Below are 283,692 nucleotides of genomic sequence, written 5' to 3'. Positions count from 1 at the left end.
GTACGCACTGTACGTACTCAGGTAACTGTCACAGTGTAATGATATCGCCGACAGTGACGGTGTGTGTTACGTCACTCTAACTCTAACCCAATTATGTCCTTATCGCAGCACACAGGAGCAGAGCACAAGTGTGTGGTGAGTGTGTGGTGAGTGTGTGGTGAGTGTGTGGTGAGTGTGTGACGGGGCACCAGAGTCCTGCCGGTCTCCCTCACTAACAATACAAACGTGATCACTCTGAGACTGTACAGGGAAAGACCGTGGGTCACTGAGGAGAGTATTACCTTTCAACCCATCAATAATACCACCACAGGAGAGCGAAACGTCACTTACTTGACAATTCATGCCAATAATTATGAAGGTCCCCAACCTGTGAGAACATCTTCATGCTTCAGATTACTTCATAAATGTGAAACCTAAACTTAAAACAGCACGTGTAACAATGAGGTCATACGTAGGGTTTTAGCAGGCGGTCCTCAGTGTTACAGCAGGGGGCCCGTCTGAAAATACACATTACAGTTCAAACATTCAAACATGTCAACAATAAAGAAATATTTAACTATTTATTAAAAAAGAAACTACAAAAAGGTACAAAACATTGATGGTAGTCCGACTTTTACCCATGAACATTAGTGCAAGTAAGCTAGCTAACCTATGCTAGCTCACTATGCAGCATCTACTTCTTAACCCTCCATGACAACTGAACCAGCTGATGAAGGCCATGACATGCGAGTGAAAGCTCCAGAAGAAATCCAGTTGGTTGATTTTGATTTTCTTATTATGTATAATTAAATATTATTTCTGTGATACTGTTATTGATCTTGATGATTGTACACCAGATGCTTTATAGGAGAATTTAGATTAGTTTACAACTACATTAATATACACTTAAATATTCAAATGTGCATTACAGTGTGTTATCAAGTAGTCACTGTCCAGTCTTCATCACCTGCCTCCTCTCACCCTTCCTCCATCCCTCTCCCACCTTCCTACGCTCTTCTCACCTCATTTTTTTCTGACCCTCTTCTTCCTCACCTCACCTCTCACCTCTCTACTACATCTCCACACCTCTGCTCCAAAGTGACGCACTCAGAGCTCCCCTCTCACTTCTCCTCCTCCTCCTCCTCTCACCTCTCTCTCCCCCTCCCTTCCTCTCCATCTTCCCATCGCTTCTTTTTTTTCCCTTATCTCTCTCGTTAATAATTCAACAGCAGTGCACACATGAGTGGTCATCGCGGAGCTTCACATGGGGGATCTGGAGGACAAATGAACCATAAGGGTGGAGGAATTAAAAACTTCCCCACGGCTCCACTACAGGGCCGGAGGAATCTGCCGCCTGCCTGCCTGACTAAAGCCCGTCTGTGCGTCCTTTCCCTGTCTTCCCCCCACCGCTAAATGTTAGCTCGCCTTTTTCAGGGTGTGGGGGGGGGAGGGCTTTAAATGCTAAGTATGCCCTGAGTGGGGAGGTGGCTGAGTGGGGACCGCCTGGTGACATTTTGTCTCTTCACACAGCTTGTTCTCCCATCACAGAGCTGCAGAGACACTCTTTGTCAGTGAGGACGCACTGGTTTGTGGATCTCAAATGACAATGGGATGCAAACACAAAAATGTAAATTATAGATACTAACACATTCCACGACATTTACTCCTGTGAACGTCGCCGCTAATGAATAAAGCCCCTAACACAACATCCATCAGTTGTGGACCAGCATCACGTTGTGTTCACAGAATACGCAGTTAACTAACTCAAATCTAAAATGTAATTTAATATTTTCTTTACATACAAGTTTAATATGAAAACTTAGTTATGAATATATATTCCATTTCTGCTACTGGCCTTTAATACAGGAAGACAGCCGATGCCTTCCACACCTTCCTCAAAATCCACACTCAATGTTGAATATTGACCGGCAGTCTGGACACATGTAGAAAGTTGTTAAAGATACTAAGCAGAGACATCTCCACCTCAGCTCAGATACATGAAAGCTTCACATCACATCTCAGAAATATTCCTCCATTATCAACAGAACTGAACACATGCAGGTCTTTGTACTTCCCACAGTTCAGCTGTGTCTGCACGATCTGTGTCGTCTCATGAGCAGAGACGACTTGTTTTGTTCTGCAGGAGTCGTGTTTTGAAATGAAGAAATTGACTCAGTGTGAAATCAATTGTGAACAAGTGTTGGGATGTATGGAGAGTGCTCCCGTGTTGTGAGAGTACAGACGTCTGACTCCTCAGATCTCAGGATCACAGTGGGGGGAAATCTGCAGCTTACAGTGAGAGCATACAGACAAACAACGCAGCCACTGGTAGTTTTTGAAAACAAAGGAAACCAAGGAAATAATGTAAAGTGATCTCATTTCTTCACTTCTTCTCTCTTATAAACCGTATTCATCGTCTCTTTTTGTTCAGTTTCAGTCCGTAATGCAGGGGATCATCAGGAAAAGCCCTGTTTTCTGCAGCTTGTAGTAAATAAACAGAACAAGGAGGAAGAGATGAGCGACAAGCCGACTGTCACTCGGCGGAAGGAAGAGGACGAGGTGCGACTCGTTCCAACATCCTTTGGATTTTACCACGGCAACGGTCCTGTCAGTCAGGGAGTCAAGAAGCGGGCATATGTCACAGCATAGTCGCTATGGCAATGACAGGCGCACTGATGACTCAATGTGACACATGGAAATACAACAAACCCACTGCCGGCCCACACACACACACACACACACACACACACACAGTCATCACACCGGACAACACAAACAAAAACACCGTGATACAAAAGCACACACACAAAGACACACAGCATTACAGAGTGTGTACAAACAAGTACACGTTCAATGATCACAATACTCATTAGAGATACACTAGGAGCAGAAGCAGCAGTCCCGAAATGACGACAGTAGCATCAGGTGACATCACAGGGCGGAGCAGACAGAGCCACATATCACCAAAGCACCTTAGAGTCCATCAAGTAGTTGATAGCTGGGTTCAACACCCTGAGGATACACACTACTGCACACATGTGCACCTGCTTGCATGCAGTTGTGTGTGGTGGTTGGAGACAGGAAGGACAGAAAGTCACTGTGCCCAAATGAATCTGGGTGGCACAGAATTCCTCATGTCTAGTGGACAGAATCTTCTCAACTAAGTCCTTGTCCAAACGTGCACAGGTATTGTTGTTCTAAAATCTCCCGCCTAGATGAAAACGCAAAAACACAATTGAAGCGCTGTCAAGGCCAGTGGGCAGGTTGAGCCACACGAGCACAAACATTCACCTAATAAAATTGTTATCTAGGCGGCATTACGTTCCCTACATATTATATTATTGACATACTTTTTATGAGACAGTGGGATCACAGAGTGTATCTGGATATGAAATATGAGCACATGTCTGATATTGCTTCCTGAACGTGAACAAAGGCAGCATTAGCGGAAAGAAATGAAAAAACCCTCCTTTTTCCTTGTTTTTGTCCTGAATACAGTGTGTGTGTGTGTGTGTGTGTGTGTGTGTGTGTGTGTGTGTGTGTAACAGCTGTGACACTGTGGTTGTCTGCATATGGATATAGTTTTCCTCAGTATTTGGCAGCAGCAGGATTGGCGATAACCTCACAGGTAATCTAAGATGAGACACCTGTCCTATTGTAGCTGAGGTATAGAAGAACAAAATCACTTCCTGTTTCTACCACTTCCAAAAAAAAAAGAGAAAGTGCCAGAGTGGAGTTTCAAAGAAAAGCCTTTTTTTGGTTGGAACTATTTTTCAATCTTTTCCCAGATAGGTGTTATTACAGGCTGCTATAAATCTGTTTTTTTGGGGGGGGGGGGGGGGGGGTTTAGTTCAAATACTATACTTCATGTTTACATGCAGCAGTTTCCGAGTACGAGTGCGTGTGGTCTGTCCGGCGAAGAGGCCCAGCTGCGGCGAGACGAGACACTCTTTAAGCGTTGCCTTCAGCCCCGAGGCTACGGAGCGCTGTCTAAAATGAGCAGCCACACTTGAAGCAGGAGGGAAGGGAAGAAAGAAAGAAGCAGATACTGTAAGAGGTAGTAATACACAATACATCTTCACTTTTTAAATGAGCAGCTTCAGTCTGCAGAATATATTACGATATTTCACCCTAACATTCCACATACTTGCTGTGGTTTGAAGAGAAGCTTCATTTAAATTTTATGACGTCTAAGTACAGTAGGACCTACTGTACCCTGGCTCAGAGGGAGAGGGAGAGAGGGAGAGAGGGAGAGAGGGAGAGAGAAAAAGAGATGGAGAGCGAGTGAGAAAGCAACTCAGACCATCAGGGAGAGAAAGAGGTTCACAGAAGAGCACACAAATGAGCTTCACGTGTAGGTTTGTCTAGACACTCTCAGCTCTGTGCACAAATGGAGCACTTTACAAGAAAGACCCATTCACCAATCTCATCCTCTAAAACTCCCCTCCATCCCCTTACACACACACACACACACACACACACACACACACACACACACACATACATGTACATACATTTCTCTTACCCAAAACACACATCTTCACCATGATCTGTCTGTTTTAGATTGTCTCCTCGGGCAACGGGGGGGGGGACGAAGGAGGAGGGGGACGAAGAAAGCAGCAGCAAACATTCCTCTACTAACACGCTTCTCAGTGGCTTCAGCATTATTTGTCATTTTCTTTTGGGGGGGGGGGGGGGGTGCCAGGCCTAATGCAGAGTCATACACACACACACACACACACACACACACACACACACACACACACACACACACACACACACAGTCCTCTCAGCTCTGAATGGTGTCAGTAGCTTCAAACAGCTTCTATGTGTCTGTATAATTTCATCTCAATATTAACCACAGAGACAGCTTCAGTCCTAATATTCTATGTTTTAATAAGCATAAATGATCATATTTGATATGATCTGCTCTCGTTTCAATTGGCTATTACAGTAATACAAACCTATGTGTACAAGTTGTCTTGTTACATTTAGGATGTTATACATTTCCACACCACAACAACAGAGAGATGCCATGCTCAGCGCTCTGCTGGACTCTGTTAAACTACTTCTAATGCGGCCCGAGACCTCCCGCACTAATGTTTCACGTTAAAAGTATTCCTGTGGCTCAAAGGGCATATTACCTCGCAGCACATGTTGGACTGGGTTAAATCAGGATAGAGTTTGTATTGCAACGTGTCTGGCATCTGTGTGTCAATATCTAACACCCGCATGAACACATCTGAGCGGACCCGCTATCAGCTCTCATCAGGTGGTGCGTCATAATAATTGCAGCAATGAAATGTGTTTTCTGGCCAGAGAATAAATGTGATCTTTCCCAGAATGATTGTTTTGTGTCAGACAGGGTGGTTTGAGTTATCAGGAACTGTTCTAATGGTCTCTATTTCTCACGGTTTGGGATAAACAACATGAACTCATCCTGTCTTGTGTCATCACTTCAGGCTGCTGGTGTGGGCAATATTTGATTTGTACAAATTAGGCCTCTTAAGAGCAATTGAGGATTGTTTTAATTGCACGAGCTACCTGGGTAGTGTTGCCATGTCTGTTGAAAAGAGAAACTCAGATTGGTGAGTGCACATTTCATGACAATATGCTGAATTTAGCATGTGAGTCATTATAGTTACATCCACCCCTGTTCAACCTGGCCTTTATAAGTAACCCAGTTCGTATTTGTCTGTGAGAATGTGTTGTTATTTAAGACATTACCTGACTACTACTGGCCCTTATTTGAGGCTGTGGAGCTCAATTAGTAGATTTGAAAAAGGAGAATAATTTGTATAAATATTTCCTCACTTAGCAACCAAAGGGAGTGAATCATGGTGTGAAGATGTGTTTGCATTGGGGGTAAGACTGATTTAACTGCAGGTTTAAATGACAGATTGTGTCATAATTGTTTGTGCATGTCGGGCTGTGCTCGTGCATGCCTGCGTGTGTGTGTGTGTGTGTGTGTGTGTGTGTGTGTGTGTGTGCGGGTGTGCGGGTGTGCGCTCCCAGTACTATGATTGGAGTTATCCATTATTGATGATGTCCTGATGAGATCAATCAAGCCAGAGTATTCTCGTCTTTTGGCTGCTGAAGCTGATAATGCCGTTATGACATACTAATCGTCATGTCATGAATATTTAAACCACAAGGAACACACATTCCATATTCATGACCTCTGCGTTTTTGTTTTTGTTTTTTGTTCTTTTCTTTTTTCTCCCGTCTGAAGCCACCCCCCATCATGCATTTCTCACTTCACTCGTTCATTTCAGACCGTATTTATAGAATAATTACTCTCTCCATCTCATTTTGTGTGAATCCGATTTACTGGAGCAACCGTTCTTACAGAATATAACAGATCTGTATCTCTTACGCCTGCGCTCTCCTCCTCAGCCGTGACCAGAAGTCCACAGAGATCCAAACCACATCTCCGTTGCATCTCCATCTCGTCTGTTCTGCCGCTGCATTGTTGTTTTATTTACCTCTGAGACAAACACCATATTTATTCATGTCTCCTCACAAAGTGCTGTTAAAATAAACATTTGTTTTCTCCTAATGAAAAGCATGTTTCCGAATGAGTTGTTTTGTTTGGTGCATAACCCCAAACAACTTGCTCTCGATAAAACGAATATGTATGAAAATAAAAAGGCAATAATGCCATTGGTTAGTGTAAATGCATTTGTTCTAGCAACTATCCTGTGGAGGCAGATCAGTAATAATTCATAAACAAAAGAGCTAACTGTGTTCATAATTCATAAGAGGAGAAACGTATACACACAACGTATACACAGTGTACGTATACACAGTGTATACGTATACACAGTGTATACGTATACACTGGGCCGATGTGCAGCACAGCTGAGATGTGCAGCACGCTGAGATAGCGTTCTAAATGACGAATGGTTTGAAGCGTATCATCAGAAAGATGCTTTTCAGATCCAAAAGTGCAGAAGAACCTGATTTCAAAATAAAATCTGTGACTTTATACTGAAAAAAACTATTTCTGCAGTGAAAAACCTTTAAACTCCGTTTGGTTACAGAGCAGCTTTTAAATATCTTTACAATACAGACGCAAAATGAGAGCGTCTTTCTACCAGTCGTGGCTCACAAGTGTGTGTGTGTGTGTGTGTGTGTGTGTCTGTGTGTGTGTGTGTGTGTGTGCGCCACGGGCCTCTCCCAAGGAGAAGTTAAGATTCAATATGTCTGCCTCCATTTAAGCACTGAAACATTCATGGCTGCCAGCACAGACTGGGACAGTCACACACACACACACACACACAAACACACATACACACACACACACACACACACACACACACACACACACACACACACACACACACACACACACACAACCCAGGCTAGGAAGTGCTGTGTGGGAATATTCACACAGCATTAAAAAATAATGGATAGAGAAATACCAAATATGGTGGTGTGTGTGTGTGTGTGTGTGTGTGTGTGTGTGTGTGTGTGTGTGTGTGTGTGTGTGTGTGTGTGTGTATTTGGCTTTACGTATTTATGAATAAAACACAACACATGACTTCTTATTCCAATATGATCAGGAGCAATCATTTAATTGTCCTGTTGTGTAATGAAAGATTATTTTTGTATTCTTTTCATAGAGTCGTGAAGTGAAAGGATCTAAAGGTGGTGCTCTCTTAGCAGGGTTCTCTAGATCTCTCGGGATCTCAACGACATTACAAATTACTTTTATTCAGACATACTGTAACACACACACATGTTAACACACGCACACAAACACATGCTGTGTGTGTGTAATCTGTATAGTTGGCCTCTGGCGCTGAAGCCCACAGACAGAGAGCTGTGATGGATGGATGGATCTTTGTCCGTCTCTCTGTTTTTCTGTCTCTCCATCCATTTTCTCACAAACTCTGTTCCTCTTTTATTTCGTTCTGATGAACCACCTACAATATATTAGTTTTAGAAGAAAGTAAACCACAAGTTTCTCTGTTTTGTTTTGCCTTTGCCTGCAGTTCCTCTCTACTCTGGTTATGTGGCTACTCTGTCTGCAAAGATACAAGACCATCATCTCTCTCTCTCTTTCTCTCTCTCTCTCTCTGTCTCCCTCACACCATCACCCCCTACTCTTGATAGGCCAGAGGGGGTTCCATTAGCCCCTACCACCTGCTGTGATACACCCACTCATCCTCTCTCTACACACACACACACACACACACACACACACACACACACACACACACACACACACACACACACACACACACACACAACTTGCAGCACTTGTGCAGAAACATACTGTCCTTACTGAATCACTATACTCTCTTTTCTGTGTGCTTAAAACAAATGTAATGGTTGTGTATTTGCTGTACTTGTTTGTGCTTTTCTGCAAGTTTGTTCGTTTGCAAACAAACCACAATTACAGTAGATGTGAAACAACAGTAATTACAAAAGTGCTCCAATTATTTATGCAGCCCAGGAAAATATTGCAACAACATCCTGGAAAAATACTTGTTATAAAATTCCAAAAGCGTTCTGCTTTAATAATCTTGTTAAAGGTAAAACTATAAAAGTCTTATAGCAGTAGAATGTATTAAACGATTTCTCTGTGAAGAAAGGTTCAATTATTGATGCATTAACCTGCGAGTTATGTTTTAATATTGTAGCTGGTCTGACTGCTGCACATAATGTTATGTAGTAACAACTCTATCAGCGCATCATCTTCTGTGATCTTATTGAGCGCTTTGCGTCTAAAACCTTGTAGTGAAAACAAAATGAACCTACATGCATCTGAAGTACACGATACAAGTACCAACATCTCAGAATTTAAAAAGTAAACTATGATGCTTTCTCTTCCTCATCACATCTGACCATATCTCCCCCTCCCTCTTCATCCCACCTTCCCTCACTCCCTTTCTTCCTCACTGTTCTCTTCTTCCTTCCCACATTTTAATTCTCTGCATCCCACCCCTCCCTCCCTCCCTCCCCTCCACCCCCCCTTCCCTCCCCCTCTCTCTCCCATGCCCCTCCGCAGCTCAGTAGCCGTGGCGAAGACGGGGCGATGCGCTGCAATTACTCTAATTGATTGTGACTTCTTCATTTACATGACAAGTGCGCGGCGATCCTGGGAACCAACGGCTTGCTTTCTGCACCCTGCTTCAGCTCTGGTCATCCCGGGACCGTGGTCCTGTGAGTTTGAGGGGCGATGGAGGGAGACAAAGGGGGTCTGGCATTGGGTGGTTTCGTGGGGGTCCCCCGTGGGTCTGGGGGTCTGGGACGTCCCAGACCCATGGGAGTGGGCAGCATTAGAGGGAAGTTCGCAGGGTAATTGGGAGGAGGAGTCTCAGAGTTTTGTCAGATGGAGCATTAGGAGAGTATCTGTAAAAAGATGAGAGTAGTGAAGCAGGAAGACGCAGCAGAAAGTCAACAACTAAAATGCTCTCAGAGATAAAACTAGAAACACAGAAGTCCTAATGTCCCAGATTGAGGAAGAGTTGGGAGCTTTTTGCACTAGGAGTGACAACTTTCAGGGATTAAGGGCGGTGGGAGTGTTGGATGGACGCTACAGAACAATATTGTCTGCTTCTCGACATTCCTCCTGTTCACCGTCACGGTGACGCTGCCACCGCCACCCCTAACAGGGCAATCTCAAACAGCGAACCTTCTCATTAGCGTGGCTGGTGTGCACGTATGTGTGTGCGAGAATGTGTGCGTGTGTGTGTGTGTGTGTGTGTGTTCGACACTGTTAGTTTAAGCATTAAGAGTGTACTCAGCTGAGCTATTCTTATGGTAATTCAGGAGTTAGATATTCATTCGAGTGGGCGGCTCTAATGTTTGCTTTGCAGATAAAAAGGCTGTTTTATTACCAGCTGAAGTTCACTTGTCAAGACTAATCTCATTTAAACAGCCATTCTGCAGGACAGAGAGGGCGCGAGGCAGCGGACAGACTCCACATTACTCAACAAGTTAATGCTGTTTATACTTGACCTTTAATTATTGCTTTACACGGTATGCAGGAAGAACACAAACTCCCTCTGTGACTATGAAGATGTGTGAGCGTCGGTTTTAATAAATCAAATAAACTAATCCAATCTTTTTCTTCGTTCTTTCATTCAACGGTGCAACCAACCCGTCTCATAAAAGCTTTTACATTCGACGCTGTAGGAAAACAGACAGCGGGCGGAAATAAAAACATCAACAATAAAGAGAAGAAGATTTCATTGATGTGTGGAAATGCAGCAAGAATACCACAGTAAGCATCTCTTGGCAGCAGAGACGCACTATAAGACAGGGAGTGTGAGGGTTGTCAGGCTTATATAACCCCTTTCAGAAATGCAGCTTGTTACATAAATATGATGCCAATATTACATGTTGCTCACACGTCTGAATGAGCACTTGTGTCATGTTTACGTAAAAAGTCACAGCAACTATCTTAGATCGGACCGATTCAAATGTACGTAACACTTTCAAGTCTGGAGCACAGGAGCTGACCTGACGTGAGGTCCATGATGTCAGTCTTGACCTCTAGTGACCCCTGCAGGGACCCTTGACTGCTGAGAGTTCAAACAATGGAGCATCTCCCTCAGGGGTCAGAAAGAAGAGAATCGGTGACAGTGGTGAGGAGTGAAACAGGTCTTTGACTGGAGATAAACTGAACATGACAAAGTGGTAAATCAATGCGTGGTGTTTTCGAACATCGTCACTAAAGTTACTGATATATTGATGGAGGCGAGGAGACGTGAAATGTGAGGAAAAGGAGAAAAGAGAGGGGCAGATGAGTGTGAATGTTACATGCATTAAAGAAAGTGCTCTTTAGCATGTGATCACATTGAACCTCCCCATGTGATGAATATCTAATTAGGCTTTTTTTTCAATATACATTGTGAAATCCAATTAGTCCACACAAAAATGGAAAATTACTCTCCCAAGGTGATGATAGATTAAAATAGATTGGCAATTTCGACTGATCCTTCAAAAGATGCTTCATCTTACTTTTTCTCATTACTCCATTGCTGTCATATCAAAAAACTCTGATCGCAGTCTAATGATCTACTTCCTGCTTTGATAGCCATTCCTGCGTAGCACAATTAAACCTCAAATTCAAGTCCAAAATGCACAAAAGCACAAAATCTATGTCCGGCAACAAAACCCAGGTCTAAGTGTGGATGTAATCAGTCGTGTTGCCAAGATCAACCATTTAACCGCAACTCTGTGCCTTGTATTCTTGTCGCTGTGAGTAACTTTGGTGCAGTCTGCAGATGTGCACAGCTGCAGCAGGCTCCGTGCCAACATACTGCAGGAGCCTCAACAGAGACGAGTACGGACTGAGAGCCTTGTGGCAGAGAAAGATACATTCTCGGCTCCATGTTGACAAGTTTGGTGTGAAAATCTTTGACACCATGAATTATAAAAAGCTCAATTGACAAGAATAACTCAAGTGTTTTTGGAAGAATTGTCTAAATCTGTAAGATATAATTCTTTGTATTGTTTTGGAAAGTAAAATTGGGTAGTTTTGTAGCACATGACTTCTTCTGAGAGTATTCTTCTCCTCCAGATGGTCTGTCCTCTCCTGTGTGCACATGTACAGTAGCTCCTTGTAATGAGGAGAGGTTTCACACAACAGATCACCTTTGTGAGTTGCTGTCTGTGTGTGACTGTGACCTGCTTACGAGCAGTTTGGAGCAGAGTTGCTTTGAGGTTGCATCACTCAGACCCTGCAACTGTGTTTGCGTGGCTTCCTCACTTTGAGCCAAAGCAAGTATCAAAGACGGAGGCAGAGAAACATGCTCCTTCTGCAGCTCGCTCGTGTCAATTCAATCAAACAATCGAGCGCGCCTTCAATCTTATCCGTCTCTCAGTGTACAGACTTCGACACATGATGGAGGCTTTTACAAGAAGATCTTTTTCCCCCCTTACTTCCTCCTCTCCACTTTGTCTCAAGATAGCTGCGTGGTGCTTTGGCAGCCATAAGCTCCAGTATCACTACAATATAAAAGAGTGATTGTTTTTTTATTCTCTAAAGGCTTTGTGTCCTGCAGAGATAGTGAGCTAGGTGTGTTCTCAGGGAAAGCTGTGTGCCTATGTGTGTGTGTGAGTGTGTGTGTGTGTGTGTGTGTGAGTTTTCTCAGCGATACTTTTGTTGACTGTGTGAAATATACACTTGTTAAAGTTGCCTTTTGAAGTTGTGGATCCTCAGAGAGAGAAAAGCAAAGAGAGAGAGCATGGAGAGTGACAAAGTACAAGGTATGAGGCGTGTAACAGGACAGGACACAACACACACACACACACACACACACACACACACACACATGGACATGTGATAACTAATACACACACACACACACACACACACACACACACACACACACACACACACACACACACACACACACACACACACACATACACACTCTCGGTCTCTCAGCAGGCTGCCAGATTCCCTGCTGAACAAGCCAAGGATGAAACCCAAAGCGAACGTGTGTGTTCTCTCTCTGACCACAGCTGCTCCGCTCTCACGCTCCCTGAGGTGTGTCCCTCGCACACACACACACACACACACACACACACACACACACACACACACACACACACACACACACACACACACACACACACACACACACAACACACACACATTCAAACGCACTCTGCAGGGACAAGATAGTGAGTGAAGATACAGAAACACACAGAACCTAAAAAACAGTGGGAGAGGATTTGTTTTCCTCTGCCAGCCTTGTCATCGCTCTCATCGTCGCATCGTTCAGAGCCAGGTCATGACCAAAGAGGCATCAGAGATGAACTCCTGGTGAAGCCACAGAGGGAGGGAGAGGAAGAGAGGGAGAGGTCATGACCACTGTGACACAGAAATGAACCCTTGACTGCCAGAGAGCGAGGTGTACGATGGTATATTGCTAACAAATTAGTTTTGGCTCGTCTTTAGAGATTGGCCATTTTGATTGGCTCCCAAGGTCTCTTTGGCACACAGCAATTAGGAACAACACAACCCCTGCACTCCACAGAGACAAAAGCTGGAGACACCGCTCCTGCCCTGCCATGCTCACTGAACCCCGGTTGGCTTCTGGTGAGGGAAAATGTGGAGGAATGAGGATGGAGACAAATTAACCAAATGTTCTCATGGTGTAGCTGGAAATGGACGAAGAGGTTCCCTACCAACATAGAATAGGAAGGAATACGTCGTGTGCATTTGGTTCTGTTGGCTAACTTGGATGGTAAATGGTGAGAATGTTAACAACAAAATCATTTGTGAAGACTGTACTTTCCCTTCAGCATCTTCACGTCATACAATAAGATCTCTGTCCACACCCAACAGGGAAACACCTAAATCTCTCCAGCTTGTTCATTGACAACATATTTCATTGGTTCTCCAGTGTATGAGTAAATGCCAGGAGACAGTGTTGGGTTAATGACATGAGCTGTATGGTGCATTTGGCTATAGTGTCACTGATAACAGATCAGGTCGCAGGCAGCATAAAGTTTACATCTGATCTTTACTGCCACACAGCACCTGACGAGGTTTACGTCAGGGATCTTTCAAATTAGACAAGACAAATCAATTATATTTATAAAGCCCAATATCACAAATTAGAAAAATGTCAGTTGCATTCATGAGCTTTAGTAGTAGTAGAAAGTGCATTTTAGATTTCTTCAATGTTGCTTTTGGCAGGCGGGTTAGCAGGGTTATCGGGTGAAGAGATGGACGTGAGGATTGGTAGTCAGAATAACACCTCATGTTGTGTCGCCTCATTCACATGGCACTCTCTTGTCACACATTAACTAACACTATACTTACCAAAGGTCGAATTCAGAATCGTACTATATGCTAAAATGCTAGAGTTTACATAATGACCGCATTTCTAGAAAGACAATAAAACGTAATTGCAAATTCCTATTATTTTAGTCACCGTACTTGAACAGCAGCGGTTTTGAGCTTTTCTGACGGATATTTTCTGTGTGAAACATATGCTGCTGTTGAAGGTGACTATGGCCTACACGTTTGTGTGTGTGTGTGTGTGTGTGTGTGTGTGTGTGTGTGTGTGTGTGTGTGTGTGTGTGTGTGTGTGTGTGTGTGTGTTGCAGCCCTTGCTCATTTCCAGTCAGAGCACCCGTAGGGCATCACTGTGTGGTCACTGTAGGGTGTCCTCCTGTCCTCCCCTCTCTTCAGCCACACCATCCTAACCCAATCTGACATATTCACTGTCCTGCGCTCATGGATATGGAATGTGACTGTGTGTGTGTGTGTGTGTGTGTGTGTGTGTGTGTGTGTGTGTGTGTGTGTGTGTGTGTGTGTGTGTGTGTGCCTGAGCTCATTTTGTTCGTTTGTTTTTTAGTTTTACTTTATTTGTAATTGGGGACATTGTTTGAATGTCAGCTAATCTATAGGAATATGTGCAGAAAACTAATGTATATATTGTAATGTATATAAAAAGCAACAAAATCATCTGTAATAAGCTAAATACAGTATCTAGTGGCTACAGCTTGTTATTTTTAAATAGCTACAACTATGTATGTGATGAGATGAGAAAGATATTTGTTATGTTTGTCTGAGTAAATGTGATGCAGTTTAATTTACTGGTGGTTTACATCCTCAATGTGATTAATTACTTTTGAAACTTTTGTATTACGCTTGTCAAAGAGAGAGAATTTGATTATTCGTCTGTTAATTTGGTAATAAATGACCATTTCCAATGTGCTGCTGTACTGGCAAGGGTGCACACACACACACACACACACACACACACACACACACACACACACACACTCGCATGCAAATAAAATAAAAATTAACTTGTCAATCTGCCTGAGAAAATAATACCTTTTTAATAATCCTAATTCTCCTCTCCACTTCCGCCCGCCGCTCTTAAAACACAAGGAAAGTTACAGCGGAAGTTCGCACAACTCCTGTGGCTTGGGTGGCTTTTTAAGTGTTCTTTATTCATGTGTTATTTGTTTATGCGGATTAATTATTAAAAATTTGGTGCATTTTACAAAGGTTCAAGTCTGCAGATAATGATTCCTCTCCATTCTCTCCCAATGGGTTGTGTTTGTAATTTTCTTGAATATAAAAGTTGCATAATTCATGTGTATCGGCGGGCCACATCTATTAATTATGTCAGTCTTTTAGGTGCTTGCGTCTTTACCACTTCTTCTTTTCCTTTTATTCTTTCTCACTCTCTTCTCCTCTCTCTATCTTCTTTACTGAAACAGCAATAAAGACATCCTTTGCCGCATTATCCCGTCTGTTCCTCGCTCTTATTTGTCAGTTCACGAGGGTCAAATGGACCGTGTCCAAGTTAGAATAAGAGAAAGATGAAAGGAAACAGTGGAGAAGAGGAAAAAGTTTGCAGTGGTGCTGTGATGTAAATGCCCTTATTTAGTAATTTATAGAAGAGGGAATTGAGCGCAACTCTGTGGAGATTCATAAACTATTGATGTGTCTAATCTTTTAGATCCTGCCAACATGATGATCATGATCTGTGTTAGCGTGAGATGCCTCCCCTCCCTCCCTCCCTCTCCTTCCTCTCCTCTCTCCCTCCCCCACAACTCTTGTTTCTGTCACTTTCCCCCCTGTTCTCTCTTCGGCTTCACTTTCGCTCAAAATATTCATCTCTTTGTTGCTCATCACGAAATGTCTTGATCAGGTCTGTAACGTCTTATTGCCAAACATCACTCTTGCCAAAGCTGATGACACTGTGAACATCTGACCGCAGTTCATATGAAAAGGTCTTCTGCTTGTGTTCGTCAAAGCCAACTCTGCTGCAAACTTCATCTCTACTAAATCCTGCTTAATTCATCGACAAACATGTGTTTTAGCTTTTAAATGTAATGCTTTTAATGTGTCGGGTTCACAAACATAGCATTTCCTATACACACTATGATACTTGCATCGAGTAGCTGTTTTCAGTCCGTCATCTGTCCCTACCAAATAAAACCTATAAATAAATAAATACAAACATATGTCTAGCTCCGTAAAATAACTGATTCAATCTCAGTCTGTCACTTTTTTATGCGTCACATGCTGTGCTTCACATTTGATTTGTATTATGTCCTAAGAGTGAGGTAATAATCTAATCATAAACTCCCCATTAAAACCCTTTTAATCATGTTATTTGTAGTCGTCTCCCTGCTCTCCGCTGACTTCTCCTTTCACAGATCTGGGAACATTTGACCAGTAAACAGAAGAAAAAAAGCCTCCTTTTCTCTTTGTACAAAAGGAAAGAAAGAAAGGCCCCCTCCTCTCTGCGAGTGTGTAAAAGATAGTGGGACTGTATGTCACTTCTCTCCTTCAATGAGCTCTGTGACCGCTGACATTCAATTCATCACCAGCGGCCTTTTCTCAAACTAAGTTCATCTTAAATCCACTCCACTAATTTATGCAAAGACAACGATCGCTATTAGGAACAGATGAATACTTTGTGTCAACAAAGTCACATTTGAATGAATAAAACAATTGACATTTATAAATGCAATAATTAAAAGGAGTGCGAGTAAAAACTATAAATGTGCATTAATCGGAAACATACGGGTCGAATACAATAATTGTTAACTACGTGTGTGTGCGTATCAATAAGCTTCGCTCCTCGCATAATAAACTGTCTCTTCCCTGCGTCAGTTGAAGCGTGTGGTATAATCAGACTCGGTTAACAAAAGCAACAGCAGGAATAGGGATAGAAATCTATGCACATCTAAATAATACAACCATCAGTATATGCCAACTCTCCCAGGCTACAATCTCCCCCCTAAGGGTGCATGCCTGGAGCTGATTTGTATACAAAACAAATCTAATGTATGCTTTCAACACATATTTAACATATGCCACTCACTGATCAATTATTCAAGCAAAGAGGCTTAAATGTTTAATCGTCAATGTTTCGTCTTCCCAATAAGAGCGAGGAAACGGGAGGACAATAGGTCCGAAGAGAGTAAACGTTGTTGAAGTTTATTTAATGTAATAGTGATGTTAACTTAATGTCATGTGCACAGAGTGTGTGTAGATGAAATTACCGTCTTTTCTCTCCGTCCCACATCTAATGGATCTCGACAGCTTCACTTTTTTTTTCGGTTTCTCTCTCCAGATCCAAAAGTGTTGCAGAAAATCAACACAGTACCGTAAACATACAGATACAATAACTCATTTTACTCCACACACACACACACACACACACACACACACACACACACACACACACACACACACACACACACACACACACACACACAGGCTATTGCAAAAGATCTCCCTCTGTAACAAACACACATGAGGGGGGTTAGTAACCCACATCTGTGTGTTGACTAACACATGAATTCACCCAGAAGTTGAAGCATGAAGGTTAGATGTGTTCAGGATGTGTTCAGTAGCACACAGATGATTCATAATGCACCCGTGCAAGCTGTTGTTCAACATAATAAGCATGTGGATGCAAACAATAGGACACACAGATGTAAACACGTGTCGTTTCCTTTGCATATGTACACACAATAGAAACACACCTGCCACTTCGCAGGGAAAATGTTCCGTCAGTCCATCTTCCAGATGCTAACTGTGTGTTTTTGTAAATGCCTTTGTCTTTGCCACAGGCTTGTTTACTCACACATATACACTCAATAAAATTTTCAGACACAAATGTGTGCTGGAAATGTCGCAGGCGCACTCATGCAGTCCCTGTGTGTCTTTGCCCTCAGCAAGTTTGGCATGTATAAAAACATGGTAAACATGTCTGACCCGACATCTTTTTAATTACAACTTTCTTCAAAACTAGCAAAGGCAGAAAAGAGTGACATTGTTACAGCCCTGCAAAACCTCTTACAGGAGGTTTCATTTAAATCCCCTTTTTCTACCAACTGTCAAAGTGTCTGGTACTAGAGGATATGGTTGGGGTTTTATTTTGATTACCTTTAATAACTAAAGTTAACCACAACTAAAACTCTAAGATCTGTAATGACGTTAGCTGAGAGGACAGAAACACGACGAAATGACCTGAAAACATTCCATACAAAATGTTGATTTAATGTATTTAGACTAAATCACAGGTGTAGGGCGCACCTGTAGCTCACCTGGTAGAGCGAGCACACACCACGTATAGAGGCTGAGTTCTTACCGCAGTGATCCAGGTTTGATTCTGGACCGTTTGCTGTATGTCATCACCTCTCTTCTCTTTTTAACTTGCATCTTATTTCACATGATCTTCTTTTTCCAAATACTGGATGCAGAACTATTCAATGAGTTACAAAACATGAAGGGCGCTCCAAGAGCACAGACCTCCACAAGGCCGTCTCCCCGAGTGAACAATAATGTGTGGATCCAAAAATGTAATGAGCTCTTCCTTTGCCCATCGCAAACCCAGGCCGCTTTATTTAGTGTTTTTTATCCTGTTGACAAACAAACCAAAAAAACCAAAGCGAAAACATAACCTCCTTGGCGGAGATTATAATAATGCATTAAAGTTTAATTGGGAGATACTCCTGCAGCTCAAGAGAAGAGTCTTGGTCTCGTTAACCTACAAAGACACACACAGTTACACGCACGGTGTGGTGCTTCGGCTTGCAAGGAGCACTTTGACCGCAAAACAGTCAAAAGTTTAATTTTAGCTATCAATCAGCTGATTACAGCTGATACATTGTGTCTTATAAAACTAGGACATAAGAGCAGAAGATTGCATTTGAAAGCTTTGGAAAAAGGTAATAAGTGAGCTCTTTAGTCCAGATTATCGTGTAAGTATTTGTATTCGCCTGAACATAACCGAACATTAACCTTAGGGGTAAAAGATTGAGAGAAAGGTCAAATACAAATAAAATCGTATTAATCTTTTCTCCACTATAACCTTTCCTCCTGCCTTTTTCCTCATCCCCTTACTTCCTTCATCCCTTCATGGTTTTCTCTTTCACTAAATGCTTGTCAGTTCTCTCAATCCGAACCTTGCTTTTCTGTCCCCCTCTCTGTGTCCTCTCTCTGGGTAAGAATAAGGAGCAGCAGTGCTATTCAGACCGGTAATTACATTTCTGTCCTTTGTTCGAGCCGAGTGTTATTTTCCATTAATGGTTGGACATATTATATAAGAGAGTCTTTATGGGAGTGATAATGGTCGGGGACAGAGAAGTTGGCGAGCTGGCAAGTGTATCAGTGTTGCTCTTTTTCACAGAAGGGGCACGGCAGAGCTTTCATTTATCCTTGAAGAGTACACACCTAACCCTGCTGACACTGGACACATGTGTACAGTGAGATACAAGGGGAAGAAGTGACACATACAGGACACAGATACACTCACATGCACATATATGGTAACCCCCCCACCACCACCTACACGTGCCCGGTTCACACACACATCAGCCCAAGTCACCATTCAGAAAAGCAGAGGAATATAGGCCACGGTGATATGCTGATGCAGAGGTTATGCACACTTTGATGGTATGATTTATTCATCTGTTGTTTGCAAAATGCTTTATGAAATATAGATGGTCTGAGTTTGGCTTTAATGTTTCATACGACCACGACTGTGGGAGCAGGGAGGCTAGCAAACATGGCCACTGCTGTACACTCAGTTAAATCACACCGGATGGATGGAAAGAGGAAGAGGAAGAAGATGTCGAGGAGGTTAGTCACATGTTTATTTTAACAAATTGCACTTATATGTATATGTTTACTATATGTATACTTAGTGTGTGTCAGGGTGGACGGATGGTTAGCAAAGAGAATTATGTATAATGTCAATTTGGTACTCATGGGGGTATTAATCCCTCTCAACCCTCACATATGACCCACTACACGTTCCTCTGCTTGAACATACTACATGGATGTATTTTGTATTTAAATATTATTCCAGCAGCCTCCGTTATCATAACAATTGTTTCAGTGTTACTCACAGTATATCTACTCTGTGGATGAACAGCCGGGATTTATGGTTGGCTTGTAAATTGACCATCATTGATTGTCTGCAGCTGTGGTTTTCCCATGAGGCCAGAGCATGGAGGGATCAATGAGCGTTGGTTAAAGGTAAACTATAAAGCTGCCACTGTATCCTGTAATGTGGATTACACACAGACCACTTCACATGCAACAGCAGTTTACTTCATGATGCAAATCACTGAGAAAGAAAACAAACATGTGTGTGTGTGTGTGGGGGGTTGGGGGGGGGGGGGGATGTAAAGTATATGATAATAATGCACTCTGCAGGGAACACCTTTTCACTTTCACTTCCATTAAAGCGCATTATAGAATCCAACTATGATAATAGGAGATTCTGTTGTCTGTGCAGGAAAAATGTACATAGCAACGCAACACACAGCCATCACTTTTACGGCGAGCGCAAAGCATGATGGGAGGTGACAGTGGTGCCTGGGGCAACATGGGTGAAAGAGAGGAGACAGAGATAGAAGAGGGGATGGGAAAGCGGAGGACGGGGTGAGCTGTACCGTTACATCAGTCTATATAACGATGCACACGTACAAATCATCCTTCAGCAGGAAATGAGGTTAAAAGGACAGAGGATCGGCCGGCTGGATCTTCTCTTCTGATATGCTTTGAGTTAGAGAGGAAGACAGACAAACATTGAGGGAACATACAGGTGGTTTTGTAGGTTTTCAGGTAACACAAGCTTGATATGAAGTGTTATTAGTGAGCTTTAGTGGTGCTGAAAGGTGAATTTTGTTACTTTTCAGGCTCGCTGTTTCCCCCTGTTTCCAGTGTTTGTACTAATCTGCTGCCTCCTCCAAAGTGTTTACCCAACAGGCATGAGTGGTATCAATATTCCCACCTCTTGGCAACAACGCAAATAAGTTAATTTAATTCTACACTGTATAAAAACCAAATTGTCGAGACTTGAAACTTGCCTGAGATGGGAAATCCTTCACAGAGATTATAAATTGAGTTTTATTTGTTGTCAAATTTACATTGATCCTGTGTTGTAATGCAGTTTGGACGACACTGAAGCAATGAGGATTACCTGTCTAACGGCGACAATTATACTGCAAGAAATGACTAAACTTTTAACCTTTAAACTACTTTTTCCTGCCAGACAACAGGACGATAAAGTTATTCAGTGTGATTGATTTCAAGTTTAGTATCGTACTGACTGCATAACCCAGTTTAACACTTTAACGTGTCCTTTGGAAAGATTGTCAGCGATGTAAAATGTGGCTGCAACAAACAATCATTTATAATCATGGATTAATCTGTTAAATCAATCACGTAGTCAATAAAATGTCAGGGGGAGTGAAAAATGCCCATCACAAAGTCTGAGAGCCCGAGGGGACATTTTCAAATTGGTTGAAAGAAAGCTAAAACTAACAATTTGACATGTGTGCTATAACAATTCATTTATTGCCAAAACTATTGGCACTTTATTTTATAACAATTGACTAAGCAATGAATTCATTTTATGTAAAATACTCTATAACGAATAGACCGAGACTTACAGAACAAGGTCAGAGTGAGGAGCCGTACGAACAGCACACACTAGTCAGAAGTCCCCGACCTCACAACCTTGTCTCTTATCACACACACATTAACGCTGCAGCACAACCAAAATAGGCCTCCCATGTCATCCTCTAAAAGTCAAGTTGTGTGCTCTTGCATCAAGAAGATGGGTATGATTGATTACATCGTGCTAAGAAGGATCTACATGGTGTTCTTCAGCTCCACCTCTATTACGTGTGCCGGCAGAGGTAACGTTGCAGAGTAATCATAACAACGTCTCTTCCTCATAATGCGCTGTAATGAGATTTCCAGCCACACGTCCGATGGTTTCAGCCTGTCTGCACCCTCTCCAACAGAAAGAGGCTGAAATTGGTTCTGGCACCGAAGAGGGGAGAGAAAGTAAAGAAGCTCGATTGTTGTTATAGAAACATTTTTTTTCTTCTGATTATTTTTATCGTGAATGAGAGGACGGCTCACTGAGGGATGATGTAACAAAAGATGTTTGTGTTTGACATTTGCATATGCATGGAGGGTAAATGCACAGCCATCCATGTGTGTGTGTGTGTGTGTGTGTGTGTGTGTGTGTGTGTGTGTGTGTACATTATATGACAAAACATGTGAAGTTAAATGATTTCGGATTCTTTGAGATGATGCAAGTCTACGTGATAGACCTTTAATTAGTTAATACAATGAATCATTATCAAGATGGCCCTCGTGATTAAAAGCAATTTGTCCGCAATCTCGTGTATATGACCCTCTGTGTGTGTGTGTGTGTGTGTGTGTGTGTGTGTGTGTGTGTGTGTGTGTCTCCTTGTATTTGTCATGATAGGTGAGAGTTACCAGCAGGTTTTTTCATTAGTGAAAAAAAAATCTCTTTCATGCTTTTAACCCACAAGACTCTAAAGATAAAGGGAGAAAGGCGGGATTACAGACAGGGGCAGGGAGGGAGATTATAGAGAAAGAGACGATGTGATTGATTTACAGAATTACTTTGTTTTTAAAAAGGAAAACTTTATTGAAAGAAGAAGGAAAAATAAGAATCAAAATTGGTGAGGTCGAGGCAGAAGGAGGTAGACAGGGCAGAGCGCAGACGTAACATTATTTATGGGCTGGGAGTAAAGTAACATGGAGCTACATCACAGATTAGATTTGTCTTCTAAAAGCTACGTGAAGACTCTGAAACACTCATACATGCTAACATCGCACACACACACACACACACACACACAGTAGTGCAGTAACACACCTCTGATCCCATTCATCTATCAATATTTCAGCGTGGCAGAGTGGGGACGCCACTGTTACCAGGCAGATTAAGAAAAGAAGATTTACAAATTATAATCATGATCAAGAAAAAATAAAAAAATAATAGATAGATAGATAGATAGATAGATAGATAGATAGATAGATAGATATAGATATTAGATAGATAGATAGATAGATAGATAGATAGATAGATAGATAGATAGATAGATAGATAGATAGATAGATAGATAGATAGATAGATAGATAGATAGATAGATAGATAGATAGATAGATAGATAGATAGATAGATAGATAGATAGATAGATAGATAGATAGATAGATAGATAGATAGATAGATAGATAGATAGATAGATAGATAGATAGATAGATAGATAGATAGATAGATAGATAGATAGATAGATAGATAGATAGATAGATAGATAGATAGATAGATAGATAGATAGATAGATAGATAGATAGATAGATAGATAGATAGATAGATAGATAGATAGATAGATAGATAGATAGATAGATAGATAGATAGATAGATAGATAGATAGATAGATAGATAGATAGATAGATAGATAGATAGATAGATAGATAGATAGATAGATAGATAGATAGATAGATAGATAGATAGATAGATAGATAGATAGATAGATAGATAGATAGATAGATAGATAGATAGATAGATAGATAGATAGATAGATAGATAGATAGATAGATAGATAGATAGATAGATAGATAGATAGTAGATAGATAGATATGATAGATAGATAGATAGATAGATAGATAGATAGATGATAGATAGATAGATAGATAATCGATAGATAGATAGATAGATAGATAGATAGATAGATAGATAGATAGATAGATAGATATAATAAGCATACAAATATACTTTAAGTACTAAAGGTAGAAATATTCATTATGCAGAAAGGCCCATTTTCTGAATAATATATATTTTATTATTGGATTATAATTATTCAGCATTAATGTGTTCATCACTTTAATGTTGCAGCTGGTACAAGTGGGGCTTATTCTTTACTATATATACAGCCAGGTGCTTGTGAATTCCCCCCCAGGTATCAATAAAGGTTTATCTTTATTCATAATAATACACCATCATTCTTGAGTTGATTTATTCTTTGTATTAAAATGTTTGCCTCTGAGATGTAGAGGAGTAGAAGTATAAAGTAGCAGGAAGTGGAAATACTAAAAGTAAAGTACAAGTACCTCAAAGTGTACTTAAATACAGTACTTGAGTAAATGTACTTAGTTACTTTACACCAGTAAGATACATCTTCACACGTCACACAGAGAGCTTCGAGCACTTAGTGAAACGCCATGTCCACTAAACGCAGGTCATCGCTGGTGTTGCAATATTTAGTGGTTTGTGATTATTAGATTCTCTAGATGCCACATCTAACTAATGTGCACCCACTGCATGTTCCCCTCCTGCACCATCGCCTCATTGGTCTGGCTGCAGAGTCAGAGGGATGGCAGGCTGGGTGGAGGGACTGAATCAGTATCCAGGGAGAAAGAGGGGGGATCACATCTGGACCACAGGCTGAGCGAGAGGAAGAGCAAGAGGAGGAGGAGGATGGGGGAACACACACTCAGTTGAATGAATCATTGCCCTAGCACACACCCACACACACACACACACACACACACACACACACACACCGTCAGCCCGTCTACCCTTCCCCACAGCATGTTGCACCCTGCAGCACCCACTGCCATACAGCTGCCGACCCCCCTTTTAAAAGAGTCTAACACAGATGTAGTTACAGTGCATTCAGCTCACATAGAAGCTCACACGGCCACTTGCATGCGTCCAATTCAATTTCCATTTCATATTTTTCCCATCCATCCAACTCAACAACTGAAACTTTATAGAAAGCCACATTAACACTCCTTTCATCAGCACTGAATTTGCATTTATTCACGCTTGAACATTTTAGTTCAATTGAAAGCAGCGCCCTGTGGTCATGTTTGCCCTGTTGTAAATATCAACTCCCAACTAATGGCATTTACACTGACATTTCTACCACTCTGTTTCCCTCCACAGATGGCGTTAATGTTTTTGGTAATGCCCAGCGTGCTGCAAAGCCTCCTTAGGAGAACTTTGCCCCTCAGCTTTTTTTCCTCTGTGTGTTGGTTTGCGTGTGTTTTGCACAGACCAGGACACACACGTAGGCACAGTCAGGCAGTCAATGGAGCTCCAGTGCGGTGCGGTGATTGTGCTGGTCAATGTGCTCCGCTGTGTGACTGCATGCCCCCAAGACTGAGGCTGAGTCTAGACACGAGTCAGCCAAGCCGCCCTGCTGACCTATATCCTACAGTTACAGTAAGTGAGAGGCATACAGAAACAGAGAGAGAGAGGCGAAGAGCAAGGGAATAGAGAGCGGGACGGTGGGGGTGGGGGGGGGACACACACACGAAGAGAGGATGCAGAAAGTAAAAGGATGCCATAAAGTAAGAGAGCAAATTGAGAGAAGGGGGGAGCGACGGGAACGAGAGACAGGAAAGAGGGGGATGGAGAGGGGAAAAGAGGGAAAGTGAGGGAGCGATGCGGCTATGGATAATTCAGAATGAGTTAAAAGGGGGAAGGGATAGAAGGAGAGGAGAGATCGGAAGTGGCAGCCACTAAAGCAAAGAGAGAGCGATGGCTAAGTACAGTAAAGAAACAGGAAAAAGAGAGCACAGGAAAAATCCCAGGAGGACGACAGAAAAATGAAATGATCAGCATAATATCATAGAATAGCAAACTTATATCAATATTTGCATCTTCCAACATTAACAGCATTTCTTATGTAAATGACTATTCCTTCTGGACTTTGTGATAAAATGTTCATTTGATTTCAGTAGCTCGTAAAACGTGTTGTCATCAATTACACATTAGTGAACTTTTAAACTCTTCAGCGTGTGTGTATAACCATGTGTGTACATCGTTTAGCAGTCATTAAATTAAAAGTTATTTTAATAATAAAGATTTGTCGATACTGGACATTTGATACGCTGCCCGTTAACAGGTTGGCTTTGACTCTTATACAGGATGTGACACAAACTGTATTCAGTTGTATAATTCAGTTTGTACAGTTAATGCAGCTAATGTAATATTACCATCCTTTTCTGCAGTGATAGGTTATCAGAAATGTGCATCAGTGTTCAAATCTGGGAGCTTTTTGACCAGAATTCTTGAGTTGCACTGACTCCAGTCGCATCATATTATGATGAATACATGATCAGTGAGATTGTAAATACACAATCCTATTATCTTAGGCACAGCAGCCATCCTTTTGTTAAGGTTTGTACACATCCAGACTTACTAAGGCCGCTCTGAAGTAACTTAGTGTTTACCATCTCAACCATAAACCTCAATGGACAAATCATCATCTATGTCTTTCCAATTTTTTCTTTCTCTTTTCCCATTACTCTTCCTCCCATGTATGGGAGAATGAATAGGCCCAGACAGAAGAGGACAAAGACTTAACATGTTTTTCTCTCTTTTCTTCTGCGCATTGAGAGGATGAGCTGGACTGTACTAATAGTCTTTGTGTGTGTGAATAGGACAGAGGGCTTTTTGTGTGTGTGTTCCAGACAGCGGCGCATAAGGCAGGACTTAAGTAGATGTTCGCCAAAGCGTACGTAATTCCAGGGAAATATCAACTAATCCTACACTCTTCTACCCTATACCCCTCCCTCAATATCCATTCTTCTCCTACCTCCTACTCATCCTCACCATCATCATCATCATCATCATCATCATCATCATCATCGTCGTCATCATCTCCATCATCCTACCATGTTGTTTCATTAAACCCTTTAAAGTAATATTTCTCATTCATTTCCACATCTCACACTATTTGAAAGAATGTCAAAATCAAAATTCAGAGATGTACATTCAGACATGCAATCACACACTGTACTCTCTCTCTCTCTCTCTCACACACACACACACACACACACACACACACACACACACACACACACACACTCACACTCCATGGGGGATTGTTGTTGTTTCTTAATCCTGCTGGATTAACAGACTAACAGACTCATTTTACCTCAACCCAAACAAAGAGAGATGTTAAATCATGCACCCAACGCTAAAGGTGATGATCGTATTAACGTGATGAAGCTGTATGTGTGTTTGTGTGTGTGTGTTTGTGGGGGGTAGGGATTGGTGTGGTGGTAGTGAGGAGTTATCTGGCACCCGCTGCATAACGAGAAAAAAAAGCAAAAGGTTACATTTCGTAACACCTGTTGGGAAATGCATAATCTCACTCTTTCTTCCACACTGAAACACACAGCAGAAACAACATGTATACACACACACACACACACACACACACACACACAGATCAGACATTAAGGCATGCGCCAGCACTTTGATTGCATAGGATGTCATTAGCCAATGTGCTAACTCCAATATTCTCACAGAGCTGTGAGTGTAAACTGCTTAAAGACGTAATCTTATATGCTCTGTAGGAAACACAGCGTTCTTTCACACAGTGGTGCTGCAGAGTGTCCACTAATCCACATGCTAGACTCCAGATTAACGAGGGTGGATGGGGATGTGGGCGAGGGAGGGGTTAAAAACATGTCGCCCAGACCCACCCCCACACCATACTCATCACACATACACACATGATCACTCCCCCTCCCTTCAGATTATAGTGCTTAGTGCTGCCCCTGTGCGACAGACAGTAAGAGGATCTCTGGGTGGCGTCCCCCAGGGCTCCGTTATTGGTCTTCTAGAAAAGCCCTCCCGGACAGGACACCTACGGATAGGGTGCGGTTCAGAGGTCAAGGGTTGGGGGTATGAGATGAGTTGGTTATAAAAGTAACATCTGTTTGTTTTGATGAGACAGATTACAGTAGATCAATCCAGTGATGCTTGAAGAGAATAATAAAGAAAAAAGAGCTTAACATTCACTAAAGTATGACGTTTTAGGAGACTGGAGATTGAAGGACTACTCTTTTAACAAAACAACAGACCAGGATGTGACAAAATGATTTGTAATAATTCGATAGAGGCTAAGAATGCACACACACACTCATATCAAACACACAGTTTCAGTGGTCCTCTTCAATAAAGACTGAAAGTGTCTCTCTCTGCAGACCAACCCGTCTTTCACGAACCATCAGTGAATATTAAATGAAGATGCTGATTTGCAGAGCTGTTGCCGTATCCTCCGTTGGTTTATATCATTACTAACCACTTCGGAAAATCAACATAACTATCAAGTAGCCCTGAACATGAAAGCCTCAAACAGTCCCAGTTTGCAATTTCCTTCCCATTTCAACGTCAACGTTTATTAAGCTCTCCCAAAGAAATCAACGACGACTAAATTATTTTGAGAGAGAGCCTCGGGCTACAGAGGCATATTCAATATGCCTACCAAAAAAATAATATATTATATATATATATATATTAAGAGGAACAAGGAGAGAAGGGGAAAATGACTGACTCAAAGTAAAACTAGATTTAATATCTTAATGGCTTTGTGTGAAGAAAAAAAAACAGATAATAGAGAAATCCAATTAAAATCAGATGATTGGCACTGTGAGGTAGAGACATGAAACTGTTTGTCTGAACCACTGGCTCTATATAAAGCTTTGATTAGATGATGCTAGTAATAGTACCATCCAGACTAATAGGTTGTATATTTTTAACTCTGATATACCACAGGCTCTAAGCACTTAACACAGATGTACAACACTGAAGCATCATATACAGGCTCTGACAAAGTTGCAGAGTATCAATAATTATTTTTATGAAATAAGTAAGTAACTAATTACAGAAAGATAAGAGGAGAACATTTTGTATTTGCATGAACCCATAAAATCGTACTGAGCGTGTGTGTGTGTGTGCATGTGTGTGTGTGTGTGTGTGTGTGCGTGTGAGCATGTGTGTGTGTGTGTGCAAGGGTAAGCGTTTCCCCTAATGCTTCTCAAGGTGACTTGGCCTTCCTCCTTCAGGGCTTTCCTTTCAATTCTTTTTGGGATTGAAATTATGATGAAGTAATTTTTCTACAGAAATTGCCTATGTCACTTGTGGTATCTCTCGGCAAATTTCTCAAGTGTATTTTTCAATCTCTCCCTCTCTCGCTCTCTCTCGCTCTCTCTCTCTCTCTGTCCTCTTCTCTCCATCGCTCATCTCTCCCTCTCTGGCTTTCTTTCTCTTTCTTTGAGCACTCACTTGACATGTCAATGCGTCAATGTCACATTACACGGGGGCAATGTACGTGAAACAATTTAGTTCATGTTAGAAAAAACAAGCAATCTCTTTATTTGGCACAAGTAAAACAGCCTGTCTTTGAGGTATATATATATATATATATATATATATATATATATATATATATATATATATATATATATACATATATATATAAAATGCCATGTGCCACACACAAATACACTCACAAAGTCAAAGACACTCATATCTACACACACACTGATATAGTCTTGCAGTGAAAAATCACCTGCTTGTTTCAGGGGGAAATAAAGAGGCAGTGTGAAACATGTCGTCAGATTGGAGAGGGAGATTCCTCAGAGACCTGTGGCCTAATTTCTTATTTTCAAGAGGAAACTTATCTAATTATATATAAGTTAACTTCCTAGTGGTCGATTCAAGGGCAGCACTGACTGGTATGATGAACAGCCTTAAAAGAAACAAGGCTATCACATCCTGCTCTCTTCAGTCGAGTTGTTTTCTCTCTCTTGTCTTTCAGCACACAATCATATCTCTCCACTGGCGTGCTGTTCACACACAACAGTAGCTTCATAATGAGATACTGTGGATGTATGCGTGTGTGTGTGTGTGTGTGTGTGTGTGTGTGTGTGTGTGTGTGTGTGTGTGTGTGTGTGTGTGAGGGTGTACCTGGCAACTCCCAGGAAGTTAGTTCTGATTCAGTTTTTGAGTTGCGTTCACATTGTGTTTACATTACATTACATAAAATAAGAGAGGATGGAAGTTAATTAATCCCGAAGGCAATTCTTGTGCCAGATATCAAAAATTACAACAACATAACAATACAAAACAATAGAGTAAAAAGATATAGATGTATATAAACAATAGAGTAATACATATAGTAATCCAAATGATCTTGTTTGCATATTCATTCAAATCCAATCCACAAAGATTATCGTGTTTATTTATGCTTTTTTAAGTAGCCTTGTATGATGCAGATTGATTCAGCAAGGTGCTTTAAACTCTAATCAGATCTACTCTATAGGGGGTAACTGTAGTAAAAGTAGGAAGTGTCTGCCACTGCAGCAGGCGGTGGGATGAAAAAACATATTTGCAAAATACTGACTTGCAACACTAAAGTTACACATATCGATGAATATAACTGTGGCACATTTCCTGTTTGCTCCTCCTTTAAAGCCACATCTCTGTGTCGCAGGTAGAGCATTGGATGTGGTGGTAAAGGTTTTGCAAGAGGAAAGGTCGTGTTTGTAGCCGTGTACAGTAGTGCCGCAAATAGATATTAATTTGTTGAATTAAGACATTTATGTATGGAGGGAAATTAAACCATCCATCGCTGGTGTCCCGGGACCTGGTGAACATCCAGCCAAAGAACAAAAACGTTACTGCAGGTACCGGGAAGAGGGGGGGGGATACCCCCGTGGATCATTGCTGCCTTATGAGATGCAGGAAAGAAAACTATTATTAATACTGTTCGTTAACACTGAATGTAATGCCACACAAACCCCCCTGTCCCGTATTTCACCCATTCTGACTTGTCACCCTACTAAATGCTCTGAGAGGCTGTACTCACAGTAGCATTTTGAGCTAAATGCTAACCTCAGCATGCTAACATCCTCACAGTGACAACGCAGGTTTGTTTGCGATGTTCACCATCTTATTGTAGCGTGCAAACATTTGCTAATCGACACTGAACACAATGTGCAGCGGAGACTGATGGGGCTGTCATTAGCTTTTAAAGCGTTTTGTCATAAACCAAAGTATTTGACAAATTAAAATGTTGACCTGGTGCTAGTGGAAAAGTTAATGGATCAGCAAAGTCATTAGTCATCAGGATTAATCCTCTTGGCAACATCAATGTCTGTACCAGATTTCATGGCAATCCATCCAATGGTTGTTGATATATTTCAAACTGGACCAAAGCGGTGGACCGACCGACAGATCGACATCGCCAAGCCTAGAGCCACGCCGCTAGTGTGGATAAAAAAAAAGGAGGGAAGACAGGAAGGAAGAGACAAACTGAAACAAACAGAAAGAACGACATGCATGCATGAAATAATAATGTCAAACGTGAAAGACACAACAGATTCAAAGCCAATCAGTTAGTTTACGACCTTCAAGAGAAGACAGACAGGTAGACAGACAGATGGAGATGTAGCCGGTAATCAGCCAGCCAATAGAAACAGACAGTGAAACATAAAGGCAGAAGGATCTAAGATCCCATCTCGGCGCAGAGTGCTGCTTTCTCCTTCTCCAAGTTCAGCCCTTAGGCATGGCCCGGTCTGCTTCTCCTGCTCCCTTCCTCCCTCTTACCACCATATGGACAGTGCAGCCTACACTCTAATATGTCTCATCAAACGCAACCTCTATGTTCCTTGCCATCCCATCCTTGCCGAACACACGATGTAGATACTTGGTCATGTTTAAAGTCATTTCTCTGCAATCTCTGTGGCTTTTGTGGCAGTGAATAGTTGGCAATGAGGGGTAATCCTTCTTAATGGAGTCCCCAGCCCTCGGATGGATTGAAGTCCATGCAGCACATAGATCACATAAGGACACATCTTTTTGTATTTTGAAGTGCTAACTACCCCCCCCCCCCTCTCTTTCACTTTAATTAACCCCCTCCCTCCCTGTCTCTCACTGTCTCCTCTTCTCTTTATCAGTCTCTTCTGTCTGCCTGTCTTCAAGAATGTTTCATCCTGACCAGTCTGGGATTTTATCACGCCTGCTTTGGTCATTACATCACAATTATGGAGCTGTTGGTACAGGAGAAATAAGAGATGAAGAAAAAAGGGAAGAGTGGAAAAAAGCGACAGATGAAATGTAGGTCAGTGGAGATGTGCTCGGGGCAGTTTCTCTCTCTGTTTCTCTCTCTCCCTGGGCCACAGCTAAAGAGGCTAAAAGAGACCGGGGGTGAAAGTGCCTCTCACACACACCTGCCTCTCTCCTGCCTCGCTCAGAAGCTCCGGCAGTGTTATCTCTCAGAGAAACCGCTCTAATGACAGACGTTGAACGCCGGCCGTGATGCTAACCGTGTGTGACAGGAATGGCTCTTTTCAGCACCGACAGGAAACACTCTCACTTCTGCCCATTCATGACGTGATCAATTTTTACATTTACTTAATATTTCGCCGAGCGGAGCACCAGAGGTCATCGAGGAGTCGGTCCTGGGTCAGAGCAGACCTGGTGGGGTTTCCTTTTGGCTCAGTCACTCAGGGTCAACGCCTGTGTTCACTACATGCTGTGGCAATACATCTGCTAGCACAGTGTAATGATAAGACAAGAACACTGTCAAATGGTCTGAAGGCTCAGTTGTAATTATTCCTCATTACTTAGAGAAGCTCACAGGTAGCTTGACAGACTTCGCACCTTTCTGATTGAAAAGCCTAATAGGTTCAAACACATTTCTTTACAGTGCAGCACTAAAATGGAATAATTGGCCCACAAAATCAAAAACTGAGCATTTCCACATTGACATGGTTACAATGTCCCATGTATATGTTGCTTGTGTTTGTCAGCACTTGCTGACTTGTTGTTGTTTTTCTTGCAGTGTGTTAAGTATATACGAGAGGACCACGATGGAAATAAGCCTTCGTGCTTTAATGTGTTTTTATCCTCTGGGATTTTTAACGTATGCAATGACTACAGTGCAGTTTTATATGTGTTTTTTAAATCATCATTCCAACCAATCAGTCCCTGTTCAAAGAGAAGTCTAGCAAGTAATTAAAAATGTCATCTCATACTTTGGTGTACATATTATGCCATGTTATACTGCAGTTATCAGGGTTGTATAAAGATTTCAATGGGATTGTTATAGTCCATAAAACACACTGGGAACACTGCCAAATGTTGAGTTATAATATATTGGAAATAAGCCTGTCAAACATATTAAAGAGACAATCATCCATTGTTATAAGTTAAATAAGTAAAGAAACAAACTGTACCTACATGTTAATACTCCGCAGCCTACACTTGGGCAGCCATCGTGCAGTACAGTGGACTGACATGAACCCGCTCTTTTATTTTCCAGCTCAGTGTTTCCATGTTTCTCAGAGGAAGGAGAGGACCCCACCCTGAAAGTCATCCTGCAGGACACCTGAGACATCTCCTGTCATCGAGCTGCTCTTCTTTCTGTGACAGGAGATCTGGAAGCCTCTTTATATAAGCTCGACCGGGTGCTTTTCTCATTATTGTCGTAAATACATACCTTTATATAATAAGTGTATGTTATCTACTTCAATATTTAAAGTTGCACATCAGCGTGATATAATCAGTTGTTCCGGTGATAAAGCATCCTGCACTAATAAATGCACACATGTACTTATATGCAATAAAGTTTTACATCTTTATTCATTAAAATAATTAAAAATTGAACATTAGTTCATGTTCAACGAGAACAAAATGTGTCCATAATTATATATTTTTGAATCTAGTCAGAGAATACAGTGCACAATCGGTAACGCTGTCATGAAAACATTTCCTTATAATTATTTACATCATTGTTTTCACTTATCAGCAGTTTTCTTAATCACAATAATATTTAAATGACAATAAATCCTCTATTGTAGTCCTACACTAAAACAAATGTAACTTAACTCATAAAATCCATTCAGTCTGGGACAGTTTTAAAGTCTTCACTTTGAGAATATCTCAATTCTGTTCATTACAAATTAACTTGGTTAAACAGTGTTAAGTCAACTTTTTAAAAACGTACACGTTTCTATAAAAAATGTCAATCGTATAAATCTGGAATGGGACAAAGAGGAATAAATAATCTCTTTCCACTAGACAGAATGTAACATTTCAGTAGCCTCCTGGATGTGACACCGGATTAAAGATACAGTTATTTTTTGTACATTCGTGATAATAGCCTAAATTGCATGGAGCTGACTAAATGTGGAGGGTGACATTAAAACTTTGCTGTGACTGTGTGTGTGTACAGTAGCGGCAGAGTGCGTGTGTGTTCGTGTACGTGTGCGTGTGTGTGTGTGTGTTTGTGTGTGTGTAGGCTCCGAGCTGGAGGCTGAGCAGGAGAGAGTGGGAGGAGCGGAAAGTGCTCCAGTCCAATCAGGGCCGCCGGGTAAAGCCTCTCCTATACGCTCTTCCCTCCCTCAGCCCGCAGAAAACAGTGAAACCCTCCCATAGAGGTGAGAGCGTACATGTCATGAGAAAAGCGACCGCACTGCCAGAGCGCAACGACCGACACACCGTCCGACCTCAGCCCGACTCCCTGCGCCCCGATCTGGGATGCTTTTAGCGCAGAGACTCCTCCACTCAGGGCAGCCCGTGGACATCGACGCAGACCATCAACACTCTTTTCGTTGTTGTTTTTATTTTTAACCGAGGATCTTTTCCCCCTCTCATCCCCTCATCTTCCCGTTTTTTAAGAGTTTATGTTTATTTCTTCATGAATGCTGCTGTGGGAACCGAGCCCCAGCACACGCTCCAGCAACACGAACACCATGCGAGGTAAGACCACAGCTCCAAACAGCGCCGCACTTTCCCCAAAGCGTCATCCCGCTAAACACACACACACGTACACACACACACACACACACACACACACACACACACACACACACACACGTTGCACGGCAGGCTTTATCCCACCTTTGGCCTTGTTAGTTTATTCTGGGAGTTTTCAGCTGCGACCGGAGGATGTGTGTGGCTGAATATCTCAGCACCTTACTCTGTAAATGCGCAAAAGTTTATTCTGATCTATCTGAGTGCGTGTGTGTTTAACTTTGTGTGTGTGTGTGTGTGTGTGTGTGTGTGTGTGTGTGTGTGTGTGTGTGTGTGTGTGTGTGTGGAATAGGCCTAGAGTTTTTGCAAATTCATGCGCAAATCCATTGAAATCTGTGGTACAAATTAAAAGTGGCGCATGATGTTTGATTAAAGCTTTAATCATTTGAGCTCCACACCACCGGAATCTGCGGATAGGCTGCCACCAGATTACATCTGAGGATGTGCAGAAAAAAACCCAAACTTTATTTCGTTATGTTCTGGGGATAAACTTTATAGGATACTTTTCTCGCGCTCCACTAACCCATTTCTGCACCGCGCCGGGGATGTTAAAATTCAACGTCAATGTCGTCCTGCGCGCACACACACTCTCCACACACTCAGATATACACATTCACACACACACACACACACTCACACACACACACACACACACACTGGTTAACACCGCTATTTCCACTCTCACTAAGCCTTTCTTTGCAGTGTTTAAATTCCCTTTAAATCGGGAACATGCGTTTATTCGTTTCTCCTTACTCAGTATTTGCAGTGTTTCGGTCGTCATAAATCCCACACGAATGATTAACCTGATTATTATCAGCTGAGTGTGTTTGGATTTGTTTTTATTTACTGCTCGTAGTGTTGTGTAATTATCGCTGACGACGAGTCGCAACACTCGTTTAACTCTTAATTTATAAACCAATCTGTTTTCGACAGGAACAACCTCCTCGTGTTGACATTTATAACAATTGATCTAAATAAGAGTGTTCCGACTTCAAGTTGCAGAAGGAAGAGAGAGAAATTGTTCACATAAAAGTTAAAAACTCGCCTTTATAATTTGGGTGGAAATAGGATTTCAAACTAAAATACAGTTTGAATCTGCTTCAAAATAAAACACATACTTTCACTGACTTTTTACACCATACTGTAATCAGATGTATAGTTGTGTAGGAATAATATCCAAGGATAAATAATTGGCCTATAATTCAATGTTAATAACATGATTATTCATTATAATTATAAAGAAGAATGATTTAACTAAGCACACTATTCAAATCTATCTGTCTGTGTCCTCATGTCACATAAAGCTTTCTGCTGCCTCAGCTTCAGGCCATCAAACCTCGGGCAAGAAAATACATGAGAAGGCCAAACACCCCCCACCTCTCTCTCTCTCTCTCTCTCTTATCCCGTGGCAAACTCCTCTGTCGTGCACCTTGTATTTTATCCACATTTTAATGGGCCTCGCGACCACTCTCGTGCATTGGGAGGCTTTGGGGGGTATACCGAGGTTCCTGCTTTCACTTTATAGCCATGGTTGGCAGAGGAGGCCCCTGAAGCGTCTCTCTCACCCCTCTTTCTCCATGTCTCTCTCTCTCGCTCCCTTTCTCCCTCTTTCCCTCTCTCTCTCTCCATCTTCCTCTCTCCCTCTGCACGCCCCAAAGGGTTTTGTCAGATAGAATTAAATCAGTGTGGGCCGTGCGGCCCCCACTCTCAACCTGTGTGTGTGTGCGTGTGCGTGTGCGTGTGCGTGTGCGTGTGTGTGTGTGTGTGTGGAGTCTCGGCTGCCCTTACACAGAAATGTGCTCACAACCACAAGGTTATAAAAAATAGAGGCCCCGCATGAGCCGTGGTAATTATCATTTAACAATAGCCACAACTCCTGAAGCCCTGACCGAAGATGATGTCACCCCATCGCCTGACTGGGAAAAAGCAAGAGAAATAACACAGATTAATATCACCAGGGCATCTGCATCTCAGAAAATGGAGCATTGTGGAGTTTCTTTTTTCATTATAGCTCAGTGTTGTGTAGGATGTTGTAAACAGGATAATTATTTCAGTTGTTTTCAAAGGCAACATGATGACGCTGTGCTGTGAATAGTGTTCTGCTAAAACCCAACAAAGAAGATGCGTAATGAAATGACATCAGGAACACTGGCATTATATTCTGAGAGGGAAAAAGTTTTATTTTCAAGCAATAGCCCCGTATAATAAACAACAAAATAATGATTCCAATCTATTTGGATCTGAATTTATATTTTGCATTTAAATATTAGATATTTTGCAACAATAAGTTTCGGTATCAACATTCTCCAACTTAATGTTTCATTTAGTTATAATCAATATAAGCACAGTGCCTCTACTGAGACAACCAGATACACACTTTATAAACGTTCACATACACAACCACACAAACATTGACTTTGTAGACGTGTATGTCAATTTGTTCCTATTTTCACACTGCTCATTATATTAGTCCCCATTAGCCTGTATGTGTGTATGCTTTGTATTACCGGTATAAGCCTCCTAAGCGCTTCTATACACCACATAGATGCAGCCGGGTCAGACAGGTCAAAGAGTTCAGCGATGGAGGGAGCACCAGGCGAGGAGCGGTTCACAGCGCCATTTGATCTCCTCTGTTAGCGATATGTGTCAATCACAATCTCCCATGCTCCTTCGACATGGGCAAACACAGGATGATAGAAACTGGAAGAGTGTGCGAGACCAACAAACCAGTAAAGGTGATGACAAGCAGGGTCAAAAGAAAAATATTAAGCTTGAGTCTACAGCGACGGTGACAACGTTAGTGCTTATTCTAATTCCAACATCATCTATATTACCACACATGGTGGCATGAGCTCTCATACGAACGCAGAAAGCACTAAAAATACACACACAGACACACACACACACAAACAGCTGCAATACTACGCATGACGGCCTCATGCCAATAGAATTAGTCCCATCCTGCTTTGCTTTGGAGGCTTGTGTGAGCATTGATTTGTCCGATACTAAAGCATCCCGGGATCAATGTTGAGTCGAAAACCAACGGAAGCAGTCTGTTAAGATAAATCTATGGCACATAACTTGCCTGGCTGAAAACCTGCAGCTTTTACATTTAGATCCACAAGCACAGATTGAAAACATATTTATTACTTATTACATTTATTTTCGGTGTGTCTTTTTGTAACATGTATGAAATTGCTCAACGTGTTTATAAGATGTTGTTCAGACTTTACTTTGTCCCCCTTGAATAAGTTGTTTGTAACACACTATAATGAAGGTGTAAGCAGATATAAGTGTTTGTAAAATAAATGAAAAAGTCCTTTAATCTGCTGCCACATTATAGTGATATTAAGTATATAGTATACTACATATTATAGTGGTAAGATATCAATGAGAGAAACATATCCAGAAAGATGTTAAAATTAAACTTTATTACCACAAGTTGCCCCGATTATGAAGTACATCAACGTAGAAGCTGGCGTAGTTCATACTGATTGCACCAGCAGCACCACCCTCAGTCAGAAACAGCACGTTAGCGCACAGCGTGTCGCCAAATCAGTTTCCCATTGTTGCCATGAAATCACTTATTGCGCACAATAGTGGGCACCTGGCCTCAGTGAATCTCCGGGGTTTCTCCGTCTGCGTGGTCTGTTGTGTTGTTGATTGTGCGTTAGTGCTGACTAATGGCCCAGTGTTACGTAAAAAGAGAGGAGAGATTACCCCAAGCCCATGCAGGCCACATTGTTAATCCCTCAACACTGACTGACTGACGTACAACCAGAGTGCTGTTGCAACACACACACACACAAACACACACACACACACACACAAAAGCTTACATTCAAGGCCTCACTTCCTACTGTCTGTGCACCTTCAGATTCCCACAGTGCTACACCTCACCTAGTGTGTCTGCCTGACCCTCTTTTTCAAGCCGTCTACCAAAAACAACGTGTGTGTATGTGTGTGTGTGTGTGTGGCCTGGATGGCACTTCTGTGGTCCCACTGAGCCGCTATCATAGCCCGTGTTTGTTTAGCATGTGCTCAGCGTGCGCTCCATGTTGGTTTTATCCCTCTGCGGCTGTCTGGGGGAGTATAAGCAAACTGTTTTTCTCCTCAGTCAATTCTCTCTCTCTCTCTCTCTCTTTTTAATCTTTATACACACAAAGCGTGGGCTACGCGGCACGCTTCGGTTTGTGTCTCCACTTTATCTTAGCCAGGAGGGATTTCAGCCTGAACCACTCCTAAACTCTAAATCTGCCTTGAAGTCATAGAGTCCTCTGACAGCTCCTTCTGTTTTGTCAGTTTTACTCATCCATGAAGCCAACATGTCTCAATGGAGGCGCCGTTAATATTCAATATTCACATTTTCCTTCGATTTGCATTGAAGTAAAAGAAAACCGTGGGGGAAAGAGGGTGACTGCGCTTGTTAAGAGCAGAAACCGAGTAATGTTTGAACAGAGACACCGTAGATATTATTGGATGGGTTTTATTTAATCAAAAAAACGCTCATATCAAAAAGACTTGAGCAGGAATTCAATTTTCACGTGTCACAATTAATGTGGCTCTGTGGAGAGATGTGCGATGTTTGATCCAAAGTGAGAGAGCATGTTCACCTGCACGTGCAAACTCTGCTCTCAAGAGTCATGTCCAACGTCTACTATATAAGTAATGTTACATCGCTTTGCTTTCTCTTCCATTTCTGTGTCTTTGTGAATGAAACTATTTATTTTTCTGGACTTTTCTGCATCTACTTTGAAAAGATTAGGAATTATTTAAGAATGTATGAAGTGGAAAAAAAAAAAAGAAGAGCACTGAAATGCAGGAGATAAAGAGAAAGGAGAGAAGGGAGAATGTGAGTGAATGAGTGAGATAAGAAAAGAGAGAGCAAGTAGGAGAGACTCGAGTTATATAATCGTGTGTGTGTGTGTGTGTGTGTGTGTGTGTGTGTGTGTGTCTGTGTCTGTGTGTGTGTGCACAGGGATAAAACAGTAGATTGTGTTTACTTGCATGCACGTTGACACACACACACACACACACACACACTGATACAGACTATCCTGTCCTCACATTACACTTACAGGCAGCTGCCCTTAGCAATGAATAACGCTAGTACCCGTACGAGTCGTATCCAAAGTCCACACTTGCGAACCACCTATTAGACTTTATCTCAAAGCAGATTAGTCCATATACTGAAGGTTTGTCAGGCGAACATTACAATCTGAAATGTATTTCTTACATGTGCATTAAATGCATTTCATTAAACAATACTGTATTGTTATTACTGTGTCTCCCCGTAGTTATAATGAAGATGCAAACAGCTATCCACTATATGAAATCCAACAGTATGTTGCTAAATGCCTTTACTCTGCGAAGGTGTTCAGTGATGTCAGGTGCACAGCGCGCACTCGCACCAATAAGCCTATAATATGACTTAACCTACTGCGGCATCTTTTCTTAATGACAAAGATTAGCCTGTTTTAGTGCTTGTAATCTCATTGAAGAGACTCTTATTAGGTTTATCGTTCTTTCTCTCCACATCCCTCCCTCTCTCTTTCTGTCTCACCATGTCCAAATCCTGACATACCTCAGTTAACCCTTCTGTGCGTGTGTGTGCGTGTGTGTGTGTGTGTGTGTGTGTGTGTGTGTGTGTCCTGAGCAGTGGCTGTTGATGTGAGGTCTCCTGTCATTCACAAAGAGAATGCAATTACGAAACCAAAGACTGCTGCTGCTTTTGCTCGCTCGACTCAGATTTAATGTTCATAACACATTCTGTTAAATCATCCCACTGAGAGAGAGAGAGAGGGAGAGGGAGAGAGAGAGAGAGAGAGAGAGAGAGAGAGAGAGAGAGAGAGAGAGAGAGAGAGAGAGAGGAGAGAGAGAGAGAGAGAGAGAGAGAGAGAGAGAGAGAGAGAGCAGGTGAAGAGCAGAGCAGGCCGGGCCAAGCCGAGCCGAGCTGTGTGATAGTCTTTGTGATCAATTTGCCTCTGTGAGAGATGCCCCTGGGGCCACTTTGGGGAGAACCTTGTTAGGCTGAGTTAAATTGTTGCCCGAGGCGAGCTATTAGCAGCCATCCCTGGGAGAGGACACACACATAGACTCACACACACATGTGTGCTAACACAGCTTAAGTAGACACATACACACATACATTTAAACCTTTGTTTTAAAAACGCACATAAACTCAAACGGTAACGATACGCTCACGTTCAAAGCCGACAATTTCACTCAGAGGAATAGATAAAGTCACTAGTGGGGCAAGAATCTTTACGTTAGTGTGACAATACTCCATCACGGGTAAAGGTTGGTAAGTAGTTATTTGGCTGAAAGTACAAAAGTATAAACAAAAATGTACTGAAGGTATCAAAAGTACTGTAAGTAGCTGGCCCTTTAAGAGATGTATTATATTGTATGAACGATGTAATTGGACAATTGTTATCGATGCATTAATGCGTAAACAGTATTTTGGTCGATGTGGAGCTTAACAGCTTGTAGTTTAATCTATAACAATATATCATTTTTTATTTCGATATCGGTTAAAACCCTCTAAAATGTAGACACAAAATGAAACTGCTGGAGCAAAGTACTTCAAGATTGTACTTAAGTAAAGTACTTTCTACTTTCTACCACTGCCCACAATTGCACGTTTTCTGCACACACACACACACACACACACACACGTCTGTATTTATACATTATTATAAACCATTTCAACAACATCCAATCATGTTGGGAATGAAAGAGTTCTGATGCATTCACACAGTCACAGTTTGCTTCTCTTAGTGATTTCATTGTGTCTATTCACACTAAGTGCTGCTTTCTTCATTAAAGCTTTAAAGTCCATTCAACCTCACTCACGTTGATGTTCCTGTTTTATCTGACTGACCACCGACGTTACAGGATGTGACACCCAGGGCACATTTCTCTCCACCTTATGTAAGAACTGAAAGCAATTTTCTGTCTGTCTCTCTGTGGATGTCCCTCTCTTTCTCTCTACTCTGGGATAGCCACCTTTCCTCTCCCTTCCCCCTACAAAGACACACACACACTCACACTGTCATCTACAATTAGGCTCAAGAGGAACACCATAGGAGGAGGAGCGTGAGGTTACGTGGAAGATGAAGATATGGCCAAAGCCAACAAAATGTTATTTCCTCACCTCAGGAATGAAACGACAGGATCTTAGTCGGAGTATGTGTGTGAAAACAGATTCTTCTCTGCATCCGGACAAAACATAAACATCACAACTTCGATCTGTGCTTTAGCAGCTCAGTGTTCACACTTGTCTGTTATCATGAGGGTATAGGTGTGAGAGAGCAAACATACATATAAGAGAGAGCTTATAGCACTGTTTTTGTATGTGTTTGCTTCAGCAAGTGCACCTCAGTGTGTGTGTGTGCATTCTCATGGCTGATTTCCGTAATGACCAGATGCAGACCTCTCACACTTGGACTCTTTGCTTCCACTCTGATGCCCTCGCTCGGTTCTTAAGGAAAGGTCAAAGGCTGTCAGGGTCCTACAGGTCACCCAGGGGGTTGGAGAGTGAGTGTACGCCTGTGTGTATGTGTGTGTGTTTACGGTGACCATGAGAGGCAGATCTGAAAAGGCAGATGGGCAGACTGTGTGTGTGTGTGTGTGTGTGTGCGTGTGTGTGTGTGCGTATGTGTTCAGGCCGGGGTTGGGTTTACCCTGTGGATTTTTTCCCACGCCTCCATCTCCTCTTATCCATCTGAGGACACATGCTGCACTGGGTGGGAGACTGTGTGTGTGTGTGTGTGTGTGTGTGTGTGTGTGTGTGTGTGTGTGTGTGTGTGTGTGTGTGTGTGTGTATGTGTGTGTGTAGGGGGGCAAGTATAGAAATCATACTGTAAAGTCTGCTTTTCAAAAACAGTTTGCAGTAATGTATGCATTCAAGCATGTCTGAATGTGCCTCTGTCTGTCTGTCTGAACGTGTGTGTGTGTGTGTGTGTGTGTGTGTGTATGTGTGTGTGTGTGCCTGTGCATGTGAATCGATGCACTGGATGACAGCCAGTGGCCCCCTTCTGTTCCCTCTCCGTAGCGTCCAATCACGCCGCTGCACAATATTCTATGAGCAAACCGCAGCTGATCCCAGACCTGCTATCTGAGCAATTACCCAGAGTGCTTTGTGGCCGCATGGCAAGCTGGACAAGCTCATGCCCTCTGACATACAGCAAAGGGGGGGAGGGCGAAGAGAGACTGTTTTTCTGACTGTTTGTATGTGTGTGTGTGTGTGTGTGTGTGCGTTGGCAAAGTGTGGGAGGGGGGTCGATGACGATAGACTGATGGGAAAAGCGAGGTTGGGGGTGGTAGCATGTATGCTCACGCAGCAACAGTGTGACTCTATATTACAGAGTGGACAAAGACATGCTTGGCGGCGAGGGATGGGGATGGGGGAGGGGAGATGGGCTCGCTGCTTGGCATTATGATTATTAATATAACACACACAACAGCAGACTGTAAAACAAAGACAGAACCGGCACAGGGCCGTGTCATCTTAGTTTAACGAGGACGGACGGAGGTTCACGTTAGCATGTCAGCGCTTCACGTCTACATGTTTCAGGGAGGGATGATAATCGCTGGAATTGAGTTCACTGAGTCAAAACTAATGATTATATACATCATCGATTTAATGTACTAATTATTTTCATTTAATAAACACTGTATAACATGTCAGAACATAGTGGGGAAGCTCTGAGATGACATCTTCAGTATGTAAGTGTTAAAGTATTGAAAAAAGTATTGTATAATTTGTGGTTATTACTGGACGCTGGAGTCCCACAGAGAAGTAAAGAGGACATACAGTATGGAATACAGATGAAAGTGAGCAAAATACACTTTGTTTTATTTATTTTCTAAAGGAGAGCAGATAGTCCACCACTCTTCCATGTATATTATTGATGTTTCAGAAAGTAGAAACAGACAGGAAACAGAGAAAAGTGTGACAGCACATAGTCTGTTTGAAACCATATGCAGTGGCAGAGTTTCATTGATTTTAATGGGACAGTATGATGTGAAAACATGACAGGAGACACAGGGGAGATAACCCAAGCAGCACTGCTATACGCTATTCCCAGCTGTGTGTGTGTTAATCTACTCTGCAATCACGGCACTAAAAGTTTTCTCAGTGTTATTCATCATCGGCGGAGGGAGGGGAGAAAAAAAAATCCCCGCTTGTTCCTCTCTAAGCTCTATGAGACAAGGAAGACAGAGTTACGCTGAGAGATGGAAATAGATCATGAAATACAGAAACCGAAATGATTTCCCAGTCACACAGCCACTTACAGCGAGGAGGAACACTCAGACACGAATGTAAAAGTGGAATGGATGGTGAACAGTGATAGCATAATTCACAGTATATCGACATCTAAGAACAGCGCCGGAGTTGTTCAGATTTAACAAGGAGTGGTGGGGGGTAAAGTGCGCATCTCCTTCATTTCCCCAGAAGATATCTAGTTAACTGGCAAGAAGCTATGCATATACTTAAAGAAGTGGAGATACCACCCACATTCATCCCCAACAAACCAACCCCTGGGACTACAGTAGGAGTTGTGTTTGCCATTCTTAAGTGCCTTACGTTGAAAAAAGTTATGATAGAAAGTGGTTTCAACTGTTCCATAAGCTGCGACGCTACAGCACCAACCTCGAGTGTGTATCGCCGGGTTGTGTTACCGCACGATATTGTGTGAGTGTTGCTCTGTGTATGTTTCTGTTGTAGACCCACTCCGCAGGCTGAATGAATGAAACATGCATGTCCAGTCTGCCCCTCTTGAAACACACACACACACACACACACACACACACACACACACACATGTAGAGCAGCACCTAGTGGCCTTAATTTGCTGTAACCTTGTCAGTATAGAGAGAGCTGCTGTTTAAAATGTACATGTGTGTGTGTAACCCTTCATGTTGCTCTGTGTGAGCTACTTATGTGTTTTAGATGAAGTATCGTTAACATATTGGTGCTCAGCTGCTGCCTTTTTTTCTTCTTCTCTGCAGCACAACGTAGATAATTAGGACTCTATTTAGAGAGATAGGGCCAGCTCATGAAATACACAGGAGATCCTCACTTCATTAAAAATCAATTATCATAACACACGTGCCAGCGCAATACAGCCCTCATGGCCACAATCAGCTACACACACACACACACACATACACGTGTGCAAACGCTCACTGTCGTGTAATGCACACTCCAACAACTATCTTTTTAAAATTCATCTCTCGTTAGTTCTCTCCATCCTTTTCCTCACTGGAGAGATTGTGTGGGCCTGATCCTCCTCTTAGCTGAGGAATCGCCAGCGTTGCAGTCCCTCTCTTACATAATAACCTCAGGATAACACATGTGCTCCCCCTGGCTAAGGACGCTGTCAGTCACTGAGCTCGGAGTGGGTCAACTCAGGACGGAAAGAAGGCCCTCCCACCCCTGTGAAAGACATGTAGCTAAGAGCTAAATAATAATAATAATAAATAATGTTTTGTTTGGAAATGGATGCCTGTTAAGAGAGGTTAGGGGAATAGCTGCATTAGACTCCTTTCTCTGAAGTTCTAGAAATTCACTTTCACAACAGCTTCGGAGCTATAAGCTTTCCTCTGTAATGTAAAACCGTGAAAACAAATACCCAAAATCTATTATCATGCATCCTAACTTTTGAAAACAATAAGAACGCAGCCTCTTTGAAACACCCAACAGATAACACGTCTTAATTCTGCCGTAATCCACCATTGCAGCTAAAGTGTAACAAGGCAGCAGGCACGTATTGTTGACTGGATGAGGAAGTGGGAGTCCTTTGGTAAACGATTCACAAAGCCTCCGCTGCTGCAAGAGGGCGAACAGTGATCATGCTACACCGAGTTGGCTGCACACACCGATGACATCACTTCCTTTAAGAGTGTGACAGCTTAGCACATCATCGCCGTGACAGCCAGACGACTGCAGCGAGTGGGTGGTCACCCTGGCAACAGCAATGCTGTCATGACCGTCTCCCTATATCCTACCTGACAGTCCCCACTGGCGATGAGCACAACATACACTCAACAATGCACACACCCACACACACACGCAAACATTTTGTCAAACACACGTAGACACGTACGCATACTTTATCTCTCTCTAAGTGAAACGCTCTCTCGGAAACACGCACTAAAACAATGCACATGCCCACACGCCCATGCTCCTTTGGGCATAATTTATGTGATACAAAGAGGAGTACAATCTCCCATGGGGTAAAAAGAAATACAGTGGAGATATAATGTAATCACTGGAGAGAAACAGTAAACACACACTCCTCTAACGTGGAAACATTTATCTACAGAAATAATAAGTATGTATATCCAAATCACAGCAGCAGTAAAGTGTGGGCTGAACACATTGAGCTCCACTAAACCCACAGAGATGAACTTGTTTCGTGATCAACAATTGAATCAAAGAGTATGTGCAAAGAGTACAGTTACATTAATGAGTAAGAATGAAGGGGATAAGAAGCCAGCGGACGCATCGTTGTTGCTCATATGGTCTGTTGATAACAGTCCTGGGTGCAACTGACCTGTTTTACAGACTATAAATACCGTGTTACCATGTTCATTGACAACTCTGTGTATGTGTAGTCTGTGTGTCGTCCCAGTCCGGTGCTCCGCCCTGCACTGACCCAGTTTGGAGCCAGTTGGCCGAGAATGGGTGGAAATGGGTCACGTCTTGAGCTGCACCAGAATTCACTGCATGAGCTACGCTAGTTTTTAGCACGCCATCAAACAGCTCCGTCCAGAGGTCACTCATTTGCAGACAATCTACTTTGAAGGGACACAATTTCACAAGAGACAAAGGGGCCGAAAGCCCATTCACATCTCGAATGACAACTATAAAGATAACTAAACTAAAGCATAACGCAACAGGCATGAAGGGCGGTGCATAGTCCAGGGTCACGTCACACTGGGGGTGGTTGTGGTTTGTAGACATTTCATGCTTCCTAATGGCCACAAGGGGGAAGACAGAATGAATGAGCAAGGTACTTTGTGGATCTATAATATAATGTTTCTGTTATTATCTCCATATTCCCAGTAACCGGCGTTGTCCAACAGTGTCTCTGCAAAGAAAATATAAAGTAGGGATCATTCATACGAATCAGCTGCCACTGGCACAGCAGTTGTGAGTGTCTGTGTGCATTAGGGCAGAGATTTAATGATACTTTTGACAGTCAAACCTGAGGTGCAGGTAGAGAGTGCAGACAACAGTGCTCCTGCTCAGTCGCTTAGACAGACAGAACTGTCTCCATTGATCCTCATATAGGATTATCCAATTATCTATACTGCACAGTCATTCATCCACAGACTGTATACCTGTGCATCACACACACATAAAAATCATACTGTCAAACCACAACATATATACTTGCTATCCGATGCAACTCCTGCAAATGCACTTCAGTGTGCACACGCATACACTCATGCACACTCATGCATACAGTGACACAAACACACTTTGCAAATACACACCTCTGAAGCACCAACTGCAGCTACACATTGCAAGTGTTGTATTGTTCTTAAGGGGAAGCAATTAGGCACTGTTATAATTATAAAACTGCACAACTTGTATTGTCTGTACTGCTTGGTGACTTTCATAAAATGTATAGAATTTCCTGCAGGTGGGACTATGCAAGGAGATTACATGTCAATGGCTATTTCAGCTGTGGCTAAGCCCATGCTCATCAGAGGAGGGAACAAGCTCGTCGGGAAATAATTTAGGATTAGATAGGCTGTCTAATCTCTTTATAGAGGGTGTGCCACGTCTACATCCATCTCATATCTCTAAAGGAACTGCGGCTCTCTTTTTCCATTTATTATGGATAATAAATAAAAAAAACGCAAGTGATAGGAGCCTCTGCGTGTTACGTTTAAATACTTTTATGTTCATATGCTGTGCCTTTTGATTTTGACTGTACATGGAGCTGCCGATACACAGTGAGTAAAAATGTTGACGCAAATACAAAGCAGTTTGTAGATCAAGATAAAACTGAATACTAAAAGCATTACTAAAAAGGTTGTAGAGCTCAACGCGCGTGTGTGAGATGGAGAGAAAAATATGGTCCTTCACAGATGTGACCCGTTGTTTCATTATGGGCCTTTCTAACCTGCAGGGGTCTTCTCCTTCAAAACAACCCGCACACACAATTAATGCTCTCCTGTCATTTATGCGAGTGTGAATGTGCGAGTGTGTGTGTAGTCCTCGATGTCCCCGTCATTAGAAAAAAACCCTGCAAGGACATAAAGAAGTCCAGATGTCAATGTGCCCTTGTGAAGTTGAAGTCACACACACGCTGTACGCAGACACATTGTGATCTCACTCAGGTCCTCCAGCCAACCAGGTTATGTGCTGTTTTTTTAGCCTCAAATGAGCCCCCCAGCTGAGCTCTAACAATCTGTGAGGTGACTGAATCAGGTGTCGCGCTCAAAACTGGGAAACAAAAGTCTACGGCTTGTACAAAATGGGTTTTGTAACGCACGTCTTTTTTGCCCTCTCTCTTAACTTGCAGCCCAAATCGAAGTCATACCCTGCAAAATCTGCGGAGACAAATCATCAGGTATCCACTACGGAGTCATCACGTGTGAGGGATGTAAGGTGAGACTTACTACACTGTTCCAAGAAAGCATGTCTTGTACTCAAACACACACATTCTGTGATCTGCGGGTACCTGTACGTCTTTACTCATGCTCTTTGTTGACTTGTGACCAGGGTTTCTTCAGACGGAGTCAGCAGAACAATGCGGCCTACTCCTGCCCCCGCCAGAGGAACTGCCTCATCGACAGAACAAACCGCAACCGCTGCCAACACTGCCGCCTGCAGAAATGTCTCGCCCTAGGAATGTCCAGAGATGGTGAGGCTTAGTATATCAGTATCTATATCTGTGTAAGAAGAAATGATCATCACTGCATTATCACTTGTGGTGTACGAACAGTTAACACATTTAATATTTATTGTTTATTTCATCTCTCTTCCTTGTTTTTCCCGCCATGCAGCGGTAAAGTTTGGCCGCATGTCCAAGAAGCAGCGTGACAGCCTGTACGCAGAGGTGCAGAAGCACCAGGCGCGACTGCTGGAGCAGCGGCAGCAGCAGACAGGCGAAGCGGAAGCTCTCGCACGTGTTTACTCGTCCAGCCTGACCAACGGACTGTCCACCCTCAACCACGAGATTGGAGGAACCTATGCCAACGGTCACGTCATTGAGCTGCCCAAGGGTGGCCATGGTAACGCAAGCGTAGTCCCAGGGGGGTACTATGGGATGGATTCCACCCAGCCGTCTCCAGATCAGTCAGGTCTGGACATGTCGGGCATGAAGCACATTAAGCAGGAACCGGTGTATGACCTGACGCCGGTGCCCAACCTGTTCAGCTACGGAGGCTACCAGGACAGTCAGCTGGGACCCAATAACGTCAGCATGGGAGAGCTGGGTAAAGACTGCATTTTATTGTTGCACAGACACAGTAGAATATGTCATTCTACATGGGGGAAAAGCCCACAAAGTAGTCCCGGTACAGAGCCTGAGTCAGAGCGCTTATCTGAGGACAAAATAGGAGATCAGACAGGCTTAGCTGACAAGGTGTCATGTTAATGTATGCAGCACAATCCAAGGTAAAGTTAAATTAAGCAGTAAATGGATAGCAAGGACACAATGCCTTATTTCTTTCCTCTAAAACGTATCGGTAATGGATCATAGTTCCTACTAGGGCTGCACAATATACCGCTGCCACCCATACACATGCCATATACCACTGTATCAAATGTATACATGAATAAAATGAATAAGTGACCGTGCTGTACGGAAAGGAATAAATGAATAAGCAAACAATCTTCTCTTCCAGATCGTATTGCTCAGAATATCATCAAGTCCCACTTGGAGACATGTCAGTACACAACGGAGGAGCTGCAGCAGCTCGCCTGGCAGACACACTCCTATGAAGAGGTCAAGATGTACCAGAGCAAGGTGATCATCTTCATGTTCAGAATGTCCCAACCATATCCAATGTGACTCAAGTTTTTAAAAGATGTACAGAACCTGTCAATCTAAACTGGGTGTGATTGGTTCTAGCCCCGGGACGCGCTGTGGCAGCAGTGTGCCATCCAGATCACCCATGCGATCCAGTACGTGGTGGAGTTCGCAAAGCGTATCTCAGGGTTCATGGAACTGTGCCAGAACGACCAGATCCTCCTGCTCAAGTCAGGTGAGTCGATGGACTGACAATGACACGTCAGGGATATTGTCGTTGTTCGAGGTCAGACAGTTTAATGAGCTCTTCAGTCAGTTTATCAGCTTCAAAGTCATCACCTGTCTCGTTGGTTCTTCCAGGCTGCTTGGAGGTAGTGTTGGTGCGGATGTGCAGAGCGTTCAACCCTCTCAACAACACTGTGCTCTTTGAAGGGAAGTACGGCGGCATGCAGATGTTCAAAGCTCTAGGTAAGATATTATTACCAATGCAAAGGAAAATGTGAGGTATTTTTGCTCATCAGCGCATACATGACCAGAATAAGAGTAATAAAAATCTCTCTCTCTGTCCTCTTCTCCCTGTTTCCCTCCAAGGTTGCGATGACTTAGTGAGTGCGGTGTTTGACTTTGCCAAGAGTTTGTGTTCACTGCAGCTGACAGAGGAGGAGATCGCTCTGTTCTCGGCAGCTGTACTCATTTCCACAGGTCAGTGCACGTTACCTAATATCATTAGAAACCTGCCTGAACCGCAGTGTCTGCACTGAAGCAAGGGACTCAGTAGAAAGCAAAACATTTGTCACTGTTAAGCAGCGTAATCACAGTCAAAGTAATTAAGTAAATGTAGTTCTGCCATGTTGTACCAACTTTACGATCAACTCTCCAATCAACACGTGTCAACTCAAACTATTAGCTTTTAAAATTCAACACTTTTCATACTCAGATCGGCCATGGCTGATGGAGCCTCGAAAGGTCCAGAAGCTCCAGGAGAAGATCTACTTTGCTCTGCAGCACATTATGCAGAAGAACCATATGGACGAAGACGCACTGGCTAAGGTAAGCTAAACACAGACAAAAGCTCCTCTGGCGGAGAGGTGGAGACACTTCTAACACCGTCCCTGCTTGTAGTTTATCCGTCTGAATGTCCTTGACCGTCTCTCTCTTGTCTCACAGCTGATCAGCCGGATCCCAACGTTGTCAGCCCTGTGCACGCTCCACACCGAGGAGCTCCAGGCCTTCCAGCAGCTCCACCCAGAAACAGTCAACGTCCTCTTCCCTCCGCTCTACAAAGAACTCTTCAACCCCGACCCCAACTCTGGGGTCATGGCCATGCCCAAGTGACTGCCTGTGGTCCCAATGCAACAAACGGCATCAGCGGAGGACCAAGAAAATGAGGAGACAGCCACGCCCGACGAGACGACAGCGGCCGTGTCGACTATGTCATCATCGTGGCAATCACACATTCCTGAGCTCCCCGAGCCTCATTTCAGGCTGGGGGGTGAGGAGTCATCTGCCAGAAACGTACAGTTACCGCCAACAATACTAGGAATGTCCAGCACTTATCCATCCTGTTCACCGATACAGTCTGAAGAATGTATATATAAATGAAACGCGCCCCAAGCCACAATTTAAGTGGGGCTTCCTCCCGTCTCCTGAACTGACTGACCAGAAATGTACAGACTTTAAAACATCTAGGAACAATTTTAAGCTGTCAATCTTAAAAAAAAAAAAAAAAAAATGGCTAAGTTCATTTGTTTTAACTTTGAAAAAAATCTTTTTGGTTTGTTCAATTTTCTTTCTTTCTTTTTTTTTCACGTGACGAAATTGTGAAGTTGAAGAAGCTGGACGGGGGGGGGGGGGGGAACTGTGGATTTAGAGAAGCTATTGTAGATATTCTTCTAGTGCAGAGCGGATTCCAGTATTACTTCTTGTTCTGTTAAAATAAGTTAGTCCTAATTTAAATATACAGCAGTCCACTGTGGCTGACTATACCTTGTCTATGTGTTTTTATTTTATTTGATAGTTCTTGTGTACAGAATTTGTAAAGTTGAGACTTGTAAAAGAATATTGGGGAAAACCGGGAGACGATTCGGGTTTTGTTGATATATAGAAGCCTTGTCTGGATTTTGTTCACAAGTAAAGAAGGTACTGCATCCTTCTGACGAGAACTTATAGAAATGTAAAGAGAGCATATGAAGGATTTAAAAAAGGAAATAATGGCGACTACTTTTCAAGGTGAAGATATATACGTAAATATTCTATTTTGCAAGAAGAAAAAAAAAGATTCTGGCAGTTTTGCCATCCTATCAATCATCTACTTCTCGCTGCAATAATTACGTCCAATAAAAGATGGACTGCTTTCGAACAATCAAACCAGAAACAACCAATCGGAAACTAGGACCTCCCTATAAACCCCACCTCTTCCCACATTCCCCTCACCCTGCCACCGTATCTCTCGTGTATTCGGTCGTGAGACTTCAGCAGACAGACGTGGATAGAAATTCCACCAAAAAAACAAAATTAATTTACAACTTTCCAATCTTAAAGAAAACCTGTGTGAGTGCTTTATGCTCTCATCCCATCACTATTTGCACAATTCAGTGTGTGGATGTCAATCACTCCAGGCTGTGAATACGAAGGACCCTTTTCTCTAAAGAGCAATAACTTGCCTTTCTGATCCTTCTTCTCTCCTTTCCTCCTCTTCCTATTTCCAGCTGTTCAGAACAGGGTAGCAGTTTAAAATGAAATGCACTATATTTGACTCTTGATCATTAATTATGTCGAACAATCATCTCTATGGATGGTACTTATTCCACCGCAGAATCTGCAGTGTTTTTATTGTGATCTGGGGTTAGGACGTAACACAGAGCACTGACCGAAAGATGTGAAGCAACGCAGGTTCGCCTCCGATGATCTTTAACACTTTTAAAGCTGCAATATTACCTTGACGATTCACACAGAAAGCTGTGATAGACAATCACTTTTTTTGCTTTTTTGTTAGTCATTCCATAAATATTAGCACTTACAGATTCATTTCTTGTTGCTTTTTATACATTAATGTTACGTTGACTAGCATTTGACCACTGTGTAAAATGACACTGCTTTTACTATATTCTTCATCTGTCACTGAGCTAGGACAAATCTCCAAAGACAGCATTTAGACTTTTACCTTACCTTAAATTACTACGATTAGTGGAATCTGATCTGGTGGTATTTATGCACTAAAAGATCTTTGTTTTCTGTTGTTTGCAAATGTTCATTGCACAGTGGCCAAATCTTCGACGTGCTGTAAGCACGGACACAATCAGACTAGTTATGCATTCGTTAACATTAAAAACACTCGAACGTTACCATTTGTATCCTTACATGTCAACCTGACAATGTCGACAGCATGGGGAACGAGCGTCAATGTTAAACATTAGTGATCTGATCCAATCACAGGATCCGTCCTCCGACCCCTGACCCGACCCCAGATCAGAGGCCAGTGACTCTTCAGACAATCACTTGCTCATCAAGGCTCGATGCGCTACACGGCATCTCTCAGGGAGCAGCTCTTTTTCTGTCTTTGCATTAAAAGAGGGTTTAATATTTTTGCAAATTTACTAACAACAATTAATGTAATTATAAAATAATAACTTTTTAGGTTAAAAATGGCGTACGCCGCCAACGTATGCTGGCAATGGAATCTGCCCAGACAAGGCTTTGATAAGTGTGTGTCTGTGTGTATGTGTGTATAGAGCATGAATTCACTGTCCAGATCTCTGTTAGAGCCCAGACTACATATGACAAGAATTGTTACGTAGCAAATGAAGAATAACAAAAAAAAAAATGTATGTCGGTGTGCTCTTGTCACCACTGTACTCATGTTTACTGCTTATTTTGCTGCTTTTGGGACATTGAGGGAAGTCCACTGGTAAGCTGTGAATCAAGCGCCATCACAACACCCCTGGGACAGTGAATTCCAACTCAAAATGAAGTTTTTGTGTATGATGCTATTATTTTCCCTTGTTAGACTGTGAATCAGAGGGGTGGGACGGGGTTATGAGAGGGGATGTGCTGGCAAGAACGAGTGGCAACGCAACACTGTAAGTAAGATACTGTAGCAATAAGAACTGGAGGCATTTACTACTGTCATGTTTGCATTGTAAGATTATTTTTTATTTTATTACTATTTACTATTATTATTGTTCTTATTATGACTACTATTCTTCTATTACTATTAGCCTATTGTTGTTCTGTTCTATTTGCATGACGTTTCATTGCAATGAAACATTTGGGGCTTATTTGTGTTTTCTCTTCTCCTGATATTGGGAGTTTCGTGGGAGGGGTTACCGGCAAGGTGGGCGATGGGCTCGGGGCAAATTCCACGTCAATTCAGTCAGTTCAAAGCAAACTCCTTTCACAAGCTGGAAGAACTTTTAAATAAAATGCTCTTATTTATACACAACCGATTTAAACTTTGCAACTTTGTTTTGTTCGAATTGAAATGTTGTTTTTCTTCTCAACCTCTGAATGTTGGTAGAGTTTGTATAATCAGTCAGTGAATGGTCCTTTCTGAACTGGCCTTATTGAACCGGATCAGAGACCCTTAACCTGCGGCGGGCGGGCGGGCGGGCGGGAGGGAACTATGTGGGTGGGGGGGTAATCTATTCTGAATGTTATGGAGTAGCCTGTTCAGTGTGAGGGGCTGAACGCATCATGCGCCTTTACCACTCCATCAACACAGAATGACATCGCCGATCGCACAATAAAAGTAGCCGTCATTCTACATGACGGCTCCGACAAATCGCGCAGACATTTTTAATACACTTGGTTTGAAATACATTTCTTACACTTAGTCAAATACACTCCACCCCCAAACCTCCTCCTCCCTTTCCTGAGAAAACCTGTGTGAGCGTGTGTGTGAGCGTGTGTGTGAGCGTGTGTGTGAGCGTGTGTGTGTGTGTGTGTGTGTGTGTGAGAGGGAGAGACAGAGAGAATGAGATGTTTGCTCTACCAATGCTTTGTAAACTTTCTTGATGCATTACCCATGCGTGCAATTGGAGTAGTGTTGAAAATTGTTAATTTATTGTTTAGAATGTCTTTGCATCCCAGCAAGAGCAAATAAAACAAAATGTAGCAATCTGTAACCGAAACCTAAAAGGTGCTTAGGCTACAGAGACTCTTTTACACAGGACTAACAAAACAAAACAAAAAAAAAATACAATAAACTGAGACTTTTGTTTTTTTGTTTTCAAAGTGCCATAGCTAGTGAGGAGAGGAAGGATTGGCAGGGGGGCGTAGATGCTTTACTACGTGAATTTACTTGAGAAACCAATCAAAAAAGGGGAACTCCAAGGAAAATGTGTATTTGATTACACTGACAAACAGTTTTTACATTTTATGCTTTTTTCATTTGGTGAGAGGGGGCTCTGCGGGACTCTGAACTCTGACTCGACTATAAATCCATCAGCTCTACTGTAGAGTTTTTTATTTTCACATGAGAATGAAAGAGTGTCCGTGCGTGCGTGCGTTTGCATTAAGAGCCACAAACACCCACATGTGATGGATCAGCGTGTGTTGAAGTTCAGAGTTACGCAGGGCCCTTACTGTGTCCTCCTTTGAGATGTATATACAATGTGAAGGTCTGAAGTGATTTTTGTTAAATTCTATATTTTATCGCTTTTGTAGACATTTTGTTGTGGGAAGAAAAAAAAATAAAAGAAATTTTATGGGTGCATTTCTGTCTCGTTTTTCTGTCTCACACACATCGTCTTATTTTAGCCAAACATGGAACAATTGTATCCTTGTTAAATGTGTAAATGTTATTGCCATTGTCTCAATATCAAAATATTTATAGACAAAGTACAAAAATATTCATTTAGACTTTTGTGAAAATAGTACGTTATTACTGTATTTCCTATTATGATTCATGAGATGCACCTTAAAGATATCAACCCTTTAATCTAAGAATAATCCCCAACACTCAGACATGTACATGTGTTTTCCCTGTCCCTACTTCCTGGGTCAAAGTTTACATCCTGATTTCATCGTCTTCCTGTTCTTCTCTCCCCGACGTCGGCTCTGCCTCGCCGCTGTTCTCGCAGCTGTCCGGACACTTCCTTAAATCTGAACAACAGAAACATCAGTTAGCGACACGTCGCTGCAATAACACAAGTCATTACCACAAGAAAGAGAATACTGGCAGGCCTGGGAGGAAGTCCACACATCCAGCATGAATAATTTGGTTTGATTTGTTGGAGAAATCTTGGAGAGGACACAAGAAGAGGAAGAGGAAACACAACACACCTTTGAAATATCAAAACAACTGTGTCTGAATGTTTGTGTCTGTGTGTTTGTTTGCCGGGCTTGTTTGTTTTTGAGCACAGTTTCTTTCTGAGCAGTTATCCTCTAGATGCCGGTATCGTGCCTACCCAGAGACGTTAATTAATAGCTAATCAAAGCTAATGTCTCAGCAGCACATCGCCAGCACAAAGACATGATTAATATGTAATCAAAGGCCGTGGAGCACAACGCACAAAGCAGGGCCCACCCCCATGCCTCAAACACTACTGTTGTTATAGAAATAAACGAACACTCGCGGCTTAATTAGCTGGCTGTGGGTGTGTGTTGTCTTCATTTGAAGTTGTTGGGGATTTATCTCAGAGCCAACGTTGGCCTCCAGAGTGACGACACAGAGGTGACATACGAATACATGCATATACACACGTGCACAAGAAAAGATGACAAAAGAAATCCTTTGTATACTTTAAGGAGCGCAAAACACATATTGGTTTAGAAAGAAAATACACACGTTCTCTCTCTCTGACACACACACACACACACACTCAGCAATACTGAACATTTCTAACCTGCGAGGCCCAGTCTGCGGCAGCAGGCACCGCAAGAGTGTTTCTGCAGGAAACCGCTGATGGCAGCATCTCCGAGGTTATCTGGACCGAAAAGCATCTCATCCCTGCTACCGCTGCAACGGGGTCAGAAACAGGTTGTGTCTGTTTTAGCAGAATTTAAATGTATTTGAGATCATTTCAAGATTTAAAACCAGAAGGCAAAGGTGTTGATAACCTTGATATGTTGCCGGTTACTCTACCTTTGATCATCTGCCATAATGACTGTTGGATCGGTCAGCTCTTCTCCTACTCCTGTCGAGAAAAGTACAAATAAATAAATACAGACGGACAGATACAAACTCAACGACTCACATGTGTACACGAGTTTAAACAATTGTCGCTGTGCAGCTGATTCCCTTTAAAGATATTTTAAAAGGATTCATTACCTTAAACCGCTTCTTTTCAAATGAATTTATAGAATGCATACATTTCCCTGTGCGTGTGTGTGTGTGTGTGTGTGTGTGTGTGTGTGTGTGTGTGTGTGTGTGTGTGTGTGTGTTAGGGATGCTATTTAGTCTTTTTCTTTTCTTTTTTTTCTGATTGCATTGATGGAGTGTTGGTAATTAGCAATGTAAGTGTGTGTGTGCGTGTGTGTGTGTGTGTGTGTGTGTGTGTGTGTGTGTGTGTGTGTGCGTGTGTGTGTGTGTGTGTGTGTGTGTGTGTGTAATTTTATTCTATATATTTATTATTCTGCATTTTGTATTAAAGAAAATCTTAGAATGTACTTTTTTATTATTGTTGTCAAATTTAAAAATGTGTCTTAATCTCATTAATTAATACATCTCACATGTGTAGATAACATGCCACACACACACACACACACACACACACACACACACACACACACACACACACACACACACACACACACTCTAAAGAAAACCTACCTTGTATATCGAGTACCAGTAGCTCCCTGCATGAGTACTCAAATGTCCAGTGGGAGAACGCCAGCAGCATTTCTTCCAGTAAACAGCAGGGGATGATCTCCTCTCCTGTGTTGTTGTTGTACTTCCTGAAGTCACCGGTCATGTTCCTCTCAATAGTCAACCACTGGCCGTTCGAGTGCCAGAGGACCAGTGCTACATCTAGAAATCTGGTGGGGAGGAAAGACAATCAGTACACACACAGACACACACAGACGCATATACAACAGAGAACACACACCTTGGTGAGTGGTGCATATCGTTAGGTTTGACCTCGTTGAACACCTGCATCATCTTCTGGGCGGCTCTCTGCTGCTGGATCTCCTTCAGGGATATAAAACAGAGGCTGGTCATAAAGTTAAAGTGACAGGGAGTCTCAAAGTCTCAAAGTCTGAGACTGCGGGCATCCCCTCAGACAAAGCTTGGGAAAAGGCGCCCCGCTCATTTCACATAACTTCAGACTACAACAAATACATACAATACAAGGTCTGTGCTACGGGATTTATTAGTTTCTGACTCCCCCAAACTATTGTATTTCTGAACAAAATCACACACATGTAGCCTATTATGTGGGAGTTTCTTTTGATAACTAATGTACTTTACTTTACTGTACTTACCCTTAAACAAAGCAGCAGTGCCGTGCTACCAGGGAAGTGCCTCTGCCAGGCACGAACCACCTCAGGCCTGAAGGCTTTGACCACGTATACCACACCAGGTCTGAGCACGTCACATTCTGCCCAGGTACACAGCACCCTGCAGCCCCGGCGGAGACCATCATCCAGAGAGCCCTCTTCACTGGAGAGGGGCTGCAGCAGGGCAGACAGGCCGCGTGACGACCAGGACGAGATTGTGTCGGATTCAGCGTCTGCATCAGAGGGCACTTCTTCCAGAGAGTAGATGCTCACCTCTTCACCTCCTGCAGAGAACAAAAGGGGAATAAAATGCATGAAAAGAGATGCAAATCAATCAGTAATAAATGGTAATAAACAAGACACCACTGTGTCACCAAAAAGGTTACCCAGAATGGAGACAGGAGTGAAGGGAATAGTGTGAGCCAGTCTCATCAGATTGTTTCTCTCCATCGCTGTTAACACGCAAACACAACATGTTCAAAACTACTATGAGCTAAAAACACAAGTAGTACTCATGGACTCCCAGAAAAACTGATGTAAATCCAACTTACTTTTCTGCTTACTATCTTAGGAAGAGCTTAATACCTGAATAGTGCGGATACAAATTGTCCGTGGACTGGAATGAGCAGCTCTTCGCTGCAGAAAGCAACACAAAGGGAAATGAAAATACAAAAAAAGCTAAATCTATAGATTCTATAGGAAATGCATACAAACTGAATGTTCAAGGGCAATACCTTCAAGGGCAATCCCACTCTGTAGACTGCAACAAAGACACAAAGAAAAGCACTTGATGTAATTACTACGATCTTCAAGTGTTTTGAAATGAATGGGTGTGATGGCAGGACGACAGAAAGGCAGACGTACGATGACCTGTGGCTCATGGATCTGGCCCAGCTGTTCCAGGCTGAATGAGTGGAGCTCCACACATCCTGAAGGCCGATGCAAAGGTAATCAGACCGACCTCACTGACATATTATACACTCAATATATCTTATAGTGCTTCCACAATTACTGCAGTATGTTGCCACAGATTTACCTGATGGGAGAAGACTTGCTTCTGCAACAAATCCATAGGTTCAAAATCTGAAACAATATTGATATTTTTAAGATATAAATCTGCGTAACTCCTTGTCTCTTTATTTAAACCCTGCGTTGATTACATGATACATTCAGAGAGGCCTTACTAATATGTGCTTGATTTAAATAGGACTGTGGATGCTTACTGAGCTGACTGAGGCTGGTTGAAGCCGACCAACATGTCGATTCTCCTCTTAATCTTCGGCCTCTTCTCCAGCAGGCATCAGACATATGGGGCTGCGTGGTGAGATATGTTCGCCAAGAAGTAAAGAGTCACAGAATAAAAAAACTAAACAATCAGCAGGGTTTTATGATCCATGCAATATTGCCGTGAACATCTTACAGTGTCTGGACCGCTCTCTTGTATCTTCACGGTCTTCCTGTTCTGGTTTTTGCCTCTGGAGTCTAATACTTGAGTGAAATCAGAGGACTTGGACCATTCTGCAGAAACAGAAGCAAAGGATCTGTTAGTAAACATAAAGCCCACCCAGACTCTTTAATCTTCTATCATATGCAGGGACAGACATGGCTACTACTTTAGCAAAGAAAATGATTAACATTTACCGCGTGCTTAACGTGACGATTAACGATCTAACGCTTGTTCTTTTGTTTTTAAAATGTCCACTTACAAACTACAACGTTACCTCTGCTCCTGCTGCATCGTAGCGATGTGTCCTCCCTGAAACTGCTCTCATCAGACAGCGTGTCTTCGTTCATCGGTTCGTGAAGAGAAGGAAAGGATCCCCTCATTGGACTCAGAGGTGCACCTGAGAAAGTCATATTCTCCACGCTGGAGGACAGAGACCTGCAGAAGCCGTAGGGACGGTCTCTGGACAGACACGCCCACCGGGGAGATTTCACGGGTCTCCCCCATTGGCTTGAAGGTCTTGACTGAGAACTTGGTTGGCTATCATCCTGAGAAAAGGCGGGATTTACCAAACCCTCAGAGATGTCTCGAGGGTCAGACAGAAGAACAGCATTGCTAGAGGTTATGGATACTTCCATATTAGACAGCTGTTTGTGTGTCCTTTCCTTGTCTTGCTCTTCCTCCTCCTCCTCCTCTTCCATGGAAGTTTCCTTCTGACTGGGATACAGGTATGGGTCACATGTCCAGAGTTTGTGATGTGGTGACTCCAAGCCTCTGGGAGAGTAAGGAGACCCGCAGCGTGACGGTCCACAGGACTCACCGTGTGTCTGATCCCTCAAGCCACCGAGATGAACTCGAGACGCAGGTCTAGAAGCTCCCAGGCTGCTCTCAGTCGGGATGTCAGCAGGAGCAGACTGTGAGTCCTAAGTGATAACAAATACTTGTTAATGGGTGCTATGTTAAAGGAATACTTCACCCACAAAATGACCTGGTGCCTTGCTCAAGGGCACCACTGCAGGGCAGGAGGTGAACTGGGACCTCTCCAAGTAGCGGTCACACTGCATTTTATTTAGGTCGGTGACTTGAACCATCAACCCTACGGCTCACAGTCCAAGCCCCTCCTGACTGAGACACTGCCGGACATCAAACTCTCATCATCTCTCACACAACTCGTGCAGTATAATCCAAGTTTTGCTGATTTACTTCAATTCATCAAAACTTCTCTCTGTTTTTGTATTTTTCGTGGAGGCATGCGAGTAAAGAAAAGGTAACAAGGTAATTGATATATGAACTAATTACTTAGTCATTAGTTATGTGGTAGTTTCATTGTTATAAAGCTGAGTGCTAGGTTACACATCTGCTCATTTTCTTTCACTTCCTACAACAGTTGAAATGACTACAGTATGTACCTCCTTTGCTCCTTCTTCTCCCTCCTCACTGTGTCCTTGTCTTCCTCCCGAGCTCCCAATAGCTCCAACATTGCACTTCCTGCGATGCCAGTCTACTCGCCACCAGAGCAGCGCCCTTCACCAAAGAAGGCGGGGTACTTACACACGACTTGGGCATCAACCGCCGCATATTAAGTACATCACAGTCTGCTCCACTTCTGTGCGGGAGGGTCCAGCTGTGAGGGAGCATGTGCCGGGACGATGTGATGGCTCGACATTGAGCCAGGCGTGCCTCCTCCTGGTGCAGGCTGTCAGAAGCAGAGAGCAGAGTGAGGGTGTCCACAGCCAGCGCAGAAAGGTCCTGGAGTTGACCCAGCTGACAGTCCAGCTCCGACAGGCTGTCCTGAATGAAGATGACCTTCTCTGAGACCTCCCCCACCATCATGCACATCTCCTCGGCTCTAGTAGAACAAAAAAACGATAACACCTCTAAAAATAAAGCGTGGAAAAAGTGAAGCCTGTGTTAGTAGGACAGGAAATCATACCTGCGAAATTGGTTATCTATGGAAATATATTGACATTTTGGGTGTTATAGTGGGAAGAAGTGTTGGTTTTGGCGTTGGACACTGATGTGTGACCCCCCCTACTTACTATTAAAAACTATAACCACCCTCCTGCACTCCTGGTTTATAGAAATCAATTAGAATATCAATCAAACCTCTCAGCTGTGGCTCGGATCCTGTTCCTTTGACAGCTGTGGAGATCTTCACTCTTCTCGTGGAAGTAGGCCGTTACACATTTCTCCTCAAACTCATGGAGCTTCTTATGATCCTCGTGGCCGAGGGAGAGCTCTGGTAAAGACGGGTAAGACAGGAGAAGTGACCTAATATGAAACATGCTCTGAACTGACTCGTGTGTATTAAGTTGTATATCCGCACTGCGGTACTCACTAAGTCCAGAGCCTCTCTCCTCCCGTTCAGCGTCTCCACAAAGTCTCCTGTAGACGGCTCTCAAACCTAAGGTCACGTGACTAAGGAGGATAAGAGGCGGAGGCAGCCACGGCCTCTCCTGATAGGTCATTATGTAGCGATAGCGGTTGTACTTCCACAGCTTATTGGACGTTGATGCCATGTCAAAGTAGATGTTGCTGTTATTGAGAAGAAAATGTTCATTTAAACCAGAGTACTCTTTATCGGGGGTCCTGCGCTGTAAAAATGACATTTGGATGAACGTACTTGAAAAATGCAATGAGAATGTTGACCATGATGATATACTGGAAGAACATATACACAGCCTGGAGGAAGGCGGTGAGAAAGGCAGCAGGAGGACACGGAAGACCGTCGTCACACGCTGTGAACACACACAAGCACAATGTTAAATGTCATCGGTCTTTTACATCTTGTTAATATGACTTTTTTATGTTGTATACTCGTCCAAAAATGAATCCTCTTAATAGTCCTAATAGCACCAACCAGGGCCAACTTCGAATGACGTGTTTACAAAGTGACAAATCCTACTCATTGTGCTTTTAATTCTAAATGTTAATCCAGGCTTTGGAATATAATGTGCAGGACTGACATATGGCACAGACGTTCAACTAAAAAAAGAAAAAACGAGACATTTGTAATTGCTTTACAATAATAATAACGTTTGCTTTATAATCCCTTCGAGTAAGCATCACTTGAAATGAGGTGGCACTGACTGAATGACCTGATTTCTGTGTGTGTGTGTGTGTGTGTGTGTGTGTGTGTGTGTGTGTGTGTGTGTGTGTGTGTGTCCTCAAGTCTTTGCAGCAATCTGACATTAAGCATCTCCACTAACAAACTCAAGGCAACACCAAAGTCATCAGGGTTACTGGTTTGAATCAGTCATCAATGAGTATTTAGTGTTTTCTATTGAACGACCTACGATCTATCTCCGTTGCGTAGACCTCTCCGTAGATCATCCAGTATGGCTGGAAGACTATGTCTCGAGCCAGGCTCCAGGACGGCTCCTCGTTTGGTGACAGGATGGCCTTCCTGGACACCCCGAAGCTCAGCAGCACTATTGCCATCATCACCACGATGAAGAACATGTTTCTGGTCTGAGAGAGGAGAGGAGAGGAGAGGAGAGGAGAGGAGAGGAGAGAGGAGAGGAGAGGAGAGGAGAGAGGAGAGAGGAGAGAGGAGAGAGGAGAGAGGAGAGAGAGGAGAGGAGAGGAGAGAGGAGAGGAGAGAGGAGAGGAGAGAGGGGAGAAGAGAGGAGAGAGGAGAGAGGAGAGAGGAGAGGGGAGAGGAGAGAGGAGAGAGAAGAGAGGAGAGAGGAGAGAGGAGAGAGGAGAGAGGAGAGGAGAGAGGAGAGAGGAGAGAGGAGAGAGGAGAGAGGAGAGAGGAGAGAGGAGAGAGGAGAGAGGAGAGAGGAGAGAGGAGAGGAGAGAGGGAGAGGGGAGAGAGGAGAGAGGAGAGGGAGAGAGGAGAGAGGAGAGAGGAGAGAGGAGAGAGAGGAGAGAGGAGAGGAGAGGAGAGGAGAGAGGAGAGGAGAGAGGAGAGGAGAGGAGAGGGAGAGGGGAGAGGGAGAGAGGAGAGAGGAGAGAGAGGAGAGAGGAGAGAGGAGAGAGGGGTGACAACTAAAGTATATCTCCACTTCCTTCCTCCACAACAAGTAGTGCACAGTCTCTACCCACCATCTTAGTGATCATGGTGAGGTAAGGGCCGGCATACTGATTGACAGCCAGCAGATCCATCACCCTGACGAACCAGAAGATGATGTCCAGACAGTAACTGATGCGTCCTGCCGTCCGGTACGGAGTAGCCTGCCAACGCAGAGCCAATCCAGCCAGGAAGAGGAGGATGGCAACAAAATCTGATACGTTCCAGTACTCTGAGAACCAAATCTTCAGCTTCTGGCTCAGCTTCCTCGGCTCAGACATTAGTACCTAAATGAAGAGGTAAATATTTAGATATTCTTTTGTTATGTAGTATTAGGGCATGTGTCCATGTGTCGCTTTTCTCTGGCAGACATTATTATCTATTTGGGCTACTCTCTATGTGTTTGATATTGTTTTTGCAACATGAGCAATAACTGGAGGATTGCCTGGAAAGCAGCGACAGTGACGACATCAGCGCCTTTCGGAAAAGTTCAGAGATTTTCAACTAGAAGCCGCAGAAAAGTTAGAGAAGCTGGGTGCAGTGTTTTTCTATAGTCGACCACATAAACTCTCTCCTCATTAGGAACAATTGAAAAACGACGCTGCCGCTCAGAACAAAACGCTATAATGGACACTCAGCCTTAAGCTGTGTTCCTCTATCAACCACGATACTGATGCATTGTGTTATGGACTAATTACTTTTATGTTGTCTTCAATATGACACTTTCTATGCCCTTTGTAGGAATCACAAATGCACACGCCAATGCCCCGATACAGTTACAGCATTTCAAAGGAGAGAAGAGAAAATGTCTCTCTCCTGGCTCTCGCACCTCTCGGGTTTTCTCCACTGCAGTGGACAAGATGTACGCTATCACCAGCCACTCCTGAGCACTGGGCTGATCCCCCATTTTCACCAGGATGACGTAGGAGAATAACATCAGGAAGGCCAAGTAGGACATCTAAAGTGGAAACAGAGACAAGAAGGGGGAAGAAAACCAGATGATGAGACTAGAAAGATATACATTAGATAACATGCATGCTGCATTAAAGACATGTAATGTTTTCAGAAGCAGAAATATTTCAAATGTATCCACAAGTTTAACAACCGCTTACTGTGTGAAACCAGAACTTGACGACAGGAGCTGTGTAGAATTCATAAAGTCTGGTGATCCAGGACAGACACTGCACGTTGATGGAGGACACAGTTTCTGACACAGGACCGAAATATCTTTTATGGAACGGCAGGCCTCGCTCTGCGTCCTGACTGCCCTGTGAGACGAGAGGAGAGTAAAGGAGGAGAAGAGAAATTACAATACTTTTAGGATTAGGATTCCGGTTCTACTTTCAAAACAGTGCCGGTGCACTTCTGGCACTTTACCGGGTGATCGGTTCCCTCGTGGGCTGGTGATGACTTCACAGACTCAAGCCCAAACATCATTGCTTCATGGGACTGCGGTACATGGCACATTTCAGCTTTGCTTTTAAATTCTAGCAGCAAGATGGCCGGCGGCAGAAGAAGGCTCAAAATGATCTAGAAGAAAGAGATAACAACTGTGTCATGCGATCGTAATGAATTATGTTCAATACCTCCCCCAAAGATGCTGTGTTTTCAGCTTGGTTTGTGTGTCAGGCAGGTTTGTTAACATTGTGAGGGAGGGCAGCCGAGGAGCCAGGAATGCAGCGTTGGCCTTGGCTATTTATGTTTATGTATATCTTTGTTATCACGCCTAACATCAAAGACTTTACAAGAGGAATAAAATGAACTGGTTTATCTGACGACTCTCGCAATGTTTACAACGTTTACCTTCAGAAAGGAGTTTTTTCTCATGTTGAGCGGACCCGTCCAGAGGTCTGTGAGGAGGGTCTGAGTGCAGGAGTGCGAGACGAACGGTCTATGACATGAGGAGACGGCCATTTGCAGACAGGTGAAGTGGCTCCATGCCTCCATCTCTGAAGTCAACAGCTTCATGGCCATCTGCTCGTTCTGACGAAATGCACAGTCTAACATGTCCACCGCCAGCTGACCGAACTCTCTAACACACAGACAGGAGAGACATGATCACGTTTTATATATATATATATATATATATATATATATATATAAACATACAATGTTTGTCCAAATTACTGATCGGGTCTGTAATCATGCTACAGCAAAGATTTATTTAGTTGCAACTGGCCCCATAGGCTGACTACTGACAACACACACACACACACACACACACTCACAGAGAATATGTTTTGAATCGCTCAGAAATGTTGTCGTCCATGCTGCTCTGCCGCGCCTCACAGGCCATGGAGCGGTAAAGCTTACAGGCCACTGCAGCACGTGCCAGCGCTTCCTCGCTGTGCTGCCACAGGAACAGTGCCATCTGCTGACGCTGCTGCAGCACGGCCCACACGAACACATCGTTAAAGTTGAAGGCAATGAGCAGTGGAGCATCATCAAGGTCGGGGCTCGAGGTGCTCTCTCGAGCGCTCCCGGGTGACACATCGTGCTCCTAGATGGAAACGTTAGAAGTATCGACAAAGAATCGACGAGGGGAAAGGAGAGACGCCATAAGTGAAGAAAGGGAGGCAGAAAGGCACAAATAAATAAAATAAACGTAATGCGTCCGGCCCCGGCTGTGGCCGACAGGAAGGGATAAAAAAACACATAATGTATAAATGTAAATAGTTTTAATTCTGAGTGGGTTTGAATGACTTAAAGAGACTCTTTGTTTAACAGTACGCAACACACTGAAAGAGATTCCCCACCAACCTTGGGTCTGTAGGGCTGAGCTGTTCTGAAGAATTGCTGGTCCTGGAGGGTCCTGCCCTTTGTAGAGGTTTGTGTTAATAGCCGTCTCTGTTTAGACAAGTAGGTGGAGCTGCCCCGTCTACCCTCCTAAACACACGTTCGAGCAACAATGACGAGAGAGCAATATTTGTGAGAAAGGTCAAGCTAAATGTATATAAAAAAATAAATAAACACAAGAAAAGAAGTCAGAACATATTTGTCATTAAGAGTTCTATCGACCACAATGCTCACTTTGTCCTGCAGGCGGCTGTAGGCAGCTCGGAAGTGTTTCCGTGTGTAAGTGCTGCGATACGCTCCTCCTATGAGGTACTCGATCACCAGGCCTATGTCGATGAGAGAGAGACGGTGACCTAAGGGGAGAGAAGTCTACTCACACACACACACACACACACACACACAGTGAACATGTATGCTGTATGTCTGAGTCAACAGTGCTGTGTGTCCTGTCATTTAATATTCATGTGATTATAGGCTTTTTGTCATTTTCATTCCTCACCTGTTTGGCATCTTCAATAAGGTGGTGCATGAAACGGTCCGTCTGTGGCTGTGAAGACAAACGTGCATTATTATGCAGAGGAAACAGACGTGTAAACAGAAAATATCATCTAACAAATCAGAGTAAGAAGATCTACTGGTTACTTTTTAACACAGTTGCATATTGCATACATAGTAGCAGCCCTGGGATCCTTATCTCCTTTCTTAGGGGGGACTTATTATCCCAGAGTTATGAATAAATAAACAGCCTTTAATACACAAAAGATAAAGGCAGTGTGGAGAAAGCACAAGTGAGAGTGTACTGATGACAAAGAGCCGTGTGATCTCAAAAGCATCCGAAAACAACAACTGGGAAAACACCCCGAATGCAATTGACCAGGAAACGCAGAGATTACTTTTGCAAAACACTTACAGTGTATTATTGTGATTTCAATCAAAGCTACAGTTTTGGTATTTGTGCTTCAAGAGTCACAAATAAAAGAACTGCATCGTCTTCTGTTTGTATAGCAAAGTGCAAGCCAAGGGGAAACAGAAGCGTAAACAGTACAACAAGACAAACACAAGCACCGTGGGGTGAAAGTATTTTCTTTTTGTTGTTTTAATGTTGTGTTTCTATTCATGACCAATGAGATATGTAAATTTAGATTATAATAACCGTGTTATAAAGCTCCTCGAGGCGACCCACAGTAAGGAAGCGGTTCATGGTCATGCCGTTGTCAATCAGCAGTTTGACAAAACTGACCCGGTCCATCACCAGAGCGTCCAGCATGGCCTGCTCCAAGGAACCCACCTACATGCAGCATTATATTATTAGGATTAAACAACAACTGTGAAGATTTTGAGAATGGACAATATTCCTTGTGTGCAATAATAGCATATAATTACACCACGGTAGTGAGTCAGTGTCACCTGCCAATGCTGTCCGTACACCAGGACTTCTTTCTGTGCAATGTCAGCCCTGTCCCAGGCTAGAGCCATACTCAGCTGCTCTGCAGGACTGGCCTTGGTGCCTGTTCATCATACAGAACAAAAAAGCAAACATATTGTGTTTTGATCCTGATTCTTGGATGGTTGAGTAACTGTAACTGTCAGAACATCTGTTTCTATCTTTTGAGTGGCAGGTCAAATACAGATTGTTCTTCTCCCTGCTCCTCAAATGTAAAGTAAAGTTGTGATTTGATTGTGAAACACTTTTTCTGGAGTTGTGCATCACAAAGAGCGGAACAGGAAAAGCCCAGGTCTAACATTAAGGACTGTAGTTGCATTCAAGTGCAGCAGTAAGTCTTGCCGGTGAGTCGGCCTGCACAATAACAAGCCTTGAACTTCTAAACCTACAAAGACTGCAGCAATTTCAAATGTTATCAATGACACCTGTGGTTTTCCAGGTCAAAGTGTCTGCAGTGAAAACTACATATTTTCACGAACAAGAGGAGAGAGATAAGTACCCTTGAGACTAGTTGTCAAAATGGCTGCATCAGGTGACGTTTGGTCGTCTGACTCCGAGTCAAAGATGGTTATCTGTAGACATATTGAAGTAGTGTGAGTAGTCCATGTGTTGAATCACATTCACATTCCCAAACAGTGTTTCACTTACAGACTCTCTGTGATCCATGCACTGCAGGAGGAGACTGTAGAGCTGCGAGGCTTCTGCTACCTCTACTCCAAACACATCTCCAATCCTGACCAGGAAGTCCTCTTTAATGTCAGCATCCAAATGCCTAAAACAATGGAGTGAATGAGTTATTTTGTTGACATGTCTTCTCATGATCCTTTGTGCATCTTGCATCCATTCATGTTTACATGTTAATGCATATGGCATCATTTTTGGCAAGGGAGTAAGTTTTTGTTTTCTGTATTTTGGAAGTTCAACCTCATCTCTTATAATAAACTGTGTAGCCAAAATACAGACACTCAAACCCTTAAGGACCCCTATAGTGGTCCCCATTGAAACCCATTAGTGTGGGTCCCATGGCCATCACTACATTCTATTATATTAGGCTTTCAATTTAGGGCACTGGCTTCACATTTGTATTTTTTCATATCTTCCATCAGATTGAACCATTTTCCCATGTTTGCCCACATACTCGTTCATTTCCTGGTTTCATGCACAACAAATAAAAAGTGTTTTCCTATAAGGACATCAGAGAAACGTTTTAAAGTGAGACACACAAGTTACACAGTTGCTACATACGGTATCAAACTATAATTGTACTCAATTAGGTAGATCCGTTAGACCTACTAATGTAGGTTCAGTAAGGTAAGCATGCATACCTGTCAACAGCAGTCTGCTTGTGTAAAAAGGCGAGCAGGTCAGCCGCCCTGCCCGATCCCTCGAACACAAACACTGGCACAGGGGGCACATTGCTAACATAGTCCAACACTGTGGACACAACGGCAGGACCCCCCTCCACCACCACACACACCACAGGCACTCCTTGGTTCAGTCCTACAAAGAGGAGAGGGTGCGATAACATCAGTCACATCAAACCCCAGAGCTTTTCTCTCTTCCTGTATATATTGCACAAACACTGACTCACGAGGGTGTATCTTCTGCAGTTGGATGTGTTTTTCCAGTTTCCTCCTGAGGCCTTGTTGGCAGCCATGTTTTCCCAGCGTTCCATCATCCACCAACAGGAAGTGGGAGTGGAAACCATTAAGACAGGCCCTCTTGCTCAAGGGGTTCCCCAGTGGCTGGTACGGCCTGAACACCTGAACCGTGTTGAGAGAAAGTCACGTCAAAAGCCAACCAGGAGTCAATCCTGTTAAAACAGTTCACTGGGATATGTTAGAAATATGTACACAGATGTTAGTTCTCACATCTCTGCCTATAAGGTCCATGTTGTTGTCAATGACTCCCCAAGGTGTGATGCCGACTGCGTTTCTCTTCCTCAGGTTGTGGCCCCCAAATGTTTTCACTGCCTCGCCCACATACTTGGACACCCCTAGAGAGTATAAACAGTATAAATAGAGAATTCAGCTCAATTAAAACAAGCATCAAACACACATTTATGTTGCTAAATAACAATCAAATTCCTCTTTGTGCAACTGCAAACAAAAGCACGCCGTTATGTCCCACATGTTAGACCCCGTTGTTGTTATTGTGTGACTTTGGTGATCCTAACTAATCCTTTAAAACTCCAAAATCTCACAAAAACACAAACAGCGGGAGACGAGCAGCACCCGTGTTCTGCAAGGTAAAATGACTGTTTTTGTCAATGGAGTCTGGTGGCTTTGGCGAAAGCATGGATAAGAGCTCCAGTTCTTCCTCGTAACGTGCTGTCTGACGGCAGAGTAAAGCTCTGAAAATGTTCTAAATATAGCATACACTTAAACTGATTTTTTAAAGTGGCTAAAATATGTTTTCTGCTGCCCACGTCCGCAGCAGTACATTGCTTAGCTACGTGCCATTACTCCTGTATGTTTCTCCAAACTGGGGGTGTGCCGACCGCCATCTACTGACTATGGTTAAGTACCTCATAAAACCACACTTTAAACAATCCAAACTATCCATTTAAACATGCCATGCTGGTTATGTGAGTGCATATCCAGTGTTGTTCACGAGTAATAAATGATATTGACACACAGATCTTACGACAACACCTACCTGTACTAATGCCATCAGTGAGGATCCATGCCCCTGTGCTGACGGCGGCGGTGATCAGCCCTTTGCTGAAGGCCTGCTTGACTTTAAGGGGCAGGGTGAAGTTTTCTGAGCCCCCCTGGACAGTCAGCAGCAGCTTGGGTCTCTCCATCTGCCACTCCCTCAGCATCAGTTGGAGCAGCACCTCTGGCTTTGAGTCCACGGCCACACGAATATACTGGACACAAAACACATGAAACCTTTATGGACTGAGACACTTTTTTCGCTTTTCTCAGGTTCTGCTCGTGTGGCCGTTTGTTGACTTGTTTGAAGTAGATAATATCTCAGATCATAGCAACACAAAGCTTGTTTATACAACAATCCAAAGCCCTGTCTTATTCTCTCCCAGACAAGGATTTACTTTCACTTTTTCAGTAATCTCATGTAGGAAATGGGAGTCGCGTTGTCAACGTTTGGTATGATAATTGAGCAAATAACCAAATTAGAAAAACATATTCTGTACAGTTAGCAGACTCGCAGACCTTGGCCCGGCAGACACGTGTGGCAGTGTCCTGAAAGTCTACCGTCCCATAGGCGTTGGTGGGACTGGCTTTCGTGTGGAGCTCCATGGACCAGTCCTCTTCCAGGTCTTGTCCCGGCCCGGGATGGAGTGAGATTGGGGGAAGAGACTCTTGCCAAGAGTGCTCCCCCATCAGGCGGCCACAACAACATCTGGCCAATGAAAGATTATGAAATTGAGCACAGCAGGTGTATTTTTGTGTCTACACATCATTGACTTACAAACTCAAGGTATGGTTGTAATTCACAGGCACCTGACAGACCTCCACCTGACCTAGTTAAACCAGTTATTCCTCCACATTTCCTGTCTCCTTCCCTTCCTCTTCCTCTCGCTTTGTCCTTGGGTCTACATTTCTATCATTGTTTATTATTGTACACTCCACAAAATTCACACACTTCTTATTTAAGTTATTAACTAACTTCCAAAGCCTATGTTTATTTCTTAATAGCCTGTAGGTTAGCAACAAAATAAAATACCTTACTACTTTCCTTGAGCCAGTGTGTAACACATTAATAATTACATTTCTAAATATGTAATTACATTAAAGACAAAACAGGAAATAAACAAAAAGAGAGCCAGAAGGGGAAATTATGCAATAATTGGTGTGTGTGTGTGTGTGTGTGTGTGTGTGTGTGTGTGTGTGCGTGTGTGTTGGGGGGGTATAGGCACAGACATAAACACACAACTCTTAGATTATACCTGATCAAGTTTTGGCATACTTGACATACGGGAGTGCATCTGTAAGAAACAGGAAATAACACATTATCAAAGAATCCACATGGTCTCTATTCCTGGACGGCAGGGCTGCGTGCCAAATACTTTTGCATCTCAAAAATATTTTTCCATCCACTGCTGAAAATATCATTCTGAGTACTCACTAAACATACCATCATCTGAGAATCATTAAAAAACTTGCACTTTAATAAACCATTTTTAATTTTTTTTTGGAAGCTCATCAATGCAATCACTTTCCAGTTTACCTATGTAGGTCCCGAGATGAAGGGATAAACTTCACACACTCTCTCTTGAAGAAGGTTTCCTCAATCCAAGACTTCCGTGACTAGAATGGGGAGAGAAAAATATTTACTTACATTACATAGATCCTGGAGCAGCTAAGCACTTCTCAACTGCAACTGTTAAACTCATCCTCCAGCAAGAAAACACACTCAGGGAAAAGAATGTAATCAGTGACCTTCTCAATGAAACTCATTGCAGTGCCAGCAGCAGAACTACATGCTGGACCCACCAGGGAACTAACTGCAGGTCCCCTCCCCTCCCTGTCATAGAAACCGGAACTGCTCTCTTAAAAACACTGGCGGGATGTGAGATATAACAGTCAACCTTTTCTTCATGCTTCGCCTGGTCTATCGAGGTCTGTCCTGCCCCTGTAGTCCCAGACAAGTTTAACAATGGCCTTACGGAGTCGAGAATTGTTGGTAGGAAACATACACACATCCCCTTCCTGAGACTGAGATCAGCTGGGAGCTGCGTGGTGGGTTAGACTGCGTAAACACAAAACAGGCTTCTGAAGTGTAGCTCACAGATTCTCATAAAAAAGCTTAAATTGACTCTCAGTGTAATTACTTTATTTATATTGTCTACTGTTTATATGTATTGTATACTAGATTGTATATTGTATATACTGTTTATGCTTATTGTATTATGAGTGATGACAGAATAAAATACTACTGATACTACGACAGATGGCCACATACAGGATGTTAATTATTAAAGAGGTGGGTAAACGTGAGAAATCTCTTATAAGAAGTGTTTAGACAACGTATCGCATTGTATATGACAATTACTTTCACGTTTATAAGAAAGATAATGTATCTATTCACTAACTTATCAGCCCAAATTTAATTTAATAATTACAATTTTTAGAATATTCTGGATTTATGTAGCCGACTTTCTAAATAAACTGTTGAAATAAATATGTTTAATGTAATATTTTATTTTAGATTGAAAATAAAATGCTGTATATCATACAATTATTTATTATTTTTGGAAAATTCCATATTTATAAGTAAACTTTCCTGTACTTTATTAAATAATTGAAACAATATAGCACCATCTTTCCTAATGTTAAAAACAAACAAAGATATTAAGACATGTAAGTTATTAAATGAATATAATGTAATCCATGTAACGCATTTTTTTGTCATTGTTTTATATCGTCTATGCATCGTAGCCTATAATAAAAAAATAATATATATAATATTATACACAAATAAACTCTGAAATGCTGTGGAAGTATAAAGTTTCACAATGTAAACAGATATATATAATAATAATAATAATAATAATAATAATAATAATAATAATAATAATAATAATAATAACTGAGTAACTAGAAGATAAAGGGAGTGACGCTGCTGGTTATCTCCAATTAAAGCTAAACACTAAATTATATTGCGTTACATGTAAACCTACGCTGGAGAATTAATATATCATTTAAATAAAATGAAGTAGAAACCCGAGTAAACTGTTTTTTACTTACGTTAGCATGCATTTAACTAAATCACATCGAAACCTTGCTAACATTAGCTAACTAATAAGTAGCCTAGCGTCTAATAAATAGTTTAATTACTGTCATAAATAACATGAGCTGAGCTATTTGTATGCACCTACTGGAAACAAGCTGGCCTCTTCTATAAGTAGAAGTTATATATATATATATATATATTATAACTTACCATGGTTGTACACGTGAACGTGTAAGAAAGACGTGTGTCATGAGTCTATCTTGAGTCAAATCCCACCACTTTATTTATTATTCCCCCGACAAAGACTGTCCTTTTATCAGCCGCAGGTCCAAAGTGCAGAGAGTATTTCTAAAGCCTTGAGGAGTTCATGACTTCCTCCTTCAAACACATTCAGGACTCTTTCAACAAATGGTGGAGGGACCATTGTGTCCCCCATCCTGCTCCTGCAGAAAGGGAGATGTGATTAGTGAAAGCAGGCAAGGAGGAGGATTAAAAATGAATATTCAAATGACATCTTGTTGTCAGGCCCCCTCACACAAAAAGCAAATTGGAGACTCACAGCATCTGCAAATATACAGCAGCTTCAGAAAGTCTTCAGAACAGGAAATGTCTTTAGAGATCTTTGCACATTTATTAAAAATCAAACACTGTAATCTCTTATTTACGCAAGTATTCAGACTCTTTGCAGTCCAAGTTGTGGCCAGGTGCATCTCAAGGATAATTCATCCTTAAAAAGTGTAGAACTTTATTGACAATTTGAATTGATTGGACATCGTTTATCAGGGCACACACCTGTACCTGTAAGGTCAACCAAGCCATGAATCCCAAGGAACTCTCTGTAGACCTCAGCGATGGAATTGTGACGAGGCCTAAATCATAAAACCATTTCTAAAGCTTTGAGCTTCAAAAGCTGCAAACACGTGCACACGTCTAACTTGCAAAAAAATACATTAATTTTGGTGCTTGACCTTCCTTAGGCAAATAAAACAAGCACAAATTCCCAATAGCTGCGACCAGGTATGCACACGCATCCACGCGTTCATGCATTCACACACACAACCTTGCAAACACTTGACATTTATGCCACATTTTATTCTCCTAGGGCGAAAACTGTGGCCCACAAAACCAACAGAGCAGGCAATAGAGCTGCTGGTTGCAGCAAATAGAAACAAGAGCTTTATTCCCAAGAGCACAGTGGCCTCAATAGTTGTGAAATGGAAGAAGTTTGGAACCACCAGGACTCAGTGAGTAACCTTGCACGAGGAGCTTGTCCAGGGAGGTGACCACGAACCTAGCGGTCACTCTAAGAGGGTTTCGGAAGTCGTCAGCATTTAAAAGACTCTAAAAGCTAAATGATGTTTTCTGATGAGACTTTTTGGGCAGAACTCTGAGCACTATGTCTGGTACTGCTCATCACATGCTAATACTATCCCTGGATGAAGCTGACCTTCTCCAGAGCGCACGTGACCTCAGACTGGCACCACGGTTCACCTTCATAGATCCTGTGTTTTCTCGTCACGTCACTCGCTTTCATTCATAATTATCTTATCCAACATTTAATTATTTACACCGCCTGCAGTCTGTGTGTGTAAATGAGAATTCAGTTTTTGTTTAATTTGCTAATTCTAACGATTCACTTCATCATTATGGGTAATCGAGTGCAGATTGAGCGGCAAAATTCGCAATTTCCTTTACAGAACTAAATCTTTTGCACAGCAAACAAACATGTTAATGAGTGCTTCTTGCCTTATATAGACCGCAGCAGGAATGTGCATACTCTACCTGCCCAGTATTTACTGTATATTGTCATGTACTTGTTATTTGCTACCAGATTTCTCTCTGTAACGTTAGATTTTGTAGCGCCTTATGGAATACATTTCATTAAGGATGCCTTTGAACATCTGATTTCCGGTTTGTTCTGTTTTTCTGTTGATCCAATAGATTAATAAAACAATATAAAATCACACAGGAGTATAGGAAACAGTTATATTGACAATAAAAACAAGTGGCTGAGACAGGAAATGTGGTGCATCATTAACATGTAATAAAATACTAATACAGCGTACACTAAAGCCTTTAATAAGGTGTGTTAAAAAATCTACATCTACAACTTCGTTATATAAATCTAAACAATTTAAGAATGAGGTACACAAAACAAAATGCTCTGAAGGATAGAGCGATTAGAATACCAACTAATGTGCAGACGCATCTTTTCATACACAATTTAACATTTTATATTCATAAGACACCAGGTTTGCAATGTTTCTGCACAAAACAAAAAGCATTAGTCCCACATGTACACCAGGCTGCCTGAAAAGTAACACTACAAAAAACCTTCTACAAATTGAGATTGGATCGGCAACAATTTACAAGATTTTCTTAAATTCCCTCACAGTTTTGGTCGCCACTAGTAAACGTTGCAGTGCCGATTGCATGGTTTCTCCACTTAAATCACGGAGGTCTTACACCTGCATGAGGATATCCCTGACGGGGCAACTGCGACATTAAGTTGTCGCAGCTCACCTGGATGAACCTTATTGTGCTTTTGATGTCTCCATCTGCTGAGAATGCACATTTTTATTATCACGTTTGGCTGCTGATGTACGGACAGAGTAGAGCAGACTCGCTTGCATCTGTCATCGTCAGGTTTCCATGGCATCAGAAGAAGAGTCTTTCACTTTTGACTCGTCTTTTCTGCTTCGGGAATGGTCATTGACATCTAGTAGTGAGAGGTCAAGTTCAGGTAAGGGGACCCTCCAGAACTGGAAGCAGTTGTAAGAGCAGTCTTCGGTGTTGGTGTCTTCATCAGCCTGAGACTGATGAGAAAGAGAAGGGTTGAGCAAAGCAGGAAACTATTTATTTTCATTACAAAAACACAAATACACAACAACAAATACACAACACAACTCTTGACCGGACTTACTTGAAAGGTTTAAAGTTTCCATACACTAGCTTTATATCTTTAACAGTCAAAACACTTTTTTAAATTAAATGTCTCTTATTTATACAGTCTTTAATAAGTGTCCATGGTCCATCCAGACCAAAGCATGTAACAGTAACATTTTAATTACGTTTTTATATTACAAAATAAATGTAAATATAGTTATAGTTACTGAGAATTTCTTTTAAATGAGTTTCTCAAAATGTTGGGGGATTAAAAAACAGATATAATAATAAAAGAGAATAATCAAAAACTAATGAATTAAATTACTTTGATGAAGTAATTAAAATTTACCGGGTAAATAGTAATCTATAACCTTTTATATTTTAAAAGTAACCCTCCAATCACTGCTGAGATGTTGACGGGTACAGCTACATAATGGGTAACGGGTGGCCTCTAGTGGACACGTACTGCCATTACACCCACGCACTTTTCACTGAACCCCCCCCCCCCCACCACTATCTTCACACTTGTGCTATGTCGTCAATAACTTACTTTATCACCAGCTTTAGGAATACCAGTCTCTGAACACGCGCAGTCATCTCGAGGACGTTTCTTGGAGCTCGTGCGCGTACTCCCAGAGGTGTGCACCGTCAAAGCGTTAGCTGCATGCTTGCTAGGCTCACAGAAATCCATGGGTTTGCGATGAATAGCTGCTTGTTCTTGTTTTTCTTTTTCTGGGTCTTCGAAATATTGCGGCCTCTTTCTGCAGCTCACATCCCCGTTGGTGGGATCCATGTTTTCCACATGCAAGTCAGTGCTGCTCAGGGAGCGATAACATCTTTTGGAGGGAGCGTCGTGCAGCAGAGTGTCCTCGGCAAGTCTCTTCGCCATTAATGTTTGCTCTGTCCGCAGACTAGCATAGAGCAGTAAGCCAAAAAAACACGTGGGGGGGGTTTTGTACTATCACTAGCAAGGATGTGTGCAGCAGTTTCAGTCGCACAAACATAAAGCACCGGTAGTAGAGTTATTGAGAGACAGTCCGGATAACCAATCAGAGGAGAGCTCTGCCGGCTAAGCCCCGCCCAGGGCCTCCTCTCTTCCTGTGGCGGTACATTCATGCTAACAAAAGCTCGTTTTGTTGAAACAATAGAACATTTATTTTGTGAATGTACATTTGCTAGTCGCTTTGAGGAAGATTTGCATGTCTGGTTATTTGTTAAATTGGACAATTTCTCTGAATTAACTAAATAAACTGTGATTTTTGGTATACTTAGGCTACAGTATGAAAGATTGAACACACAATTTAATTTCTCTCCCCAGGCTGCTTTGACCTCCATAATTCCAAGAAAAACCCCTGATTTAATCCAAGCTACAGGCCTGAGAGTAATGATATAATTTTCGGCTTGATGGCCTGCTGGTATTAAAAGTTAATATATTTGCTATATTGGAAAAAGTCCAGTGAAAAAACAGGGTTAAATATCAAATTCAAGGAATTTCAAGGCCCATTTCCCTCAAATTCAAGGACCCAGCACGGCATAGTTTGAGACACGGATCAAGGTTAATAACCATTGCACTTTCTCAAGGCAGGTGGTTAGTGAAACAAGGACGCAACTGCGGGAGACACGCATGCAGACAGCAGAACGTAGCCTTTCAAAGCCTTGATTTCTTCCCCTCAAATTCAAAAAGGTGAATTAAGGATGGCTAAATTCCAAGTCTTGGTATTGTGCATGCTGTCACAGTATCATGACTTACTGGGACACTTGAATAGAAAAAGATACCATTAATTATATTAATAACACCTGAACCTTTCCTACAACAACAAATCAAAATGCTGTTAAAAAAGGCCTGGTATATTTCCTCAGACGCCACCTGTCTTTTACCTTCGTCACTGTTCGAAGATGTACTGTAAAAATGGCCTTGGTCTCGCCTCATGCTGTCTAAAGTTTGTAATTATGTGTTTTTAAAGTTTATTTTACTGTTTTTATGGTCTTATTTGTAATAGTTTTATTCTTGTAGTGTACTTTGTGATCGTGTTCTATGAAAGGTGCGATACTAAATACTTACCGTGACTGTCATCCTCGGCCTGCTGCCTGATACACAGGTACCATCCGTTCTAGGTTATGTAGCATGTCAGTTATTAAAATGTTAACTAGTATACTTACTACAAAGCCAAACTTAGCTTCTAACATCGAACATTTCATTCAAAAGTTTACATTTAAACATCATCCAGTAAATGTTAATCCACAAACAGCTTGGGTTTATCATGCAATCCTTCTTATATGTATTTAATATAAAGACCTTTTCACTGCAAACATTCTTGACCAGTCACAGGAAGAAAAGCCGAGGTGGAACCAACGTTATTGTTGTTCTGCAGTGAAATATATATATTATTGTTTAGTATAAACTTAAGTGCATGTATTCTCTTTATAAAAACACCTACTTCCTTATTGATGAGCAAGTCTGATATAGCGCACAAAAAACACATTTGCTTTGGTAAAACACTTTAAAATGAGACCCGAGCTGCGTTTTAGTGCCGTTATGTTGGTGTGCAAATCACACGAAACATAAAATATTAAAACTCTGGAGATGAATATTTTTTTTAATGTTTGGCTTTATTACAAAGTGTGATTAGACATCAGAAAGGTCGATGAGTCATCTCCAACTTTAAAAACAACTTTTTCCTGAAAAGCTGAAACATGATTCGATTACATTTTCGGTGTTGACCGATAATCAATGAACATGAGTCGACATTATTGGCATCATATGTGAAAAAATAAATAGATTTCAAAAGCTAATGCTCACATCACGCTGTTCTATTACACACACACACACACACACACAAACACACACACACACACTCTCTCTCAGGCAGTGAAAATCAATGGAGATGAGAGTTAGTAAGAGCGCAGGCAGGACTGCAGTTAAAAGAAGTTTGCTCTTCGTGGCTTGCAGCTGACACACAAGCCACTAAAATGGCGACGACTCATCTCAAAGCCAGGTATAAAAGACACAAAGAGTATTTAGATGTTTTTCAGGTGTTACACGTAACACAGGGCCTGCGGAGTTGGACATCTTTTATGAGATGAATCATAAAAAACGATATATGACAAAACAAAAAGAAAATGTATGTCCATTGATCTTTTTTCCTTTTGTCAGTCTAAGCGTCTCTTGGCCAATGGTTGCACGCCTCGAAGTTAATGGGTTTTGGCGAAGGATTTCCTGTCACGTCAGGCTGTCGGTGCCTTCTCGTCGTGGTGACTTAGCGCACGGCGGAGAACTTCGTAGTTGGTCGTTTTCTTCTTCGTGACCGTTAAAGTACAGGTCAGCAGGTTTTCGTGCCACAAAGAAGACACAGTCGTAAATGTATCTCAACATAGAGTGGTCGTTCTCTGTGTAAGTGGTCTGAACTGACTCTCTCTCCACCTGCAGCCCAAACATAAACACTGTTTTACTACTGGAACAAGATTTCTGTAGACAAACATGATGTTAAGCCATGAAGATAAATGAAACGTCCTTGGCGTACCTCTATATGGAAGCCAAAGTTAACGATCGCTGTCCGAATGTCTTCGTAGCTAAGTTCCACTGACAGCTCGTCGGCCATGTTCTCAAAGTGGTACAGCAGTGGACCTGGAGGAATATTGAATTAAAGTTACGGAGACCCAAACCTGAAACTTATTTTAAACAACTGTATTTTCTATTGAATAAGTCAAAGCTTTAAAACAAACAGTGACATCGATGTTCATCCTATTCGGGGATATCGTGTCGTTTAGTCGTATTTTCTTTCATTTGGAGATAAAAGTTCAAACAGATGTTATTAACATGTAGTCTGATAGCAGAAGATATTGCAGATTTAACTCAAAGAATCACTAAATGAAGCGTTAACTAACTAAACTGAGCGAAACAGTTGACAACAGTCGATAGCAAAATAATTATACTATAATAAAGAACATATAGTACATGCAGGTCTCTGGCGGTGTATTTGTCTTTTTTAACTTCATACAGTTCCCACAGTATTGTATCTACTCATACAAAGCATTTTATAGGTCTGTAAAGTTTAAATATATATCTTTTTTAATCTGACTCACCCAGGTTTATCCACACTCCACCAGGCTTAAGAATCTTCCAGATCGTCTCCACATACTCGATGACATTATGAGCGGTGTCTATAAAGAAGCAGGTCGCCACACAGTCCCAGGAATCTGACCCGAACAGACAATATATTATAACGTGAGCCCTTTGAGTTAATGTTGCTAAGATGCACAATTCACCAGCGATACAGCACATTCACAGGAAGAAAATGCAGCTTCTACTGACCTGAGTCCCTGTAGACTTCCACAAAGTCCCCTGCTACCATGGAAAAGTCTGCATCTAGTGGTAAACTCTGAGGGTTGACATCGGGGAAGATGATCGGTCGCGTTTGGTCGGAGGATTTCTTGTTGTTGCTAAACTGGTGGATCCAGGGGTACAGGGTCAGAGAGTTCACGTTTTCACACCTGAATGGAGCAGTCCAAACGTATGAGGAAAGATGGAAGTGGTATTCAACAATTACACTGCCAAACAACAGAATAAGATATGAATGATGTGTTCTCATTGCATTTGTGATCACTGACACATACTTATAGAATGCAGTGTGAGGTATCCTGCATGAATGTGTGCATTTGAAGGTGATAGTGTAAGGCAGCGGGAGTCACAGAGTGTTAGTGGCAGTAAATGTTGTACCTATTGAGAACAAAGTTGGAAGAGAAGAGCATGAAGAAGCTCCATTCGTTGCCCTGGCAAGCGTAACCCAGCCGCGCTATCTCCCAGGCTAGACGGCCGAGCCCAGCACCCGGAATCAGCACGCTCACCTTAGACACATCACTGACATAATAAAATGTACAAAATGCACATATCACATAGAAAACATGGAGTAAGTCACATCGTCAGAATGATTAATGATAAAATAGTGTTTGCTTGTATCATTTAGTATCCACATATCATTATGTGTTAGCATGCATGCAGGCAGGTGTTTGCGTGGTAATCTGGGAGTAAGCATGAACGCTTCCTACTATCGGTCACTCGGGAAAAGTCTTTGGATCTCTTGGATGATGGGCTTGTAGCAGGTGTCCCTCTCAGCCCGGCCCGTCTCGCTCCAGTCTCTGACAAACTGCTTTATGGTGGACTTAACCTTGTCCATGTCAAACGTAGTAGATGAGCGAGTCTTCCGCGGATCCTCCTGGAAGTTGAATGAAAACACAAAATCTCTACTTAAGTTTCAGGAGTAATTAACAAAAAACTAAAATACAACGCTATAAAATGTATAAGTATGCAGTCCTGTATACTATGCTGTATCTGCAAAGATTAATCAACTACTTGTCAACAGTTAAATTAAATGATAATCGATAAAAAATAATGATTCCAGCTTCTTCAATGTGAATATGTTCTGCTTTCTTTACTCCTCTATAACATTAAACAGAATATATTTGAGTTAAAGACATTTAAAAGGAAGTCATCTCGAGCTTTGGGAAACACTGAACGACATAAATCACCATTTTCTGACATATTATCTAAACACAAGTACGCAACTAATCAATTAATGGAGGCAATATTTGACAGATAAATCGTCAATGAAAAGAATCCGTAGTTTTAGCTCTAGTGTGAAGAACAATAATCTCTCTTGCACTAAGATTATCACTCTCATATCATCATTATAATAACATGTACAGTTCATTTATTGCACTAAGATCATCATTTAATATCATATTATGATAATGTATCAAGTTAGCTCCTTGCTTTTTTAACCATTGTTAAAAGGTTTCTTATATTATGTTACTATTATTGTACTACTCTACCAATTGATAAATAAAGTGTTTTGAATTTCATTTAATCGAATACTGTATAGGCTTGCTCGATCCTTACCCTCTCGCCGTACTCAATGTTCTCAAACATGTGGAGGCTGTTGTGAATGATGCCCTGCAGAATGTCCTGGTTGTGGTCGGCACACTGGCTGATCCGGTTCAGGTTGGACAAAACATCTGGCAGCAAATTCTGGTGGCGCTGCGGGAGGCTCAGAAACTGACCCTCAGCACGCTTGACCTGCTCCTGGACATGGTCCCTGAGGAGAAGACAAGACACAAGTGTTCACAAGCTTTGTCATGGCAGGAGTATCAACAAGTAACACAAGTCACTCATCTGAGGAGCAATGTGGTGTAAAGACTGCTTATTGATGCAGTGTGCGTCTACTCTCTGGTCGAAATGGTTCCTATATTATGTACTGTCTTCGTTATATTTAAGTGCAATTGCTACATCACATTATTCCCCTCTTAAGTTTGTTTTAAGGTGGGATCAGGGTTAGGAGAGGAAGGATGGATCATGAAGGAGATGTGGTACCATGACATGAGTGGAGATAAAGTCAGAGAATAGGTAAATAAATGCCACCGGAAGCTGCAAGTTGACTGAACTATGAGAAGCAGTAACCGATGCTTGAATACATATGAACTATATCTGTTAGCAGTTTTCCCTCCAAACCTACATATCTGTCCTTTGCTATTGTCATTTGCTAACGACATCATTTATTGACACAAACTGTCGCTAGCTGGCTTGTACTTTATTTTGAGCAATGTTATTATACCTGTAAAATCTAAAAGCATCGATTATTCTCCAGAAATGCTGCTTTTCCAGCCTGGACTCCTCCTCGGGACTGTTTTTAATTCTGTCTTTGTTTAAAAATGGTCCTCCTTGCGGTCCCTCTCCTGTTGTTTCGGCCATGTCTGAAACAAATGTACAGCCGTCCAATCAAAACGCCACAAACTTCTTCTTCTTGGGATGTATTAATTGTAGCATAACCGACTATGCGAGGCGTGTTGCTGCCACCCACAGTCAGATGAAGAGACTGCAGGTGGAAGATGTAGTCTAAACAGCAATTAGTTTATTTATCTTTTGTAATAATAATAATCTGAATTTGCAACGTAACTAAATCAAATTAGTAAATGGAGTAAAAAGTGCAATATTTCCCCAAAAAAATTAGTGGAGTAGAATTATAAAGTAGTAGAAAATGGAATTATTCCAGTAAAATACAACAGTACAATATTTGAGTAAACTTAGTTACTTTCCACCACTACAAATACATTTATAGAAAAACACAACCTCAGCAAATAAAGTTTGTTTGTGTAGTCCCTCTCTCTCTTCTGCTTGGTTCAAAGTACATTATTACTCCAGTATGTCCCTTTTAGTGCCCCATGTGCTTCGTCCAGCAGCTGTCAAGTACTATTTTGTTTTCAAATTATATTAAAAGCTGTTACACTGTGCAATTAAACAAGGTATAGTAAACAAGTGGAATAAACCATAACATTTGCATCAAAAAGGTTTGATTGTGTTAGGTGTTTAGGGCAAGAACTACAGGCAAACACATAGTTTTTTCATACACTGGTCCATTTTGATAGTTTGGGCTATTTTGCTTCCATAACATGTCTTATTTATAGTGGAAAGAAAGACATTTAGGTGTTTATTTTATTACACTTTTGCGTCTTTAGATATGTCCTGAATTCACCAAAAGTTAGCATTAAATTAAGCCTCATTTGCATATTCAAACATACAATTTCAGAAAACTTCACATAAGATATTTGTCTTAATGTACATAATCAACTGGGGAAGTTTTGTGGTGATATCTATTAGTTTTATCTAAAAAATTATGTAGCACTTACATACACCACACTTTCAAGTTTCATTCCTATTTATATTGTGACCGTTTTTACTGAGGGGCTTGTTCATATTTCATTCATAACCTGATTTATATAACATTTTATTCCTAAAAACATGGCGGAAAATCCTTTATATGGTCATAGGCACCCCATGAAACAGCAAAACCCTCAAATACTGTATATTACACATCTCAGAAATACTAAGGTTAATATACACAACTCTTGTTTAGTATTTATTGAGATAAATATACGTAAGTGTGTTTTCTGACTGGGATAAAACATTTTGAAGAAGAGACTGACGACAGAAAGTAGTTGTAGGATACTGTACTGTATTTTGTAAGGTGTCCTTGGGTGTCTTGAAAAGCACCTCCAAATAAAATGTATTATTATTATTAAATGCTCCACATAGTCCCTGAATTGTGAAAAGTCTGTAAAATATTGTATTTTTTATAAAAGATTATCGCTGCAGTTAATATTTTATCCTTGTAATATTTTACTTTCACAGACTAGTACAAAAACAAACATTTTGCTACACACTCCACAAGAAGAAGGAGACCAATTTTATATTTTTGTATTTTATATGCGAAGCAACAGCTGTGCTTGAGCAAACACAAAGTGCTCATTCCATTAGATGTTTGGGTTGATGATCTTGCCCAAGAAGAGGATGTTTTTTGTGTTGCGTTCAATGATGGCAACCATAAATGGATGATTGAACTTCAAGACAGGGACTCTCTGGAAGGACAAAGGTGTGATGCCAATGCCTGTAACAGCTGCAGCGGTGGCACCGGCCTCATCGACATCCAGGGTAGCTTGGTGCACAACCTACGGATCAACGGAGGCGAGGTGAGATAAACAAAGATGGATGGAATATAGGGAAGGAAATATGTGTGAATATGTTTTGCTCTCTGTCCTTACGTCTGAGACTACCAGTTTTTGCCCCTCTGAAATGCCACTCAAATCTGCACGATCACCAAACATGTCTGTCATTCCCATTTCAGTCATCACATCATTCAGTCTGTAGGAAGTCTTGATGGAGAACTTTGGAAGATATATATTATATTTCCTAAAAAAAAAGAAAGAAAGTGAAATAGACAAACATTGATCCGACAGTAATAACTGATCTGACACAGTTAAGTTGTATATACAGTGTCAAACATATCAGAAACCAAGAATTTAAGAATGATTTTAGATTCTCCCCACCTGGGCTTCATCCATTTCAACCATTTGGTGACATGGCCCGGGCAGATAACGTTCTCCAGTGTTGCCATGTCGTCGGGCAACATCAGCAGCATGGAGTAGGTGCTGTTGAAGGGCAGGTTGAGGACTGATGTGTTAATGCCCTGGTCGTAATAGGTATCCAAACGCTCCTCCATATTCATCATCTGGACCGGAACCTCGGTGCTGTCGTCCACCATGAAGGTGTCCTCCTTAGTGCGCTTAGCATCAAATGGAGTCGCCCACTTTCCTGTTTGACGATGAGCGGAAGTAAAACACATTTGAATGTTATACATACAATTATTTTCTTGTATTACAAGTGAGCATAATGTTTAAATATGCACATTAGGCATTATCATATTAATTATGTGTTAATGTGCATATATTTCCAGAACCAAAATCTGAACATTGGATGAAGCCGAGTTCAAAATTCAAGATATGTATTGTACAATTAAAATGAATATATAAATGTGTATTTTGTATATTTGTTGTGCATGAAAAACAATGTTTTTGCCTTTGTAGTAGATGTAGCTGAGGAGATACATGACTGTGCTTGGATCCAGACTCTCGACCAGCTTGTCTATCTTCCCGTTGGTCTTCTCCGCCACGTACTTATTGATGGTATTGGCACTGTCTGTGGCGTTGGTGAAGTCGACAACTAACGCATCTGCAGAGTAGGACTGCTTCAAGGTCTCCAGGAACTCAAACTGTACTTTGAAGTGTTGGTCCATGAACACTGCGGACCCTTGATTGCTGTCTTGCTGAGATTCATTGTTCGACGCTCCAAAGAGCATGTGGAAGGCTTGATCTACATCTGTCTGCGTCAGTAGGGAGTTGTTGAAACCCAAACCACTGAAAAGCTGACGGTGGGTCTCCCCACGAGCTCCTACGGACAACGCAGCCAAGGCGTGAGACACACTGACCGGGGAGAAGAAGATATTCTTACCCACTGAGTCAGCATGAGCTGCTAACTTGCTGTACAGACGGAAAGCAAACTCTTTGTTTGCTGAAGACACCAGTGAGAAGCTGGTAGCGCTGCCATCGAGTGCGGTGTCGTGGTCTCCTTGACTATGACCAAAATGATGATCCCCTCTTCCCACGCAGATCACTGCTGATAAGATCCAGACACCCACAGCTGCATGCATCATCGTGAACTAGGACAAAAGTTAAAAAGTGCAGCATTGTTCATTTGGGTTACCCAATGTTTGCTGTTGTGTGGGGGAGGGACGGTATTTCATGGTAAATACTCACTGATTTTCCTGGAAGCTTATCGTAAATATATTGTTTTAAAGGCACCGGATGATGGGTTCCTACTGTGCTCGAACAAACCATCGTCTGTTTTTTGGTTATTTTAGATTTCTACATTTCTTTTTCTCGCTGATTTGAAGCGGGCACGGCCGATTTAGAGAAGCAGATGTCTCGTATGTCTGTGCACCAATCAGAGTTTAGCAACATTTGAAGCAGAATCTGATGAGTATTTGGGCTGTAATGTAGTAAACACTTAAAGAGGTTTGTTTTTTATTGACTAAAGGTCTTGAGTATTTAATATTATTGAGAAATACGTAAAGTTAAAGAGGCTTTCATTTTACATTCCTGAAATTACAACAATACATTCATTGAACCTCCAAAAGAGGATAAATCTGTTAATCTGGTCATTTCTAAAGATCTTAAATACAGTTGTAACACGCCACAGATCAATCAGTTACATCTCAAACTCAATATGTTAAACAGCGTTCTTAACTGTTGGCAGAATACTTAAACTTGTACTTGACGGGAACAATTCATCTGATCTCTCTCAATCTTTTTATCCACTTACCTTGTTGAAGCACAGACAGCGAAGCTCAGGCCGGACACAGTGTGTGGGACGTCCCTTTTATAAGATTAATCCGAGTTTCTGAACTTTGGTTTTGTTTATTCTCCATCTCAAAGTCTTATTTGTTCTGCTCCTCCCTTTGTTCTGTGTAATGATTACTGTCTAACCACAGCATCAAACTGAGACTGCACAGGATAAAGGCAGACGCCAGGTTTGATTAGTCTTTAGCTGCTTTTTTTAATTTAAATTCTGTAGGTTCACAAGTTAATTAATGGATCCACACAAGTTACATCTTCTGCTTAACCTTTATGGATCTGACATTTTAGATTAAGAAATAGTTCTCAAATAGTCAGAATAGGGACCTCGCACAACCCGTGTTGTTGTTTTTGTCATTTCCTTTATGTGATCTTGCTTTCTGTGTACCAAGCACTGATATGTACAGACAAGCTGCATCAGATTCATATATTTATTTATGTAAAACTCCAATTATTTAACATGAACAAATTGACAGAATATAAATATGTTTACCTTCAAGTTAAAGGCAATAAAAACATGATCCAGGACATGATCAAATACTGTAAGTAGTAAAATGAAATACTTTTTTTAACAACATGGGATTTATCTTTATCACATGAAGCCGTGAAATGTGACCAGTAATGCCACCAGGCAGCGCTCAGTGTGTGCCAAAGAGCTGGCCATCCAGTTTGATGAGCTGTCGGAGGAAACCTCGATTAGGGATGACACCCCGGTTATCTTTCACGGCACAAATAGCCTCCACGAGGCTCAGGTTGTGCTTCAGCATCAGGTAAGCCAGGACCAGGGTGGCGGAGCGGCTCACTCCTACATGACAGTGCACCAACACTTTGCCTGGGAATCAGAGAAACATAACATTGCAACATTAAGTTGTAAACAGACTACCTTTAAAATGAATCTCTCTCTCTCACCTCCTCTGCTCAGAGCCCTGTGGATAAAGTCGGCTGCTGCCTGGAATTTGACGCTCATGTCGAAGCCACAGGAGTCATGAGCCTCTATGCCCATGTAGCTGACCTCCATGCCCTCATAGATGTGTGGCTGTACTCCACGTTTACTGTGAGCTGCATTCAGGATGTGCGTGACTCGATGCTTGGATAGATCAGCCCGGTTCTCTGCACTGTTTCTGAAAAGCACAACACTGCATTCACTGACCGTCTGACAATATGTAGAGGATACAGTCAAACAGTGCAGGTGTTTCTAACAGGATCCATTAGCAACGTTAAGTATTTCATTGTGATGATTGATATTTAGAAAACCATTTCAGACATGTGACTGAGGCATGCAACTCACATGTCTGAAATTGCTCTCACATAGCATAGCTGTAGTTTACGTATGCTCCCTGTGCGGGATCTTAAGTTACTCAGACTGTATTTCAATCTGATTTATGATCATATGTGGACTGACTTGGGTAATATTTGTAAAAAAAAAGGTCTCACAAAAGCACATTTGGAAACATAAAAAGCAAAGAGTTACAAGAACATGCTTCACTGTTGTCAGCCAATCTGTGGGTTTCAAAAATACTTACTGGTCACCAATGTATAGCCTTGGCCAGACTTCATCTGCATGACTGATGATGGCTTTGCCAGTAAACAAGAGTCTTTCCAACTCAAACACAGCTAAGCCGGGTGAACTCAGGTCAATTTCCACCTTCCGAGGGGGGGGTTGATCATTCCAGGACGCGGGAAGTTTGCATGTATAAGACATTGCGGTTTCTCTGAGCTTTCCTAGAGACTACTTCTGGTCCTTTAAAAGTCGACAATACAAAAAGTCAAAAAGAAAAAAAACCTGAATGTGCAGTTTGTAGCCTCCTTACCAAAATAAAAGTATTTCCAATCAGCTGTCGGAAACCGCTTGGTTAAACTCGCAGCATGAACGGCACAGGTGATTTTAGTCTCCGGCTGCTTCTCGTCAGATGTACTCACCGCAGGGTGCTCTAAGGTTGGTCAGGCTATTTGACCCTCACATTAAATCTAGCATGTGTGCCTCAAGCCTTCAGGGGGCTGTGTTATGCTTTTGCATCAAAATAGCTTTCTATTTAAAGATGTGCATGCTGCCGGGCAGATGTAGGGAGTGTGGATCCATGTAGCCGTTTCCACTGGACAACAAAAAAACAAGCATTTTCTAATTAATAGTTTACAATCACTATTTTAAAAGACATTATTTTCTGGATATCAATATTGCAATATAAGCGCAGTGGGTTTACTGGGCTGTGAAACACTAAGGGAGGGGGTTGAAAAACTGTGTTTCCATTTCTTTTCCATTTAGCTGTAGACAATATCCATATAAAACGCTAAATATTTCTTAATGTTACTCTGTTAACTGTATACAATATAAAGCAGTGAGAGAGAGAGAGCACAGGTTAAAAAATATACTGACATTTAATTATTTCTCTGCTATTTTCTCACTTGTAATAATTTCAATACTCATCAGGCAAAGATTCCCATCTGGTGTTGGAAACATGCATTACATCTGAAACTGTACAGTTGTGCTCCATCAAAACAGAAACTTCACAGCACAGGAAAATGAACACATATGACAGGTGATTGTTTTTCTCATGCAAAGCTTGTAATCTTAATTTTATTTATTTTTTCTAATTATATAAAACCATCCCCTGAAATATGGCACTCTTTTTTCTAAATCAACACATCAAGAATGATTGAGAAAGAAAAGAGACTAGCTCTACACGAGAACTTTGATTATGGAGAAAATCTGGATTTGTATAACAAGGATATTAGTGAAACAGAAAACAGAAACGAGGTCCAAATGAAACACTTGATCCAAGTGCTGTGACCAACATTGTCCTGAAGCACAAAACATTACTGACAAAGTTAAAGTACATCTTTTCTTTTATATTTTACAGCAACTGTGTGTAATATATATATATATATTATATATATATATATTATATATATATATATATATATATATATATATATATATATATATATATATATATATATATATATATATATATATATATATATATATATATATATATATATATATATATATAGTTCAAAACGGGATAAAAAGAACATAATTCAACAGCTTTTCAAGTAATTCTTAAACTTTTCCTTACGTTTCTGTAATAACAGTAGTTCCTAGAGTAAAATACATGGCATTCATATGTAGGTCTGATTCTAGGTCCGCATTTAGGAAGAAATTTCATCCAAAAGATGGAATAATGAGGACAGCAATCTTGAGGGGGCTCTCACTAATCTGCAACGCTCTACGCCCAATTATAAGCTTTGAGATGTCATGACTTTATCGAGTGTTTGTCTGACATTACAGTGCATGCAGGCCTGGGGGCACAATTTAAAAAAGGAAAGCATTGCACCTCTTCCTGCAGAGACATGGAGACGGGACGATGGGCAACTAAGTCTATGGCCTCTAATCGGGGGGTGAAGACAAAATCATGCGGACTATGAGACGTAACAATAGACGGCTAATGAAGTTCACGTGTTGTTAGATGTAGGATCAGTCTAAAATCGACCCACAATCCTGAAGGACAGCATGACGAAAATCTGAATAAATTGATCTTTCGGTGACTCAGCCCTGCATTATGCTGGCAAAGGCATGACAGATGAGCTGAGTAAGAGAGTCAGGTTGTGTAGCCAGCAGAGTCACTCACTGAGATTCAAAGTCACTTATGATATGTACAACCATCAGTCTACACTTCTAACACCATCATATCACTTATACCAGCATAATTAAGCTTTACAAGGTTGGTTCCATGTACCAGAGAGGGAGAGCGACAGAGAGAGAGCGCGACAGAGAGAGAGAGAGAGAGAGAGAGAGAGAGAGCGACAGAGAGAGAGAGAGAGCTCTGGAAGAAGAAAAACAGCAAGACTTAGAGACCCACAAACCAGTAAATAAGTCCAGTTCAGAAGGCTTTCTTCTCCAGCCGGTCCAGAATAGCCTGGATCCGCTGCACAGCCTCCTTTCGGGCTTGCCGGACAGTCTCCTGTCCCTGAGTCTCCACAGAGTCTAGCACCAGCAGCTCTTTGGTCAGCAGTTCCTCCAGACAACGATAACTCTTGTCTGACTTTCTGCCAACAAACTCATCAACATCTTCCTGAAGCAGTAGCATTCTGGCCATGACATATTGGACCTTCGCGAGGCTGGGGTTATCGCTCAGCGGATGAGGTCCAGCCTGGCTTGGAGCTTGGGCCGGGGCCGAGGGCAGAGGCTCACCTGGCGGAGGCTCCCCTCTCCCAGTTTTGTTGTACATTTGGGGAGGTGAACATATTTCGGCTGGCTTTCCATTGGGGGGATTCAGGGATGGGGTCGGCCTGGGTTTAGGTCCCACTTGTTGGGCACGTTGATGCTGTTGGTCCTGCAATAACATAAAACAAAACATTGTAAAGGGACAGAGCCTTCTCTGTGGCAGCCCCCAGGCTCTGGAACTCCCTCCCCATAGATCTCCGCAATACAGAGCCCCTCACACTGTTCCAGTCCCGCCTTAAAAACCATCTTTTCTCCTCCTTTTGTGCAGTATCTCAGTTACCTTGTTTAATATTTCTATTGTTAAGTCAGATAAAAAAGGGAAACACAGGCTTGGTGTTGACAGTAGGTCAAAACACATTTCACAAACTGGTGCTCGACTTTACAGCCACACTGACACGTGTTGTCACCATAACAACCAACAACAATTGAGGTTTTCTTTTTAACTGGTCAAATGTCCACGGCAAACAGTTCAAGGTCTACTATCATTGTATTTCTATGGGTTCAGGTCGCCTACTGTTTACCATCATTACTGCTTTTATACAAACTGTATGAGCATCCAAACTTTGACATTTCCAACAATAATGTAAACGTTCTTTTTCATTTTGAGCATGTGATTTAAAAGTTTCTCAAAATCTCTAGATAATAATTGATTGAATACTTTGAGTGTTTGTTTCGGTCTCATATCGGTCGTATACCGGCCTATACCAAAGAATCATGGAAACCAGTAGGTGCAGATTCATACCTTGGGTTGGTAAGGTGGTGGAGCACCAGTTCCAGTCCCTGGCCATGCTGGAGGATGCGCTGGACGGACAGGATTTCCGTAGTGGTTTTGTGGAGGTTGCTGGCCTGGCTGCCATTGCGGCTGTGGGGGGGCATACGCTCCAGAGTGCGCCCATGCCTCGGGGTTTTGGTGGTGAGGTTGGCCAGTGGGGTATGGGGGGTTTGAAGGCATTGCATGACCTCCTTCACTGTAGTGAGGATACGCTCCAGGAGGATATCCAGGACCCTGAGGGTTCATTTTGAGAAACAAATACTATGATGAAATATAATATAATATATATATATATATATATATATATATATATATATATATATATATATATATATATATATATATATATATATATATATATATATATATATATATATATATATATATATATATATATTTTAAAAAATAAAATTAAAAAAAGTTGTCTTTTTTAGGGTGTGAAGATAATTTTAGTTCAGAAAAAAGCAAATTATTTGTATTACTTATATCACTTTGCATAGCATATCAGAGTCAGAGACAAATCAATAGCAATGTTACATTTAGCAAATACTATTCCTAACATGTGGCCATGGTTAGGGTTAGGGTTAGGGTTGACTCACCCCTTGACAGTGTGGACCAGGATAGTGATGATGTTGGTGTTGAGCGTGTGGCTGCCCAGACGGCCCACTGCTCTGCTCCGCTGGACAGCCCTGGTTAGGATACTGACCTAGAGCCGGTCTCTGAGTGTCCGCACAGTAGAAAGGGTTGGATGGGTGGAAGCCACTTGTTGAATATTGATTCTGTGGTGGGCTGTAGACACCATGGCCATTTGGATAACCTCCAGGCATTACCTACATGGAAAGCACAAGAGATCATAGTGATGCAACTGCTCCAACATAGTAGCTGACTGTTAGAAAATGTGAGGGAAAGGTGAAAGCACTTAAGAGACTTAAGGACGAGTAGATTTACTGCTACTCGGATTTAAAAAAAGGGCCAGGTTATGTTGTACCTGTGGATTGTACTGTGGCTGAACATCTGATCCCGAGGGATAGGTGTTTGCATAGTGCCCTGCAGAATGAGACTGAGGATACCAGTAGTGTGAAGGGTAGCCTGGATACTGAGGAGCATCCTGTGAACACAGAAGAACACATGAGTTTTATATGAGAGAATATCTCTAAACTCCAGGAGGAGTAGTACTATATATAATATCAGCTGTCCTTGGTACACGCTAACAGGAAACTATAAACCAGACTTTCAAAAATCACTGCCCATCACAGAAGATAAAGTAAACACTGACTCATGCATTGCTTGCGGAACTAGTTTTGCACAGAGGAGGTAAATACTGAATAGCTAACCGAAAACAGGCCACGCTGAATACTTAAGGTCAAATATATGTTTTCATGTACGTTTGGACTCAACTATAGTACTATCCTCAGTGATGTCACGTCCAGATAAACGTGACAAAGTCGCGCGACAGCTGGACTAGCTGTGTCGCGTGAACTACTAACGTTACATAATGCCCTGCTAGCTACGTTAGCCGTCCAGCTAGCATAGATAGAGCTCTCACGCAACGCAAGCTAGCTGGGTACCAGTGTTTTTCTGTAACTACTTGACAATTAAAACACACTGAAAGACAGCGGACAAACCCTTAAAGCGTTGACCCCCCACGTACCATGGTGTTATTCCAGTTCCCGTTAGTATTTTCCGAGTTGCAAGTCGAGGGCCGATTTGACTGCATTTGATGATGATGCATCCGCTAAGCGCGCTCCCCAGCAACCGTCCTGTTATCTGCCATTGTAAAAAACAAAAGCTTTAACAAGTGTAACGTTACTTATCTGAGCCGTCAGCTGGGCCAAACTGTTAACATCAATATCGCCGTTTTTTTCCACAGTAGAGATCGGCCTGATTGATTCAGGAAATGATTGAATTGCACCGAGCTCGGGAAATCCTGTCCTGTCTCTTTAAGAGCACGAGAAAAAGTGAAGAGCTCTCACTCTGCTGCTATTTTCTGACACCACAAACCACATGTTACTAAAGCTGCACAGGCATTACATGTCCTGTGTCATTTCCCCTATTTTTGTTAATATGGATCATTTAAATTAATCTATTTCCGATATTTATATATATTATTTATATATCCGATCAATATATATTCATTGCAGCAAGTGGAAGTAACCCCTTCTTTGTTTGGTTTATAAATTATTTTAAATTATGTTTCTCATCACTGATGAAAAATGTACTCTAATATATTGTGTGTTGATTTATGCCCCTTATTTTTGAAGTCCTTGCTCCTATTTATTATGTTTTTGTACTTATTTATGCTTAGTAATTAAACATTTGTATACAAACCCCCTTATTATAATTATTTATCTTCGTTTGTTTTGTATTATTTGTTATATATACACATACATAAACAAAAAAACAAAAAAAATATATATAAATAATACAAAACAAATGGAAATATATATATATATATATATATATATATATATATATATATATATATATATATACACATATTTCCTGTTTGTTTTGTATTATTTTTATATATATATATATATATATATATATTTGTAAAATATAAAAATAGTAAAATATATAAATAATAAAAAACAAAAAACAAACGGGGCAAAAAAAGATATATATATATATATATATATATATATATATATATATATATATATATATATATATATATATATACATATATATATATACATATACATATACATATACATATATATATATATATATATATATATATATATATATATATATATATATATATATACATACACATACATACATATATATACACACATACATATATATATAGAGAGAGAGAGAATACCATTGTATAAATGTGTATTTCGATAATGTTATGGCTACATAAACTCAAGTGTTGAGTTGTTACGGATCTGTCATTATATACGATCTTTGGTGTCGCCTGAGTCAGTTGATGTTTTTAGCCAATAGAAACCACGTCATAAAAAGATCCTATTTTTTTATATTTAATCTTTTTATATACTCATATTTTAATCTTAAAAACGATTCATGTTTGGTGTTAAATTTATTTAAAGATGTTTATTTAAAGCACCGGTTCTAAAAAATAAAATAAATTGGACAGCAGCGCCCAAAGGGTTAAGCGTCTACAGGAAGTTTATCCCGGGCGTGTATAAAGACGCTTCCTGTACTCCTCTTGAAAGAAACATATTTTGAAACATTCATGGCTTGACGTTACTTTAAGGTACACGAAGAAACAATAAAAAGTATCCCAAGATGAACTACGTACCAGGGACGGCCAGCCTCATTGACGACATCGACAGTAAGTCCGCGAGGAGCTCGCGCTCCCCCCGTGCATGCAGATGGTTTGCCTGAGAAATGGTTTCAAGATGTGGCATCGTGTCTGACACAAACTGGATCATTTGTAACCATAATTGTATGTTGTAATTAACCTTGCGTGTGTTGTGTCCTGCAGAGAAGCACCTGGTGCTGCTCCGAGATGGCAGAACACTGATTGGTTACCTCCGAAGCATTGATCAGTTTGGTATGACTTATTTAATTACCTCACACTTGTTTTTACTTGTATATGATGCAAAACACAAGACAAAGTGTTTCAGCTAATTCCACAGATGCTCAATTATAATGTTAATATGATTCCCCACCATCTGGTGTGTTTTATTCATCCAACAGTTTATTTTAAAGTGTCATTTTAACACTGCACTTTTATTTCTCAAACCTGTTTCTCGTTTGTGTGTGTCTTCCCCCCCCCCAGCCAATTTAGTTTTTCATCAGACAGTAGAGCGCATCCACGTGGGGAAGAAATTTGGTGACATCCCCAGAGGAATATTCATTGTGAGAGGAGAGAATGTGGTACTTCTTGGAGAGATAGTAAGTGGGAAGTGTGTGTGTGTGTGTGTGTGTGTGTGTGTGTGTGTGTGTGTGTGTGTATAGTGTGGTACAAGAGCTGACCTTTTACAAATTGGGATTCACAAATATATTCATCATTGCAAACTATTTTGAGAATCGATTCATCGTTGAAGTCATTTTTTTATGCCAAAATTATGTTTTCAGCCTCTCAAATATGAAGAAATGATTTTATATATATTACATTGAATATCTTTTGCTTTTGGAATGACACAAGACATTTGAAGACCTCACTTATGACCTTTTGACTTCGAGAAACTTTCCATAATTTCTGACATTTTATAAGTAAAACGATTAATCTGTTAATCCAGAAAATATTCAACAGTTTAATCGATAATGAAAATATTGTTAGTTGCAGCCCTATTGGTAAGTAATTTTCAATATGAGATTTGTATCTCTTATATTTATTTATTCAGATGATAATAATTTAATACTGCTTGTTTGTATGATAACAGAGTTTATTTACACAAGCTAACATTTAGATTTTTATTTTTCCAGGCCGTAAATCACAAAGTTACAAACGAAGTAAATGAGAAACCAATAGCTCGGAAGCTTTTTAATAAATCTGCCTTTTTGTTGTTGTTGTTGTTTTGATGCAAAAAGGCTCATTCGGTGCAACATCACGTGTTTGGTAAACAAGGCGGCTGCGTTGGTTGATGGTGACATGCGTTTTTTGCCTCATACATGGCTGGTTAAAACTGGCTGGAATTTATGACTAGAATCTCTCACACGAGCTATAAACTTTGAAAACGGATTAATACATTTGCCATCTAGATGTACTGTAAATAAATACAATAAAAAACGTCTGAAACTAACAGAAAAATGTTACTTCTGCTTAGCCACTTAAACCGACTCTTATTCAGAACATTAAAGAAAAGGTATAGCAACCGAAACCTCCATAATATTAGATTTGTATCTTATCTCATTACAATGACAGTGTATAGGACCTTCTAGGCCTGCACACGGCACAAACGTTACTTCCAAACCCTCTTTAACTATACGTCACGCTTTCAGTCATAAATCTGCATTTTGACAGCTGCTCAGGATGTTCAGTATACGGAGTAAAACATGAATAATGGATGCACAACAGTGATGGGCATCATAGGCTGTGATAATGTAAAACAAGTTTCATTTTAAACGGACACAATACGCAGCGCTCCAGTAGATATTAACATCTTCTGTGGTAGGAGAGGTTTGCGGTAGCTTGATAATTTCACTGAGTTGCTATTGCAGTTTCATTTCATTATTAATTTATTATTCATTTATTTCTGAATCTTTTAATTGCTGTGGACAGACGGGAGATGTGGGTGGAGATTGAGTGTGCAAAGTGGCTGGGTTTGTGGTGGAGTACTGGTGCCTTTACAGATATGTCTGGTGAGATATTGGCTGATCACATTGGCACGTGTGTCTCAACAGAAAAATATTTACATGCAGAACGTTTAAAACGTACTTACACCAGAAAGCCACCAGACTCCATTGACAAAAACAGTGATTTTACCTCACAGAACATGGGAGCTGCTGGTCTAACCGCTGCCTCGTTCGGTTAGTTTGTTTGTATAATTGTGGAACTTTTGTGAATCTGAACTAACCAAAGTCACACAATAACGCACACAAGCTCACCGATCCAGGCGAGGGAAATAACCGCTTCAGTTCCTCGCCAAAGTGCTGTCTGAAGGCAAGATAAAGCGATGAAAATATTCTAAATATAGCGTACACTTTAACATTCTTTTTGGGGGTGGCTAAAATACGTTTTGCTGCTACCCCAGTCCACAGCAGTACATTGCTTTGTCCGTTCCTCCAAACTGGGGGCGTGCCGACTGTCATCTACTGTACTCGGACTATATGGATAAGTGCCTCACAAAGCATCCAAACTATCCCTTTTTGTAATCCTGAAGCCATCATGAGAGCGTGAACAGTTTGCTGATGTACACGATGCGTGATGAGTTTGTTTTAAGCCTGTCGACTGATGAAATGTTCTCTATGCAGGATATGGAAAAGCCCTGCGACACGGTCCTGCAGCAGGTCTCCATCGAAGAGATTCTGGAGGAGCAACGGTTGCAACAGCAATCCAAACAGGAGACGGAGAAAGTCAAAATGCTGGCGCTGAAGGACCGAGGCCTTTCCATACCCAAAGCCGATAACTTAGACGAATACTAACATTGAATCCATGAGCCCCTTTCTCAGTTTGTATGGGACTGATACTTTTTACATTTAATTTGAGTTTGAGAGAGCATGAGCGTTTTATTTTTATTTTAATGGATACAAGGCTGCATCATGCTGGGTCTGTATACTGTAGTGTACTTTATGAATTTCATTTGAATTATTTGGAGAAAAAAATAATGTGATAGCTGCTCTCTGCAGATACTTATAGCAACATTTGAAAGAATCATGTGTTTATGTACGATCACTCTGTTGGCAATTATTTTACAGCAGCACTTTCTATTTTGTTGGTGATATGTTGTTGGAGGTGTGTGTGTGGGCCTGCGATTGACACAAACTACATGCTATGCTCCATTAAAGAGTTTAGTTTTTCATTATGGAAGGTGTGCTTGGACAAATTTGTATCTCACCATGTTGCCTTTTTTCTGTTTTATTTATACTCTGTTGTAATTAATTACTTTTTAAGGCATTAAAGGTTAAACATACTTAATGGGATTTGGGCCCATATAGCAGCCAGAGCACTTCTGGTCCTGAATGATGGCATTACAAGCAACATGCAGATCACACTCGTGCATTTGTTATGCCTATCTATGAAGAAAGGGCATAATTCAATGTAGGCAGGCTTCATATCAGCGCATCAGACTTCCGCATGTCCTGTTTCTAGAGATCAGAGCGCGTCCGGAGAAATCTCTCCTATCTGCCTTCATCAGTCAATAACTGCTTGTTAATCGTTTGGACGGATCCAGTGAGTTAATATAAAACAGCTGCTCTGCGGACACCCTATGACCGCCTCAGTACGCCCTCTACACCGGCTGCACGTGCAGGAAGGTTGGCGGTAATCAGGCCTACTGTGTGGTCTCTTAAACGAGTTATCGTGGTACCACGTGCATTAGTCTTCCGCCGAGATTCAATGTATGTTGAGTTTGTATTTATTCAGTGAAAACTATACAGCAGCCTTCATGCAAAAAAAAAAAAAGGAAAGAAAGATGTCAAGATGTAGAGTTAAAACCGTATGAATTCCGGTCAACCTTCAAAATAAAGGTCCCTAATTGTCATATTTACTATATTATAAGTATATGTTTCCATTTGGAATCTCAGGGTGTGTTACCAACAAGACATGAAGATATGAACCTACTGACCTGAGCATGGCACACACGAACAATGGTTGTAGAAATAAAAACTTAAAAGTACATTTAGTTTGTAAACATGGGTCGTGGCATTATCTGTAAATCTCAGCAGCGTGCAGAAGCACTAAACGAACGATGTGTCCTCCCCTGTGTTTGGCATCTCTTCTGTGAAAAAGGCCACTAGAAATGTTAAATCTTAAGAGGCTGCCTAATGCAAAGTATAAATCATAGTAGGACATTTCTGTTATGCAGTTCATCATGTTGAAATTCTACCACCAGAGGGCGACTTTGCCTTTTCCCCATACAGTCTATGCTTTTCCCCCTTTCTCTATATTTACTATACAGTAATTAGCTAATTTTACCCCCATATGTAAATGAGTGGTTTCCTGAACGGGCCTTCCAGGGACACATAGCATACAGGGGCCAAAATGTACAGTTTAAACCAAGAGGCAGAAGAGAAGGTACAGTATTTATGTGGTTTTACAACAAGGATCTCAGCAGAGGTGTATTTATTTTGGGTGATATAATGTGTGACTAAGAAGTCCCTCACAGGTGTTCTCAGTTATCTGGCAGGTAACTAGTGGAAACACCTGTGCAGGTGGACCGTAGCTGCTTTACTGATGTGGAAAGTTGTAACAGCTTCAGGGAGTGGAGGAGACAGAAAAGTGAATTGTAATATTTCCGCATGTGTGTAAGCATTTTATTATTATTTTCATCCTTCAACTTGTGTTTCTGGTTTTTATGCACCACAGGTCACCGCTAGAAAAAATACTTTTAATACGCTTTTATTTTGCTGACAAATTAGCTTCACTTCTGGTGGAGTTGTTTCTGTCTCTGGCTTGATGCAGCTGTGACAGAGAGGCCCAGCCCATTTTGATTACGCACCAACAGGGGAGGGGGGCGCGCTGATGTCCTCGCTCAACCAACCCCTGCTGTTGTAATGTAAAGCTGGTAGTGTCCTGGTGTACCGCTGTAAAGAACCCGGTTCACATACATCGGTGCCTCCAACTTGAATATTCTCTGCGTCGGAGTGATTCCGCAGCCAAATTACGCATGGAATGGTTTTGGGGGGATTGGAGTAGAAATGCAGCACCGCACTTCCAGCCCACAACAAGAACCATGCCCAGTTTACATTGCAAGCAAATCTATGACATCCTGTTTTATCCATTACGACTTTGATATGAGTGAAATTTGCTCGGATACCGACAAGGAGTGAAGAAAATATAGACAGCGTTCAGGCTGAAGGACGTTGTTTTCGCTGCAGACGCCTGTGAACCGAAAACCTCTGCATTTAGGATCTTTTTTTCTTTTTGATGGAGCTGGAGAACATAGTAGCCAACACTGTACTGCTAAAAGCGAGAGAGGGTAAGTTGGCACATAAAAACCGCTCAGTGCAAATAGTAAGTAGGCCTGGCTGTGTCACATTTTGCGCTCAATATGCAGAAAAGGTAGAAATAATCGTAATGATGACGGCAGTAGGTACGCCTGCGGTCTGTAGGGCTCTGTACAGCAGGTAAATCCTACAGATGCAACAGAAAAAGACTCGTATGCAATAATACCAACAATATGAACACGTCTCATTGTCTGGTGATAAATTCTAACCTAAAATCAGTCATTTTTATTCTTACTGATTTTTAAAAATCCTATGCGTTATCCCACATATGCAAAGGGGGGAGATCTGCCTCCCACATCCTGCTTTCGCTGTCTGTGCACATGAATGCGCGCTTTCGCAACATTATACGTGCCGAGACACACACTGATAACTCTTTATACAGAGAGAGAATACACGAGTGGAGGCTGGCTGCTATTTGAACCGTGATATGATGATGTGACTGCTGTTAAAATCTATGTATGGGGCCTGCACAGAAGGACTGGTTATCAGTGTAGTCCAACGTCTGAGAAGGCCAGATGTACTAGTCTGGAATATAAAGGTGTATATAGTGTTATTATAGGTCGGTGCTAAGGGCAGGAGGAAGGCCTGCAGGTAAACATTATACAGTCTGACGCCATGAATATTTACCATAAAGTCTTCTGGTAACAAATGGCTTAAAAAAAAACTAAACCCCAGCAGCATACTTCTTTTGAACTCTGTATGTGTCACAATTCAGAATAAATTGCGTAACCTTCTACTAGAAATTCTAAGTAAGGTTTGTGTCACACACACACTCACAAGTGCACACAAGTTTGGATGCAGGCAGCACGTGGTTTCATGTGGCAACAGTCTCTGTGGAGTTGCGGGGTGACGCAGGAGAAGACTGCGCGCCTCTGGCAGATCCTTCCATTTATCTCACACGATGACATACTTGGGAGACAAAAGGTTTGCTAGTCTGCGCAGAGGCCAGAGAGAGAGTTTCATGGGAATTAATGGAGTGATGAAGTGAAACAGGAAGCTGACATGCTGTCAAAACCCTTAACGAAGGATGCAATTTTACCCATGGGTCAATCTGGACGTTTTGTTTTATGGGGCGCAGAGCACGACTGGGCCGGGTGAATTAAGCTTCATGAATTAATAAGAACAGTTAATGACCCATGACAGATCGGGCTTGTCCCAGCAGCTCCATTGGTGCTCATCCAGTCCCTGCCCCCTGTGTGTGGGAGAGAAAGGGCCTTTTACAATTTCACATTAAGGGATGAGAAGGTTCTTTGAGTTAATAGCTGAAGCACAACTTTCTCCGCAGCTTGATCAATGGCCCTACAAATGAGAGTAGATCAACAGTTGAGTTCAAATTTGTTGCACTGCACACACTGAAATGTGTCACAAGTTGTTGTGAGTGTCCTTTTTTAACCGTGTGAATCATTAGAGGTTTTATCTTACAGGGCCCAGTGCCAAAGAGATCCCTGTGTGCTGGTGGTAACTTCTCACTCGTACGTATGGCAGAGGATAGTACACACAGAGGCTTACTTTAGGTCACATACCAGCAACAGTGAGAGGATGTGAATGGAGCGAATAAAAGAGTGTTTACTCCTGTTTTGTTTATGGGAGTGCATCTCAAGCCAGAGCTGAAGCAAGAGGCATGTTTCCTCTGTCCACAGCAGGAAGGCCCAGTTTCCATTGCAATATTTGCTGTGTTTTTTATTCCAGCATCCTCGCACCTCCCAAATCAGTAAAACAGTGCGAGTGGCAGCGAAGTGTAGAAATAAAAGTGATTGATATCCCCTGACCAGGAGTGTCAAAACAGGCCCCCATGCCAACTTCCATTGCTCTTTGGCTCTTCTGTGTTAGACAGATCAGTGCTGGTCTGGGTTTTTACCACCAAGACCTTGTGAGCACTCGTCATTGATTAGAGAACCTAGAGATGGGAGATTAAAACCAGCTGGGACTCGGTTAAAACTTGTGGATCAAAGAGGATTTACGATCAATATGCTGTTTCATGTTTAATGACAGCGTGGCAAATGTAACTCGTATGGATTACCATCGAGGGGAAACAAAAAGGGGAAGAAGAAGCAGCTCTGATCATATTAAACCATCACGTTAAGTGACCGCTGTCTTACATAAAGCCAAATGGTATTATACACTATCCGTTAGATGCAGCCCATAAGCTATTTAATCAAATTGATCGTTACATAACCAACTGAGTGGGCTACTGCCATCCGAGCTCCATCTTCCTGTGGCGCTGCTCTCCGGTCTCTGCGGAAGATACTTTATGGATGATGAGTATGCAGTGAAATGAAACACCCCGATCTCCTGCACGGTCATCTGAGTATCATCTGACTGCCCCAGTAGGAGACGTTTAACCATGTCAGAGCAGCAGTAAATCTTAAAGCTTTGCTACCTGTAGGATCTTTGGGGGTCACAGCAGTTTAAAAAGAAGTTCTGCAAAGTTATTTATGGCTGTTTTGTTTCAGTGAGATCTGCTTGGATCTGACATTTTAATGTTAGCTGACATATATTGACAGAGTGAGCAGGTTTAATACCAAGGTAAACTTTAGATTTAGATGTGGAGGTGAATTCCTTTGTTTAAATGTAACCTGAACCCAGCTGCTCTGACGAGAGCTACATCAGTGTGGACCCTGGGCTTATTATATGTGTGTGTGTGTGTGTGTGTGTGTGTTTGCCGGCCTCCTCATTCACAACTCTTGCTGGCAGCAGTCGCAGATTCCAAGCCAGGCAAGCGAACGTCATCGGCTGTCGAAGTGAATGAGAGTAAGGGCGAAAAACTGCATTGCTGCATCCAGATGCCTCTCTTGAATCGCTGTAGCAGAGCCAGGGTATTTAGTTTGGGCTACGAGACTGAATTCCACTCCGATGCTTGCTGGCTTTTGCATTTAGGCTGTCGTGTTTTTGGAGGTTGTGTTTGCACAAAGTAAAAGTCACTTCTGTCACATTTGGTGTAAGATTCAGTACAGGGGAGTGCTTCATCCAGCACACTGACATCTTCATGGTAAAATGACCTGAGGATTGAAGGATTAGTTCATTCCCAGGTAACTGAGGTGAGACATGATGATGATGATGATGATGGGGACATGGCAGCTGTTCTTTAATCGACAGGTGTGTGTGTGTTGTGTGTGTGTGTGTGTGTGTGTGTGTGTGTGTGTGTGTGTGTTTGTGTGTGTGTGTGGTGTGTGTGTGTGTGTGTGTGTGTGTGTGTGTGTGTGTGTGTGTGTGTGTGTGTGTGTGTGTGTGTGTCATTATTTGGATAATTGTTTAATCGTTTCTGTAATTTCTCAAGCAAAAATGCCCAAATTGTGTTTTGTTGCAGATTCTCCAATGTGGGAATTTGTTGATTTTCATTATTATTTTTGTGCGTGTGTGTTTTTGGTGTGTGGGTTGGACTAAACAAGACATTTGAAAACATCACCTTGGACTCTGAGAAACTAGGATGGGTGTTTTTTCAATCGTAAACATTGTTTGCCACAAATTTTCTGCAATAATCCCAAAAAATGACATTGTTTTATTGTTGAGGGAACCAACGCTATGTTAACTTAAATCTGTCATCCCTGCTTGACTCTAGGACTTTCGGAGTCCCAGGTTCAGATTGAGTATGAAACCAATGATGCAGGTTGTTTTGTGTGTGTGTGTGGCCACATTGTACTCAAGAGGATGTTCTCATACATACACAAATCACAAGCCAACTGATCAGAACACTATAAGAAGATGCGTGTGATACAAGATCACATGAAATGGTATTGTGTGGGTTCTGAACACCGTCTCTTCGAGCTCCTGCTGCAGGGGGGGTGGGAGTCGGGATGGTGTTACTCCATCATGTGATGCCACGGCAAGTCTCAGCAAGCTGGGGGAGCTGCTGTCGTTGGGACCGACTGAATGTTTTTGACACTTGAGCTAGGTAACCTGTTTGAATCTGCAACCGTGTCAAACACACGCAACACAGGTCTTTGGTAAAGTCCGTATGAATAATATACAGTAGGCTCTCTCCCACTTCCACACTGCCAGGAGTGCTCCTCCCCCAGGACTCCTCTGGAAGGCCATGACATAATGCTGTTGACTTTTATTTGGTAAAGAGCCTTAATGGAAGGGAGAGTAAAATGCACGTGTGGGGGGGGGGGACCAGCTTGTAGTTTTCTCACTGGGTTCTTCTGACGGGAAAGGAAAAGAAAACCTGTGAAGACAGTCTGTTGCTGTTTGTGACCCACTCTTACACATCTCAGATGTCTCACTTCGCTCAGACGTGATTCACTTTGAATATTAAAGCAAAAGTTGTATGTTTAAAAAAAAAAAAAAAACAACATAAGCCTGCAACATAAGACCCACAGAGCTTACTGGCAGTCAGGGTAACTGGTAACCACAAAAATAAATATTATTTATGTTAGTGGCGTCCATTTGTGATTCCCGCAGGATGAACAAGTAATAATGTTGGTGATCCCTTGAACTAGCACCATTATCAGCTCAATATTTGATTCTGCCAAACACTTAATGGCTTTCTGATCAACCTCAGCTGTACTTTGGGCTAATTAACAAATGTTAGCATGCTAACGAGCTAAACTAAGATGCATTATACCGGCTGCAGCCCGTTATGTAATGGTGAATGTTATCTGACCTTATGTTGCTAGCATGACAGTAGACTCTTAGTCTTGATTAAGACTTTCTGTAGAGCTATTGTCTGCACCTCTTCCTCTTTTGTTACCACATGCAGAAACAAAGGCTTCCATATAACTCCTGTCCAAACATTATTTGGCAGTCAAATCAGACTTTCAGTCGGTGGAAGAATTTGTTTTCGTTCATTTACCTTTTATTCAACAATTATGCAAACTAGAAAATGCTAAAACGAAGCTAAATTAAGATGCATTGTGGGTATGTTAACATGCCTGGCAGCAAGCTTTTGCAGCTGATATTTATTACATATGAATAGGCCTAAAAGTTATGAATTGTAGTCTACACTTTATTTGATCTGTATGATGGTTACACACCTTTCAGACGGCAAAGGAAAGAATCTATCTTTTCATTTTTGGACCCGTTTTGTTCTTATTCATGCAGGTCATTCATTCTGCATCAACACTTTTTAAATATTTTTGTGGATCCTTCAGAATTAAAGCACAAGGTTCTTTTTTTTCCTTGGCTCCCCATCTTCAGTTAAAGATGGAGAAATAAACCAAAGAAGATGCAGCGATATCAATTTCTCCATCGACAACACGCCACAAGGCTCGCTGTGTTTTGAGTAGGAGTGTGACTCATTTTTCTTGAGTAGAAAAATTCAGCTCTCTGGCTCTTACTATCTCTATTGTTATTGCTGCCTCTACCCACACATACAGTATACATAACTCAGCTGGATGCAACAAGTTCATGCCTGTTCTCCGGGGGTTGTTGAGTGGAATTCTGGGAAATATAGGAGATAATTATCTAAAGTAGAAAGTAGACAAGGTGGGCTGAGGGAAAGTGGATGCAGAAAAAAGTGAGTTTTTAACTGCTCGTCACTGAAGTAGTCCAGGAATGCTCTGAGCAGCCGGATGATATCATTTCCCCCCATGTCAGACGTACAGGTTACTTACTTACTTATGCAGCATTTTATTGTGTCTCCACGAATCTGCCGCCTAAGATGAGCTTCCTGCGCTCTTTAATGCAACATCCAATGAATATTTGATGTGCATTAACTGTGGAATAATCAATACTGTAGCGTATAAAGCTTCCTCCCTCATGTCTCCTGCTGTATGAGGAGCTATGCACTTGTTCAACATACTCATGTACACACTCTCACACACACACAACATGGTCGGACATTATAGAGTTTGAAATGACATGAGGCCATATAGTTTAAGCTAATAAAATGTGTTGAATGAAAACTATGAGATCTTTTCACCTTGTTAATGTTTTTAGACTGGAAATGGTCATGTGTGTATGAGACTGAAGTCCCACATGGGCCATTGTAGATTATTTATGGGAACTGGCCTGGGGATTCTTTTACTTGCATTCTGAGAGGGATAGAAAAACAGGAGTTTATCACTTCTAATATTGTAAAAACTAATAAATCTCGGACAGCAACTGCTCTTCCCTAAAGCTTGCTGTGAGTTTGCAATGATAGGGAGAAAATATGAACAAAACTTCCCAGGAGTAAATCCAAAATACCCCAAAGAAGCAGATAAATGGGGCAAAAGCTGAAACAGCAGATTTCTCTCAGCAGTTCAATTCACCACACACTCGAGTACCTTTTTATTTTATTTTGAGATGTTGCCATAACAGACAAAAAGAACATAGAATGTCAACATAGAAGCAAGATGTGGAACAAGCATCTTCATGAAGAGTGTGTGTGTGTTTGTGTGTGTGAGGACAACAAATACATGTTCTCTAGAGGATAGAGACAGCGCAATGCAATCACTTCAAACCTATTTCAGTGATGGGTTTTGTACACACACACACACACACACACACACCCGTGTTCAATAATATCTATCAAATACAGCGAACCGTGTGATCCATCAGTTTGATAAGTTGGATCTCTTATTTTCATTGGAAGCACTTTCCTTGATGTTTCTCACTGCAGACATTCACTCCGAGCGAGAGGGAATAAAATCATCCCTCACAGAGATTAGGATTACATTGCCATTAAGTTTTGTTATTGAAGTGAACAAACACCGTGTCAGGAGCGTCCCATTATAGCTAGCTTCACGTGGACTATGCTCTGTCCTCCTGGATCTTTATGGATGAGCAAACAGCATGTTTTACCCAGCATGCCCTGGGCTGTGTGTGTGTGTGTGTGTGTGTGTGTGTGTGTGTGTGTGTGTGTGTGTGTGTGTGTGTGTGTGTGTGTGTGTGTGTGTGTGTGTGTGTGTGTGTGTGTGTGTGGTGCTTTGATCCGACAGCCTGGTGGGTTATATAATTTCAGTCTATTGAATGTCCCCCCCCCCCCCCCCCCCCCCCCCTGTATTTATAGAACAGGAAACTTGTGGCACATGACAGACAGAAAGTGTGTGCCTTCTGCTGCCTTCTGTGAGATTTCTGCACTTGCAAGTTTTCTTCTTGATCACCTTTCTGCACACGGTTGTTCACTTATGAACACACACACACACACACACTCACAAACACAGTTACTCTAGTGACAACTGTCACAGTCCACCAGCTTTGAGGTCATGGACCGGTTTGACCACCTCCGTTTGTGTTGGCACGTTGCTCCTGCCCTTGGACTGGGTGCTATTTATAGCTGTAATGTTTACAAGGACACGGAAATAGTTGTGTATTTTTTTCTTAAGGCTTTGTGAGCAGCATTTTAAGTATATTTGAAGTATACTTCCTTGTGCACACATACTAACGTTGTGCTATTTTTATACTTAGTATACTAATTATGTATCTTTGCTACTAAAGATATACTCAAAAACATTTTAGTGTACTTGACTTACTTAAATATACTTAAGTACATCCTTTTGTATTTCTTACTAATGCTGTACTTTTAAAATAAATTCTTTTTTTACTCTGAAATACATTTTAATCCACTTTTCAGATAACTTTTAATACACCTATAATACATATACACTGTGTGTATATATATATATATATATATATATATATATATATATATATATATATATATATACACTGTGTGTGTATATATATATATATATATATATTATACATAAGTGTACATAAAATACACTGATTAGTTAAAAAAACAACTTGTACTTAAGTTTATGTGATTCCTTCATATTGATGCCTGAAAATGCTGCAGTCAAGTACACTTCTTACACTTAAAATATCTTTACGAGCACTTAAGATGTACCATTAGCATGTGAAGTACATCAGCACTCCAGAAAAAACACACTTTAAGTACTTTGTCCATGAGTAAATATACTTCAATACTACTTCCTTTGACTTTTTTAGCCGTGGGTTAAGTCTACTTCAGTGTACTTTTATATACTTTATGTAGCTTTAATGCTGCAGCAACATTTTTAAGGTCAAGTTCGATTCAGGTGTTATTGTCAACACAGCACACTTGTTGTGTTGGGGCACAGCTGTGCACTATAGTGCTGATAAGATCTCTCTTTTATTGTCTATGACTGATTTTGACTTTACGACCCCTCATTAAGTGATTTAACATGTGACCCCCCCCAGCAGCTGCCGAATGTTGCCAGGTAAAAGGTGTACGTCACAGTTGTTTGCTTTGAGAGCATTAGCAGATGTTACAGCCCGGATCATACCGTTAGTATTGCGATAATGAGGAATACGTGGACAGAGAGGCTCGTTCGGGATGGTAATATGGCGACTGGACCGACATGACATCATGGTGGAAAAGGGCAACAAAGAGCTTCTTCCTGCTATAGTCCTCCCCTTCTGCTCAGGTCAGGGCAGCGTTTCCCTCTGCTTCCTGTGGCACACAGACCACACACACAAACACACACTTGCTACTGTTTAACTAAACCTGAGGGCTAACCCTAAAATGTCCTCCTTTCAATAACAAGTTTATTACATAATGCACAATAGCGTTGAATCAATGAAAAACTTAACCTCATACAGGACTTATTGTTATGTTGACTGCATTAGCTTGTACAGGTATATATATTATATATTAAGCAGAGCTGGGACCAAGTCTTTGCACCCAAGTCCTTAACTTTTGCGTTTTTTTGCACGCAGACAAAATTATCTTTGGCATAATTCTTTCCAACTGGCGCCCAGTAACGTAGTTAGTTCTTCATGGGTTTCTCCTGAAACTTGATTAGATGCTGTCGGATTGGTTCAAGCAAAGTTGAGCTGGGAAATTAAATTTAGATTTGCTGGGAATGAAGTGATAACGTTACTTGATGCAGGAAACAAAGGGAAATTAACTGAATCGTGGTTCACTTTTTTAAATGACATACTTTTTCACTGTTGAGCTTGGGGGAAGGTGTCAAGTATGTTCAAGTCAAAAGGCTCAAGTCCAAGTCATGTAACTGGTGTTTAGTTATTTACCGTGTATCTTTATTTATCTCTACTTCCCTCCTCATACTGTATACATACTGTAGCAACATGCAGACATTTGCTGCACAACCCCCAATCGCACACTCGTCTGGAAAAGCGTTATTTTAAAGCAACTCTATCTCTGTCTTTGTCTTACAGGAGATGGATATCTAGCACGAAGTCATCTAGATGTTGCTTGCGATAAAAAGTCAAAACCGTATGACAGTGAGAGTCGCTCTGCAGAGCACTGAGAAGCAGGAAGAGGATGTTTAACAAAGAGTGCCAATACAAATGTCTCTTCTTCTTCTTGTTGTTGTGTGTTTACCACTCGTGTTTTGCATTCACAAAAACACCAGCCCTTACCTGCATCTCAAATGCAAATAAATTCCAAATTTATAATCTTTAACTGGACATTGTTTGAGAGATTCACTGACCACACCTGTGACTAAAGCGTGAGGCCGACATTTAACAGATCAGACAAAGGAGATGATGTGAGCATGAGCAATAATCAGAAAGAGATAATCAGTTGTTTGTGAACAAGAGTTAAATTTAAGGTCGACGCACGTAGGAGATGTGTGCGAAGAGTCACAGAAATCTAGAGAAATCTCACTTTTTGCACAGAGTAGGTGTGGAGAATAGCACATCATATTCACAGCTCCTCTCTGCCAGCGCTCTCGCATCACATTCTGTTGCAGATGTTGTTGTTACATGTATGCCAGATGCACAGCGTGTGATTCAGGATGTGGTTTCGACTGGTTGTCCACAGCGGGTCTAACTGCACGTCTGGAGTGACAGTGTGAGGTGTTTGAAACCTCAGAGACCTTGTGTGAGGGAGTGTGTGTGTGTGTGTGTGTGAGCTACACACTTTGTAAATGTTCTGGATTCTTTTGTGTGTCAACACTTTATGAATATAACCTCACAGCTAAGCAGGGAGGTTTTTCAATGTGTGGATGGATGGGGCCTGCTGAACTGCCCGAGTCGGTTAAATTGAGCATGAGGACATTACTAGAGAGAGGTTACAGTAGAAACGCTGTACACACACACACACACACACACACACACACACACACACACACACACACACACACACACACAGACACACACACACACACACACAGACACACACAGATGTTTGGGATGCCGGTAACCCCCTGGTGTCCCGCCAGACGGATGTCGTTCCCTCTCTGACCTTATTTTTGCTTCTCTTGACATGCCTTCATGATGTCAGAGCTGCTAAGCAGAAACATAAATAAAGGGCGGCGACCACACTGCCCTCATGGAACAAATTAGACTGACAAGTTCCTGTGTGCAAGCGTACCCACGGCGCAGTGCATATTTCTTACCCGTGTGTAAGTGACAGAGCATGAGAACCGTCTGATAGAGAAAGAAAGACATGGGGGAGCGAAGGCAAGAGAGTTTGTGAACGACATTTATGAGTTTATTCAATCTTTTATTAACCCAGTTTTGGTAAACATGAACCCAGATCTGCACATAAAACACTTTGTTTTAAATCTGTAGCTTCATGCCATGATGTTATTATCGCAGTGCTCCCCCCCCCCCCCCCCCCCCCAGACCTAGTTTGTTTCACCCCGCCGGAATATTTCCCCTTCAGTGAGCAGATATACAACAGCTGACGGCCACCAACAATGCAGCAGTATGTACTGCAGAATTCTGAACTGATTAAGGGTTGTATTTGTTTAAGGCCGCAGACATCAGGGATGCCACAAGACACCGAGGGCCCATAAAGCCGTAAACGTGCAACCTTATACAACCCTAAAACAAAGGCTGTTGATGGGCCTGAAGTGACAAACAAGGTCAGTCATTGGCTGGCTGCGATGATGTACAGGTGACGGGGAGAAAATCGCCAACAAAGTCTGACAATAAAAACAAAACTGGATTACAGGAAACAAAAAAAAGAATGAGGAAGAGAATGAAAGAGAATGAAAGAGAATGCGACAAAAAGAAACAAAGAGGAACGACGTTATTTGTGGTTGTCTCAGCATTGTGCAGAGGTTGAATGCCTGGGCGGAGCGCAGATGTTTGGTACAATTATTTGACATGCCGTTGACCCTTCACAGGAAATCATTTGGTGGACGCTTTTAACCACAAATGCCCTACAGTAGCGTTCATTTTTAGCATGGTGACCCCTGCGGTTAATTACGTTCGCCGCTCACTGCACTGCTACAGCAGACGTCAAGTTTCTTATTAAAGGAGATTTAGATATTGGACCACACAGCGGAGTGCGCTGAGGGTTTGCCGTGGAGCGTTACTTTACATATTAACTGTTCTCAGAGAATATTTGGTGCTAAAATAAGGAAAGTGTGCCTGTTTATAGCTTTTTTTGGTCTACAGTAATGTTGACGAGGAGCAGGTGCTGGGAGTTAATGATTCTCTTATTTTGACTTGGGGTTATTAATACATTCTTGCTCCGTGTTTGTCCATGGTGATATTGCCAACGCTCTGTGTGTCATCTGTGGTGACGCAGGGTCCTTTATGTAAAAACATATCCTAACTGAAGTTGTATAAGGGTTTCTATAAGTCTTAAAACAACTTGTTTTGTGGATTTTGTATTACAAATGATGGTTGAGAAGGTGTTCGTCTGCTCTAACATAAGCTGCATTTGTGGCAAACTGCCTACAGTAGTAAGCTTTCATTAGGAACCACATTATCCCGAATTAATTACTAAACACTTAATATTTTGTATGTTTACTTAGGCTATTAGAAAAAGCTCTATTCAGGCTTGGCACACAGTGTGTTACATTACTTCGCCAGTAGTAACTGGAGGGGTGGGGCTAACGCATGGTCGGTTGTGCAATTTGTCTTCCCTTTTGATTAATTGTTGCAGCCTGTGGTCCATGACTGATTCTGTATAATGTCGCGCATCTAGCGTTGCATCTATTTATGCAAAGAAAATAAGAAATACTTGAAGAAATATGGGCATTAAAAAAAAAAAAAATCAACATCTTTTTAAAATCTGTTGAAATTCTAATAGCTGTGAAAATATGTAATTTGTTCCTTTTGGTGGCAAAAGATGCCAGATGGAAATAAAAAGAAGAAAACTCATGAGACTGCGGTGGCATCATATTTAAAATATTAACAATCCATCTGCTGGCCACAAGAAATAGATATTCTAGCTTTTATTTGCAAATAGCAGCAGCTTCACTATAACGGTTTGATATGAGAACATAATGAGTAACACATGAGGCCTGTATGACGTCTAATACTACACCAAAACAAGCCAATTTGAGTCTTTAATCTTCACATTGTTGGGTGTAATTTAAATGAGTTGCATTTAAGTCCAAGTGAGTGTAACGTCGTCACATTTCAAACAGCAGAGGAGGAAAGGATGAGGCAGTAATGCAGGGGGATTGATGGGGAAACTGCGAAAGCTTTCACTCAGAGGCTCCAAGATGACGTAGTGTGTCTCACATTCCTGGGTTATTACTTAAAGATGTCCGCTTGTCATTGCTTCTCCTGCGCTCATGCTCTCAATGTTGCCTCTCACAGCAGCTCACACTTGCAAAGATTGGTTGAGGGAAATCCCTGTCCGTGCATTAGAGCTGTCTTCGCGCATTAAGAAAGAAATAAAACTGAGAGGAACATGACGTAAGGCACAGCAAGCTGGAATGGATGGAAAACAGAGAAATAAGTTCTCACACTTGTGTTTAAACAGTAAAAGAGAGGAAAGGGCAGAGGTGGTTTTAACATGCAAATGTGGAGGCGGTCAAATGCGAAAGGCAAGTTTAAGGCAAGATAAATTGCATTAATGGATGACTGCACAGCAATTCTCCTTTTTTAAAGATCTAAGGATGTGGATTTAAGTGATTTTTGTTCATGGTGGTGTTACGTTGCTGCAGGAAGCTGATGCATGATTATTCAGAGCCGTGGAATCCAGTCTGGCAAAGTCCCGGGTTCTGATGGGAAGATTTCTGCCTAAACACACACACACACACACACGCACACACACACACAGCGCACACACACACGCACACACTGCTCAACTTTCAGAAAAACTACTGAGTGAGAAAGAAAGTCAGCAGAGAGAGGAGAGATTTATGGAGGAAGTGAGACGTAATCTATGAATTATATATACACAACCCCTCTCCTCTTTCTCTCCTCGCTGATGAAAATAAACTTTGACAACTTTATAAAGTTCTCTCATTACAACATTCTCACCTCTTGTTTTTCTCTGTCGCCACAGGTGGAGGAGGAAAGCGGAAAGGGAGGAGCAAAAAATGGAAGGAGATCCTTCGCTTCCCCCATATAAGCCAGTGCACTGAGCAGGGAAACAGCATCGGTACGTGTTTGTGTGCTCACCTTCGGCTGCGGTCGAATACTCTGTTTTGCTTGGGAAGGTCCCTAAGTGAGTGAAATGAAGTTTCTAAGTTGCAGCCCGGATAATAGCTGATCCCATTTTCTAAATGCCAAGGAAAGGTGCTTCATCGCTTCCTTTCTTATGTCCTTTAGCGTAGGGGACACTGGACCATCATTTACGAAAGACAATGCCGTCCCACAATTCCTTGCTGCAGCGACATTTATGGTGACAGACCCACGTCATTACCACACGCCGACACATAATTATGTAGTTTAGTGTAAGTGCAGTCGGATTATCTCAGCACCGCGGTTGTCTTTTCCTAAGACCTTATGAATTCTCCTTCAAGTCTTTCCTTGACCTCATGACGTTTTTCATCAAGGTCAAGGAAAAGTGGTTAAGATAAGACCATAGGACGTAATTATTTCTTTTGACTATTCGACCGCAGCAATTGTGTTTGTCTAATGGTGTTTCCAGAGAGGGTGTTTTTAAAGTGTGTGTGTGTGTGTGTGTGTGTGTGTGTGTGTGTGTGTGTGTGTGTGTGTGTGTGTGTGTGTGTGTGTGTGTGTGTGTGTGTGTGTGTGTGTGTGTGTGTGTGCTTTTTTTATTTCTTCAGAGAGGGACTATGTCAGCATCTGTGAGAAACAGCCTATCGGACGGCTTCTATTCCGTCTGTACTGTGAGACCAGACCTAAACTGCAACGATGCATCCAGCTACTGGACGCAATGGTACACATGCACACACACACACACACACACACACACACACATACACACACATTGAGTGGGCAACCTTTACCAGAAGTTAGCCGTTACACATCCCTGAATAACCCCAGAAAGAAATGTTTTTTTTCCTTTTTAATATTGTGACTGTGAACAAAGAATTTAAACCTTAATTGACCATTCACTAACGCCAGCTCTAACGAGGACCAGCAGGTCTGTTAAGCTTGGGATTTCTCCAGTTTCTCTAATATACTTGGTATGTTAAGTAGGATGGTGGGTGGGGCAAAAAAACATGAGCAACTACTTAGACTAGCATTATTTACCAAAGGTCATTAGCTATCTACATTATTTAGTGCCATTTACTGGTTAGGCTACAGGTTAAAATAACATCTACTCTACATAATCAACCTTGTGCGTGCCAAAATGGAAGTGCAGAGAGACGATAGCGGCTCTGCCCCGCTCTTTACTTGGTTTTGGGGAGTTTAGACTTCAGAGTTTAGACTTTTCTCTTGAAGAAGTGAAGCATACTGTTTGAAAATACAAACATCAAAACAATTAATCTAAGGAATCAGCTGGAAACATTATTTAAAAAATCATTTTCAACCAACTCAAGAGTTGTAGCGTTAGCATTAGCTTATGCTAGCTAGCTACAGCAACAGTTGTGATTTCAGCCAACAAAATCCTTAGTTGAAATGAGAAGGCAGCTTTCGTTTACTTCTGTGTGAATCAAGGACCCATTGTTTAAAAAAAGATTTCTGAGTAGTAAGTCTGTAAATCTGTCCCCATTATTAGCTTGTCAACAGGGGTGTAGGGTGTAGCGGTGTAGAAGGGTGTAGCGTGGGCCGAGGAAGACACCAATACATTTTGAAGCACAGGTGAACCACAGGGCGAATACATATATTACTTTTCACTTTCGTTAACAATAACAATATAGGCTATAGGGCATTTGGCCTTGGCGGGGGTCTGCGCTTTCAGAGTGCCCTTGTAGTTGTAAACAGATATGAACTGTTGCATAATGGAAAGCCTGACAGGCGTAGCAACAGTAACTAACAGAGGGGGGGCGAATGGTCTATTCCTCCAATGTTCCCAGGTGTGACTTTATCGGCTATTTAGAGTAGATGAATGCAGGTATGGAAACCCCCCCCCCCCATCCTTTTTTTCAGTGCACTCACTTTTATTCCATCGTAGCTTGAAAGTACCTTGATGCTGGGTCATGCAGCCAGAAGAGACAATTACACTGAGTAGTGATTATTCAACCAGCCAGATCCCCCCCCCCCCCCCCATCCACCCGGCTTGTTGCCCCCCCTCCTCCTATCTCTCTCTGCGTCTAGACGGAATAGCTCCCACATGACACATTTAAGTCTTTATCTATGCCCAGAATATCTTTGCAGGCATGTGATAGGACAGAAAGAACAGCATTGTTTCCCACACCACCCCCTCCAATCCTAAAATCCCCACCCTTCTCTGCCCCCTTCAACCACCCAGCCCTAAAAAAAAATGACCATCACCCCTCTGCGAGGGGGAAACCACTAACAGGGACTCATCCCAAACACATGCTGGCACTAATTCTGCAATCCATGTGACGACTTCTGAGGCCATGCTCTGTGTTGAACTTTATACTCACCACTTTCCTGAAAATACTCCAGGCCTGAGGGCGATTACAACCAGGCAGGTGCTCGTATTTCAAGTGATTTGAATAACATATGATTCCTGTGCAGTTGTAAGAAACCGTTTTATTATGTAATCCAGTGATCATGCATTTCCAGAAACGATATATAACAGAGTATATAATGCTGCGTTCAAGAAAACTCGCAACTTTCAGGAGAGAACGAGAAAGTACTGAACTCGAAGTTCCTATTTGTAAGACTTCGTGCAGTTATCTGATGTCCCAAAGCAATGAAAGCGCACATTTTAAATGATAAACCATCAACTAAAAGGCAACGTAAATATATTTTCATATATTTAATTCAAATAATACGAACTGTTATATGTTAAAAACCTGTTCTGAGTGTTATGTCCCTATTATTAGGTACCTGGTCACGGTAAAAATTTCTGAAGTGTGTGTGTGTGTGTGTGTGTGTGTGTGTGTGTGTGTGTGTGTGTGTGTGTGTGTGTGTGTGTGTGTGTGTGTGTGTGTGTGTGTGTGTGTGTGTGTGTGTGTGTGTGTGACTTGAAAGCATGAACACGGAGGAAGAGGAATTGTGTGTTTCGGTGTGTGCAACAGAGGAAGGAATGTGCTTTGGGGGTTCCAGTGGTTCCTCTTACATCATGAGAAAGTGTGTGTGCATACAATTGTGTGTGTTGGATCCCCTCTGCTTCCAAAAGGCTAAAGGGGCGTCTACTTTTTCCTTTGGCAAAGGGTGGAAGTCAGGGAGCTCATTTACTGTGTGTGTGTGTGTATGATTTCTCTGGAGCCTCTCATACTACTATATAGTTTGTAAATGCAGTATGTTTTTATTTCTGGACTTCTTTTGGCGTTGTTCTGAAGTGTCAGTGACACTGTGGCTTTTTAAAGCCTGTTTGTCCTTAAGCTCAGAGGCTTATGTGTGTATGCACTGAATATATACGTGTGTGTGTGTGTGTGTGTGTGTGTGTGTGTGTGTGTGTGTGTGTGTGTGTGTGTGTGTGTGTGTGTGTGTGTGTGTGTGTTTTGTAGTGGAAAGCTGGTGACGCTGGTGTGACACACTGTGACACTCCAGGACCTCAAGGAATCCCGTCGTGTTTACTGTGTGGTTGCCAGGCAACGCAGGAGCATGTTGGACAAAAGCCACTGGTAGAAAGCGTTGGGCCAGCGTGCAGTACAGACGCCATGTTGCTCCCCCCCCCCCCCCTCCCTCCCACTTCTTCTTTAGAGAAGTTAAAAGTGCTATGAAATGCGTCAGAGCGCTCTTCATGTCGTTGCCTCTGCGAGAGAATCCAATATGTTCAGAACGTCCAAAACCTGTTTGTGTCAACAGCGTCGTATGTTGAGATAAGGAGCCAAGAGCAACATGTGTTTATGTGAGAGTGACAGCAACACACAGAGTGAGAGGTGTGTGTGTGTGTGTGTGTGTGTGTGTGTGTGTGTGTGTGTGTGTGTGTGTGTGTGTGTGTGTGTGTGTGTGTGTGTGTGTGTGTGTGTGTGTGTGTGTGTGTGTGTGTGTGTGTGTGTGTGCTCACTAAACAGCAGCTGTTCCATCCTACAAAATAAACAACAAATTCAAATTCTTATTTTCTCATGAACGGGAGGGAGAGAATTTGACAGAAGTTTGGCATTTTAGTTTTTTACAGTTGGAGAGCAGAGAGAGAGAAAGACGGAGAGTGGGGGGGGGGGGAGGATCATCAATCATCATCAGTACTTTTTTTTAGTAACTCTTTCTATTGGGGTGAAACATACAGTTGAGCAATAGGAAGATGCATTTTAAGTACAGGTATTAAGAAGACATAAAACAAATGTTTTACAGGTGGATTATCATACACATATAATAATAACGCAGTATGTGTATGTGTAACATGTCCCTCGTCTCAGGAGAGATTTATTCTGGTTACAGGATTAAAAAACACTTTTTGCGTTTCGTATTTTATTTTCAATAAAGGTTATTGAGGTCCTTAAAGTCGCTCTTGGCTTGGCACTATAACGTATATGGCACAAATAGGTAGGCTATCTAATAAGCCATATTTATAAAGTTGCAACTAATGGGTACATTAATCTTGAATAAATCAATTTTTTTAATAGATAAGATTAATAAAAACTTTTAGGTTGCCAGGTTGTGAAAAATCCCTTCTTTTTTGTCAGTTTCTAATATGAAACAAAAATAAAAATGTTATTTAATGCATTAGTAAACAGTGTAGTGGGAGGGTCTTTATGATGAATTAAAGACCTGTAAAGATAAAGTCTCATTCATCTGATCTATAAATAATTAATAATAGTTAATACATCTTTATAAAATGTGACTTGTTAGAAAGTGGCGCCCACAAAGGCATTACTGTGATACATGGGGGTCATGACGCACACAAGGATGAAGTAAATTCATTGCTTGCATTTCATCAATATTATCTATTTTAAAAAAACTGCACAGGAAGACTATGAGGTGACGCCTGATGAAAAAAGAAAAAGCAGAGGAGACCAGATCCTCAAGACTTTCCTCTCAAAACAAGTAAGTTTCTTTATCTGATACATTTGGTGTAGTAATGTAGTGTTTGCACAGCGTCTATGTGCATAATACGATGCTCTTATGAGCAGTTCTGTATGTTTCTCCTCAGGTAGTGCGTGTAATAAAAAGTAATGTATTCGTGTATTTGTGCGCGTATGTCACTGTGTGTGTTTACATGTGTTGATGTAGTCACCTCAGCGTGTAGACATAGCAGAGGTTTTCGCAGACCAGTGCAGAGAAAACCTCGAGCTCAGTCCATGTAAGGAGATCTTCATCAACTGCCGCAAGTGAGTCGCCTCTCCGTCTTTATGCCCTCTCACCTGTATCACCTGTTTTCTCTGTACAACAAAACAGCAAAGACACTGCTGCCTGAATTCTAGCTCGCTTTATCTCAGTTGTAACTGTTGTTGTGTCGGACCAGGACCGTCCACGACTACCTGAGTGCAGCTCCATACTTGGACTACCAGAACAGCATGTACTTTGACCGATTCCTGCAGTGGAAGATGCTGGAGAGGTACGCAAATAAGCTAATATAAGTGGGACACTGATAGATATCACCATGAAACTTCACCAGTTGTTAACTTACATTAAGACAATTCTTTTTTTTGTATTACAAGTTTTCTAAACTGTTAAAAATTTTAAAAATGTGCAGAAATCTGAACATAAAGCAGGTTATTTTGTTGACATATTAGAGTCGCTACATAAATCAGAAAGTCTTGCCAACAGCCATTTAATTAATTTGCGCCATGTTTTTAGGAAGAATTGTTGTATAAATCAGGCTATGAATGATATAGGAACAAACCCCTTTGTAAAAGCCTTTGAAATATAGATATTTCTCATATTTAAGAGTAAAAAGTACAATCTCTTCCTCTGAAATGTAGTGAAGTACATGAAAATGTAATTGTTTAATACTTATTTGCGTTGCACCTCTGATTGAAACGCGTGCAATAACTGTCAGATGTGATTTCCCGCAACGTTAAATTAGTTTGAAGAACAAAACAAATGAAGAAACTTGACTTGGATAGACTTGGCGCTTCCCTTCAGAGACTCTTTAGAGGAGTATGATGACTCTGGACAGGAAAATATTTTATGCAGAGTGCATATCAAAGGCAGTTAGACGTAAACAGCAGGCTTTTAGAGGAGCCTTAATTGCATCCGTGTCTGGAAAGTGAAATTGCGTAAGAGAGGCCCCACCCTCAGTACAGGAAATAGACTCAGGAGGGTATTGAGTTCCGCTGATAACATCTCTGTCCTAATCGATACTATATGAGGGTCTATTAATGGATTTTTGCTGTGTCTGTGTTCTGTCAGGCAACCAATCACTAAAGACACGTTCAGGCAGTACCGGGTGCTGGGGAAGGGGGGATTCGGAGAGGTAAGAGACGATGAGGACGGTGATGAATGTTGATTACGATGCTTAAAGTATTGCGATTTTGACTTTTGACTGCAATGTGCAAGACACCGTTTTGTTCTTCTGCCTCAGGTGTGTGCCTGCCAGGTTCGAGCTACAGGGAAGATGTATGCGTGCAAGAAGCTGGAGAAGAAGAGGATAAAGAAGAGGAAAGGGGAGTCCATGGCTCTCAACGAGAAGCAGATTTTAGAGAAAGTCAACAGTAGATTTGTTGTGAGTAAAACGTCTAACTGCGACCTGTTCACACTCTTCTTGTCAATTGTAGCTTTTAAAGTTTTAGTCCTGTTTTACTGTCTGACAGGCAATACAGTTGATCTTCTCTTCTCTTGTGCCTGTTGCTCCGTCAAAGCACTTTTTATACCATGTAACGTGTTCTTCTCTACTTCTAGGTGAGCTTAGCGTATGCATACGAGACCAAAGACGCTCTGTGTCTGGTGCTGACCATCATGAACGGTGGAGACCTGAAGTTTCACACTTACAACATGGGCACGCCGGGCTTCGAGAAAGACAGGGTTCAGTTCTACGCCGCTCAAATCTGCTGTGGACTGGAGCATTTGCACAGGGAATTCATCGTCTACAGGTAGCACTGGATATCTGAAATGCATTTTCAGATGTAGTTCAGCTCCGTTCTCGATTCTTTTTAATGAGTTGTGAATATTGTGCATCGATACTTTGGTTCTTTAACACATGCTGTGTTATTTGCAGGGATTTGAAACCGGAGAATATCCTGTTAGATGACAACGGTGAGTTTCAGCTTCGATTACTGGTTATCGCATTGCACAACATTTACATTACGGCTTCATCATCCACTGAACTTTGAATATTTGCATCATGCTCACCACCGTTATGCTGCAGGACACATCCGCATTTCTGACTTGGGGCTGGCCATCAAAGTGCCCGACGGAGAACTCATCAGAGGCAGGGTGGGGACTGTGGGCTACATGGGTAAGAAACACTACAATCAACATTTCACCTGAGTAATTACCAACTTTCAACCATAACGACCCGTTTCCCTTCCTCTGCAGCTCCGGAGGTGATAAACAATGAAAAGTACGGCATGAGTCCTGATTGGTGGGGGCTGGGCTGTCTCGTTTACGAGATGACCGCCGGGCGATCGCCCTTCCGCGCCCGCAAAGAACGAGTGAAGCGGGAGGAAGTGGAGAGGAGGGTGCAGGAGGAAGAGGAGGAGTACAACGACAAGTTTACTGAGGACACCAAGGCTATCTGTAGAATTGTGAGCGTGGACGGAAAAATGTTTGTACGGAGAGACGGATGAATGATGATTACACTTATTTTGTGTTACATCTGTGAGTCGGATTCAACGTCATTTCGTTCTGCTGTGCCTTGTGATTAGTATGAATAAAGTCTTGAATCTTGAATCTAAATGAATGATTCATCTCTGCTTCTGCTCAACCAGCTGCTGACCAAAGACCCTAAGCAGAGGCTGGGGTGCCTGGCGGACGCAGCAGCGGACGTCAAGGCCCACTCGTTCTTCAAAAACATCAACTTCAAGAGGCTGGAGGCTGGGATAGTGGAGCCTCCCTTTGTGCCTGATGTGAGCAATATATTACCGTACACACTGCATGTTTAAATCAATCTCTCTGCCCCAAAGACGTATTCTGAAACTCAACTTTTACCTCATTTAGTTAAAGGAATGCCCACAAAATGACCATTTCTTCATCAATTGCTCACCCCCGTTTAACAACAGCCAAACCATCAGATGAAAACATCTGTTTACAAACTCTCACACAACTCGTGCAGTCTCATGTGTCCGGTCATATGCTCACTACTTCCCAAATACACTATTTCAAAGCCTTCCTCACAAACAGTCTCACGCGTGCACCTCCTCCATGCAAGGGCTGTTTATGTGGAAGCGTAAAGAAGATTCTCCGTTCACCATGGAAGCATGCAAAAAAACTAAAAGGTACTCAAGGTAGCACGGGCTGAGTAATTAATATACAACAGGTCGTTCTGTGGCTCCTTTAAGTCCTAAAATGGTCCAAAATAGAAAGCAATTCAAATTCCATGATTATAAATGATCTGTTTAGATAAATCCGTCTTCTGTTTTTCTTCTCAACCCCCATCTTTTTTCGTGGTCATTGACCTCTCCCAGCCTCGGGCAGTGTACTGTAAGGACGTTTTGGACATAGAGCAGTTCTCCACAGTCAAGGGAGTAAATTTGGACCAAACCGACAACGACTTCTACTCCAAATTCACTACAGGCAGTGTTTCCATCCCATGGCAGAATGAGGTAAGTGTGCACTTAATGTGACATCTTTAAATGCTTGGTGCCGGAAGACCTCACTAAACAAAGTTCATGAAATGTTCTCTCTTCTCTCCTTTTTCTTTCCTCTCATTCAGATGATAGAAACTGAGTGTTTCAGAGATTTGAATGTCTTTGGGCCTCAAGGGACGAGACCTCCAGATCTGGACTGGAATCAGCCGCCAGAGCCGCCAAGACGCAGCCTGCTGGACAGGATCTTCAGGAGGCATGTAAGTAATCACACACACGCACACACACACTGATAAATACTCCTGTCACATTAACTTTGTTTCTTGGATGATATATTTTCCCAGAAATATATGCGTTAAGCGATATTATTGTCATTTTAAGACCATTTTATGCCACTGATGATATGATAATAGCATATTAATCCAAGTACTCCTTTCTATAATCATTCAGACATTGGAACTGGAATGTGCAAAGAAATATGAAAATATCCAAAAAAAATAAAACCACACAACCAAAACGAGAAAATAAAATGGAGGTCACGTCCATATATGGTTGATAAGTCGATAACGGATTCAGGTCGTGTCCATACTTCCTAGGATAAGTCGAAAACGTTTTCCTTCACGACAGGGATGCTGGTACATGCATAACTAACTGACACATCTCTCTCTTTCTCTGCAGCAACCAGAGGTGTCTATTTCCCACTGCCGTGTGCAGTCTTCCAGTGTAAACTCTGTGGACTCCATGTCCAACTCTGCCCCCTAGTGGCACCGTGACAGTGTGGGAGCCACACACACACAAAGGGAAGGAGCTCCGAGGGGCTTCCCCGCTGCTGATTGGTCCACAGCCAGGGCCTGAGCAGCAGCCGGAGACGGCCTGTCTAAAAGCCTAAATGGTCAGCCCATGGGGTGGGGGGTGGGGGTGGGGGTGGGAGGGGGGGGTGGGAAGTGACCAGGCCCTGAGACCCCGGGCATTTGTAGTGGGATGGTCAATGTTGCAAAGACGTTTGGAAATATTCGGACAAACCTTACTTACCCTCAGGATTGTTGGACTAATAGAACAGAGCCACTGACGTTGATGAAAAAAGAAAAGGATAGAAAACAAGCTAATATTCAGGGGATCCACTGTATAATAAAGACCACCACAGGGAATAGAAGATGGGGTCTTGGTGAATTTGTTTTGTGTTTCCAGAAGAAGATATTTCTTTTTCACTCATTTTCAGTTCTTTTACTTTCTGGCCTGTATCTTGTATCTCTCCATCTATCCACACACCCCTCCGATTCTTACTCTGTAACTTAATTCTCTCTCTGCATTTCCACCTCCCATACCTCAGATCACTCCTTAAAACATTCAGAACACATCACCTCAACAACCTCAACACATAATGTACATTGCCTTGCGTACACTCAGGCCAAAGATTACAGTTTTAGTTTTGTGATACTGTTGTCATGTTGATTTAATGTTTGTTTTCTTTGGAGGTTTTCAGCCGTTCGTTTAGAACCACAGGAGGATCACAACGTGCGATCCCTTTTCTACACTTTCTCTATTTATGAGCCTGCAGACATATCATATTGCTTAAAGCACACATTACATACACAATCAGATAGACATACACACAGACAGAATTGTGTCGTGTTTTCATTGCATGGACAAAGTGTAAGTATGGACAGCTGTATCCCTTTCGCTTCTGCATACCTCATTCCACTGATGTTACCGTCGTATACCGTACAACACGCAGACGTCTCCCTCGGTTTACAGTGTCACTTTATATTTGACATTATGTGGAAACTAATTAATATGCTGTACAGAAACAGAAATCTCTTCTTTCGCTCAGTTTTTTCTGCACAGTCCCCGTGGAGCGGAGAGGAACACATGCACTCAGCCCGACTTACAAGTTGCACAATTTAAAATGTCATGCTGTTTCTTCTTCAAACATGTTTTTACCTCTGATCATTAAGGCACATTGTTGTATCGATATTGTCACACGCCGCTTGTTTTCTACATCCGAATCTGAAGTGTTCTTGCTCTCCCTATGCCTTTTTCATTTAAAAGATATTGCTGCATAGCTATTTTTGTCACATGTAAAGGTTGTTTTTATATTTTGCCCCTTTACACTTAACATGCTCTTCAAAATGCCTCACAAATCTAAAGAGCCTTCCTCTTGTCCACAGGGTATCAACGGCTACATGAAAGGTTTATCTCATCTGAATTTTATTTTAATCGACTTAACCCTTTAATGGTCTTCCCAACTGTTTAAAAGTGCACATTTCTATAGAGCTCTATATGGTTGAAGTTAGCATGTGTACTGTTTTCATGAATAATTCTGTTTTTTTTAATGTCATTTTAAAGGGCTGGCTGAAAGAAATGATGTAAATGAAAAAAAAAGTCTGATAACTTATGTAATTAATTTTAAAATCCTGCTCTAATCAGTGGAAATGTCCATTAATGGTAAAGGTTTTATTTTCTTGAACAGCTGTTTTTCCAAAAGCAGAATATTGACATTGCTACGAAGTCTTCTGATGATAAACTGTTGTCAGTATGATAAATCTAATGTGATTATACTGTATGATTGTTCAAATATATCAGTATATTTGTTTAGTTTTACCCTCACTAATCAAAACGGATTGACTGCACTCTTACTGTAAAAACAAAACAAAAACAGTTTTATTTGATCTTTTTGTGTGGGACCATTAAAGGGTTAATCCAGCTCATTAATGTAGAACAGAGGAGGAGGAGGAGACACTAGAGGATCCTACAAACACCACACAAAGAAGTGGCCTTCTCGCAGCATCACAGCCAGTTGAAAGAGAAGAAGAGCTCACTCTTCTGCTCCTTTTTTAAGAATGTGATATTTTCCTTATTTGAGGTAGTGGAAGCTGATCCATGCAGTAATTTTAATCGTCACACAAGCCTGTTTTTTTTTTTTTCTTCTCTGCGTTCTTGATATGAAACAAACAAAAAAAAAAGAATCTGAATCAGACTGAAGTGCCTCCTTGTTAGCATGATCTCCCAGACAATGCCCACACAGCCATCAGCACTTTGTTTATTCTCTGACTGTCGTGCGCTGTTTGTTTCGCTGGGGAACGCGTCAACACAAACACACACAGACTCACGCAGATTTGTCAGAAATGGAGGAAAAGTGGAGTGTTGATGAGGGAATTCTCCTTAATGTGATGTACAGCGAAGTGCTGAGTGCATGTGAAAGCCAAACCCACTGTGTCCTTCAAGTCCCAATAAACTCTGTGCTATAGTTTGAGTATCCACAGTTTGCCTGTCTCTGTTATTTCCCTCTCTGTCCATGTGACTACAGAACCTTTATTTGATCAAACACATGAAAATGATGAGATGTTGTTTTCATACATAGTTCCTACAAGCTGTCATCGTTACAGTGACACAATTCTACAGTTTAGCACTTTTCCTATTTGCAATACTTTAATAACCTTGACCAATTTCTCTTTATAAAGACACACAATATCGTTATTGTAAATTATTTTGGCCACGATAATCATGCAGTGAAAATCTGTAATCATTCCTTCACATCCTGTCCCGAAAAAGTCCCGCGGTAACGTGATGTCAGTGGGATGTGGGACAAAATCCACCAGAAATAATTTCCTAAATTCAGCCAAAGCTGATATATGAGGCTTATGCACTTTGAGTTAGACAAATTAAGACAATATTTTACAAAATTGCATTGTTTGGAAGCAAAAAAAAAGGAATTTAATACCAAAAATGTCTAATGACAGACTTTTCCTATAAGAACATTTATTATGAGACTGTCTCCAGGTGCATATATTAACTTAATAAATGTACATCTAGCGTAAGAAGATTATATTTGCATTACTTCACCTAAAAGTTAAGTTATAATCAGCTCTTTATCTACAGTCAAAAGCCCGAGTCAGGTGGAATCATGGGATAAAACAAAGGTGCATATTTAAAAACATCTGGATAAATCGGATTACTGTAGTCTGAAACCAGAGTCCCATAACAGGCGGATATCTTCAACGGAGCTATGGACACAAACATCTTCTCCCCAAACCATTTAATTACTGAAAAATAATATTTTAAACATATTTGAGATAAAAAATAAGTGTCCCATCTGGTAAGACTGGTCATTTACTAATGATTCTTGTGTCTGGACATGAAAAGTTAAAGTGCTTACAGAAAGGCACTTACTTCTCTGAGACACTTTTTTAATAACCTTCTCTGGGGTCTTAAACCCCCCCCCCCCCCCCCCCCACCGGTGAAGGATCCACATTAGAGAAATGCAATTTGCCCCCGGGCTGAGGCTCATTAAAACATAATGCTGCTCTTGTCAAATAGGGAGTCATTAGAAACAATATGACCCACTTTGGCTCCTGATTCTTTGTCTCAAAGAGCTTAACTCTGTGTCTGTTCTGCCCACTGTGGCTGAGTAATGGGTCAGATAGCAGGCCTGTGTGTTCCCGTGGAGAAGACTCACCCTGCAGAAGGCCAGAGCGACTGATGGATAATTCAAAGCCAGAGGAACGTGAGGTTGCAGGTTAAGGTGACTACACTCTTTCTTTGGGATTTATTCATCTGTTCCTGTTATCTCGTTTCACTAATCCGATGGCCTGCTACCCTCATGACAAGTTTCCGTTCCTGTGGTCATGTGCACTGTTGACTCTGAGTGCAAGTTTGACATGCAGCTCGCTGAGGCAATATTGCTGTTAGATAGTTTGTGCTTGGAACGGAGTAAAGCAAGGTTGTGAAAACACATGAGCGGTTTGATAAAACATGTTATTAACAGATCATGGTGCACCATTAAGCCTTTTGGAGAAAAAAAAACGTTCAATCTCACTGTGACAGAGAGGCCGAAGCAGAATAATGAGGCTGAGGTTTGGATGTCGGTATCATGCAAAGTGATGTGTTTGAAACGGAAGAACTGACGGGGCTGCTTTTAAACAGTTTGAAACCCTCACTGAGTCGTTGTGTTTGACCTTTCCCTTCACAGCGTAGGTCGACTGAGCATACTGTACATGATTGTTTACTGCAATGCCATATTTTCTGTTTCGTCTGTGTCTGGTATCTTTTTGCAAATAAGAAACATTATCCAAATATGTAAGACAAATAATATGTCTAAAGAATAGTGTTAAAGGAGTTTCTTAACTAAAACATGACATGCTCCATTTTTCAACAGTTATGTTTACAGTCTAAATGGCCTTGAACAAAAAATGTAACTCTTGCAATAAACTGCCCAAAGTATATTGCACTTTGAGCATACAGCATATGCATTTTCACAAATTATATTGTTAATACACCAAATAAGAACATAGTTCATGTTTTATATAGTATGTACTATACAGGAACAAAACTATATGCCTTTTGTTTGGCAAAAAGTCATTCACTGACGGTGTGTTTGGTGTCAATTACCCTCCCTGTCTGACCTTTTATGGTACTTTCAACACCAATCACTGATGTAGACAGAGGTGGACGAAGTACTCAGACCTTTAACTGAAGTATAAGTAGTGTAGAAGCATTCTGTTGCAAATAAAAGTACAAAATATACTCAAAGTACTACTCATTCTGCACAACCGCCCATTTCAGAATATAATATGTTATATTATTGGATTATAATCATTCATTCATGTGTTCATCACTTTAATGTTGCAGCTGGTTAAGAGGGAGTTTATTTTCTTCTTCGATGACCCCAAACAGAACATTAGGGTTAATGGCTGGTCATTTCCACTCAGGGATAAATCCACCAGAGCGGCTTCGAGCTCATTCTGAGACATGACAAGTCAAATGTAATGGAAATCTTTCTGCCCTCAGATTCCACTGAGTTTTCAGGCTGAAATGTACCATGAAGGCATGGATGAGTCACTCAGGGTTTCTCCCACTGACCTCTCTTTTAGGCACTCTCATCACAAGAGAGGTTGTCTCTCATATATCACCCACTGGTACGGGGATGTTGGTGAGTGTGTTTGTTTGTGTGTGTGTGTGTGTGGGCCCGGGCACTGGACGTTATCTGACAGTGTATGTGGGAGTCTGAGAAATGCAGGTCGTGTCCACTGGGCAACCTTGGCGACATGGCCGTTGGAGCAGCGAAGTGATGTGTGTGTTTATCTAGCCTACGTGGTGATAGCCCCGTGGCCTTGTGGGCAGTGCTCTTATATATACAGACACTTTCAGATCACCACAGTTAGAAATCCAAGTCCTCTCTACAGCACACTCAGCCTTAGGTTCACTTCTTTAAAGAACTTTAGCAGCTCAGCCAAGTATTGAATCTTTTTTACTTGCTTTTACCCTTTTCCAGTTTTAATCTCTAAAGCAAGAACAGAGCATGCTGCCTGCAACCTTCAAACTGTGCGCTGGCATCTCCTATCGGCATACGAGGAACATGACAGGTGAGCGAGAGATTGCACACGTTTTCTCTCTGTATTTTATTTTTATGGAAAAACGGACATTTTCTCAGTGGAGTTCTGCACGGAGCCCGGGGTCAGAGTGGCTTAAGCTTGAAGTTATATTACATTTTCTTGTGATTTCCTTTTCTTTTGATATACTGTATGTGCAATCAATGGATTTAGAATTGTAGTAACTGTGCACTTTCTGCCTCCATCTCCCAGGTTTGAGGAAGAACGCCATGGTGGCCATTAACCATGAGCTGAACAGACTGGCAGGTCCGGGCCCCAGTAACTGGATCAGCCAAGTCCGCAGACGAAGCTCCCTCCTCAGTGAGTTGTTGCATGTCATGGAGTACCAAACTTAATAGCCGAAACTGCTCATTATAAGACGTAAAACATAATATCCGAAGTTGACTGACATGTTTTACTTTCCAGGTTCTCGGATTACAGAGGAGGAGGGCTACAACGAGGAGGAGATGTCTTATTTGAAGCAAGGTGAGGATGCACTGCAGAAGGCCATCAGCATCCTCAGCGAACAGGACGGCTGGACCATCGAAACTGTAGCCGTGAGTATTGAGACAGGACACACAGAATAGAATAATATTTCACTGCATTATTAAAGGTTGCAGCTGCTGCCACCTTGTGAGTGAAGGTGTGGCTCTCACGATCGACCGCTCTGATGAGAATAGATTATGTGACATTGTATTTGTTATCAAATGTGAAAGAAAATAATGGGAAGCACTTGGACTTGTTCACGCCCCTCCTCAGGCGAACGGAGACAAAGTCCTGAGTAAGGTGTTGCCGGACATTGGGAAGGTGTTCAAGTTGGAGGTGATGTTGGAGCAACACCCTGACAATCTTTACAAGGAGCTGGTGGGAAATATGGAGCAAATGGGGGAGTGGAACCCTAATGTCAAACAGGTCAAGGTAAGAGAAGGAAATAGCCCCAGAGGTTAGAATTACAGCTGCGAGTAACGGTTCATTTTGTTATCTTTTAATCGTTTGGTGTATAAAATGTCAGGAAATAGTGAAATATGCAGGAAAAAGCAGGAAATCTCCATATTTGAGAGGCAGAAAACTAGTTTTTTTTCTATAAATCAACTAACATATGAGTCGACTAACCGTTGCAGATCTAGGTGGAACATGAACAGTGATTCCTTTAAACTCTGCTTCTTCAAATTCAGTTTCAAATTTTAGACAAATTTATATCCAACAACATTGCTAGATTTTCACAATGGGTTCCCACAGATCCTTCAAAAGATCGGCCAGGACACAATGGTGACTCATGAGATGTCTGCAGAGACACCCGGCAATGTGGTCGGGCCGAGGGACTTTGTCAGCGTCCGCTGTGCAAAGCGTCGCGGCTCCACCTGCTTCCTGGCTGGAATGTCCACTGAGCACGCGAAAATGCCCGAGCAGAGGGGAGTCGTGAGGTGAGTGTACTTGAGTATTTGAGTAATTGTACTTAGTTGCTTGTCCACCACTGTAGCATTATGTGAGGAGTAAAGAGATCCGACTAATTGTGTGCAATGGATGGATGGGAATACCTTATAAATTGATGTTGTACATTGATCATTGCATTTTTCAGAGCGGAGAATGGACCCACCTGTATAGTCATGAAACCCTGTGCTGAAGACCCAAATAAGACCAAGTTCACCTGGTTACTAAGTATAGATTTAAAGGTATATGTCTGCGCTTTATTCCCCACAGTAACCACACTGAATTGCATTGAAATGAAAGGTAAAAAAAACCCCAATCTAACATCGTCTTTGTTGTTGTGCAGGGCTGGATCCCGAAGACGATCATTAACAAAGTGCTCTCTCAGACGCAGGTGGACTTTGCCAACCACCTCAGGCAAAGGATGGCGAATAACGTTTCTATGGAGATGGCTCATGCCTGCTGACACAAGATGTCTCTTGAGCTTTGGCACGGTGCGCTCAACGGTGGCAGAGGAGCAACCCCTCAGCTCATTAAAAAGAAAATCATACAAATCTGCTTATAACTGCTAAAACAATACGAAACATCCAGAGTGTATGAAAGGAGATCAGATGAAGATGATGCTTGTCTGAGATCTTAGGAAAATCTGAGCACAGTTGTTGGTTTCAATTGGAAAATTGTGTTTGTCATGCCCCTCTTAATATAAAATCTGTCATGAGATTTAGTATCTTACACATTGTGTGCCTTTATTGTTTCATTCATCCATATCCCTCCTCTCTGCCTTGACACATTGAGTCAGTGTGAGCAGTGCAACATGTAACAAGCTGCACATTTCCTTCTTATAACACCCCACGTATCGTCCCTACCTCTGCTGTGAAATTGCACTTTTATTTCAGTGTTTTATTTATTGATTATGCGCAGATGCATTACATTGCAAAGAGCCAAGTGAATAAACGATTGCAAAGTCAGTGGTATTTATGTCTGTATGCTTTTATCATGCTGTCGGGAAAGCAATATGAAGAATGATTACTCTGTCCTTTCCGGATGCAGGAGAAGAAAACAGCTCATAAAACATTTGAATCGCCATGCAGAATAATAACAAATAATAATTAAATTCTACTCTCATAGGAAAAACAATACACAAGCGAAACTGAAAACCTAAAACTGATCTTGGAGACGACACAACAGTTGCACAATCGTTCCACTTTGACAGCGAGGAGGTGGATGAATTTAAGGCTTCTTTTTCAAATTATGAGAAATATGGCTCGTAAAAAAAATGTCTTCATGTCCTTGATGGGTTTTCAGAGGGACAGTTTGCCAGAACCAGCAGGTGTTTGGCCATTCGGAAGTGTGAAGAGCCCAGCAGCGAGCAGTTCGGCGTTCAGCGCCAGCACCACATTCCCCAAGATCGAGTAACGGTGGATTTCATCCCAAACAGGAAATCTGTCCTCCATTATTGCCAGTTGTGTAACGTTTGTGCTATTTTGTGTGTTGATCCAAAAGGTTTTGCAACAACAACTAATTTTTCGTGAATGTATAGAGCAGACTGCACGGGTCAAACTAAGTTAAGTTTAAGAGTAGCTGTCTCACATGATTCATGTGGCTGCAAGATAGTCACCATCACAACTACATGATTATATAATTATGACATACTAAGACTTAAGGAAGGAAGGTGACATAGGAAGTGAGCTGACTGTAACCTCGTAGCTCGTTCCATTTTCAGATTTTAGTCCTAAAACAAATGCACAATTTAGTTGATCCTGACTCCATTGTCCTCTAAACAAAACAAACTCCAGCAGAATAGTTCCTCGCATTGTGCAATGCCAACGAATGTTCCAGAGGGTAAATAATTGACATCTGCTTGAAATCTCTCAAAATCTGAAAATACGCAGATGTGAGGAGAGTTGTTGCCACTTGGAAATCTTGTTCCATTATTTGTGTAAACGAGATAAATTCTGGGGAATAAAAGGTAAGATTATCCAGTGCAGAATAAGTTGTGTAATAAGAACAAGAAGACAAAACAAGCTATCTGGCAGTCATATCGAAATCTCTGGCACTGATGACAGACCTCATTAAATCTTTAGTTTCCATCTATGTGGCCTTGACTGAAATACATACTCCAAATGTCAGCTTTTTTCTTTCTGTCGGGGAGAAATTGAGGCAAATTCATGCACTTTATAAGCTCTCTGGAGGGGTTAAGTTAAACAAAATCTTTATATTATAATTAATATTTTCATAATTAAGTTAAAAGAAAAACCTCTATACTTTAAGCAAAGAAAAATATCTGTGCAGAAGAGAGATATAGATATAAAAGGAAGTCACACAGGCTTTCTGCTCTCTGCGCCTGCAATATCTGTGTGTGTGTGTGTGTGTGTGTGTGTGTGAGAGAGAGAGAGAGAGAGCAATGACGTAATGAAGCTACAGTCCGACAGGGAACCACAATTCCCAGGATGCACTTCAAAATACCGTGGCCACTGGACGGGGGAAGGGAAACTGAGATTGGAGTGAGAAACAGTGAGAAACTGAGGTACTTTTTTAAATGCTTCATAATATCGCATAATATAATCTGACAGGACACAGCATGCAATGTTTTATAGCGTTTTTTTTGTTGTTTTTTTAATATACTTTAGAGACAAAAGCAGATTAATCCGTATGGTGCTGTCGGATTTGGGCACAGACTCCATCCCCGTTACAGTTCAATAGAGCTACAGCTAGCCCGTTAGTTAGCCTGACAGCTGGCTTTCCTTGTGTTAGCTACTCAACTACTTCATTGCACTTGATATTCATGACATACTTTGTTCAACGTTAGCTGTTTGCCGTGGTTTCTTGGAGGGGGGGGGGGCTTGCATGCAATATGTTGCAGGTAGTGCATTGTTGGGCTGAGAAGAAGCTGTATCTGCGTCTTTGTGCCTGCGGGGTTGCTACTGTAGCTGACATATTGCTAGCTTGTGTGTAGCTACAGATCATGCTAGCTAGCTGAGGTTACTACTGTAGCTGTCAAAGCAGCGATATGTTGCAACTGTCATCCGACAAAGTTGGACTTTTTGCACATATTTTTGAGATGTATGTCATGCAACTGTGCTTGTACTCTGCGACACCCCAGTGTAACATTTAAGGCATTAAAAATATATATGTTATATATGTATTCAGATCCTCTACTTGAGTACAAATAGTAATGCCACACTGTTAAAGAGTCATGTATGTTAAACACTTAATAATATTTGCACTGTTGTTGTTTGGATTATACATTTCTTATATTTATTTTGCCATATTTATTTGTGCCATTTATTGTGGTACAATGCAGACATTTTAACATACTTATTTCTATTTTTCTTATTTAATTATTTAATTCTAAAAGAGTCCCCAATGAAGTATTTCTAATTCTGTTTCATCACAAATAAAAGTACTCAATGCAGATAATAAATACCCATGCCCAGTTTAATCATTCTTTTTGTTCTAGTTTTCAGATATTGTGTACATATGACAGCCGCTCCTCAGGACTCTGAACATACAAGAACTCATTCCTTGACCTGGTCAGCTTCACATCTTCCTTTGGACGCGTGCCGCTGTTTCATGTGAGGCTGAAGACATAATAGCACATCACTGGAGCAAGTGAATTAAACCGCAACTGTACTGGTACCTCTTGGTGCGTACTGGATTTGTCTCTTGAGTGCCAAAGTAATGAAGTGTCTCGGACGGGGAGAGCCCAGCCCTGAAAAGCAATGTCATTATCCAGCTTCTGTGTACGTCTGATGGGGCTGAGGAGCGGACCCAGTGGCCAAGAAGATCTGCGGAGGAGAGGAAGGAGGCAGATTTCCTGGAAACTTGTGCATTGATGGATAGCAATTTCTTCCTGTCAGCTCTTGCAGACAGATACCTGCACATTCCTGTCAGTGTACACACTCAAGGTTACACTTTAGAGTAGCTAATAACACCACTGCCGTCACAACCACACAATCATCGCTATTACACAGAAGAGATGTGCACAATATGGACTTCTTCTGCCAGTGACAGTTTGGGGAAATCATACTAGTGGACTGTGGACGTTGAGTTCTCTATGTATAAAAAGGAGGAAAGCATAAATACTTGCCGTCACTACACATGTGCACTACAGAAACCATGGTGGTCCTTGCATCAGCTCCTCAGCCCATCTCAGTCCATGACTACAGAAGCCTTTAGAGGCCAGGATCAGGAACACGCTCGCCAGCCAACACACTCATATGCAATGGAAGAAGACATTGATGTCACATCCCACACTGAGGTAATATTGCTTTACCTTTGGTCTTAACGTTTGTAACGGTTTAATCTCATTCCAGTGTTTAGGTTGACAGCAAGTTAACACCATTAAAGCTGAAGGCAACACCTGCTGTGTTGGTCAACAGAAGGAAAAAACAGAAGTAGGTGCTGTTTTACTGATGTAGTCATCCTCAGGGAAAGAGCTGAAAAGATTAGTTGCCTAATCAATTTGTAATGAATAGAAAAATAAACACTAACTATTTTTTATAAGCGATTAATCGTAAATTTTTCATGCAAAAATATTCAGCTTCTCAAATATAGAGATGCTCTTGTCTGTTTTTATTTAGTTTTTAACTTAATATTTTTGGGTTTTGGACAAAGCAAGACATTTAAAGGCATTACCTTTTAGGACATTTTAAACTATTTTTAAACATTTTATAGATTAAAACATCAATTGATTGTCAAAAATAATCGTTAGTTGAAGCCCTTCTCGGGATAAATGTTTCTTTCCAGTGTTGTATAATAAACAATTAACAGCTAATTAGTTTAAGCAGTTTAACGTAAGGCCTAAGGTCACCAGTTCACCCTCTGCCTTAGCTGTAATCACTGGACTGGCTTGCTTGGCCTGATGCTGTGGTGGCAGCTGAAAGGGCAATTCCCTTATACCAAGCTTGGTTTTCTAGCCATAACATTACTTATTGCTCGCTGGCCTCTATCCTTGAGTAATGCTTCTTTTTGTAAACAGTTGCATAAGCTTGTCTCCTGCCTGGCTGGATGCAACAGGGCAGGGACATCTTTCCTTAAAGGAAGTGCATCAAACGACCAAGCATCCTAATAAAACACAAGAAGTGTTTGTAATTGTGCATCTTCTGAAACATCTCTGAGATTTTATTTGGCTTGTTGCACTAAATATTTTTCACAAGTTAGTTTTAGATTTCGGGGATGCCAGAACTACCAAAAAAACAATAAAGAAGCATGTCCTGGTAACGAGTTGCCTGTCTTAAAAGCAGTTGAAAGCTACACAAGCTTTACATTGTGTGCATGTCTGAAGCATGGTGCTCTGTGTTGCTGCTCTTGTGTTAGGGTCTGAATGGTTTGTCCCGGGAATGTAAACCATTAGAGGATATCAACAATGGACACTCCAACCATAAGCCTGTGAGTAAAAAATCCCAAATCATTTATTTTTCCTTGCAAGTCTTTTTATTTAGAAATGAACAATTCAAACTTTCTTCTCAGGTCATGAACGGACTGATTATTAGTCATAATGTCAAAGACCACACCAACGGCAGCGCACCACTCAGATCCCTGCCGGTAGGCTAACGACGTTTTATTCTTAGCATCACTGCAACATGTCCCTCCTCCTTGAATGTAAGGTAATCCATTATTTGGTCATTTTCCAGATTTCAGCACTGAAGCAGAATGGTCTTCTACAGACTCTGGCAGCTGGAGGGGACCAGCCTCAGCCTGCAGGTAACACACACACACACACACACACATACTCTCACACAACCTCTCTTTTGTCTCGCATCCTCATCCCACAGGAATGTGAGACAGTGTATCCTAGATACCAGGCAGCAGCTGCAGGTAAAACTTCCCCCAGGAGTGCAGGTTGCACAGGGTCTCAGTGGCTCTCAGTGATGCTGGTAGACAGAAAGGATTTATGACTGGATGAACTGGATGGGTGTCAGCCAAATGCACCATAGCTGATTGGCTGAGAAGATGCTCATCCCCTCTCTCATCAGTTGCTTCTGGGGAAGTGTGTGTGTGTGTGAGAGTGGAACACAATTGGGTGTATTAGTTTGTTTTCTTACCTTGTTTATTTTTTAAATGATCTCTACAGAGGAAAATGTGGAGTTGGAAAAGGCCAGACAGGAGTGGGAGGCTCTGGAGAACATCCAACCAGGTCGGATGCAGCTCGCTGTTTCACCTGTTTGCATTAAGATGATGATCTTTTGACTGTAAGTTGCTGTTCTAAAGAAGTATGTAATATCCCCCAGCTCTCACTGAGGACTCGAACCCGACCCCGCTCATCTCCTTCAATGAAGCCTTGCAGTACTTCCAGACCACAGACCTCGGGGACTTGCTGGTAAGAAACGCTGCAGAGCCCAAATGCGCAAATAGAAATTGATATTTCAATTATGGCGAACTCGGAGCAGGAGAAGCCGTTAGTTGGAACAAACGCAATTTACATTCATCAGTGAAACATTGTTTTGTTAGATGCACACTTTGAGATTGACACTTTCACAATAAAAGCTCCACAGGAATGGGACGGGAACTGCTGGAACATACTGTACATCCAGACAAAAATAGTCAAACTCAGTGGATTGAAATTGCGCTACTCTTGTTTAGTCATTAGGATATAAATATTGTGTTGACAGCTCTTCATTACAAATTCAAAGAGGTGTTTTATTTTCTGCTCCCATCTCCGTCCGCAGAAGAACATCCAGCCAACCATTCGCAGGACGGGTCTGGCCGCGATCACACACTTCCTCTTCGGACCTCCGCGGCTGCACAGGGAGCTCCTGGAGGAGAGGGATCTGGTCTTTGCCATCGCACAGTGTGAGTGTCTGCTGGGCATGTTTGTGTTATCATCCCGCCGTGTCTGAAACTCATGTGTGGTTCATTTTATTTAGTCTTAGTCCTGTGTCAAATGTCCTTGTTAGTTTTTATCTATTTCGTCAACCTCATCCTGTTTTTTTTTTGTCAAGGCTTAGATGAGTTTAAGTCAATAAAATACATTTTAGTCGTCTTTTTTTTTTTGTCTTCAGATTATATTGAACATTTCAGCTCATCTGGTCTAGCCAAAACATCACCTTGGGTCTTTCTCCCAAGCCGTATTGCCGCTGTAGTCCTGATATGGCACGCACAGGCAGCACAGTAAACAGAACGGCTCTGTCTCTTATAGTGTGTCTTTTCTTTTTCTTCGCATGTTGATATAGTCACCGTTAGTTTAACGACTCGTCTTAGTCATGGAAAAAATGAACACAGTGTTTCTAATAAACCACATATTTTCACTCCTGCATGTTTGTGTGTGTTTGTTTGTTTTCTATAGGCCATGTGGACAACAGTCAAACAGTCCACATGCGCGTCCTCCAGACCATTTATAAGAGGCTGATTGGCAGCAGGCTGGACTGTCCTCGCTTTGGGACGCACTGGGAAAACATCGGCTTTCAGGGTAAGACGCCTGCACCCTCCCTCTCTATAGACACAGTGCTTCAAGTCTGTGGATGTTCGTGGTGTTTCCTGCACTCCAGTGCCGTGCACAGGCGCTCCTTTACGTCACTTGAGTAAAGTTCACAGCACAAAGAGGGCAAACCGATCAGTTTGAACTAAATATTCTCTTTTAGCTCAGCACATCTGCACGTTAGCGTCTCGGTCACTACCCGGCAACTTATCTTCACTTCACCTGCCTCTCTGCTCCGCTGTGTGTTTCGTGTGTGTGTGTGTGTGTGTGTGTGTGTGTGTGCGTGGACAATGAAACAGGAGAGCAGAGGATATTAATGAAACTTGAGCAGCGTCGCTCATAATTCTGGAGCGGTAGTACACTGTAGTGAACTGCTCTTTCATATCACAATGTAATAGCTTCATGAGCAAAGGTCAATGTAACATATGGAATTTTGATGCATTCATGAATTGAAAGGGAACGCCATGACTCAATGTGCTGTTTCTGTACTGCAGGTACAGACCCGGCCACTGACCTACGTGGCACTGGTTTCCTGGGACTGATGCACACGCTGTACTTTGTGATGGACCCGGAGACTCTACCGTTGGCTAGAGACATCTACAAGTTATCACAACACCCGACACAGGTATCACCATCTCACAAACGACTAAAAGGCATTTCTGCCAGAGTCGGCTAATGTGTGCATGCAGGCATGTGTGTTTTTATTCTGGGATCAGATTTCAATAATCCTCCAGAGACACAGAAGCACCTCCCACTCCAGGCGTGTTGCTGTGTAGCTGACCCTGACCTTTGTCCTCCCTGCAGAGGGAACTCAGGGTTCAATAAAGACGCCTACAAGACAAGCTTGTTTCAGGCCTTGCTCTTGTAGCCTCTGTCGGTACTCTGTGTGGACTTACATTTCCTTGTGTATTTTCTCTGGTTTAGAACTTTCCATTCAGTGTGATGTCAATCAACATGACCCGCATCGCTCTGCAAGTACTCCGAGAGGAAGCCTTGTCCAAGTGAGTCACTGATGCTCAGTTTGTTGTGTTACTGCATCTTCTTCAGTATCTTTGTGGCTTGCTGTCTTATTTGTCACACAGTACCTCCTCACCAATGCTCTGTCTTTGGTCACGCCAGGGAGTGCAATCGTCGTCAGCAAGTGGTCGGTGTGCTAAATGAGTTCTACGTTGCCACGTATCTGCACCTGTACCAACTGTGGAAGACCCAACAGAAGACCATCATGGACTCTGGCTTTGTACTAAAAGGTAAAGAGATGGTTTATGGTTTCTACTCTTACTAAGCACTTTGAAATCATGCTCGTAATCACGAGCTCTATCGTTCTGTTGCAGATGCATTGTGGTGAAAGTGTTGCATGTATTAGAGTTTCACCTTTTTCTTATATGATAATGCATCAATAAATGGGCACTCCACCAAGTATACCTTGGGGGGGTAAGGTACAATTGGTGCTTATGTGAAAACGGTTATATAAAGCATTAAGGATCTGCCTTAAATCAGATAAATTGCCTCAAGCGATAGAGTCGGTGTTCGTTGGGTCTGGACACTACTACAAGTTTGAAAAATAAAATAATCTGTGGGTGTGGAGTTAGAAAGGAGTGAGCGTAACACTCTGTAGTCGGCTCCTCATCTCTGTTTGAGGCTCTCAGATCGAGGCTGCATTAGTCACTACTAGCATAGTACACCCGGTCCAGTTGCATCATTTAAACAAATAAGAAGAATGTGTGAAATGTAAAAGACTATTTCTCTGGTTCTGCAGCATCGATTTTTATTTATTTATTTATTTTTGAACTGTCCTTCATGAGTCCAACAATGCTATAGGAGTACTACTGTTCTTTGGAATGTTCTTTTAACTGTACATGTTGTTTCCCTGCTTTTTGCTAACTCTCTTAACTAATCAACCACTTTTTAATCCGGCTGAACGTTAAATGAGAGGCGAGATACCAGATCTCTTCTTCCAGGGAGTTAAATATGAAGCTCCCTCCAGCCTAGCTTCTCCCGTTTTTTAAAATGGGACTCAGTTTGCAGGAGCACAGTTAAACACAGATTGTCATCCCGGCATGAGTCCCACAATTTCTCTCTTTTCCAACCCTTCAGAAGTGGAGCTGTTTGCCAAAAAGAACCCCAAGCAGATGCTGCGCCGACTAGAGGTCTTCCTGAAAGAGAGGCGTGCAGGTGGAATTCCCCGTGGGACGTCACCAGACCCTCAGGCCCAACAGCCCTCTCCCAGCCTGGGGGCCAGAGCCAGGATGGGACAGGGAAGCAAGGGAAAGGACATGCACTTCACAGGAGTGTGTGATCTACCGCCAGACATGGAGGGAGAGGCCAGACTCATCTAAGCTAGACTCTGTGTGAGTGTGTGCGTGTGTGAGCAATCCTGTTTGTGAGTATATCTATCACGGTATGTGCGAGTGGCTTACTCTCAGAGAGCTAGAACCCCATCAGTCCCCGAACTAGGACTATCTGAACCTATTCAAACACTTCTACTCCTTCCACTGACGCTGGGGTGCTGCACTTTGATCAGATTAAGCTTTCAGAGTTATATTTGATTTCTTTTGTTATTAATGATTAATTTATTTAGTTTTAAACCGAGAACATAGAACAGTCAAATATAACGAGCAGGTCAGAAACACAAAGTGATTGTTTGCATTTTTATGTGGATTTAGTAGCCAAATTGATAGCTGCCAAATTCTTGTGGTTGAACTCTACCTGCCTAGGAGTCCAAAACGTACACACTTGTGTCCCTTGGGGTCTCACAGTCAGGGTATGTTAACATTGCAGAGGGGGGAGCATTAGATCGAGCGGCTTCTTAACAGGCTTGGCGTTCTCTCTCACGCTCCGAGATACAGCTCCATCGCACGAGCATGCTAACGGCTCATAATACATACAGTTAAACGCTCCGTTAACTTTATGGTGATAAGAGAGAGTTGAACCGGTTTCGAGCCCTGCTGCAGAGCAAACAGAATCAGGTTTCTTCTCTCAGCGTGAGGGGAGAGCGGCAGATAGAAAACCCCCGGGGAGGTTACAGAATCTTTTGAGCGGGGAGCAGAAATTGCCAGTTTCTCAAATATGTCACACAGTAGACTTTGAACGCAGCTTGCTTTTTAAAGGTCCGATCACGTTGCATTCGCTATTAGAGCGTGAATGACATACACGTCGTGTAAGAGATGTGGTGGTATAGCCAGTTGTAGGTGTACTCATGGTGTCTGTTGCCAGGGGTCTGATAGACTAGGTCCAGAGCCCCCACTTAATATGGGGGAATATATTTTAAATAATTTTAAAAAATAACTATTTTAGTCCTTTCTGAAGGGACAGCTGTCATAACTTCACAGTTATGTTCAAGCACCACAGAACTTTGTTATGAAACTTGATGGCTGAGGTTTTTTTTTTTTTAATAGTTAAATTCCACCAGAACGTCTGAGAGTCTTCTCGTGGTTAAAGCCAAGGAGACACTTCGTAACAGAGTCTTTGTGCTTGTCTTGGTCCCGGCTGAAGTCGAAGGTCTGGTATGAGCTTTCTCTACATTCCGTTATAAAGCATGTGATTGTAATTTTTTTTGACCAGTTAAAAATGTATTCCAGTGTGTGTGTGTGTGTGTGTGTGTGTGTGCAAGTTTGTGTGCAAGCTTGTGTGTGATCTGAAATGAATGAGCTGATATTGATGAAGGGTGCCTCTCCTAGGAGATGTATGGTACAGTATGCAATCCCAGCTCTCACTCAATGATAATCAAAACGATAGTGCTGTGTGACGATAGAAATCGTTCCTAACTTCAGGGTTTTGTGCGTGTGTGTGTGTGTGTGTGTGTGTGTGTGTGTGTGTGTGTGTGTGGTATGACAGGAACTGACTACAGATGGGGTGCTTTCCTCTGCACACAATAAGCCAGCTTTACTAAGTACTTGATCCATCAAGCTGCAAAGACGGTACTTTTGTCATTTAAAAAAATGGTACATAACATTTTCTGAGGGCGAGATTTATTCGGAAAACAAAGAACACATTCTTTGGTTTGCTTTTTAAAGAAACAGATGTTGGTTTTGAACACAGCTGGAGTCGGCGGCTCTGTGGCCTGGGATGGGTAGAGCTCCTCAGCAAAGCTGGTTCCTGCTTTGTGCTAATGTGAAACCGCCTCCCATCGTTGTAGTCTCAATCTGTAGCATGTTCAGGTAGCACTAGTACTGTAGCATCCTATAGCCTCCTCCTCTTCGTAAAGCTTGTTGATGTCATGTCTCAGTTACAGTCCGTAGTGTCAATGAGTGCGCAAACTGTTACTACTATAGCACATTTATTACGTATTTGCATTAAGCCTCCTTCGGTAGACACACATTTAGGTGGCGCAGCGTATGTTTCTGAGAGTTGTTTGGGGCATAGGCTTGACGTGTCATTGAGCTCCACCTTGTCTTCTAAGAAGGTAACAGTAAAAACGGTGCCTACGTCCAGTGGAGCCATGTGGAGTAGATCGCTGTTTTTTTATTTTTTTTCATTTGAGCCACCGTGCCACAGTAGACTTCCTCCATTCATGTAACGCAGTAAACAGAGTTGATGTGACCCCCCCCCCCCCCCCCAAGACATGCAGGCCTAATGGATACATACATGAAAATACACTATCATCCACTCAGATAGTCGTACTTTTGCCATCTCCGTTCTCCACCATATAACTTAAAAAAAAAATGAGCTGATGTAGTTTCGCCAATTGTTTGCGAGTGTGTTGATCGAACAGGAAAAATTTGCACTGTTGTAGATATTTGATAGTATGTGTGATGTATGCAAGAGGAAACAGGCCATCTTCAATAGCCATAACGTTCATTATCGCCCACCTCATTAAACAGGCTTCGTGAAGTCCGACTCCCCTCCTTCCTCTTAAAAATAAATACAAATATTGCACCACGGATATGATCTCACATTTAGTTTTTATTAAATTTTAAACTGAGGAGAAGTACAGTGTATGTAAATCAGGAAGTTTGTATATAGAGAATTAATGATTGTAACTGTATGATTGTCTGTAGGGCATTATACTGAAACACATTGCTTACCTCAAGACTTGAGACAAATCTCTCCTTTCTCTCTCCTGATGTTTGTTTGGCCTCTCAGTCAGACTCTATCTTTTTATGTTTCCTTGTACCTAGGCCTTCTCTCATACCAATTGGACATGTTATATAATGTATATTCAACACCTGAAGCACTACGTAATAGCAAACTAACAGAAAAGCTGGTCAATGTTATGTGTATTCTATTTAAAGACACATTTATAGACTCTATATAGGCCCACACGCGCTCATCTGCAGATGATAACATCCTTTTTGAAATGATCTATAATTGGCTGATGTTTACCATGTTTGAAATAAGCTGGGTTTCTTGTGGCTTCAGTGATAGTACAGTATACTTTTGCTGTGTTTTAAGTGTTTGATGTCCGGAAGACACTCAGAAACCATCCAGTCTTTACAGCTACAGTCACAAACTGTTTCAATATGTGATTGTAAAGATATAGGCTTGATTAGCAGTCATAATACGGTGTATGCTTTGACCTTGGTATATATTCAGTATCTAAACGAGGCCTGATTTATCCTCTCATATTACCAAAAGTTATATTTTCAGCGGTTGTAATAGATCATATTCGTATGCGTTGATCATCGTTTGGAATCTCCTCAGTTGTGAAACCAGAACCAAGAGAAAAGAACGGGGGAAAAACGGGTTCTTGCAGGATGTCGGATGCTCTGAGAGGTGTGGTGGGAAGTTCTGCTTCTACAGCAGCAGCTCAGCAAATACAATCACTTCTCTTAATATCCTGCGCTTTATATGAAGGTGTTTTACTGTTGCCGTCGTCGTCCTGTCCCTCAGAGCATTTTATGACTGTACCTTGATTGTAGAAGCCCTATTTTATACTGAGAGTTAATTCAGAATACAGTATGTGCTGTTGTACATTAAATGTATTGTATGGAGAAAGCTAAATAAATGCTGTTTAAAAACTAATATATTTTCTCTGTGGACCTTTTGTGACTTTCTATTGCATCTAATGAATATGTGTGCTGACATGTGCTGTCTCCCTACGTACTAATTGTACATATATATATATATATATATATATATATATATATATATATATATATATATATATATTAATTAATATAAAATATATATATATTAATTAATTAATATAAAAAAAAATATATATATATATATAAAAATAAATGTATATATTTATATATAAAAATAAATTTATATTTATATATAAAAATACCGGCAAATAATTTCATGTCTGCCTGATTAAACAACTGAAATGATTCATTGTTTGTCAAAATTGTAGCAGATTAATTTTCTTTCCATCGACACAAATCGATCAACTTCTGTTTCAACTCTTTGTTGAACATTTCTGATTGCTTAAACATTATTATATTTGAATTGAGACACAGCTATGGTTTGTAAAGGGCCTTCAGCTTTCCTGTAGCTTTTCTGTAATTCAGCCACTAGAGCGCACCCTTTGATAGATGTGCAACTAAAAGAACCACAGCTACATAATAATAATGCATAATACAGTCTACAGGTGCTACATTATTCACAGGGTGTTTTATGTATCATAGAACTACAAAATACCCTCGTCTACACTAATAAACTAAAGCAAACCCTAGTCTGTTCAGTGGCAGACGCTAAAGTTTGATTTCCACTTCACAACACACTTTAAACTATTAGTCAGTGCTTTAGCGTTCAAAGCAGTCTCCGTTAACGCCTGTGAAATTTAAACCTAATCCTTATTTAGTCTCCTTTTGGTTGTTTAGTTTGAAGTGAACCTCATAGGTTCCTCTTCTGCTTCATCATTAGGGCAGAGAACCACGTATTGGCAAGCTGTGTAAAGTCTCAGCCACAGTTCAAGGTTCCTCAGTCTGTGCTTTGTGTTTCATCAGGGAAACCCATTACCCTATCAGACGTCATTGAAGCATATTTAACAGGACATTCTAGTAAGTTTTCCTCCCTTGCGTGGCCATAATACAGGGCCACTGCTGTACAATGTTCATAGAGAGGGGGATTTTGGTCCTGGGTCAATCGAGTTGGGATGCCTCCAAAGGAATCTTAGTGCTGCTGCGTGCTTCTACATCTGTGCTTAATCAGACATGTGGCTCCGGTCCCACACAGCCAGATGACTGGGCTGTGGTGGACCTGCTGAATCACAGCACACACAGGGTGGAAAGATATTTCAGCCAACCTTTTTTATCACTAATCTGTGTCGAATTCACAGTTCCATAAGCGATTTTTCATATCTGCTAATAGTTTGCCGTGCTGCCTGTGCTTGTATTAGCGTGCTTTGGAGAGATAAGGACAAATACAAGACACAACTGCAATTATATCACTCAGGAACCCATTCAAGGGTAAATAATGTAATACACAGACTTCAAATATGTGTCGGATATCCTGCTGGTTAAGTGTCCACATGCTCAGTGAGAGTGAAGAGAAAAGAGCGGGATGGAGTTTTATGAATCTGTTTCCATTTGTACCTAGTGAGCCTGCTGGAATACAGCATTTCTTACTCTCTCTCTCTCTCTCTCGCACACTTCCCTCCCCCAACTCTCTTCCTCTCCCTCTCTGATGTCATTGTTTCCTGCTCAGTAGATGCTGACGGCGCTCAGCTCGAGGCTGTGTGCACAGACCCTAAACTTAATGTATGCTGCTCTGCTTTTGTTGCCTTATAAGAATTCACAGACGCAAAATAAAAGTGATGTCAGATCCATTAAAACTCAAGTCAGCAAAAATGTGCTGGTTTCTATTGTCTGCATTGCAATTATATGCAAAGTGTGAACAGTTGTTTTATGTAAGTTCATTTAAGGCCTCAAATACTCATCTTTTCTTTTGATTATCATCCATGGTGTCTTTTCTGAAACACTACGCTCAAGCTTCTTGGAGAAAGCGACTTCCACGCAGTCTGATATAATGCCTGAGCAGTAATCACCATGTGAGTGACATGCAATAAAAACACTCACAATAACTTGATTGAGTGACTTGAAGCTGTTTTGTCACAATAAAGGTAGAGAAATGAGAATAGAGCCTGATTTTTAAGAGACAATACAATGTGGATATTTATTTCCTTAATGTATCCTTTATTTATGCAGGGAGACCTAATAATTTATGATTACCTTATTTAAGATTGTTTGTTTTTTACTTAAAAAGGATATTCCTAAAAACAAAAAAGGTGTCTCCTATCTGTGATGCAATGCAAATATTTCTTAACTAAATGTAAGGTAAAGGGATTTAATAATTTCATGAATCGCAATTATTTTTGATCAGGATGTTCAGGACATTAAATGTTCATATCGTTCCATGCCTAGTGCAAAGTGTGGCCAGTGTGAACAGTTGTCATAAGTTAATTTGAGGCCTCAAATGCTCATCTTCTCTTTGTAATTATCCATCCATGGGGTTTTTCTGAAACATTATGCTCAAGCTTCTCAAGAAGGTCACCGCCACTTATTCTTGTCTGAACAGTAATCACCATGTGAGTGACATGAAAGGTCAGGAGTTATCTCTGACAGATCCTGGATTGGAATTGTTTTGTATTTTTTGCCTAAATCTACCACACACTACCATTATTGTGTACAATGGGGAAAGAAGTGTTGAGATTCTTTAATTAAATGCATGTATGAGCCGTAAAAACACATTACATGTCAAAGGAATCTATTCAAAATTGGATCTAAGTAAATTAATGGAAATTTTAGCAGCAAAATATAAGTATTTATAGTAAAAGTACTGATTATGCAAGCAGAATGGCCCCTGATAGTAGGTATTGTATATTAGTGGTGTGAATAATAAAGTAACGTATTATTTGCTCCACTGCTCACTACATAGGCTACTGTATAGGCTATGTATCTATTACAAGTTACTTATCAAATATCTAATGTTAGCTAGCTTTAGATAGATATTGCTATAACTGACATTACTTATGAATCTCTATGAATCTCTTATGCCACTTATTTTTATTGCAGCATTTATTGTTATCTTGTAATTGCCACTTTAGCCAGTTGTTGTTGTTCACAAAAGTTAGCAACACTTGCTGCTAGCCAACTGTTACTGTATGCTAGCTAGGCTACTGACAATTAAGGATGAAAATTCCTGTATTCTTATACTGAATTGAGCGAGGCTGTGTTGTATTGCTTCATATCACTTCAAATATACATTTTTAAAAGGAAAAATGTGTTATTTATTATTACAAAAGTCACATAGCCCTGCTTTAATGTAAGCTAGCTGTCGGAAACGTAGCTAATATTTGCTAGCTTGTTGGCTAACGTTAGTTAATCTGTTAACAGTGTTTTGTATTTGATAAACTGATCACATACGTTACTTCATAAAATAATCTGTAAAGTAACTAATAGCTACAGCTGTAGTAAATAAAGACAAGTATAATAGAATAGAATAATATTTGCCTATAAAATGTGGTGAAGCAGAAGTAGGTATAAATGGCATCATAAGTAAAGTACAAGTTCTCAACATTTCACACTCTTCCATCACTTGGTAAGACATTAAGGATTTACTATCAGAGTAGCTGCTCTGGTTTTCTTCTAATTCATGTTTTATGAGTAAGTAATTTAAGTGATTCACATGTTGTTTTCCATGCTCTCATTGGCCTTTATTACTCAAGGCAGGCATTGGCCCTGCAGATGTCTGTCTGCATTGTGAAATAGCTTGGATGAAAAAAACCATTTTCCAGCTAGCTCCCCAGTGTGTGTTTGTATCCTTGCCAGTTGAAAAGGCCTCTGCTTGACCTTACTGTAGTCTGAATTATCTGCCGCATTCTTCACAGCCTTAGTCACGTCCTCCATAGATATTATTGCATGTTGCACTACAGTTTTCTTAAAATCATATCCACCACAGTTTAATGCAATTCAGTTTTTTAGGCTTAATAATCGGAGAGTGTGTGGAGTAAATTACTTAAGGAAGTGTGTGTGCCATTGTGTGTGTCTGTCTAGTCTCAGTTTGAAAACTTTATGACGGACTTCAGTGGGCTGTGCAGTGTTTTTATTGCACTGCTTTATTCAAACATCAGGCATTTCTGGATAATAAATCTCCTCTCATGGAAGTGGGCAGGTGACGATTGAGGCAAAACCTTGAGCTGAGGTCATTGCATTTTGTAGGAATATCTGTGGGGGAACATGACACCTTTTTCCACTGACATTACTACTTCCTTACTTTAATTGTAATGCTTATATGTCAGATTTTGTTGAGAATTTGGATGTCACTAAAAATGTCCGTCTAACATCTGCACCTGGAGTTTCATTTCAGGCCCAATATTTATATATCGTATTCCTCATTGGGAACAAACTGCTCTGCATTACCTGAGAGGACTAGAATATATACATTGACTAGACTGGTGGTAAACTATGCTACACATCCTTCATCTGAAGGCCCTGACAGGCCTTCCAAATGGTGAACAGAGGAGGAGGATGGGGGGATGGCAAAGAAAACACTCAAATCTTAAAAGGTTATTATTCTGTCATCTGCTCAAACAATTCCCCCATCCTGTGTGTGTGCGCTCCTCCATGGCCCCCCTTGCAGGATCATTACTTTTTCTCTAGAAAGGAGAAAAGAGAGGAGACGGAAACTAAAGATCCCTTCCCAACCAAAACAAGTCCTGGACTGAAGAAGAATTTATGTTCTGTTTTCGTTTTCTTTGAATTCCTCTCTCTGTTGATCAGTGGTGTTTGGTTTTGTTAATACACACAAAGTCCCTATCCTCCCCGTTTTTCCCCTTCCTCCCCTTCCTCCGCCTCCTGTTGTGGAATTCAATGTCCTCAGAGTCGCCCCTCTCTTCTCCTGTTCTGCTCTGTTGTGAGTCTGCAGGGTTAAAGCTCTCTGCAGAGGAATTCAATAGGAGCTGCAGAAGAAAAAGAAGCTGGCTTCTTTCTCCAACCCAGGAGGTGCAAGCCCTGTAGTATAAAGGCCTCACGTGCCCTCCCTCATCCTCCCCCCCCCCCCCGTCTCCTGTCTGAGCCCTGCACCTGTTCTGACTCGTCAGCCAGGTGAAGGGGGGGATCCTCTGGCCTTGTGCTGTTTTTGCAGCTGACCCTAGCAGCAGGGCAATTAGGAACCTAGTCTATTCATTTGACTGGATTGCTGCTTTGCTCTGTATCTCTCTCTCTCCCTCTCTCTCTCTCTCTCTCTCTCTCTCTCTCCCTCTCTCTCTCTCTCTCTCTCTCTCTCTCTCGCTCTCTCTCAGTCTCTCACTATAACCCACCTCCTTGCATATCCCTACCCCCCTCCCACTCCATCTCCGTCTAGTCCAGTCTGAGCCTGGTTGACATTGTGGCTGTGTGTGGAGCTTCAGAAATTTCCCTGCTGTAGTAAAAGTGTGGATCACATTGCAAGGACACAGGGGAGGAAAGGGTGAAAAAGAATTCTTCTGGTGGACGAGGTTGGATTGAGCATTGAGACGGCTGAAAAGTCAAAAACTCCAAACCAAAGGATTCTGCAGTTGGAAGAGCAGCAGGTATGAAGAGCCAGACTGTGGTTGTGTCTGTGGCTCTGCTGGCCCTGTGCTGCCTGCTGGTCCCCAGAGGAGGGGAGAGCGCTGGGGGGATAGTTTCTCTCCGGCAGATTGAGGCAGAGAAGCAGGCAGGGGCTCAGCTCCGAGACGAGTCCCTGGATAACCCAGAGAGTGAGCAAGGACTTGCAGTGGACCCACACCCACTGGGGAGCAGCAACAAGGACAAAAGAGACACAGAGGAGGCTGAACGAGCAGGTGAGTGTAGAAGATTCAAATTTTAACTAAAGAAATTACAAATATGTTACACAGACATGGGTCAGGTATGGTCTGAGCTCCAACGTAATATTGAAGAGCAGACACAAATGCACACTAGTTGAGTGTCTGACAGCTTCAACAGGCATGAGGAAGTCCAGGTACTCAGTTATCATGTACTTCTCCACCGCAGATGATTTAAATTATAGATACCATAGATTTTTTTTCGCCTCACATACCAGACAAGTGAAGAAGACACTCTGTGAAGCATCTTGTAGACAGTTCTTTATAACACTGACTGACCTTTTCCACTGCCACCACATACTTCCTATAACCCTGTATGATTAATGCTGACTCTGCTGCACATTCACGCTGGAGGAACAGATATGGAGGACTTCTGGAGCTTTCTAACTAAGCTTCAACTGTAATACACATCAGCCCACACTAGCTCTTCAATGGGTTTCAGTGATGAGTTTATGCTGCGTTGCGTAAGTGATAGTGATATGTTTATGTGTCATTAAATCTGAAGTGTGGTTAATGAAGCACAACTAACGGAAAGAGAGAGAAGTGTTTTCCATAAAAGTACCTCAAAACTTCAGACAACCTCAGAAGGAAATACTGATGGACCTGAAGCAACCACTGAAATTCATCTGGCTGTCTGGATTTTCCCTGGCAGCGTTGTGTTTTGACATTGCAAAATTCAGTTCTAACATTGCTCATAAAGGATACAAACAAAGTGTTGCATTAGCTTTTACTTCAGTACTCAGTCTGACTGTGCTTTCATTGATTAATGATTTGGCATCTTGTATTGGCAGATGTTGACCTGTTAAGAAATGAGGGTTCATTTTAAATTCAGTTCAGGAGATTGATTGGGCTGGTGGTATGGGATTTATGCATTAATACTTATTCTGATCAGTGCTGTGTGCTTAATTTGATTCTGACCAAACCTCTCTCTTCTCTTGCTTTACTTGCCTCTTCCAGGTATTTTGAGCAGAGTGAGGAGAGAACCAGAAGAAGGCAAAAAGAAGAAAAAGGACAAGAAGAAGAAGAAAGAGCCAAAGGACCCCAATGCCACCAAAAAGCCCAAAACTGACAAGAAGGGAAAGAAGAAGGACCGGCAGACAACAACCACAACTCTACCGCCAACCACCACAGGTGAGGACAGAGCAGAGCAGAGAGACACATTTGTACTTGAATAACTTGATGGATGTTGTTGACCTTGTGTCTGTCTGCTGCCACCAGCGATCCCGACTGAACCACCTACTGAACCGGAGCCATTCACTGACTATGTCTATCCTGATGTTGGTGAGTCACACACACTTAGCGACTGTGCAGAAATTAATTTGGTAGAAAAGGAGTAAATCTTATACTCTATAAATTGTTTGTTTCCCTGGAGGAGATCAATAAAGGTTTATCTTATCTTAGATTTGCAAAACCATCCACATCATTATTAATATTTCATTTGGACCCTACCCATGACTGCAACACCCTCCTTCATAAACATAGTACTGGGTTAGTACTCCTTCCAGCATTAATAAAGAAAAAGACACAGCTTGAACAATTTAAAGGGGAACTCCACCCATTTTAAACATCAAGGTCTGTTTATGGGTCTTAAAGCGATTTCGTGTCTCCAGAGGGAGCTGAGTGTTGTCTGATAAATTAGTTATATCACCCAAAAAACATGGGATGATTTAAAAAGAAAAGTCGCACTACCTCAGCAAAAAGAAAAAACAACACATCCCTCCACTTGTTCTGAAAATCATAATCAAACTTTCCTGAAAGCTTGTCTTGAAAGGTAATTTTGTTTCAACGTGAACAAGAACAAACTAACATGTTTAGCTGCTTGCTCCAGTCTTCTTCCAATAACAGTTGCTGTATGATATTTCTAGATAGAAAGTCTTATTTGTTTGTAGATCAGTCACCGTTTAAAAAGCAAAAACAGCGTAAAATAAATGAATCTATAAATATAAACTTGAGAACCATGCAAACTGTCTCGTCCAGACATCTGAGTCTACAATCTGTTTCTCTGTCAGACGATGATTACTGGAAACCGGACGATGACTACTGGGAGGCCGAGCTCACACCATCCACGCCTGAGCCTGAGCTCGAGCTTGAGCCTGAGCCCGAGCCTGAGCCCGAGCCCGAGACTCCGATACCAGATCTTACATATGACGACTGGAAGCCAGAGGAGGAACAGCCAGCTGCTCCAGTGACAGACGTCTATGATGACTACTGGAAACCAGAGGAAAATGAGCTGTACACTCCAGCGCCTGACGCCTACGATGACTTCTGGAAACCTGATGAGAAAGATCCTTCTACTCCAGCACCTGACGCCTACGACGACTACTGGACACCAGACGATAAAGAACCATACGCTCCTGTGACTGACAACTATGACAGCTACTGGAAAGAGGTGGACACAACGCCCCCTGCCCCTGGGGTGGATAGGAAGGCCGGGACAGATGACACCGACTACTGGGACGGTAAGTCTGACTTCCTGTCTTTGTTTTGATTGAGGACGTTTGTGCTGTGACAGTTTGTCACCAAGCGGCAACCTCCGGGTCTGAGGACTGAGGCTGATGTGGAAGTGCCTCGAACCTGCATTCTTTCTAAAAGCCAGCAGGGGGCGACTCCTCTGGTGGCAAAAGAAGTCCGGTTGTATAGAAGTCTATGAGAAAATTATCCTACTTCTCAACATTTTCCTGATGAGTTTATGTTCTCATCGCTTCTTTCAAGTCTTCTTCAATACAGCATCATTTTTTAAATGAAAGTCCCATTCAGAGTAAAACAGACGATAAAGCAGGGTATGCTTTAGGGCGGGGCTACCTTGTGATTGACATGTCGCTACCACGGTGTTGTCCAGTTTGGTTGTTGTCCGTGTTTTCATCTTAGATCTTTAACTTTTTCACTTCATGAAAGTTAATTGTAACATTTTGGTTGCCTAAAAATGTCTTGTTCAGCATTCGGTTGTGCTGAGCTCCACCTTCTTGTGTCACTTCTGGTTCCAAAAAAACAAGATGGCGAAGGCCAAAATGCTAAATTCGAGGCTTCAAAACCCAAGTCTACAAACCAATAGGTGACGCGGTGACTATGTCTACTATACCGTCTATGTTTGTCACACATTAATAAGCTGAGATGATCCCATGGGACCCTTATTGTTGCATTGATCTTCGGGATTCATTGCTGTTAAGAACCTTAAAGTAGACACATTTAAGAGATAATGTTGAGCCAACAACTATTTACTTTTATTGCCAAGAGTTGTCTAACTTAATTGTGCAATTGGAATTTATTTTTCATGAGCAGTTTCAGGTTTGATTCCTTCATGCGCCTCATCACTGCTGCTTTTACTGTGTTGCTAACAGCTTCAGCCAAATCTGTGTCTGAAATGTGTTGCGAGGAGTGATTTAAGCGGATCTCGATGGTGGACAGCATTGTTTTAATTTTGATCAGAGAGAAGCCGACGTGACTCATCTGAGACAAAACAACAAAAAACACATTACACAGATTCCAAAAAAGATGGCTCTCCAGATAATTAGAACCCAAAACAATGCATTCTGGGTTAATTTGCAAGAAGCTCACAATGCTTTTTAAACAACTTGAATGAATCACAGCTAAAGATTTGAATGTATTATGACTCACTCTCTGTTGTTGAGACTGGCTTGATTTTGAATCATTTCGTATAAATAGCAACAACTTGTAATTCCTAATACAAACTGGAATTTTTACACTGAACAAATGGGAAAAACAATATTTAGACCAAGGGACACTTAAACTACACATGTATAATACACTTCTTATGTTTTATGTGCCTGTGATAACATCCACTGTCTGATATCTTCCAATACTTTCTTCAGGCTTCTGATAATGACCCGTTTTAAAAACTTAACTTCCAAACTCCAAGATGGTACAATCATCAGATCTAAATTTACAGACTTCATGTTGAAAACTTTTACGATGGTCACTATCTCTTCCAGCCACAGTCCACCTAAAGTCAGCAGTAACTCGTTTTTTCCTGCTCGGATGTAGGAAACAGTGTGTCATGTGGCTCCGTGACACTCAACTGGACCGGACACATGTTCTTATTACTCTGTGTTTCCAGCATACAGTACCGTACCTCCAGTCTCCAGACATTTCCATTGATTCACTCCTACTCGCCCGTCCTTTTTTCTGTCGCCTTCTCCTGTTTCTCAGTCTGCTAATGACACTTGAATAATCCCTATGTTTTACCTTTTTAATAATGTTCTACTTGTTGCACTCCTGCAGTTGAGGTGCCGGAGAATCTTCCCTTCCCTGATGGTTCAGAAGTCGGCCCTGAAATCAAAGTCGAAACTCTTCCAGGTAACTGCTGTCTCTCAAACACGCCACAAATTCAATTAACACCCGCGAGTCCAAATGTTGATTCGGCAGTTAACTAGTAAGAACGCTCTGCAGACTCCATCTGTGCCTTTAGGCTGGCAGCAGATGAGAAATCCTGAGCAATTTAACACATGGGAATAACATAACAGTGAGTCTGTGAGCAAACCTGCCCTACTTTTCAAACAGGAGAGGGAGGGTTCGCAGAGTCAACAAAACTTTCCTTAGTTTTGATGTGGAGTTAAAAAGAGCCCTTGTCATCAGATCACTCTGTTATGATTCTTGTAAATGTAAATTAAAGATTTAACAACTTAATTACGTCGTAGGCGTCACAGTGGCATCCAAATAGAGAGCAGTTGTAGTCACTGATTTAACGAGTCGTCGGACTTGATGTTTCTTTTTCATATTTTTTACGCAGAGGAGCCCACAGCCACTGCTCCCTACGAGGGGACGTGGTATGAGGATTACGACGAATACGGAATGAGTATGTGTGCACACACACACACACACACACACACTACTGAAACATATCCATACTGAATGTTTTATATTAGATCCATTAGTTAAGCTGCAGTGAGACTTCATGCCAACAAAGCAGAGAGCAAGAAAAAGGGATAAATAACAGTCAAGTCAATAACTTCCCAGATTTATAAACATTGACATTTTTACTGTTTATAGTTCTTAATGTCTTGCAAAACCCCAGAAAGACATGCATGCTGCACACGGCTGTATTTATAAGTATTTCTATGCAATTATCCTTGATTTTCACCAGGGAGGAAAGAAGACGAGACGGACGACAAATGGATGCAGAAGGAGAGAGAGAGAGCAGAAAAAGAAAGAGCGAGAGAAGAGAGAGGTAAGAAAACCCAGATGTGAATCTTTTTTTCTCCCGCTCTCTCTTACACAACACCGCTCTGCACAATCCTGTCAGAAAACAAATCAAAGAACATGGCCTGTGACCTAAGTGCAAAAGTCCTAACAGGATAACAGCTATAAGGTGTTGCCTCCCTCGGATCACATTTCTGTTCTAAGGTACTGCAGATGTGACTTCCCACCATGTTGATGTCAGCAGGCCTTTGGTACTTGCTTAAACTTGCACAGCAGGGACAAAGGTTCATCCCTCCACAACAAAATGGAGATTATTCAAAGGAAGTTCAGAAAGCTCTTGTGAGCTGTAACTGAATCCAAGAGAGTGAGAGGTCAACTGAGAATGAATGTGGATTAGTGTGAGTGACAAAGAGGGAGAATTAGCAGACAGAGGATGTCGCAATGTAGAGCCTTAAAGTATTCACATCAACACTTTGTCGCCACGTGTCCGCTGTGTGTAGCGAGGTTAGCTGGTGGTTAAGGCGAGCCTGGAGACGATGATATACAACACGGTCGGGACTGGTGTCAATAGGGCACTTCCTGTGGAGACGGTTCACTGCTATCTGGGTTTAAGGTGAAAAACATTGTTAGCTAAAAAAAGAGTTTGGGCGGCTTGAAGCACTTTGGTTCAAAGAGGCACAAAAAAGTGGGTCAATGGGTTCATGTGTTTGTTCACTTGTGCATGTGGGTACAGTAGGAGAGTTAACGTGCAACATGTTTCACATCCGCAGTCAGTAAGACTTCTGGCAGCCGCACCACCACCAATAAACTGCATTAGGTCAATGTGCCACACAGCTCAGTGTGTGAGAATGATATAAGGGATAGAAGGGATTCAGCACTGTTCCTCAATAGGAGTGTCAGGATGATCTGAGTTTGATCAGACCACATGTGGGCTGGGGGGGAAATCACTACATCCTTGTTTGTTTTTACAGCACTCCAGCCCTGGGGGAGTTTTGGCATTTCAAATGTTCAAAGTTATGCTGAGTTCCTAGATCATTTCTGGGCAGAGAAAGATAGAGAAGATATTCAGCCAAGACGGTGCAATTTATTTTGCTATTAAGAATGTTTTTCTGACTTCTGCCAGAGAGAGCGCAGAAGCTGAAGGAGGCAGAGGAGCGGGCCAGGAACAGACCACGTGTCTTCAAAGAGCCAAAGAGTAAGTGTGTTCAGATCTGGAAAAAACATTGCATAAGCTTTTGCTAATACCATTAACATATCATTTTATTCTTTTCTGGCAGAGTGTCCTCCCCTGGGGATGGAGTCCCATAAGATCGAGCCAGACCAGCTTACAGCCTCCTCTATGTCTCAGTATGGTTTTGCACCTCAGAGGGCGCGCCTCAACATGCAGGTACACAACAGAGCAGGCCTGCTGTGGTCTGAACGCTTACATACATACAGTACAGCTATCACTTACATGCTGCCAGGCCTTGAATTAAACACCAGCTACCAGCCACATGTTGGAAAAATACTGTTATGGCTGAGACTGTCGCTTCCATGTTGTGGTCTGTGTGGTTCCCAGGGCTCAGAAGATGAAGAAAACATGAGAGGTGGAGCGTGGTGTGCAAACTCCGAGGACAAGATCCACTGGTTTGAGATCGATGCTCGCAGGGAGACGGAGTTCACAGGAGTCGTGACACAAGGACGAAACTCGATGAACGAGTAAGACACAAACACGCAGGCTGATACACTTTATTTTCTGTTTCTAAATTCAACATGTTGCTCACGCGTTGTCTCGTTTCAGGAGTGACTACGTGATGTCCTACTTCCTCGCTTTCAGCAATGACAGCAGAGAGTGGACCACCATCCATGATGGATACACTGACTGGGTGAGTTCATCGAAAATGATTGAATGGCTCTTTCTTTGGGAACCGTGTACAATGTCTCCCTCTTCTTTCCCTGACTCATCTTCCTCCCACTCCTCTCTCGCCCAGTTGTTCTTTGGAAACAGCGATAGGGAGACTCCGGTGTTGAACCAGCTGGCAGAGCCTGTGCTGGCCCGCTACATACGAATCATCCCTCAGAGCTGGAACGGCTCCCTGTGTATGAGGCTGGAGGTCCTCGGCTGCCCCCAGCCCGGTGAGCCTCGAACACATTAAAAAAATACTTCTTACCCACAAGATGACCATTTGTATACCAATAACCCAACCCCCTGTTACCTTGAATTCTTAAAGAAAACGAACACACACACACTAAAACACAAAACATGAATAATACATGTTGCTTTTTGTTTTGTTTCACAGATCCAGTGGATGTTCAGTACAGGCAAAATGAAGTGACTCCAGTAGATTACCTAAAGTTCAAGCATCACAGCTACTCAGAGATGGTTTCAGTGAGTGTCCTCACACACGGCCTCCTGCACGTCTGCTGGCTCATTCCACAGGAAATACCTCAGTTATTTCCCCAAAGACGAAAACAAAATAATTTCCCAGGAACAATTAAACTGCTTTAATCCACTTTAATACAAACTGATATTAAAACCCCCGCAGTAGGCTCATTCCTTCACAATTTGTTCTTTGAAACCACCAGAGGGCAACATGACCTTTCCACACTGAAGCGCTGTTTATAATAAAAGGCGCCCACATATTTCACCACTTTCGAGATGTTTCAGAGATGTTTAGCTGCTGGGACAGATCTGTATAAAGCAGTAGCCATCAGCTGATCATAAATAATGTGTAAATATAATGATATACTTTGCACACTGACTGTTTCCACCATCTCACTTGCTCAGGTTATGAAGTCAGTGAACGGCGAGTGTCCCAACATCACCAGCATCTACAGCCTGGGCCGCAGCTCCAAGGGACTCGATATCATGGCCATGATCATCTCTGGCAACCCCACGGAGCACGAAATAGGTGGGAGTGTGTTCATATGAGTCGGGGTGCATGAATAGGACATTTATATGATTGTTGAATCTCTATTGGCTGAAAACAAAAGCCCTATCGTGCATACTTACGATTATTTCTTTTACTATTAAATGCTGTTTGCTTGAAATTATGGACTTTTGGGCTTCGATGGCACCTCCGATGATTCCTGTAAATCCAAATAAACACCAGGTGGAAGTCAGCAGATTATGGTTAAGCGACAAACAACTAGTCTTGTCCGGTTGTCTCTGCAGGTGAGCCAGAGTTGCGCTTCACGGCAGGTCTCCACGGAAACGAGGCAGTGGGTCGGGAGATGCTGCTGCTTCTCATGCAGTATCTGTGCAAAGAGCACAAAGACAGAAACCCCAGAGTCCAGCGGCTGGTGGAGGGAATACGCATCCACCTGGTGCCATCGCTTAACCCCGACGGACATGTGGAAGCATTTGAAGCGGTCAGTGATTATGAGCATAACAAAAATCATGTGTTTCCACTTGTTTTCAAACAAAAGAGAGGAACAAACAGGAAATGCCAGTGAATCATACTGTGGGTCGTGGTAAGGGGTGATGTGGCTCCATGTCTCACTTGTCCAAATTCTCCCCCCCGCAGGGATCAGAGCTGAGTGGATGGAAAACGGGACATTTCACTGATGAAGGCTTCGACATCTTCCAGAACTTCCCCGACCTCAATAGCGTCCTGTGGGATGCTGAAGATAAGGGCCTGGTGCCCAAACTCACACCCAATCACCACGTGCCCTTACCGGATCACTTCGAGACCAACAGCTCGGTAAGAAGGGGGTACTGTTGTGTCTTCCAACCAGCTAATCATAAAGGACAGAAGTACATATATTATATTTCTAAATACTCTCCTCATATACCAGTTTTTATTACTATAAAATCCTTTGTTCCTTAACAAAAGGTTGTGGTTTAGTCTGTAAACAACAATGAGGGTATTCTTTCTGGTTTTGTTCCAGTGTGCTGTGGAAACCAAGGCCATAATCTCCTGGATGAAAAGCCATCCATTTGTGTTAGGTGCAAACTTCCAGGGTGGGGAGAGAATTGTGGCCTACCCTTATGACAGCTTACGTCTCAACAAGCCTGCCGAACAGCCAAACACCTCACAGCCGCAAGAAGAGACAGTATGACTTTGTCTGTTGTTGTTGCTTTACACACACATTTCATTGTTCCTCCTCCTTTCTCCTGCATCGCTCTCCATGAACAGCTCGCTGTTACAATCATGTGTACTAGTTCAATTCTAATCGTTTCTTACAGGTATGAAGAAGAAAGTTTTGATGTGTCAGAGTATGGAAGGGGATACCACGAGGAGCCAGAGGAAGATAGGAGAGAAAGGGGATACGGAGAGCCAGAGGAGGAGCAGAGGGGCTACGACCAGAACCAAGGTTACGAACGCGGCTACGACCAGAACCAAGGTTACGATCGAGGCTACGACCAGAACCAAGGCTACAACCAGAACCAAGGATACGATCGCGGCTACGATCAGAACCAAGGATACGACCGCGGCTACGACCAGAACCAAGGACACGACCATGGCTATGACCAGAGCCAAGGATACGACCGCGGCTATGACCAGAGCCAAGGATACGACCGCGGCTACGACCAGAGCCAAGGATACGACCATGGCTACGACCAAAACCAAGGACATGGCCAAAGAGAGGAGGACGAGGATGATAGAGGAAGAAGCGGCGGCTACCAGTACGCCGAGCCAGAGGATGAGCCTCGGGTGATCGCAGACGAGTCCCTCTTCAGGTGGCTGGCTGTCTCCTATGCCTCCACACACCTGACCTTGACACACAACTACCACGGCTCCTGCCACGGAGACATCGCCGCAGGCGTGCACGGCATCGTCAATCGAGCCAAATGGAAGCCAATCACAGGAAGTAAGTAGAGGAATTTACCCAAGGGATCAATAGAGTTTATCTTAACCTATAATAATGCAGATTATTTGTTGATTATATTTTCTATTATTGATTGAAATATATTGTATAAAGTAGCAGGAAATGGGAACACTTAAGTAAATGTACTTAGTTATTTTCCACCACTGGAGGCCAGAAGGTTTATTATGTTTTGCATGTATTTATAACACACCCTGGTGGACAATATGCGCATTGCAGGCTCTGAGGTTAATGCGCGTGTGTGTGTGCGTACTCCTCTCTAGGTATGAATGATTTCAGCTACCTGCACACCAACTGTTTTGAGCTATCCATATTCCTGGGATGTGATAAGTTCCCTCATCAAAGTGAGTTGGCGTATGAGTGGGAGAAGAACAGAGAAGCAATGCTCATCTTCATGGAGCAGGTCAGTCACACAGACTCAAACACTGTCAAAATCAAGTCTATTTCTAGAAACGTGCTGTATCTCTCAGTGTATTGTTATGTATTAGAACTAGAGATGTTCCCCCTTTAAACTATTCCCTCTATCTAGGTGCATCGTGGCGTCAGGGGCATTGTGAAGGATCAGCAGGGGAACGCCATTGCAAATGCCACAGTGTCTGTAGAGGGGATAAACCACGATGTCACGACAGGTCTGGTGAAAGACTTCCTCTCTTCCCCTTCTTGAGTCTCATACTTTTCAACTAAGACACACAAGAGAGCACCCTCTGTGCTTAAAACAAAATGCCTGTCCTCTCTTTGTCATTGTAGCACCAACAGGGGACTACTGGCGGCTGCTTAACCCGGGGGAGTACCGCGTGACTGCTCGAGCGGAGGGGTTCTCCTCTGTGACCAAACTGTGTGTGGTGGGGTACCAGCCAGGAGCAACCACCTGCAGCTTCAACCTGGCCAAGTCCAACTGGGACCGCATTAAACAGGTGAGGCACTGCCATCCTGCTCTTTTCATGACCAGATTTGTTCTTTATAAGAGCTATAATTTACATTTTTGTGACTTTCTTTCATGGAAAGTTTAAATTTAATTGTATATTCATAATAAAACATAGCTTACATTTGATCAGCTTATTTTGGACTTGCAGGTGTTACAAATTGACACTTGACATGTCACAGAAAGTAAAACCATCAAGCGGCTCGTGTGTGTGTGTGTGTGTGTGTGTGTGTGTGTGTGTGTGTGTGTGTGTGTGTGTGTGTGTGTGTGTGTGTGTGTGTGTGTGTGTGTGTGTGTGTGTGTGTGTGTGTGTGTGTGTGTACAGGTCAAATTCACACACGAGCCGCTTGATGGTTTTACTTTCTGAGACTGAATCTGGTACCTATAATAAAGTCTTTCTTCACTCCTCTGCAGATCATGGCCCTCAATGGCAACAAGCCAATTAGACTCAGCTACGGCAACAACAGAGTGCAGTTACCTGCAGTTGCTAATGGCAACAGGCGCGTTGTTGGCGGCAACAATGGGTATTCACAGAACTCACAAGTCAGCGCCGAGCGGCAGAGGAGACTCAGGATAGCTCGCATCCGTCGCCTTCGGCAACAGAGATTACTGAAGTTAAAATCAACAACGACATTTCCTCCGACAACAACAACAACCACAATAACCACAATTCCCACAACGCCAGAGACCACCACATCCTGGTACGACTCGTGGGTCGTAGGGGAGGGACAGTCCTCGACGCCTGGCGGCTTCACAGACTCCATCCTGGATTATAACTACGAGTACAAGATTGATGATTATTAATGTCAACACACACACACACACACACACACACACACACGCGATTCAGTAAAACATGCAACTTTCCTCTCCTGCAATTAGTTCTCATTGCCATGTTGTACTCGAGCAGACTGATTAAGAGAATCAAATAAGGAATCCTGTCTTTGTACGACACACAAATGGGAATGTACAGAATATTAACGACAATAATTGTATAAAGATCTATTTCCTACCAAAATGCCTCTTCAGATATTGACGCTGTTACACTTCACACTGACTTTCTCTTTTTGCTTCATGAAAAGATGTTTATTGTGGATGCACATAAAAAAAATGAATTATTTACACAAATGTTTGAGCAGTCACTAAAGGGTTAAAAAGCTTTTGTTCAAAGTTGGTAACAGAGTCAGAGGTCATGTTGTCTCCGACACAGTGAAGTAGTTATTCCTCAAATAAAAGCTTGTTACTGTAATACACAACGCTTGTCTTTATTTATTAAAGCACCTTTGTGAACACCGAGTTAATAGAATACTGGAGGTCAGTGCCGTTTATCTTTTGCAGTTTCATCCACACGTGAAATACATTTTTCACACGTGACCCCAATCCTCTTCCGTAAAAAAAAAAAACACACCTTAAAAAAAAAAAGGAACCATTAGAAGTAACCTTATAACGGTAACTTTAACAGCAATCTGTTGACCTTTATGATACTGGACAGCAACTCCTGCCTCAGATGTTCACAAGTCTGAATATTCATCAATAGTGTCCGATACGATATGTGGATGTTATGGACCCTCAGTGGCTGACGTTCATGTCACTTTCCTCATCGTCGTCAGCGGAGAAGGCCGAGAAGCTAACTGGCTCGCATGCAAGAGTACGTAAGTTGACCAGACAAGCTGTTTGGGTGCTGCTGAAGTCTGGAATAGTAACCAAAAGGACTTCCTGGCCATCAGGACCTGGCAGGAAGAGAAGAAGAAACATCTTGGCACATTAGTAAACAGTTCAAGTGGAATAAAATAGCGAAGATAGTCAATATGTTTGTCCTTTTCGAGTGTAAAGAAAGACCATAGTGACTGACCTTTAATGAGCTTGGACTCAAAGGTTGGGGCATTGCCACTGAAGTAAACGTTGGGACACTCTTCCAGGATGAAAGGGTCTTTTTGGTAAAATGGGAAACAACCTGACACAAAATGTACAGAAAACATTGTGAGTACTTTGAACCGATATAAGCCACAAGCTTTGTGTTTTATTCTGCATCAACGTGTCGGACTAACCCAGAGTATCAGGTGCTGTCGGAGCCAGGTGTCTGAGTCGTAGCGTGTTCTCCAGTATTTCCAGGTGTCTGTCCATGCTGCTGTACTTCTGAATGTCACAGACATTTTGGCCTGAAGTGCCCAGAAACCTTAGTGGAAATACAAACAAACACACGGCGTTAAACATCTGCAAAATAGTTTGGGACGTAAGACTAAATGCAGTAGCGCCGCACGCACGAGCTCGGTAGTCGACACGCTAACAGATTCCGTGTTTGTAGCTGCGCTAGGCCAAGTGGTGGATCGAACTTACGCTGATGTGAAGAGTGGTTCATGTGGATTTTGATATTAAAAGTAAAACGTGTTACATTTGAGAACGTCTGTATGTGTGTATGGTATCGCTTACCTAACTCCATCAATGATAGATTGGTGTGGATTGGAGACCAACTGGAGTGTGGGGTACACGGAGGACAAGGGGAACATGCAGCGGTGCAGAGGCTGCTGAGGGAGGGTGTAGTTGGTGGGGTCGTACTGGCCCGGCATTACATCCACTGGAACTGAGGCCTAGAACATCAAGAGACACTCGTACTTATAATATCACTTGTTTTTGGATGTAATCACCAATATTTTGATTAGTAACTGTAAATTAATTTAACTGTAATTGAATGTTGTAACGCCATCACATGTAACTAGTTACTCCCCAACACTGAGTGTCGAGGGGGAAGCAGACTCACCGCCAGCTGAAGCAGCAGCTCGTCCAGCAGACGAATGGCCTCCACGCTGCCCGCCTGAGTCTTCTTGGTGAGGTACTTGGGCTTCACACACAGAGAGGGGGGGATAAAAAGGATTTGAATGTGATTTAAGTGAGCCACTTCCTGCTTGCTTCTTTTCTGTGAAAGTTAAACTAATGAGAGTATGTAAATGTGTGCCACGGTTAACCCAGTTACCTTCTTCGCTGCGTCCGAGTCCTGGGTGCTTTGGCTCAGGAGGTTTCCAGCCAGTAAGACCCTGGAAATTGTCGCAGCACCGCTCTGCTCCCCCTGGTCACCGAGCTGACCGGTGACCATGTCAACCAGCAACTGTAGCCCCAGCATGCTGTCGGCATGACTACTGCCGAGACCAAGTCCCGAGACCAGGAGCACAAACCTGGACGACGACATTAAGCGCATTAAGAATCTATTATTACGAAAAGGCTGAGATTTAAGCTGCGTATGATGTCTGTGTGTAGTGTTTACCGGTCAGAGCTGAGCGCAGGTCTTGGTGTCTGCGGAGGAAGATCAGCCATGCAGAAGTCCTCAACAGTGAACTTCCCGTCATTCTTCTCGGCTCCATATATTGCAATAACACTACCTGGAAGAGAAACCGAAGAGATGTGGCAAATGTGTCCAAATCTGAACCCACACATAAGAACTAACAGCCATAGCTGCAAATTTAGCTTTAACTATGGCTTTGGGGTTCCTTCTTGCCCTAATCCTCAACATGGGGAGATGAAGGTTTGCACAAATATGTCATTAATTGTTTCCCAAATGTTTTTGTTGTTGTTCCTACATGCAGGTTATATGTATGCATGCGAGGCATTTCAGGGCAGACATTCACACCGATGTCAGATCACTTCAAACATGAGTGTGAATATGCTTGGCAGAGAGATCATGAATTGAGCAATAATCCCTGTAATGTGAACTGTAGTGATCGTGACATCCTTCTTCATCCTGTCTTAACCTCAAGTAAAATCCTGACCTGTGACACAGATGTCTCTGTCAATTTTGCCCTCCAGTTTGATCCTCTGTAGCTCATCCTCCAGAATCAGCTCATCAGTCTCACTGATTAATTTGGCTCGTGCCGGTTGAGGCAGCAGGTTGTGCTTAAGGAGAAAGGAAAACAATGATAAACAATTGTATACGGGATGTAGGGGGTTCAAGCTGGTGGATTTTGAATGACCACTGACCTCCTCACTGATCTCTTTCAGGATAGATGGCTGCAATTCCATACGCTTGAACAAGGTTCCCACAATGCAACACTGCTCCCCTGTCTGAAGATCACACAGCTTCCTGATAAGCACATCTGATCCTGGAATAGACAGTGAGACAGATTAGAAAATAAAAATCAGATGCTTTATAGCCCCAGATGTAAGTAAAACAAAATGCCCTGAGCTCACCCCACTTCTGCTGTGCTCTCTCTGAGAGCAAGGGCCTCATCTGCATGAGTCGTGCTGCATAAATATGAGCATACTGGCGACTGAAGCTCCGCTCCCCGACTGTGTAGCGCTCGGAGCATGGACTGTAGGCCAGCGACATCCTCTCAAACACCGGCCCCCCCTGGTCCTCGGAGGGGCGGCAGAGCAGAGAGGAGCCGTCCTTCTGTGCACTCATGTCGGAGAACATGACTGTCCTGAAAGCAGAGAAGGTTTGTAGAAATGTGTCTAATGTAGTACATACACACTCAATGACTGCCGTGCACGTTTATGAAGTAGTGTTAGCAGGTCAACTCAATTCAGCGACAATGACAGGTAGTGTTGTCTGAGCTCCTCCAGAACATGCTGACTGTTTTGGGAATATCGCCGATGTCGCAGATTTAATGACCTTACCTTTAAGAAGCGGGGGGGTTCAAACTTCAGCTGGTACCCGTGTTTGAATCAGCTATTACGTTATATTTTCGGATATCACTGATTGTTTCCCTTTTCAACGAGCAAAAGAAACAATTCCCGCGAAATCACCCGCTCAACATTGCTGTTTTTACAAGGCGAACGCATACTCTCGCGAGAGGACGAAAAAAAAGTCAAACAACACAATAAAACTAATTAAATGTAGCATAAATGTAATGGAAATTACATATTTCAACAGTATTGTATATGCTGATCATAGCATATATAATTATTTAATTTTAATATAAACCGATACCCGTTTATTTTTTGTTTTTCTCGCACCGTCGCGCAGAATCTACGTCACAAATTTAAACGCATGAGTCGCACTAAATTGGGGTCACAATAGCGGCACCCTCGCCATTTTCGCAGCTCTTTGTGCGCCACTCTCTGCTAAGAGTTTGCGTGTTTTTGTCGAGCGATTCGTCGACTCGAGTTTTAATTCTTTAGTAAAAAATGCAAGGAAACAGAGGCCCCCAGCACCACCATGGGTCCAACCGCCCGGGGGAGCAGAAAAAGCCCGGAGGAACAAACACCAACGGCCAACAGCCCGAGCATAGCGAGCATAGCAACCCCAACGAGGCCCTCACCCTGGACCTGCAGAACTTCAGAAAGCCCGGTGAGAAAACCTTCACCCAGCGCAGCAGGCTGTTTGTGGGAAACCTACCGACAGGAATTACCGAGGAGGATCTCGAGAAGCTGTTCGACAAATACGGCAAGGCCAATGAAATCTTTATCAACAAGGAAAGAGGCTTCGGCTTCATCCGGCTGGAGACCAGGATCATAGCAGAGATCGCCAGAGCCGAGCTGGATGATACTCCGTTCAGAGGCAGGCCTATTAGGGTGAGATTTGCAACACACGGTGCAGCTTTAACTGTGAAAAATCTGCCAGATTTTGTGTCCAATGAGCTGCTGGAGGAGGCGTTCGCCGGCTTTGGTCAGATAGAAAGAGCAGTGGTCATAGTGGATGACCGAGGGAGGCCCACAGGGAAGGGAATAGTGGAGTACACCTCAAAGCCAGCTGCAAGAAAGGCTTTGGATAAGTGCAGTGATGGTGCCTACCTTCTCACAGCTTTCCCGCGACCGATTACAGTGGAACCTATGGAACAGCTTGATGAAGAGGAGGGACTGTCAGAAAAAATCATAAACAAAAACCAGCAGTATCACAAAGAGCGTGAGCAGCCACCACGATTTGCTCAGCCTGGTTCCTTCGAGTATGAGTATGCCATGCGCTGGAAGGCCCTGATGGAGATGGAGAAGCAGCAGTATGATATGGTAGACCGCAACATGAAGGAGGCTCAGGAGAAGCTGGAGGCCGAGATGGAGGCAGCCAGACATGAGCACCAAGTGATGCTGATGAGGCAGGACCTGCTGAGGCGGCAGGAGGAGCTGCGGAGGATGGAGGAGCTCCACAGTCAGGAGGTGCAGAAGAGGAAACAGGTTGAGATCCGGCAGGAGGAGGAACGCCGGAGGAGAGAGGAGGAGATACGGATGCACAATGAGGAGATGCTGAAGAGGCAGCAAGAGGGCTTCAGAGGCAACTTCCCTGAAAACAGGGAGCCAGACATGAGGATGCATATGGGCGGTCATGGGATGAACAGAAACTCGCTGGGTGGCAATTCTGGTCCTGCGGGTACTCGCAATTCTGGTCCTGCAGGTACTCCCAACATGGCTGCTGAGAATACCCCAATGATGCCGGGGCAAGGAAACCTCATGCCCGGAGGTCAGGGTGGCTTCCCCAGAGGTCTCCCCGGGCCTGGAGAATATGGACCTAACAAACAACGCAGATTTTGAATCAAATGTCTATTATCCTTTTTCATACTTACTGTATTTTAAAGTTCAGGTTGTGACGGTTACTTTTTGAACTTTGATGACAGTTGCATGTATTTACCAGCCGCTACAGCGTCTCTCTCTCTCTCTTTTTTTTTTTTTTTAAACCTTTTTATTTGTACTTTTTTTGAGTTATGGCTATAGTACTAAAATGTCATAACTCCAAAATGAGCCATGTGTTTTACTTTTATTTTTCAACTTTAGTGTATTTTTCATAGGGATAGAAAATGTGTTTTTTTTCTGGACATGATGACTTTTCTGGAATAAATTCATGATTCCCTAAGAATTTATATTTCTCAATGTCTTTGAAAGCAGTGTGGAGCCAAACGTGTCACCTTAAAGACACATTTTATCTACATGATGGTAATTTAAACATAGGCGGTGTCTTGTTCTCGTGTAGTCACAGCCGTCAGCTGGATTTCTGGCATTAATTAGAGTATTGATTTCATGAACACTGGCACTGATGAATCAATAGCCTGAAACACAACTCCAGGGTAGCTATCTATTCACATCAATATCATTGCCTTCATTGACTGAGGCAGAATATAGTGCAAAGAAGTAATAAAGTAAAGAATGAGAACAGCTATAACATATTGTACTTTGGCGAGACACTACAGACAAACATTGTTGCACCGGTCAATTTTGAGAGTTTGTGCTATTTTTCTTTTTATTACATTTCTTCTTTTAGACTAGTGGAAAGGAAACATCCAAAATACACATTTAGATGTTTTATGTTATTTTGTCTATTTGCGTAATGCCTTATTTGCATATTTTAAATGTAACCGATCAGAAAACTTGTAATACTAAAAATATTTGTCTTCATTTACGTAACCAACTGGGGAAGTTTCATAGTGTTATCTATTAATTAAATCTTTTTACCCTATTCACCTGTTGTGTCTTGCAAACTCAATCAAATTTAACAATCCATATCTTTAAAGGCCGTTTCCACAAAGTTGTTGTTTCCTTCTCGGACTCTGAGCCACTTCAGTAGCTCTTACATGCACCCTCTTTATTATTTATTAATAATGCAACACATTAAGGTGTGCCACTGTTATGGTTTCCTGGAGCCAGTGCTTTCTTGTCTCCGCCTACCTACCTACCTACCTACCAGACGTTTTGTGATTCATGCACCATCTCGCAGAGGAGGAAGCTGAGGGAGTTCCTGATTACTGAATGATGAACGGGACACAGTCCAGACACTCACTGAGGGTAGTGGCACCTGCATACCTACACAGTGACCTCATATGAACAGTGTCCTTAAATGTCACAACTCACTGACTAATGCGACGAACGAGAAAAGGTCTGATTCAGATACGTGGAAAGATAAGTACTCGGATCTTTCAGTCGAGTAAAAGTACAGTAGTAATACCACAGTGTAGAAATACTCTGTTACAAGCCCGACATACAACATTTAATTTAAAGTTAAAGTACAAAAGTATTCATCAAAATGTGATTAGAGTACCCAAAGTAAAAGGTCTTATTCTGCACAACTTTCAGGATTATGTGATATTGAATTATAATTATTGATACATTATTATGTTCATCACTTTAATGTTTAAGCTAATAAAGGGTGAACTTTATATACTGCTGGGTGATTTATGAATTACACCAAGGGATCAATAAAGTTAATCTTAACCTATACTAACACATATTGTGTTATTAATCTGAATCTTTATTGTAACTAAAGTTGTCAACTAAATGTAGTGGAGTAAAAGTTACATTTGTACTACACTTTCAAAGGAAAGTAAAGTACTTCAAAATTGTACTTAAATACAGAAAATGTACTCCGTTAATATCTACCACCATCGTGCACAAGTCAGCTAGAGCTTCATTGCTTCATTGACTCAAAGTTTAAAGGACAAATCGATCTCAGCCGTGTAAAACACAAGAAGTAAACGTTTTAAAATGCTGTTTCAGTTGCTCCTAGTGCTGATCTCAGCAGGGTTTGAGTTTCATGAAGAAACCTCTCGTATGAAACCCAAACAGAAAGCATGCAGAGAAAGTCTGCTCTGTAAACAAAGGGCTGTGTTATTGGAGGTGGACTGAAACTGCTTGCACAATAACCAAACAGTTACAGAGTGCATATGTCTCTGTGTGCAGAGAAAAGAGAGCCGCGTTATATTTTTATACTTTGTGTGGCTTTGGTTGAACAACCGCTCAGTGCAAACCAAACATCCATGCAGGAAGTTAAAGAATAAAGTCAGGGAAGTGACGGCGGTTAATTAGAGAATGAAATCAACCAGCTTATTATTATTATTATTATTATTATATAGTTGAGTCTCCTGCGTCACGTCTTAAAATGTAAAAACATCCACCGGATTTGTCACCTGATAAAAGAGACGTGATGCAGATGTTTGAGGATCGTCCTCCAATCATCTCAATCTTTGATATCTGCACTGGATCTCTAAAAGGGTGTATAAGTGAACATACACTCTATCAATAACTACATGTAAAAATATGCATGTGAATCTATCAATAAATATTGTCAGTGTATCCAAATGATATCCTCACATACAGTTTTCAGCTGGTGGTCAAGGACTTTCCAAAGAAATTACCCTTCACCTGTATCGGGAGTCCAAAAAGTCACGACCGTCCTGCCAACAATGACAGCTCCATAAATGTTGATCGATAAGGACTCTATCATAAAGAGGGGGAAGTCTGTTATCTGCAGATCATCAAGGACTGATCCAGATAAATAGTGTTTTTTATATATATATATATAATATATATAATATTCTTCTTATATCGATCATGAAGCCGAGGCTTTTGAGCCTGAACCCAAAAGCACAATTATTCTTTATATTTAATATTCTGTACAGTTTTACATGCAAAATGTTATGTAATGCAGCCTGCATGATTATATAAATATAATATATGTCAGACCTTGCAGCATATTGTCAGAACCTTTTTAAATAAATTAGCATCATTTATATAATATAAGGTGTTATGTTTGAAGATTTTTCATTTGCATGTCACCATAGAAGGAAACCGTTATTTATATTCATCTTTTATGCAATTTGACAAGAGAAAATGCTAAAAGTATCAGTGCACATTACATTTAATTCAGCACTTGTTGCTAAAACACACACACACACACACACACACAGACAGACACACACGCACACACAGACACAGACACACACAGACACGCACACACAGACCCACACACAGACCCACACACAGACACATGCACACCCACACACAGACACATGCACACACACGCACACACACACAGACCCACACACACAGACACACACACACACACACACACACACACACACACACATACAAATAGTATGAGAAAATTAAATTAGGAATAAAAGCAAGTACAAAAATCAGGAAACATAATTATAGAATACAAGAAAATATTAAACAATACTATAAAATATCCATCCATCTATCCATCGTCTACCGCTTATCCGGGGTCGGGTTGCGGGGGCAGCAGCTCCAGTAAGGAACCCCAATCTGGGGGATCCCGAGGCGTTCCCAGTGAGGAGATATAATCTCTCCACCGAGTCCTGGGTCTTCCCTGGGGTCTCCTCCCAGCTGGACGTGCCTGGAACACCTCCCTAGGGGGGCGCCCAGGTGGCATCCTTACTAGATGCCCGAACCACCTCAACTGACTCCTTTCACTGTATGTACAATATATCTGAATTAAAGAGCTGTGCCATTTTTAGAAGTAAATCACATGGTTTTACCTTTTTAATTTGAAACATCTTTGGTTTGCCGGCCACGCTACAAAATTCTATGTATTTGTCGAGACTTATCAGCATAAGAAAGAAGAAAGAACTTCACCCTATCTGCCCCTTTTCTTCTTGTCCATTTTACCATCTCTGTTTATCACAAATTGAAATGCTTAAGCACCTTCACCCTGATACCTCTGATCAGCGTGATCCTGGAGCCTTGGTTGAAAGTCTTATCGTGACATGACCTTGACAAAGTGATAAAAACATGATAACAATGTTGATCTGATATTGAAAGATGTGATACAGAAAGTGAACGGTCATGTTGACTTGGCACGGCGGCCGTACTAACACAGTTTGATATATTAATAACTAGTAAAATATTATATATATATATATATATATAAAATGATTTACCTTGAGTTACCTTGTCTTCAGGCTGTCACTGGGTTGGATGTAACGCTGTTATACAAGAAGTGATTTAAAAAATAAACATTTAGTTGCAGATCTCTCTGCAGTGCATATATCAGATAGCCCGACACAGCAGTGTCACTTAAGTAATGGTCTAAAGGTCATGTTGATTCAATGTGTGTATGTGTCTTCAGTAGAAACACCAAAAGTAGCAGAGGGTCGGAAAAAATAAATGATTGGAGATACATGTAAGTTGGGTGCGGTTGTTATTTCGGATCCTCCTGTAGTTTCCACCTGCTGCTTCGGATCACCTTAGCAACCCTATCGAAATCCCCCCCCCCCCTTGTTACTCATCAGACAGAGGAATTTGACCATCCAGAGCAGTGATTGGCCAGACGCCGCATCACACCAGATAAGAAAGGTGTGACATCACAGGAGTGGTGACACTGTACATGTCGTGTGACCCAACCCTGACACTATCAGACGGACGGGCATGCTTTCGGAGAGACTGTCTCTCGCTGTCTCTCGCTGTCTTTCTCTGTCTGATGTATCTTCCAGTCGGGCAGCAGTGATTAACATACACTCTCAGCTCTTCTGTTGCTGAAACTCAGGAATCATGGTCCGTGTCGCAGCCCTGATCACTTTTCTGACTTGTGTGGTAAGTTGGTCTGGTCATTTTTCTCTGGGAACCTGTGCCTGATAGTAAACTGTAATATAAACACTGTACACTTGTTCCAGTCGACTACGGAAGAGTCTCAGGGCCAGGCGTAAGTGAGGGGAAATGGGATTTATTTATTTATTTTGCATTTCAAGGATAACTTTCACTGTAGCTAGTAATTGAATTCATTCTCAAAAGTTCAATGTCTACTTGACATTTCAACTTTATTCTCAAAAATGCAACTTCCCGCTCTTATTTCTTTCCCCTCATGTCTGGCCCTAAAAATCTTCAATCCCAATAACCTCACGTTGCTTTACTCTCTTTCTCCGACGTTAAACACTTTATAAGTCTTTACTAGTTGATGATATGCGACCAGGATTGAAAAGTAGAGGAACACATGTAATTGCTTCCATTCTATTATATTGCATTTAATATAATCACTTACAGGTTTAAGGAAATGTACTATTAAACTGTTATCATACGTTGGCAATCGCGGTAGTCCTTGTGCGATTGCCAACGTATGATACACAACAAATGATGTATCGATTTGTAACAGATGTTTTTGCAAGTTGTTCTCTTCTGTAAATTGTGTTTGTAGTCAACCTTGAAACACGTTGGAATTTAAACATACTTTTGTCTCGTAATCTAGCGTGAACCAGCTGACATGGCAGGGTTAGGGTAGCTCACAGCACTAAAGTCATGAGTCAAGTTACGAAGCACTAAACTTCTTATTCATGATACGCTAAGAATTATAGCAGTCATGTTGACTACAGTGTTTATTTGTATTACATGTGGATATACATGCAAAGTAATGGTAAAAAAACTGTACTTAATATACTTTTAATTGCTTAAATTCTGATTTAACATGTAAAAGGTCAGAATAATATGGTTTCCCCTACGGAGATTATTTCCGTTTCATCTCCTCTCTTTTGTGCAGGTGCTGTCAGAGGCCCAACATGAGCCGGGCTACTGCTCTTTCTATGAGGAGTGTGGTCGTAACCCATCAGTAGAAAACGCTCTGCTTCCTCCCATCGTCCCCTGTTTGAACTACAGCCCTGCCCGAGCCCTCAGAGGGGAGCACTACAAGAAACTCAAAAAGGTCTGTAGGTGCTGCTGAGTGTTTAAAGGTATAATGTGTAACATTTCAGCATTCAAATGTCCAAAACAACGACTACACCAATGGTATATATTTTGTTGAGTTTGTGTACTAACATTATCCCAAATGATTCCAACATATTTCAAACCTATAGAAACGCGTACAAGTTCCCGGTCCGTTTTATTTGGTAACCCGTAGTGGTGACCCCGTTGAGCATGCGTCTGAAGATGTCATAAATTGACTTTTTATCCAGTTTTAAGTCACATTTTTACGATGCATTTTTAAGATCTTGATCATTTTTAACTATATGTTTTAGCTGAATGAAGGAATTTAGTTATCGGACATCTGGAACTTAAGTTCTCAGAGAAACAAGCTGAGCAAACGTTAGCAGCAGGCGAACAGCGTGCAGGAGAAACAGTGATTTTTATTCTTCTTTGTCTGTTCTTGTGTCTGAGTCTGTGAGGTTATAAAACAGCACGTGTTCTTGCTGCAGGTGTGTCCCATTCTGGACAAAGGAGAGGGCAACACGTTCGCCTGCTGCTCCATCAAACAACTGTCCTCCCTGGAAATGAGTCTGACCCTGTCCAAGGCGGTGCTGGTTCGCTGCCCGTCCTGCGCTGAGAACTTTGCCCACCTGCACTGCATCAACACCTGCAGCCCCAACCAGAGCCAGACAGTGAAGGTCACAAAGGTCATGAACGTCACGAGCCAGAACCTGACGAGGGAGGTGGTGGTAGGTTACCAGGCGTTCCTCAGCACCAGCTTCGCAGACGGCGCTTTCCAGTCATGCAAAAGTGTCCGGATCCCCGCCACGGGAGGCTTCGCCATCAGCACTATGTGTGGTCGGTATGGCGCCAAGCTGTGCACCCCCCAGCGCTGGTATGACTTCCAGGGAGACTCCAGTAACGGTCTCGCTCCACTGGACATCGACTTCCAGCTGAAAAAAGAGGGAGACACAGAGGGACTACCCAAGGGCGTGATTCCCTACAGTGGACGTGCACTGAAGTGTAACGAGACCACGCCTTCCGGAGGTAAGCTCTGCTCCTGCCAGGACTGCCAAGAGTCGTGTCCGAAGATGCCGCCTCTTCAATTGCCCCCCGGGCCCTTCAGACTGTTGGGGACAGACGGCTTCCTCGTGATTTCTATCGTCTTACTCTGTCTCCTGTTATTTGCCTTCCTTTTCTTCCTCTCCGTGTCTTGCTTGGTGAGGTCTCATAAAAGAAAGGATGAAGAGAAAGGAAAGAGAAAGGACAAATGTAAAGACCAGAACAGTAATACTGTGACTGAGCAGCTCATTGATCCGTCAGAGGTGACGTGCGCCGAAAGGAACAGCCTGGCTGCTCAAGCTTTCCTAAGCTCGCAGTTTTGCCATTGGGGAACCCTCATGGCCACTTATCCTCTCACGGTTAGTTTCACCAAAGGGTTTGTAACCAGCTAAAGTAGAATACATAATAGCAGGCACATATAAAACACTGTGACTTTAGGTTGTCAGCCAGATGAAGAAGTTATAATTCAGATGTTTATGTTTCATCCTCATTCAAGGTGCTCCTGTTGTCGGCTGTAGTCGTGGCTTTTTTCTCTGCTGGCCTCAAGTCCATCCAGCTCACCACTGACCCGGTCGAGCTGTGGTCTGCTCCCAACAGCCGCGCCCGCCAGGAGAAAGAGTTCCACGACACGCACTTCGACCCCTTCTTCAGGACCAACCAGCTGATCTTGACCGCACCGGGCAGAAAAGGTCACATTTACAACTCTTTGCTGTTCGGACCGCAGAACTTCAGCGGGCTTGTATCCAAAGATCTCCTCATTGAGCTGCTGGAGCTCCAGACACGCATCCAGGTGAAGAGCCAATAGCAAAGTTGACAGTGTCTTTATTCAAGGAGTTTTGAATTAATTTAAATATATACACACAGGTACAAACATACCGAACTTGTACAGACATTACGTCGCATTGTACCCAACCTTTGCCCCTCCCTGCCTCCCCTGGGACCAAGAGTGCACTCATAAACTGGGCGACTGGGTTGGGCTCAAGAGGTGTAGAACAGAAAAGCAGTCAAATATGGAGAACAGGAAATTGGCTAGGGAGGGACAGGACCAGAACAAAACTGTGTAACTGGATCTCGGAGAGATGTGTATGTGTTTGGCTCGTCTGCCACGTTGATGCCTTTTCTATGCCACTTTCAGAACATTACGTTTTGGTCAGAGGATCTGAACCGCACAGCCAGTCTGGAGGATGTATGCTTCGCGCCGCTGAACCCAAACAACCCGTCGCTGACGGACTGTGCAGTCAACAGCATGCCCCAGTACTTCCAGAACAGCCTGGACAACATTAACATGAAGGCCAACATGACAGAGCTGGGAGTCACCAAAGAGGTGGACTGGAGAGACCACGTGATCTACTGCCTCAAGTAAACATTCATCCATTGATTTATTCAGCACATTTGCTGAACAGGATCAAAAATACCAAATAAACGAATAAACGAGTAACCTTCCCTCCTCTTCTTCCATCTCTTCTCCAGCTCTCCCCTGTCCTTTAAAGACATCACTGCTTTAGGTTTGAGCTGCATGGCGGATTACGGAGCTCCAGTCTTCTCCTTTCTGGCTGTGGGAGGCTACAAGAGTGAGTAACTTAAATATACATTTATAATAGAGGCAAGTTTATTTATATAGCACGTTTCAGCAACAAGGCAACAACGAGTGCTTTACATAAAACATCAGAAGCATCCAGACAAAGTGCGAAAGAAGAACATTATGAAAGGACATTAAAACACGCTCAGGATGGTTCACTATGTAGAGACGACTCACTTGAACATTATTCGTCTTGCTTTTCCCAGATGACGACTTCACCAACGCTGAGGCTCTCATCCTGACCTTCTCCCTCAACAACTACGCTCGCAACAGCCCCAAGTACAAAGTGGCTATGCAGTGGGAGACAGAGTTTCTTAAAATTGTCCAGGACTACCAGAAGAGCCCGGCCGCCAACTTCACCTTTGCATACATGGCAGAGGTACAGAGCAATATGGTTCTCTCCGCTTTTCCTGTCACGTTACTTTTTTAACTTTTAAGCCCTAATCCGTTTCTTGTCTCCGGTCTACAGAGGTCTCTGGAGGATGAGATTAATCGGACAACAGCAGAGGACATCCCCATCTTCATGATTAGCTATGCTGTAATCTTTGTGTACATCTCTGTGGCACTGGGGGAGTATTCCTCGTGGAAACGCATACTGGTAAGACTGCACAGAGTGATGTTATACCTTTATTATAATGCAGCATTTCACATGAATCAGCTTTTGTTTTGGCCACTTTGCGTTTGGTCGGTTTACTACTTTGGTCAAAGCTAGTCAGAAGTTATTGGATGGATTGCCTTGAATTCTTGTGCAGGCATTCGTGGTCCCCAGGGGAATCAATCCTTCAGACTTTGGTGATCCGTTGCCTTTTGTCTAGAGCCACCGTGAGGTTCACATTTGTGGTTTTAAGTGACATGTCTTGACAACTACTGGATGGATAGCCTTGAACTTTACCAAGTCTGAGTCCTTACCGCAGCGGCCCGCGTTCGAATCCGCCCTGCTGCATGTCGTCCCCTCTCTGTCGTCTCTCTCTCTGGCAGAAAGGCCAAAACAATAGAGAGGTATTTAGTGGGTTTTTATCGGCTCCATCTCCGATTGGCAGTGATGGAAACATGACACTCGAGTGGACACCATGGATGTAAAAAGAGAACCCTTTTCCAGCGCAGTGCTATGACACGCTTTGAAGTGAATAAATTAAATCAACAGGGATTTTGGCCGTATATTTGGAACATATAAAACATGCAATATGCTCTCCTCAGTCATTTCACTGCATTACAAAATCAAACTATAAAATCAAACCATTTTTGTTATCTTTCAACTGTTCCAACTAACACTCTGGTTTGAGAGTTTTAAAGAGAGACTGAAGAAGTAACCAGCGTTGTTAGCTAACCGGCTTTCTGCCACGTTCACGACGTCGATCATGTCACGGCAGAAAGAAACAGAAAGGCGTACTCGTCTACTGGCAATGGGAAAAGAGTCCCTCAGCAATTTTTTAAAAACCTGCATATATGCTCATTTTGATGGGAAAAGGTTATCAGTCTTGTCAAGCTGTTGCTAGATAATATGTTGTTTTACTATAAAAACAGAGGTAAACACGTGTGCCTGAGTCCCGATAACCCTCCATCAAGAAAGCAAAACTGATAAAACAGCACTTATCACATGTGCGATAAGGAGAGACTGAGGCTGCGTCAGCTGTAAGGTGCTTATCTCTAAGGTGAAGCACATAGGTTTATTGCCCATGAAGTTATACAATGACATGATACAGCAAAAGATATGGTTCGTCGAGTTTAATGTACGTCTGGATTGTTTTCTCTGCGTCCTGAAGGTGGACTCCAAGTTTCTGGTGGGTCTGGGTGGGATCTTGGTGGTCGGCTGTTCTGTCCTGGCCTCCATGGGCTTCTACTCCTGGATCGGCATCCCCTCCTCGCTGATCATTCTGCAGGTCGTGCCGTTCCTGGTGCTCGCTGTGGGAGCTGACAACATCTTCATCTTTGTTCTGGAGTACCAGGTGTGTATATGTTTGCGTGCACCACGAATGTCCAGCAGTGCTCATTTTGTAAGATATGTATGGTATATTTACAATTTTTACGTGACGTAACTCTACTCTTCCTTCCTCGCAGAGAGATATGCGGAGGCACGAAGAGACCAGAGAGGAGCAGATTGGTCGTGTCCTTGGAAACGTAGCTCCCAGCATGCTCCTGTGCAGTCTCTCCGAGTCTGTCTGCTTCTTTCTCGGTAGGAACGTTTGCAAAAATGAGCAAATCAATACTATTCTGTGCACAAACAGTTTGTAAGGATGAAAAAAAGTTCATTTAGATTTTTTTGTATGAAGCTTCGAATGTCTGTCGTCATATTTTATGACGTCATCACCCTATAAACAATATTAGAAATCCTCAATTTGAATAATTGACGCAGCCCCCCCCCTCGCAATCTCATTCTACAAAGAGTATTATACTGTGTAGCCTAATCTTTATCTGCAACTGTGCAGAAATACCGTGTTTAAACACAATGAATATGCAACATTTATTAAGTAACTCCCCAACACTGGTTTCCATATGGTGCATTAATGTCTAACTGTGTCTGTTTTGCTACCCAAGGGGCCTTGTCCACCATGCCAGCAGTGAAGACTTTTGCTCTGTACGCTGCTCTGGCTGTGCTCATGGACTTTGTCCTCCAGATGACGGCCTTCGTGGCGCTGCTGTCCCTAGACTGCCGCCGCCAAGACAACAACCGCTGTGAACTGCTGTGCTGTGTTACAGTATCAAACAAGCATCCCAAGAAGACAAGCGAGGGCTTCCTGCTGCCGTTCATGAGGAAATACTACGCCCCTGTCCTCCTGCACCGTTTCACCAGGTTCATAGTGGTAAAGCTACTAACTCCCTTTAGCTACCTGTCGACTCTGGTGAACCTTTAATGTGAAATTCATGTTTAGCAATGACACAAATCCTAATAAAATGATGCTCAGACTCTAAATACCTTCTGTCCTGTTATCTCTCCAGATGGTGGTTTTCATCTTCATGCTCTGTGGCTCCGTATTCCTCATGTTTAATGTGAAAGTGGGTCTGGATCAGGAGCTGGCTATGCCTCAGGTCAGTAAGCACATATATAAACATCAATGTACATCTCCTCTCTCGATGCAACGTTAGAAAAAGAATATTCTGTTTTTTGGCGCAGGGCTCTTACATGCTGGACTATTTCAAGTACCTGTTCAAATACTTTGAAGTCGGAGTCCCTGTTTATTTCGTAACAAAGAAGGGCTTCGACTTCACCACTACGAAGGGCATGAATGCGGTCTGCTCCAGCGTGGGCTGCGATCAGTTCTCGCTCACCCAGAAGATCCAGTACGCCACCGACCACCCTGAACTGTGAGTTTGTTGATGTTTTTAATCTGGACAGGAGTTTCTGCACTTTTTAATTAGGTCTTAACAACAGCTAAACTCTACAGCAGGGGTTATTAACCTGCGTATCTATGTTCCCCAGCTCGATATACTCTCAAGGTGACACATTAACGGCGTTTTAGGGCCATTTTAGGTCAAATCCGCAAAATAAAGTGGTATATTTATGGGGAAAAACTCACAAATTATGACTCCTAAGGAACACCTTTCAAGAAAAACATTTGCATGGCTGTAAACATGTGTTATTCATTGAGTGTCATGTTTCCTCACCACACTCTTAGAGCATTTACTGCCGCAGGGTTGTCTCCCAACTTGAAAGTATGAGGGCTAAAGAAATTCTTAGTCGACTAACACTCGTACAACTGAGTTCCTCCACAAACAATCCTGCAAAAGCATCACTTTAAATCTCGTGTTGACCGGAGATGTGCTCATAAGTTTCATGGGAAAAAAGTAACTGACAAATAACTAGCTTTGTAAATTACCTAAAGTTACCACGGCCCACAGTTCCTCGACTCTTTCACATTTTAACCGTTACACTGACACATCCTTGAACCTGCTGATATCATAGTAGCAACCTCTTACACGCTAGCCAATCAGATCAGTCAATGATTAACTTGGTTACATGAGCGGCAATGAGCTGATAAAGGTGTCTCTAAATGATCACGCCAGGCAGGTATAGAGAGCAAACATCCAAAACATCCCCAGTGATCATTACTCTGTGTGCTCTTCAAACAGTCGTGTTATGATTAGCACCAGGCTGATTAATAGGAAAACTTTGAATGAATCCTGCAATATAGTACAATATGTTTTCCATCAAACAGATAATAATGCATGAATCAATACACTTACAGTAGATCATTATATTACCCAGTGATCACTATCTGATTTCAATATCCTATCGGCGCTTGTGACAATTAGACGGATTAGAATTTACAATTTAGTTTGTTTCCTGAAGAGGAAGAAGGATTAATACGATTAGATTATGAAGTACTACATTTGCGAGAAATGTATTTGTTCTTGTCAAGGAAGCGCGTCACTTCTCTTTGCGAGGTCGGATCAATCGTCACACCGCCGACACCGTTTATCAGTAGCAATATCTAGATTTTAAAAATAGATTTTTGGAAGTCGTGCATTGATTCAAAGAGAAGTATCTCGATTCTTACGTGAACCCATTCCCCCCCCCCCCATCCTAGATCCTACTTGGCTATTCCTGCTAACTCCTGGGTAGATGATTTCATTGACTGGCTGAACCCTGGATCCAGATGTTGTCGTCTGTACTCCTTCGGTCCAAATGCTGGAAAGTTCTGTCCTGCAAGCCAATGTGAGAACAAATATTCTTTACTGTGAATTTCCTTTTATGATGAAAGACGTTAGCCTTCTTTTATTAACGCCTGCTTCCATGTCTCAACAGCTCCGTTCCTCTGTTCCAAGAAGTGCCTTGCTACTCCTCCAGATGGCGTCCTGAGGCCCACTAAGGAAGAATTTAACCGCTTCCTGCCGAACTTCCTGGGTAACAGGCCTGACCTGCAGTGCCCCAAAGGGTGTGTAACATCGTAGCGGCACGTGTACATGCACACACAGACATTCACCATGAAAACAACATCCTCACTGCTTATTGTCTCTTTGAACAGTGGTCTTGGCGCCTATGACAAAGCTGTGGTGAGAGATCAGAGTGGAGAAATTATAGGTAAGTCATTTAAAATCATATTAAAGGTATAGTTTGTTGTTTAGTTTAGTTGTGTACTTACATTATCCCAATATTTTCAAACCTAGAGAAATCTGGATCTTAAGTTATCAGAGAAACAAGCTGAGCAAACATCCGCGGCAGCCAAACAGCATCAGAGAAACACTGATTTTTAACTTGAAACTGCTTTATTCAGTGTTATTGACGGTTTAAATCACCTCGTCCGTTTGTTTTGGAGAGGAGGAGACCTCTGTGGATAATTCGGCTCCTGAACGATGAACAACGAAGGATTCCTAACTAGTAGAAACTCAGACTTAAAAAACTGAAACTGAGGTTTTTTTTTATCATTTTAATAGAATTGGTACAATAACTGAACCTTTTCTTCCCTTTCCTCCCAGCCTCTCGGTTCATGGCTTACCACACGACTGTCTCCAACTCTCAGGAGTTTACTGCTGCACTTCTGAAGGCCAGAGAGCTGGCCCACAACATCACAATGGGCATGAGGGAAATACCAGGCACCTCACCTGACTTTGAAGTATTTCCTTACACGTATGTACATTTATTTAACTCAATCTCATCTTCCCTTCTCTACAAGAAGTATTCTATCAACACATCACCCTGTGTTACCTTGAATTCTTGAAGAAAACTTTGTTTTTGTCGCATGCCTCCACGCTGAACGAAGAATCCAACAACAGAGAAGATTCTTGATGAATTGATGTAACTGGGGGCCGTGTCTAACACCTGCAAAACAAACTATGCAGTCTGTCATTTCTGACCACTATTTTTCTTCTCTCCTTCTTCCAGGGTGACTAATGTATTTTATGAGCAGTACCTGACCATTGTGCCAGAGGGACTCTTCAACATCTCCTTGTGTCTGCTGCCGACCTTTGTGGTGTGCTGTCTGCTGCTGGGTCTGGATCTGCGCTCCGGCCTGCTCAACCTAGTAACCATAATCATGATCACCGTGGACACTGTTGGTGTCATGACACTGTGGGGCATCGATTACAACGCAGTCGCCCTTATCAATCTGGTCACGGTAAGATCATGTGTCTCGTGGACGATCTCCACCGAAACTGGTACACTAGGCTCCTACCTAGTGAAAAATGCTATCGGGTTGCATTATGGGAAATGTAGGATCCAGTGGTTTTTGGAGCTAGGGATTAAAGATCTGAATATTTTCGCCTCGGCTGCTCCGATTTTAACCTTTTTTATTAAAAGTCTCTCTTGAGAACCCTCAACTATAAGCAAGTGCAATTCTAAATTGCCGGAATATTCCTTTAATATTTGTCCCCATGTCGTGTATGCAATCTGTGATGTTGTTTTCAGTAGATGTTTATAATCCATATCATTCATTGCTACGGTCGTTCCTTACTTAACTAACTTACATTCTCTTCCTGGTTTGCAGGCGGTGGGCATCTCTGTGGAGTTTGTGTCTCATATGACGAGATCCTTTGCACTCAGCACCAAACTCACACATGTAGAAAGAGCGGCGGAGGCCACGGCCAACATGGGCAGCGCCGTAAGTGAACGACAGAGCAGATGTAGTTAATCACTCACAGTTGATTGTATAAGTATAAACACAGGCGCAGCACAGCTGGTAAATGTGTTTTGCACTCTGCAGGTGTTTGCTGGTGTTGCTATGACTAACCTGCCAGGCATCCTCGTGCTGGCGTTCGCCAAAGCGCAACTCATCCAGATCTTCTTCTTCCGATTAAACCTGATCATTACACTTTTGGGGATGGCTCACGGACTCGTATTCCTCCCTGTGCTGCTCAGCTACTTTGGTATGTTTTAATTGAGCATTTATTCAAGCAAATTGCACGTGTAAAAAAAAACGTGCACGTGTTGATCAAAACTGACGAGTTGATTCGTCACATGCAAAAGGATCATCTCAAATATCCAAATACACGATAGAGTTGTGATGTCCCATGAAAGAGTTGATGAGCCAACGAGAGAAACTGTAAAGCAGAACACATTTCATTGACGTCTTCGTGTTTCTCTCGCTCTCTCAGGTCCTGATGTTAATAAAGCCGTGCTGCTGCAGCTCCAGCAGGACAAAGCGAAGGCCTCTCAGGAGATGGAGAAGAGAAACAACATGAGACACTTCTACGAAAACCTGAGCTTTGAAGGCAAAGAGATAAAACAGGAGCCAGACTCAAACCCCACAAAGGACACGCTTTCACCAATCAAAGAGAACCAAGAGGAGGACCAAGAGGAGACAATTAGTCGTTTATGAGCGCCAATAACAAAACTGTTAAACTCTGACGAGTGAAGTGCAAGTGTAATAAACTGAACCGGGAGAAGGACAGAGACTGCACACAAGGAGTTATTTATTTGGCGCCGTATAGAAATCATTAACTTTTCTATTTACCTCAATCACAAATGGACCGGCGGGACTGAAGACGACACAGTTGTGCAATATTTCAGAGCAAAGCAAAGAGCGGACGATCGCAAAGAGGGTCAACCTTCCTGCCTCAACATGAGCAAACTACACGTCTGTCTTCACAAGCGCCGCCGCTGGGATGGAGTCGTTGCTCGATTGTGGAATTATTTGACCAGACGGGGAGTCATTTTGTATTTTTTGTATTAAATGTAATTGTTTTGTATGTGAATACTTCACATTAGGACTGTTTAGTGATTCAAGGTGACACACACACACTCCAGTGTTTCATGTCTTTAATCGCAGTACGATGGTTTTGCTGTAAAATGTGTAAAAGTCAGTGAAAAAGTATTAAATGTGTTTAAACATTTGGCATCATAATAGTTTTAGTTTGCGGATGTTTTTATTTGTACAGCACGTTATTGCCCTTGTGTCATGAGAAATAAAAGCTGCCACAAGAAGATAAAATGTGTGAGCGCTTCTTCAAAGTCAAAGCTAAAACAGAACGATCGGAGACCTTTGTTCGAGTTAATTCAGATATAAGTTACAAATGAAAAAGAAATAAAGAAAGTGTCAAACATTTTGGGTATTTCAAATTTTGTTTTATTAACAATGCATCCCTTTGATAGGATTGTATGTTTCTTTAAGGTCATCAATGCCCCCAAAAACATACTGTACACATTATACAAGGGAAACCACGATTCAGGCAAAAAAAACAAAAAAAAAAAAAAAAAACTTTTTAAATTATAAAACAGTCTTGAGGAAAAAATATAAATAACTTTTTTTTTTCTTCTCTGGTTGAGCTCACTCTATGGTACAGACATATAATCAATAGATCGGATCTGACATCACTCAGCTGATCTATGAATCATCTCTCTATGAGTCCATGTGTAGCAGCATTATAGCAAAAAACAAGCCAATGGAAACAGAGATCCCCCGTTTCCCTGGAAACCTTTTACAAATCCTTTCGTCGTCACACCGCCCCCTCCTCCATCTCAGCCAATGACAGACAGTGATATTGCATTGTGGAAACGGATTCAGGGGTAATTATATTCCTACAATGTAATGGCGACCTATTATTATTATTTTTTAAAAGTTTTACAAGCAAGAAACACGTTAAAGGTGACGTTACAACTTTGCCATGCGTGTTGCACATGCAGTGGAAGTGAAGCACGGAGGTAAGAAGGCATAGAGTTCAGTTGCTGCTGCTGGGCTTATGCAGGTTTTGGAGACGTCTGTGAGCAGAGTTTTGGTACTAAATCTGTAATGAATCAATCTACAAATAACTTGTATAACCGAGCATCTTTCCAAAAGACCGACCCACCTCATGAGGAGCTTACTAATAATAATAATAATAATAATAATAATAATAATAATAATAATAATAATAATAATAATAATGCAATGGCTGAAGAAAAACATTTTTAAAAAAAAGGTCCTACGCGAGTAAAGGATGGAATAAACTAGCATTAAATGACATGCTATTCTCCTCATGTACTGTGTAAGGGTGGCATATATAGTGCTTTAGAAAATACAATACTAGTGATGTTTGATTGTCTGAGATACAAGAAATAGAAAAGTAATTGGCTTTCTGTGCTGACAAAGAGGCTACAGGTTGTAGGAAGTGGTGAGGCAAGAGAAGCAAAAGCACGTTATCTGGCTAGAACAGATCACAAGTCGTGGGGGGAGGGGAGGGGGGGGGGGAACATGAACCAGGGAGGCTCCAGATGAGTTTTAAAAACAGCAGGACCCTTCTGTAGTGTTTTGTTTCATAAGGAGAAAAGAACGCGGGGGTGGGGGGGGGGGTAGACACAACAACATGCCTTATTCAATTCATTACAGAACAAATCTCTGCAGAGATAAAGTGTTGATTATTTTTTCTTTTAAACAAGTCTTTGTCTTAACGATCTCGTCGTTAAACGTTATGTTGAAGTATTATTGAGTGTTGCTTAAGATCTGCCCATCTGAAAACAGTATTTGGTTAAACTGCTCCCCCTTTTTCCTGTTAAAAAACAAACAAAAACAAAAAAGTCTTTACGTGTGTCGGGTTAACGCGTGTTCACAGATACCGACATCCTTCGTTTCCAAGAAAGACGAGCGATGGCCACTTCCTCCTCTTCCTCCTCTTCCTCCTCTTCCTCCTCTTCCTCCTCTTCGGCTCTGTTTTTGAGAAACATTCCAGACGCCTTCCTAAACTTACATATTATATTTTCTCAGTCGTTTCTTTTTCTTCTCCATGTTCGTGGGGGTGGCAGGAGCGGGGGCTGTGCAGAAAACACAAGGAGGAGGAGGATCAGGAATCTGCAGGAGGGTCACCATCCTCTTCAACAGGTTTTGGTAGCTTCGTCAGGATCGCCTCCGCTTCCTCGTACATCTGGAAACAAAACGGAAAGAGGACTGTTATACACATGGGGGTAGGAGACGCAAAGATGGGGAGTTTCAGACAATGTAGAGGGGGGTGCAACAACACATTATGTAATAAATGTGTATAACAAATGATTACATAATGCAATATTGTATTACTTTTGATTTAGTTATGAGTCCGTCATGACTGAATAATTAAAACGTATAACATTTTGTCTAGTTATTACATAAAGCGGTGTTATTAGATAATGTGCTGTAACGGGGGTTGTGATGTCTTACCGCCATGAATTGCACGTCCTGGAAGAGTTCCTGTATGAAGCGTCTTGAGGTCAGGCGAAACATACAGTGGGCTAAGAGGTGGGAAACCTCGGAGTACAGGCAGATGTCGTCAAACGCGTAGGGAAACTTCTCCTTTATCCTGCAGGGATAAGAGATTCAACAGCTGTTAAAAAACAACTTCTATTGTTCTGCAATTGATGAAAACATTTTAATACGCAACTATTTTGATAATCGATCAAGTAATCCTTCATGCCACTGTTCAGCCTCTCACATATGCAGATTCTCTGCTTTACATCATATTAAACTGACAACAGAGATCACAGATTAAGAATGAAGAGGAGGAATAAAGAGGAGCGAGAGCTTTACGTCAGTAGTCCTGTTTCGTGGCCTTTGGTTCCTACAGAGGAGCTGAGGTTGATGATGAGGCGGAGCACCTCCTTCCTCAGCAAGACTCGGGAGGCGGGGCCGTCTTCCGACATCACCTTGTTGCCTAAATGACATATAATGAATAAATAATCAATATTCACCACAATTTAATTGAAACAAAGTCATTTGACAAATGCAACATGCTTTTTGTTGTCGTGTAAAACTTGAAATTGTGATAAAGTCTTAAAAAACACCCCTGCAGGTTGTGGTTACTTACTCGCAGTCTTACCTATGACTATGTCAGCAGGTATCGGCGTGCTACAGTTTGAGCCCTGTGACACGGCGGCGTCGCTGCAGCCCGACACCCCAGAGAACTTGGACTGAGGCATCACCTCCAGACGATGGCCGCTCTGCCCTCCCCATGATGGGAAGTCGACAAAGTCTGGGGACAAAAAAAAAAAAGATCACTGGTTATATTCTGCACCGAGTTTAATGTAAAGGTCTGACTGTGTGTGTGTGTGTGTGTGTGTGTGTGTCTGCTCGCCTGTCCGAGGGTGTGTGCTGTTGATCTGTGGCTGTGTGGGGTATCCGAGGACGATGGCTCCTACACAGTAGAGGCAGTTTTCTTCGGTGTGTTCCTGCAAACCTGTCTCATCTGAACCCACCGTGTGGGTCTGGTTGTCTCCTCGACACACAATCAGCTCAGAGATACTGAACTGTTGCTTCAGTGATGGCAGAGCAGGACGATCACCTACACCACAAACACAACCATCTGTTTCTTTGAGTTTTGTAACCTCAGAGAGTTGTTATCTGCTCCATCTCATAGACAACAACCACCCGTTCCAAAATATCTTTCTTCTCACATTTCTGTGATTTCATTCTCATTAAATCGGACATTTACCGTCTCCATCGCCAAACATGAAGCGTTTCCGCTCTTCCGACGGCGGGCTGATCCTCTGCTGAAAGTAGGCCGAGTCTCTGATGTGGAACATGTCGTTGATGTCCATGGGCAGTGCCAGGCCAACATAGTCGTCGCTGCACCCGTAGGTGGCACTAGAGACCATTGAGCGCACTGAAGAGCAGCGGTGCAGAGTGCTTTGGTTGATGGGACTGAGAAGTTCCTCTTTATCCAGAGAGGCAAAACTAAGCGCCTTCAGAAACCTAGGGAGGGCAAGAGGAGAGGTGCGTGAGAGGATCCGGGGGGAGAAACTGGGACAGAAGAAAAGGGACCATGAGGAATAAGTGAAAGAAATGTTGGATAAAAGCACAGAGACACAGACTTCAGTGAACAGAGAGAGAGAGAAGGGAGCTGGGATCACATCTGGCTCTAAAGCAGCAACACTGCAGCAGCTACAGGTCAACTCACAGCCGAGGACGCGTGTGCATCCAAAGTGTGAGATCACTGTCTGAACGCAATGCCAAGCACATACCGTATTTGCATAGCTTTAAAATGCACTACTACAGGATGTAAGTACTGTGCAAGAGTGTTTATGTCACCTCATCCCATGTACACCTCTAGGAAGCTCTAAGAGGAGGGAACAACCAGCAACGGACCGATCTACAAGAGGTTTATTCACACTACGGGGCGACAGGAGTCAAAGCAATGACTAAACAACAGCAGCTGTAGTTTCTACTAAGCAGCAAGGACATATTTGTTTGAGTCTAGCAGCTACATCTCTACTAAGGAGGACACTGGGTAGGTCCACCCACCGCGGTACAAGTGTTCTGGACATCCTGCGGTATGGATTAAAGACGGTAGGTGCTGGACAGGTACCCCTCCTATCTGATATCCTGACAGACATAGAAGGTGCACAAAAAAAACACGCTCACACCTTTCATTACCAAGGACGACAGGCACAACTTCTCCAGGATGAGTAAACTTGAATTTCTTTCCATTCATGAAAAACTAATGAACACATTCATGCTTTCTGTCATGTTGTCCCTGGAGCAACGGTCTTACCTGCGAGGTGTTAACCTGGAGTCCAGGCTGCCGGTCTTCATGGTGATGGTGTCGGTGAACAGCACGTCTTTGGCTGGTGAAGCCAGCGCTTCACTGTGAGACAAGGATGGATGTATCCTCTGCTGCTGCAGCCTCTTCAGCGTAGCGTAGCCCAGGGCGTCCCGCGGGCTGGTGTACATGAAGCTGCAGTCGGCCAGGCTCTTGATGGTGGTTACTGAAGGAGACTTGAGAGACTGAGCTCGGCGGGGGAGAGTGTGCGAGGAGCCGGGCGGTACCAGAGAGACAGTGGAGGACTTGGACGTGGACATGTGGTTGGTCTGAGCCTGGGGGGTGAGAGAAGAGAGCGTTTTGACAGTCTTGGCTGACACCACTGTGTTGAGGCTCACACAGTCAGAGGAGTCGGGCTCGGGTTCGGGATTCTCTGGGTTTCCAACGGTCTCCCTGGAGGGGCTGGAGCTCATGGAGCTGATGCCGCTGGTTGTGGTGTCCGTGTTAAAGCTCTGGCTGCGGCTTTTAAACTGAGTACCTCCGCCGCCTCCTACAACATTTCCTCCGCTTGACGAGGAGCCGCCGTCTCCCGCTAGACGCTCTCGGCTGCTCTGCTCCCTCTCCCGGCTGGGCTGCTCCACGGCGCCATGCCCTCCGAGACCACTCAGTCCGAGGCCTGAGCCCCCCCCCTTGGCCAGTCTGCCATCCACGAGCTGCTCCTCGGAGCCCCCCCTCGTCCCGACAAAGGATGTCTCCAGGCTGACTGTGGGACTCTTCGGCATTCCTCTGCCATTAAACACAGGGGTGAAGACGTCCTGGTTCGGGCTGTAGATAGACGGCTCCGTTACCGTCCTGGTCCGCCTCATGCTCCCCATCTTGAATTCAGTAGGGGTGCGAAAGCCTGAAGGGGTCTTGGGGTCGCTGGTGGAGCGCAGCTTCTTGCTTGGGAGGGACAGGGTGTTGAGTAAGCGAGTGCGAACGAAGCGTGTGGAGGCCAGGATCGTGAAGGGGCTGCGGTCCTTGACTGGTTTGGAGTGTAGAAAGTAAGAGGGCTCGTCTGATTGGTCCGGAACATCACACTTGTCATCGTCCAGGATGTACATGTCTGAGAGAACAAGCAGTGGAAGAACACAATAGGAGCACAAGAGGGCTAGTGTACAATACATACAGTGAACTATATGTTTACTGAACATAGTGTATTTGAATCATACGCAGACAGTAATTACATTTGTACGCTCAATTCAGTAAATAGCTAAGCTGTTGATTTCATTACGTCCAACATACTTGGTTGAGACTCGCTCTCGCTGTTGTGGCGCGAGCTGGTGGACTCAGAGTTCAGACTGAGCGTGCTCGGTACCGAGGAGAGTTCGGAGGTCAGCTGTGCGTCAACCTCCTCTGGAGTGACGGGCCACAGCGTCCTGCGACTGTGTCTGACTGCATCCCAGCCGTACTGCTTCAGCACCTCGCAGCCCTGCCTGGTCTTGGAGATGACCCCCAGCACATAAACACAAGTCCTGTGGATGGGAGAGGACGGTTAGGAAACACACTATGAAATATGTGCCATTGCTTGATTTTGAAGTCTAGGTCAGTGTTTCTCAAATGGGAGATACGAGTACCCCCCCAGGCCTGGCCTTGAAGGGGTTATTTGTGTGGAAATGATAAGCGTACCCTCGTACTGACAGCACGTCACAGTTCTGAGCCAATGACAGGATGTCAGGAATGACATTCTCCTCCTGCAGGAGATTCAGACCCCAGTTTGAAGAGCCAATGTTGCCCTGCATGAGAAACAACACACACCATCAGAACCATCTCTTTGTAACTATCATTATTATTATTATTATTATTATTATTATTATTATTATTATTATAGCGACAGAGTAACTGAGGTGATATAAATTGAAGGCACTTACGAGAGCCCAGAGAGCAGCCTTCAGCTGTTTAATGCCCTCCCAGGTGTCCAGCATCGGGGAGCGAACTGAGTAGCTGAGGTCAGGAACCACACTCTGGGAGGAAACCAGAAAAAGATTAGGTTAGGAAGAAAGGCCGCTTAATCTGCATAACCCACCGCTGAACAGAGACGATAATGTAGATAATTAGAAAAGAACAGAGTGTGCTGTGGAAAAGCCAAGAGATAAACTGAAGCAGTTACCTGAGACTCCAGTAGATGGCAGCCTGTCTTGTCGTGGACCAGCTGACCATACAAGTGCACAGGGAGATAGACATTTGGTCTTTGTAACCTGCAGACACAAACAGAGAAAATTAAATTAAAATACAATTGTACCCAGCCGAGGGCATCCTGTAGCTCGTCAGGTGACGACACACTCCGGCTCCTCACCTTTGGTTGCTGCGTCTGACGTAGTTGTCTCCATCTACAGGTTTGCGGTAGGTCGTCAGTGCTTCGTTGAGCTGCTCCTCTACCAGGTCCACGTACTTCAAGTTGTATTCCTGCAATCAAAGTACGCATTTAGGTCAAAGAGTAAAACACAAGCCTCTAATAGTGTGTGTGGTCTTATTATAATATCCAAAAGTAGCCGGATTGAATTTATTCAGCTGCATGCCCACATCCTGATTTTACCTTCTGCCATTTGTCCAGCTGTTTGCTGACGTACCCCCTCTCATTGAGGTAAGAGAAGCCTTTAGGAATGGATAGGAACCTAAACAGCAGAAAAACAAGACGTACAGCGTATTGAAGAAAGCTGCTGGACAACGTAAAAGACTGAAACGTATCATTAACGCATGTGTGCTCAGCAGCGCTGTGGTAAACACCCACCTGAGGAGCAGCAGGAGGCCCTTGTCCCCCAGGTGGGACAGAGCTGGTTTCAGCTGGATTAGAGCGTGGAGGTTGGCCTGTGAACCAGCGCAGCACAAGTCAGACAACAGGAAAGGTAGACAGACAACACTGTCAGAGAAACACTTGCATGACATTACATTAATAATAATAATAATAATAATATATCCATTAACACGAGGGAAGAATGCATCCTAATCTGACAAACTCCTACTGTACTGACAGTACTCTCTGTGATTTACAGTCGTCACCTTGTCCTCGCAGGCCTCGTCCAGTATGTCCAGAGCCTCCATGGACACCGCCTTGCTGTGGTCGTGAAGCTGCGTGACCAGCAGCTCCATGCCCCAGCTGCTGAAGAACTCCACGCTTGCACGCAGCAGCACACGGAGGTGTTTGGTGGCATACAACCTGCACACCTGCTCAGCAGGACAAGAAGCATTGTGTGAGGAAGAGGGGCCATTAGGATGTCACTAACATGGACTGTATGTGCAGGAACAATGCAGTGACGTGTGCATGATCTTGTATCTAAAAGATGCACCGATCGAAACCAGTCTCGTATTTTTTGTCAGCAAAATTCACACACACACACACACACACACACACACACACACACGTGTGCTGCATGATAGCAACACAGACTTTACAGCCACACACACATCATATCGACTGAGTTGAAGTTCTTCAGTGTGAGTCAAGAAGATTTGTAACACTGGCAAGTCCAAAATAAGCTGCGGAGGAACAACCTTAAAAACATTTGGAACAACTTTGAGAGAAGGTTCTGTGACTTTGTGCCGATTCTGCAGAAAACGTAACACATTTAATATATGTCACGTATGCTGTCAATGGAAGTTCTTATAAAGAAAATTGGATAAGATTTAGATTTAAGAAGACAATGGGTGCATCTGTTTGTATTTGCTTCGTCCCGCCCTGTTGCTGTTGCGCTCTTACATCGGTCGCAGCAGTGAGGATCTTGGAGAGGATCACTCTGGCCAGACCGTCTCTGCTGTAGTCCAGTGTGGATACAGCAAGTTTCAGCACAGCATCCTGGTTCTTCACAGAGCACAGATTCAGCAGGCTGCAAAGAGCAGAAAACAAGAGTTGTTAGCAGAACCTACATTTAATGTCAATTCATCAAACAAGTCTTTCCACTCACCACTGAAACAGGCCACATTTCTCCAGCAGTTTGACTCCCTGCGGGTGTGCAGAGAGTGTCCCCAGGAAGAGGAAGTAGTGTTGGCTGAGTGTGGTGAGCAGGCCGTTACTCTGCAGACAACGCTCAGGCTTCAGCCCTGAGGACGAGGAAAGCCATGACACCATGTCCTTCACCAGGTCCTCGAGGTAACCCTGGCCGTCCTGGTGACGGAGGGAGGAGGAGGAGGAGAGAGAGGAACGACACGAGAGGCAAGTTAGAAAATGTCAAGAAAGGTAAAACAGGAAAGCACATTTTAGTGTGTAGGTGCAGACTTCTACCTCATCCGATTCCATGAGGAACTCGATGAACTGACAGCCAACCACAGTGAGTTGTCTGGCTTTTGCGTGATCCAACGCCAGCCCTGCGTACAATTTACTACTTGGCTTATAAAAGTATAGCAGCCTCCGCACAAACCTGCATCACACAGAAAACGTATTTAAAACAAGAACTTAGAAACCAGTTCAAATGTTGCACTGGGTCGATATGAGTCTTACTTGTGCATATGTTCATCTTTGTTGTTCCTGAGGTTTACATGTGGCCACTGGAAGAGAAAACACAACTTTTAACCATCAGAAGGGAAAAGTTATTGACATGCAGGTCTGTGGAGCTGCATGAGAACAGCCTGACCTTAAGGATGGTGGCGATCAGCAGCCAGTTCCACTCCAGGTTCTGCTTGTGGTTGAGAATGTGACTGTCTCTCAGGTTCAACATCAGTGCTTCTTCTGTGTCCTGAACACAAACACGGAAAACATTGATTAGACGATGGAAATGTTTTGTTTTCTTCCTACTGTGCAAGGTAAGAAGCACCTGCTGAGAGCGTAACAATATCTGCTTTACATACAGCTGTGTGTTTAGCTGAGCTTAAGACAAACACTGAAAACAAAGAGAAACAGTTAGTTTAGCTTGAAAAAATGTAAACGTAAGTTCATTAAACAACATTTTATATTACATTTTTAATGCAAAGATTACGTTAAGTGTGAAAAGGAAGCTAGCTCCAGTATTAAATAACATATGTAAATGTATTCATGGTTGAAAACAACGCCAACAAAATAGCATCGACATCAGGAAGAATATGTTTCGATCTACCTTCAGCGTTGTTTTTAAGCTAAGTTTAACACCTCAGTCCTTTTTACTGAACACACAAGAGATGAATTTGTGGAGGATACAATAAAAAATAAGCTTATTTCCCAAAATGTATTCCTTTAAACATATTAAACGTGTCGCTGAGGCACAGAGGTCAGCTAAAGCATGTTGATATTTACCTTAATGGCATAGATGTCCCTGTGGACACGCGAGTGGGACTCTCTGCGGTTATGTGACGACACAGACTTGCGGATGATGTGATCCAGGTACAGACTGTGTGGTTTCAAACCTTTCTTCTTCTTCTCATGGAAACGCTTCAGATTGTTGACTGCTGCACTTGCCCGACTGGAACATAACAACAAACACGGGGGACGTTTGAAAACTTTAACATGCATTCATAATATGTTCTATTCACAGATCACTTCTGTGTCAGCGTATCTTTATGTGAATACATGCTGTAGTTCTGCACGTCTGAGTGTACTCACAGGCGTTTCTGCTGTGCGATGTCAAAGGAGGCTGCCATGTTGATGAGGGTGGGGAGGCAGTGCAGGTGGTGACTGTGGGAATGTGGAAGGATGGTGTTTGCCTGAACAACACAGACGAGAAGATGCATTCATTATTGGAATCACAATCATTTGACTGATGCAATGTTTATTTTCGCAGTGACGCACAAGAAAGATTATAGGATGTACTTTTTCAGGAGATTTTAATATTACCATGTGTAGAAGTTCTCCCAAGAGGATGGTGGCTCTCACAGCAAGCTGATCGTCGCTGCTGGTCACGACTTCGACAAGTCCCTGCGGTGACAAAAGTGGCGAAAGAGAACAGGATACAGTTTAATACGATCAGAGAGAGGCCGTGAGGTGCGACACCCCTAAAAAAACCAGCTGACTCAGCTCACCTCTAACAGCCCACTGGAGATGAAGGCAGAAAGAACAAACGCCAGGTAGTTGTCCATCAGATCCGGCCTAATGAAGCAAACAGAAAAACATCATTTCATGCTAACGTAAACACCGACAGCCTAGTCCACTTCTATTCTCTCATATCATCTCTCACCTGGAGCGGGCCCGGTGGGGGAGGATGACTTTGGCCTCAGCAGCAAGAAACCCATCGGACAGTCTCCAGGTGTCCTGGAACCTGGCGGGGTCTGAGGAAGAGCAGAGCAAAGAGCAGCTTACACTCGCTGTGCGTCGGACATGTGCACTGATATGTTATGTTAACAACTCATCCAAGTATCACAACATTAAAGTAACGTAACTTTGGATTACTCAGAACCAAATAACAATAATAACTTTTATTTAGGGGATGCGCTGCATGGTTAACCCCCCCCCCCCCCCCAGGTAGTGCCTGTGAGTGAGGACTAAGATAAAAGAACGATTCTTCCTCTATATTTGCTGTTACCTGCCGTTATTACTTTTTCTACCGGCAGCAGAGGAAACACATTTTATAACGGGAACATAATCTGGTTTGTTCAGAAAGTGACACCACGTTGTATTCTAATCACATAAAAGGCGTTCCACGTATTCCTTTACTCCCCACGCGTGACTTTGGCGTACGCTTTCTGTCATCATCATACCAGGTCACATAGCCAAACTGCAATAACATATTAAATACTGTATGTAAAAAACACCCGGATCACCAAGCAGCTGGGAGGAAGTACACAAATGGATTGTAAAGATACAAAAGATTTCTCTCTCACCAACACTTAGAAGAGCTTCCATGAAGTCTTGAGTTACAATGGGCACAGGGAGCCTGAATATCTCATATAACACCTCCAGCAAGCCTTTCTGCAGGGAAAATGACATCACAGCAGTCAGAGACACATTTGATCGCACAAATTACATTTGCGAGTGCTCAAAGGAGCCCTTCTAACGTCTCAGCGTCGTGGCGGTTCAGTACAATACTCATGTTATTGAGGGACGCCGTAATTCTTTATCGATTCCACTGGAGAGTGAAACTACATGATGATCTGTCAGTGAGCTGCCCTGCAGATACACCTCACTCTGTGCTCTGATACTCCAACAGGCTTGTTTCATGTTTGATTTACTTACAAAAGTTTCTTTATTTATATGTTCATACATTTATAGAAGAATCAGATAAAATAGTGTATGTCGGCCTATTACAGAACTATTTATTATCTATGTATTTTAGTGATTTATTGGTTTTGTGAACATAAACTTAATTCTTTTGTTTCAACACTCACCCTAACTTCCATATTTGGTATGCAAAGTAAGCCAATTAAAGATTGGATTCCAGAATTTCCAGCCTTGCATAGGTTGATAATCCCTGAGTAAAGAAAGAGACACAAACAGTGAAGCACAAATCATTTAAAACAAGTCTATTTAGTTACAATCCTCACTTAAATAACTGCGTTTATTAATACATTCAAGTCCTTACCGGACCAGGAGCGAAAGGCCGCCACTATGGCCATTCTACTGGACAAGAAGCGAGCCTCTCTGTCCTCCCTGTGAACACGAAGACACACACATTAAAAACAGGACACCATGTTCCAGACACACAGCTGTCGATATGATCTGTGTACAGCCGCTTTTCACACAGCATTCGAAATGAAACCACAAAACAAAAGGAATAAAATGGAAACCACTGATGGAATTCAAGGAGAACCACAAAAATATATGTTTTTATATAAAAGCAAGTGTTTCAGAGGATTAAGGATTATTGTGATAACAAGGGTCACATCCCAAAAACACAATACAAACCCTCAACGCATGGTGTTAGTTACCAATGTGGAAACACAGCCAACGGTAAACACAGGGAAATGTCAGAACACTATCTTCTTTGTTTCTACTGTAACAGTGACACTCTTCACACACACACACACACACACACTCACTTGAGTTGCCCTTCAGCCGTGTCTGCGTTGTGACGGTAGTGAAAATCTGTGAAAGGTGCAAGGATTTGCTGGAGGACACACACACACACACACACACACACACACACACACACACACACACACACACACACACACACACACACACACACACACACACACACACACACACACACACACACACACACACACACACACACACACACACACGAGAAGGATGAGAACAAAGTACAACAGACTTTAGAGCTCATTCCTTAATTAGCGCACCCTTGCCTTGAATAAAATGACAGATTTCTCTACACATTTGGGATAATGTACACAACACAACTAAATATATAACATAGGTCGTGTAATCTTGTCTCATGTAACATCCATGTGTATGTTATGACTGTGTTGATGAGATGTTTCTGTCCCAGGCGTCTGTTTACTGACAATAAGTCTTTAGAGAACTGCCGTAACTGATTACTGTAAGCTCCATAACCTATGGCTGCTAATCCGGACTGGAATGACTCTCTGCACACTGGCTCATGTATAAACAGCAGCCTCCCCTGAATTCATATCCGTGTGTGTGTGTGTGTGTACCTCCAGTTCGACGTCAACACGCACGTACTGGCGGGTACGTGGGTGGTTGAGTAGATGGAGGATGGTGGTGATCAGAGCTTCGTTGATGCGACTCAGCTGACAGTCAATCACACTCTTCAGGATGGTGCTGAGACCTCCACGTTTGGCCACCACCTCTGGGTTCTTCAGGGCTGCAGCGGTCACACAGAAATATTACAGGCTTTTCATACGTCTTCAGAACAAACTAAGTACGGCTGAACGGCACAGCATCCGAATCTTGATTTAGAATTCGAATTGCAAGCTTATGAATGAAGCTCTGAAGCTTCTATTAGTTACAGCCCAAAACCTATTTCGCTAATTATCTTTTGTCCACTTTTGTCCAGCTTCCCGGGGACTCCTCGTAGACCACTGCGTGTGCAGACTTATCGATTCTTTTACATCTGCGTTGTGTTTCTCCATCTCAAAAAGGCAAAGTGCTCACCTAGCTCACAGACGATGGCGATGGCGGCGCGGACCATGCGGTCTCTCTCCTGTAGTCCATCAGTTCCCACGGCAATTAGAGAGTTAGCAACAGAAGAGGGGAACAGCATCGCATTGACAGTGATAATCTACAGAGGGAGGGAGAGGAGGGAAACGCGAGTCATCAAACATGTCCGGGCAAACAGAGATAACTCAAAAGAGATTTTTTAAACGCAAAACTAGTACCTGAATGCATCGTTAGTGGGGCCGCCCCCTCATAGTCGACTTAGATTTCTTTAGTCGTAAGTCCTTTTTTAAATGACTTATACTCGAGACATTTATGAGCCCATCTCTGGTAAACATAAGGTTTGAAGTGGTGCTTCTGCATAATTCTTTGTGGAGAAAAGTGCAACGGATCTGTCCCTAATTCTGACGGGAACATATCGCAAAATTTACATTCCAAGAAGCGATAACAAAAATGTATTTTATCATAACGGCCTTGATTCATGGAATGAACACGAGAGTCTACCCTGATTCTCTGTGTGTGTGTGTGTGTGTGTGTGTGTGTGTGTGTGTGTGTGTGTGTGTGTGTGTGTGTGTGTGTGTGTGTGTGTGTGTAGAGAGTTTACAGTAAACTACAGAAAGGGCTATAAATAACTTTGCCTGCAGACGTGTGCAAAGCGTCCACACACTGACTGCTCTCCCAATGATCTTTCTGCTGGCACTAAGGCTGAGCAGTGAGGGATGAGGGCACATTTCTCCCGCAGTACGACAGCAACTGAATCAATTACAGAAAAGCAGTGGAGGTATTGAAATAACATTTAAGAAATACATATGAGCTTACCTTTCGGACTAGTCTGAGCGCCTGAGTCCTCTCCCCCTCATTGCTCTGCTGGATGTCAATGCATCTAAACAAGCACACAGGCGTCATTAGTCCTTTCCTTATGACCACAGCCAGCACGCAGAACAACAAATGTGTCAGAGGGAGAAAAACAAGTGTGACTGAAGCATAACATTTCAAAAGGAACTGGCAAACGTGACGATTTGTCTTTGATTCACAAAAAGAAAAGTCTGCCAGACGTCACTTTTCCACCCGACAGGTGCAGTCAGAGCAGGATCTCACCTGGCTATCAAATAGTCCACCTGAAGTCTGAGGACCTTCTGCAGCACGGTGGTGTCTCTAATGAGGTAGCGGAGCGCCCGCAAACCTGCAGCACGCACTTCCTTAGCCTCATTCAGTAGAGCTAGTCGCAAACTGGAGGTTAAACATCAAACAATTAGATGAAGCAGACGGGACATTACGTACGATTGAGAATATACAAACTGTCGCCATTTCCTGTGTGTTCTTTCATAAACATGAGGATTTCAAATAAAACCTCATTAAATGGAGATCATTCCAGCTGATCATCCACAGTACCTGATGCATAATGAACAAGCCAATGAAATGGAAACAGAGCACATGTCGATAAGAAGGTACTATACAGTAAATAACTAACAACACTTACCAAACGATGATTTCTTCGTACGTAAACCCAAAGTTTTCTTCGCGGTGACTAATGCTGCATAGCAGCTATAACACAGAGACAGAACAAAAACTGTATTAATTCATTTACACCAGCAATGCTTTAATGGCTTTGGTCAAAGATAAAAGTAAGCGTAGCTCTGGTAGAACTAGAGACCATCTAGGTGTTTATAAGTAAACAAAGATTCATCGATTAGCTAGTAACTATTAAATGAATGGCCAACTATCAGTTTCAGTAATTAGATATTTAAAAAGAATTAACAATTCCCTGATTTCAGAACCTTAAATGTGAATATTTTCTGGTTTCTTTTCTCCTTTATGAAACTGGATATCTTCAAGTTGTGGACATTTGAGGATTTCATCTTGAGCTTTGGGAAACACTGATCGACATTTTATAGATCAAATAACTAATCCAGAAAATAATCGTCAGATTAATCAACAACGAAAAGAATCGTGAGTAGCAGCCGGATTTATTTGGGAGTTCAGCAACTCACGGCCGCCCTCCTTCACCTGAGGAGTTTAACAGAGTTCAAGTCAAATAATCATCAAACCTCCTGACTATCCAATCCAACAAACAACACAACAACTAGCTGCAGGCTGCTGCAGGAGCCATGCAGGTGTGTTTGTTGTATTTCTCCACTTGTCTGTTACTGCATAATGTTATGCTTTCACTGGCGGTAGATGGAGGTTATAATCACGAAAGCGTCGGTGCAACACATTCACGGGTCCAGGAGTGGGTGTCAGCTTGTGTCACGTCCACCACTTGTTGTTTTTGAGTGCGTGTCGTGCGCTTGCATGTATTGGATAGAAGAAACACGAAGGTGATAACAGAACATGGACCCTGTTATTTTAGCAGGAATTGCCACTTTTAGCCGTTCCCTCACCACTGGTCCCCCCCCCCCCCCCGTCATTAACAGAGGCACACACACATCTGGTGTACACAAGATTTAAATTCTATGTAAACAAAAGCATCCTTCAGCATCAGTCCAACATAAGAAGTTATCGTGACAGACCAGCCAATGAGGGAATTAAACAAAGTAACTTTTGTGTGACTTCTTCCTTAAAGCTGAACGTCAATCTCTTCCCTGCATCATCATAAACCACAGAGGAAAGCCGGAGGAGAGACAAAGCATGATGGGACGGGTGATGATAAGGCATGGCGAGTAGGGGGTCGTTTTAAACCAGCTGTGATGTCAGAGCTCCAGCAGGCAGGAGGAAGGGAGAGGGGCATTTGACACTCTCTGGGTAGGATTAAGTCACCCTCACTGTCCTGGAACCCTTATAAGGAATCAGAGGCACGGTGCTCTCAGATGTATACACAGAGACACGCACACACACGCCATGGCTATTACCCTCCTGTCCGTTGTAAACAAGAGAGTTCGGTGTACGGCAGGCCAACACTCAGCTTTCAGCTTCAATACCAGCTGCAGTTTCCTGAAGGCCAGATCTCATTGGCTGCACTGCCACCAACGATGGGTTAAAATATTTCAGACGTGGTTTAGGGGCGACGGGTTGCTCAGCTGAAATCAGCAAACGTCTGGGCAGGAATCAGTGGCCCGGGTTGTGTAAATGGCTGCGACATTTCTCAATGAGGTGATGGTAAGAAAAAAATACTGTCTGCAAGTTTTCCCCTCATTCTTAACTTTCCGTTTTGCAAGACATTTACTCTTTTTCTACCCCCCTGTTATTCCTGTTGCAAATAACAGGAAGGCTCGAGACTATGCAAGCATGTGTTGGGAGGAAGGCAGAGAAACATTCTGCAGAGGTCACTAGTCCATCACAGGCTGACACCGGCCGTGTTCGCACTAAGTGAAACACTCTAAAACCACTGTTGACATGTAAAAATAACTTCCATCTGCTCTGGTTCCAAGAAGAAAAACATCTTTCTATTCGCACGGATACTGAGAAAGAAAAGTTATAGCTCTAAATCTTCTGGGACTGCAACTAAAGATCATTCTTCATTAATCATTTGGTATAAAATGCCAGTTTCTCCAAGTCCAAGGTGATGTCAGTAACTCAAAGATATTCAGTTTAATATGATAGAAAACAAAGAAAAGCAGGAAATCTCCATATTTGAGAGTTTGTAAACATTTCTGTCATTTTTGCATGAGAAATTACTTTTCCAGTTAACGGATTATTAAAAAACGTTATTTGTATGTTGACTGATTAATCGAATGGTCGACTAATCAGCTCTAAATTCTTCCTCTTCTTTCATTTGCAAACAATAACTCTGTGCATCACAGCCGTCACCTGCTGATAAGTGCGACTGACACAGCTGTCTGTTCTGATGCTTCCTACTATTATGGTGATCACGGTTTCAGTTTCCCTGCACACACACACACAACTTAGTTGCTTTCACTGACATGAGAGACATTTGGATGTACAGTATGTACCGGGAAATCGTTTGCTTTTATATCAACATTGCAGTGCCAATCTGAGAAAAGAAAAGCGGCGACATTTAAAACAGTCTAATGGAATAAAGTTGGGGAAAAAAATAGACATTTTAGAAATGTGGTTAACAAGAACAATAACTAAAGATTAGGAATCTCAGGATCCAAAATCAGAGAGCTGCTCTTGAAGCACATTAGGTCAGAGCACTTTCCCATCCCTAGAGCTCCTGTTACATTCACTGTCAGCGTCACAATGACAGGCACAGCGAGGCCTGCTGGCAGCAACACCCGAGAGGAGAGTATCAAGGAGAGGTTAGTGGTGACACTACAGAGGGAGGGGGGGAGGAGCACAGCTAGTCAATCTTTATAGATATATGAAAAGCTGCGTGTTTGTATCCACAGCTTCAACAGGGTTTTCATGTTCAAATTCATTCAATCTCAGTGTTGTGTTGTCAACACACCCGGGTAAAAGCGTCACAACGTGACAGCGTTACCTTTATGAAGTTGTTCAGGTGGCCCAGTTTTCGCATGTTACTGACTCCGTGCGGTTTGGCCACATTTTGAAGGATTTCACGGAAATTTTCTGATGGTTCTGTCGGAGAAAGAAAAGGAAATACAATGTAACTAAGACAAGCATTTAGTCTTATTGCCATAACATCGGTCGATGGACCATCATTTATATGTTGCAGGAAGGAAGTTGGTTTAGCTGGTCGAACTAATTTAGTGTGTACAGTCAAAACAAGGTCTAGATAGTAAAAGCAAGACTTGAGCAGGGAGGTGTTTTGTGTTTTCAGTTCCTTCCGATGATTATGTGCTTCTGTAAAGCGAACTGTTCTTCAAAAAAAAGACAAAACAAAAGTATTCTCTTGCCAAGAATCAGTGCCTTAACGGTAGCTTAGTTTGAAACCACTTCCATATACTGCATTTCAACAAAAAGATAAATGCTGCAGAAACTATGAATACACCAGCTTAATGATTTGCATACAATATTTTCTCCTTGGCAACAATGTTCACCAGAGGATGAGCTAGATTTAGTGTTAGTCATCATTCAAAACCATAACTTTAAACACGAAAAAACAATTAAGAGTTGAAATTATTTTCTTATTGCTACACTAACTACTCTGTGATGATAGTTTTGAAGAAATTAAACAAGCATTGATTGCATTTCCAGCCAATCTGATGTGACCAAAGGTCCATTAGTTGACAGGAATCATGAAACTATTTTGAGCATGTATAAGAATGCGTATGCAAAGACTCCAGGGGGTTATGATCTTGCACCTTTGGGAACAGATATGGTTTGATCTTCAGTTTTAGGATTGTAAAAAACTAAAAACTCTTGTGACACACTTAGCGCACACGCAGTCTGACCTGACCTCTAGTTATTTTTGCAAATCCACGATGAAACAGATCACAGATTGAGCGTACCCCCATCCTTCTGTAGGGGCTCAAATCATATCAATGGGCCTAAAATACAGTTGGCTTTTTATGCTGCATTCATCTGCAATTTCGATAGTGCATGGTTTACTCGCTTATATTATAAAATGAGATCAGCTGGTGCCTGGGTCCAAAAGACTGGGACAGAAAGCCGCTGCTGCATATAAACAAAGTGGTATGTGCTGCTGCTGCTGCAGGAGTGCATCTGAGCAGGCTGTGCAGCTGTGTATCAGTGATACACTGGAGAAAAAACACCCTGCGCTCACTAAATGCTACTCAGCTAACAGCCTTGAAACCCAATTTCTTATGCAGCCAGCGATGACCAATGCATGACTACAGCACTTATGGTTGGCTGACTAAATAACAGGCTATCTTGCCCACTCTCACCAATCAAAACAACAGAGCATCGTCATGACTGGTTAGCTGTGGCAGCTAGCTAACGCTAACTCAGCTAGTTAGTTAGCTCGCTACCGCCTGTTATTATGATCTCGCTAGCAATGTTATTAGACAAAACAGAAAGGGAAAAATGACGAAATTACAACAGTAGTGGCAGGACAAGTGCACGGACTTTCAGGGGTTTCACTTCATAGAGCTAGTGTTTGCAGAAGAGCTCCTCTTCCATTTTGAACAATAATCGCTTTCAGGGTGATGTGATGAAGCTCTGCTTACCTCTGGTCAGATCCAGCGGTACGTTTTCTTCCCCGCTGTCATTCCGACCTGTCAAAAACACGCACAAAGGACATGGTGGGGGGTCACGCCAGGGTCATCAGGTGCCTGAGGAAATCTAGTTTTGCAATATACCACTATAACAGGTATCACTGAATCGAGTTTTTCACGCTTACCTCGCATCCGAAGACTCCGGATAGGACGGCCGCGGAAGCTGGCCGCCATGTTTCCAGGAACATACACAACACCGGAAACTTCGCGGCTTCTCGCGAGAGAAGGAAACAGACAACGGGGGTTGTCGCGACATAGCTGCAGCAGACCTCCCACAGACCTGAGATCAGATGGATGCTCCTTAATTAATCCCCTCAAGTCTTACCAGGGGTAAAAACATCAATCTGTCTCAGATATAAGATTATTTTTTTAAATAGAGGTCAAATTTAACTCCACCTCCAATCATGAATTTATGGTTTATGACTTTTTTTATTGTTGATTGAAAAAGTCACAATAATTCGTACAGTAAATGTATGCATAGACAAAGAATAAACCATAAACAAGGTGTTGATCAATTTGTCCAATGTAGCATACCAGCAAGTTAATTAACCCTTAAAAAATCTTTAAAGAGAAAAATGTATGTGTCCAAAAACTGCCATACAATTATATATTCGTATTATTCTACTAACTACTACTAACTCCCCACAAAAAGGGTAATTATTTGCTGTAAACTAAATGCTAGCAGTCTTCTATATTTCAATGATCACACCTTTGTCAAAATGTATGCCATATGCATTAATATAGGCAAAATTAAAAGTCAAAAATGTCTCTAGTGATGCATGAAGGTTAAATAAATGCTGATGATTACACATTTTCCCAAACCAAATAATCTACCAACCAAGACACCCACTGAAGAAAAACAGGAGTTGTTCATATTTGTAAAAGCATGTGACCTTTGCTGACTGTTCAAAAGCTCAGCATTAGCAACTTTAATCACATATAGTGGTAGTTACAACATTATATTCACCAAATATCATCTATTGATCAAGAATCAATTCACACATGTATTCCATATGTATTAATGGTAATCTTTATTATTGTAACTCTTAATCAAGAAAATGCATTTAAATAGTACAAACACTGCAAACCCATGTCATTAAAATGATCCAAGCCCTTCACATCGTCAGACATTATAGTAGATACATCCTGTAGAAAAAATAAACATTTATACATTGTTGTTTTTTTACATTGAATCCCAATGAACATCTGATATGCAGTGCTGAAAGACGTATATATGTGGAGTTCCCAAATATAATGTTAAATATATTATAATACATAATCAACATCCTCACCATCAATATCATCATAAACATCATCTGTGGGCACAAAGACAACTCATGTTTAGTATGTAATATAGTCACAACCTCCAATATTAGGAAAATGCCGACATATTTACCTCCATTTGTGTTTGGTTGTGGCAGAGGATAAACTCTGATAAGAAAAGAGACAATCATTATGAAGATGCAGTGGGGTTAAACTAGATTCAATTACTTTTCAGACATATTTGAGATTTTCAAGGTTTGAACTGTGAAACAAACATGGCAGCGGTTTATGATCGTTGCAATACTCATTTCAGCCAGTAGGTGCCACCCCTACGCAGCAATCTACCGTGTCCAACAGTAAGAGTCCACTGGGGAAGTTCCCTTGTTTACTATTTGAAGTAATTATAATGGTATAAATAAGTGACACTTACACCATAAGAAGTATTACTTCATAGTGTGAATGCCATTTATTTCTGTAATAATTTTACCACATGATTCCTTTAAAGAAAATTACTTACTTTGGTTAATCAATGATTTATATTGTCTCCCGTATCATTATCATCTACTTTAAATGCACCCTCTGTCAGTAATGAATGCTCAAATCATATTGTAATATTTAAACAAATTAAATGACTTAGAAGCAACACAAACAGTTTAGGACTTTGCACGTTGAAAAGGGATTGTTTTGAAAAAGGAATGGAAACTGTAAAATCAGCAAGAAAATGACACGTGTGACTGAAAGAACTTTAAGAAGCATTTTGCACCTGTAAACATCAACTGGTGCACCTGCAGAAGACTTGGAAAGAGGCCCGGTCTCCTCCTCTTCCTTTAAATCGTCACGGCCTGAGAGAACACGTGACCATATATCAGCATAGATCACAGCGTGGACATTATGTAAGTGCACGCTATATATCCACATCTTCTTCTTTCACTTCCTCCTGAGACCTGGCAGTTCAAGTTTTGTCCTCTGTAGTGGACATGACACAAACATGACACATGCAGTTTATTTGAGTCCTAATGCACTGCGAAAAGCACATCCTGGACTTTCTAGTGATGCAACAAACATGACCAACAGAGCACATCTTCTGTCTTTTTTAAATAGAAATTAGAAAAAAGAAATAATAGTACTTAATAATAAATTAAGGATAAAACCTTTGTTCTTCCGGGTCTCAGGAGGCTACATTTAGTTGCTGTTAGTGAGCACAGTTGTGCTTCTGGTTTACCTGTTCTGTGATCTCACCTTGATTCAGATACAAGTCTGAGTTTCCTCCAAACGACTTCCTCTTCTCGATTACCTGAACAGATCCTTTCATCTAGTCGAGGATAAAGAGAAGTCAGTTTTTCACTTGATCTCTTTCGTTAAGGTTTGTGGTTTGCAACATGAACTGACATATAGAAACAGTGGTTTCACTGCGGTAGTGTATCTAAATGTGTTGGTCGACCTACATCAAATATTTAAAAAAGTGTAGGATATGTTTTCTTTTACCTTGAACTTCTTCTTTGCTTCTTGGTTCCTCTTATTTGTCTTGGTTATTATGTTCTGGCCTTTTATTTCCTCCGAGACGATGGTTTCTATTGGCCCCTGATATATAACATTAATTATTATTATAATATTATTTGCAATATTATTAAAGACATCTTTTTTTGATTTAATAGATTACCTCTCTCCTCTTTGAGGGATGTCCTGTGAAGACAAAGCAACAAGTCATTCTTGCCTGTGTGTAATATTAAACACTGAATAATTAAAATAATGGTGGAGTTGTTTAGGAAAATTATATAAAATTAGGAATGACCTGTAAGGCGGTGCGGAAAGTCCATAATGTCGACATCGTCATAGATGTCGTCCGTGTACAACTGTTGATTCCTTTATAATGGTCCGAAAGAGATTTCATCAATTCAATGCAGACTGGGAGAGACTTTGTTCTTGCAACCGTGCATTATAAAAGTCACATTCCTTCAAGGGTGTTGTTAAGATTAACGAGGATCTGACAAACTACAACAGCTTCCTGTGAGAAGAGCAGCAAAAGAGCTGCGATGGCCTGAATCCACAGTAAATCAGTTGGATGAGGCTCACAACCAAGGACCATGTTGAAAGTGAGCGTGGACGGACGGGCCGAGAGACTCAAAATGACCACAAAGAAACAGAAAACGACTGAGATACACATTTCTACAAAAAGACCTAAACAACTACAATGAAATACAAAACAGCTGCAAAGAGATCAAAAAGACACTCATAAAGAATATTAAAGGCAAAACAACCACAAAAACACACACAACGACTACAGGAACACACAAAACGACTACAGAAACACACACAACGACTACAGAAACACACACAACGACTACAGAAACACACAACGACTACAGAAACACACAAAACGACTACAGAAACACACACAACGACTACAGAAACACACAAAACAACCACAAAAACACACAAAACGACTACAGAAACACACTAAATGACTACAGAAACACACAAAACAACCACAAAAACACGCAAAACAACCACAAAAACACACAAAACGACTACAGAAACACACAAAACAACTACAGAAACACACACAATAACTACAGAAACACACAAAACAACTACAGAAACACACAAAACAACTACAGAAACACACACGACTACAGAAACACACAAAACGACTACAGAAACACACACAACGACTACAGAAACATACAATGACTACAAAAACACGCAAAACAACCACAAAAACACACAAAACGACTACAGAAACACACTAAACGACTACAGAAACACACAAAACAACCACAAAAACACGCAAAACAACCACAAAAACACACAAAACAACTACAGAAACACACAAAACAACTACAGAAACACACACAATAACTACAGAAACACACACAACGACTACAGAAACACACAAAACAACTACAGAAACACACAAAACGACTACAGAAACACACACAACGACTACAGAAACACACAACGACTACAGAAACACACACAACGACCACAGAAACACACACAACGACTACAGAAACACACAAAACGACCACAGAAACACACAAAATGACTACAGAAACACACAAAACGACTACAGAAACACACAACGACCACAAAAAGACATGATAATGTGCTTGAATACAGCAGCTCTACAACATGGACACTTACAAAGCAGCTGCATGGTCGGCTGATGGGCATGAAGGGAGACGTGGAGGGACAAGCGGAGGAGCAACAGGACACATCTTTATCTGTGGTCCTGTCACAAAGACATCTTAATTTAACTCTCTATTACTGAACATTCTGCTCGTTCATTAAAACATGTTGACATTGTTTAAAGAAGCAATAATCATATGTGGGAATAATGCAGCATTTAAAACTTTTTCTCACCATCCCTGAATTTCAGATTCCTCCTGAAGCGATGGATGTCGACACTCGGAGGCCTTGCAGGCTTCGGAGGAGGCTTTCCCAGAACAAGCTCACGAGGAAGCCTATTCTTAGGAACAGAGGGGTTAGTGCTCTCTCTTCGGAGTTCATTTTGGGTTCCACATACCCTTCTGTAGTTTGCTTTCTGCGTCTCTGGAAGTTTGGGAGGTTTAGATCTCAAGATGTTTTCCACCCCGTCATGTCTGTCAGTCAAACGCTGCTGGGCCCGAGATAACTTCTTGTGTTGGCATGGCACGTCTGATTCCTGGGTTTTTGGTTTCAGAATTGTGTTCAGTATTTCGTCATTCAGCCGTGCCGCCTTGGTTGAAGCAAGAGAGAAGTATTGCTCAGTATTTGCTGCAGATTTCATGACCAGAGGAGTCACTTGTCACTCTGTGTTTCAAATCCTGCTATCTTCATGATTGTCTGATTGTGCTCACTGCTCCAAAGATCTGGGTTAAATGCAGTCTAAATTTCACTTTGTGTGCTGAGCTGTGTACGTGTGTCATTAAAAGAGGAGATGAGAGAACTATGAATGAGGATTTCACAAAGAGCATCAGTAAAAAGATAATAATTTAAAGAAAATGACGGTAACCACCTGATATCTTCTTCTGGTGTGAAGTTCTGTGTGTGTCTGCATGGCCAGAGGCTGTGTGGAACAGCTGTACACTACAAACACTGCTCCACTTATGACTCTTAAAAGTGCTGTCAGCATAAAGACTAACGCCCACATGCTGATTATTAAAGCTGAATGATCCAATAGTTTATCAATAAACCTTTGACTCATTTATTAAAACACAACTTTGCATAATTTAAAGCAACTAGAGGCAAAAACACACATTTTTAGGTGTTTATTCCACTACACTTACACCAACATTTCAGCTTCATTCTTATATATATCCTGAAGGTTCACACAGAGGAGTTTGTTCATATATTAGTCAGCCTAATTTATACATTTTTTGTGAATGGCTGTTGAAAAATTCTCTCTGTAAAATCATTTGACTCTAATGTCAAGCAAATGAAACAAGAATTTTGAACCTGGCTTTATCCAATGATCACATTTGTGTTATGTGTGCAAATTACAGCATATTTAGGTTATTTTGCATGTTTAAACAGAACATTTCAGAAAACTTATAATACACCAAATCATTTTCTTAATGTAAGTAATCAACTGGAGAAGTTTAAAAATGTGATATCTATTAGTTCAAACTTTTTCCTATTCACCTGTCATGTCTCAGAACACTGTCGCCCTTTTTAGGCTGTCAACACACGTCCACACTGCAGCTGGAGGCAGGTGGTTAAATGCAAGACCACAGCTTGTAGTGACCTACAATAAATACTCAGGAAATTAAGTTTATAACCCAGAAATGGTGAAAAACAGAACGTTTATAGCTACAGAGGCAGAGAGGAAACCTCAAGGGGTTACAGCCTTTTTTGCACCACGAAAAGAAGTTAATAACCTTTACTTTATGCCCACCTGAGGGTAAGAAAGGCTACGATGTAGTGAGCAAAGATGCAGGATTTAAATCTTACTTCACTATTATTAAAACAACCAAGACAAAGAACAGTTCTGACTCCTGAAATGTTTTTATTTTTTTGAGTAAAGTACATTAAAAAAACATTTGGCTCTTTAGTAAGCGTGCTGCACTTCTTTGTTTATTAGTGCATCGCAAACACATTTTAAAAAGGTGCTACAGTATCGGAGTATAAAGATATTTAATAAACACATAGAAAAGCAAGAAATCTCCATATTTAAGGGTCTGAAAACAGCATTTTCTTCTTCTGCAAGAAACTTTAAAAATCAATTATGTCAGCGTGGCTGCAGATATAAGAGCATCGATGTCCCGTATCGCTTTGGATGTTTTCTGAAGAGCCTCAGCGATGCAGCTCTCGTTCACTGGTTCGTGAGTCGCCTCCTCTGCAGTGCGGACTTCCAGTTTCACACATCCTGTCTCACTTCTCATCAGGTGATTGTTCTCCAGCAGAACTGGACACAGGATGTTAAAGAGCATGCACGATCTTCATCAGCCTCATCTATGTCCAGTGACAGCACATGTCTCTTTGTAGACATTTTATGTCTCTTTATAGTCATTTTGTATCTCTTCGTAATTAATTTGTGTACATTTGTAATTGTTTTAGTCTCTTTGTAGTCATTTTAAGTCTCTTTGTAGACATTTTATGTCTCTTTGTAGTCATTTTAAGTCTCTTTGTAGTCTTTTATGTCTCTTTATAGACATTTTAAGTCTCTTTATAGACATTTTAAGTCTCTTTATAGTCATTTTGTATCTCTTTGTAATTGATTTGTGTACATTTGTAATTGCTTTAGTCTCTTTGTAGTCTTTTATGTCTCTTTATAGACATTTTATGTCTCTTTATAGACATTTTAAGTCTCTTTTTAGACATTTTAAGTCTCTTTATAGTCATTTTAAGTCTCTTTGTAATTGATTTGTGTACATTTGTAATTGTTTTAGTCAATTTGTGTCTGTAGTGTAGTTGCAGTTGTTTTTCTCCCTTGTCATAGCTGTAAGTCTCTTTGATGTCTCTTTGTAGCTGTTTTGCATCTCTCTCTAGTCTCTTTGTAGTCTTGTGTTTCTTTGTGTTCATTTTGAGTCTCTTCCTGGTTGGTACGCATCTCATGAAATTACATTTTAATACAATGATGTCCACAGGCCCTCTGAGCAAAGGATACAGTTGAATCGTTTTATCTTCTCCAGTTCTGCAGCTACAAGATCTGACCTGAATGGAACGGAAAGTAAGATAACATTACATACAATTATTAAATATATTAATTAAATACCAAAGGAGTGATCAGAAAAATATAACTCACCGACTTTCTACTGTCTGTGCGACATTCACATGCTGCTCAACAGATACAGGACTGAACAGATTCTCTTCGATCCGTGCCGATTGAGCAAAATGTCTCCCCTGAAAACAAAATTACAAATCAATTTTAGGGATGTAACTATTCTTATTAATTAGTCTGCTGATCATTTTCTAGATATAATCCAATGGAATTGCTTTAAATGTCTTGTTTAGTAAATCCAAAACTGCAAGATATTTAGTTTAATTCGATATGAAAGAGGAAAAAGCAGAACATTTCCATATTTGAGAGCATATTTCAGCATTATCTGTCATTTGTGCATGAAAAGTTTACTTTACTTTACGATTATTTGTCTGTCGATGGATTAATCGTTGCAGCTCTGATTACTTTAGAAGTTTTTAAATAATAAATACTGTAGATATCCATAGTTGTAGTAAAATCAGCAGGGACTACTTCTTTGACCTCTTGCAAGCAGCTGGGCGTGGCAGGGAGCTTCAGTGACTGCTTGGCCTCGTTATAGCAAGCGAGCGTCCTGTAACACAGCGACGTGACGATGGTCAGGGGCTGATGCAATAAAGTTTCATCAGACTGTGATGACGCAGTGGCTCACCTGCTTGCACGATTCACAATAGTGCACACAGAGTAGAGCTGTCCGGGTACGTCAGGTGGAAGGTTGTTCAGATGGTATGTCACCTCTTTCACCTGTGAGATAGACACATCAATCACTGCCGGATCTAAACATGTAAAGCATGCTATTTTAAATATAATAGATTAGACTTTTGAGTAAGGTTGTAATCATTTTAAATGTTCGGTTAGTTTTTAATTGACTTTTGACAGAGTGAGTTTGCTAGTTTTAGTTTTATACATTTACAATTGCACAGCGCCATCTCCTGGAACGTCGATTTAATTACGTTTCAGTTTACGGCAATGTTTATGTCTGTTTATTAGCTTTTTAACCCTGTTTATGACAGTAATATGACGAGGAAGTAACATTTACCTGCCCTGACAGGAACTTGTGATGGGTAAAATAAGTGTTATGGACACCGTTAGACCGGATGACTGATCCATCTCCTGGGGAAACCTCTATGACCGAGACCGCCCCGCTCAGTATCCTACACAGGAGACATACAGGTCCCTTTATTTAAAAAGGAATAGTTCAAAGAAGCTGGCGTTACAGCCCAGAAGTTAACCAATGTACTGCTGTGGAAGCCACTTAAAAGAAATGCCTCAATGATATCAATATCCGTTTAATTTCACGCTATATTTAGAACATTTTCACGGCTTTACCTTGCATCAGACAGCCCTTTCCGACGGGGAACTGAAGCCAATATATCCATCTATGTTCTCTTGAAAGCCACCAGACTCCATTGACAAAAACAGTCATTTTACCTCTCAAAACACAGGAGTTCCTAATCTACCGCTGCTTTAATCAGTTAGTTTGTTTGTCTTATTATGCGACTTTGGCACAGCAGTCCATTGCTTAGCTTTAGTGACTCCTGTCCGTTTCTCCAAAGTTGGGGGGGTGCTGACCGCCATCTACTGCAGCTCATACATCAACTGTGGATAAGTAGCTCATACAACCCCACTTCACAAAACCCTGAAAACCTGCCCACCTACCTGTAAGTGACTCCTTGACACCACATCACTTTTACTAACTCTGCTGGAAGATCTTGTTCTGAATGTTCTTTTTTCCCCAGGGCGTCTTTAACCTTCCACCTTAAATACACGAGTAATGAAGCTTAAATCAGTGAACATTGTTAAATAGTGCTCTATGTGTTTGTTTTTTAATAATTCAACCTGTGCCAGTGAGGTGATGGACAGGTGAGCGGCAGCGCCTGAGGAAGGTGAGACCGTCTTTCTTCAATGGAATCGTCTCCCGTGTTTAGGTCACTGGTTCCCTCTGCTCTGACTTCTATAGTTTTAGAGAGACGAGACGTCCAGAGATGGCGAGCCAAGGAGAGAGGGTAGCACCAGATAGGGGCAACAGCGCAGCAGGAGTGATGCTGTACCACTGAGGTGGATTGGTACATCTCCTCTGGCTGGGAAAGGGAAGTCAAATAGTAAATCAAAACTATGACATACAAGCAGGGAAATATTACTAAGAGGCATTACCTTTGGATGAGCAGTGCTGATAGTCCGAGGAGGACAAGACCTCGATCTAATAGACTCCTTCCTTCCGTTTCCTCTTCCCTGATGAACCTCTTTGTTCTCATCATCGGTGCAAACAGAGTCTCTGCTGAAACCCTGCATGCTGCGGCGCTGACTCTGAGTCTGACTGAGGCTGCATGTGAACTCGACGGAGAATTCGTCACCTGAGGGCGACAGCGTCAACACAGCTCGTCCCCCCTCCGACCCGATGATAGTCTCGCCTCCAGGTCCAAGCTCAGCATCACAGGAAGACCACTTACGCCACTGCACAGCTGAATCAATGCTGAAAAAAGGCTGCAGGAGGAAATGCAAAAAAAATTAAATACAGATATCATTGCCTAAACATAATTTTAGGAACTAATAGTGGGCTATGAAACATCTCTTGGTACCTTCTTGTGGTCAGCAGGGATGAGCTCATCTGGCAGATATGGTCGACTTGCATATTTATTCCTAAATGCCAATGCAGCTACCATAAAGTCCTGTAAAATTAGATCATAACTTTGGAAACATATGCATACTGCAGCCTCTTGAAATACACGGGAGGCACAAACTGGGGACTTAAAAACATTTCTAAAGAAACGCTGATACTTGATGTTTACACCTTATAAGCGCTGATGGTGAACCTTGTCCTCTGTCGGACTCTCTCAGCGGGCTGCAGAGGATGTCCGGAGGGGTCTGTCGGTTTCACCAGCATGAATTCACAGCCACACGGAGAAAGTTGTAACTGGGCTCCGTTTCCGTAACGAACATCCACCGACTCATCCTCGTACATGATCATCAAGCTGACACTGGCGCTGGTTTCCATCGTTAAACCTGCAAATGGGACTCACCTTTCTCTCTGTGTTGTAGAGACGCGCTCAAACTCAAAACACGGTGACGTCATCAGGTGGAGACGTTTGTTATTGGCGCGCTCACGAGAGGGAGCGCGCTTCTGCCAGATACCCATTTGTTGTCTTTTTTATTTTTATTTTTTACCCAAACAATTATCTTCCTTTAACCTAAACCAGGTGTGTTGCCTAGATTTCTGGTAAAACGTACTTCTCCTATGCACCGGAAGTGCCATTGTTAGCTGTCAATTTATTTACAACTGAACATTTATTTTATGAATGTACATTTTCTAGTGTCTTTTCCTAAATGTGACAATTTCTCTAAATTAACTAAAGTAAATATGACTTTTGGTATATGTATGAAAGATATAACACTTGGCAATTAACAAAAATATTATTCTTGGACATTTATTTTTACAAAAAATAAATAAAAAAACAAGTTTGAAATGTTTCCACTTAATCGTAAAAAAATACTTCTTATCATTTCACTTACTAACTGACGATAGGTCTACCAAATTTACATTTATGTATATATACAATCGGACCATTGTCTTGAAACATTAATCACTTTTACATCTCTTCTTTGAATTTGCAAATTAGGATTAGTATTGCTTCTTACACTTTATATTGTCTGTGAGGTTTTATTTTATTATACTATCATATAATTCCTATGACGAGCATATATATTTGAACAGTTTTGTGATAGGCCAGGTATTTAAAGTAAATTAATGTATTGCTATTATCTTGTTAATTCTTATTTTAGTGCTTACTATTTTAAACACAATCAAGAGAGTTACAACTTCAAGGACTCTGCATAAAGTAGGATACTTAAAGTACTATGTTCAACCATCATAGACAACAAATAATGGAAAAACAAACAATATGTTTGAGTGGGAATTAAACTACACTCAATTCTACATAATGAACTGAGGAGGGCAGTAAAACAATGTCGCCGCGTGCACACTGCTGCAGCTCAGAAAGAAGAAGAAGCAGCAGCAACACTGCGCGAGGCTCGACCGTTGCTCTCATCACATCAAGACGCATTCAGGCATTTAAAGAAGTGATGCTCCATATTGCAATGTTTACACCGCCTGTCTCCTCTTTCACAGTAGACACGTCGGAGCTGCAATGAAGGTACCGTTTTTCTTTACATAACCTCTGCTCCATGTTTAGCTCTGCTTAGATTATAGCTAGCAGCAGCGAGCTAACGTTAGCTAACGTTAGCTCATGACACGCAAGCTTCACGTCGCTGACGTTTTGTTACCGAGCCTGTGCTAGCTAATTGTCACAACGCCCGGATAGGAAGCCACAGTGACAGCTGTCACTAAACATCGACTTTACTGTAATATTAAGCATGAAATTCGTTTGGCAAATGTATTCTAATATACGTTTTGTTATTGTACTGCTGTCTTGCAACGTTACCGTTAGCTAGTTGTCAAAGTGTTTTAGCTAGCTTAACGTTAATTGACTGTTTTGTGTTGTGGCAAGTGTTTTGACAGGTATGGCTGTTTGCAGGGTTTGTGCTTTTATTGTGTTAAACTAGCACTGTGGGTAAAGTCGTTTTAGTTATCTATAATAAGCACCCATATGTGGCCTCTGCACAAAGAATATTACTTATTTCTGTGGTAACCATGTGCATAAATGATGCTGTTATGCACCCGTTATATTGTCAACTAGATGTGAAGAATGGAGATGCTGAAATGATGGTGTTTTCTGACTGTCAGGCAGGGGCCTCGTCCATGTGGGCTTCATGCTGTGGTTTGCTGAATGAAGTCATGGGTACTGGGGCCGTCAGAGGCCAGCAGCCAGGGTTTGGGCCCGGTGCTGGACCCTTCAGATTTGCCCCCAGTGCGGGATACTCCACATACCCGCCCGCCAGCTCAGGGAGTCCCAGTCTCGTGTGCAAGGCCTGTGGTCAGGCCTTCTCAGTCTTCAGGAGGAAGGTAGGTACCTGGATGTTCTGCCAGTACATGTTAATTGGTCTACTGACTTAATGAGAAGGAATGTGCATGTGTAGAAGCAGAGGGGGGTATTGGATGAATACTTTAAACATAATTACTAATAACTTGCTGTACTTGGCTGTGGAAAACAAAATAATCTAGTTTTTTACACTCATTTTCTTGTCTACATTTGTAATGGTCCTAATATCTTTTGATATTGTCCAGCCACTGGACTTAAAATTATAAGTGAAAAATATTAAGCCTGTATAACCATTAGAACTGCTTTTGATAGTTGATTATCTTTATGCTTGTCGCTGTTTAATATGTTAAACTGACCATCTTTGGGTTTAAAAATAACAGAAAAAAAAGAAGCAGCCTAATAAGCATAAAACCCTAAATACTTGTATAAACATATTCTTAAATCTTAGTCATCACTACAAAGGGGAATGTTCAAATTGTAAACCACTTGTATAGAGTGCAACTGATCACTGTTTTCTAAAGAGCTGAAACAATATTTTGCTGCGTTAAAAAAAACCCCTCAATTTAATTTCTACCCAGAGGCTATTAATTTGTAATGAAAGTGCTGTGCCATTCTATCTGATTGCAGAGACAGATGGACGCCATACTTGTTTGCTCATGTTCATGTATGGTCTCATTCTGTCTGAACCCTGTGCTTCACTCGCTCACCGTGCCAGTCTAATCCCACGTCTTGCATTTATTACTGTTTGATGTTTGTCACTTAAAAGAAATGAGCTGCCTCCTGTCTCTGTGCCTGGAGAGGTACAGCAGATGTGAGTGAGGAAAGGTCCACTGACATTGATATGCTTTCCAGTAATTTGTTAGAAGTTGTCTCTCGTCTTTTCCTAATTTTGATGTCATAAATATATATAATAAATCAATAATGATATTAATATATTCCTATATTTTTTTAAATCGGGCTCTATTTTTCACTTCTCTACCATGATTGCGAACTAGATAATAGTACGATCATATATCGTCCCATCCCTATTTGTATGTCAAATGCAGTGTTCTTTTGAGTGTGTTTTGGCTGTAACACATGGTAGAAGGTGTCCCAAATCCCAAATAGCCTAATTTCCATCATCTTGTTTTTTCCACTCTCTGTTTCTGCAGTATATTTGCTGCGACTGCAAGAAGAGCTTCTGCTCTCTGTGCTCCGTGCTTCAGGAGAATCTGCGCATTTGTGCCACATGTCATTTGCTGAAGGCAACAGCCTTTCAGCGGCCACGGCTCATGCGCCTACGAGTCAGGGACCTGCGTCAGTACTTGCTGCTCCGTAACATCCCCACCGATACCTGCAGGGAAAAAGAAGATCTGGTGGACTTGGTGCTCTGTCACCGAGGCATTGAGGAAGCGGTGGACCCCGACACGGGCAGCCTCCACTCGCGTTCCCTGTACACGCCCACCCCTTCTACCACGCAGTCAGCCTCAGAGCTGTCGGCTTTCGTCGCCTCTCAGGAGGAGCAGCTCGGCAGGAGTGATAGCTCCGATACCAACCAGGTCAGGACTTTAAACCATGTATGAGTTTTAATAGCACCACACATTAGGGGTGTGAATCACAAGTGTCGTCATGATACAATATTGTATAGATTCTTTAGACAACGATATAATATTTGCTAATATCACAAAATCTGCCACGATACGATTTCGATTCAATTCCGGGGCCTACGATCGATATGAGACGTTATTATAAACCCATTAGTTACATCAACTCACTAAAAGCAACTAAAATATGATCTTTCGATTGTATTACTGTGCTCTGTGGGAAGGAGGTGCGCTTGGACGGAAATTGTGACGCATACGTGCCATGAAAATTTCAAAATAAAGGCGTGTCTTAAAGACGCTGATATGTATCGATGTTTATGCTTCACATCGATGATATTGGATCATTGAATCAATATATAGATTCAGATCGATGTATAAAGGCACAGAAGTATGTCCACTAGCCTCTGAGTTTTGAAACTATCACCTTATTTGTTCTCAACACTTATTTGGCAAGTAAAACCTGAAAGTTTGGATTTTCAATAATGGTGGCCTGTAGGCTCAGAGCTCTGAGTGTTTAGGTTATGTGTGCAGATCTTATACATCGTGTCATCACTTCAGTCGTACTATTTGTTGAGGTGTCACAAACACTTTGACATTTCTCCAATATAGAAACTAATTGAGGTTTATTGTTCATCTTTTCATTCTGGCTTCACTACAATTTGTAAGCCAATTGAACAAAGAGATCAGGACGTTAGAAAACAGAGAGGCACAAAGTAAAAGAGAGAAGAAGTGCCGCAACTCGCACTGAAAAGGGAGCTCAGCTCTAAGCAGCCAGTATCCACTATAAATACTTGTTCTTGGCCTGCTTAGGGAGCAGTAAGCTTTTCTATGAATTGAATGTACGAGACATCGTTGTTCCCAAGGTGTCAATGAGCTGTCTGATCCTGATCCTCAGTTTACTGGCTTGTGTCTTGCATGTCATGCACACTAATGTTTGCTATTGCTGCTGTTGTGTTGCAGGATATCGGTGATGCCACATCTGTGTCGCTCCTCAACTTGGACCCCAGTGAACACACTCCTGAGGTGATCTGTGATACAATTTCCTGCTTTCATTATAAAATCATTTATATGTGAAGTATTGGCAATTGCGTTTCATTTCTGTTGCTGAATGCTGACGCTGCAGTATAAGTACTTATAACTTATAAAACTTGTGTTGAAACTTGCAAGGAAAGCAATATGAGGGTTGAAAATGAAATGCTAATGCTTTAAATATCTCGGCGTGATCTGAATAAACAATAAAACACAATTTTACATGAGATTCTTCTGCATACCAGAGAGTTGTGTAAGCACAGCTTCCCCCCCCATGCTGCAAAAAAGTGACTTTTGCTCAAAAGAAGCACGAATAAACCCCTTTATCATGCACAATGAAAAGAAAGAGGTTTTGAACTACAAGAAATAGTAGTGCATTACTATTATAAAAAACAAAACATGGAGGATTCTGGGAAATTTAAGCTTTATTTTAATCTTAACCTTTATACTGAGTACTTACATTTTTAATGATCCTGAGTACAATGTTTGTCATTGTGTGTCATGTGCTACCCAATTTCCCTGTTTTGCATGAGGCTTAACTGCCAGATCTGTCCTGGGAATCTCAACGTTCAGTTTTATTCCTGCTCCTTCAGGTCAGCCCTCAAACGCGGCGTCGGGCCAGAGCGTCTCTCTCAGACATCTCCAGCTTGAGGGACATTGAGGGCCTGTCCGTCCGGCAGCTGAAGGAGATCCTTGCCAGGAACTTTGTCAACTACTCAGGGTGCTGTGAGAAGTGGGAGTTGGTGGAGCGTGTCAGCAGACTGTACAGAGAGACGGAGGAGAACAGGAAATCATGTGGGTATTAACTTTTTCAGAGTAAATACTGTGTGCTTTTAGTTTGGCTGTAACAGTGTCCTAATTAATTAGATGTACTATAGAATGTATTTACTAGGGATGTACTGAATGTCATTTCTTTTACATCGTAAAGTTTCTTTTGATGTTTTCGAATGTCTGTCATCATATTTTATGACGTCTTCGAACAAATTTGAATAAAGTGATTAATTATCAAATCAACTTTCTTTAATGAATATAAGTCATCAGAGCATGCCTCCCTTTGTGTGTGCGGCTAAACGCCAACACATATGGATTGAAGCAGAATATTTAGTTAGATAAAAACATGTATTTTGGAAATGAGTACGTCTTATCTTTTTAAAAATACTTTTGGACTTTACGACGCTCTGGAGTTATTGGAAATGTTTGGATCACAGGAGTCGAAAACAATCCTACACAGCCACCACTGTAATGTAATTCTACAAATAGTATAATACTAATAATATTAGTGCAGCCTTAACCTTCATCTGCAACTTTCTACGTTATGACTTTTCAGTACACCCCTAATGTTCACTGAACACACTTTAGGCTGCAGTTTAATGTTGCTATAATAATTTTCATTTATTTTTCTTTCAGTGGAAAATGTGAGCAGTACTTTAACCACAGGTAAGCTGTCACTCACATGTGTGTGTGCACTGTCTTAGATGTCAGCATTGGAAACCACTTCCTGTTTTTAACCACAGAAACCTAATATCTCTGCTTCCTCTCACTATGTGACAGAATGTAGATAATAATAACAGTTTGCAATAAGTTGCACTGATCACAAGCGATCTCATTCAGAATCATGATGATATGTCTCTTGCTTGCTTTACTCCTCCCACACTAAAGTGGTGGCCTTCCCCCCTCCTATCTGCAACGGGGCCATCGGTGGTAAGTCTAATAGATTCCCCGCCACTGTTGCCGTGGTCACATCACCACCACATCTGTGATCACCGTGAACCCATCCTCATTCGTTATCCAACTTCCCTCGTTTGTGAAATCCCTATATGTGGTCCTCCCCGTGTGGAATGGCCTTTACTGCGAAGGTCTCTGGCTGTTTTTTTTTATTGACGATGAAAATCATTTATCCCACTCGCATATTCGACGTGTGAAGCGAGTCATACGGGGAACTGCAGTAAAGCCACTCTCTTATCGGCAGCACGCTTCCAGTGATAAAGACGTGTGTGTGTGTGTGTGTGTGTGTGTGTGTGTGTGTGTGGCGTCATTGAAACACCTTGACACATAGCCATAACAGGCATTGACATTTTTGAGGAGATTGTGAGCATGACCTTACCAAGATAAGGCACACTGGATAAGATGAGGTGTTTTATTAAGCTGCTAAGTATGTTGCTGCCCCCTGTTCCCTCCTCAGTGCATGATGGGTCATTCTGTTTGTTGCGCTGCGTTTTTAAAGGAATACTTCACCCACAAAATGACCATTTGTATATCAATTACTCGCCACGCGTTACCTTGAATTCTTGAAGAAAACCTTACATGCCTCCTCGGTGAACGGAGAAATGAATTGACGTTAATAGGGGCTGAGTTAACAACATTTTAAAACACGATGCTACTTGTCCAAACTTTGCATGTAGCAAATGTTTTAAATAGCATTTTTTTATTCTTCGTTCACTGTGGAAAAAAGTTTTCTTCAAGGTAACGGGGTGAGTAATAATACACAAGTATTCCTCTTTGAATCAGTTTCCTAACATTTCATCTCTCTGTGTCTTTGTCAGACGGAGAGAAGGGTCCGCTGACGATCCAGGACGACAACCTCTGCAGGATCTGCATGGACGCTATGATCGACTGCGTCCTCCTGGAGTGCGGTCACATGGTCACCTGCACCAAGTGCGGCAAGAGGATGAACGAGTGCCCGATCTGCAGGCAGTACGTCGTGAGGGCCGTGCACGTCTTCAAGTCCTAATGCGGCACAAGCGTCAGAGCGGCCGCTCGGACTCAGACTGTACCTTAAGGGAAGGTTTGGATGTTTTGAAGTGCGGTGGTACGAGGTACTAACCAGACCAGCGTCTCCTGTGTTCTGTGAGGGAAGATTACTGATATTTCTTAATGGAGTCTGGTGGATTTGGCAAAGAGTTGATAAGAGCGAGAGATAAGGGCTTAAATATTCTAAATATAACCTACACTTAAACTGATATAGATTTTATTTTAGGTGGGACTTTATTTTAAGTGGCTAAAATACGTTTTGCTGCTGCCCCCCTATGCACAACATTACTTTAGGTACCTCATACATGCCCACTTCAAAACATCCAGACTAAACCTTTAAATCAGCCACGCAGCTCATAACCCTTGAATCCCCAAAAGACTTATTTTGTGGATGTTCCCGTGTTTGTACCCCCCCCCCCCTTGCACATTGAAATATTGTGAGAAATGAGTTTTTCTTAAGAATTGGACTTTGGTTTCAGCAGTGAGAGCGTAGGATCGTACCCTCCTATGAGTCATTCCTCATGTAAACATATCTCTAATCTGTGTTCATTCCAAGTGTCTGTTTTTGCTTTTCTTACAATTTTTCAAAGCCGAAGAATGTGTGGCACTCAGCCACGTGTAGTCTCGTTAAACACAACTCGTCACCCTCAGATCTGCCTTTAAACTGTAGCTTCTTTACAAATTGCTGCACGTGACTGAATATCTCAGTAACACCGATGGACAGACGCATACTGAACCTCACCACGGGAGAGAGGGTGAGTGAACAAGGTGCCAAATAATGGATCACGCTTTATGTTTCTCACCCATTCCCCCCCCCCCCTCCCTCGACTGTGTGAGTCAGCGTGTGTTTTCTTCAGCACGTTCTTACAGAAAGCACTTTGTTCACACTGTTCACGCACCACTGCTCACAACCCACTGCAAACGATGACCAGGAATGGTGGCTGAGGTAGCATGTGCACTAGTTGCTGCATACCCTCTCGTATGAAGCTTGAAAGGCTCCTAACTTTGTTTAAGTTAGATGAAGGAGCTAATTGGAGGTCACTCAGCTTGTGTTTTCTTTTCAAGTGAAACTTACAAATGAGCAGGTGCTCTGCCGTTGTGACTCAAGGATATTGCTGATTGATATTCGTGATTTATGATGAAGTTGATTAATTATATTGAATTATTATTTTGTTATAGAAGCTCAAAGTAATGCATTTAGTGCTGCAACTAACAGCTTGTTTCTATTGGATTAATCTGCCTATTATTTTCTTGATAAAATGACAGTTTCTCAAAGTCGATGTCTTGTTTTTAAAAGTCTTGTTTTGTCCAAAACCCAAAGATATTCAGTTTAATATTTTCTCAAACAGGATGCAGGAAATCTCCATGTTTTAGAGGCTGAAAATACAATTTTCTGCCATTTTTGCATGAAGAATGAAGAATTATCAAAGGAGTTGGTCAACTAATGGATTAATCGTTGCAGCTCTAAATGCATTGCACATTTTAAATGGTCATACAAAGTGTCATTACAGCAATAGCTAACCTCCGCTGTCTCCTCTGTCTCAACACTTGTAGTGGAGACAAAAGACAAAAACCGGTGCTAACTCATCCAACCATCTTCCTGTTGTCCAGCTCAACTGTGGATGTGAAACTCTGAATGTTTTTATTTTTATTTTTGTGGTTGTATATTGTTGGGAGTGGAATGAAGTGTCTTAATGCTTTTTAGTTTTCTCATATAGGAGTAATGTATTGAACTAACTATTCAAAGATATAGCTACGAGTTTCCTGACACCTGTGGTTTAGAAAGTATATAGAAATAATGACGTGCTAATGTACATTTGCATATAATGATCCATATGAGATGTATATATCTATATTTTTTTCCCATTTGATTTGAATTGTGTAATGAGATTATTGAGATGTCCCTGGGATCGGGTTACTTTATTATTTTCCTGTCAAGTGGTTTGAAATGTGTTTAATCTGCATATCTTGAATTATCTGTCCCTCTTGAACCAGAGCATGACGAGAACTTGTATGACATTGCTTATGTTATTCCCCCATTTTATGCACCTATTAAACTAAATCTCCTGTCCCCCCCCCCCCCCCAATCCTGCACATTTAGAAGTACCCAGCTCTGTACTCGACCAACACAAAGTCAACATTGCTGCTATTCGAGTAAAGATGTGTCCTACAATCATGAGCAGTAGCGGAGCAGGTTGCACCTTTCCTTTAGAGAGGGTGTGATTGTGTGCAAGTCTTTGTATTTGGGAATGTTGAACTTTTATTTTGGTAATTAAAGATTTTAATTAAAGTCTGTTTTTGTATACACATGCATCACCGTGTCCATTTCATAACGGAGTAATTATTTTATCTTTCTAAGGAAAGAAACACTTTAGTGTGACTTACAGGATTCCTGTTTCATTTGAATCTTTTGGGTTTTGTATTAGTTGGAGAATTAAAAAAACTTAGGCTTTAAATATAATTGCTCACAAACGCTAACATGCTGCTGTTTAGCATGCTAACATTTTCTAATTAGCACTAAACCCAAAGTACAGCTGTATATTATTTTACAATTGACACATGAAATGATGAAAGCACTTGTAAATAACAAGGTAATAAAAACTGCATTTCATTTTTACCTCTTAAGATTTCATTAAACTTCAGTATTTTTACAAAATACTGAAGATATTTGGTAGATAATACTGTACTGACAAATAAGATAATGTAACTGATACCTTCTAAACTAAGATGTTAAGCATAAACAAAAGAAGTACCGGACAAATGTATACGTCGACCTGAAGATGGCGCTGTGTTAAAGGTTGCATTAATGGATCACCGAAGGACGTGAACATTTGTATTTCATGGAAATCCATCCAGTAGTTGTGGAGACGTTTCAATCACAACCAGAGGAAAGTCAGAGGATCAGCAAAGTCTGACATTTATTCTCCGGGGAGAAGAAACGTTTGTGCAAAATGTCTTATTTTGTCAGATGTGTCCGTCTGGAGCAAAGCTGTGAACTGATGTTTGTGTATTCTGAGGCTCAACAATTGTTTATGTTACACTGGATTGTGTTGAGATTTGGACTGAACATCCACAAATAAAACCTAAAGGATAAGTTGCAAACAAGTATCGACATAAATAGTTGTTGAATGTTTTACAGTAAACTAATTATTAATAAAAAATCCACTAGTTTTCACTTTGACATGTTCTGAGTAATATTAATGAGGTTTTATCACATTAAGTTATTGCGTACAAATAAATTGAGTGTCACAGATTTCAGAGCTGAATAAAAAACAACTTTTAAAGATATTTGGAGTTTATTGACGGGAAGGGAGTTTAAATTACTGATAATACTTTTTTGCAGGTATATACACACTGTATATATATATATATATACAAAAAAATTGACTCCAAATACTCAGTGATGGTACAAATGAAATTCTTTTAATGCATATTAGCATTTACTTTTTGGATTTACAATTATAAACAATACCACATTCACCTGAGGTGATTACAGCACAACACCCCAAAATACACACGACACCTACTGTATGGAGATATTATTTAATATGCAAATCGGTTATTTACTTAAAACCTGTAACCAGATGTCTGGGGTCGACTGCGTTATAGAAAGTCAGTGTCAGGTAAATCACATTTCACATTTTGTTATGACCGCCAACTTCCTGCCACTGACCTTTATTTATTTTAAGGTGTTAAACTCCAACAACTGGACGCTGCAACAGGATCACACTACCCCGATAAATTATTTGCAAGCATTATTTGATCCGGTTCTGAGGCATCCATGTCAAGATATTGTATAAATGAATAAATACAAACTGCAATAAAAAAAACAAAATTAATAAATTAATGTTGAAATGTCAAACACAACACTCAACAATTCATAAAAGTATTAAAAAGGTAAGTGAAGACATGAGAGTGTAACCGGAATAGGACATTTGTTTATCTTTCTTGAAATACATTCTAAATATTTGGGAAGTAGTTATGATAATTTAAATCAGATATTTATTTCTGTACAGGTTATCTTTTTTTGTCTGATACTGAAGTTACAATAATGTCAAATACAGATTTTGGCACATAGAAGACATCGTTGTATGAAGGCAAACCATTTTCTGTTCACATGCCATGCAGTCTCTGATATTCAGCTCCTGAGACGTGTAGGAAACCCATGAAATGATGCTTGTATAAAAATACTGTAATAAAAATAAACAACCCAACAGTAAAATACAAGCACGTCTTTATAAAAGTACAATCGCAACACAAATACATGCACTCCGTTTCCTCTTCATCTGTCCAGTGAATGTTTGTCCGTCTAAGATCTCCATCCAGGAGTCCGTCTCTTCGTTTCAGTTCGTTTACTGCGACGACTTCAGAGACTCATCACGCGACCAGTTTCAAAAAGAAAATAAACTCATTCCAATAAGTGCAAAGACAGTCTTTCGATCATTGTTGGGAAGGAACTAGCTCGTCTTCTGCAGCAGTTTGTCCTCTTTCAGTCTAAACGGCACGCTCACAGACATTTCTGCGATGAACCTTTCGCAGGCCGTCCTGGTCACCTGCTTGCAGAAGCGAAGGTCGATCTGACAGATGCTTCCACAGCGCTTGAAAAAGTTTAGAGAATGATCTGTGACCCGGTTACAAACTACAAAGGGAAGGAGAGAACAATGAATCAGTTACAAGCTTGATTCTCTGATTATCACACACTTTTGCAGACAGAAAACACAATGTTTTTCACAATGGTTACATGTCAAACACGCCATGTTTTTCTCTTTCTGCCTTAGTTTTCATGGATTACTGAAGATATAATGAAGTCAGCTCAGCTCTCACCTGACAGGTTGATGTCTGTGAGGGAGTCTCTGGTCGTCGTCCCCGCTGCTGTCAGCAGGTTGACCGACTGGTCGTTGATGTGGTTGCAGTAGCTGAGGTCCAGCATGGACAGCGAAGGCATCTGCCGACAGATGAGACGTAGAGACGTGTCGGTGATGTCGAGCCCCGCCAGCCGCAGGTCCTCTACGTTCCGCAATTTGCAGCGGTTATCCAGCTGACCTGTCAATCAGTCACGTAAATAAGTAATTTGTCAACAGGTGCATGATGGGATCTAAAAGCTATAAATTACACAGAACATTATGTTCTTGCTTGTATGTCATAAGGTTTAAATATACAACCAAAACCCACAAATTACCTGGTCTGTTGTCTGTGGGGGGAGAGAGGAGGTCCCTCATCTGTGGGTCTTTGAGTCCCTCCACCCACTGGACATCCAAGGTGCGCAGCAGAGGACAGCTGGAGGTGCAGAGTGCAGATACAGCAGCCCAGGAACACCCCGATAACCGCAACACTCGCAGACCTGAAACACACAGCAGCACTTCTAAATACTGGTGCAGGACAAGAGACACCAAACACGAGAACAATTGTCCTCGTCTACAGATCAATAATCTCTCAGTTAGGTACCTGGCAATCTATTAATAAGCCAGCTCAATTGTTTCTTGGAAATGTTGGTCCAACTGAGGTCCAGGGAAACTGGCTGGCGGCGGATAATCCCACTTAGCATGAGTGGAGTGATGGAGGTGCAGCGGTTCAGATCGATCTTTGACCAAAGTCTCTTATCACAACACCTAGACATCAGAAAGAAAGATTTGTGTTTCAGGTTATTTCCTCAGCGATTTATACATTCTGTGAAGCAATGTTTGAGTTTGTGTCGGACTGGGGGTGGGACATATACTCGATGCATTTAAACACATTTCCAAAGAGCAAGATTAGTTTACTAGAATGAACATTGAGCTTTATATCGTTTGTTACCCTATAGAACTAAACATCTTGAGTTACTATTTATAAGCCATATCGCCCAGCACTATGACGAACGTAAAAATGTAAATTCACCGTGTTATGTGTGAGTTGTGCGCTTACCATCTGTTCCACGTCTTGCAGACTCTCATGCAGACACACAGCTCCTGGTGTGTGAGGTAGCCAAAGATCTTCATCCAGACCTCGCGCTGTATGACGTGCATTTTACCATCTTTTAGAGGCAGCCTGTCGGGAGGCGGGCTGATCGGAGGCGGCCGGATGACGTGCCTCTCCATTTGGACACACTTGGGCGGGGAGTGTGGGGGCACCGGCCGGTTGGTCGGGGTGCTCCTGTTGAAGCCCAGCGGAGTGATCTGGCTCGGGTAGAAGTGGCGCAGCTCCCAGGGGGTCCCGTTCATCTCTTTGGTCTTGAGGTGGGGCCTCTGGTCCCCGAGTTCACTGCCGTTGCGGAACAACCTCTTGGGTTCCTCGTTTTCCGTCTCCGGCTCCACCTTGAGGGGTTGCCGGTTCTCGTTGGCCAGGCAGTCCTCCGTCTTCTGGATTTCCTGGTTCAGTGCTTTGCTCAGCTCTCGGCTCAGCTCTCTATTGGGTAAACGCCGCTTACGGCGAGCTTTTGGACGCGGACCTTTTTCCTGGGTCTCACTCCCGCCCTCGCTGCTGGGCCCGGCCTGCGGAGAGCTGCAGAGGGACTGGTCACTGTCTCCAACCGGCGTTTTAACGCAGGGATTCAAAAGTGCATTCTTGGAGTCCCTTTCATCCCCTTCTTCTTCAGCGTCTCTAAAACGCCCTTTCCTCTCTACACCGCCTCGGAAGTGAGGCTCCCTTCCTTCTTCATCCTCCTCTTCATATGCGTCTTCGTCCTCCTCTTCTGTCTTGATTTTGTGTAGGAGTTTGGAAAAATAAGGATCATCTGACTTTTCCTGCAGAAGAAAAAAAAAAAAGAGAGAATTACTTTAATTATTTACAAATGTAATTTCCAGAGAGGGCAGAGGGTCTGATGTGCTCAGGTAACAACGGGTCTCTTACTACTGGCCACTGAGGAACAGGTGTTCCCTGAAGAGCAGCGTTTGAGTGTTTTATGTGATCTTGTTGTTGAGGATGATTTTTCATTTTTTGATCCATTGCCACATGTACAGTGACGGAGGAATCATTCGTTTGAGAAGAAAAAGGAGAAAATGCACAAAGAAGAACTGATCTGCAGTGATAGAAACACTCATTTTCACCTCTCTCCAGCGCCATACTATGACAGATATTGATGTGAAAATAGAATAAACCGACAGGGATTTGGACAATTATTATAATTTATTAACATACAATCAATATGCACTCCTCAAATTCACCAGACTCCATTGAAAGAAACACTTTGTAAAACGCGCGTTATTCAACCTCAACAGAAACCAAATAAAACTCAAGCCAACAATCACCAACTCTGCTTTGAGCGTTTGAAATACGAATCAGTAACAGATATAAAAAATGTAATTACCAGCGTAACATTATCTCTGTTTACTAACACTGCTCTTCAGCGCGTTTGTGATGTCGTGCGCGAGTGACACACCAGGAAAACATTCCTGTCTACTGAGAACCAGCCGTGTTAGTGGGTTTTCCCCACGTTTAAAAAAACCTGCATATAAATACCATAATAATGACACAAACCTTCTTCCTCAAACCGAGATCCTCTTCCTCATCGTCATCAAACAGCTTCCTCTTCTTCCTCAGCTTGTCCTCAGGCCTGGGTCGGGGCAGGTTGCTGGGGGAGAGCAGCGGCGGCTGTCGGTGGAGAGACTCCTCGGGTCTGTACCTCGGCGTCTCCTCTCTGTCCGGTCTCCTCTTGACTGCAGTCGATGCGTCCCCCTCCTCCTTCACGGGCTTCTGCTCCCTCAGCAGAGAGCCGGGGAGGTTGGAGGCGTACTTGAACCCCGGACCCCTTTTTTGCTTCAATACCAAAGGGGACAAAAAAATTGCGAGACAACTTTATACCTTTAGCCTATCGCGAGCAGGAAAACCAAGTGCACTACTGGAAGTGTGCCTGAGGTTTAACGACGCGTCACTGTGATCAACACCAGCGTCACGTCCCGTGTGGAAACCAACAAAGTGCATTTACTCAATTTTGAGGTTCTTGCATGTTCTGCTACTCCACGACACGACTTTTTACTTCACTACATTTATCTAACAGCTTTAGCGATTTTACAGATTCTGATTATTACTAAAGCATCTTTGAGTGCCTTTTAAAAAGCACTTGATAATTTTTTTAATTATTATTATTAATAATATAAAATATAATTCACTAATAAATCATTATTATAGATTAAACTACCCGGCACATAAAGTAATTAAAATGCTGAAAATCAATAATTATATTACAATAATAATATATATTATTCTGTATAATAATTACTTTTGGTACTAAGTATATTTTGACTCAACAAAAGTATTTCTACACCGCGGTACTGCTTCTTTGTATCGGCGCATTTCTTCCAGCTCTGGTGAAGTCAGTGGTTTCCTGCGTCTGTGACAAACAGAGTCACATGTGGACGACTTTCACAAATTATAGTATAAACAGGAAGTGGCAAGCTGATCCACACACATACACTGAATCTAATCATTATGTAATCTATCTCATCCAGCGAGTAAAATGACTAAACTGTGACAAACTTTATCCTGACTCATATTTGTACTCACTTTTCCACTTTTCCCAGCGTGGTTGCATTTGGGGCATTCCCAGCAGTTTGGTAGTTCGTCGTTCACCACTCCCGGGGCATCGCACACCTGACAAACCAACAAGGAAATGAGCCCGATTTCTAGAAGAACAGCAATCTTTAATGGTGTCCTGTGTAGCTTTCTTTAACAAAAACAAGACAGGGGAAGTGAAAGTGACTGTTGTGACGCAGGTCAGCACAGTGCAGACTCCTGCTTCATGCACAGTGAACGAAGAAAAGTCTTGATGAGTCGAAGTAACTAGAAAACACATTTAATAACAGAACTACATCAACAATTCTGACAACTCGTGCAGTAGAATTAAAGTAACGTCTCATGTATCCAGTCATATGCTCACCGTGCACCTCACAATTTAAAGAACTCTTCTGCAGAAACAGTGCAGAGCGTTATTGTGGCGAGTGTTTCAAACAGTAAGGTTTTAGTGAACATGCATGTTTTTGGGAAGTAGTGAGAATACAACTGGATTATCTGCACAAGTTGTTTCAGAGTTCTTAAATGAATGTTTTGACGCTTTTCTTGTTAAACGACGCCCCCTCCCTCCCCCATTTACTTCAATTCATCAAGACTTTTCTCCGATCCCCCCCCCCCCAGTGTTTACCGTGGAGAAAACAAACAAAACAAAAGTTTTCTTCGAAGGTTCAAGGCAACACGAGGTGAGTGATTGATATACAAATAGTCATTTAGAGGGTTCAGTATTCCTTTAACTACTCTTACTTGAGAAGCTTAAATTAGCGCTCCTGAATGGCAGTTATGTCTAAATTGTTATGTATAAAACTGAAAGAACAATATGACACCTTAATTGTTGCATGCTGCAAAACAACTAGACAGCGCTTGTCTGACAAACTGGTTTGACCGAGCCTGTGCCTGCCTGACGTTACCAGCTACACGCAGGGTGTGTGCTGCTTCACATTGTGTTCGGCATTTACCTCACAGCAGCTAGTAAGATCTACTTAAAATGTTCTTCTCCCCGCTAGTGTTGAGCATGTGGCGGGAGTCTAATCCTCAAACAGGGTGGCGTCACATTTGAGCCACAAACTATTCTGAACAACATAATAATGAAGAGTGAGTTCAGTGTTGTATAAACAATACCACATCCAATTACCTTCAGTGACTACAGTCCAAACGTCTGAGTCACTCACATTATTTTACAATGACCTGGGATTCTGGGCACGCTACTTTAACAGCGATGAGTCACCCGGTGAATGACTCGACAAAAAGGTGGAGTTCCTCAACAACTGTTCCCAGCCCGGCCCTCTGTACCTTAAGGCAGTTGGGATGGACGATCTCGTTGCAGATCGAGCATTCCATCAGCATGAAGTTGAACTTGTCCTCCTCTTCCTCCAGTGTGTCCTCTTTCCCCGCCTCCTTACACACCACACACACCGCCGTGTGAGGCAGAACCGGCTGCATGGATTGAGAGCGAAACATCAAGAACATGCAAGAATAGAGCCGTCGCAAGATCAGATTTTTGATCATGATAACGATATTATCTATAGAAGATGTGAAAATATTAATTAATAATGCCATCAGTCAAATGTATCTTTGACTTTGTTTATTGTGTGTTTTGTCTGTAACCTGGATTACTTACACAATAATATAATACGTGTGTTATTAACATATCAATATTTTAAATATCACTGATATAATCAATGCCATTATACCGCGCTCCTCCTACGCAGAAATTAATACATTTAATTAATTCATTTGTAGAAAATGTGTGTGAAAATACAAATTCCAATGTAAAAGTGCTGCATTGTGAATATGCCGGCCAACTTACAGCAATGCACTGTCTCATAATACAAGACTGCTTCATGCGCCCCGGTCCTCCAAACTTCTTCATGTCCTTGCAGAAGTGACACTCTCCACACTCGGTCCGGAGGCACGCTTCGCACTTCCGGCATCGTGTCCTCCTGCGTCGGGCTCCGGATGAGCTGCGGTTGGACGGCAGCTTAACGGCCGACGACGTCCCCACCTTGGGCTTCGGCCGGTTGGCCGCCCGCTGCTGGAAGACGAAGAGTGAGAGATGCAAAGGTTAGATGAAGGCTGCAAGATTAAGTTTACTGTCACACACTGTGACGGCTGACACATCGACTTTATATTAAATCATCTCATCTGTAGTGAGCTGCTGAAGCGGAGCATCAGGGCAGACACACAACATACGGTTGTACCTGCTTCTTTTTGACAATAACTAGCCAGACATCTGCACCACGCATTATTGGAACAGAATAATAAACAGGTTAACTACACATCAGACATAAACCATCATTTAGGTGAAATTAATTATATTTGTAGGGCTCAAAAAACACTTTTCATTACCTATTGCTCTGTTGGTTACATTTATTCATTTGGCTTTTGTCCAACGTACACATAAGATTACTTCCTTGATAATCCACTCATTGTTTAGTCAAACAAATCACAATTTCAAAAACGTTCAGTTGGATTTACAAAAGACATAAATAAGGAAATGGCAACAAATCTTCACATTTGAGAAGCTTAATTGATGAACCAATTATCAGAATACAATAATTTTCTGGTGATGGATTAATCAATTAATTGCCTAATTCTTTCAGACCTAGATGTGAGTTTGCGATGCGCCTCATGGGAGCGCATAGAGAGAAGGTAACCTGCTGATTAACCGTCTGCAGCAGCCCTGCACTTACACACCGCTCAGCTCTCAATCTCTCATCCTAATTTCACGTTTGTGAATTCCTCACATTTATTTTTAGTCTCTTCCCTGTTGCCATGGCAGGACTATGAAAATAAGACAAATCACACAGACCATTACAGTGAATCTTGTTCTAGCTGGAGAGGTTACCTTGGCAACACGTTTGCCTTGCTGGTGGCAAAATGTTTGAATAGACGACTGCAAGAGATGATAAAAATAAGCTCACGGGAGGAGGCTGCGAGCACTCTGATGTCATTTCTTCTTCTTCTGTTACTGATTACTACGACTGCATTTCAGCACAAACTGGTTTCATGTATAGAGAACGATGCTAAAGTGATATCAGGTAAAACAGGGTTATAGAACAAGAACCTGGAGGCGAATGATAATCTTTCCAAGTGATATTACCTCATGTTAATGCGCTATATGACATGTGACTGCAATGTACTGTACAGATATAAATATATATATATATATATATATATATATATAAATAGAAAACACAGTATAATAACACAGTAATGTGCATGCATAAATACGGATTAAATGTGAAATGATTAATGTAACAGTTATATAAATGACGCAGGGTGGATAAGACAGTATACACACAGCGATGCCTATATTCATATTTGACATGTTACATGTGTCCTGAATTTAAACGTTAAAAGACGAGAGGCTGCACACTAGATGATGCTCCCACGAGCACAGGATATATTTAATAACCACCAAGTGACATTTCTAGGTTGAATTCAATGCAAGGTGTCAGGTGATCTGACCCAGTATGTGTTTGAAGGTGTGTCTCTTTATTATATTCTTTGTCTGGAGAAGAGAGTGACACTCAAAACTGGTGGTAAGTAATTAAATATGTTCATGGGAGCATCTAATGCGCACTCTATTTCCCCGTATTTCACATGTTCTTCTGTCCAGCACGTAGTATTTATGAGGATAATCCCACCTGACAGCTTTCCATGAATCTGACTACTGTGGAAATATGGGAGGGAAACATCAAAGGAAGCTCCCGCTGCTGCTGCAGGGTGGCAGTGACTCTCAACATCACACAATACTTTTTTTGTTCACCGGCATTATTCGTCTGACACAACTGTTTTTGTAATATCATATCTGAAAGTGTCTATGCAGATAGAGAAGCAAAGATTAAATCGATTAGTTGTCGATTATTAAATGAATCGGTTCAAAGTTTCTTAAATGTGAATGTTTCTTTACTCCTCTGACAATAATCTGAATATCTTTGAGTTGTGGACAGGACCAAGAAACAACTATGACAATGGACTGTTAGTTGCCGCCCTACACGCAAAGTTGACCACAACAAACATTTCTTCCAATCCCTGAAGATCTCGGACATCTAACTTCACGCCGATTACAATAAATGAATAACAACTAAATCAGAGCCCTTTGCACAGCGTGGTCACCAACGCAACTATCAGCTGACCCCGTCTTTACTGTAACTCTGTGCAGTAATATGTCAGGAATTTGGGATTGGTTCCTGAGGTCTGGGAAGAAGAAGAAAAAATGAAAAGAAACATGGCCTGTATCCTGATCTGAGCGCAGTCTTCTGACTCAGCCTCAGCGTGGATTTCAGAGGGAGGAAGTCACAAGGCTCATCATTTAGTGCTCATGCACACAGCTGTCCTCAAAACAAAACAAAAAGTGAGCGTAACTGTCTTCAACAACGAGTCAGAAGAGGTCAAAACACCATCTCTGATGAACTGTTATTGGGTGTTGTAGGTGTAAACATTGTGTAAGCACAAGGACTTGACTCTTATGTCAGCACGTCTCATATTCACCTCTCATATTTCTCTGTACAGCGTGTCTAAAGGTGACTTGTGCAATAAACCCTGTTAGAAAGCCTTCAGGCAGTGAAACCCACCGCAAACGCACCAATCAGTTGGCCTGTCACGATGATGACGTTATGGACTTGTCAAAATAATAGGTAAAAATGACCTCATTCATTTTCCCTGACATCCGCATTGTCCGCTGTGTTTACATGCACGTTTGTTTACATAAGAATATCATAAACATTTTCAGCCACAACATGGTGCCAGAATAAACAGCAGGGTTTGCCTCTACTATTATAAGACACATGTTTAATATTTATTTAAGTGCATTTAAGAGCAAGAGGGTGCATTTTATTTATTAATTTGGTTGTGTGGTATATTTTATTTATGAATAATTAAAATGTTATTGCTCTTTTAAATGGGTGTACTTATTGTGACAGGATTACAATTTAAAAACTTTGTCCAAAAGAACCTCATAAGTAAATATTTTGAGTGTGATGAAAACCACTATATTCCTCCTCCTGGTGCAAAACAAGTGGACACATTTTTTTTTTGGAAATAAAAGCATTATATTTTACCAGGGGTTTGAGGGGGTCACTGGACCCCAGTTTGGGAACCACAACAGAAGTAGTAGAGCCACTTCATTGTTCCCTCACCCCATCCCCCCCTCTTTGGTCCCTGCCCAGACAACATTTTGCCTAAAGCCTTCTTAAAGGCACAGAGTGAAGGGGGCAAGTTAAGGAAGTGTGAGTAAATTAATCACAAGTATGCGTTTTCCCTAACCGGACATGTGGGAGGTTTGAGTACACAAGTGTAAATCACAGCTTTTAGCAGGGAGAAGTTGCATGGTCCTGGAAGCTAAATGAGAGGTTCAGGTACCAGCCACGAGTTTAAAAACATAAGAGGATGAAACTCTGTATTAAAGAGGTGGTCAAGTACAAAATGGGTCAGTTATGGCTAACATGATAAATGTCGTCCAAGGAGGAGAGGACACGGCGTGTGTGTGTGTGTGTGTGTGTGGACGGGCAGGGTATCAAATCTGTTTAGCAGCCCGAGTCCATTTAACTCTGTATACAGAACATTTAGCTAAATATTCAACTATGTAACCTGGTTAACTTAAGGTTGTTGTTTTTTTTAAGAAGACACCTTTCAAACCCGATACGGAGAAGAGCGGGTGAAAACCTAACCTGAAGCTACTGAAGAAAAACACTATTTAGCTAACAAACGGCTTTCTTTCTCACCGTACATTTCGACTAAAACACACACGCGCACACGGAGGTCATATTATGAAATGTAGGCGCTCTGACCTGCTCAGACTCTGAATCATATTCCTCATCGTCTCCGCTCAATGACAAGGCCATGGCTCCTCTCTCTCATCGTTCGTGAACAGCAGAGAAAACTAACATGGCTGAACAAGCTTCCTCCAGCTCAGCTCATTCCCCCCTCCTTCACACAGCGCACTAACACAGGCAGCTGCTAGCAATGTTCGCTGTGCTGTGTTCACGAACCGCGGGAAACATGGTAAACACCAAACTCCCGTTTACTTTACAGCATTCCGGTGAGCAAAGAAAACACGTGATCGAAATACGTGAAGGTATATAACAATGATTAAACACGTGAATGTAAAACAAAGTGTATATAACAGTAAGGTAAGGCAACTATACAAATATAGCGTCACATGAGCCGTGGCAAACGTTACAACGGTTATAAACGTGCGACGTGACAGCAGCATCAATGCAACAGGAAATTAAGATCAGCAGGCAACACAAGATGGTTCACTCCTACACACGTCCGTCTTCGCTTCAGCCGGTTTTTGTGGTATTTGTGGGTCAGTGATTGGCTGTACAGGTGAAATGCCTTTGAATTAGTTAACTTAACATTATGTATAATAGGTTTAGTGTGAGTAATGATGGTTAAACATTTAAACATGTTGTAGTTTAATGGCCGAAGCAATGCAATGTTTTTTTGACAGGCTAATTCAATCACCCCTTATAATACACAACAGCTGTTGTACAGGTATGACTAATATTTCAAGTGTCTACTGGTTAGTCATAGACTTCACTGTCAACTGTACAACATTTGCTACCAGATATGAGTAAATATGAGGATTTTGTTCATTTGCCCAACACATTTTGTTCCCCTTAATTGGGGGACTATTTATGTATTAAACATTTACAGATACCACACTCACACTGTTGTTCTGACGTTGATGAGATAATCAAAGGTGAGAGACAGCACTTTAACCTGCAGATCTACTTAATCAAGCTTAGACAATAGAGACAATAACAGTGTTAAATAGTCTAAAAGGTCATTTAAGTTAATCAATTTGGTGTCTCATTTGTCATAAATATTATTAAACTGTGGTATTTTATCATATATCTAATAAACAAAACAAAGAACAACAACACCACTTATATATCGGCCATCGGCTGCCTATCTAATAGCAGCATTGGCCATTGAAAAACCCACATCATACCCATAGTATGAAGCATTAGTCTTTGGGAAAGCTGCCTGAGCTGTGATTTAAGAATACATTATAACAGCATTCAGTTATATGAAATATATTGCTTTTCCTTATTCTATGCTCAATCAACTCCCTATTTCTGCTTTTCCGCCTGAGATGTTTGGTGCTTGTCTGCCCTCAGCTGGTGGAGGACTGCTATACTCTGTTGACTCTCTTCACTGTGGTTAGAAGTGTGAACTCACTCATGAAGGGCCTGCACAACCTGCTCACTAAAACAACCTCCAAGTGACGGAAGACAGTTCAGATTAGTCAAACTTTCTCCTGTGCTGCAGCAACACCACAACAGAAATACGCTTTTGATGATACTATATTTTGTATTTGTATAACTTTATCTTAATGTTATTATTTATTTACTTTTGACTTCATATGTGCACCCTTGATATGTAAGCAAATGTGAACGTTTATAATGATTTTGAGATACTAAGTCATTATAATGGGATTATAACAGATAGTATGTCATTATAATAATTTACAGGAAGAAATGTATGTTTTCCTAAATAAAGAAATGAGGAAGAGGAGAAAAAATTCCACTAAAAGTTTAATCAAAGTGGATGACACAATGTGGGTGTGTGCTGAAGAAATTAAATATAATAAAGGAAAACACAAATAAGCTTCATGACTAAGGAGGCGGACCGCTGCTGCAGCGCACTGGATTGTGGGTATATTGTGCTTCCTGATAGCCTCTGACAGTCGCTCAGCTGTTGCACTAAAGTTTTGACATAGTTTGAGAGTTTTATAGTATTTACTAGATGCTTTTCTTCATTGGAAGCAAATGTGCTGCTTCTGCTTTTAATCTGTCTTCTTCATCGAGTGCCATCCTGTAAATCAACCCGGTTCATATCTTTAATTTATATAACAGTAAATTGGTTCAGTAACTTTTCGGAATGAGTTTGAACGAGCACTCCTTGCAGGCTCTGTCATGGAGAAAACTGTACTTGAGTCGAGCAAAGTTAAAAGCCACAAGTCGCACTTCAGCTCTGTTGTCCGGATTCGCGATGGTAAGTTATGTTTGACTTCACTTTGTTCCTGTTGCACATTATTTACTTCAATAATGCAAACTCAATTTAGGCCATCGGCATGACACATAGCCGGACGTTATGTGACGCAGATGATTGTTTTTAATGGCGATCATGACACCTTACAGGCCTAAGGACTGCTCCAACCTGTCCTTTTTATATGTTTACCATCAATAATTAATAATAAAGGACAGTTGGGACATGAAAACAAAAAGGTCACGACATGCACGACATGCACGGGCACACGTTTAGTCGCGTGTGCCCGTGCACGTGATGTATCTCACGGTGCAACAGTGCATTGATAATACTGGATTATTGTGCATTGATAATACTGGATTAAGAGAAACAAACAGTTTATATTAACTTCACAGGGTTTGCCTACACACGCTTAAATCCGGGATAACCCTCCGCCACAACAAATAGACCGCACAGCAGCACTACTGAAGCATACACACCGTTTATTAAATGTCTTTGTTCTTGTTTTTCTTTAACATACAACTCAATCGCAAATTCTTATAAGCCTTTTTAAATACAAAAAGTTTAAATGTAGTAATGTGGCAATATGAAATGATACAAGTGTAATTTAAGGAAAAGTCATAGTGTAAAGAAAACACCACTTGCATACAATCTAAGTCAAATAAAATTATCTTTTTAATGCAATCAGAACAGTGGGATCTGCATTTGCATTTATCACAGTTCCTGTAACATCATAGCGATACTTTTTGTGCAATTTAAAGCAAATCTTTGCATATAAACTATTAATTAAAACATAATGACACATTAATCAAGTGCATCAATATTTTCTTAGACCCTTAGCATTAAAACAACTCAATAAAAACATTAAAGAATTAAACAACAACAATAACTACACTGCATATAATAATAGCCCTCCTCTTTCCATAGTCAACTTATATGTGGCAGAGGTCAAATCTCTTTATGATAACTAAGTTTACACTTTTGACCACAAGCTGCTATTTGGTCTGATTTAGAAGAAGAAACGACTTTAATTGTTATATTTCATTCACATAAATAAATGTCTGTCTTTACTGTATTAGTAGTCTTTGTTAAACTTATTATGTATGTAGAAATATGACCGCCATGTTTATTGTGTTACTTAAGGATGCAGGTTTAAAAGGTTTTCAGGTAGGTGCATGGTCATATGATATTCAATTGTGAAAAAGAAAGTGCAGAAGAGACTTTTGTTTTTATGGTTTTCCCAGGTTGCCATGGTGGAGGTACAGCTGGAGCGGGAATTTACGTATCCTCCAGGGCTGCTGATAGCCTTCAGTGCCTGTACCACAGTTCTGGTTGCAGTCCACCTCTTCGCCCTCATGATCAGCACCTGCATCCTCCCTAATCTCGAGGCTGTCAGCAATGTTCACAACCTCAACTCCGTCCACGAGTCTCCCCACGAGCGCATGCACCACCACATAGAATTGGCCTGGGCTTTCTCCACGGTCATCGGCACCCTCCTCTTCCTGACAGAGGTGATGCTCTTGTGCTGGGTGAAGTTCTTACCCCTCAAAAACGGCGAAAGCAACACCTCCATAAGTCCCGGTGAGGCCGCAGCCATCGCTTCCACCTGCATCATGGTGCCGTTTGGAATCGTTTTTATCATGTTCGCCGTCCACTTTTACCGCACACTCGTCAGTCACAAAACGGACCGGCAGATCCGAGATCTGGAGCAGGTCATTCAGCTCCAGAACCAGCTGGACCATAGGGGTGAGAATGACGACCTGAAGGCCACTATCCATTTCCCTTGATAGCACGCAGCAGCAGCAGACATTCAACAATGCCTTTTATTGTGTCTCTTATAAAAGCTTTATATTTTATCTATATATGTGTGTGTGTGTGTGTGTGTGTGTGTGTGTGTGTGTGTGTGTGTGTGTGTGTGTGTGTGTGTGTGTGTGTAGTAGGTTTTGACTCCACTTTTGGATAATGCATGTTCACAAACTTCTCCACCTTTTTCAGTGGCTGGTATAACGACATGTCACATCATATGGTAACATTACATATTTTAGGAGTGCACACTATCATCTGAAGTTTAGTGATGCAAATTTGTTCTTATGTTTATTAAATTAAGCCAGCTACAAATTACAACAGATGTATTGTACAGAAATTAAAAATATGTTGTTAGTATCACCAACCTGGGGAAGGTCCACATCAGAGCAAAACAATGACAATTAAAAGTGCACTTTGTTGTTTTAATATGACTCTACACGGCCAGAACTTCTTTTCAATATTCATGTAAATGTTATTTTTAGTTCAGGTTGACAGAAGATGGTCCTGCTCTTGTGTCTCATGTGTTCATCTGTCTGAGCTGTTACACCTGTGGCCTTGATATTGTCCCACACGGTGGGTTGCATTGACTTCTCTTATGTTTGGCTTTAAATGAGGCTTTGTGGGGATCATTACCAACACTTTATTATCAATACAGATTTTAATATTCAAGGTGTGAGTTCTCTGAAATATCAGTTTTATTAGAATCACTGTCTGCATGTTTTAAAACCAAAGTTATGGAACAAGTTGCATCCTTTTAAAAGAAAATGTACAAGGGTTTTGCTTGTTTTTTTAAAAATAATAATAGTTTTTGATTCTTAATAATAATAATAATAATAATAATAATAATGCATCAGATTTATATAGCGCCATTCATAATTGTCAAAGAAGCTTTACATACTGTAGTAGCACAATCCAAACAAGCTGTAACCTCTTTATTATAGACCGAAAAAAAGATATTGATATATATAATATGATAAAAACAAATTAAACGACCATTTTACTATTTTGATGGGCTCCAAAAATCTGTATGCATAAGAATATTAAGACGTTTTACAAAAACAAATAGAAGTAGATCAATCCAACAGTATTTGTGTGTAATCAAACACTTCTTAAAAACATGCTTTTAACCAAAGTGTGTTATTGCAGTGCGCATATTTCTATAGCAAGTGTTCGGTGACGACCACGACTGTAAATGCAAAATAACCAAAATAAATGTTGGGTAGAAAATAGAGGAATTTGCTCGATTTCACGCTGCTTTTGCAAATATGCTGTTATCCATAGATGGTTCCTGGCTTTGTTAAAGTATTGGTGAATGTTTTGATACAAAGCATGCGCGTATTGGAAATGTTTTGTACTTTTCATAGTTTACAAGCTTGAGCGTGTTCACACATTGTTTCGGTTACAGATTGTTGAAGTGTGAAGAATAAGTGTGTGTTCTTTTGTTGACATGGGTTTGACTCTTTTCTCTTTCTTTATCAACTTCGCTGTAACGTTGATACAAAAACTCTTTTCAAGTTCAACTGAGGAAACGTGAAGATATTTAGAGCTGCTCGTATGTGATGGCGTTGTGACAAAATGTAATATCATATCCTGTGATTGTAACATACTGTAAATGTATCAAGGTAATGCTGTGGTCTTTATTGCAATACAAGATCTTTGTAATCTGTAATCCAAATTGTCCAGATGATAACATCTCTGTGACGCGTAGCAGAGAACAAGGAGCCACGAAGGGTTAGTCACTTCCAGACAGTTTAGTCAAATGTGTGTTACGTTTCTCCAAATCTCTGTTTAGGTGTTTCTTTAGGACTCGCAAGGACTAAAGTGAAGACATCAACCTCACACGCTCTGGGACACTCATGATAGGACTTGCAACACGTACCTTCTTTAGAAACAGATCAATGCAAAGCAAGGCCTCTTTCTGTGGTTTATTTATTGAACCTAAGTTACTGTACATACGGAGGTTCCACTGCTTGTGTTAATGCACAGCTTTAAAGTGATTTTTCTTTTAGTCTTTACTGTATTGTAAGTTTTGCATATATGTGGTGTTTTTAACCTGAGTCAGCAGGACTTTGTTTTTGTTGCCAGTTTGAGAATAAAACACACATCTGCGATCATTTCTGAGTTTTCTTTTTATTACTGTATTGTGTTTTTTTAACGTTTGCATTTATACAAAATGCCAGGAAGAACAAACAAGGAAACGCTATAAATGTATTTTAATCTACGATGACAAAAGGAAAACCACACAGGAAATGTGTGCTGTCATGATCATCCCAACAAAGCACACACACTCCTCCGCCCTCTGAATGTTCCCGGCACACTGGTCGCCATTAGCGCTTTCTTTGTTGCTGTCACGATAGTTTTATAGTTGACTTTTCCTGTAGTTCTATCCAATGATCGCACAAAAGTAATAATAATGTACATAAGGAGGCGTGAGTTGCGCTCAGAGAAGTTTGTTTACATGTAGCTTGATAACTGACGACATTCTGGCACGATGACCAGAGGTTCTGGATCAGGACTTTGTCTTCTCGAAGGTCTAGTTTGCACCAGGATGCAACAAGGATGATGGGAACCCCATCACAGAAATGTTGCACCTCAGTGTATCACTGAGTACTTTTACTTTTGGTACTTAAAGTATATTTTGATGCTAATGCTTTTGTACTTTTACTGAAGTAACAAAAGTTGCATATTTATGTATTTGTATATATTATATATATATTACGTTTTAATGCAAGCATTTATATCACATACTTATATTTGTTATAGATTGTTCATTTTATATTTATTTCATTTTCATATTATGCTTGATTATATTCATACTCATCTATGTTTATGTTCCAAATATACTGTCTTTTATTTCCTTCTCATTTTCATTCAAAATGCTAACACATTTATATTATTTACATGATTACATTTATGTGTACATGCCATGCATATTTCCAAATTAACCTGCACATTTGTTTACTTTTTCTTTATTAATTACACTTTTTAAATGTATATAGTCATCTATTTATTCATCCCTTTTATGCCATTTGTCATAATTCAAACATGTTCTAATGTGATAATAATATACACGTGCATGATTTTCTATATATAACTTTTTATTTATCAACAAACGACTGTATTATAAAGGTGCTTACAAACACCTGTTACCTGTTACACCTTTTCTCCTTCAACTTGTTGTGTTCTTCCGCCTCACCAAAGGATCTATATTCCGCCTCTGTCTCCTGGCGGATGGATCGATTGTCCACCTGGACAACGAACTGTAAAAACAACCGAAAATCGCGGCAGGTCTTCCACAATGTTGCTCCACCAAAGGACACAACCTTGGTAGTTAGAGGTAAGCGACATAAAACTTCAAACATAATATGAGAACTTTAAGTATTTGTGCATGTTTCATGTTATTTCTTTAGAGAAGGATAACGTTACAGGTGATGCTCTCCATCACCTGTTGGGGCGTGTTAACCTGCAGTGGCGGACTAATGTGAGCTAGCTAACGACAGCTATGTTTATTGTGCTGTAAATGACACCACAATGTGTGTTTTATTGCATTTACAGGTTTTGACTAATGTAATGGAAAGCGAAAAACAAACTACTGAGAGAGAGACACCGCCTCAGCACTGGAGAAGTTGCAAGTTGATTATTGACCCTGCATTGACAAAAGGACTGTACAAAGTGTACCGCTATGATGGACACCTGTTCAACATCCCCGTGAGTTTATTGTCTGTCTATCATAGATAACTTCTCAACATCCTGCTCTAATATTGCACCAAACATATGTTTTCTATTATATGGTGTATTTTCCTGTTTTAAAAACCTTTTATGATCCTAGAAAATACAGTAAATTAAGCAACTGACAGTATATAAAACCATTATTATTAGCTTTAACTCAGGTGGTTATAATATTTAAATGCGTCTTGCATCAATAACAATTAGGGCTGTTGACCAACAACTAATCGATTAGTGGATTTAATCGACAGATCTGTAAAACTGAGTTTCTACACAAAGAATGATGAAAAAGTTCCACTTTAAATTGTGTTTTTTTGCTCATAAATTTCTTGTAAACAAGTTTAAAATATATATATTTAGTCGATAAATCCTTTCTTATCGACTAAAGAAATCTTAGTTGACTATGAGCAATAAGACAGAGGGAGCAGCTATAATAATGGAAATAATAATTAAATAGTATAATATATAAATAATTAACACACAGAGCCCATTTTGGCAGCTAAAGAGTAAATTACTTTTATATTTTAAGTACATTTTGCAGATAATATTTAAATACATTTACTGGGAATGCAGGATTTTGACTTGTATTTTGTTTTATTTGTGGTTTTGCTACTTATTTAAATAAACTATCAGAACACTTCTTCCCCCCTGATTCTAATGATGGCTGTTGTTTACCTCAACAGGTTGAGGATTTAGGCCTGTTCCCTGTGGAGACAGTCAGAGATCCCCGTGTCTGCCGCCTGTGGAGCAGATGCAACAAGACTGACCTTTTGATTTCTAAATTTAAGGTCATCTTTATAGCCACTATAATAATAACAATACTAATAATGAATAATAATAATAATAATAGTTGTTGTTGTTGTTGTTTACCTGTGTGCTTTCAGGTTGATGAATGGTATGTTGGGCCCGTTCCTCCCAAAGAAGTAACAATCTCCAGGTTGAATGACAACGTGAGGGAGACGTTCTTGACTGATATGTGCAATAAATATGGTAACATTGAAGAAGTGGAAATATTGTACAATCCTAAGAGCAAGAAGCATTTAGGGATTGCAAAGGTCGTCTTCGACACAGTGAAGGCCGCAAATGACGCTGTGCAGCACCTCCATCAGACGTCAGTGATGGGAAACGTTATTCATGTGGAAATTGATCCTAAAGGTAACACCGATGCTAGGAATACCTCACTGTTTTATGCATTGAAAGTATAAATGTTAACCGTGTGTGTGTTGATTACTTGTAACATGCAACCTTTCCTCAGGTGAAAACAGGGCGCGATATCTCCAGCTGCTCTTACGTGGCCTTTATACTCCTTGGACGCTGCCAGTGGGCAGCAATGAGCCAGCTATTCAAAGCTTAATCGACAGTTTGCTGGTAAACATTTTAACGCTGCTTACTGACTGATTGACTGATTTCTTAATTTCCGTGACATGCACACAGCGGTGCCCAACCCTCATATGTTTACAACATACAAAAACAAACTAAATATTCTGCATTCTGCACAACTCTTATATAATATTTATAAACCAGCTGTTAATGAATATATTTTTAAGGATAATATTTCTCAAATGCTGTTTTCTCCATGTGATCCATCTCTTATAGGGCAGCGCAGCCACGCAACGACAGCTAAGCATCTCCAGCCCCACCAGCATCGCCACACCCCTCTCTCTGGACACAGCCTACTCCAGTATTTGGCAGGATACACCTTGCAGCTTTGGGCTTACACCACGCTCTCAGGGAACCCCCCGTACTCCTTGCTTATCTGCGACTCCTCTCTCGCAGGACTCTTGCTACTCCAGTCTTCAGGCGACTCCGGTCCTCCAGGGGGAGCCCTCCACCTACAGTGTTCACACACCTTTAAGACGTGAGCTCTGCCATCGAAAGCCTGCGAGGTATCACAGAGGATCCAACGAAGTCGCAGATGTCAACTTCATTTTTAAGCATTACCAACCACAGCCTCCTCTTTGTACCCCAACACAAACTAGCAGCCAGCAGCCTGCACTGTGGGGTCACAGTGCACCATCCTCTACTCACACTATTACAGAGCCTTCCTTTAACCTCGCGTCCCCCAGTCAGGAGTCCAGAGACGTTGTCATCGCTGCCTCTAAGGCTTTACATAGAAACAGTAACTCTTTCAGCATCCTGGGGATTCATTTCACAGCTGACCGGCAGACAGCAGCATCCTCCCCACCTGATCACCATGCATGCATAACAGACTTATCTCCATCTTCTGGTAACTGTTCTAGCAGCCCCAAGCCCGAGGTAGAGAGTTTGGACTCCCGCATTGAAAGTTTGCTGATAAACAGCCGGAGTATCGACCCGTCATACTTAGATAGAAAGACTTTAGAGGTCGATGTTCACTGTCAAGACAGCCCAACCTCACCTTGCTCCGCTAACGCCTCCCCTTTCTCAGACGACTCACTTCCAACTTCTTGTTGTGACTTCACAACGAGCCACCAGCGCTCCTACAATGATCCGGTGGATGTCAGTTCAACGTCGCTCGTTGACAATGAAGAGGATGAAACCACTCAAGCTGTTTTGTTTCTAACGAGAAACTCCCAGCCTCCATCTGACTCCGCACATTTTCAACAAAGGGCTCACGTAAACAACGACGAAGAGGCAGAAAGGTTCCACTCGTTCTCACGTCCAAAGGTAAATCCTGATCTCTACGCACATATGAACGTATCCCGATGATCCTGAGCCCAAATGATTGCGATTCACAATATTACGGCACTAAACTGGGATCAATTTGTTTTTGTGAATAACAAACAATCAAATAATCTTTAATATATAAATCACAAGGTCGCCCTGCATTAATTAAGGATAAATAAACATTCTGTGAGTGTTCTTTATTACATGATATTTTCCACTTCTCTAGCATGATAGCGATCTAGATATTCACGATTACACTGATAATTAAATTTCACCACAATCAGCTTATTTTGAGTGTTTTTCATCCATATCTGCGATAAGATCCTATATCGTCCCATCCATAATGCCATAATGACAATAAAAGTTATATGTATTGTTTTGTGTCTTACTCAGGAGCAACATGCAGCAAATGAGGATAAAGAGAACTCAAACAACAGACCGTCCAAAGCTTCGACACCCACAAAACAGATGTTCTCTCTCCCTCAGCCTCCGTCCTTTTCTCTCAATAGCACCACTCAACTCCCTCCCTCCAGAGCTCCTCCTGCCATTAAATCTGGCTGCACCCATCCACCAGTCACCCCTTTCCCTTTCCCCATTCCTCCTTTCCCCCCATCTATTCCAGCTGTCCCACATCGCCTGCCAAATGGCACCATCCCCATCCCACCTCCAGGTTGGATCCCACCTCCGCGCTATCACCGCGGCATCTCCTTTCCTCCTCCCGCTTTTCCACCTCCCTCTTCTATTCCTCCCCCACCAACTTTTCTTGGACCCCCTCCATCTTTGATGGTGCCACCTTCTGTGCACAGGTACCACTCACCCATGCCGCCTGCAGGCCCTTTGGATAAGGGGAATCCTGCAAGGCATGGCGCCGCACCTTTACCTTTTTCCCGACCACCATGGCCCGCTCCACCTTTTCCCAGGTTTAACCCCTTTGTGCCACCACCGGATTACCTGCTTGTGCGGGAAAACCCTCATAAGGTCACAGTGGAAAAGGTTTTAGAAGTCATCATGGATGAACTGAGGTCAATCATTAAGAAGGACATTACACGTAGAATGATCGAAGGGGTCGCTTTCAAGGCATTTGAGGACTGGTGGGACTGTCAAGAGAAGAAAACAAAGGTAAGTTATTTACCTCCTTTGTTATCTCATGAAGTAATCAATGCATGAAGGAATACATGTCTGTGTCCTTTTGGAGCCATAAGGTTCATTCTTATTGTTGTTTTATTCACAAGATACAAGTTCCTCCTTTGAAAAGTGGAGCAGCAAGTGTTGAAGAGAGGAGCAAACTAACAAATCCCCTCCGTCACGTCGGTGCCCAGAGCAAAAAACCTCCACTGCCGTCCTTCAAGGTTTGCTTACTGTAATCATGTGACCTCTGAGTGATGCATAACTTCATGGAATAAAATAATTGTTTTGCTGTGCAGGTAAAAAGGAAAAGAGCCGATGATACTGCCACATCAGAAGAGGCAGAACATGTGTTGTGTTGTACTCAGGAAAGCTCTGGTCAGTGTTTATTTATTTATTTACTACATATAAGAGTGAAGACTGGAGCGTAATCATCCGTGTGTTGCTCCTTCCATGTAGATGTGAAACAGGGGGATGACGAAGGGAGTTTTGCATCTGCCAAACGCAGACGAAGACCACATGAGCTTGACAGTGATGATGATGATGATGATGATGATGATGATGATGATGATGAAGGGAATGACGAAGATAACACACTTCAAGATGAGGAAACAACATCAAATAAAATGGAGGATGTTGTGATCGTTGATGATGATTCTCAAATCCTGGTAAATAGTTTGCTTGAAAAGTAATAGTAAAATAAGTTCAGATTCAGTGCTTTGTTTTCAGTTTTTAACTATAAAACTTTGCTTTTAAATGAATTAAGTCATGTCTTTAAATAAAAGTCTTACATGTGTTTCCATAAGCAGCTGTTAATCGGCTGCGATGGGTTTCAAAAAGTAGATTTTCCGTATAAAACTTTTCCAGAATGTATACAAAGTATTATTGTGTTAAACTGTTTGAAAGTGGGACACTCTTAAAACTGCATAATATAACGTTTCCTCTTAATTAGAGTGTCAGAGATGATTATGAAGATGGTTATCATCCTGAGGAAGGAAAGGAGTTGGCCCACAAACACACAGGAGAAGATGCTGTCATCTTCCAAACTAGTGATGCAGTGCAGCGCCGGGACAGCGGTACGTTAAAAGGTCACACAGTTGCAACATTGAGCTCTTGTGAATTATGAAATACAGGAGTAAATATGTTTATTTCTTTCATTTATAGAGGCTTTTACAGACGGCAGCTCCTCAGAGGAAAGTGAGCACTCGTCAGACTTCGACTCCTCTGACTCGTGCTCCTCAGAGAGCTTCGAGGACTCGTCCTACTCTGACCTCAGTCCGGATGATGAAGACATGGAGGAGGACGGCGACAGGAGTGAGGAGTGTATATTTATATCGTCGGATGAGGAGTCGATGGAGCATGAGCTCCCCGTCACCCCCTCAGCCCCGCTGACCCCTGGTGCTCAGCTGGAGCTGTGTCTGCAGGACTGGTCAGATCCATGTCATAGGGAGGAAACTGAGGAGAACCAAATGATGGAGCTCCAAACCAGCGAAACCCTGGACCATCTACTGCCCCCGTCACCTATAGGACTTCCAGGTTGTCCAGCATGATGTATAGCAGTAGATGGAATTAGTTTATAGCAGAGGTTTTCTAAGTCTGAGACTGTGGGCTTCTCTCAGACAACGCTTGGAGAAACTCTTTGTTTACTTGCTTAGTTTCGCTCAATTCCCTGGATGCCTATGGGATCATGATCATGTTATTTGTTCCCATAGACACTCAACAATTGAGCAAGACTACAGCGGCGACGCTAAGCTGCTCTGTGAGGCTGTACTTAGGCACAGGGGCTGTAAATACTAACATCAGCCATGCTAACATGCTCACAAATATAATATATAATGTTTATTTTTGCGTGTAAGCATGCTCACATCTGAGCAAAGGATCAAGTCATCCCCTGTGGACCATGACTGTGTGTACACAGTTTCATTGTGTGAACAATGCAACAAATGTATTGATAGAAAATCGTGATGAAAAAATGAATTGGTAACATTTTCTTGTTATTCTTGTGCAGCATCGGAGCCGCACTTTGATGGAGAGACGGAGCGCTCTGAATGGACAGAAGAGTCACTCGGGAACGTAGAAAACCTGAGGCCTCTCACTCCTACCGGCTGCTTGCTGGACAGTGACCCCGACCTTCTGATGAGAAGCAAACCCACATCCCCCGCTGTGGAGGAGCGACCACAAACACCAGGCAGGGGGATAGTGGCTGAACTGGCGAGTGAGGACTCAGCTGAGGAAGTCCTCTCTTCAACAGGCACCAGGCTCGTTCTTGCTCCACAGGCTTCGTACCCATCATACCAGGATATGCCCAAGACTCCTGGTCGGGAGGATAGACGTGGGTGGACTCAGTGCAGCTCTGGGAGAGCTCCAGTAACACCAGGCAGAGAGACGACCACATCCGAAGGTAGCACAGGGATGTGCCCACCTCCTTTGCCATGCCTGTCGAGCAATCCATACATCACAGCCCCAAAGACTCCTGGAAGAGACATCATCCTCCCCCGAAGAGCCATAGTCCACAGGAGGAAAACGGTGACGACTTTACAGCCGATGATATATGATTCTCTCGGAGGCTCGCCCGTCTCAGTGTCCTCACCATGCAGCCTCTCTGAGTCTTCATCTGACTCTGCCGATGGGAAGGGCTTGTGGATCAGTTCAGGTGTGAGAATGAAGCCCTTGCAGGGACTGGAGAATATGCCTGGGCTTCTGAATGAGGAGAACATGAGAGAGACAGAGAAATCCTTATTAAGGAGAAAACAGTGGAGGAGGCGAAAGAGGAGGTGGAGAATCCATCATTGGCGAAGATCACTGAAAAGATTCTCTGGTTCTCTCCCTTCTCACAGTCCTCCTCACAGGAGGCGTTCACTCTGTGAGGAGAGGAGGATACTTCATAGTGTTTGGAAGGAGGGCCTGGATGAAGAAGATGCAAAGCTGCTGCAGTGTACATATGAAAGGCTGCAAGTGCGGGATAATGGTTTTGGGTGGATCAGTGACACCCTGTGGACACCTCACCCTCATATCCTTTCTAACCGTGTTTCATGTTCATATTGAATTAGATCAGAGGGAGTTTACGGAACGTCTACAACTAATAATCAGTCAGTAAATAGTGAAAAATGTCCATCCTGGTTCCTCTGAAAGTGTTGTTTTTGAACAAATATGGATTAAAGCAGAATATTTAGTTTAATAAAATAGATGTTGTGCAGCCACCACTCGAATCTAATTCTACAAACAGTACAATACTAATAATATATGTGCAGCCTAATCTTTATCTTCAACAGTGCAGAAATACCAGCTTTAAACGGAATGAATAGGCATGAAGCTTTCAAAGCTTTCAAAGCATTTAACGTTATGAATATTCGATGTTGTTGTTGTTACGTATCAACTGTATAGGACTGTTGCAGATTCCTTGAAAGGTTTGCTTTTGAAACACAGAAATAATGAATTCAGAAAACATTATTTCCTTGATGCACAGTATCGTTAATCATATTCCGTGCTCGACATCCTTAACTACTGCTCACTGACTGAAGTCCCCACAGAGAAGAGTGAGGAACACCAATCCTGGCAGCCACATCACAGGACCGGCTCTGCTCGCAGTGAAGGATTCTACAAAATCAGCAGGAAAGATAAAATGAAATACCTCAACAACACAAAGCTGGCCACCGAGCTTCCGTCTACAAGTACTCAGGTATGAGGGGAAACTGTGATTATTACAGTGCCCAGTTTATTCCTTTCAGTGCTTAATGTCAACATGTTTCAACAGGGGAAGTGCATCCCAGCCCAGCAACCGACCTCCCTGCGTGCTGGATCTGACTTCAGGTCTGAGCAGCGACGCCTGCTGTCTTCATTCAGCTGTGACAGTGACCTGCTCAAGTTCAACCAGCTGAAGGTAAGTCAAACACTCAACTGGAAAGAAGTCCTAACCGCCTTCTCTATTCATCTGAATAGATCATAACAACATGAGAAATGTCACATGAATACCACTAAATAAGGTCAATTTACCCAAAGGACACACACACACACACACACACACACACACACACACACACACACACACACACACACACACACACATTCATATACTGGTTATGCTTGATGATATTAGCTGATTTAGTTTGTTTATATATATATATATATATATATATATATATATATATATATATATATATATATAAATACTGCACAATCATTTTCATTTCTGATTTCTCCAAAACAAAAGACCATTTTGTTTAGTTTTTACCTTGTAACTGAATTTATATAAATATATTCTTTTACCTGTTTCACAATTTCTTTGCGGGTTACCCAGTCGGTACCCGACCCGGTGCAGGACTAGGGATGAGTGTGATCTGTTAGTTTGATTCAAAACACTGAAAAGGCTGCAAGTGAGTCATCCGAGGTAGAACACAGTCATTTGAATGATAACCCCGAAAGCAGTAAAGTGTCATGTAAGTATCTGCAGCAGTTGGAGCCTGTGTTAACAAACACGTGTTTCATTTTGTCATGATTTATATCAGTTCCGAAAGAAGAGGATTTGTTTCAGCCGGAGTCACATTCATGAGTGGGGCCTGTTTGCAATGGAGCCAATAGCAGCAGATGAGATGGTGATCGAGTACGTGGGCCAAATCATCAGACAGGTACGACAAACTCAAACTAATGACTAATGCACCTGGGAACAAATGTCACGAGCTTTTGAGCAAGCCGCTTTTCCCCTGTTAGTTTCCCCTGAATCGGCCCAGTGGCCCACCCCCCCCCCCGGGACACGCTGGTTATTCTGGGTACTTTCCAGGAGTGTGAGTAGTGACAGTGATAAACAACGCTCGCATGAATAGTCACATCTGTTGTTTGTTTCCTTAGGTCATCGCTGACATGAGGGAGCAGAGATACGAGGAGGAGGGCATTGGAAGCAGCTATTTGTTCCGGGTTGATCAGGACACCATCATTGATGCGACTAGATATGGGAACTTAGCCAGGTTTATCAACCACAGCTGCAATGTGAGTGAGAGCGGGAAGTGTAGCTGGAGATTAAAGAGATTCACAAGGTTTCTGCTGGCTCCTTAAAAAGTCTTAAATCCCATTGTCTGAAATGTAGGCCTAAAAGTGTCTTGAATATGATTTTATAGCTCTATTTGTATGCATATAGCTCTACTTGTGTGCATATAGCTCTACTTGTATGCATATAGCTCTACTTGTATGCATATAGCTCTACTTGTATGCATATAGCTCTACTTGTATGCATATAGCTCTACTTGTATGCATATAGCTCTACTTGTATGCATATAGCTCTACTTGTATGCATATAGCTCTACTTGTATGCATATAGCTCTACTTGTATGCATATAGCTCTACTTGTATGCATATAGCTCTACTTGTATGCATATAGCTCTACTTGTATGCTTCACTTTGCTTGGGAAGTGCAGCTTCAACCAGACGTGGATGGAGAATACGATGTTTAATACTTGGCTGCAGCCAAATCAATAAATTCATGTAATTGTCTGATTTATTTTCATTCATACTCATTTTCCTTCCTTCTTCTGCCCGTACGAGTGCAAAATACAAATTGGTATTACAATTTCATTCTATGTTGTCTTAAAAAAAAGTCTTAAATTTAACGTGTGATACTATTTGTTTAATACGATGCTTAATGCAAAACAACCTTCTTTGTCTTGCAGCCAAACTGTTACGCAAAGATCGTCACTGTGGACTCCCAGAAGAAGATAGTGATATACTCCCGGCAGCCGATACGCATCAATGAAGAGATCACGTACGACTACAAGTTTCCTATTGAGGAAACAAAGATTCCTTGTTTGTGTGGAGCAGATAGTTGCAGAGGCACTTTGAACTAATCTCTTAATGAAGTGTCCGGATTTATGTCAAGAGCCAAAGTTGCCTGATGTACTGTACAATATAAACACTGAAGACTTTTTAATCCTGTTTGGAGGCCATGCAGGAGCTCATGAAAGCACTGCAGACGAGTGGAGGTGCAGCACTTAGGAACGGGACAGAGCACTTTACTTTATCTGGCATACAGTGACACTGTGCCACCTGCAAGCACCTGATAACCACTGTTAAACTAAATCCTCATTGTCCAGTAAAACATCACAAAACACCACATTTAGTTGTACATTTTATGAGCACATGGCAGCCACCGGTACACACATTGCAATTGTTGTCTCGTCCCACGTGGAGGGAAGAGCAGACGCTCCAAATATCGTGCAAAGAGCATCTGTGACAAGGAAATGTCTGTTGACCTTATTGTCCAAACGATAACAAACGTGTATAGTTAAATGTTTTCGTTTATGAAAGCGTAAATGGTGTTTTGCTTGAGTCAAGCTTAATAATATTGGTTTCCGTGTTAACATTTTCTAAAAAGATGATGATAAAGTTGTGATAAGATGATCATACAATCAAGAGATGATAATGAAGTTCTTATTGACACTTATAACATACATGTTACATTGTAATAAAACATGCAAATCACACAAAACAATAAAGAAAAACAACTTTAATTAACATGTTTCTTTGTATTGTATATCTCATAATAGAGAAACATTATTAGTATAATACTCTTGAGAAGTAATCAACAGAAAGTGTCCTTTCATAGTTAATAGTTATTGAGACTTTACAGAACTTTCTAGCAACTAATAGAACGAGCATCATATGTTCTTTGAAACGCCATTTGGTGTCAAGACAGTTAGATTTCCTCGAGCATGCTGGTCCGCTTCGATGGCTTCAAAGAGAGACTTGAAGTTTCCTGCACCAAAGCCCTGTGGAAAAATCATTTAAGTTATTGATCTGGTAGCGAAGTTTAACACACAGTGTCAGAACATTTCCCACAATCCTCTTCCGGAATATAATCGTCTATCCAGTGGCGCCCTCACCTGGTGGTTTTGTCTCTGAATGACTTCCAAGAACACCGTGGGGCGATCCTGAACAGGCTTGGTGAAGATCTGGAGTAAGTAGCCGTTGTCGTCGAAGTCCACCAAGATCTTCAGCTCCTGGATGTGAGTGAGATCACAACATAACATTTGTCAATCGTAGCAGGGAATCTATTGAAATGATGAGGTAACTAGATATAGACATAGACGTTAGGGATGTCCATCATGTCAGATACTAATACAGCAATGGATCCCTAAAAGATGTAACCATTACTTTTACTAAACATAATAACATGAGGTTCATGAATCCTGACCTGCAGAACATCCAGATCCTCTGAGATTTTGACCTTTGAGTGTTTCAAGTTCTCCCTCAGCTGCTTGTAGTAGGTGTCTGGCACACACATGAACTCCATCCCACGCTCCTTTAGGTTACGAATCTGCAAATTAAAAAAGGCATTTCATCAAAAATGTTATTGTTGCTGCTTTTGGGATGCATGCACATACAAAGCTAAAGAGTCGTGCACACTTACTGCAGTGATGATGTCTGATGTGTTCATGGCTATATGCTGCACTCCAGCACCTCCATAGTACTCCACATACTCCTGTGAGGGGAGATGTGGGGAAAGGATACATGTTATTGTTATTCAAGTAAATGTTTCTACTCCAGATGTTTGTGAAGAACATGCCTGTATTTGAGACTTTCTCTTCCCCATGGCGGGCTCGTTGATGGGCATCTTCACGGTCTCCTCGTAGTTGGCCACAACAATGGAGCGCAGGGCGCTGAACTCGGTCTGGAGCTGCTTGTCATCCACTGACCAGAAGCGGTGAAAGAGAAGGTTCCTTTGATACCTGTTGGATCACGGACCAGAGGTCAAGAGCTGCAGGGGCGTACATTCAAACATCATGCTCTCCTGAACTCTTGTTGTGTTAACATACCCCGTGTTGAATCATTTGAGCCAACACAAACTGTATTTTAATTGTTTACATGCCCAGAACTGATGGACCTCAGAGCTGGGTAGAAATACAACAGTGTAGAAATACTCTGTTACAAGTAAAAGCCCAAACTTCACTTAAATAAAAGTACAAAAGCATTAGCATCAAAAAATACTTAAAGTACCAAACATAAAGTATTCATTCTGCGCAACATTCATTGTGCAGAATGAATACTTTCTGCACTTTATGAACATCAAGAATTATAATTCAATAATATAAGGCTTAAATGATTGAATTATAATGATTGATGCATTAATGTAATTATCACTTTAATGTTACAGCTGGTAAAAGAGGAGCTCATTTTAATTACTTTATATAGCGCTGTGTTGCTTTTACTCAGGGATCGATAAAGTTTATCCTAATCTATAATATATAAAGATAAATGATTTGATTATGTTTTGTGTTATTAACCAGAATCTTCAAAGTAAAATGATCAAATAAATGTAAAAAGTACAATATTTGCCTCACTTGTAGTGGAGTAGAAGTATAAAGTAGCATAACATGGAAATACTTAAGTAAAGTACAAGTACCTCAACATTGTACGTAAGTATTGCACTTGAGTAAATGTACTTAGTCACTGTTTTCCACTGATGCTACTGTCGTCTCATGACAGCGTCCTGCTAATCATGAACGAAGTGACGCTTTGAGTTATGAGCCGGCTCCATGTGGTTCTTCACATCTTGAAACCTCCCGCCTGTGTCACACCCCTCTCCCCAGGGTCAACCAATGAGCTCGGTGATTTAGAGAACAACCTTGCCCCCGCCCTTTCATGCTCTGTGTGAGGGGGTACAAAAACAAGATCCAGATGTGGAGAGCAACTGGAGAAAACGCAAAGTCATGCTGACGACAGACTTCTGCCAAAAAAAGGCGAGTTATGTAAGAGTCCTCCTCCTCTCATCCACAGCAGGTATGTTGTTATCACATGTGCCGCACTGCATGCTTCTAAACCTTTAACAGATTACTGAACACCTGCAGGAGCCCAACATCTTTGGGGGCCTCCTGTTTGAAGTTACTTCTAGCATCTTATTTGTCACAAATAGATATATAATGAGCAAAACGAGACACAAAACAACCACAAAGAGACGCAAAATGACCTCAAAGAGACGTGAAAAGTCTACATATAGGCAAAACGGCGACGAAAAGAGGGAAAAGGGACGAGAAACAACCAAAAACAGAAGCAAAACGACCTACAAAGAGTTGCAAAACAAACAAAAATAGAGATAGAAAAGACAAATACGAGGCACAAAACATCCACAAACAAACCCCACAAAGACTCTGTGGCTCTTGTGCATAGACAAGTCCACTATACGTATTGATAACCCTGCAGGGGAAGTGTCCAGTGTAAAAGATGTAAGTAGAGACAAGCAAATGATATTAAAAAGAAGAGCGGTGGGGTCCTTTACATGTCTGCGCCATGAGGCCCGTGATCTAAACTCTCCACAAGGAAATAGTTGAGTCCATTACCAATCCACCACTGGGACCATCTCATCATCCGGTTGGTTTCCCACAACGTGATCAATGAAGTTCAGTTTTCCACTTGGTCTGCATGGAAGAAAGGAAGCATGAAGTTAATGTTGACTGTATCGTCTTATAAACGCCGTGGTGACTTGTGCACGCTCACAGTTTAGGCTAGTGAAGGGTCCTTGAACAGAGGGGGCTCGAAGCCTGGCAGAAACAACCCGCTGTATCCGCTCCTCTCCACAAATGTATGCGTGGTGTCACCATACTGCAGCAAACAAAAAGGACAGTTTCAACTTATTTCATAACGTGCATAATGGAAATAGAGACTAAAACACTTTGTGACTTACCGTTTGAAGCACGGCCAGCCGGACCTTTCCGTACTTATCCTCCAGGGTGCAGGGCTCCTTCACGATCACTGCACCTCGCTCTCTGGCTTTCTGTGAAGGAGGATACGCACGTTAAGTGGAAATAAGAAAGTGAATAGTGTGTTAGAAAATAGCAGAGTACCTGTAGAGTTACCTGCACGAGGAAGTCACAGTTCTGCACTGTAAATGCAATATCCTTCACTCCATCCCCATGTTTGACTAAATGTTCTCCCATCTCTGAGAACAGATGAGAACAATGTATTTAGCCACACACAACCATTGTGTTAATATTATTATGCATCTTCAACTCTTTAAGCGTCTAAAAACCATGATTTAAATGTACTTTTGTACCTGTTATTAATTGACTATATGTTGTGTGTATGTCAGGATACATCAGGAAACGTTTTGCATCATTCCTTTAAGGGTATAACAATAAAGTGAGGGATAAAACCATGACATGTATGTGCAATTAATACAAATCCAGTGTCCTGTTTCCCTATTGTGATGTGTATAATGTGTTTTTGCAACGGCTTAAAAATCATTTTCCTCGTAACTGCCAGATAATTTGTTGATGAAAAAATCCCAAACTTACAAATTAGAGTCATGTGTTTGTATTAAGTTTGTACTATTAATGGTGACATGTGACATTTATCACAAACACAAGTAGCTACTTCAGTTCTGACGCAGTGCTGTACCTTTGTTTCCAGGGTTGAGGGCAGATGAGAACACATAGACGATCTGTGAAGAACACAATGAAAACATTAACTCCTCCTACCTGGATCATTTCATTTGACCATTTGAGTCCAATAACTGTTTATTGACACTACAATACATCTCACGCTTCTAGTCTCGGGGATGTTGTGTGCTGCACTCTCAGGCTCTGCAGATTCTTTACCTTGCCTTGTTTGACTGCATGAGACACCACATCACGACTGCCTGTCTCCAAACCCTGGTAAGCCAGAAGCTCAAACCCCAGCTTGTTACAGTAATATGATGCAGCCTGTTGAAGACAACGAGTGTTACTTGTTACAGTTTACAGCAAACATGATTGCAACAGACTTTAAATGATGTGATAGCGCCATCTCCTGGTGGCCGGCGAGGCTTGACTGTGCTGAGGGAAATTGAGTATGTGGTCTTAGTATGCTGTTTCCCCTCCACCCCTCTGGAGAACCAATAGCATTGCTGAATATATAGATTTGTTTTAACCAAAACAAAAAACGTTTACCTGTTTTGCATTTCCAACCCAGAAGGTGAGGTGATCAAAGCAGAGGAAGCTGCCCTGCTCGTGCTAAAGACAAGAACAATCTGATTGTAAAATCGTTCAAACACACAGAGCCTGTAATATTGACATGGGGGAGAAACAAATAGATGGAAGTGAAACACACATTTAAAGGGAAAGGCAATGTATTGCAACATTACCACACACAACACATGTTGGATTAAAAGCCAGATAGCTGTTAGTGTCTATCTGCTTGATTTGGGCAACATTGCTCAACAGCCTTTGTTCAGCAGTATAAGTAGCTTTCTTACCTTCTCGCCTTTATCTGTGTATGTCGTCTGTAATCACAAAAGCACATCATTCATACACAAGTTATTACATGACAGCAGAAAGAAACAGCCATGCTGATTGACACATGGTATTTCCGTGCAAACTCTATAATAACAATACACTTTATTTATAGAGCACTTTTCAAAACAAAGTTACAAAATGCTTTACGTGATAAAATAACTGACAAACAATTATACAATTTACAACAGTTTCAAAATTTTACAACATTGAACAAAGAGGAAAAAGTACAAACGTGAAGTAAAACAATTGAAGTATTTACTAATATTTACTCTTTATCGGAGGGAATAATAGAGAGAAGTCATCTGAAATGATTCAACAGGGAAAGGTAACTCACCATCTTGCTCCTGGTGACCTGAACCAGCTGTTTACAATGAACCTCTGAGTTTAAAAGCTGAGAAGGACGTTTCTAGATCCACTCCCACCGGTGAGGAGGAGGAGGAGGAGGAGGAGGAGGAAGAGGAGGAGGAGGAGGACGAGTAACTTTTTCTGTTATTCAATGATTTCTTGGGATGTGAATACACCCCAGGTCTGATTTGACATTATTAGCACTTCATTTACTGCCAATTTGACGCTCACAAATGATGTCACATCAAGAAATATTATATAATATTTGTATTACTTGGAGTACATTTTATTTTGCTAATCAAATCTTTATGCATCCTAAATACAAAACATTTTACGCAAAAAAAGAAGAAGAAGAAGAAGAAGAAGAAGAAGAAGAAGAAGAAGAAGAAGAAGAAGAAGAAGAAGCAGAAGAAGAAGAAGCAGAAGAAGAAGAAGAAGAAGAAGAAGAAGAAGAAGAAGAAGAAGCAGAAGAAGAAGAAGCAGAAGAAGAAGAAGAAGAAGAAGAAGAAGAAGAAGAAGAAGGCCATATGTTAGTGTTTAGTGGCGAGAGGAGGTTCACTCATGCAGGACTCTCATTGGCTCACTGGGGTTGAGTGTAATGAACTCCTGAACATGCCTCCATCCCAACAATCCACCTCCACATATAGTATTCTGACAATAAAGATTATTCTAGTAAAAAGAGTTACAGAAGAGGATGCAAAGCCGCCGTGTGATATCTTTGTTTAAAATGCGATACATCGAAGATTCGTTAGTAGTGGTTGTTTTTTGGGACACAATAATAATAATGGGAAATAATGGGTTTCAGATGGTGCCAAAGTGCAGCTGACGGGGTTACCCTGTGCACACAAAGAGCACGAGACAATGGCACAGTGTCAGGAAAATGTACAGACTGTATCAAGTTATCGTATTACATAAGAGAACAACATACATGTTGCATTTTAACTTGAAAACTAGACACTTTGTACGTTTTGTACAGAAGCTGCATTAAATAAAAGTGCAGCGTTACAGCCTGAGAACCACATGCAGTGACGTGTAGCTGTGTTGGGGCTCAGCAGGTCGGGGGGGGGAGGGGCCTTCCACCTGAATGTTAAGCACCACCTATTCTTTTTCTCTCAATCTCAACACCACACAATAAATCCCTCTTTACTTATTTTGCAATAATGATGACACATTTCCAATATGACGATACAGTACATCTCTTTATGTATTATAGAAGAAGGTAACAGTGTGTGATCTTATTAATCAACTTCTGCATATTAAGAAAATCAACATAACTACATAATCATACTCTAGGTTTATTGCTAAGTAAAATAGTTGTTGCTTTGGTATATTGGTGCATAACATAGTAAGACAGTACAGTAAACTGTAAACCTTTGCCTGGATACATATGGAGGCAAATCCTCCATAGAAAACATGTTGATTCACAGCCTTACTACGGTAATACATAATTGTTTGTGTTACAGCTCCACAGTCCAGTAACAGCTCTCTAATGAGAGCCCGCCCCTCGATGCTCCAGCACGTCTGTCCCTGAAGATCTTTGTTTTTCATGGTGTTACCAGGAGGTTCAGTTGTCATGCAGTACACACGCAGACAGAAGAAGACAACATGCTGGATTAAATAATATCAGCTGCTTTATATACCTACAGCTTTTTCCTTTAATACTGTGATGTGGGAGTTGTTGCTTGTTGTTAAGTTACAGATGTTCCAGGCTTTCAGTGCACTTTTTTTTGATAGATTTGACGTTTGAACTGGTTTAACTTGCATTGTTGTCATCTCACCACTAGAGCTGCAACGACTAGTTGACCGAATTAGTTGATCGACAGAAACATTTCACCGTTTTCATAATCAATTTAAATTGTTAAAGTAATTTTTAAAGCAAAAATGCCATTTTCAGCCCCTCAAATATAGAAATTTTAATTTTCTCTGTTTTATATCATATTAAATTGAATGTCTTTTGGTTTTGGACTGACATTTTTAATTTAAAGACATGACCTTTGAGAAGCTGGGATAAACTTTTACATAGATTCTTCACTATTTTCTATTACTTCCATTAATAAATAATGCAAATGTATGTGTAGTCGCAGCCCTACTCACCACAATGTTTTAAAACCTTATCTCATACATCATGCTGCATTACACTGGACTGTAAATCCCCTGGTATTCAGTCTCTCTGAAGACAAACACCTTAGTGAATCAGCTCCTTCCCATGCCAGCACTCCTCACATCATAGTAGTAGCTCAGTCCAAGGGTGCAAAACGACTGTCGACACAAGGATGTCTGAAACAAATCCACAAATACTATTGAATGGTAAACACCAGGTACAACAGCAGGACGACGCTGCTGCTGCTGCAGGAGGAGGGCGAGTCTCCGCTGCCGGTCTGGATGAGGAAGGTTCGGAGGACAGCGTTGCTGCAGAAAAGGAGACACACGCGAGGGTGCAGTCTGTCTTCCAACAGGTACGTAACCAGATCAGATCACAAGTGGGTATGAAGGCCCCAAAGAGCAGCATCCTGCAGCTGGTGCAGCAAGTGATAGACAGAGGAACAGAGAGTGCACAGGTGAACAGTGAACCCGAGGACAACGATGTCAGCAGTGAGCAGAAGAAACAAGCAGAGATGCAGACGGATGAGAGCAAAGATGAGATGGATCCAAAGAAGGAGGAGCTGTGTGCAATTTTTGAGAAAAAGCTTGAGGCTAGTAAAAAGGTCTTAAAGGATGAAGTTGAAGTGCAGATTTGTCAGGCGCGTAAAGAAATGCAGACATACACCGACCAGGCTCTGAAAGAGTTGGAGTGTAAGATGCAGAGCTGCTGGCAATCACACAATCTCCAACATGCCAAAGAGCAGCAAGAGAGCAAAGGTCCAGACAGGAAACAGAAGCTTTCAGCAGCTCCTTCTCTGGCGTCCAGAAGAGGAAGAGTCCTGACTCGGACCATGACCACCATCATCCCTAAGACGTGTCCCTCCGTCATCATTGGCCCACGCGCCAAATCAGAGACACTGGTCTCCTCGAAGTGGGAAAGCTCTCGACTCCTTCTGAGAGATCCAGTGCTCTCCCTATCAGGGAACAAGCCTTGCCAGAGCCACAAGCCGCTGCCCCCAGTGTGCCCACCCCTGCATCAGCACAAATGGCCAGTCCGGCCTAAAACTAAAATCGGGAAACTGACTGAACTTGTTGAGAGACAAAGGAAGTCTTGATTGTTTGTCTTTCCTGATAAAGGTCAACATTGTCACATTTATGAATGAAACCTCTGTTATTGCTTCTTACCTTTGACCTATGACCTTTACTGCACCTGCTACCTGCTGCCGTCCAGTAGAGCTGCAACGATGAGTCCATCCATTAAAAGAAAATCTATTTTAAAGCTATCTTGTAATTCTTCACACAAAATGCTGTTTTCAGCTTCTCAAATCTTGAGATTTATTTATATCATATTAAACCAATTGGATTTGGATTTTTAACTAACAAAACAAAACATTTAAAGACTTTGGACTTTGAGGAACTGGGATGAACATTTTTCACAATATTCTGACATTTTATACCAAACGATTAATTGAGAAAATAACGGGAAGATTAATCGGTAATAAAAAAATAATCCTCAGTTGCAGCACTACTGTCTGGTTTATGATTTGCTGAGAGGGTGCTGTTACCACGGCAACACTTCCAGCCGTATAACCAACTTTATGTGATAAGAAGTCAGTTTGGAAATTGCAATTATAATTGTCAAACATAATAAAGCATCTTGTGAAAGTTTGAAAAGAGATTTCCTATTCACTTCAATACAGTCAATGCATGTCTGTGCCATTATTTAGCCCTTTAAACAAGGAGGAGTTTAGTTGGGGGGGGTCAGCAAACACAGTCTCTTGGTATAAAATCCAGGCTCTGTAAATCCTTTTAGACTAGGACTGAAAGATATTGCTTAAATGTGTTGAACTGGCCAGTTAAAACTTTGATAATGACAATAATTCACTGTGTGACCTGTCACTTCACGCCTTGAGGACTTTGGTAATTGTACAATGTGACCAGCAGGTGGCAGCAGTTCACTTACATCGACTCACATGAATCCCATCGAGAGTTTTGAAACTTCTGCGTCACCTTCCTTGCAGAGAGTGATGCAGCAGTTTTATAACTGAAGGACTGTTGTAGCTGCAGTGGAGCGACATGCACATGCAACTATTCTTTTAATTAATGTTTTATCATTTAAAAAGTAGAAACGTATCTATGAACCTGAATAATTGAGCAAAAATATTAAAATTGTGATGGGACAGTGAAGAGTAAACACAAATGAAGTCACCAATTTGGAGTGAGAGACCAGCTGGAAGGTGGAGTAACCTCCTCCCTCACTAAGTTCTGCAGTCTGCTGCTGCTCCCCAGTGGCCAAACAGCAGAGGACTGTTGATGTGCGGCTCAGCTCCCAGGACTCAAGACGTGTAAGTTTGAAGAAATGAAGGCATGCAAAGTGTGCAAAACCATGTAACTCTATTTTAACTTTAATGTGACGTCTTAATGAAAGAATCAAGATTTAAATGACACATTTCTTTTGCCTTTTGTTGAGTATTTGCTCACCATGATGCTGATTCTGAAGGGTCCTTGGTATTGCATGAATGCACCCTGACCAACACAAAGCTCACCACTTCATAAAGACAGAATTTTAGATGTTTTGATAGATTTTTTTAGCTTCTGATGAGCGACAAAAAAAAAGGTTAAAGAGGTAAAATACAGATAATGCTTTCTCACTGTTTATGAGCCGTATAGGTGTAACTTGTGCAGGAGAGGTGATCTGTCGTTCACCTCTGATAATTACTGGTGGAGCACCTGAGTGCTTCCAGCAGCTGAACTGGCACCGGGCTCAGCCAGTGACAGGAGATGCATTTAGCCCTGCAGCAGCCACAGGAGCAGTGTGCCTCGAGGCAGACCCTCCACAATGGACGGGATAGAGAAGGATGTGAAGAGGATCTTTGTGTCTTAGAGGACGATGGTGGTGGGCCCTGAGCAACCATATCCGGAGGGGACGAGAGCCCAGCACATTCAGGTCTGGCCAAGCCGCGCTGTCCTCGGAAGCAGCATCTCTCGCCTAACGATATCCACCAGCAGCAGGGCTCATTACTATGCAGCACGCAGCCCGCTCATGTGTTTCCCTACATAGATGGATAAATATATATAAAGATACATCTATCTATCTATCTATCTATCTATCTATCTATCTATCTATCTATCTATCTATCTATCTATCTATCTATCTATCTATCTATCTATCTATCTATCTATCTATCTATCTATCTATCTATAGATATAGATAGATAGATAGATAGATAGATAGATAGATAGATAGATAGATAGATAGATAGATAGATAGATAGATAGATAGATAGATAGATAGATAGATAGATAGATAGATAGATAGATAGATGGATGGATGGATGGATGGATATATATATATATATATATATATATATAATATAAGAGATAGATGGATAGATAGATAGATAGATAGATAGATAGATAGATAGATAGATAGATAGATAGATAGATAGATAGATAGATAGATGGATGGATGGATGGATGGATATATATATATATATATATATATATATATATATATATATATATATATATATAAATATAAGAGATAGATGGATAGATAGATAGATGAATACACACAAACACACACACAGAAGGCCACATATATGATACTCTATGATACCCGTCGACCAATGAAAAAGAATTGATTCACAATGGGACATTGTTTTGTACTTACAATATAAATAATGTGCCAGAGTGCATAAAACAATCTTCAAAATAGACTAATAGAGCTTGTTTATAGGGAAGAGGTTTCAGTTATGTTTAAAGTGGCAATAGACGTATCATTATGAACTATATGTTGATACACATGTAATGGCTGTAGAATAAGCCTCAACTTCTGTCTGCACTCTCCCTTTCACAATAAAAGCCCGAGACATATACACTACATCATTACATACATCACCAGAGAGCGTTTTGCTAAGAGGAAACTCAACAACATACCTACAGCAGCTACACCAGGCCGCAGAACAACCAGAGTAACACTAACTGTGGAAGCTCTACCTGGGAAAGAGCCCCGTTGACGAAGGAAAGAAGACAGAGAGATAAAAAAGAAGTGCTCTCTACGAAACTACCTACTAATTATCAATTCTACCGTGTGTTTTAATCTGCCTTTATCCGAGCCCAGAGATCAGGGTTTCTAGTTCTTTAGGGTTCTTACGGTTGATTCTGGCTTTGGACAGCAGACAGGCTGCTTCCTGTAGCCATGTTGCTCACGACATATCAAAGTGGCCCCGGGACAAAGCCAGTTAAGTATCCCCTATGTTCTGTATATCCTCTTATATATTTTCCCAGCTGACTGAAATCCTCTCTGCCTCCCAATCACATCTAGTTAGTGGCGTAACGGGTGGAGTGGACATGACCCTGGACACCAGTGAATAACAATGAGAGGGAGGCGACGTGGGGGAGATCCATTTGAAAGCCTGATTTCCTAATCGCCTGTCGAAACGTGCCAAAAGATAACAGCATTACCATGAAAACACTGATCTCATGTAAATGCTGTATTTCTTCCAGGCCGTTGTTCTCAGGGTCTGGACAATTACAACGAGAGGCCACTTCCAGGTTAAACTAGACGGATTACTGAGACAAGCTGATTTCAATAGTGATTCTTGAGCAGACGTGGGAGCAATTTACTGCCATCATGGGAGAGAAGTCAAGGACTGCAGTGTCTGAGTGTGTATTGGCCACTTTTGTGCGGCATGATTAGACGTGTAATGCTCCATTATTTGTGAGACTTTATTGATAACATTTGTGGTGATTTTCCAAGGTCTGTGTAATGCCATTGATCGCTATCAGACTCAAGCAAAGGTGAAGGGAGAAGAAAGGATTCAACTTTACTTGTTTTTATTTACTTCCAGGAGCATAAACTGCAAAAGATCACGAGGTGAGCTGTGTGGAAGGGTGGGAAACCAAAAGCAGAGTCAGAAATCCTTTATTAGTCCCACAGCGGGGAGATTTAAGCCTCACCGTCATCTTTGGATAATGAACATTTCATTGAGCAGGAAGTGGCTTCATTGAAAGGATGCCAGAACTTGGGAGGGGCGACATCAGTGAGACAAGACTGAAAGAAAGAAACGATGCATATTCAAAGTTTTGATACGGATAACAGTATCAACACTTTGAATATGCATCGTTTCTTTAGTAGAAGCGACAAGAAAGCAGTTTATAATATTTCCAAAGTGTCAAATATCAAACTGTTTTCATGCCTTTAACACAAAGTTAACAAATGATAATAATCCAACGTCGTGGCATGTTTGAGTCCCAATAAAGTTTATCTTTATATGTATATATTTATTTATATTAGTTGTGACTGACAGTTGAAAACAGAAACACGCGACAACCCAAACGGCCGTTACATTTTGATTTAAATGCTGCCAAACTCTCATTGACGTGTGGACATATGTGACATCACCGATCTCCTAATGAGCCCCGCCCACCACAAACCAGTGAGAGAAGCACTGAATCCCCCCCCCCCCCCCCCCCCCCACAGAAAATAAATAACATTCTCAAGATAACCAAAACTGTTCTAACTCTGGCAGAACATTGTGTTCATGGACGACTCCCATTACTTATTGTAAGAAGCTTATTGAGAAAATCATAATTATGACAATAATCATATTATAAAGCATTTTATAATGACTTATAAGGTCAAGTATCATAATACTTCACTCACCGACCTTTTGCTTCTGCCAGTGGATCGTAGTGTGTTATAATTCCCACAGTTGTAACAGATTATAACTTAATAATTAATTAATATTTACAAAGTGATTATAAGTCGAATGAGCGTCGAGTGGAAGCTTTCAGTAAAGTAAAAATGTATTTTACAATGTTTTGCGTGTTGTTCTTGCACAGATTTAAAGATGTTACTTTACTTAAAGCAAACAAAGAGCACTTAGAGTAACTTATAATCACATTACACCCCCTCCCCCCCCCCCCTCCAAGTACTCCTTCCTGGTTCTTTGTGCTCCAGATTCACAGGTAAGACAAACATGCAGGCAGGGTGAGGGACTCCTGAAGGTCCTTTTGATCTTTCAGACAAAGGTTTCGGGTGGATAATAAGTGAAGCTCTCACCCCTTTGACCCCCCGCAAACCACCCCGCCCCCCCCTCCTAAAACAACTAATGGATTGATTGTATGGAGAGATACTTTCCTTAACTGCGTCTTTTGTGAAACGTTTCCCCATGTCAATTATGTTTGTTTTGGGAGTGATTACAGGAATGGGGAGCTGATCGCGTGCGTGTGCGTGTGCATGTGTGTGTGTGTGTGTGTGTGTGTGTGTGTGTGTGGGTGTATGTGTGTGTGTGTGTGTGTGTGTGTGTGTGTGTGTGTGTGTGTGTTATGGTCTGGCAACAGGTGGACGAATGCTACAGAGAAAGTAGGGTTAGCGTTGACAGCCCATGGAATGTGTCAGATCTCTGTTTACATGTGCATATGAACACACACACACACACACACACACACACACACACACACACACACACACACACACACACACACACTGCAGAGTGCATTTGTTGCTGCTTGGGTGGGATGGAACAGCAGGGAGATCTGAGGAGAAGCGAGCAGTTGTGTTTTGGTTCAGATGGCCCGTTCGGGTGTGGCAGCTCACACTGACGACAACACTCGGAGCGAGCACCTGTGTCTGCTGCTTTAAAGTGTTTCACTCAGACGGGAGATGCAGAGTGGCGGTGCGACCAGTGAGATTCTATATTTGACTTATTATCAACGATTCTAAAGCCACAGTTGGGTTGATCCAAAACACATTCAGCAAATAAATGAGGACGTACATGAAGCATGTGACCTGAACATCCGCTTCACACAGAGCTGAACCTTCTTCACATTAATACACCGAAACGTTTCTACGTTGTTCTTCACCGTTTGAGCTTCTTTTAATTACATCATCTTGCTGCCCTTCTTCTTCTGCAATGGTATAATGGTTTTACTGCTGCTCATCTGGATGAACCAACTCCTAATTATTGCATAACAGGTAGAGAATAAAAAGAAGCTTTGTTTTTGTTGATTGATTGTTAAAGTTTGCGATACATTTCAATAGAAACCTGGCTACTGGTGGACATGCCCCTTTATCACCGTGAACATGGGCACTACACTATAGTTTCAACTGTTGACATCTACAAAAATGTATCCTTCAAGTTGGAAGGGATCTTTAGATGTGACAGGAAGTCCATAAAATATGACCCTTAGTTTAATTTCTTTTATTTAAATTGTGAATACACTTCATGTATGTGATGAAATGATCTGTACAATGTGTAGTATGTCATATCTTTGAAGAACAGGAAGCAACTTTTGCTCAAAACAACTTAAACAAGCACAGTTTTATTTTATTTAATCCTTTACATATACAGTTTAAGGAAAGACTTGCGGACAGATAATTCACAGACATATTCAAAATGTGCGAAAAGCAATTACAAGTTTGGTTGCAAATACAGTACAACCTTTTCAAACCAATTCCAAAACAAAGTTGTACAGCTAACAAAATAAAGTGTTCAACTCCTAATGAGGAAAATAATACTGATTTTAAGGGTTGACATGGTTCCCTCTAAGAATACTTTAAAAGAACTGTAACACACACACACACACACATCACTACATTCAAACAGGCCACACACGTTCACATGCCGCACACAACTGTTGTTTTTGTGTTGGCGGTGTCCCCTGTGCACCCCCGGTGCTTTGCTCAGCTGGTATTCTGGGTGAGTTATCCCAAAGTGGACTTGCTGGCTAACAGCATCGGACAAGCTGTCAGCCCAACTCATCTCAATAACAACAACAAGTCTGGCCAGTCCAGCGTGCATGATGGACTCCAGCCTGATTCCACTGTCTTATTGTCAAACCTACTGTGTTTAAAGATGAAACAGATGCTTTTCTTTCTTATAACGATGCCGTGAAAGCCGGTGTTACGGGCCTCTCCACTTATAAATCCTTCCAAATGGCATCTGACTCAACTATATGAAGAATAACTGCGTGTGTTTAAGCATTCCTGTTTCTGCTCAGGCCCGAAGCTCTAGCTCACATCCATCACGGTCTCCATCGTGTGATCTGCTTCAAATCTGCTGCGTTTTGCCAGGACGGACAATAAGTAACATATGATCTCTGGCGCACACGAAGACGAGATGAATGGAGAGGCTTCACGTTCTCACCGTTCCACACATGTTGTTACTTTCAAATGTGATGAAAGATGAACTCGTAGAGCTGTGATATTTTCCAGCTCACATCTTTCTCTATTTTTCCTCTTTTTTTTTGTTGAAGCATCTGCAGTCAGACGCCATCCTCCCCCACAGCCCCGCCCCGCACCCTGATTCCCGCTCTAACTGCAATCACTTGTCAGCGGGGACAAATATTGACTTGTTCGGTGGCCCAACTTCTGCCAGGATTAGAGACCCACTTCCCCCCGCCCGCCGCCATCTCAAAACGGTGATTATGTCCAACAGAGCTCATTACTGTCAAATCAAAGCATCCCTCAGAAGAGTCACTCATTGGTGATGACCCTGACATGTGGAGTTTGGTTGGCTTTACCTCCCGTGGGCACATCTAGTCCTCTCGTGACATTGTTCTACATGAAGTGTAAGTACTTTAAAATGGACTTGGCTAAAACACATTACTTAAAATACTTGGGAGTTCAAAAACCTTTTGATTGTAAACCACAAGACTGCGTCATCAAATTAAATCAAAGTGCCAGAGTTGATTCACAAGTGAGTATCGAATACACATCTCAGGATGACGGTCACTTTGACTAATCCGGTTACAGTCTGGAGAGCGTCTGTGAATCAATAGAGATTAGAGATCTATTAGTTTGAAGGTGTAAACCAAATGCAAGGCATTCATAACAAAGCGTCAGCCCTCTGGAGATACTTACCCCTGAAATAACAGGATGGTGTAATGAAACTGACGTGAAACTAAAAGGAGTTTAAGTTTTTTTTTTAAAAAGACCCCCCTTCTGTGTAAATATTTACATTTAGTATTAGAACTTTTAACCAAGATGTTAACACATGAATAACCTTTGTTTTCACACACAGGCACACACGTGAATCTTAGAGTTCATAGAACACATCTTTAATACAGTAGTTAGTTACAGTGATGTCGAAAAATAAAACATATGCATCAAACTGGAACATTTATTTACAGAGTTCCTTTGTCCCTCTTTAGTGCTGTGACTACACTGTGAAACCCCTCCACCCCGCCCTGCCCCGTTCCTGTTCCCCAACAACATTTGTCATCTGCCATCTGCCTGTCTGCCCCCCGTCTCTTCTCAACAAACTATATAATTAAGCCGCAACACCTTTTCTCCTCTTACACCCCCCCCCCCCTCTCTGCTGCAGACTTCTACTTTCACAAACAACATGTTTTTAAGAGGACACGTCTCTGTTTGAGTTCCCTGCTCACACATCTTCTTTTTTAACAAGTGCTTCTAAAACAAAACAGCAATACATCAAGAAACAAACAAAACAAATGCTATGGTATGAAAATACTGTACAGCTTTATGTTTTATCCAGTGTAAACAGATTTCTGTGTAAATTGATTTACAATCAACAGTGTGTGTTTAAAAAAAAAATCATAATTCTGCCTTGTTTTCATGATAGAAATGAGAACTTTTGCAGCGCAGGACACAACAACTCTGGGAACTTGAGAAGCGAATGAGCGCAGCCAGCTGGCTCCGGCTTCAAGTCCACACAACATACAGAGCATCCACATCTCTCGCTGTAGCATAGGAGGAACATATTATGGATTTCATGACTGTGAGCGGTGAAAGTTCATCATCTCAGCTTACCAGCTTTAAACAATGGACACGTAAAGTATTTTTTACAAGTGTTCCAGTGGTTGGAGCCCCGCTCCACCTTTCCCTTTGCCCTCTACACCTTGGTGGCCAGAGACTGAATCTCTGACTTCTGAGTCTGGGCGCTGAGCGTAGATGACATGGAGCTCATGTGGCCATGCATAGCCTTCTTCAGGTTGAGCAGGCACAGACACTGGGAACGAAAGCGCAGGTCAAAGAAGGCGTACAAGAACGGGTTGAGGCAGCTGTTGACGTAGGCCAGGCAGGTAGCGTAGGGGTGAGCCAGCAGCAGGAAGCGCAGGAAGCCGCAGGAATTCGGAGCCAGGTTCAGGTAGGAGAGGGCGTCCATGCTCTTCAGCACGTGGAAGGGAGTCCAGCAGAATGCAAACACCACCACCAGCGTGGTGATGATCTTCAGCAGCCTTTTCTTTTTCTGGTCCTCCTTGCGCAGGTTGTTGAAGTGGCGTGTGACGGTGCAGCCGATGAAGCAGTAGAAGATGGTCATGGCCAAGAAAGGAAGGAGAAAACCCAAAGCGGAGGAGGAGAGGCTGAGCCCGGCGATCCAGAGGTACTCGTGCCTCTGGTTCATGGTCACCAGGCTGAAGTCCATGGCGCATGTTGTCCTGTTGCTGTTTTGGTCGTTCACAGTGGTGCGGAAGAGCAGCGTGGGCACAGCCAGCAGGCCGGACAGGACCCAAATAGCCCCCAAGGACGCAAGCATTGTCCCCCGGGAACGCAGCCTGCTGCTGGACAGAGAGTGCACGATGGCCAGGTAGCGGTCAAAGCTCAGGCAGGTGAGGCAGAAAACACTGGCGTACATGTTGACCAGAACAACATAGCTGCTGATTTTGCACAGAGCCACACCGAAGGGCCAATGGTAGCCCAGCGCTGTGTACACGGCCCAGAGAGGCAGGGTTATAACAAAGGTCAGGTCAGCAATGGCCAGGTTTCCTATGTACACATCTGCAGCCCGACGTTTAGATTTGGATCTCCAGACAGTGAAGATGACCACACCGTTACCTGACAGGCCCAGGATGAAGATGAGCATGTAGAGGACGGGGATGAGGGAGTAAGAGGGCTCCCACTCTGAGAAGTCACAGGCAGTCTCATTGTCATCGTAATACTCATAGTTATCGACATATTCCCCAGTGGTGGTCTCCATGCTGAAAAGATCTTTAAAAAAGAAAAATCCTTAGTTGTCAGAAAAATAGTTAGAGTCCGATACAGTTCCAAAACTTCTGAAGTGAATCAAAGCAAAACTCAGAGGATCACAGGAGCTGCAGAGCTGCAGAGCTGCAGAGCTGCAGAGCTGGCCGCCGGTGGGAGTTGGAGGAGAGGAGATTGTGTGAGAGAGTGAGTGACTGTTGGCGCTGTCTGCCTTTTTAAACTCGTCCCTCCACACCCTGGTTCCCTCCCAGGACGACCCCCCTCCTCCTCCCCCAGTAAAACATCTCCCAGTTAGCCCTCCCCCTCCTCCACTCTCTCACCTCTTCTGGCGGCCCGGAGGACGAAGATCCCCGATACATTCCCCTTGCAGACAGGCCTTATTACAAATGTTTTATACTATGCAGAATGATTGTTATCAAAAATAATAATAATATTTTAGGAATTTGCAGGAAAAGACAAATACAATAACCGATTAAATTCAATAACTTCCCAAAATTATACATTTGTCGATCCCACCCTGAAGTTGCATCTGGTAAATTGATCAATCAATCAATCAATCGATCAATCAATCAATTTAAGCTGTCAATTAATTTGGAAAGTTTTTTCTAACATCATCTAACTTCAGTTTTTGTAATGAAGAGAACATATTTAAATTAACAACATTGTAATTGGTGTGAGCAAGTTCTAATAATAATAAAAACAACAACAATAATAATAATAATAATGCGATCAAACAGTTGATTGGATCAGTGTGTGTCCGTTACTGAAGAGAATACATGACATCAGGTAAACAAAGCGGACCTGTTGCTCAGGTTGCACCACCCTGCACCACCCTGCAGCACCACCCTGCAGCACCCTGCCTCACTCTCCTTTCAATCCTTTATCTTCTAATCGGCCTGAAAACTTTTCAGCGTTGCTTTTAGTTTAGAAAAGGTGGATTTTCCTCACACGCGGGACAAGTCTGGACATTTCAACTCACCTGGATTTACATCACAATCACAATTAAACGGCTGTTAGAAAATGCAAACTGTCACATTTCGTCTCTTTTTGTCGCCAATCGATAATAAAAGCGCGTCTCCTGCCACATGAGGAATACTACCAGTTTGATGAGTTGCCTTGAAATGACAACGTAATTACATCGACAGTGAATTTCAAACTGTTTGAAGATGAGATTAAACGTCAGCGGGTAGCTCGAGCCGGAATGTGTCAATTCAATTCTCAAGTCTCGGTTTTTATTTCCATGAGAAAAGGACAAGCAAACGCACCGGATCGAAACAAAAACTAAAGGAAACCTCACATTGACACCATCGTTGTGCCAACAATGTCTATTTCTAAATCCTTTTCATTGAGCCTGTTGGTTAATGCAGTGAAACTATAGCAAAACATTATATTATATTACTGTGCAGTAATAAAACTCCCCACATGATTGCTTTTTCTTGTTGTAATAAATTTGCATCACAAACACAAACATCAGATACACACACACACACACACATACATACATGTACATGCAATGTCAAGTGCGTTATATAATTATACAATAAATCACTTTTACATCAGTTTAAATCCTATAGCAGGACGTAAAAGAAAAAGTAAGACAGTATTAAGTTTTACAAACTATTTAAGGAACATTATTTACAGCAGGTTTAGTTTGGATAATCCAAAACAGGACAAAACAGGCCTCCTAGTGGTGATAACAGGGAGCTCACTGTGGATTATTACACTGTAAATGCACCAGCTTTGAGAAATGTCTGGTGAAAAGGACGGGCTGTGTGGATCAGCCTGGTGTTGTGCTGTCCTTATAAACCAGTTGAGGGGAGTCTAACATGGCAGAGACTCAGCTTCTTCTCTGCGTCTGTTTACACGATTTTGTATTTGTGTGTCAAAAAAGTTCAACTAAAAAAAGTGAATGATAAAAGAAAAATTCCATCATGCTTATTCGGCTTGTGCTTGATCCTTGGTCTTAGAAAAAACACAAGCACTCACACAAACACACAAACACACACACTCCAGGTGGGTCCCACCTCTACCTAATTCCCCAGGGAGAGGATTGGACGCCTGCTGCTCGCTGGCCCGGTATCCCTTAGACAAATAAATTAGCAAATTTAAAAAATAAAGGTGAGTAGATAAGAAACAGATGGTCAGATTAAACCATGGTCTTGGATATCTTCAGAAGACCTCCTCACTTGTTAATTGGAGCCTTTATAGGTGCCAAGATAAAGTCCTGCTGCTGATCCTGAGCTCAGTTTTACGGGGGGTGGGAAGATGACCGTCAGCTTTGGAGTGAAGATTTACTTTCCAAATAAAATACAAGTGAAATATATTCAATGTCTGAACAGAAGTTACGGCATGTTTTGATTTTGTGTCATATTTTCTTTGCATCCCATATCACCAGAGATACCTCGCAGCGGTGGAAAGAACATTTACTCAACTGTACTTAAGTATAAATCCTAGGTACTTGTACTGTACTACTGTATATCTCTGCTGCACTACATCTCAGAGGACAATATTGCACGTTTTACTCCATTAAATGAGTCTAAAATTACTTATCAGACTACAGTTTTTCATCCCCTTCCTGTGCAGTCATGTTCCTTCAGATGTGTCGATATTGAATGTTTGTGTTAAGCTGAAGGATGAAGTGTTTCTTTATGCGTTGACACAATTCTCCTACTTCTTAAGTTGAATAAACTATTTTAAAACCCTCTTGAATCAGCTGGAGAATGCATCGTCACCAAGCTGATTACAAACATATGATTGATTGACAGTTTATAATCAAGATAAAGCACAGCCTTAAACATCTACAGCAGTGAAATGCAACACACACACCAATGATCAATGCACAATGAGTCATCTTACATGTCATACTTACTTACTGATAATGCTGACAGTAAGGTTTTGAATGCAGGACTTTTACTTCTACGTGGATTTCTTTCTTTCACTTGAGTAAAGGATCTGAATACTTCTTCCACCACTGCTGCTTCGCCACCTATAGCTGCTTTGCGTCACATGGTTTTCTCTCTTTAAGGTCTGGACCACACATGTGTCGCCGCCACAGCTGTGACTGCTTTTGATCTGCTCCTGTAATGACCCTGCTGCTGTGATATGACTGCTTCCGACTCACTTCAGACCATTAGTTTCATTACCATTTGATGAATATCATGGATGCTTATGCAGCCCTTCGATGGAAAGTTGCCGGTTTACATCAGCTGAAGTTGTGTGATTTTCATCTTTACAGGATTCACTGGAGTCAGGGACAGGCAACTTGGGGGGACATTTGTAGTAGACGCATGTCAGCTCCAGTCTGGTCAGAGGTGGAGATAAGTGATTGAAGGTGTAATCTGTGACCTGATGTTTGTTTGAAGTGTAAAAATGGATGGCAGCGCAGAGATCCCCCTCTCCCTTGCTTGATTTGTGAGCAATCCAGCAGACCCCAGTCGCCACAAATCATGCTGAGGCACCCGGGGACCAGGGCCACAGGGTGTCCAGGGTCACAGGGTGTCCAGGGTCACAGCGTGGTGTCATCTGAGAGACGATGTTGGTCCCTAAGTGCACGCCGTCCCTGCCGAAAGCACTTTTATGCAGAATAAAGATAACGCATACTGGACTGGATTTGTGACTGGATTTACTGAGCTTTCACGTCGGCCTGCTAAGTGCCGACTTTGCCGTGTCGGATGAAGTCGCACTTCTGTGCCGTGGAGCCAGAGCCACACCCTCAGATGTGCGAGGGCGCCGCTCCTGCTGAGGGGTTTGCTAATAGGCAGAGCTTCTTGTCAAAACTGCAGGTCGTCTGAGGATCACTGGCGGTTGTGTGTCTGCTACTCCTGCGTGACAATTTGCTTCTGCATGTCTGCAATGTCAGTGCAATAAGAAATGAAACATCACATAAAAGCACAAGGATGAATTACATTCTCATTTCCAGTTCCGTAAATAACTTCCAGAGGGCATTGTGCTGTGCTCTATGTGTCTAATTAAAGTCAGCACTATCACAAACAGCTATCTCTTCCCCACATCTGCCGACTCTTGACCTCAGCATTGAACTGAATAGAGATCTCCACCCAATCATTGGAAATGTTTGTGCTGCTCTATTGTTTCATTTTTCTCTTAATGAGCAATGCACCTGTAGCAAGAGGGCTTTTTAAATGTCATCATGCATCCCAGATCAGGTTGAAACAAAGAGATTGTTTCTGTACTGTCTCCTTGTATTGATTAGGGACTGTTGAGATTGCAGAGGGGTTGAACCCCCACTGCTCCTTCAGTAAGAGAAAAACACGATATTATATAATATATTTCTTATTTTTTATCTCTGGCTGAATCAACTTTGATTGTTTTCGTCCACCGTGAGTATAGCAGTGCGATGCTAAAGCAGTGGAGCGCTTTAACTTGTTGCTTCCTCTGTGTTTGAGGCTGCAGTATGAAGAAGTAAATACATCCAGATTGTCTTATTTGAACCTTTATTCTGTGTCAGTGAACTGAACATGTGCGTGCATCAAAGCAAAGTTGGCTCGAAATGGAGCGCAGGCTTTTATCTGCAGCACAAGTCATGCTGTCTGTGTCTGGGAGACAGTTTGGTTTGACATCCATATCAGAACCCAAACACGGCCCAGCCGGAGCCAAACTGCAGCAGCAGTTTGCAAAGCTGATTACCGTTGTTGCCACGAGAAGCAGAATCAAGACTGTTTATTTATGATTTATCTACCTTCCTTATTGCTCGTCTGCCAAGAACCCTCCTCCCCCTCAAAGAAAAACACCGCTCACAATGAGGACAGGGTTATTGTGTCATCCATTCGAGCCTCTGCGTGGTTTAAATTTGCAGCTTTTTGACACTTTTTCCTCCTAATGAGAATCTTTTAACACTTCACAAATGCAACAGATTAAATCAGGTAGTCGTGAAGTTAGATCGAAGCCAACAACAACTGATCGACCCAAATCGAGTAAGCTGTCCGGCTCTTTGCTCGTCCATCCTCCAGTAGCTCGGTCAGGAACAAGGGGGTCACAAGGTGTTTCCTCTCTCCCTTCTCAGGACCCTAGACCACCCTCGGACCCATCCTCTCTCTCTCCCCACTATACTATGTGTGCACGCCCGTGTGTGTGTGTGTGTGTGTGTGTGTGTCAATGGACAAAACATCAAGCACCACAGGATGTGCTATAACAGTTTGTTGTTATGACAGTTTGTCCTCTCCAACTGAGATACTTCTGCCAGACCTTTGTTTCATAGATGCTTAAGGTAAGCTGTTTATTTAAGAACGTGATTGAATGATAATATAAATATAATTTCTTTGTCTTGCCACTTTCGACAGACATTTACAGCCACCAAACAAACTGTTAGTGTGCCTATTGTTTTTGGTTATTCAAGCAGAACCATAGCACAACAAAAAACACGACAAAAACAAAGACGTTTTTGTCGTGTGCAGGTGAAACACTTAAGATTTATGTTTCACCTGCGCTCACAGGGAAGGAAATCCTGTAGAAACCGTAGGACACAATCCGGCAGGAGAAGATAAAGAAGCGGGAGATGAGTCTAATGAAAGAGAGGATGTGAGGGAAGAAATAACGGGACAAAGGACAGAGCTGATGAGAGGGTAATGGCTGGCAAGCCGGCCATTTCTCTCCGTCTAGTAGAGTTAATGACAGGGATTAAGGAGCCGGGGGGACTGCTGGGATCTCCAGGCTCTGCTAGACTCCGAGCCGGCCCTCCCATCATCCCAGGAGATCTGCGGGAATCTGACTCCATTTGCTCTGAAATCTCCTGACAAAACAAAAAACCCTGTTGCTCAATTAGGAGCAAATTAGTTCCTCCTAATCCACATTCACATTGTGTGTGTGTTAATATGATATTTAAAATCAGTCATCTGGCCTGCTCTTAGGACTCCCTGACTGTTCCTTTAAAGTTGGATGTTTATTCTTAATCGTCCAATAAAGAGATTTATTCTGAAGCGGCAGGAAGTGTCTGGATTTCATAATCAATAAGGGGCTGTAAGATTACTTTTTTTAAATATAGCCACAGAAACCTAAATCCTGTTCCTGTTATGAGAAGTCAAAGTGGAAACCCAAACAGCAGCCCATGTGAACACCAGGTGCGTTGCAGACCTTTCATTTGAAAGTCTCACAACGTCTGAGCGGTACTTTCGTCTGTTATATGATCATTTCCTTTTTGCACAGGAATGAAAGAGCTGTCACAGATCTGACTGGCACTGACAAAGACCAGGAGTCCCTGACAAAAATGCTCGCTGAGCAAAACCACAAACTCAAATGTAAGACGATCAGCGGGCTTTAATGGCCGACTTTTTACGCCCAAATTACTCATTGTATTATTTAAATGTCTCAAAATGTGCTCTATGCAGCAGGGCTGCACAAAAACAGGCTGTTAGCAAGTGATGAAAGTCCAACACAACTCAACCTTTTAAAGAACTAAAATAAGAAAGTTGTATCCCACACTATGAAATATTTAGACTATTTATATCTCAGGAGATTTACAGCCAACATGACGTCCACTGCTGCCTTTCCATCACAGACAAACACCCTGTTACATTTTCGTTCTTATGTCTGGAACAAGTATGATAATGTTTTCCAAGAGTTTTAAAAAGCCTAGAAACTATTTACAATGTAGGTACAGTTTGGTTTCAGAGCCTAAAGAGGCTTTAACAGGATATTCAGCAGGTTCAAAGGTCATCACAAGTACAAAACAATAAAGTGCATTCTGTACTGTTACACGTTTATGGTCGTGGTTAACCGTCCCGTCAAACTTAGGGAGCGGTCCTTAGCATTCTTGCCACAGGGGGAAGCTGCAAAGCATCTCAGAGTGGCGACAGTGTGGCGGAGGCAGCAGTGTTTTCCCCGTCTGTCAGCTGTTTGACAGACAGCAACAAACTGTAAATCAGTCACCTCTGAGACGAGCCCGGCCCTCTGCCTGCTTAGAGCAAACAAACCATGGGGTGTGTGTGCGTGTGTGTGTATGTGTGTGTGTGTATTCGCCTTGACAGTGCATCGTCATCGCTTCCTTTTGCTACATCACTTTGTATTTACTGTGTATTTGTTAGTGTGCATTGCTTTCTCACTATGTGTGGTGTTTCTGGATTTGCTCTTTTTCATCTTCTTGGTCTGGTATGCCCAGAAGCTTACAGAGTCTAATGTTGGCATAGATCATTTATTTACGGCTTTAAACACATGTGGTGTGTTTTCATTCAGTCGTGGAAATGTTGTCAAGTTTCTCAAATTATTACAAAACGCCACCAATTGTTTATCGTGATGCGCTCAACTTCTATTATTCGCATTACCGTAATGGATGGAAACCCGTATTAATGTGCATTTTGTTTTGCAGATTTTCTACATTTGGATGTAAACCTGACATATAAATATAGCAACTTCAAATCAACTAAATTAAGAGAATATTGGGAACTGCAGGCAAATTCAATGTGTCATTATCTTGTAATTCACATTCTAGTTACATAGTCTCAAACTGAACGCTGTTTCAGGGACACCGAGTACATAACTATAACTAAAAAGGAGGAGGAACTATCGTACCACATACAACACATAGGACCTGTGAAGCTGAGTTGATCCATTGTGTCTTTGCAGGTCTATTCTAAGGCTCTCTGGGCTCTCAGCTGGTCTGCCTCCAGAAACTACAGCTCCTTTAAAAACTGACAACTGTTTTAAGAAGTCAAACAATAAAATCAACTTTAACACTCTGTCGACAACTTTGAAGTGCAATCACAAGGCGAGAGGAGGGGAGGGGGTCAGAGAGGGAGTAAAAACATCCTCTGACTTGCCCTAATTATTTCAGCATCTGTTTTGCTGTTGCTATCACCCAGACAGGCTGAAAACACTACTGAAAACACACATTCAGAGTTTCCACTCGGTCCATTTCCTTTAATCAAGCTGCCCTCGCAGTGACTGATTGCCCGAGCAGACCCTGACCCCGACTCTCCATTTCTGCTTACTGTACAACATGTTAAACTCCACAGGCCTTACCCCTCAATGCTTTTCTTTCCCCCTTCAGGAGCAGCTGATGATTACATTAACTCATAACAACTGATGGTTATTATCATAGAAGGTGAGCGGAGGAAGAAGAGTAGGGCCAGCAGGTTTAATAACGTGCTAATGAAACAACACCAACTGGCTGTGGAACGTGGCCTTCCCATTATACACATATTTCAGGTTTCTAAAAGAGGAAGCGGGACACTGTTAAAACACAAAAGGTCCAGATGTGAGGCCCCTTGAAACACATCGCACTGTCCGCCCCGTGTTGAATGCTGACAAATTGGCCTTTAACGATCCCAAAACACTCTCAAAGTCAATGTCAAAGCCATGTGTCACTCTTCTGAGCCTCGTGTGGGATGGCTAAGTGCCTCCCAAAAGAAGCTGGGACCCTAAGACAATATTTACACACAGCCCTGCACTATTTCACCCTCCAACATGGGTTGATGCACATAGATGGAACTCAGCACATGCTGTTGCACCTCATCTCGCTAAAGGATTGAAGGCTTCGAAACACAGCTGAGGGATTAAGTAAGAACTCCTACAATCATAAAGAATAGAGAAGACACTTCTGATCTTTGTCATGTTTTATCTTGTCTCATACTGTCTTATGTTTCATATGCTCATCTAAGATTTGTCCTACTTGAGAGTACACTCTGGTCGTGTCACCTTGACATTCTTGTATCTCTTGTATCAGCTGGATGTGCGTCGTTGCACAGCTGATTGTCTGTAAACATGGCCACCCACTCGGTGACTGTGTAGTCTAATTGTATTCTCTGTAACTTTGAACTTCATTGTAGACTGTTTGAAGGTCACAATAGAGCATTTGACACTTTTGTTGTTCCATTCCTGCAGGAATAAAGAGCTCACTTCTTTAACCAAGTATCTTTATTTCAGTATAATAGATTTACTTCTCGCCACCCTTTGGTTTAGTTTGTATCGGCTGAGTTCCACGACACACTTGGCGTCACGAACAGGGACCAGTGAGAGATCGTCTGGAAACCGGCTGGACGGTGAATTGGCCTTCTGGAAGGATCCCTTCCACCTCTACCTCAGAAGAGAGAGAGAGAAAAGACCGTTCTGCCCAATTTCCCGACCGTCTGCACTTGGATCCATTAAAAGACTACAAAGAGATGCAAAACTGCTGCAAAGAGGCCACAAAGCAACTACAAAGAGTCACAATGACTATGAAAGTTGGCAAAACAACCACAAAGAGTCTCATAGTCGCTACAAAAAAGGGGTAAAACAACCATAGACCAGAAATTAGAAACTATTTAAATCAAATCAATTACAAAGTGACACAAAACAACCACTAAGAGACATAAAATGACCACAACGAGATACAAAACGACATCAAAGGTACGCAAAATGAGTACAAAGAGACACAAAATGAGCAGAAAGAGACATAAAGAGGCTAAACACCTATAAAGTCTGTGTCTTGCGATGTAGGACAGGTGGTTGGGCCTTTTGCGTGTCTGTGCCCAGCGGCCCATAGTATCATAATCCACCCATGTCTACGCCGGGGGTGGCCATGATGCCAGCATACTGTACGTGTTGGCTGGCAGCACGCTCTGTTATGAAGTGAAATGTTTGTACCCCACACTCTATGATTTAGTTGAAACAAACAGCTGCATCCCTCCCTCCTTTAATTTACTGCGAACCACCAGAAAAACAAGTTTAGCATCACTCAAAAGGGACAACTTTACATATGGAGTATTAATCCATATACAGTATCACAATATGATACTGCACATGAATCAGTGTGGAGTACAGCTTGAGGAATGGACGTAATAGCTGTGACTAATGCTGACCTGGATATGAAATATGCTTTATTCTCGTGCCTTTGTACAAATCTTTGCAGCTACGTCGTTCTATGCATGTCTTCCATATGGCCAAGAGCCATCTCGAAATATGACCTCGTCCTACAGTAACAGTGGAGCAGCGCTGTTGAGTTTTATTTATCTTGACCTGCAACTGATCACATGTGTTTATGTGTCTCGATGTGGTTAACACTTGAAGACCATGTTAACAGGTCTGTGAGTTAAAATGCATATACTGACAAGCAACTGGCCAGGTGTGTGGAGGTGAGACTGTCGGTCGTCATACAACTACTTGTGTACCGTACATCTGTGAATTCTTTGGGCAAATTTTTCTAATCATGGCACCATTATGCCATCTTGTCCCTCTTTATGAAACAAGTATAAGCCCGAAACTGCAGTTCCTCGAACGGCTTCACATGTGTTTAGTCTCTGTAGCTAATTTCCCCTTTCATGACAGCTGTACAGGAGATACATTTTTATATAACTCACCCGTTTAAATTATATTAAGGCTTAATGTTATGCATAAGTAAGGGCGTGCTCACTTCGATTGACAGGTAGGTGCCGTCACAGGTCGAAAAACTCTTGACAATCCATCCAAAAGTGGTGAACAGACCAACTGAGACTAACACAACCTTTCACTTTTACGTTGCACTGCAGACCCCAGAGGGAGAATCCTCTGAGAGGGAATACTAAAACAGGAAAAACATTCTGCATTGTGCATCACACTTCACTGACACTATGCATACGATTGATGCTATGGGTGTAGGATTCAACGGCTCAACCCTTCCTGCCTTTGTTGGTCTTTGTTTAGGGTGGTACGCCTTCATCGACGAGGGGTGCCCTTGTGCGTGACCCTTGCACTACAGGTTCCTCCCGAAAGATCACACTTTATGTTGCATTTTTCTGTTTGAGTTTGAAGTATTTCATTTGTAAATGGAGCAGAAGCTGGAGGAACTTATGTATCTGTTTTCACGAGTATCATGGAAACTGAGGAGGGTACAACCCTGAGGGCCTTTAGGATTAGGGCTGAGAGGGCAAGCCCAAACCTGCTCTCTTCCCTTCCCTTCATGAGCCTCCTAAAGACCACGGACTTAACAATAAAAAACACATAGCTATATGCAAAATTGTGTTGACGCAAATACAGGTGATATTGACTGAACAAACCACGTTTTTACAAAATTCAGTAAGGACGACTTCCGTGCAAGTGTGTCTGCATGGGTCCTTGCAGAGGGCAGGTGTGTGCTTGACAGCAAGATCAAGGTCAGAGAGTTTGAGAAGAGGGAAGAGAGAGGAGGACACCCAGGCTCTTTTCACGGATAATCTCTGCTAGCACCGTACGTGACAGGCTTTCACGGGCCCAAAAGGCAAACAGCTCTCAGCATTCCAACAAGGCAGACTGATCGGTCTATTCATACGTAAAGCGAATGGCGATGAGTCGCCTTGCTCATCCTGGCATGCAGGGGGGGGGGGGGGGGGGGGATTTGTCTCAGCAGCAGAGAAGTCTCACCTGTCAGAGGTAGAAAAGCCCTTTGGCCAGGACACAAAGCGTATAACAGAATCCGACAGGTCAGGTGCTTCCTGTAGACGCAGAGGAGGGGCTTAGTAGGAAAAATACACTTAACCCATACCTGAAGAAGCACTTCCTACATATTCAGCCACTGCTCAGGTTGTTTTTGTGACGCAAACATGGTTTGAATAGATTATGCATCACTGTATGTATAAGGGAGACACTCCTGTAAACATAATAAAGCCTCTCGATGATCTTTATCTTGGCTTTCACATCCTCCCTGCATAATGCAAAAGAGCCTGCTGCTTAATTTACAATTAATAATGGACCTTTGTTTGGTATGATATTTGCATTACCTCTATCAGGTTAAAATGAATAGTTTTTGGGGTAATATGCTTATTTGCTTTATGCAGAGAGTTAGAGCAGGTTGTTGAAGCTTCAGCCAGCAGCCGGTTAGCTTAGTTTAGCTTAGCTTAGCTTAGCATACAGTAAAAATAAGGGAAACATCTAGCATATTTCCCAAAATGTTGAACTATTACTCCGAGAGTTGTAGTCATTTTACACAGAATGCAGTGGGAAATCAACAAGTCACAAATTTCCAAAACAATATTTTGCCAATTGTTTCAAAGTTAATCAAGCTCTTTGCTGCTGAATTGTACGAGGGTGCCATTTGGCAGCAGGCCTGTGAATCACATTCTGGTCAGTGAACAGTAGACGCTCTGCAGATTTTCTTTACAGAAAACAAGGAAGAATCCAATTGTTTTTCGCCTCCCCCTCTCCCTCTGTGGCTATCAGCGGGTCTCTGGAGAAGTGCTGGTTTCCGTGAACGTGATGGGGAGATGTTTCCTGTGGCAGGTCTGTCTGCTGCTGATTACAGCCCATCCATCAGCCGGACCTCCTTGGAGCAGAGAGGAGGGTACTGGTCATATCTGTCTCCCAACTAATCATATACTAGACACAATGTTACAACAGGTCCACGCCCCACCTCTCCACCCAAGACATCACGGCCAGATAGACCCCTCAGTTGGCACTCGCTGATTCAAATTTTGGAAGTGAACACAATAAACAATGTGTGAACCTCAGCCAAGACTTATTTTTAAAGTGTAATTTGACCCGTAGTGACTCTTATCAGCGTGGATCAAATAATACTACACTGAAACTCGCCCATGCTACAACCTTCGGTACAACATCCATCGAACTGTCTTTGGTGAATGTGTGTGTTTGTTCATTTATGTGAAACTTTCTCTGCTGGTGTCTTGGTCAGGACTGAATATCGATGGGAATATTCCTGGTAAAATAAGGTAAAAAAAAAAAATGCATGTGCCCTGAACATCATGCATTACATTAACTGTCTTGCTGGGAATGTTCTGCAGAGTAAAGCGTCTGCCTCCAGGCTCACAGAGGTCAGAGAGGCTTTCTTTCTCCTTTGCAGACCAGATCCTTCATTGGCTCTGGTCTGCAGGCGCTGATTGCTCTGTGCAGCAGTGAGCTTCATTTCTTCCTCTGTGGTCCTCTGTACCACTCTTGAGTAACGCACCCACAATAGCAGGATGACTCCAGTCTAAAAACAGACTGCAGTGTGTGCACCCTGCTGTGTTAAAGTATCCCCCCAGTCCCCATCACTTTCTTTGGCCTCCAGTGTAAAGTGTAAACAGGAGGTAGTGAAGGAGTCTCCCCTGCCTGGCAGAGGAAACCACAAAGCGTCTGGAGATTAAACTTTCCCTCGGTCAGCTGGAAGGCATCTCTGTGAACTCCTGAATTCTGAGAAACTGTGTTATAACTACAGTCTATTGTGTCATTGTTTGTGGATAGATGTCAAAAACAGTGTGACCTTCCATGAGAATTACATTTTGCTCCTGTGTTGGCACTATTTAAGTCATTCATAACATTTTCAAACACAGACACAAACA

At 41.9% G+C, this 283,692-nt stretch overlaps 23 protein-coding genes across 36 annotated transcripts; 11 read left to right on the top strand and 12 right to left on the bottom strand.

Moving 5' to 3' along the window:
* The first annotated feature begins 34,077 nt into the window (after nt 1-34,077).
* On the top strand, nt 34,078-51,167 carry rorb (RAR-related orphan receptor B). The gene is made up of 10 exons (XM_029438928.1): nt 34,078-34,328; nt 47,930-48,015; nt 48,130-48,271; nt 48,414-48,845; nt 49,257-49,378; nt 49,484-49,616; nt 49,742-49,849; nt 49,973-50,083; nt 50,319-50,431; nt 50,549-51,167. Exons 1-10 carry the CDS (start codon nt 34,271-34,273, stop codon nt 50,714-50,716), a joined length of 1,473 nt encoding a protein of 490 aa, XP_029294788.1. The 5' UTR covers nt 34,078-34,270; the 3' UTR covers nt 50,717-51,167.
* A 3,610-nt stretch (nt 51,168-54,777) lies between these two features.
* Nucleotides 54,778-73,651, bottom strand: trpm6 (transient receptor potential cation channel, subfamily M, member 6). The gene is made up of 41 exons (XM_029438927.1): nt 73,430-73,651; nt 71,714-71,793; nt 71,433-71,471; nt 70,696-70,885; nt 70,178-70,391; nt 69,391-69,515; nt 69,111-69,282; nt 68,845-69,019; nt 68,168-68,291; nt 68,019-68,091; nt 67,483-67,583; nt 67,229-67,363; nt 66,575-66,622; nt 66,310-66,444; nt 66,040-66,165; nt 65,508-65,779; nt 65,083-65,311; nt 64,657-64,809; nt 64,392-64,547; nt 64,109-64,237; nt 63,315-63,566; nt 62,561-62,735; nt 61,888-62,002; nt 61,603-61,799; nt 61,371-61,503; nt 60,786-61,113; nt 60,674-60,748; nt 59,542-59,977; nt 59,241-59,338; nt 59,044-59,134; nt 58,857-58,903; nt 58,685-58,749; nt 58,555-58,580; nt 58,406-58,456; nt 58,207-58,272; nt 57,806-58,104; nt 57,430-57,512; nt 57,153-57,358; nt 56,466-56,517; nt 56,227-56,339; nt 54,778-55,483 (listed from the first exon to the last, which is right to left on the bottom strand). Exons 1-41 carry the CDS (start codon nt 73,430-73,432, stop codon nt 55,389-55,391), a joined length of 5,682 nt encoding a protein of 1,893 aa, XP_029294787.1. The 5' UTR covers nt 73,433-73,651; the 3' UTR covers nt 54,778-55,388.
* Nucleotides 73,652-78,706: 5,055 nt separating this feature from the next.
* Nucleotides 78,707-82,857, bottom strand: carnmt1 (carnosine N-methyltransferase 1). Its single transcript, XM_029439863.1, has 8 exons — nt 82,714-82,857; nt 82,002-82,197; nt 81,152-81,318; nt 80,823-80,963; nt 80,418-80,596; nt 80,189-80,302; nt 79,627-79,730; nt 78,707-79,526 (listed from the first exon to the last, which is right to left on the bottom strand). The coding sequence occupies exons 1-8, from the start codon at nt 82,848-82,850 to the stop codon at nt 79,326-79,328; spliced, it is 1,239 nt and encodes a 412-aa protein (XP_029295723.1). The 5' UTR covers nt 82,851-82,857; the 3' UTR covers nt 78,707-79,325.
* Nucleotides 82,858-84,278: 1,421 nt separating this feature from the next.
* On the bottom strand, nt 84,279-86,845 carry LOC115013639 (serpin A3-5-like). The gene is made up of 4 exons (XM_029440085.1): nt 85,512-86,845; nt 84,983-85,247; nt 84,698-84,845; nt 84,279-84,604 (listed from the first exon to the last, which is right to left on the bottom strand). The coding sequence occupies exons 1-4, from the start codon at nt 86,143-86,145 to the stop codon at nt 84,410-84,412; spliced, it is 1,242 nt and encodes a 413-aa protein (XP_029295945.1). The 5' UTR covers nt 86,146-86,845; the 3' UTR covers nt 84,279-84,409.
* A 417-nt stretch (nt 86,846-87,262) lies between these two features.
* Nucleotides 87,263-89,723, bottom strand: LOC115013560 (dual specificity protein phosphatase 26-like). Of its 2 annotated transcripts, XM_029439947.1 has the most exons (4): nt 88,657-89,723; nt 88,369-88,586; nt 87,755-87,966; nt 87,263-87,677 (listed from the first exon to the last, which is right to left on the bottom strand). In XM_029439947.1, exons 2-4 carry the CDS (start codon nt 88,545-88,547, stop codon nt 87,484-87,486), a joined length of 585 nt encoding a protein of 194 aa, XP_029295807.1. In that variant the 5' UTR covers nt 88,548-88,586; nt 88,657-89,723; the 3' UTR covers nt 87,263-87,483. The 2 variants fall into 2 exon arrangements, with proteins under 2 accessions (XP_029295807.1, XP_029295806.1); XM_029439946.1 differs by having other exon boundaries at nt 88,369-89,723.
* A 120-nt stretch (nt 89,724-89,843) lies between these two features.
* On the bottom strand, nt 89,844-93,769 carry bag4 (BCL2 associated athanogene 4). Its single transcript, XM_029438789.1, has 5 exons — nt 93,494-93,769; nt 92,831-92,950; nt 92,442-92,672; nt 91,813-92,076; nt 89,844-91,179 (listed from the first exon to the last, which is right to left on the bottom strand). Exons 1-5 carry the CDS (start codon nt 93,572-93,574, stop codon nt 90,727-90,729), a joined length of 1,149 nt encoding a protein of 382 aa, XP_029294649.1. The 5' UTR covers nt 93,575-93,769; the 3' UTR covers nt 89,844-90,726.
* Nucleotides 93,770-94,980: 1,211 nt separating this feature from the next.
* On the top strand, nt 94,981-98,510 carry lsm1 (LSM1, U6 small nuclear RNA associated). The gene is made up of 4 exons (XM_029438815.1): nt 94,981-95,146; nt 95,300-95,368; nt 95,597-95,712; nt 97,735-98,510. The coding sequence occupies exons 1-4, from the start codon at nt 95,101-95,103 to the stop codon at nt 97,903-97,905; spliced, it is 402 nt and encodes a 133-aa protein (XP_029294675.1). The 5' UTR covers nt 94,981-95,100; the 3' UTR covers nt 97,906-98,510.
* A 1,434-nt stretch (nt 98,511-99,944) lies between these two features.
* On the top strand, nt 99,945-125,425 carry grk5l (G protein-coupled receptor kinase 5 like). 2 transcript variants are annotated; one of them, XM_029439246.1, is made up of 16 exons: nt 99,945-100,400; nt 113,555-113,650; nt 114,282-114,394; nt 118,447-118,524; nt 118,711-118,808; nt 118,943-119,035; nt 119,833-119,896; nt 120,005-120,145; nt 120,322-120,512; nt 120,638-120,675; nt 120,788-120,877; nt 120,958-121,166; nt 121,350-121,487; nt 122,046-122,183; nt 122,294-122,425; nt 122,844-125,425. In XM_029439246.1, the coding sequence occupies exons 1-16, from the start codon at nt 100,349-100,351 to the stop codon at nt 122,925-122,927; spliced, it is 1,755 nt and encodes a 584-aa protein (XP_029295106.1). In that variant the 5' UTR covers nt 99,945-100,348; the 3' UTR covers nt 122,928-125,425. The 2 variants fall into 2 exon arrangements, with proteins under 2 accessions (XP_029295106.1, XP_029295105.1); XM_029439245.1 differs by lacking the exon at nt 99,945-100,400 and adding an exon at nt 110,957-111,396.
* A 3,038-nt stretch (nt 125,426-128,463) lies between these two features.
* star (steroidogenic acute regulatory protein) lies at nt 128,464-130,504 on the top strand. Its single transcript, XM_029439873.1, has 7 exons — nt 128,464-128,527; nt 128,747-128,854; nt 128,960-129,090; nt 129,293-129,451; nt 129,773-129,957; nt 130,113-130,206; nt 130,308-130,504. Exons 1-7 carry the CDS (start codon nt 128,464-128,466, stop codon nt 130,425-130,427), a joined length of 861 nt encoding a protein of 286 aa, XP_029295733.1. The 3' UTR covers nt 130,428-130,504.
* Nucleotides 130,505-132,368: 1,864 nt separating this feature from the next.
* Nucleotides 132,369-143,342, top strand: elmod3 (ELMO/CED-12 domain containing 3). 3 transcript variants are annotated; one of them, XM_029439755.1, is made up of 14 exons: nt 132,369-132,488; nt 133,422-134,222; nt 135,281-135,352; nt 135,434-135,508; nt 135,598-135,781; nt 135,940-135,949; nt 136,038-136,100; nt 136,195-136,283; nt 136,633-136,756; nt 137,250-137,372; nt 137,876-138,006; nt 138,306-138,382; nt 138,501-138,628; nt 139,476-143,342. In XM_029439755.1, the coding sequence occupies exons 5-14, from the start codon at nt 135,617-135,619 to the stop codon at nt 139,715-139,717; spliced, it is 1,152 nt and encodes a 383-aa protein (XP_029295615.1). In that variant the 5' UTR covers nt 132,369-132,488; nt 133,422-134,222; nt 135,281-135,352; nt 135,434-135,508; nt 135,598-135,616; the 3' UTR covers nt 139,718-143,342. The 3 variants fall into 3 exon arrangements, with proteins under 3 accessions (XP_029295615.1, XP_029295614.1, XP_029295613.1); XM_029439754.1 differs by lacking the exon at nt 135,940-135,949 and having other exon boundaries at nt 135,598-135,667; XM_029439753.1 differs by lacking the exon at nt 135,940-135,949.
* A 5,264-nt stretch (nt 143,343-148,606) lies between these two features.
* On the top strand, nt 148,607-161,287 carry aebp1b (AE binding protein 1b). Its single transcript, XM_029439580.1, is given in 23 exon segments — nt 148,607-149,088; nt 150,067-150,240; nt 150,328-150,390; nt 151,119-151,568; nt 153,349-153,423; nt 153,857-153,922; nt 154,211-154,294; nt 155,390-155,461; nt 155,544-155,653; nt 155,825-155,964; nt 156,047-156,131; nt 156,237-156,381; nt 156,546-156,634; nt 157,034-157,157; nt 157,421-157,617; nt 157,773-157,949; nt 158,137-158,282; nt 158,284-158,301; nt 158,435-159,060; nt 159,339-159,478; nt 159,605-159,704; nt 159,823-159,989; nt 160,412-161,287. Coding segments are annotated over 23 exon segments (3,888 nt in total). The 5' UTR covers nt 148,607-148,838; the 3' UTR covers nt 160,802-161,287.
* On the bottom strand, nt 161,077-165,458 carry pold2 (polymerase (DNA directed), delta 2, regulatory subunit). Of its 2 annotated transcripts, none has more exons than XM_029439582.1 (11): nt 165,327-165,458; nt 164,177-164,409; nt 163,967-164,088; nt 163,759-163,882; nt 163,257-163,371; nt 162,969-163,167; nt 162,756-162,836; nt 162,428-162,585; nt 162,046-162,173; nt 161,850-161,951; nt 161,077-161,727 (listed from the first exon to the last, which is right to left on the bottom strand). In XM_029439582.1, the coding sequence occupies exons 2-11, from the start codon at nt 164,400-164,402 to the stop codon at nt 161,567-161,569; spliced, it is 1,416 nt and encodes a 471-aa protein (XP_029295442.1). In that variant the 5' UTR covers nt 164,403-164,409; nt 165,327-165,458; the 3' UTR covers nt 161,077-161,566. The 2 variants fall into 2 exon arrangements, with proteins under 2 accessions (XP_029295442.1, XP_029295441.1); XM_029439581.1 differs by lacking the exon at nt 165,327-165,458 and adding an exon at nt 164,606-164,754.
* Nucleotides 164,296-182,929, top strand: npc1l1 (NPC1-like 1). Its single transcript, XM_029439579.1, has 21 exons — nt 164,296-164,424; nt 172,179-172,340; nt 172,831-173,742; nt 173,880-174,173; nt 174,519-174,742; nt 174,854-174,954; nt 175,169-175,341; nt 175,432-175,560; nt 176,726-176,908; nt 177,021-177,135; nt 177,498-177,763; nt 177,900-177,989; nt 178,075-178,265; nt 179,489-179,616; nt 179,707-179,836; nt 179,927-179,982; nt 180,378-180,528; nt 180,784-181,015; nt 181,385-181,498; nt 181,601-181,763; nt 181,992-182,929. Exons 1-21 carry the CDS (start codon nt 164,389-164,391, stop codon nt 182,213-182,215), a joined length of 4,074 nt encoding a protein of 1,357 aa, XP_029295439.1. The 5' UTR covers nt 164,296-164,388; the 3' UTR covers nt 182,216-182,929.
* Nucleotides 164,995-167,884, top strand: LOC115013351 (non-POU domain-containing octamer-binding protein-like). The gene has a single exon (XM_029439583.1). The coding sequence runs from the start codon at nt 165,116-165,118 to the stop codon at nt 166,451-166,453; it is 1,338 nt and encodes a 445-aa protein (XP_029295443.1). The 5' UTR covers nt 164,995-165,115; the 3' UTR covers nt 166,454-167,884.
* A 19-nt stretch (nt 182,930-182,948) lies between the features above and the next one.
* Nucleotides 182,949-202,497, bottom strand: LOC115013347 (rapamycin-insensitive companion of mTOR-like). 4 transcript variants are annotated; one of them, XM_029439575.1, is made up of 38 exons: nt 202,439-202,497; nt 202,266-202,313; nt 200,657-200,754; nt 197,756-197,820; nt 197,374-197,505; nt 197,095-197,158; nt 196,273-196,399; nt 195,813-195,982; nt 195,234-195,301; nt 194,777-194,844; nt 194,583-194,665; nt 194,079-194,166; nt 193,436-193,526; nt 193,281-193,347; nt 193,096-193,176; nt 192,865-192,965; nt 192,559-192,724; nt 191,924-192,025; nt 191,791-191,837; nt 191,575-191,710; nt 191,258-191,457; nt 191,053-191,179; nt 190,356-190,520; nt 190,087-190,163; nt 189,892-189,970; nt 189,652-189,761; nt 189,466-189,553; nt 189,227-189,319; nt 188,985-189,091; nt 188,601-188,830; nt 187,329-188,421; nt 187,079-187,159; nt 186,270-186,529; nt 185,913-186,119; nt 185,646-185,810; nt 185,369-185,492; nt 185,003-185,141; nt 182,949-184,733 (listed from the first exon to the last, which is right to left on the bottom strand). In XM_029439575.1, exons 1-38 carry the CDS (start codon nt 202,485-202,487, stop codon nt 184,653-184,655), a joined length of 5,277 nt encoding a protein of 1,758 aa, XP_029295435.1. In that variant the 5' UTR covers nt 202,488-202,497; the 3' UTR covers nt 182,949-184,652. The 4 variants fall into 4 exon arrangements, with proteins under 4 accessions (XP_029295435.1, XP_029295436.1, XP_029295437.1 ...); XM_029439576.1 differs by having other exon boundaries at nt 185,658-185,810; XM_029439577.1 differs by lacking the exon at nt 187,079-187,159.
* Nucleotides 202,498-203,400: 903 nt separating this feature from the next.
* On the bottom strand, nt 203,401-207,412 carry LOC115013787 (FYN-binding protein 1-like). Its single transcript, XM_029440291.1, has 10 exons — nt 206,940-207,412; nt 206,721-206,808; nt 205,369-205,439; nt 205,237-205,259; nt 205,062-205,157; nt 204,816-204,888; nt 204,340-204,418; nt 203,710-203,744; nt 203,606-203,629; nt 203,401-203,459 (listed from the first exon to the last, which is right to left on the bottom strand). The coding sequence occupies exons 1-10, from the start codon at nt 207,343-207,345 to the stop codon at nt 203,437-203,439; spliced, it is 918 nt and encodes a 305-aa protein (XP_029296151.1). The 5' UTR covers nt 207,346-207,412; the 3' UTR covers nt 203,401-203,436.
* A 1,131-nt stretch (nt 207,413-208,543) lies between these two features.
* c9h5orf34 (chromosome 9 C5orf34 homolog) lies at nt 208,544-212,858 on the bottom strand. Its single transcript, XM_029440052.1, has 11 exons — nt 212,546-212,858; nt 212,334-212,423; nt 211,909-212,238; nt 211,594-211,835; nt 211,414-211,512; nt 210,794-210,908; nt 210,407-210,498; nt 210,259-210,328; nt 209,803-209,900; nt 209,665-209,711; nt 208,544-208,962 (listed from the first exon to the last, which is right to left on the bottom strand). Exons 1-11 carry the CDS (start codon nt 212,747-212,749, stop codon nt 208,781-208,783), a joined length of 1,569 nt encoding a protein of 522 aa, XP_029295912.1. The 5' UTR covers nt 212,750-212,858; the 3' UTR covers nt 208,544-208,780.
* Nucleotides 212,859-213,720: 862 nt separating this feature from the next.
* rnf34a (ring finger protein 34a) lies at nt 213,721-222,359 on the top strand. Of its 5 annotated transcripts, none has more exons than XM_029440351.1 (8): nt 213,721-213,905; nt 214,496-214,714; nt 215,843-216,229; nt 217,235-217,297; nt 217,897-218,098; nt 218,711-218,740; nt 218,963-219,004; nt 219,847-222,359. In XM_029440351.1, the coding sequence occupies exons 1-8, from the start codon at nt 213,900-213,902 to the stop codon at nt 220,032-220,034; spliced, it is 1,137 nt and encodes a 378-aa protein (XP_029296211.1). In that variant the 5' UTR covers nt 213,721-213,899; the 3' UTR covers nt 220,035-222,359. The 5 variants fall into 5 exon arrangements, with proteins under 5 accessions (XP_029296211.1, XP_029296208.1, XP_029296212.1 ...); XM_029440348.1 differs by having other exon boundaries at nt 214,449-214,714; XM_029440350.1 differs by lacking the exon at nt 213,721-213,905 and adding an exon at nt 213,999-214,113 and having other exon boundaries at nt 214,449-214,714.
* A 1,096-nt stretch (nt 222,360-223,455) lies between these two features.
* kdm2ba (lysine (K)-specific demethylase 2Ba) lies at nt 223,456-234,738 on the bottom strand. 2 transcript variants are annotated; one of them, XM_029440143.1, is made up of 10 exons: nt 234,331-234,738; nt 230,346-230,567; nt 229,829-229,972; nt 228,533-228,619; nt 227,507-227,794; nt 225,956-226,773; nt 225,500-225,663; nt 225,234-225,395; nt 224,879-225,097; nt 223,456-224,693 (listed from the first exon to the last, which is right to left on the bottom strand). In XM_029440143.1, the coding sequence occupies exons 1-10, from the start codon at nt 234,382-234,384 to the stop codon at nt 224,512-224,514; spliced, it is 2,340 nt and encodes a 779-aa protein (XP_029296003.1). In that variant the 5' UTR covers nt 234,385-234,738; the 3' UTR covers nt 223,456-224,511. The 2 variants fall into 2 exon arrangements, with proteins under 2 accessions (XP_029296003.1, XP_029296002.1); XM_029440142.1 differs by having other exon boundaries at nt 230,346-230,570; nt 234,331-234,735.
* Nucleotides 234,739-236,210: 1,472 nt separating this feature from the next.
* Nucleotides 236,211-240,459, top strand: LOC115013965 (calcium release-activated calcium channel protein 1-like). The gene is made up of 2 exons (XM_029440552.1): nt 236,211-236,545; nt 237,784-240,459. Exons 1-2 carry the CDS (start codon nt 236,432-236,434, stop codon nt 238,324-238,326), a joined length of 657 nt encoding a protein of 218 aa, XP_029296412.1. The 5' UTR covers nt 236,211-236,431; the 3' UTR covers nt 238,327-240,459.
* A 1,117-nt stretch (nt 240,460-241,576) lies between these two features.
* Nucleotides 241,577-252,158, top strand: LOC115013606 (histone-lysine N-methyltransferase SETD1B-A-like). The gene is made up of 18 exons (XM_029440034.1): nt 241,577-241,672; nt 241,901-242,053; nt 242,755-242,859; nt 242,956-243,226; nt 243,327-243,439; nt 243,668-244,717; nt 245,111-245,836; nt 245,950-246,066; nt 246,142-246,220; nt 246,302-246,510; nt 246,795-246,918; nt 247,007-247,378; nt 247,851-248,852; nt 249,355-249,521; nt 249,597-249,722; nt 250,348-250,467; nt 250,688-250,825; nt 251,503-252,158. The coding sequence occupies exons 1-18, from the start codon at nt 241,577-241,579 to the stop codon at nt 251,674-251,676; spliced, it is 5,142 nt and encodes a 1,713-aa protein (XP_029295894.1). The 3' UTR covers nt 251,677-252,158.
* Nucleotides 252,159-252,317: 159 nt separating this feature from the next.
* Nucleotides 252,318-257,741, bottom strand: LOC115014148 (4-hydroxyphenylpyruvate dioxygenase-like). The gene is given in 15 exon segments (XM_029440827.1): nt 252,318-252,597; nt 252,712-252,828; nt 253,023-253,145; nt 253,239-253,310; nt 253,395-253,557; nt 255,166-255,243; nt 255,323-255,330; nt 255,332-255,427; nt 255,510-255,599; nt 255,682-255,764; nt 256,223-256,265; nt 256,423-256,527; nt 256,753-256,815; nt 257,058-257,084; nt 257,432-257,741. Coding segments are annotated over 15 exon segments (1,182 nt in total). The 5' UTR covers nt 257,435-257,741; the 3' UTR covers nt 252,318-252,486.
* Nucleotides 257,742-268,846: 11,105 nt separating this feature from the next.
* On the bottom strand, nt 268,847-270,650 carry aplnra (apelin receptor a). Its single transcript, XM_029439780.1, has one exon. It carries the CDS (start codon nt 270,471-270,473, stop codon nt 269,388-269,390), a length of 1,086 nt encoding a protein of 361 aa, XP_029295640.1. The 5' UTR covers nt 270,474-270,650; the 3' UTR covers nt 268,847-269,387.
* Nucleotides 270,651-283,692: the final 13,042 nt, after the last annotated feature.

This window comes from Cottoperca gobio, chromosome 9, assembly GCF_900634415.1.
Source record: "Cottoperca gobio chromosome 9, fCotGob3.1, whole genome shotgun sequence".
NCBI lineage: Eukaryota > Metazoa > Chordata > Actinopteri > Perciformes > Bovichtidae > Cottoperca > Cottoperca gobio.
This window is presented reverse-complemented; position numbering and strand designations above follow the sequence as displayed.

Excerpts from the sequence above, each read along its gene's own strand:
- rorb (XM_029438928.1), top strand. The coding sequence starts at position 34,271 with ATGCTGCTGTGGGAACCGAGCCCCAGCACACGCTCCAGCAACACGAAC. Across the intron at positions 48,846-49,256 it reads CGTCAGCATGGGAGAGCTGG|ATCGTATTGCTCAGAATATC; the intron begins GTAAAGACTGCA and ends CTTCTCTTCCAG. Across the intron at positions 50,084-50,318 it reads AGCTGTACTCATTTCCACAG|ATCGGCCATGGCTGATGGAG; the intron begins GTCAGTGCACGT and ends TTTCATACTCAG.
- trpm6 (XM_029438927.1), bottom strand. Across the intron at positions 68,292-68,844 it reads AAGCAGACTGCTGTTGACAG|GCATTTGGATGCTGACATTA; the intron begins GTATGCATGCTT and ends CCATTGTTTTAG. Across the intron at positions 68,092-68,167 it reads GCATGGATCACAGAGAGTCT|ATAACCATCTTTGACTCGGA; the intron begins GTAAGTGAAACA and ends ATATGTCTACAG.
- carnmt1 (XM_029439863.1), bottom strand. The coding sequence starts at position 82,850 with ATGGCCGAAACAACAGGAGAGGGACCGCAAGGAGGACCATTTTTAAAC. Across the intron at positions 82,198-82,713 it reads GATGCTTTTAGATTTTACAG|GGACCATGTCCAGGAGCAGG; the intron begins GTATAATAACAT and ends TCTTCTCCTCAG. Across the intron at positions 81,319-82,001 it reads ACATTGAGTACGGCGAGAGG|GAGGATCCGCGGAAGACTCG; the intron begins GTAAGGATCGAG and ends TTCAACTTCCAG.
- LOC115013639 (XM_029440085.1), bottom strand. The coding sequence starts at position 86,145 with ATGATGCATGCAGCTGTGGGTGTCTGGATCTTATCAGCAGTGATCTGC. Across the intron at positions 85,248-85,511 it reads CAGCTACATCTACTACAAAG|GAAAGTGGGCGACTCCATTT; the intron begins GCAAAAACATTG and ends ATCGTCAAACAG. Across the intron at positions 84,846-84,982 it reads TTGAAATGGATGAAGCCCAG|GAAATATAATATATATCTTC; the intron begins GTGGGGAGAATC and ends CTTTTTTTTTAG.
- LOC115013560 (XM_029439946.1), bottom strand. The coding sequence starts at position 88,547 with ATGTCTTATACATGCAAACTTCCCGCGTCCTGGAATGATCAACCCCCC. Across the intron at positions 87,967-88,368 it reads AGGCTATACATTGGTGACCA|AAACAGTGCAGAGAACCGGG; the intron begins GTAAGTATTTTT and ends TGTGCTTTTCAG. Across the intron at positions 87,678-87,754 it reads CAGGGCTCTGAGCAGAGGAG|GCAAAGTGTTGGTGCACTGT; the intron begins GTGAGAGAGAGA and ends TCTGATTCCCAG.
- bag4 (XM_029438789.1), bottom strand. The coding sequence starts at position 93,574 with ATGCATCATCATCAAATGCAGTCAAATCGGCCCTCGACTTGCAACTCG. Across the intron at positions 92,951-93,493 it reads GGAACTGGAATAACACCATG|GATGCTCCTCAGTATCCAGG; the intron begins GTACGTGGGGGG and ends CTGTGTTCACAG. Across the intron at positions 91,180-91,812 it reads CACCACCTTACCAACCCAAG|GACCAACAGCATCAACGTGC; the intron begins GTATGAATCTGC and ends ATGTTATTGCAG.
- lsm1 (XM_029438815.1), top strand. The coding sequence starts at position 95,101 with ATGAACTACGTACCAGGGACGGCCAGCCTCATTGACGACATCGACA. Across the intron at positions 95,369-95,596 it reads CCGAAGCATTGATCAGTTTG|CCAATTTAGTTTTTCATCAG; the intron begins GTATGACTTATT and ends CCCCCCCCCCAG. Across the intron at positions 95,713-97,734 it reads TGGTACTTCTTGGAGAGATA|GATATGGAAAAGCCCTGCGA; the intron begins GTAAGTGGGAAG and ends TTCTCTATGCAG.
- grk5l (XM_029439245.1), top strand. The coding sequence starts at position 111,294 with ATGAAAGAGAATGCGACAAAAAGAAACAAAGAGGAACGACGTTATTTG. Across the intron at positions 114,395-118,446 it reads TCCAGCTACTGGACGCAATG|GAAGACTATGAGGTGACGCC; the intron begins GTACACATGCAC and ends AAAACTGCACAG. Across the intron at positions 120,878-120,957 it reads GGGGACTGTGGGCTACATGG|CTCCGGAGGTGATAAACAAT; the intron begins GTAAGAAACACT and ends CTTCCTCTGCAG.
- star (XM_029439873.1), top strand. The coding sequence starts at position 128,464 with ATGCTGCCTGCAACCTTCAAACTGTGCGCTGGCATCTCCTATCGGCAT. Across the intron at positions 128,528-128,746 it reads GCATACGAGGAACATGACAG|GTTTGAGGAAGAACGCCATG; the intron begins GTGAGCGAGAGA and ends TCCATCTCCCAG. Across the intron at positions 128,855-128,959 it reads CAGACGAAGCTCCCTCCTCA|GTTCTCGGATTACAGAGGAG; the intron begins GTGAGTTGTTGC and ends TTTACTTTCCAG.
- elmod3 (XM_029439753.1), top strand. The coding sequence starts at position 134,019 with ATGTATAAAAAGGAGGAAAGCATAAATACTTGCCGTCACTACACATGT. Across the intron at positions 136,757-137,249 it reads GGTCTTTGCCATCGCACAGT|GCCATGTGGACAACAGTCAA; the intron begins GTGAGTGTCTGC and ends TGTTTTCTATAG. Across the intron at positions 138,383-138,500 it reads CGAGAGGAAGCCTTGTCCAA|GGAGTGCAATCGTCGTCAGC; the intron begins GTGAGTCACTGA and ends TGGTCACGCCAG.
- npc1l1 (XM_029439579.1), top strand. The coding sequence starts at position 164,389 with ATGTCGGAGAACATGACTGTCCTGAAAGCAGAGAAG. Across the intron at positions 175,342-175,431 it reads CCTTTGCATACATGGCAGAG|AGGTCTCTGGAGGATGAGAT; the intron begins GTACAGAGCAAT and ends TCCGGTCTACAG. Across the intron at positions 179,837-179,926 it reads GACCTGCAGTGCCCCAAAGG|TGGTCTTGGCGCCTATGACA; the intron begins GTGTGTAACATC and ends CTCTTTGAACAG.
- pold2 (XM_029439582.1), bottom strand. The coding sequence starts at position 164,402 with ATGTTCTCCGACATGAGTGCACAGAAGGACGGCTCCTCTCTGCTCTGC. Across the intron at positions 163,372-163,758 it reads CAGAGACATCTGTGTCACAG|GTAGTGTTATTGCAATATAT; the intron begins GTCAGGATTTTA and ends TTTCTCTTCCAG. Across the intron at positions 162,837-162,968 it reads ACTCGGACGCAGCGAAGAAG|CCCAAGTACCTCACCAAGAA; the intron begins GTAACTGGGTTA and ends CTGTGTGTGAAG.
- LOC115013351 (XM_029439583.1), top strand. The coding sequence starts at position 165,116 with ATGCAAGGAAACAGAGGCCCCCAGCACCACCATGGGTCCAACCGCCCG.
- LOC115013347 (XM_029439575.1), bottom strand. The coding sequence starts at position 202,487 with ATGGCGGCCAGCTTCCGCGGCCGTCCTATCCGGAGTCTTCGGATGCGA. Across the intron at positions 191,180-191,257 it reads AAATGTGGCCTGTTTCAGTG|CCTGCTGAATCTGTGCTCTG; the intron begins GTGAGTGGAAAG and ends TGCTCTTTGCAG. Across the intron at positions 189,092-189,226 it reads AGGCTGCTCTCTGGGCTCTC|GGCAACATTGGCTCTTCAAA; the intron begins GTAAGTGCCTTC and ends TTTCTCATGCAG.
- LOC115013787 (XM_029440291.1), bottom strand. The coding sequence starts at position 207,345 with ATGAAATCTGCAGCAAATACTGAGCAATACTTCTCTCTTGCTTCAACC. Across the intron at positions 203,745-204,339 it reads GCACCAGTTGATGTTTACAG|AGTTTATCCTCTGCCACAAC; the intron begins GTGCAAAATGCT and ends TTTTCTTATCAG. Across the intron at positions 203,460-203,605 it reads TGTTTATGATGATATTGATG|GATGTATCTACTATAATGTC; the intron begins GTGAGGATGTTG and ends TTTTTTCTACAG.
- c9h5orf34 (XM_029440052.1), bottom strand. The coding sequence starts at position 212,749 with ATGGAAACCAGCGCCAGTGTCAGCTTGATGATCATGTACGAGGATGAG. Across the intron at positions 212,424-212,545 it reads TCACCATCAGCGCTTATAAG|GACTTTATGGTAGCTGCATT; the intron begins GTGTAAACATCA and ends CTAATTTTACAG. Across the intron at positions 210,329-210,406 it reads ATTGTGAATCGTGCAAGCAG|GACGCTCGCTTGCTATAACG; the intron begins GTGAGCCACTGC and ends GCTGTGTTACAG.
- rnf34a (XM_029440348.1), top strand. The coding sequence starts at position 214,472 with ATGATGGTGTTTTCTGACTGTCAGGCAGGGGCCTCGTCCATGTGGGCT. Across the intron at positions 216,230-217,234 it reads ATAGCTCCGATACCAACCAG|GATATCGGTGATGCCACATC; the intron begins GTCAGGACTTTA and ends GTTGTGTTGCAG. Across the intron at positions 218,741-218,962 it reads GAGCAGTACTTTAACCACAG|TGGTGGCCTTCCCCCCTCCT; the intron begins GTAAGCTGTCAC and ends CCCACACTAAAG.
- kdm2ba (XM_029440142.1), bottom strand. The coding sequence starts at position 234,384 with ATGGCCTTGTCATTGAGCGGAGACGATGAGGAATATGATTCAGAGTCT. Across the intron at positions 230,571-234,330 it reads ATGATTCAGAGTCTGAGCAG|CAGCGGGCGGCCAACCGGCC; the intron begins GTCAGAGCGCCT and ends TTCGTCTTCCAG. Across the intron at positions 226,774-227,506 it reads ATCTCGGTTTGAGGAAGAAG|GAAAAGTCAGATGATCCTTA; the intron begins GTTTGTGTCATT and ends TTTCTTCTGCAG.
- LOC115013965 (XM_029440552.1), top strand. The coding sequence starts at position 236,432 with ATGAGTTTGAACGAGCACTCCTTGCAGGCTCTGTCATGGAGAAAACTG. Across the intron at positions 236,546-237,783 it reads TGTTGTCCGGATTCGCGATG|GTTGCCATGGTGGAGGTACA; the intron begins GTAAGTTATGTT and ends TGGTTTTCCCAG.
- LOC115013606 (XM_029440034.1), top strand. The coding sequence starts at position 241,577 with ATGGATCGATTGTCCACCTGGACAACGAACTGTAAAAACAACCGAAAA. Across the intron at positions 241,673-241,900 it reads CACCAAAGGACACAACCTTG|GTTTTGACTAATGTAATGGA; the intron begins GTAGTTAGAGGT and ends TTGCATTTACAG. Across the intron at positions 246,511-246,794 it reads ATGATGATTCTCAAATCCTG|AGTGTCAGAGATGATTATGA; the intron begins GTAAATAGTTTG and ends CCTCTTAATTAG.
- aplnra (XM_029439780.1), bottom strand. The coding sequence starts at position 270,473 with ATGGAGACCACCACTGGGGAATATGTCGATAACTATGAGTATTACGAT.